The sequence below is a fragment of the Megascapheus bottae genome, chromosome 12 (assembly GCF_031878675.1).
Source record: "Megascapheus bottae isolate mThoBot1 chromosome 12, mThoBot2.hap1, whole genome shotgun sequence".
In the NCBI taxonomy this organism is placed as follows: Eukaryota; Metazoa; Chordata; class Mammalia; order Rodentia; family Geomyidae; genus Megascapheus; species Megascapheus bottae.
Window position 1 is genome coordinate 15,400,759 of NC_143520.1, and position 262,787 is coordinate 15,663,545.

Sequence of the window (262,787 nt, forward strand, 5' to 3'; positions counted from 1 at the left end):
ATATGAGCACCTTGAGTACCAGCTGGGTCATTGGAATAAAAAAGTTGTGTTGGTCCATACAGCTACGGTCAAACATTTTGTTTTGTTCATCAAATTTTCTAAACATTGTTTTTCTTACAGCCAGCCAGCCCATATCCACACTGACCTACCCACCTATCTAATGTGGGATTTAGCAAAAATAAAAAATGCAAATTAGAGGAACACTTCTAGTGTTCCTGGAAATTGTCCTTTCTAGCAACTGTTCTTCAATATCATACCTTCAAACTAGTGCGAAAATATTGACTTTTGTTCATCAATACCATACTCTTTTGTTTTCATTGTAGATAGGGCTTCAAAAATATACAAGATCTGACTTAATCTGGCCTTTGGTCCTACTACCCAAACTCTACCACTTCCCCAGATCTAATTTTAGCTATGTCTCTATGTCATATCTACTCTTGAGTGAGTTTGTTTGTGTTTCTTCTATTAAACACCTTGAGGAAATTCACCAGTAAAATCAAGACTTGGTCTAATTTTATCTCTGATTTAATTTAAAAAATGTCAATTATTCCTGGTGGGAAAGTATAGGAAGAATTGCCTTGTAGTTTCTGTTGAAGTATTGAATTTGCCACAATTTTTGAAGAAAGTCTTTTGACATATGCCCATATTAGAACTGGCAGAACCACTTCCTGAAAATTTTATATCCTAAAGAAAATGTTCACAAGTGTAAAATGTTTTTAAAGTGATGTTACACAAGCATTATTTGAGGGTAATACATGTTTGTCATTTAATAACGGATTAGGTTAATATTGCTGTATGTAAGTATATATAAAATGAAACAATCTAATTAATATCAAAGGAATAGATTTGAGATCATTTAAATTAAACAAGATGTACAGCTGTTTATAGCAGCTGATGTTTCTGGAAACAAGATGAAGTATGTATTTCATATGCGAGAAAGTTCAAAAAAGTTTTTTCAAAAAATTGTTAAGGCACTGTCGTGGTGGCTCAAATCTGTAATCCTAGCTACAGCAGAAAGCTGAGATCTGAGGATCAAGGTTCAAAGCCATCCCCTGCATAAAAGGAGACTCTTATCTCCAATTAACCTCTAGAAAATGGGAAGTATGGCTTAGCTCCACGGTAGGGAGGTAGCCCTGAGCTGAAGAGCTCAGGGCAGCACCCAGGCTGAGTTCAAGCCCCAGGACCCACCAAAAAAAATTAATGTGAATTGTCTTCAAAGAATGACACTAAAGGTGCAGAAACTGGGAAATTAGCTTTTGCTTAAATATTGGAGTAGAGTAGGAGCTCATTGTGTGTGTGTGTGTGTGTGTGTGTGTGTGTGTGTGTGTGTGTGTGTGTGTGTGTTGTTTCTATCAGTGTGTAAAAGCTTTCACCAAAAGTGAGAGACGGGTGCCTGGGAAAAGGTGACAAGCAGAGTTTGCGTGTTCTGAGAGTACTGAGAAGTGGGCAGCTTGCTAGGCTGAGGGAAGCTGTGAAGGTCATGGCCAAGAGCACTGGAGAGCACTAGTGTCTGGAGGAATCACAGGGAAAGTTTTATTAAAATATACATTTAGTGTCAGGTCCAGTTAAGTCTCCAAATTTGTATTTTCATCAAGACCCTAAAAATGGTGACATTCTAGGACCACTGACACACTTTGAGAACCTAGCAAGACCTTTATACTTATAAAAATACTAACAATTTGGTGGTGTATTTTTTCATATATTTTATTGTAATTAATAGAAGGGTTACATTATAGTCACCAGGTAGAAGGTGTATTAGTTCACAAACTTTGATACCTTTTCTCATGTCTTGGTCCCCATTTCCCTTCCCCCCACCCCCACCCCTCATCTTGTTTTCCCCCTTCCCTATCCTATTTCAAATAACCAAATACACGTATGTACAATATATCAGATAACAAGGGAAATATCATAACAATATGAGATAACCAAGGGACAGCAAAAGAGATGAGAGACAACATAGTATATGAAAGACATGGTGTTACAATTTTTTTAATGGTTGTATCAAGCAGGGCCAGAAAGTACTTGTCTTTATGTTGTTTTGGGTTTTGCTTTTTAAAAAGACCTGAGAGGGCTGGGAGTTTGGCGTAGTGGTAGAGTGCTTGCCTAGCATGCACATAGACCCAGGTTCAATTCCTCCTTACCATATACATAGAAAAAGCCAGAAGTGGGGCTGAGGCTCAAGTGGTAGAGCACTAGCCTTGGGAAAGCTCATGGACAGCGCTCAGCCCCCAAGTATAAGTCCCAGGCCTAGCAAATAAATAAATAAATATTTTTTTAAGCTGAGAAAAGCACCTCATGAGGCATATTCACAACATAAAGCTTTGCCAAGGCAATCTTTATTGTCAGTGTTCATGATCAGTAGTTCTGCTCTTCAGTCTTTTCATTTGTTAACAAATTTAGTCTTCTAGAAACTAAAGCATTGTCACATAGAGGCAGCCTTGTCCTTTTTAATTCTCTTGAGTTTTAGTTTATTTGTTGGCTTGGTGAGAGTATTTCCAAACATAGCTACATTCTTTCACATGCTGGGGAGATTCTAAGAATCCAAAACGAGAAGGAAGAATCACCATCTGCCACACTCCCACCCTGCTACCCAGAACCCCACAAAACATTGACAGGAATCTGGCTGCAGATACATCCAAAACCCTTCATGTTCTGCCACATGGTGTCTGTGTGAGGGTGATATGATATTATCCAGACCATGAAGAATAGCCAAATTGGTGTTTTCACTTTTGAACTTGCATACCAGAGACTTGACACAACCACTTTATTCACATCCTACACAGAAAATTTCATATAAAATGATGCAGTATGCCTTATGATAAGAGTATTACTTTAGAGATATTTTCAGAATTACATTTGTTTTTCTCTTTTATCTTAGTTGTATTATTTATAAAATCTTAATGGCAGTAATAATATCAGCTTTGTGAGGTAGTTATGAGATTTCAGGATCCCACTATATATTTACAAACTTAATAGCTGGGTGCCAGTGACCAGCCCAGGCAGGGAAGTATGTGAAACTCTTTTCTTCAATTATTCACTGAAAATCCAAAAGTGGATACATGGCTAAGGCAGTAGATAGAATGCTAGCCTTGAGCAGAAAAATTCAAGTACATTATTTAGGCCAAGAATTCGAGCCCCAAGGCACACACTTCTATTCCCCCGCTTCAAAAAAAACCCTCAACAAATTTCTTTGGAAATTGATTCCTTTCAATTTAATTTTAAAATAGAACTATTTAAATATCAGTATAATATTTCCTAAGAATACATCAGGTACAAGGCTGGAAGTAGTACACAACCATTTGTCATAAAGATTTTGTTCATCTACGAGGAGTTTTTCAATATATGCATTTGTTTCCAATGCATTTGCTTCAAAAGAAATGTTTGGGGAGATACAATGGAATATAGTAATTCTTTTTCCAGTTCCCACCAGTTATTCACATCTGATAGGGCCTCCAAGTCACCCTCCCTATGCTTACGAAGAACAGAATGTTTTAATGAGAAAAGTGAATATGCCATAGAGCAGCTTAAGAGGAATGAGACAAGATGATGAAACACCCAAGGTCTTTCAATACCTGAGAGGACTAAATAGACACCTAAAAGGAACAATATTTGCAGAGCCCAACCTAAGTGGGAGACCTGGAAAAGGAGCCCTGGGTAATAGCAGAAAGCAGGCCAGGACAGGGGCATGTTGGGAGTGGCGATAAGGGGATTAGAAGGGAGACAAAATATACATAATGATGATGATGATTCTAAGTCCCCAAAGGGCACTCCCCATAAATAGTGTGGCAAAGGTCCCTACTCCACTGGCTCACAAGCCCAAGACACACATTAGCAGAATGTTGCAGAGTCTTCCTCAAAAGTAACTCCATTTCTTTTTGGCTAAACGTCTAATATGATTCTCCAAAATTCCATCTTTTACTGAGATCTAGTACTCTATTTCCCTTCTTTGTGCCCAGAAGGACATTCCTTCCCAGGAATGGCAGTGGCCATTTTTCTGTCTCTTGCTAGATCTTAGGTGCTTCATCAACTATCTTAACCTACTTGTTAAATAGTGTGCCCATTAAAATTTTTATGTAACCCCCTTTTGAGTATACTATCTGCTTCTCATTAGGAACCTGACTGAATCAGAGGTGAAATTTTAAAGCATGAATTGGTGCCTCTGGTTGTGGTGACCTACATAGGAGGCTGTGGACAGATGATGAGATTTATGAAGGAACTGCTGCTTACAGAGCAGAGCAGAACAGGGAAGAAAGGCCCAATGCAAGGTCAAGATAGAACATTACAAACAGTTCATTTTCTCTTTGTGTGTAACACAACACATACACACACACAATCTTACAAACAACTATCATGTGAAGGGAAAATGATCACCAAGTTTCACATTGCTGAAATACAAAAAGACAAGGTCTTTTCTTGCTTAGCTGCAGAAAAATAGGGGGAAAAGGAGTTGAAAAATTGAGGCTATGCTATATGTACTAAATAAAAGAGTACAGACCCTTTAGTCCTTACCTCCTTTATTCAGATTACTGTTCCACAAGGAGAAGGGGAATTCAGATTGCTCTGATATAACAACATAAATCAGAATTCAAGGAGACTTTTCAATGGCCAGTGAAATGTGGCAACAAGACAAAGGACAAAGGATTAACCAGCATAACAGCAATATTCAGAAAGCAAACTGTTGAGAATGAATTTTACAACTTGGACAAGAGTGAGGGGAGGGAGAGTGGAAGAAAACATAGGAAGGGGTAATAATGTTCAAGAAGTAATGTACTTATTACCTTACAAATATAAGTGTAACTCCTCTATACATCACCTTGATAATCAAAGCAAAATAAAACAATATGGGCTCTGAACTTCTTCACAGAAAACATTGAGATGAAGCAGACCTCCCCTTTCAAAATCTCATACCAAGCAGATGAATCTGTTCATCTTTTTCTTATCAGTCTGCAAAAGAACAAGGATAGGGAAACTCTCTCAACCTTCTCTCCTACATCTTGGGGCTTTTGATATAAATAGGTCCTCTGCCAGCAGTAGCAACCCAGTCTCTAGGGTTTAATTTTTCCTAGACATTTTAGGGTGATTAGGCTGAATACAGTGGTTGTGCAACTCTTATTTCACTCATTGCCAATCTTTAAGAGAATCAGAATTTCTGATCGTCTCTGTCCATTATGTCTCCCAAAGGAAAAAAAAATCTGCTTTTCCTAAGGGAAGAAAATAAAAGTGATCATATTTGTGAATGGATTGCTAAAGATTGGAGGTGCATAGGAACATGTGGAAAATACAATTTTCCTGAGAATTATGGTCATATCTAATTCTAATGACATGTGAAAATGCTTTGCTTTGTTCTTGGGAAAGTAGTTGGTTCCTTTGCCCCTTTGCACAGGTAAAAAAAAAGAGGTGTTGATTGGAATCCTGTAGGGGGATGGAAATTATATATTTGCTTATGTTAAGTTACAACAGAGTTCAATTTTATTCTATAAAGAGTCATCTTCACAAATATTATGTTTCCTTCAGTGTGAAAAATTTCTCTACATCAATAAAATCTAATTAAAGTTCTTGAATAGGTAAGCCATTGACATGGTGGGTTGTAAGGTACATTAAAATGGAAAATTGGAATTCAGATTTCAGTAAGTCCTCATTTGTATCTCTCTTGGTTGATTCATCTTTGCTAACTGAGTGTTGCTGACTGAAAGTGATCAAGTAAGTGATTGAGTATAATTAAGAATTATATATAATTAATTTCAAAACATAGGAGAGAATCTATGTAAGAATAGACTCAAACCCAGAGTAGTAACTTCATGTTTTCCAGTTGCTCCAACATTTCCTTCATAATAGCATTTTTTCTTCACTCTTTTCCCTTATGTAGTAGTACATCTATAAGTATGACCAAGTATAAAGGTATGAAGCCTTTAGGAAGCCTTGTTCTGTTTAAGTGAGATACTGAGCTCAGTCACATGAAACATTAGATTTTGTTCCCAGCAGGTAAAATTGTATGCATCTTTAGATACTGATAGAGATCCATTGAGACTAGGTGTTTTAAAACAACATAGGCAGAACAGTTCTGAATATAGAATATATAGAATATATAATAGACTCAGGAAACAAAATGTATCTTAGGTTATATTGTATTTTTCTAGTCAGAACTCAAGGTGATTTACTTCTGGATGTTTCCTAGGGCTCACTTTGGGTCTCAGGAAATGTTAGGACTAGTGTGCGTACGTTTGGGAGCCAAGTGGTTGTATTTCAGAATAGTCTGAGGGGCTAGACTGAAGGACAATTGCTTTCCATGTTCTTGGCTAAAACCAGTGTTGGTTAGTCCATCACCTCTTCAAGAGTAATTGCAACCATACCCTCCATCACATTCATCTCCCTGTCAGAACTTGAGTGAAAATCAATTGTGGCATATCTAGAAATATTCCTCTCAGTTCCATTTTGCTTCTTTTGTGCTGATGCTTCTACTTAATATTAATTTCCTTCATGGTCAGACTGTGGAAAACAAAAATGTGAATGGACTATTTTCATACCCAATTTTTATGTGACCTTGGGCATGTCACATCAGTATCCTCCCCTCTCACCCTTCTTCCTCCTCCTTCTCTTCTTCCTCCTCCACCTCCTCCTCCTCTGGGTACTATCCCTTAGTCATTTTGCCCAAGGCTGATGTTCAACCACTTGAGCCACAGCTCCACTTTTGGACATCCACTGATTAATTGAGAATAAGAGACTCATAGACTTTTCTGCCTAGGCTGGCTTCAAACTTCAGTCCTTAAGTCTCAGTACCTGAGTATTTAGGCCTACATGTGTGAGCTACTGGTTCGCAGTTACATCACTCTTCTTTATCTCATTCTTCTTTTATACAGAATTAGAACCCTTATTTAGTTGGCCTCTGATAACTTTCCAGCTTCAAAATTCCTCAGTAATTAGCAAAAAGAATTCCCTATATACTAGCATAATGTAAATCAATAAACACTTTAAACATAAGATGTGCAATATTACTTTATCCTGCTAGTAGATTCTGTCAGAATTTCATTCTGGAATTTTAATTGGTAAGTATTCAGCTCATGTTACTAGCTCAACTTCTCAAACTTTCTCCATATAGACAAGCACCGGGTGAGTTTGGAGACCAAAGTATTACAAGGGAAAATGCTTACTTTCAAATAAATAAGGTAGGCCAGTCAGTGGCAAGTGTTCGGAGAGAGGGCCGATGGGAATGCGGTGAGAAAGAGATGATCCTCAAAGCAGAGGAAAGAAAGCAATGAGCATCAAAGTTTCCTGTTTTATTGAGAGAAAGGCTATAAACAAAGAGTAGACTATAAACAGAGACATATTTTGATCATCTTCAATTGATATTGATGCCATATTCTTATATGTCTCTTCTAAACATATACATATATTTCATGTCATATATGAGATGTGAACATAAAAAGAGGAAATATGACTATAGTACATTATATGCATGTATGAAAAAATCACCCATTTGTGTGAAGAATATATTCAGTGAGAATTGCTTGGATTATAGTAAGTGATTTTAGGCAAGTACATCTGAGGTACATCCACAGACTATTATAAGTGGCTTGTAAAAACTGCAGTCTTTGAGTCTAGGAATGTGCCTTAATGGTAGAGTGCTTGCCTAGCGTGCATGAAGCCCTGGGTTCAATTCTTTAGTACCACATAAAGAGGAAAAGCAAGAAGTGGCACTGTGGCTTAATAGTAGGGTGCTAACCTGCAGCAAAAAAAAATAAATAAATAAGTAAAAAATAAAATAAAAATAAAAAAGCTCAGGCACAGTGCCCAGGCTCTGACTAGCAAAACAAAACAAAACAAAACAGAAGTACAAGCCTGCAATATTTTAATCAACAGTAACAAGCCTACGTCACTTTAGATTTGGTCATTTCTACTGGCAGGAAGTGGATCTTTTTAATATTTCTATAACTTGTTCAAACAAATCTGATTCCCAATTTGTCGCAGATATAGACTATGCCCATTTCAAATGGCCTATCAGGCAATCTAAAACCAGGGGGCAACTTTTATGCAGAAATAATAATGCTAAACTTGTTGAAAAACTAACTGGCTTTTTTTCTATGAGAGAGTTTATTGCTATAATTTCGTCATTATTTATCTAATTGTAGGTAATTCTCCCACCTATTTCTGGCTCGTTTGCAAAAGGACAGATTAGCCTCAAAAGCTATACCTTAATTATTTTCTTCGAATGGTTTCTTGTCCTAAAATAATAGCTACTAAAGTCACTACCTTAGTAAATGTTGGAGAAAGCAAAACATCGGCAGTATGTCTTTGCAGAATGCTATATTTACAAAACTAAATCACTGGATGCTTGTAGTCACAGTTACAAAGCAAAGTCTAAAAGTAATGCATCATTACTCCCCCATCAGTTCTGGGATCTAACAGAATTTCATTTTCTACCTTTCTGAAAGGGAAGAGCCAGGATTTACATCCATTTGGCAATTAAACAGTCGTGTGGTTTAAGCTGCACAGAGCATGGGTTAAAATCAGCTCTGGGCTGGAAGCATTCATCTCTCTAGTAACAAACCTTATACCACCAGAACTTGTGTATGTCATCACTCTTCTCAGATGTCCCCTTGTTCACTTCTGTTCACCCGCATATTATCTCATTCTTTTGCAAGGGAAGTGGAAAAGTGATCCAGTTTCATGTCACTCTGTCAATAAATACCCCCCCAAATTATGGAAAAATTTGGAAATATGTCCTTCTTTAAAATTCAAATGCCATTTATAACTCTGAGCAAGGGAATCCAGACCTTGAAGTGCAATAAATGATTTAGCTGTGACTTTGAGAAACTGACCAAAGATCATTTCCCTCTCCTTGAGAGAACTAAGTGTAATTAATAAATTCTATTCATGTCATGTGACTTAAAAAATGGTTCAGAGCTCTCGAAGGTAGACATCCAAAAGAATATTTCTTGACAATGAATTACCTTTGTTTCATATTCAAGAAAAGATTAAATATTATTCAAATATTAATCCCACTATGTTTTTAATATGGAAATAAATTCTCCCTCAACTCCTTCAAGATTAGTGGCAACTGGAGACTCTCCTGAATGGACAAGTATTTGAGAAGCCTAAAGATCTAGCGCAACTTTTCCCACCTAAGTGACCTTGATCCGGAAACATTCAAGAACTCCTAACAGAGATCTGTCCTGTTACAACCTTCCTGTCTTTGCTTGGGTGATCAGTAGTGACCAGCTACAAGCAACTGATGAAGATTACAAAACAAGGACCATATTCTCAAGATAGAGACAGAGTAGGAAAAACACTAAAGAAATTATACGCTTTCATTTTTTCCCCTTGTTAGAAACTTCTCAGATCTGTGCATTCAGATTGGAGAGGTATTTCCACACAGGAAATAATATATTCTTTTCACCTTTTGAGACAAGAATATGAAATAATAGTTATGGATAGAAGACAAATTACATTATTTGCTTTTTAAAACTGAAAACCTAACTGTAAGAATGAGACAAATTTACCAGCATAAGTTAACAAACAGAAAGGATAAACCAAATGCAGACCTAGTTTCCCAAGGAGTTTGTAATCAGCCAATGAAACTTTTAGTGCAATGCCCAGCAAGGCAAAAACCAGGTGGTAAAACATAGCACAAATAAAGTTTCCCTCACGACCAATTTATATTTGTGATTTTAAGTGTATACTTCACTAACTTAATACATTCTAATAGTTTGCCTTGATGTCAGGCCTTTGAAGTTGGAGGGCTTTAACTCTGGTGAGTAATGTCCGTGGGCTGAGCATTGAGCCATTGGCTAAGAAGTTTTTCTTGTATAGAAGATAAGATAGAATCACAAGGTCGACCATGAGTCCAAATTTAATAACTAGTAAAAGTTTTGTGAGGGTTGAAGGAGTAGCTGGGTTGATAGAGTCCTAGTCTAGTAAGGGAACGTATCAGGTACAGGCCCCTGGTCTCAGAACTAAAAAACAAGTTTTCTGAAATAAATAAATATTCATAATTCTAGAAATGAAGTATGTTGGAAATAACAATGAATCTGGACACCCAAAATCTTAGTTTTATTGCTTTACATGTTCCATCATCTCAAAAGTATGTTTTCTTAATTGTACAGTGGAAATAACTACAATAATAATAATAATAGTGTATCTCCCACTCTCACGTAGTAAAGAATACAAAAATAATAAAAATTGAAAGTAGGAATGAGTTTTAATAAATGGTAAACATATATGCAAAGATAATTATCAGCAATGTGTGTCAGTTGGCAAAGGAAAGTGACCCTGATGAGCTAAGTAATGCAAAGATACATGTACCAGGTGTTAAGGACTGATTCATTTTGTTGTTGTTGTTCATTGTTTCGTGGGGGGTCAAAATCTAGTTCTCACACTTGCATAGCAAAAGCTCTTCCATATGAGCTACAGCCCAAACCATTAAAAATGTATTTACTTTTTCTTTCTGAGATAGTGGTTTCTTAATTTTACTGAAGTTTACAGGTTTGTGCTACCATGCTCAATACATTTTAAAGTATAATACATAACATGCAATGTTCTACTCATTTTTGTGCCTATAAACAGCTTCACATATATTTATAATTGTCTTAGAAAAACCTGGTATGTATGGCTTTCATAATTCTACCAATAATTAGATTAAAATTTTCTGTATTTGTTTACTAAAACATGTTATAATAATTAAACTTTGGGCCATACTTATAAGATGAGAAGACCTCTTCGAATAAAAGAACAAAACCAAAGAAAGTTACTGTGGAGACATAAATTTACATAATCTCTACAACTGAAGATGGGGAACATGTAAGTTTTATTGAGCAGTTCAGTGACTTGCTTAAAAGCACATGCTCTTGAGTGCATATACCAGTGCCATAAACAAAAATGCATGCTTATTAGTGTTGGACATAAACCAAAACTCACATCTGTTTGAGTTACACCCTGCGATACAGAAACTAGTAAACCACACTATTAAAAATAAAAATTGCACCAAGACATGTGAAAGGGTATCAATGTATGTGAATTAATGCACCTTCTATCTGTCAAATATCATGTAACCCTTCTATTAATTATAATAAAAATAAAAATTGCAAATAGATCTTTAATGCAAAGCCATAAGTCAGTAGGAAAGGACTACCTAAGTAAAATCCAGAGACTTTAGCCTGTAAATCTTAGCTGTTTGGAAGGTGAGGAGGTATCCTGGCTGGAGGTGACTCCTGGGAAAAGCTGTTCGTAACATACTATCTTAACCAAATGCAGGTTTTGTAGTGGTCATGCCTCTCATTCCAGTGATGTCTCAGAGCACAGATAGGCAGATTAGAATTCAGTGCTGCTCAAGATATAAGACCTTCTCTTTTAAAAAAAAAATCAACGCAAGACACAGATACTGAAATGATCTAAGTGTGAGTCCATCTGCCTAGTAATTGTGAGGCCCTGACTTTAAATTCCAATATAGCCCCCATCCCACCACACACAAACTAAGCCATTTTGTTTACCCAATGGAATAAAAAGACAAATCAATTTAATTTCTATTATTGTAATATTAAAACTAACAACTATGCATGACAAAATTATTATTCCCAAATGAAAATAGCTCTGATTTTTTTATTTCTAGGACCCTATTTAGTTTTAAACTTTTTTCATCTTTTAATGTTAGTTGTAGTATAAATAGAGCAATGGAGAATGAGAGGAAGCAGTCAACCAATGGGAATGAACAAACTGAAAAGAAAGAGGTTGACAAGGAACACAAATCCAGACTAAGAGAATGCATTTCACATTTGGCCACTAGATGGCAATGGAACGTAAGGTACCATCTCGATTTTTTTTTTTTTTTTTTAAACAAGCTATTTGCTGATTTGTATTAGGTACCACAGAGTGAGGCAAGGATGAAGCCGAGAGGATACTGCAGAGGTCCCTTGTGCATGTATGTATGTGTGCGTGTGTGTGCCTGTGTGTGTGTGTGTCCTGCCCCTGAGAGACTGCAGCCCTTGTAGATACTTGGTCACCTTTGGCAAGAAAGAATCTGAGCAATTGCAACTGAAGGCATATTATCATCTTGTCTTTGGGAGATGCTGGTCCTCATTGCAGATGGGTAATTTTCCTTTTTTTCAGGTAAGAGATTTAATTGTCTTGTGGTCTTAAGTATAGTTATTCCTTTTATTTCTTTATGTATGTGAATTCAGATCAACTGTCCCCCTCCTCCTTCTCTCTTCCTCCTCCTTTTCACTCTCTCCAAGCCCTCCCTGTCCCCTCTCAACCTCCATGAACTAAAATCAGGTCTGTTTTACAGTTCAGCATTTTGATACAAGATGAGATTCTTTGGCCTGGAATACCTTGGCACCTGGCCAGTTCTTGTCTTTGCTGGCCTTCCTCCTATTCAAGGTCTCCTGTAGAAGCCCCCACCCCCACCCCACCCCTGTATCAGTGGTGCTTGAGAACTGGACTAGCTGGCTGGAAATAGAGGTCATATTGCTCCTAAAGATGAAGCACCATTTACATCCCAGGTTTAACTCCACAGGATGGAAGAAAGCAGCCAGTGCTGCCTGAGGCTGGCATTGCAGGGGTAGACTACCTCCCAGGGCAGAAGCAAGGCTGTAGAGAAGACATGCCTCATGTTTTGGGCAAGTTGGGGGCAGTGATTTGTTTTTCTCCCAATCACTCCTATTCAACCACACTTGAAAAGGAACTTGAAGGAAGTGTTAAAAAAAGGGGGGGGTGTAATCCTATGCAATGCTAGCAGGGAAGATTGACTTACTTTAAATGAGACAGAGGTCACCACCTGCAATGATACTGCAGATGCTGCTCTGTTCACACTGGAAGCTGTCTGGCCTTTTAAGCAGCAGAAGAAATGTTTCTGGGTTTACATGAGGCATTTTCAAAGGTCTTTGTTACTGTGCATTTGCTCTTTCTTACCTGTTTGAGGTACGTGTTTAAATATCCCATTGGCTTACTGGCTATCTTTGCTCCTCACTAACTAATAAGTCCAGATCCAGTGATGGGTGAGTGCTGTTTCATGTGCCTGATAAACTAAATAAGTCTATGCTGGCTTTGGTTCCGCTCCTATGCGCATGTGACTAAATATTTCTGAGGTGCTCATTTGCCAAATGTTGTTGCTATCACAGCTACAAAAATGTGGTTTCTGATTTTTTAATGGATTTGCAGGTTCCCATGGTATTTCTGATGCATTAGTGTAGTAACAGGACATACTTCTCCAGAAGGCACTTCCACATCATTCCAAGAGGATGGTGCAAAATAGAAACAGGAAAATTCCATGCTGAGCTCCATGAGTCCTGCCTTACTTCCTCCTGCCCCAGGCAGGGACAAGCTACCTTCCTTCTTTGCTGCAATACCTGGTATGCTAAGGCTGATGCAACGGAGAGCTTGGGCAGGCCCAATACACCAGGCCAGCGGCATCTAACTCATTTCTTTCCCTCAGCTATGCGTTTCAGAAGCAGAATAACTATGTTGAAAAACTCCTTTAAAACTCCCCTTTGGGGCTGTTGCTTTTGTAATTGCTACTGAGCCTTATGTCACTCTTAGGAGAAGTGTTGCAATTTAGGCCTTCCTCCACAAAGCTCCTTGCAGAGATTTTTAGATGGTGTCTATTTTAGGAACATAATGTGTAGACAGGAATGGATGGCCACAGAGATTTACTGGAAAACAATTTCGTGGAGAGGGTGAAGTAACATTATAAACCACCAGAATACAGCACAAAGTGGCTGGTTATATCATGAACCTGGCAGCAGAATTAGTTTTCATTAATCAGTGCAACTGATTTTTGTGGGTTTTTTTCTCCCATTGCTCCATTACATTGTTTGTGTTATTTTATTTTTCTAAATATCTGTTGAGGAGGCCAGTATATCCAGAGTGTTCATACTGACAAGGAAAATAACAATATATTGGATTTTTCTGTCAATATAAATAATCTTCATTTGTAAGACTCCTTGCTGGGAAATTTGCTATCTTAAGACTCGTTTATTATGGCAATTTCCCTTTAAGACATGAAAGATAGGATTTCTCCATCTATGGGGGCAGGGAAGCACAATTGGAGGCCTAATTAATTATACAGTATCCAAGAAGGTACAGGAGATATCAGCCAGCATCCTGCCTTCCCAGAGATACCAGGGCAAGTGGACTGACTGAGAACCAGACAGAAACTCTGTCATCACCATATAGGGAAGCAGCCCCAGGAAACTCTGCAGGATACAGCATGAGCTAGCTCTTTCTTTCGAGGGCACATTTAGGAGACCAACATTCAGAAAGAGAAAAGAAACAAGCCCTTTCTCTGAGCATTGCTAATACAAAATGGATATCATGGTCCTGTCTGCTCTTGTCTCTAGGACTTCAGAAGCCACATACGTTCAAGCTGCCAAAGCTTGACATAAAAATATGCCTCCAAATTTAGCCTCGGGGCCAATACAAGGCACTGCTCATTTTATGAGTCTTTAGAGAGGCTCTAGACTTCTGCTAGTGACTCTGTGATTTCTGCTAGTTCTTATCAACAGCCAAAGATCTAATCTCTCCCAGCCACCTGAGAAGGGAGAGAGAAAAAGATTTCAGGAAAGAAGGCAGACAGAAAGAGAGAAAAATCACCAATTGAATTAATAACCATAGGGTCCTTTTACCTGAAGTGCAAATAGTAATAATTAAAAATATTACCAATCAATTAAACATGTTTTTCAGCTCTATTTAGATTTGACTGGTTTAAGGTAGATGTGAGGAAGAATTTTATTCTCATAGATACTGTGATCAGCCAAAAATAATAATGCAAACTTTAACTACTCCAAATTGTTGTCCTTTTTAATTATTTTTCATTGTGCCAAGATTCTTCACTACTATATATTAATTATTTTAAGTTAAAAAGAGTAGTGAGCCAAGCACTGGTGGCTCCTATTTGTAGTCGTAGCCACACAGTAGGCTGAAATCTGAGGATGCCAGTTTGGCAGTATCCCAGGCAAGGAAAGTTAATCAGAGACTCTTATCCTCAATTAATGACCAAAAGCTAGAACTGAACCTGAGGGTCAAGAGGTTGAACACCAGCTTTGAGCAAAAATGCTAAGGGAGATTACCCTGGCCTTGAGTTCAAGCCCAGAACTAGCAATTAAAGAAAAGAACAGGCAAAGTATTTATTCAGTGTCAGCCACTTTTCTCAGCAGTACTTACAAATAGAACCTTATTGAGTACTGTGCAGTAGGTAATCTTGTTCATGTGATAGTTGAGGAAGTCAAAGCACTATGAGACTGAATTAATTGTCTATCACTAAAGTTATATAAGTGTCAGATTACAATGTGAACTGAGGCAAGTCTACTTTGGCATCTGGGATTGTAATTACACATCCCTTGTCATCTGTATCGTGGGAGGTTCAGGTGAGTCCAGATAAGGAGGTCTGTGTTGAGTGCAGTCTGTGCCGGCTAGCTATAATCCACTTCCTTTCTCATGTGCCCAGTTTTCAGAAATACTTTCCTTTCCAAGGAGCCCTCAAATATCTGTCAATCATACACTGGGAAAATAAAATGTGTCTTTCCTACTGTGGGACAGTTCCTCTTTTAGGTGCAGAGATATGATAGATGGAGCAAAATTCTTGCCCACATCAGTGGTTGCAGTCTAATGATGGGAGTAGGAAGGAAGAAAAAAATCAAGGTGTAAAGAAAAGGAATTCATGATAAGGAAACAGTGAAGGTGAAAAGCATGCAGAGAGAAGTGGACATGGTTTTGTTTTGGTTTTAGTAGAAACCCGTAAGAGTGAAGGATGAAGTGATCTGTACATGAATGGCAAAACAAATGGTGAAGTCAGGTGGAAGAAAGGGAGGAGAAAGAACAGAGGTGCCAAGGGCAGGATGTCACCACTGTGAGGCATGCCAGCTTTGACTCTGCAAGTAGAAAAAGCAGATGATAGAAAATGGGACTACAGAGGCAACAACTCAGATCTGTAGAAACCTGGATTCACTAAATACCTCACATTCTCCTGATCTTATTTAAAGCAAAATGAAAGTCAAGACAAATGCTAAATGTACATTTAATTTTGATAAGTGAGTAGGCTTTAAAAGCTTAAACTAGTGCCTGATTTTAAGGTAAATGGTTCCAGACAGTCTCCATTTAGTATAATATTGGTTGTAGGTTTGTCATATATGACTTTAATTATTTCAAGGAATGTACTTCTTATTCCTATTTTTCCTAGTGATTTCAACATGAATGGATGTTGTACTTTGTCAAATGCCTTCTCTGTGTCCAGAGAAATTATCATGATTCTTATCCTTAGCTCTATTGATACGATGTATTATATTGATTTGCATTATATTGATTGTATTATATTATATGATTGTGTTATATTGATTGATGTATTATGTTGATTTGTAAATGTTAAACTAGCCTTGCATCTGAGGGATGAAGCCTATTTGATCATAGTGTATAATTTTTAAAATTTGTTTCTGGATTCTGTTAGCTAGTATTTTGAGAAGTTTTGTATCTGTGTTCATTAGAGAGATAGGTCTGTAGGTATCTTTTTTTGTTGGATCTTTTCCTGATTTGGGGATGAGTGTAATATTAGTTTCATAAAATGAATTTGGTATTCTCCTTCTGCTTCTATTTCTCAGAAGAGTTTCAAGAGTATAGGTATTACTTCATCTTTAAAAGTCTTATAGGCATAGACAAAAACTTCCTGAACAGAATCCCAGGGTCACAACAGATTGGAGAGAGACTCAATAAATGGGACTACCTAAAAATAAAAAGTTTCTGCAAGATAAAAGCATAGCTACTAAAGTAGAAAAATAGCCAACCAACTGGGAAAAGATATTTACCAATAATACATATGACAAATGCTTAATATCCAGTATACAGGGAACTCAAGAAACGAATCCCCCACCCCCCCCAACACAAAAAGCAAATGATTAAATGGGCAAGGGAACTAAAGAGAACCTTATCAAAAGAAGAGGTTAAAATGGCAGAAAAGCATATGAGAAAATGCTCATCATTCATGGTCATAAAGAAAATTCAAATAAAACAATCCTAAGATACCATCTTACCCCAATAAGAATGGCCAAGATTTTGAACTCAGACAATGACAGATGCTGATGGGGTTGTGAAGAAAAAGGAACCCTACTGCACTTCTGGGGGATTGTAAGCAAGTTCAACCACTCTGGAAAGCAGTATGGAGGTTTCTTAAAGAATTGAAAATAGACCTTCCCTATAATCCCTCCATACCCCTCCTGGGCATCTATCCTGAACATCATAACCCAGGATATGATAAGGACACCTGCTCAGCAATGTTCATCTCTACACTATTCACAAGAGCCAGGTGATGGAAACAATCCAGATGCCCTACTGCAGATGAATGGATACAGAAAATGTGGTGTATATACATACATACATACATACATACATACATACATACATACATACATACATACATGCATGCATGCATACAATGGAATTCTACATAGCCACCAGACAAGATAAAATAATGGCATTCGCAGGGAAGTGGATGAATCTAGAATGAATCATGTTGAGTGAGACAAGTCAAGGCCAAAGGAACAAAGGGTGCATCGTATCTTTAATATGTGGCTGTTAGATCCAAATAGTACAAGAGCAAGGACTCAATATTTGCATACCCAATGCTATGGACATGGTACTGGAAATATAAACACAACTACAGAGACATAAAAATTTATAACAAAAAAGCTTAAACTAGTTATACTTACAAACAAGTATTTTATATAAAATAATACCATTTATAGTGTTCTCTAAGAAATGTTATAATTCCTACAATACTTATAAATGCTAAAACTACCACTGTTTGTTTAGAAACAACATGGTTATTGTGAGATTATTGGTTACGTTAATACAAAACATCAGTAAAACAGAGCCCTGCATACTCCACATAACATCTTTTCTTACACCTAAGTGCTTGCTTCCCACTGAAATGAGTAAACTGAGAAAGTGTGAATAAGGAGAGCATGGGACAGAAAACTGCTTCATTCCTTGCTCGCACAAGACACAGAACTTCCCAGAGGGTGTTCAGACAAACATCTATTTAATCAGTATGAAAGTGATGTCAAAATAACCACCTAAGAGCTGGAGTTCAGCTCCCATTTGTATCTATGTTAAAACTTTTAGTTCTTTTTATATTCCTTCAAAATGCACATTCTGAGGGTCTTCCTGTTTTCATTGACTATCTTCTCTTCCTTAATAGGCAGTGGCCTAGAGACACTGGAATTATTCAGAGAAAACATGAATTTCCTACTTAGAATTGACCTGGCTTTTCAGTTTACTTCTGTGAGTGGACAGACTCCTCAAGCTTGCTGGATGTTGCCTATTCATGCTTCAGTGGTCTGTTGGAATTCATCTCTGCTAGCTAGTCTGTCTTTTTTTTGTCACTGGTGTCTTGAAGTCATTTATAAGACCTATTAGCATAAACTGCTACAGAAGTATATTATTTTGTTCGTAAGATTTACAGTTTTGGCTCTTACATGATCTAGATGGAGTCTACTCTTTACATAACATGAAGTATGAATGAAGCATCATGTATTCCTTGTTGGTACCTAGTTGGCCCAGAATTATTTAGGGGAGATTCTTGCCTGGTTGAATTACCTTATTAATCTTGTTGGCCCTGCAGTCATGATTTTACCATCAATTATCATATACTGGGTGCTAGAGATCAATTTTAAAGCAAAAGACACAGTATTTATGTCTTTTTGAGCATTCATATAACATTAAAGCTTGAAGAAATTGATCCAGATTTCTTTTTAACCAGATTTCTTTTTAACACCTTGATTTAAGTTAACATCGTTTTCTTTCTTCACATTAAGAGCACAGTCACTGTGATACTACCACAAAGTTAAGGTGATAATGATGGACCATTCTTTAATGAGCTGCTATTATTTCTGGGAAAATATTGCTTGATCTTTCTACAAGAAATACCTGTTGCATTGCATGTACTCTGTGGAACTAATGTAAGCATTATTTGTGTTCTTTATAATGTTATTGGTCTCTTCTTGTTGAACAAATACCATTGCAAGAAGTTGTTGAGCTTAAGACACGAGTGTGTCATTTGAAAGGTTTGGGTGTAAAATTGGTTGCTTTGATCTGTCATGACAGATTGAACAATAGAAATTCATTTGTCATAGTTTTGAGACTCAAAATTTAAGATTAAAGTATGCACAGGTATGATTATTGTAGAGGCCCTTCTTCTTGGCTTGCTGATGGCCTTTTCTCACTATAATCTCTTTCTTCTGGGTACCTATAAATACGTCTGTCTTTGTGCTCTGATTTACTTTTCTAAGTTAGATTTGATAAAAGCCTAACTTAAAGACCTCATTTAACTTAATTATCTATTCAGAGGCCCTGGGTCCAAATACAGGTACTATCTTTGTGTTATGGCATATAAAAGTTTGAGGGTCACACAAATCAGTCTATGCACAGTTTCTTTGGCTGCCCTTATTACTGCTAAAGCAATAGGCAAGATTTCTGAATTGATATCATTTTTCTTTGTTGCTGAAGTTGTTAAGATTGTTACATTAATGGCAGATTTTCATTATTCATATCTTCCTCCCTTTGATAATAATTGTCTGCATGTGTACTAATATTCCAACAAGGAAATTAATAAGTAATTAGGATATTATTCGAAGAAGCATGTTCTGCAATGTGAGCAGAAACAAAATGTTGATAACTCAGATTCCGCAGATGTGCCTACGATGTCAGGTTCATAACTCTCATCTAGGCAAAGAGGATATAAAAATTAAGAATGAATGGAGAACTTATAAAAATGATAGTTTTGGTGTTTCCATCAGCAACTGAAACTGACTTGGATTAGTTGGATGTAATATATCACAACTTACAGTCTGTAATCAAACCAGAAAACGACAGGAAAGTAGAAGAAGGGAGCCTATATGTTGGACTATGAGCTGATTTCTGTAAGGTGCTGTTATCTCCTAGGATGAAGCAGTTGAGTGCTTTTAGGGTAATTTTGTTTGAATTTATGTTTTATTCTAGACTTCTAGGAAGTGAGCTTTTGCTTAGTCAGGCTTGGATTATGAATCTGATTTTTCTACATATGATTAATGGGACCCTTTGGCTGACAATTCCACCAACCTAGTCCTCATCCAGAAAATAATTCCACCTAACAAAAGTAGGCAATACATACAACATTAGAAGAATGGATAAATAGGGCTGGGAATTTGGCCTAGTGGTAGAAGGCTTGCCTAGCATGCACGAAGACCTGGGTTTAATTCCTCAGTACCACATACATAGAAAAAAGCCAGAAGTGGTGCTGAGGCTCAAGTGATAGAGCTCTAGCCTTGAGAAAGCCCAAAGACAGTGCTCAGGCCCTGAGCTCAAGCCCAGGACTGGCAAAAAAAAATAGAAGAATGGATAAATAAATCATAATCTATACAAACAAGGAGATATTACATTGTCATTTGTTGTAATGTTTAGCAAAACATTTACTTCATTGTAAAATTGCACAGGATATAACATGTGAGAAGTACCATGCAAGCATATATTATGCCATGAAAACATGAAAAAGAATATTATAAGAATTATTGTGGTTATCTTTATAATTATTATATCTTCTTCCTTACAAATGTTCTTTTTCAAGAATCTCATATTCATATAGTAAAATTAGTAAATTCATTAAGAAAATATAAGTCATAAAGAGCTAAAAATTTAGAATTTTACATAGAGAACTCTCACTATTAATGTTTTTTCAAAATTTTTAGTATATTTTGGTTTAAAAGGCCCAACACTTTGACAATAAGCATGTGTTGCTTTAAAAGTAAAAATAGATTCCAAGGCTATAGCTTCATGGTAAAGAGCTTGCTTAGCATGTTTTAAGCCCTGAGCTTGATTCCCACTTTAAAAAAATCAGAAAAGGAGTTAGTGCACAGCATTTTTTCAAATGGTATTTTGTATATCAATTTGAGCAAAACTATTCATTATTTCTTTAGTCAAAATAGTAAACTCAGGGCCAGGAGTTTGGCCTAGTGGTAGAGTGCTTGCCTAGCATGCACGAAGACCCAGGTTCAATTCCTTGGTACCACATACATAGAAAAAAGCCGGAAATGGTGCTGAAGCTCAAGTGGTAGAGCTCTAGCCTTGAGAAAGTCCAAGGGTAGTGCTCAAGCCCTGAGCACAAGTCCAGGACTGGCAAAAAAAAAATAGTAAACTCAGAAAATAGTTAATGAGAAAAGAGTTAAAATTTTACCTATTTCATCTCCTGGACCATTAATCAAATTTGGCCATAAATCTTCAATAATCATTGTATCATAGCTTAGAAAATTTGTAACAATGTTTAAGTTTTTGAGAACATTTAATACTAGGTCAGATTTAAAATATCAAGCACAATAGTCTGGAAATGGTGTTGTAGGATAACCTAATTTCTTCCTAAGACTCCAGAAAAATCACAGGAAATTCCCTGTATATTTAGAAAACATCTGCTATTTGTAATGTGTTGTTTTCACAAAAATTTAATTCACATTGAAAGACAAACAAAAAGAACTTGTTAATATTGGCATAATATATAGAGGGTTTTTAAACTAGTCATAATGAACCTGATTAAATTGTGAAAAGAAGGTGTGAGGTTATCAGAGTGAATGATGGCAAAAGTAAGTGAGCAGCTGATACACTTGGGCCAGAGGTAGCAAGGAAAGTAAAGAAGGCAATTATAAGGAATGCTTCTTTGAAGATGTGAAATTATTTGTGTAATTGAATTCCTCTTTGTGAAGAGGAACTGATTACCAATGTCATATCTCATACTACCATAATTGATTATTTTAAGAAAATATTTATTTATTTAAATAATAAAGGAAATTGATAAAAGTAACCAGAGTTCAAGGGTTCCAATTATATTTTCATAGAAAAGAGAAAACTCTATCCTATTGTCTAAATATTTTTATCTAAAAAACTTGGTGGATTTGAAAATCCTGGAAAGTGCTACTCTGGGACTTGACAAATGGTTTTAATATTCCCCTGGAATGTGATATCCCATTAAAAAAAAAAAGGACAGTGGTATTTCAGGCTAAGTCAGAATGTTGGTACAAAACAAAAGAGACAACAGGCAGACTTTTGGTCTAGAATACCATAATCTCAGTGCCACCTGGACCTGGGTGCCCAATATTTGGGCATTTGAGGACTGTATAGATCAACCTGTATGGATGAAGCCAACAATGCTGTTTGAAAATTTTCCAAAAAGAAGGTTGGTTTTAGATAGGAAGTAGAAGGATGATCTCCATAGGTGCCATCTTCTTCCTCTCTGTGACCACACATTTTTCACCTCTCTTAACTCTCATATATTTTTTCAAGTCTAAGCATTCTGTCTTTCTTTCTCTTTTTGCATACTTTCATATGAAATTATTTCTCCACTCAGTGAGATTTGTGAAAATATTTTTACAATGATGCTTACAATATGTTCACAGTTAATGGCTATAAATATAGTCTCCAAACGGAAAAATTCCTGAAGTGACTTTAGCAATTATTTTCAACCTAGCCCACAGACTTCCTGGGCTCCCTTGAGAACTTTTAGGGCCTAAGAGATCAGCACTCTCTTCACATTCGCGCAAAAAAATTGTTTTAATTTTCCCTGAGGTGCCATTTGCACTTTTGATGCAGAAACAATTAAACCTCTTAGGTTTTTGTGAGGTTATTTATTTGTTCATTCTTCTCCCCCTATTGTTTTCCTTTACTTTACCTCTTATCATCAGTTTTTAATTTTTGTAACACGCAAAGCCTGTCATGGGCTTTGAACTCTGGGTCTGGGCATTGTCCCTGAGCTCTTCAGTTCAAGGCTACGGCTCTACTCTTTGAGACACAATGATGAATTGGAGATAAGAGCCTCACAGACAATTTAATGCCCGGGACTGGCTTTGAACCGCGATCCTCAGGTATCAACCTCCTGAGTAGCTAGGATTACAGGCATGAGCCACCGTGCCTGGCTAGTACCCTGTGTCTTATACATGTTTATCTGATTTGGGGAAGGGAAAGGGAATAACAAAATGGTGAGACAAGGGAGAAAGGATGAACCAAAGCAACAGCCCCACTCACAAGACACTGTGCTAGAAATGAACTTTACGATTTGGAGCAGGAAATCAGGGGAAAGGGAAAAGGGGAGAAAAAAATGAGAGAGGGAGTAACATTGTTCGACAAGAAATGTATTCATTGCCTTACTTATGTAACTGTAATCCCTCTATACAGGTCCTTTACAATAAAATTAATTTTTTCAAAGTGGTATATTTACACAATGGAATTCTATGCTTTCATTGTAAAGAATGATATTGCCCCAATAGAAAGAAAATTGAAGACCAGCAAAAATTATATTAAGTGAAGCAAACCAGATTCAAAGAAACACAGGCTGCTTGGTTTCCCTTATTTTTAGCAATTAGAATATGCTTGTAGATCTACAAGTAAACACAATGAATGGTAAAAGAAAATTTACACTTGGACAGGACAAATTATCATCATCATTATTATACAAGATACTAAACATTCACGTAGTGAGGCCAAATGAGGATATTTTTAAGAGAGGATCATAAAGGCTCAATAACTATATTTGTATGATTATATAAAATGGTGTTTATTGAAATGAACTACAAAAAATTGAAACGAGTGGTTTTTTTGTTATTTTACTTTTTGTGGGTTTTCTCCCCTTCATCAGTGTTTTTGACTTCTGTGCTTTTTTTTGTATGCAAGTTTATCTGTTTTTTTCATATATTTTATTGTAATTAATAGAAGGGTTACATTATATTCACCAGATAGAAGGTGCATTATTTCGCAAACATTGATACCCTTTCTCATGTCTTGGTCCCCATTTCCCTCCTCCTACCCCCACCCCTCCTCTTGTTTCCCCCCTTCCCTATCCTATTTCAAATAACCAAATAAGCATATATACAATATAGGGGGAGCATAGAAATTGTTGGACAAAGAATGAATAATTGCAGCAGTGATACTCTCTAAACACTAAGTTGGAAATGAACTATGCTTCTTGTTTGAGAGGAGAATCAGGAGAAGAAACAAACTGGGGGGAAATAAGGGAAATGTTGACATTTTGGGGGGGTGGAGGGAGGGAAATGGGGACAAAAACATGAGAAGGGGTACCAATGTGTGAGAAGTATTGCACCTGATATTTGGCAAATATAACTGTAACCCCTCTATACATTACAATAATAAAATAAAAGAAAACATAAAAAAGAAAAAAGCTAATAACAAATATTCTATTAATACCTGCAAATTTCAGAAATAGAATAATAAACAATATCCTAAGTCCTTGATTTTGAAAAAAATGTACTCAATTATGTGACTTTTGTAAATATAACACCTCTGTATATCATCTTTACACTAAAAAATTCACAGGTAAAAAACGCATATGACTGATAACTGCTCATGAATGATGTATCACTTAAAGTGCAAAGCAGCTCAAAAGATTAGGATAAGGCAGGTTTTGGGGTAAGGGCTTAAATTCCATTTGTCCAGTTGGAGAGATTCACAATTTTATGAAGTCTATTTTAATTCACACATAAATTATAACATATTAAATACAGAGCCAGATTTAAGACAGATACAAGATATTTGAAAATTTATAAAAATTCCCATACATATTTGATATTTTTATTTAGATATGTGATTTTTCTAATTTAAATTTTATTTTAATATACTATTTATTACTATTTATGAATTTATAGATATTTAATTGTTTACAGTTTCTTGCTTAATTTCTAATATGTTAAATAGTAGCAAAACTATCTCACTGATGCTAAATACTATTTTAGCTTCCATATAATATTTACAGTATTGATGCTAAGGGTAGAACTGAGTAATAAAGCATTTTCCCAGCTAAAAATGATGCCATGTAAAATAATCATAATGATCAATGAGACTAATCACATTGTAAAGGAGTCTATATTATTTGCTGGTACCAGAGTTTGACAATAGGGACTGGCATGTGATCTATTGTCTCTTTACTATCTGGGCCATGTCTGCAGCCAAACCTTTTGTCAGTTATTGTGGAAAGGGAGTCTTCTAGACTTTTCTGCATTGTTAGTTTCATACCCCATCTTCCAGACCTCACACTCTGAGTAAGTAGCATTACAATTGTGAGCCACCACCATCTGGCTTGCAATGGAGTCTTGAGATTAAATGTGTGTATATGAATATGTACATAATGAAAAGTTTCTATTTGATAATTCATCAGATTCAAAAACATATTTGTGCATGGTACACTGGCGACTTGCATTAGTTGAGATTATTAAATTGCAAGTAATTACAGCCCTTGAATTTATACTGGTTAGAGAAATGTTTGTCGTATGTTATTATGTTTTCTGCTACTATAATATGAGCACCATTTATGAATTTACTCCATTGACTTCTAGTAAACGTGAACAAAGAAATTTGGCAAGAAACATAAAATAAAAAATATTCTATACTCTTGGTTGAACTTTCAGCTTTTCTTATCTAAACAAAAGTCAGGAAATTTTCCATTGGCTTTTCCAAATCTTCCCTCTTCTATCCAGTGTCCAATTAAAACCTAACCTCACATCACCATCAACGATCATCCCATTATTCACGTAAGGTCTTCACTGTTTAAAACTGAGTCATGTCCTAAGTCAAAAGCCCAATTTTCCATGAGCTGTCTAGGTACATTTCTTTTCTTTCTTTAAACTTTTTTTTATTGTCAGGGTGGAGTATAGAGGGGTTACATTTAATATGAGGTAGTGTGTATAATTCTCGTTGAACATTGTTACACTCTCCCACATTATTCTCCCACTTTCCCTCCCCCAACCCAGCCCCTAAGTTGAATAGTTTCTTTCCAACATATTGTCTTGTGAGTATCGGTGTTTTATTAGACTAAGCATAGAACTCCTCTATGACCCAGTAATCATATGTTTGGGCATTTTCCAAAATAAACATAAACAAGGCCATACTAAAGCTACCAGCACAACCACGTTCATCACAGTATTATTTACCATGGCTAAGATATAGAGCCAAAATAAGTGATCCTCCATAGATCAATTGATCAGGGAAATATGGTGTATGTCCACAGTGGAATTCTATGCAGCCATCAGAAAAAAAGATATTGCCACATTTGTAAAGACATTGAAAGACTTGGAAAAAATCATATCAAGTGAAGTAAGCCAGAACCAAATAAACATGGGCTCCATGGTTTCCCTCATTTGTAATGATTAGTATATGTCTGGACTGGTCCTAGCAGAGTATCACAATAGCTCAACAGCTATGTACATATGACCATGCATTATGATGCTAAGCAAAATGAACTCTAAGATATGGAAATAAGAGGTTTTCTTTGTGGTGGTTGTTTTTAAAGTACTTGTGAAGTTATTCCTTTGTTCTTTTGTTTCTCCCTCTCTGCCCCTCCGCCCCCCACCCCCATGATTTATCCCCTGTTGTCACTATTTTGGTACATGGTGTATTGTGTATACGTTTATTTGAATTAGTGCCTGGAAAGGGAACAACAAAATCGTGAGACAAAGGACAAGGGGTGAACCAATATCTAGGTATATATCTTATGGCCTATCTACACTAACAGTATGCAGAATTAGATTCACTTCTGCAAACATCTCAAGTTGCTTCTGTTTATAACCTTTTCTACTCTTTTTAAAATTTCTACTTAAAAAATGACTTCTTCCATCACATATTATTCATTTCCATTTTGTGGTGTGCTTGTGCCCAGCATAGACTTCTATCCAGCATCAATACTGCACTTACTTCTGTCTCCCTCTGTCTCCCATTTTGAAATGTGATGCAGTCTTGTCTGATGTGACTAAATGTTTTCACCACAGCCAATTCTGTTTTGTGCACTCAATAACTACACAAGAGAAGCTTAAGTGGAAATGAGATAAAAATGAAAAATGTTTTTGGAGTAATACTGTATATAGTTATTAATTTTAAACTATAAAATACTTTTACAAACATCATTTTGTAAAAATATATTTGAGAAAAATGTAATGATGTTAGTAGGTTTTCTATCTGAGGCCCAAATTCCATGCATTTTTATATCATTTATGTATACTGTGAATAATCTAGCTCTTCAAAATTATTTTGAATATTTTATTACCTGAATCTTTTATGATTTGGTTCACTGAGAAATTGAAATTTTATTTTTATTATATGGGGCCATAATTTAACCTTTGCATAAATCTAACTTTTAAAAATTTGTCCTGATGAATTATCTTTATGTTTGTAAAACATAGTGATGCTATTATAAAAAACAGAATATTTCTAAAAGCACATAGAAAACATAATACTCATGATCTCAAGATGATTTAAAATTCTTCATAGAATTTTAAATTTATGCATTTTTTTCTATAGTCATGGAAAACTTGATTTTGGCTGGATCATTCCTTATTGAGATAAGTAAAAATAGAAATGCCAATCACTTTTATTCCTTTTAATAGTCACAATAGAGTTCTTACCTTAAGCAGTGTGTGTGTGTGTGTGTGTGTGTGTGTGTGTGTGTGTGTGTGTGTGTGTGTGTTGGTACTAAGTCTCAAACTGAGGGCCTGGGAGCTATCCCCAAACTGTATCGCTCAAGCTGGAGCTCTACCACATGAGCCACAATTGTACTTCCTGTTTTTAATTGTTAATTGGAGATACGATTCTCACAGACTTTCACAATAATGGTTCAGCCTACACTTACAGACCTCACTTTTGAATCTCTTGCCTATTCTACTTCTGAGTCATCAACTATAGTTAAAGAGTTCCCACAACCTCCTCCTCGGGTTTCATGGTTCACTAGGTCAATTCCCAAATTCAAAAAAAAAAAACAAAAAAAACCCTTGTCATTTCTGCTTTCTTATAAAGGAAGAACTTTAAGCAGGAATAGCTAGATGGAAACCACGTAGAGCAGAATATTTCAGTAACACACACATGCACACATGTAAGACATGTCCTCTACCACTTGAGGCATACATCTAATCCTTTTGATTTAGTACCTTGGATTTTTGTTTGTTCAGATATGTCTCTCAGTTTTGACAAACTAAGATTTTACTAATTTTACTTCTCAAGTAGTTGGGATTATAATCCTTAACCATCATTCCTTCTTTGATTTTTGACATGGTGTTTTAATATGTTTATTTCTTTTTTGGCTTTGACTTGTCTTGATCCATGATCCTCTTGTATCCAACTCCTCTGTAGCTGGTAACATAGTCTTGCACTAACATGCCTTGTCCTAGTCTAGGAATTTCTATGGAGGTTCTTTTATCTAGTCATCATTAATTAAACCATTGACCACTTATGATTAACTAAATCTGTAGCTCATCTCCCCACCCCGCTTTTTTTTTGAAGCTAGAGAGTGAAATTTAAAATTTTAGTCGTCTGATCTCCTTTTCTTCTTTGCAGTAACTAGCCACAAGCAGAAGTTACCTAGTATTTTCCAATCATCACTCAGTAGTGAAACACACTATCACTAGGGTTCTGAAGGATCACAGAAACTCTGCAAAATCAGGAATAGGGTTTAAAATCAACTATGACAAAAAGATGCTCCCTTTTCAAGTGGCACTCTGAAAATTACAAGAGGCTGAGGGTCTGTGTTAGAAAACAAGAAGATCAAATATATGTGTCTTTTATTGTAATCTCACAGGAAGTATGTCAAAATTTCTAAAGCTAGAATTCATTATATTTTTGAAAATCTGAAAATACTGCATACCATCCCTAATCCTCAATACTACCAATCTTAAGAAGATCAATCTCTCCTAGCAGAGATTTGCAATAAAGCAAAACCTTGATACATAAGGCCATATAGTATGACGCTAATTGAAAGGACCTCCAGGATATTGAAACAAAAGCCATATAATGAATGATTATTGTCCTTAAGGCACTATGCTATCTCTCAGCTCTTTTGCTGTCCCTTGGTTATCTCATATTGTTACAGTATCTCACTTTGTTATCTGATATATTGGATATATTTGTATTTGGTTATTTGAAATTGGATAGGGAAGGTGGGGAAAACAAGATGGGGGCGTGGGGGGAAGGGTAATGGGGACCAAGACATGTGAAAGGATATCAATTTATGTGAATTAATGCACCTTCTATCTGGCAAATATCATGTAACCCTTTTATTAATTACAATAAAAATATCAAAAAAAGAAAATCAATATTCTTATTTATATGCACTTATGGCTTAATCCAAATTCAGTAGTATTTTTAAATGGTTAGGAAAAATTCAATATTCCTACTTAAATTGTGAAAGTATTTTTTTTCCTCTCTAGTGGAAGGCCCACCACAATTTGAAGGTTAATTACTAGGTATTCTAAGAACAACTACTGTTGATTTTTATTAAAGTAAAAAAGTATTGTAACAAATGTATTTGTTTGAAAATACAGCTTATGTGTGGGGATGGGAGGGAAAAACTGGGGGAGAGCAAGGAAAAGGGTGACATTATCCAAAAGAAATGTACTCATGTTTGACTAATGTAATTGTAAGAGCACCTCTTTATATCACCTTTATAATAAAAAAGTTTTTAAAATGTGTTTTTCAATCATTTTCTCTACTATTATTGTTCCTCTTAAAATCTTTCAGGGGATTAAAGTTTAAAACATGACCAAGATGGGCCTGGAGTTTGGCCTAGTGATAGAGTGCTTGCCTAGCATGCACAAAGACCCAGGTTCAATTCCTTGGTACCCATACATAGAAAAAAGCCAGAAGTGGTGCTGTGGCTTCAGTGGTAGAGCTCTAGCCTTGAGAAAGCCCAAGGATAGTGTTCAGGCCCTGAGTTCAAGGCCCTGGACTGGCAAAAACAAAAACAAACAAACAAACAAAAACATGATCAAGGCATTCTAATTTAAAAAGTGACAAGGAATCAAATAATTATATTAGCATTTATACTTGTCCTTGTGTTAGTAGCTCTATGTACTATTTGTTGCTTTTTGGTATATTTAGAATTGTGCTAGAACCATTACAACTTCATTTTACATTTGTATCCAGCTAAATAGAAGCTTAGTGCCTAGTTGTAAGCTACTCTGTGTCCCTACTCAAAGTCCGAAGCAATCCATACCATAATTTCATCTTTTGTGTGTTTGCTTTTTCTAGATATTTCTAATGAATGGGGCCATACAATTCCATTTTTATGACACTGCTTTTTTATTGTTGGGATGATATATGGAGGGGTTACAGATACATTCGTCAGATAGTGGGTATATTACTTCTTGAACATTGATAATTCTTCCCATGTTTTTCTCCAATCTCCCTCCCTCACTCTCTCCCAATCATCTTTTGATCTGTTTCTTTTGTATGGCATAATTTTCAGGATCATAGATGTTGCAGGTTTTGCCATGTATCATTGTTCCATTCATCATAATTTCTCATTGTTATTCCATTGTATGGCTGAATCAAACTTGTTATTATCATATACATTTTTAATATCTGTCATCTTTGGGTGTTTCATATAGTATTTGATTGAGGGTTCAGTTGGTGTCTCTTTAGTGATTAACAATACTGAGTTTTGTTTTATGTGCTTATTGGTTCTTTACAAATTTATTTTGGACACCTAGAGTTCTCTTACTTTCCTCTTATATTAACATCCCTTCCCAAACTGGTACTTGGTGACAGCCCTTTTGCAAAGTTAAGAATATGGGCTTTCAAATTCTTCAGTTCAGTGTGTTAGTTTTTTTGTTATCTATGAATAATAAAAGAAATGAATTTTCTCATTTGATATCATGAGTGATGACTAGTTGATGCTGGATATAGCATAGTAGTTCCATTCAAAAAGGAAACTTTGGCTTTCATTGGCAAGTAAGTTAGGTAATAAACCGAGGTCATTTTAAATATGCCACAAATAAGCTGAGAAATAATTGCATTTTCTTTTAGAAGTGATCTCCTACAGATAAAGCATTTCCAATTCCCTGAGGAACTATTAGTTAAGGACCATAATGGTAATTATTCCTTTCACATGCTTTCTTCAAACAGCAGTACCCTGGTGAGACAAAGTGCCAATTCATTTAAAAGATAAAGAAACTTTAACTAAGGGCTCTTGGCCAAGAAATATCAATTGAAGATCCCATACATAAGATGTCCATTAATTTACTTTTCACAGGGATTATTCTGAAGGAGAAAAAAAAGATATTAAGAGGAGAGAGCTGCTAACTTGACCCATAGAGGTGATGTGATCTTTCCTACCCTATCAAATTTAAAACCATGTTTCATAGATGCAAAGATTTCAAAGGGTGAAGTGATGTGTTTCTACTCACAAAACAAGGAAACCATTAATGGTTTTGGATAAGAAATTCAAAATTATTCCTTACTCTTTACAAAGCCCTCCATTCTTTGTCATCACACCCACTTTCTTGGAGATTGCCACTCTTTACTACCTCATAAACTTTCTCCCCTTCATTTCTCAGATTGTTTCAGCTCATATCTCGTCCCTCTACTCCCAAACAAGCTTTTTTCAAAAAAAAAGTTACTCAGTCACTTTTTCAGTTGTCTCCCTCCCGGATGGTGATAGGAATTGAACCAGTGCTTTGTCCATGCTAAGCAGTTCTAGCGACCTAAACTCACAATCACCTTCATTACCGCTTTAAGGTTTTCTTACATTCTAGTATCACGTGTTCATTGAGGTGAACAGGACAAGCACATGGACATTTTCATAGACTTTACATTCTTCCTTTACTGGATTATGCTGTAACATTAAGCAATGTCATCATTATCCTTTTGTTTTTTTTTTTTAACTTTCTTGATTTCCTCCTCTGGAAAATAGAGATCACTCATTTTGTCTTCTTCAAAAGTTAACTACTGAACTATTAAGAATGAAAGCATTCATTTTGACTGAGTTCAAGGCCATTATTTTCATTAGAGACTTTTGGCAAATGTGGTCCTCTATCTTTTCAATTCTCTTCTTTCCTCTCCATAAATATCACCAATAAAAATTAACGGACTAACTAAATTGAGTTTTATATCAAATGACTCACTCATCCTTTCATTCAATAGATATTTATAAGCATGATGCTAGGCGCAGTGCCATGAGCAGATATATTTCCAGCAAATGTGATGTAATGAAAAGAACTTAGGGTTGGAAACAAGCAGATAAGCACTCATAGGCCATCTCTAACTATATAGTATCATTTTAAGCAATCATTTTCTCTGACTTTTGTCTCCTCTTCTGTGAGAGTGATAATAGTACCTGTTTGCAAATGGCATGATAATGTTATATTTGCCAAAACCATAAAGTAATGCTTGGCATTGAAGAGATGCTTTGAAATACTATTAACATTCGGTTTTAATGTTTTCTTTTAAGTTTCCAAAGGTATTGCATTAATTTTACATGCCTCACACACACCCAGCCCTTTACCTTTGTCATCTTAGCACATTTCCTTTCATTTTATAAAACCTGTTCCATCTTGCCTTCTTAGGAGCCATCATGACAATATGTCTACTTCTCTTCTATCCTGGACAATTTGATCATTTCTTCTGCTGTAATTCTTTTATTTTTCAGATATTTATTGGTACATATTTCACTATCATAGTCTGATTATATACAAATGTGTGTCTCCTAAAAGATGGCCTGATCCTTCATAATAAAGCTGTGTCTTTTGTGAATGTGTGAAACCCCAAATCAGGTTTGGAATCTGCTAATTGCCAATCACTGGTGGCTCATGCCTGTAACCGTAGCTGCTCTGGAGGCTGAAATCTGAAGATTGGGGTTCAAAGCCAGTTGAGGGAGGAAAGTATATGAGACTCTTATCTCCAGTTACCCACCAGAAGACCACGTCTCAAAGTGGTAAAAGTGGTAGAGTTCTAGCCTTGAGTGGGAAAAATAAAAAACATAAAACAAACCTGGTCTGGAATTGAAACCCCATGACCACTAAAGGAAAAAAGAAAGAAAAGAAGGAAGGAAGGAAGGAAGGAAGGAAAGAAGAAAGAAAACGAAGGAAGAAAGAATTATTCACTCTTCACTCTAGAACATGGGTAAACTGTACCTTAAAATACAAAAGCCACAATTATCCATAAAACAGACAGACATCTTTAAACATTATTGGAACTTTATTTGTTGAATATGTTTTCAATGTATCTGTATCAAACCTTCTTAATTCGAAAATGTAATATATAATATATCCACTAGCACAGTGATGTTCATTGCAGTACTATTTACCATAGCAAAGATATGGAACCAACCCAGATGTCCCTCAGTTGATGAGTGGATCAACAAGATGTGGTATTTATACACAATGGAATTCTATGCTGCTGTCAGAAAGAAAGACATCGCCCCATTTGTAAGGAAATGGAAAGACTTAGAAAAAATTATATTAAATGAAGTAAGCCAGACTCAAAGGAATATAGGCCCAATAGTCTCCCTCATTTGTCATAATCAGTAGAAACCTTGGACTCTCCTAGCAGAGATTTACAATAGAACAAAATCTAGAGACATTAGGCCAAATAGTACGACACTAAATGTAAGGACCTCCAGGATATAGAAACAAGAGCCATATAATGAGTGATTGTTGTCCTTAATGTGCTAAGTTATCTCTTATCTCTTTTGCCATCCCTTGGTTATCTCATACTGTTACAATATTTCACCTTGTTATCTGATATATTTTATATGTGCTTAATTGTTTATTTGAAATTGGGTAGGGAAGGGGGAATCAAGATTAGCGGGGGAAGGGTGGGAGGGAAATGGGGACCATGTCATGAGAAAGAGTATCAATGTTTGTGAAGTTATGCACCTTTTATCTGGTGAATATAATATAACCCTTCTATTAATCACAATAAAAAAGAAATTTAAAAAATCCAAAAAAATAATATTCTGATAATAACTATAATATATGATTGTTTTTCCTAGACCTAGCAAATATATTTCTGTCCAATTTTATGACTTCACTGTAAATGGTAAAAAAAAAAAATTCTTTTTGGCCAAACCTGTGGCTTGAACTCAGAGCCTGAACACTGACTTTGGGCCTTCTCAAGGCTAGTGATCTGCCACTTTAGCCACAGTACCACTTTCAGCTTTTTTGGTGTATGTGCTACAAAGGAGTTGAACCCTTACCAGTTAAACAGGCACTCTTCTACTAGACCATGCTCCCAGCCCTGATAAAATACTTTATATACCTTTTCTAAAAATAATTGTTACATTTACTGTTGTACTTTTCTTTAAATTAAAAAGATGTTCTGAAGTATATTGCAACTCTTCAATCTTAAACTAACTTGATTTGTTTGTAAAAGTGCACTGACAGATAAATACACAAAGATCATTTAACCATTTTGTTAGACCTTTAAAAATTCGTGTACTTTTGAGGACTCAAAAGTTGCATACCCAATGCTATGGACATGGTATTGGAAATATAAACACAACTATGACTCTATAGAGTCATAGAAACTTATGAGTCTATAGATAACTGTTTTATTACATAGATTACATATCTATGACATACAAATCCTAAGCCTAATCTTGACTATGTTCTAAAATCAAAGTGCCAGTGATTGTATATAGATATTCCCTTCATTAATACCTGTTTGTTAAACATATCATTTGAAATATGATGTAAAAGTTAATGTTAATAAAATCTTTAATAAAAAATTCATGTACTTTTATGTCACTGTTTTAATACTCTGGAAATATTTCCATATGTGAGCTGGTATGCCAAATTAAAGGCTGTCCAGCTAGACTGAGGCTGAGGTACATATTCATTCTAATTGTGAACATTAATGCATTTCTTTTTGTTATTGTTTTATGAAATACACCAATACAAAACTTTTATAGTGTCAATATCCTAAAATCCAAAAATAGAAAATGCCTGCCTGATACTTATTTTTTTTTGCCAGTCCTGGGCTTGAGCTCAGGGCCTGAGCACTGTCCTTGGACTCTCTCAAGGCCAGAGCTCTACCACTTGAGCCTCAGCACCACTTTTGGCTTTTTTTATGTATGTGGTACCGAGGAATTGAACTGGGGTCTTCATGCATGCTAGGCAAGCATTCTACCACTAGGCCAAACTCCAAGCCTCAGTGCCTGATACTTTTAATATTCAGATATATAAATGTACTTAGTGATTCTTCTGCTCATGGATGAGGAAAATAAGATTAACCTTCATGAAATTTTAATGAATTAAAAAGCCCTACAAAAGCCACATTTGTATTGTTAAGTCAAAGGATATAATTCCATCATATTATTAACACAATAGATTGCTAGACACACACACAAACACACACACAGATACAGACATATATGTATATACTTATTTCTTATGGATTCTAAGTGCAATTAAGAAGATAATATAGTGAAAATTGTTCACAAATTCCTACAGAGTACTTTTTATACTTGTAAGTACGTTCTAATCCTATAAGACTGTAGAATACAATCTTAAACCAAGAAGAAATTACAAATAGAAGGACTTTTGAACATCTCTAACTTTATATGCATAAATATAAATATATATATATATTTATACTATATATATTTATACTATATCTATATGGCTTGAACTCATGGCCTGGGTGCTGTTCCTGATCTCTTTTGCTCTTTTGCTCAAGGTCAGTTGCTGCTAGTGTTCCACTACTTTGAACTCCACTTCCAGTTTTCTGGTGGTAAATTGGTGATAAGAGTATCAAGGAATTTCTTTTCCCACACTAGTTTTGAATTGTGATGCTCAAATTTCATGCTCCTAAGTAGCGAGGATTACATGTGTAAGCCACCAGCCCGAGGCTCTTATTTCTATGTGAAACCTATACAACTGTATGCATAAAATATACAATTAGGCTACTATTTGTATAACAAATTTGCAACCTTTGGTGTTGAGCGGGAACAAGTTAATAATAATTCAGAAATTGAGACATGGGTGGAGATTTGTAGTAGCAGCCATTGTCTTCCATGTAAGAAATTGAGAAAAAAACTTTGAAAAAATATTTAAAATACAAGTAGCATTCACTTAAATGTAGATGAGAAGAGATAAAATACAGCTTATTTTCAAAGCTCTGTCAGCAATGGTAAAAACATATTTTGTTAATTCTAGTAGCATGGCACATTTGAGGTCTGTATTTAGAAAATGATCAAATACCTTTAAGACTTTTGAATCTGGAAATTCTTATGGAGTAAAATGTAAAACTCCTATGTTGAATTTGAAAGTCACCTAGAATAGCATAGAAGAAAGCTACTAGGACCTTGTGAATGGAAATTATGTCACACCAGTTGAATTTCCTTCTGAAGCAAAGTAAACCATTATGTTGATCAAAATAAAACAGTTATGCTTCTGATTACAGAAGAAAAAAACCAAGAATTGTAGGATATTTCTACAGGCAAAAGTCACTTATTCATTTCAATTTCCCCTGTTTTAAAAGTACCAATACATTGGATAAATAAATGTAGGTATTTTTATTATTTTATTTATCTTTATATTTATTTTTATATCATTAAGAATATTGACACAGTATTTTGCAGTATTTTATTCCAAAGATATTATTAGAAGTTTCAGTTATGCTTTTGGAAGAGAAAGTGTCAAGGAAGGTATAAACCTAGAGAAAATGATAACAAGGTTTATTGAAAATTATAAGAGAGCCTTTTTGAGAGCCTTATTGGGATATAGGGGAAATCTTTTGAGAATCTTCTATAAAGTTATCAAGACAAAGCTGAATTTCTCATCATTTACATCTCAACACAAATCATGTATTTATTCTTTATGACATGTGTTTATCCTCCTGATTTGGTCTATTTTTGTCTGAATATTCCCATTTGAAACAATTCTTGTTTTATACCAAGGAAAAGGAATACAAAAGTTAACATCATTTCTTGCTGTTCTTATCACCCTTGCTCTGTGATAATGTCTACTTTACATAGATCAATGAAATGGGGATTCTTCACTAGTGTTGATAGAGAATTTTTCATTTTGGAGAACATAAAACTAGAGGGATATGATCATGATCAAGTATATGCAATTTGTCACGAGAGGTATACAATTGAATTTAATTGTTTGTACACAGCTAAAGCTTCATTTGACGTGAACATAAACTATACAATGGAAGCATTTTGTTGATATGTTGTCTACATCCAAAAATGATTTGATCTGATCAGGTTACTATCTTGAAAAGGAGCTCTAATATACTTCCCACATAACTGATCTATTTAAATTTAGAAGCCACTTTTAGAAAATCAAATGTAATGTTATCACTGGAAAATTAAAGGACAGAATACCACAAGCCTCTGATAGCTTCATGCTTCCAGCATAAACATGTATATAGCTGTTGTTTAATGATCTTTTTTGGTGAGTAATTTGTGAGTAATTTGTTGACTTGTGTTTAAAGATTTTGTTGTTGCTAAGTTAGATTTCTCTCACTAGAGGCTAGAAATGAACTGTTAGTAGAAGGTGAAATTTCTAACAATTTGACAGCAGAATAGAATTTTCTGATATTTTTATCATGCCGAGTTTATTTTCTGCATGGGAGTTACTTTAATACTTGAAAATACTGAATATTTTTATACTGAATATTTGAAGTGTAACATTCAAAATCTAAAATGGTGACTTTCTGTGAAAAATAAATTTGATTCAATTTAAAATTCTGAGCACAACTTATTGTCAACTATGAAAAACCTGTTCCACTGCACAGCTGTTCTTTGGAGACTAAAGTTAATATTTGAAATCATAATTTCAACGGCTCCCCTTAAGTATTTGCATTTGTTTGCTAGGCTATCCTAACAGGCAAAGCACCATGCAGTTCTACTCAAACTCAGGTGTCCTTCAAGAGTTATTTCACATTTTTAATTCTTCTATTTTTATGTCTTGACTGCTGGTCCGGACCTAAATACTGTCCCCAAGCTTTCTGTTCTTTTTTTTCATATATTTTTATTGTAATTAATAGAGGGGTTACATGATATTTCTTTTCTTAAAGCTAGTGCTCTACCACTGGGTCACAGTCCCATTTCCAGCTGTTTTGTGGTAAATCAGATATAAGAATCATACTGATTTTTCTGCCCCAACTGGCCTCAAACAATGATCCTCATCTCTCAGCCTCCTGAGTTGCTGTGAATACATTATAGGTGTAAGCCATTAGCTCCTAGCTCAAGTGTTTACATTTAAAGGCCATTTTTTTACTTACTTCACATAGTATGATATCTTAATATTACCCAAGAAACATAGGCTCCATGGTTTGCGGCATTGTAATAGTTAGTATACCTCTAGGATTTAAATCCTAGCAGAGGATTGCAATAGCTCAAAAGCTATAATGCATATGGCCATAAAAAATAGGATAAGCAAAATGAATTCCAGGATAGAAAAACAAGATTTACCCCTTCGTTGTTGTTTTTAATGTACTCTGCGAACTTATTTCTTTATTCTTTTTTCTCTTTCTCTTTTTTCCCCCTTGGGTTTATCCTCGGTTGCTACTGCATCTGACTTTGGTTACCTCTTGTATTATATACACACTTATTTGCTTATTTGAATCAGGGAAGGAAAGGGGAAAAAAAGATGATGAGACAAAGGATAAAGGATGAACTGGTGTAACAGCAACATTTATTGGACAATATGTTGAAAATTAACTTTACAATTTGGGAGGGGGTAGGAGGAAAGGAAATGGGAAGAAAAGCTAGAAAGGGGTAACAATGTTCAAAAAGTAATGCACTCTCTACCTTATCAATGCGACTGTAACCCCTCTATACATAACTCTGGTAATAAAATTTAAATTAAGAAAAAAGAATTAGAAAATTAAAAAATAAACTTTTGACCCATGTATTTTTAAACCTACTTTTGTAAAAATACCAAATGACACAATTTTTCAGTGATATATGTGTGATTATAAAACTTCTAAATGAAATGTCTGCCTACTGAATTTCTAGTTTTGGAGTAAGAGTTGAACTGTGAAACATTAGAGCCATCTTCAAATCTTAAACCACTTCACCAGGACTAATCACACTATAATATTTTACCTGGCTAAACTCCCATTTTATTCTTTATAAGGCAGTCAGTCAAAATAAAATTTTATATCTCTTATGTGTGAAATATATTCATATACTATGCTTGCCAAAGAACACATTTTTTTGTTTTGTTTTGTTTTTTGTTTTTTTTTTTTTCCAGTCCTGGGCTTGAGCTCAGGGCCTGAGCACTGTCCTTGGACTTTCTCAAGGCTAGCACTCTACCACTTGAGTCTCAGCGCCACTTCCGGCTTTTTGTTATGTATGTGGGGTACCAAGGAGTCGAACCCGTGTCTTCGTGCATGCTAGGCAAGCACTCTACCACTAGGCCAAACTCTCGGCCCTAGAACACTTGTTTTTAAGGAATAAAAGCACCTTCAAACTATAAAATGGGTTATTGGTTGTCGTAATACAGTTGGAGAGCTCAATAGCAAAACTAGTGTTAAGGCATAAAGAACTGAGCTGGAACTGAGAAGTCAGCATCAAAATCAAAATACCTCACTCATGTTTGCATGATTGCTCTTTAGTTCGGCTTCTCTCCCTCTTTTGCTGTTTACCCTGGTGTTCTCAGCTAGCTCACTACCAAATCTGTCATCCCCAGTCTCAACTCTAGATCACTCAGGATGTATGTTCCCACGACATTCTGATGCACCTATTCTTACTCCCATTTATAAAGTGTCCAGAGAGAGGGCCCTTCTGGCTCAAGTAAGTTTTTCAGTAGTCAATGTTCAATCTACCAAGCCAAGGACAAGGGAAAGAGCTAGAAGTGTTGAATGGCATAAAAGGACTGGGTGGACATGTAAATGTATTAAGAATAGGGGAATTCGGCAAGATATTTCATCAAAGACTACAGCCAAATTTTGAATCCAGACACTACAAATTCAGTTGTCTACTTATACAACTTTAATGATTTAGAAAATGAATCTCCAGCTCAGAAATATTCCTGATTTTGTAATTAATTAAATCTTGGATACATCTCTAATAGCCAAACTAATACTTTTATAGATAAATTGACTCACAATCCCTATAGTGAAACTTTCTCTTAATGTTTGTGTAGAATATTTTTCTATTACCCTGACAATAAAATTACATTAACAAAAAAATAGGTTGTGAAAACTTACCCGTTTATTGTCTTCCAGTCTAATTGCAAAGACAAATATCTGAGGATAACTTGTGGGCCATATTCATTTTTTTTGGCATACCGTCTTCAAGCTGGACCTTCAACTACTTATCATCAAAAGTACTGCTGATAACATTTATGAATGCAGTGGTTTATATCTTCAAAGTTCAGTGTTAGATGAACAACAACAAAATAAAGCATGCCATGTTATTTTACTTTCCAAAAGAAGTCTTCTCTTGATGAAAAATTAACATTACTTTCTCAGATTCCATACAAAGGAGGAAACTTTTAAAAATAAAGCTATAAACTTTTATTTTCTTGCTCTGTGCTTGAGTTCCTTTGATTCAGCAATAGCAAGCACATGACAATAAGGTAACAGAAATATAATGCTAGGGTCTTTCTTGTTCTGTGCACTATGCAGCTACTAAAAGTTAATTCAATCTTAATGGACTCATTAAGTTATTCATTCAAAGCCCTTTAGAGAGCAGGGTATGGCAACGTTCACATGTCTCATGGAATGATGATGTTTGTATTTAATGACACAGGAAGTTTTTGTTGATAGGCATTGCTTGATGATGTTTTCCTCAGTGACTAGGTTATCTCCTCTACCTCCCACTCTGGCAGAAAAGAAAAAGGAATTAGGCAGCCCTTGAAAGGGTCTTGACTTGCTCCACAGCCCTCAAGACAGAGCAGCTTCCAAAAAGCTGAGTAATGCCTGCAAAGATAAGAGGCAGCTATATAGCTATAGCCACTCTAAAGCTCAGTGAGCAGGCTCTGCCTGTGCCACTTAACCCTTGATGTACCCCTAGTCCTGATTCTAAGCTGAATACCAACCTGAAAACTGAACAATGGAAACATTAAATGTATCTAGAGTTTCCTAATTCAATTCAGTAGCATCCAAGTCTTTTTTGTAGGGATCCTTTGCTTTGCCTAAGTAGAAAGACTAGAAATATATATGAAATTGCTACAACTATCTCCAATTTCTCTGAAAATTGATGTGTCTTTCCTTAGATGCAATGCTTAACAGAGTTAGTGTTGGGAAAGTTATATCTCCTTTCAAAAAGAAAATATCTTTTTCTGTGTCAGCTGAAAGGAAGAATGCTGCTCCTGAAGGAAATACATTTTATTTCCAGCCTCTCTGCATCTCCACATGGCATTTGCACTACTGCAAAACTGTGCACAGCATAAGTCAACTGTGTAGCTCTTCTTCATATATTTGTAACTGCTTCATGAAGACTTGGTTAAATAACATGCTAGTCATTGAAGTAGAAAGTAATAGTGATTTGAAACCTCAGAGGAAACTGTGGGATTTAAAAAATACAAATCTTGGAAAAGTGATAAGAAAATTTAGTGAAGTAAATCAGACTCAGAGGCACAGGATGAATGTTTTGTCTAGTAAGTAGAAGTTATATTAAATTATAAATATATGCTCATTTATTTGATTATTTGAATCAGAAAGGGGCAGGGGAAAAACCAAATGAGACAATTGACAAAGGGTGAACCAAAGTAACAACAATATTCATAACACAATATGTTGGAAATGAACTTTACAACTTGGGAAGTGGGGAAAGAAAAGTGGAAGAAAAACATAGGAAGGTATATCAGTGTTTAAGAAGTAATGTACTCATTCCTAACTAATGTAACTCTAACCCCTCTATACATCACCCTGACAATAAAAAGTTTTTTAAAGTAAATATATATGCAAACACATACATACTCACATGTTTATATACACAGGTGTATTAACTAAAGTATGGTATATGCTGGGGAGAATTCCAGTGGTATACCTCCTCTTTACAATTAATGGTTAAAAAAAAAGAATATACCAGGAAACTAGAACTTGTACTGTCAGCCAGGAGAGAGGAAATATCAAGAAGAAGGGCGTAGACTAACAAGAAAGAAAAGGTAGACAAATGCAGTCATAATATTCAGTGTGTGTGTGTGTGTGTGTGTGTGTGTGTGTGTGTGTGTGCGCGCGCGCGCGCACATGAAATGGAACTAGAAAAAATTGAAGTAATGGGCGGAGTTGGGAGAAATGAAGGAGAATAATGGAAGGCTTGGTGTTGATCAAGAATGCATGGAACTAATAAACTGACTTGTTAAATTGAAACCTCTTTGTACAACTATTTAAGGATAACAAAAAATGAAATTTTTGAAACATTTTGATTTAGTGATGTAAATGAATTGAAGGATAATATAAAATATTAGATTTGGAGATTTAGATGATATTTCAGGGTTTTCTTTAAATCGATTATAATGAACAATTATTCATCCACTCAATAGTTTTGGAGGAACCAAGGAGCCTGTTGATTATGTATCATTCTCCTGGGTGTTTTCCTTGGTTAACCAATAAGGAGTTTGTAAAGATGGGAAAATGTAACATGTTCATTATATTTGATGGGGAAATTGTTAAACTATGTCCGCTGAGTGCTGGAGATGAGAGATGTGTTTCTGTAGTGGATAGGGAAGGGACTTATGGCCTGACTTCTGTTAAAGAACTCCTGTTTACCCTTTCACCTTTTGCATCACTTCTGTTATTAAAGGGGAAACTATAATTACTTTTATCTTCAAATTTTCTAGGTTTTCAATTCACATCTACATAATTTAAAGCACTTTCTGTGGATGTGCTGACTGTCAGTGCATCCTTGTATCATTAGTGGTCTCAATGACCTTCTGTACACAGGGCACACTGAATCAATATGGAGTCATGGAATCAACAAAGGAGAAGAGGCACTGATGTTGAAAGATGCACTAGCCAGATCTTTGTTGAGAATCTCACATTCCATTAATAAAGAATAAAATCTGACAAGGATAGAGGTTGAAATCATGTCGAGTTGGCTTTTCAAAACCTTATTGGATATTTCTGATGAAAATTAATATAAGCAATGTTTTTGTACATACTGAGACATTGGTTTATTGTACACATTCTCCCTTTTCTCAAATATGCCCTGAAAGATTTAACAAGATTTAGTCATTTTAACAAAATATATTAATGACTCATTTGATCTCCAGATTCAGGTAACTTCAACATATGTTCCTAAATCCATTTATCAGTCATTCATCTTTTTAATAAACAGTTGTTATGGCTCTTGAGCCAAGAAATCTAAGGAGTATTTCAAAATGTAGTGTGGGTTAAGTGAGTTTTAGCAGGAATGTAAATTTTTAAATGCTCTATAAAACAAACAGAGGGAAGGAAATTCCTCCATATTTCACCTAGAAATGCTGTTCTTAAATTATATGCAAATTATAAGGAGCATAATTACCAGCAGATTGTCATAACTTTGTATCAATTATTCAAGTCTATCATCCTAGTTTCTTAAGACTAAGACTAGTGTTTTTAAGTCTATCATCCTAGTTTCTGGAAGACAGGTGCTGGAGACTAGCCTAGGCAGAAAAAAATTCACTGGAATTCATCTCCAAATGTTGAAAGGAGTGGCATTTGTAAAGATACCTTGTATACATAAATTGCTTTGTTAAATGGCAACTCCTTTGTACAACTTCTTAAAATAATAAAAGTAATAAATAAAAAACTAAAAACCAAAACATGAAATGACCAGCAAAAAAGCCAGGTTGGAGGTGTGGCTCAAGTGGTGGAGCACCAACTTAGCAAGTAAAAGATCCTAAATTCAAGTTCAAAACCGCCACCACCAAAAAGAAAGAAGGAAAGAAAGAAAGAGAGAGAGAGAGAGAGAGAGAGAGAGAGAGAGAGAGAGAGAAAGAAAGAAAGAAAGAAAGAAAGAAAGAAAGAAAGAAAGAAAGAAAGAAAGAAGTCAAGGAAGAAAAAAATGAATTGTTATGACACATAGGTGTTCTCTTCTCATGTATGTTTCCCTTACTCCATGAGATATGGGACAGAGAAAATTAAATGCAGGAATTTTGTTTATCCAACATTACATCACATCACAGGCATTCCATTCTATATTTCCTGTTTCAGTAGAAATCCATCTCTCCCAGTTGGAAAGACAACGCAGACCTTGAGAGACCATAATACACTCATGGACACCCCAGCTCCACATACACATTTTACCATTTATAAATAACAACATTTCTCTATTATAAGTGTGAAATAATTTTATTTACCTTTTGAATTCAATAACTACAACTACTCAATCTCTAGAGAAAAATATGTCTTATAAAATTAAAATATAAAATGAATTAGATTAATTTACCAGTTTACTGAATTCTCTCCACAATTTGTGAAATTTGATTGTCATTGATTCCAATATTTACCATAATCTACATTTGAAAATACAGCGATCATACCAGCACTTTCCAAATGAGAGTTTCGTTTTCAAGGTAATTACTAGAATAAATGTAATGTGATACTACTACATTATACTGGCTGTCTCATAATGTCTTCCTGTTTGGGAGATTGAACTCAGGGCCTTGTACTGGGTAGGAAGGTGCCCTACAACTTGAGTCAAGTCTCCAGCCACTGTTTTGCCTTGGTTATTTTCCAGGTAAAATCTCATATTGTACCCAGGCCAACCTGGTCTTTGGTCCTCCTACTGGTGCATTCCTGATTGCTGTCACCCAGACCTTGTGCTTCCCACATTACTGGAAAACAGGTGTGTACCACTGTCCTCAGCCAAGGATTGAGATGAAGTCTTGAGAACTTGGGTGTATATGCTGGCCTCAAACTGTAACTCACATAGCTAGGAATGTCGACGCAAGCCAGCATGCTGATATTCCTGTTCTTTTTTAAAAATGACCTTTATTGTGTACATTTAAGATTTACAATATGTTATTATGAAATAGTCATATGGTAACTACCCTGAAATAGATGAACGTATTGTTTGAGCACTGAGTAGACAATCTCTTTAAATTTCTTACACTAATGTATGGAATAACTCACAACTTTTTTCTTTTCTTTTTTTTTTTGCCAGTCCTGGGCTTGAGCTCAGGTTCTGAGCACTGTCCTTGGACTTTCTCAAGGCCAGAGCTCTACCACTTGAGCCTCAGCACCACTTCCAGCTTTTTTCTATGTATGTGGTACTGAGGAATCAAACCTGGGTCTTTGTGCATGCTAGACAAGCACTCTAATACTAGGCCAAACTCCCGGCCACAACTTTTTTTTATTTTCTTGTTACCATACACCTGTAATGTGAAAGTGCATCACTGATATTTCCATACACATGCACAGTGAACTGCCTTAATAAAAAGAATAAATGCTAATTAATTGAATTTGAAGAATTATTTAGAAGAGAAATCCTTTTTCAGAGCTGCCAGATTTGGCAAGTATTAATTCAGGATATGAAGCTAAATGTGTATTTCAAATAAACTCCAAACACTATTTTGGGTGTGAACATATTTTCTTTCAAATCTATTGTTTATTTAAAATTAAAATTTGGTTGATTTTTCCCCAGAAATCCTATTCATAATTCTTAAGTGAGCATAACAATTTTTAGCAATGTTCTCTGTGGCATGTAGCTGGCTTTGATCTCTCTGCCTCAAATCTACTAGTCCAGCGAGAGCCTATTCATTCATTAATAGTCTATCAATTAAGCAGTTTTCACAACCAGTCAAGCCATCTTCTATTCTAACTTGGTCTAAAACAAGCGATGCTGAGCTTAGTGGTTTGGGGAACTTATTGGGGATGAGGGTGGGTTTGTAAGTGAAATATATTTGGAAATTTAAGCACAGGTAAAATAATTTAATGTAGGCTTTTATTGAACATGATACTAGTGTTTAAATTATTTGCCATGTTTTAACAAAGCATACAACTCCACAATTTCAGCTATACCTTGCTATAATATTTTTTTCTAAGCAGTAAGGAAATGTAAGGCAACAAATTGAGGACAGGAATAAATCTAAAATGGATGTGCTGTTTTCTTGAGGAATTTTTGCTATAACTAGATCTTTTCCAGCTCTTAATCAAAGACACATTTATAAAAGGTATTGGACCCACAAGATTGGTTAAGTCAAAAGAATGTATGACATGCTTTGAACTTTATGTCCTGTCCCTTTGCATGTTTATTTAATATATTTGAAAGAATCTAATGAGAATGAGCATCAAAATGTGCATCTAGTTTAGGAAAAATCATTCTACATGAAACTATGGATGCAAGTGATTTAAAAATAGTTGAGTGCTGATAACTCAGGATAAAGTTGCAATATATTCTCACTACACACACACACACACAACACACACACACACACACACACACACCTTCACTTGTGGAGCTGAAAAAGTTTGCATTTTCCTTTATCATGCTACAATGTTTAATTTCTTTTCCTCCACTACTCCAGGATTAAAATATATGAATCCATTAAAATCAGATACACCTAAATCACCAAGCTTGCAAGTTCCCTTAGCTTAAAACTTGATATGGGTTTCATAGTCTATTTCATAAGAGGAATTCAGATACTTACCAGGACTCTTCAAAGTACTCTCCTGTATGAACCAACTCCACAGTCTTTACACACCTGTCCAGTATCCCATAGATGTTGCAAATTCCACTAATATTTTCAGAATGGACAAAATCTATGGCCTATGCAAGATGTTGTAAATCCAGGAAGAAAATGACTTGGTTCAAGATCACATCTGCTTTGACAGATGGGCTGGGCACCAGGCAATGTTCACCTTGTATTTGGCAGTTAGCTGGTGGGTACTCAAACTATGACAATCCCCAAAGGATTAGCTCAGAGATACAAGTGACTGAACATTTTACAGTGAGGATAATTTAAGTCAAATTTTATGTAATGAATTGAGTATAATTTTAAATCATAAATGATAAATAGCATGCAGAGAAAATCAATACAATGAACTTTTGAATGAGGAAATGTCCTCAGCCTTCATGCCCTATTTTCTCCAAGTTCTTTCAGATTCTCCCATACCAGATGATTCTTCTTGGAAAAACAATTTATAGCAATAATTATGCACAATTATTTCTTTGACTAGAATACTCAATATACACTGTCTTTTACAAAGGGGATCTTTGTAGTCATGACACTTGCAGTCTCAAGTTCTCATAACTGAAGGAGTTTCTTTTTTCCTTTAAATCATTGTGATAAGGTAAGGTATACCAGATATTTATTGCCCAGAGCAGTTGGTCTGTGAGTCACATTCTTTTTTTCTCTACTCTTAGACCCCTTTCTTGCCCTTGTAGATCTATTTTTTTTCTCCTAGTTGCCCCTGGGTTCTCTAATGAATCTTCAGACATCACCTATGCTCTTTGTAGTTTGTGATAAGATGTTTCTTGAAAAATTTTCTTAGATTAAGAAAAGCAATGCAAAACTAAGTTTATTCTAAAAATAGATCCCTCTTTCCAGCAGAAATATAGCTGTACTCTGGAACATCTCATGTGCTATGCCACATCCACATTCTTCTGGAGGGGTAAGTGTTACACCAGAAATCTAGAGAAACAAGCTCTGGTCTCTTTACTGTTTTGGTTGCATTATTTCTGTATACTGTTCTTCAGAAGATAAATTGGATGAAGTTGGATAGAACCTTGAAGTGGTGAGCACTCTTTAGAATCATCAAAGTACATTCTCTTACTTTAGAGACTATTGAAGGCTCAGAGTGGCTGCTTGAATTATCCAAGGGACAATATTTTTTGTTTCATGTCAAGAAGAGGGAAGAAGACAAATGAAGAGAAGAAGGGGAGAGAATGTAGTAACAAATTCAAGTATATTCCACCAAATTAAGAAAGTGGGGGAAGAGGTGAGGTGGAAGGGATGAATGACAATGAAGAAATGGGTGGCACAAATCAAGACACATGGTATTTATGAACTGCTTTGTTAAATGACAAATCCCTTTAAAAACTACTTAGAGATAATGAAAATAATCAAAATCTTAAAAGAAAAATTTCTTCTGGCTGTAATCCCCCAAGAGTATCCCTTGAACTATTTCACACCTTGTGGTAATATTCACAAGAGTCAAAAGTGAAGGAAGAAGGAGAAGAAGAAGAAGAAGAAGAAGAAGAAGAAGAAGAAGAAGAAGAAGAAGAAGAAGAAGAAGAAGAAGAAGAAGAAGAAGAAGAAAAAGAAGAAGAAGAAGAAGAAGAAGAAGAAGAAGAAGAAGAAGAAGAAGAAGAAGAAGAGGAAGAAGAAGAGGAAGAAGAAGAAGAAGAAGAAGAAGAAGAAGAAGAAGAAGAAGAAGAAGAAGAAGAAGAAGAAGAAGAAGAAGAAGAAGAAGAAAAAAAGGAGGATAATTAAATAACTGAGTTAAGAACATGGATACCCAGTTGATTCATAAAGATCCCGCCAAAAGAATATATACAGTTTTATGATGCCATAAGCCTCCAAAGATGTACATATTAATTGAAAATATTGCCTTGTTTCAGTGAAAGGTTCAGCATGGTAGGTATCTGCAAAGAGTAGATTCATTTTCCTTCAGCATTTTGTGCTAAATGCTAAAGCTGACCTCTATTCTCTTCCAATGGATTTAAACCAAGTAAGCTTGTTTTTGTTTTGTTTTGTTTCTTTTTTTGGTTCTTTTCCCTCTTGCATTATTGTCTCATAGTAATAAGAAGACAACTGCTGATTCCAGCAGAATCTTTTGGGTTTGCTACTTATAGCCATTTAATCCCTACCTCTGCCAGTACCATGGACAAAAATGATCTGCATTGCTTCAGAGAAAAGCATTCAGCCTCTATCTTGTTGTGTGTTTTTTTTTTAAGTTCCTTCTAGTCACTAGTTTTCAAATAAAATAGACTGGATTTGCAATGCTTTACACAGTGTAATGGAAGAATGGGAACAGGGGACACATTTGCGTGTCTCTTCTCCATGTAATTGTTTTGTTCAAAACTTAGCATAGACGAGTTGCATATGGTAAGGTAAAAGCAGGAAGGCACTGCCTTCCTTGTTTCCAGCTTAGCATACTGAGAAGCACACAGGAGGCTTCTATTGCTTGTCATGTTACCTCAAAATCAGCAAGCACCAATGCAATCACAAAGTGAACACCTCTATTCACTGCATTCTCTCAAATCTCTGTGAGCAGATCATTTACTCACCAGAATAAAATGACCTATTTTCTAACATGGAAGACTTACTAAAAAAGCGTAGCTAATAGTTTGTTTATAATTGAAGACGTTGTTATATGCTTGATATAAACTAATCACAACAGTTTAAAGGAACTCCCTTAATTATTCTGAGGTTTTTGTCTGTTAGTTGGATTATTTGCTGTTTGCATTTCACTTTTATTTTTGATAGACTTTTAGTATGGAGTGCTAGCTGGATTTATGATCCCTCTGCCTTCACCTCCCGAAGACTAGGGTTAGAGACAATGCATCACTATATTTGTCCTTGAAATTATTTCAACATCATAATCTGAACTGATTCTGAATTTCACACTATACAATATCATTGGTACTACTCTGTATGTGTGTGTGTGTGTGTGTGAGAGAGAGAGGGAGACAGAGAGAGACAGAGGGAGACAGAGAGAGGGAGGGGAGGGAGAGGGAGAGGGAGAGGGAGAGGGAGGGAGAGAGAGAGAGAACGAGATGGGACTGGGATTCAGGAACTCAAGTGATTGCTTGGCTTTTTCACTAGGATTGGCATTCCACCACTTGAACTAAGCCATTGTTTCTAGCTTTTTGCTAGTTAATTGAATATAAAATCTCATGGTTTTGTCTTCTCCGGCTGGGTTTGAACCATGATCCTGCAGCTTGGCCTATTGGAGCCCGGTCCTTAGTCATATATTCAATGTAAGGAAAAAAAGTATCCTAAGATAATAATGTTCTCCAGAAAGAACTATAGTCAGAGCTTGCTAAATAACAGCATGTCTAAATTTCAGTCAAAATCGGTGTTCAGGAGAGAAGACATAAAAATCTTTTTTTGTTCAATCAGTTGTTAGTCTAACCATTATAGCCTACACTTACAAATAAGACCATTGGGTCAAAATTACATACTACTGCCATCATTTGCATACCCATGAGCAGCTAGCTATCAGCTGACTCTAGTGTCTTTTCCCAAGACCTCTTATTCTGAGATCTAGGTTGACGAAGTAGCTCCAGGTGACCCCTGATGTTCTCAGAGCACAAGGGCAAGGACAAGAGCCTGTGTGGAGTCTCAAGGTTGCAGTCGTAGCTTTTCTGACTCAGGACTAGGTTTTCTTCACATTCCATTGACCACAGAAAGTCACTAGATCCAACAGACAAGGGTGGAAAAAAGTCCTTTCTAGAAGTGTGACCTTTTAATAAGTGCAACATTGTTATGTATATTCAGTTATGGTTGATGTCCAGCCATTTACTGGACATCATTTGCTGGTTGGACATCGACCACAACTGAATACAAGACAGTGAGTTGTCCATTTTGCACCTTAAAATACATTAGATCTGTCACTTGTATTTAAGAGGGTTTGGCAAGCCTGAGGCCTTCTAAGGTTATGATGCAGCCTCACACCTATCCCCTCTGGAATTGTACTCCCACCCTCAGATACCTCCATCCTCTTCTCTACCTAGAGACTCATTGCTTATGCTTGTAACTCTCTCTTCTGCTAACATCCAATCTATGATGCACTTAAGATTCTACTAAGAAAGAAAAGGTGTTGACTTTAAACAGTTTTGAATATCATTCTACCAAAATGCTAGAAATAATAAAGATTTTGTAACATGCTTGAAATAGTAATGAATATATGTATGTAGAGTGCATATAAATCTATATTTTTCTTTATCATACTACCACAGGATGAATTTTATAATGTCTACAGTTCCTAATCCAAGTCTAGGACATGTATGTCAACATTTCATTCTGTCAAAGCATCAGGTAAACCTGTGCCTCATCCCATTTCATGGATGAGTGGTTGACAGGGTTTCAAGAAATAATTGAAGGTATAATAAAAAGCATAACCTGGAAATAGCAATTGACCAAAAGATGAAACCCCAGGATTATTTTACCAAATAAAATTTATCATCACTTAAAGTGAAACAAAATTCAATATAGTATTATTTCTATTATAACCATATTTGAATATGACTTTTCTCTAGGTCATTTATACAAGCCATTAGATTAAGTAGATTACAGACACTGTTTTCTTAATGTGTCTACATCCCCCCTCTTTTTTTTTTTGCCAGTCTGGGCTTGAGCTCAGGGCATGAGCACTATCCTTGGACTTTCTCAATGCTGGAGCTCTACCACTTGAGCCTCAGCACCACTTCCGGCTTTTTTCTATATGTGGTACCGAGGAATTGAACCCAGGTCTTCATGCATGCTAGGCAAGCACTTTAACCACTAGGCCAAACTCCCGGCCCCTACATCCCCCCTCTTTTTTGTGTGTTCATTGAATACTACCAGAAATATGTTGTCATAGTGAGCTTATATCCTAAATAAACTCTTTTGATGGAATTTAAGTATTTTATTCATTAGTAACACATACACAAAGATTTCCAGTAACTTTTGAATTTTATTAAATAAAAATTGAATTGTTACTTATTTTTCTATTGCAAACCCTAAGAATGCAATTCATGTTGCATTTTAGTTAAACATCAAGTGTTTAAATCACATGATTCATTAGCTTTTCAGTAAATATAGACCATGTTTTACGCAGAGTAATACAAAATCATGAGCCCTGGATGGAGTCGGCTTTGGAATTAGATCAATGAAATCACTAATGACTGAATGAAATTGTACTTTCTAATTTTGTTTCTAAAATGTTATGAAAAACATCCTAGAAATACACAAATGTACAAGAAATGTGTTAGGTATATAAACTTTTTTTTTCAAACATAGTCCACAGTGGAATGAAAATTTAAGGTTGTTAAAATTTTTAACTTGAATATTCTAATCACATTAATGAATGCATTAATAAGTTCATTGCCATTATAAAAGTAGAATGAGTAGTGAATTGGAGATAAGAGTCTCCTGGGGATTTTTCTGCTCAGGTGGGCTTTGAACTGTAAGCCCCAGATCTCAATCTCCTGAATAGCTAGGATTACAGGCATGAACTATCAGTGTTCATGTAGGTCATAGCTTTTAGGTGAGAGGCTTGTTGTTTTTGCTCTCTGTCTCTGTCTTCCCTGCCTCCTCTTCAGATGACTTTTTGTACCAAGTAATGGCCACTTAAAGCTTTTCAGTGTCTTTACGTGGGTTTGATAATGCACATATAGTGCTAAAAAGAAGTATCTTACTGTCTGGATGTATCCCCATTTGTTTACCCATTTACTATTTTGGGAAAATGTCTTCGTTACATCCAAGTTTTAGAAATTATGAACGTAAACCTTCTGCACACATGTGTAGGACTCTACACGTCGTATGTGTAGGATTTTTATGGACATATGTTTTCAACTTCTTTAGGTTAAATATAAAACTGTGTAACTTCTGGATCATATGTTGAGTCTATTTAGCTTTCTAAGAAATTGTCAGATTATCTTCCAAGTAGCTATAGCACTTATCTAACAGTCTATGAATGAATACTGCTGGCACTTTATGTCCTTGTGAGCATTTAATCTTGTGAACTTTTATCATTTCTCTTTTTTGTGTGTGTGACAGCTCTGGGGTTGAGACTTTGGGCCTGGGGTGCTTTTTCTGCTCTACTGCTTTTAAGACATAGCTCCATTTGCAGATTTTTGGTAATTGATTGGAAATAAGAGTCTCACTGACATTCCTGCCTGTGCTGGCTTTGAAATCCAGTCTTCAGATCTCTGCCTTCTGAGTAAGGCTTACAAGTATGAGCTACTAACACTACACACTAAACTTCGGCAATCTAATAGGCATGCAGGAGTAATTCATCCTCTTTGAATTTTTATTTCACTAGCAGAATGCAATGTAGCTAATATTTTCATGTGTTTACATGCCTTTGGTATGTACTTTTTTGTTTTAATATCCATCCATGACATTTTCGGTCATTTTTTATTCATTTACTTATTGTTAACTTTGAAAGAGTCCATTATTAAGTACATCTTCTTAAGAGATATTTTCCCAGTATATCTCATCTCTGCAAACTCTTGGCATTGTGTTTCATAGAGCAGAAATTTAAAAGTCAGCTTATCAAGTCTTCTACAGATCAAGTCTTTGGTGTTACAAATAAGAAGTTCCAGCAATCTGAAAGTATAGCTAAGGGTTTTCTTGTGTCAGCTTTTGGAAATTTTATAGTTTTTCATTTTACTTTTGTATCTCTGTCCAATTTTGAGTTAATGTTTGTTTGTGCATGATATGTCTATACATAAATTGGTGCTTACTTTTGGGTGTAGATGTTGTTCTGGCAATACTTATTGAAAATATTTGCTTTTTTATTGCTCTGTACTGTCTCGTTTCTGGAGATCAGTTGGGTGTACTTTTAGGCTCTCTTTTCTGTTCTGTTAATATGTGTGCATGTGCATATATGTGTGTGTGTTCCCTTTTTTCTATATCATGACTGTGTTTATTAGAGGGCATATGTTAAAGGAAAAATGAAAAACTATGCAGTCTATCAAAAGAACAATTCCAATCTATAAAAACTGAGATGGAATAAAATCTAAAATTTATTTTAAGTGTCAAATACAGAATCCATAACAGTTTGTATGCACTGTTCTTACTTGTATATGTGTCTAACATGGAGTAAGTATGAAAATACATACTCTTGTCTAGTATAGGCAGGTTATCTACCTAGAAAAATGTATGGGAAACAAGTAAGTGTTGTGTCTTACAATAATAGGGTTCTATGGAGGGTTAACATTAAATTTTTGTTATTATATATACGTGTGTGTATACTTGTTATCCCTAAACTTTTACATTTACAAATAACTAAATGACAATTCTGTCCTGATGCCTAATTGGGGAACTAGAGATTTTATAGAAAATATATTTTTTGTAGCTTTACAGACCAGCCTATTCTTCCAGTCCTATTGGAGGTACAAATTTAGATTTAGAGTCTCCCCCTTTTCCACTGAAAAATACAGACATAAACCATACCACAGTGGGATCCTCCTTCATTTAAATCTGAGACTCCTATGTGACACCTCACAAATAAATGTGTTTGCAATTTTATTATTGTCGTTCATGTAGGACAAAGCTATGATGATCTTAATGAGTTAATGTGATATCCAAATAAAACTTGTGCTCCATCAGGCCTCAGGCTCTGAGAAGTTTTGGCATAAACATAGCTGTGAAATTTGAGCCCATATTAAATATACTTAGAGAAGTCTGGGATTGGCCTTTGACGGCAGGTCAGTTATGATTCTGCTAGATGGAGATGAGAGTTTGGGGTAGCACTGATAGAGTACAGAAGTAGCAAAAAATGTCATTAGTGAAAGAATTAGCAAGAATATAATTAGTGCTTTAGTGAAAAAAAGTATATCAATTCCTACTGAGTATGTGCATTATCTTCTTTTGAGTCGTTTTTCCTTGAAATCAGAGAGTCCTACTATCTCCCAAACCAACAACTATTTGTCATTCCTTCTCCAATTTAGTAAATTGTTTTCAGATTACTCTCATTCATATTCATATAAATGTCATTTATCCAAACTTGGACTATTATTTTCTTTACGTGTTGGGGAGGCCAATCCCACCACAGAAAATAATTCTATTTGTCTCAGATCACACACAGACTATCTTAAAAGTACAATTAGGACAGCAATGACTTTTTGGTCCTTCAGTCTGTCTGCAGCAAACCATTCTATCCAACTCAGACAAGACTCAATTGTGAGATCATCAGAGTTGGGTTTATGTCCTCTCAGAGACAATTCATTTCCATTTAATTCTCATTTATTTGATTGAGCTGCCCTAAGTCTTAAAGAACACATGTCACCATCATCTTGGTGGGGCTCAGAGAGAATGGCCCATAAATGACTTGGTATCTTAAGTAGGTGCTTCTTAAACACATAGTACAGCTCCTGTATCCATAAAGCCCAAGAGTCAACACACATGGGAAGTTTAACAAAATTCAATGTAGAAAACACATTAGTCAGAAATTTGTATTTAGAATGTCCATTTTACTTGGAAGTGAAAAGGAAAAGTTAAATCCTCTAGTTCATCTTTGCTGACAAGTATTTATAGATGCTTACATCTCTTAATTTTCTCTTTCTCACATGTATCTGCATTCTTTTTCAGGAACCTCATATGCAGAGTAAATGGTAATTAAAATGTGCAGGATGACAAGATGGAGCAAACAGTGCTTGTACCACCAGGACCTGACAGCTTTAACTTCTTCACCAGAGAATCTCTCGCAACTATTGAAAGACGCATTGCAGAAGAAAAGGCTAAGAATCCCAAAGCAGATAAAAAAGATGATGATGAAAATGGTCCAAAGCCAAACAGTGACTTGGAAGCTGGAAAGAACCTTCCATTTATTTATGGAGACATTCCTCCAGAGATGGTGTCAGAGCCCCTGGAGGACCTGGACCCATTCTATATCAATAAGAAAGTGAGTGGTTTTTCTTAATCAGGCATATTTTGCTGCTACTTGCTGACTGCATACATTGGACTGTTATAATCAAATTCTGCACAATGTCTTAAGTATCCTTCTGTTTAAGAAATGTGATACATTTGTGGGAGTTCATGAATATACATGAGAAGTAAATTGGTTTCATTATAACAGATGGGGCTGCCCCAAATGTATCATGATAAAGACCTAAAAATGTTAATGCAAGTTGTAGGCAGCTAACTTAACAAATTAAAACCTTTCTCCTACAGATTACATACAACTTGCATTACTATGCAATTTGATGCAAATGTTTGCACCTTAATGTTGGGATTCCTCAGATTTAAACAGTATTAGTTCTTATTTTATGGGACAAAGCTTTGATACTATAAGAGTTTCTGATTTCTTTATCATTCCATAAATAACATACCATTTAATTTCCAGAAGAAACATTTTCCCACATGGAAAATAATGACCCACACTACCATTGCAAAACTATTCAAACTTTTGGTAGAAATACATTGACATTGGTAGAATTAACAAAAATGTACTATTCTTCAGGATCTATAAATGATATTTTAATGCATTCATTTTCTGCATCAGCATGCAATGAATATTGCTTCTATTAAGCCCATGGGCTTTTATTATCAGTATGATTTCGGAAATAGAAGCACAGAGAAATATAAAATTAAACAATGTTATTGTGTTGATATTGTTTTAAATGTATTACTTCAGTTAATTCACAATAATTTATTAAATTTCTCACCAGACCCAAGAAATCTGTGAGTTCTTTCTGGAATATTAGGAAACAAATATTTACATTAGACATGGCTCTTAACATATCCCTTGAAATTTTAAGGATTGTTACTGCTAGTCTATTCTTGTATATCCTTGCATGCATGCAAGGACTAGCAGTAAAACCTATCCTACACAAACATAGGGCATGAAAAATCCTAGCAATGTTATTATGTGGAATTAAGTAAAATTGTTTTGTGAATCACTCCATATGTGAAAGCCTCAAAGAGATGACTTGTTTGTTCTTACTTTTCAGGATATTGACAATTTAAGTGCAACACACTTTCCATTTTTTAAAAAAAACATTTTGTCAATTCATAGAAGAGGAACAAAGAATCATTTTCCATTCACTTTATTATCTTTAATTAATTTTAATTAACTTTGATTTTTAAATACTTCCTTGTCAAATCTTACTTGTTAAGAGATAATCTGTCATGGAACTGCCACCAATTTCTCATATATTAAGAGAAAAAACTGCCCTTTATTATTAACTCAGTTCTATGAACACTCCTTTAATATGATATCTGAAATGTGAAAGCTCAAACTAAGTGACCTAAGTAGGTTTTATCTTCATAAAGAATATGAAAATGCTGATGTGCATCAATTATTTAAAGATTTCAGTTCACTTAAATTATGTCATTATTGGCATTAAAATCTCTGATGATGTGTTATATATAAAATTTATTCATATCATAGACTATATTACGTTATTTCTGGCCATAGGACACCTCAATTGTATTCAGAGTCTGCTCTTATGATAAAATTTTCATCTCTACCAGACCTTTCACTGCCCTCAGCACCTTTGCCTCCATTCTAAGGAAGAATCATCTAAAAGGCATACAAGCCAATAATAGTCTAGCCCTCCAACATACAGAGATAAAAATCTAGCATCCAAGCTCCTATGCTGCATCCTCACTTGTAAGACTATAAATAAATGTGTCAGGAGAGACCAAACTAATGCATGTCAAGGGCAGTAACTCTTCTGAAGAACCAGATCATCCTATCCATCTTTTAATTTAAAGAGCTTTTAGGCTGATAAAAAGTTTCTTAAGAGGAAGTTCCTTCCTAATACAGTCCGAGATTGGATTATAATTAGTTGTATATAACAAATGACAGAAATTCACATGGGAAACAAAAATGTTAAGTTTTTAAGTATTTTGTGCAAGACCAACTCTGATGGAATCACTTCACAGCCAGATAAATTTTGTGAGGCTCTCATCTAAACTTTCTTCTAACATCCTCCATCCTTATCTTCAAATGCACATTGTGTGAGGAAGGAAAAACATTCTGACATTTTGGGACAAAATACATTCCACAAGTAGAACAACCTGATAAGAGAAATACTGTTATCAGAAAGTTTTCCCTAAGGTAAGCCACATCCTTTAATTTCATATTGAGCTGACATCAAACAAATTTTCAAATGTAAGGCAATTTAACATAATAAATGCAAATAAAACTTTTCATAGGACTAAAATTCATAAAAAAAACTATTAAGACATAACAAAAATTGGGCCATACGTTTTGCATCTCCCTATAAAAATTTCATGTTGTAAAAGTTTATGTAAATTCTTATGTACTATCTTTGTAATCTTAGATATTCTCTTATAATTTGTTTTAGGGTTGAAGAATTGCTAATGAGTTTTCCCTGGATAAAGTTAGAGCAAACACACACACACACACACACACACACACACACACACACACACACACACACTACCCTTGCCAGAACTACAGGGTCTATAAAACACTTCTTAGGTTGTAATTTCCCATTATATCTAATACTTGAGTGTTTATTTTGTAAGCAAGTTGGACAGGAAGACATCAGTTAGGCCAGTAACTTCTCAGAAGCTAAAGTACAATGCAATAGATTCTGTATCATTTTTTCTCTTTTTAAAAGCTTTTTATTTTTAAATTTTATATTTATTATTGTTAGGTAGTTGTACAAATGTATTTCAGTTTAACATTTCAGTTTTTAAAGTTCAATATCCTTTGAACAATCTCACTGTGAAGTGTCATTGTATCATGATAAAAGCATGTGATTTTTTCTTAACTATGTATAACATAAATAAAGCAAGCTGACTTTGTTAGTTCCTTCATGTGATTATACCACAATACCTGAGACTGGGAAATTTATGATGTATAAAAATTCTTTGGCTTGCAATTCTATAGGATAGGGAGACCAAAAGGGAGGAGTTATATCCCAGACAATTAAGCTTTGTATCATTGCAAAGCAGCAAGATAAGAAAATAGAAGTTCCTCGACTGGACTTCAATAATATCTGGGATCCACCAAGGAAGGTAGAGCTTTAGCATTTCTTTTTTTCTTATAATTTTTTTAAATTTCAATGTATAGAGGGGTTACGGTTATATTCACCAGATAGAAGGTGCATTACTTCTCACACATTGATATTCCTTCTTGTGATTTTGTCCCCATTTCCCTTTCCCTACCCCCTTCCCTCATTTCTCTCTTCTTATTTCAAATAAACAAGTAAACATCTATATAATATACCAGGTAACAAAGTGGGATACTGTAACAATATGAGATTAACCAAAGGGCAACACAAGAGAAGAGAGAAAAACAATACATTAAGAATAACAGTCACTCATAATTAAGCTCTTGTTTCCATGTCCTGCAGGTCCATTAATTTGGCTCATCTTATATGGCCTTCTGTATCTACGGTTTGAACTACTGTAATCCACTGCTAGGAGAGTTTTAGATGTGTACTAGTTATTGCAGATGAGGGAAACTGTTGCGCCTGTGTTCCTTTGGGTCTGGCTTACTTCACTTAATATGCTTTTTTCCAAGTCTTTGCATTTCCTTACAAATAGTGCGATGGCATTTAGAGCTTAGGCATTTCTAATTACCACATAAAAATCTCCCTTCTCATGGAAATTAAATATCAGTATGAGTTCAGAAAAGAGATAATCATTCATCTAGTAGGACCGACTAAAAATGGCTATAGAACACATTCTTTCCATGATATGAAAAGGTGCACAATTGCCAGAGACAGCTGGCAGCAAGGCAGGATGCCTAATATAGGGGATGAGGATGAGAAAAGAAAAGAAAAGAAAAAAGACAAGTAACAGATGGGGTCAGGAGGGCTACAGCCCAAGACTACAGCCTAAGGCCATAGGCTTAAGACCTCAGCTCCCATTTATTTCCCGTTCTGGTCTTATATAGTCTCTACAGAACAAGAAACTGTCAGGTGTGACATTGATAATCAAGCCTTAGCAGAGAGTGATAAAGCAATAATACATTTGTACTTAATGGTAATCGATTCTCAGCAGAAAGTGATTCACAATACCAACGATATAGCTCAAAGTTCATAGGCAAGGTGTCAAACATGACAGCTCATTTTTTGTGTGATTATCTTACTCAAGTGATGCAGATTCATGGGCCAGCCTGACCCCACACTTGGCTCCCAACACACAATTGTACACTTTCAGGGAAGAAACTTACATGAATACAAATGGCACCACACAGGGAAGTCCCATTTCTTCTTTGGCAGTGTCAGGGAACTTATAGGAATGTCCATAATGGTTTATTTTCTGATGATATATGTCTACATATTTTTATCCTCTTTGTTCTAGTTTCAGATGTGCAAATTATGTAACATTCAACCATTCTACCAAACTTGCTAGTTTGTGCCATCATCAGTAACAATAATTACAAGAATAGTAGAAACCTTCTAGTGAATGTTTTTGCACATGAAAGCTTTAGGGATTCTACATATGCTTTAAGCCTTGAGAAGTTCAAGGTAGGGGCTAAGGGAAAGTAAAGGTGCTATCAGGAACAATTGCAGGATAATCCATGTGGTTCTTCATAACATGTTTGCAAGTTAAATTCTTTTTCCTTCATCACTTTTATAAAAAAAAAAAAAGCTCCCTTTCATTAGTGAAGACATCTTCCTCTTGTTTGGCTTTTTTCTTTTCTTTCTTTTCTTTTTCACAGTTTCTTTTCATAGCCTGTGTTATGTTATGCCATTTGGCTATACATTCAAATTTTTCACCTACTCTTTTTACAGAAAATCTCTCCCTTTGCATGTTCTTAAAATTACAGATGACTCATTAGTACCATGGAAAGAAATATCCTCTTGACAATGTGGCAGATTACTGGAAATAGAATGAGATATTTTAAATCTGGAATGAAAATAGATGTTTGTTAATTATGGAATATGGAAATGTATTCCCTTAAAACTGTACTTTGTCCTTGGTTGCCTCTGGACAAGTTTTTAAAATTTAATCTACCAGTTGTCCAAAAAATATGTAAAATCCCCATTTTGGAGCTGCATGAAAAATCTTGTGTGAGAAGCTTCAAAATCAAATGTGGTCTGCCACTGCTACAGGAATTTTTCAGTTGTTGCATTAGGATGGCAGGTTGTTCTTTTTTATTTTGTTTTTAATGATCGAGATGTATGAAGTTTTTCTTATAAAATAAATTTAATAGGTCATCTAAAAACAGATAATATTGAAATGCTTATGATTTCCTAAGTTGTCATAAGGGCCATCTATAATGATTTTTGCATATCATCAACTCCTCAAGAAAACCTGTTACCAACCAAGCTGTCACATTTATCAAGGTCAATGAAGGTGACTTCTGAGACTTCTTCCTCCCCACTCATTATTCCTCTTACCCTACAGTCTCAGCCCATCTTAAAATCTTAGAAACTTTGTAGTCTGGATCAACTTCTAAAAGTTGATCAAGTTTTCCTTTCCCATCAGATTCTGACACAGCTCTAAGTTACTTTTTCCCAAAGAGAATCAACTCAGGAACCCTGAATGTTGTGCTTCTGTCATGAATTGTCATTTACATTCGTGAGGACTCAAAGGGAGCAACATAAATCTGCAGGGAAAAGAAACAGCATATAAGATGACATGTAAGTGAGGAATGATGGCTACAAAGGGAATCTAATAATGGTCAATTTTCAGATGGGAAAAATCTAAAACCATTTTGGTGATACAAAGTGTGGGGGAAAGTCTTGAACCTGAAAATTCCAAAACGAAAACTAGCACTGCTTTGAGATATAGAAATGTTCTTCACTGTGTCTATTAAATATACAGATACATTTTAAAGATGTTAATTCTTATATTCATTTGATAGTTTGAAATCACTAAGGACATAGACAGACACTATTTCATCTTATGTCTGAGACAGTCGTAATATTATTATGCTAGCCCTCCCCACTGAGATGGGGGAAATTAATGAGAAATATTTGTCCACTGTTCTCATCTTTGTAATGAAATTAGAACTCTAGATGGTCCTCTTGAGTTAAATACAAATTATCTAACTATATAATACCACATCATGTTTATATGTACTTGTGATATAGTGTTAACAATATTTTAGCTCTAAAGCCTTGAGCTGAAGAGCTCAGGGACAGCACCCAGGCCCAGAGTTAATGCCTCTGTGTTAATGATTTTACTTGTGGATGTTGCTTGATTTGGTTGGGTTCAAGTAAATGTCAAATCATCCAAAGCACTGGGTAGTGAGAGTCTAGAAAGTTCCTTCCACAAGGTTTTTCTCTTCACCTGCTTATTTCCCAACCTATTCCACCCAGATAAAGTCAAAGATGGCAATTTTACAAAAATCTTGAAAACTATAAGACTTGTAAAGAGGTAAGCCCATACTCTTGTTTGTCTGGAATACTACCACAGACTTTAATTTTTTTTACAAGATTTGTAAGTCATGAGATAACACACACACACACACACACACACACACACACACACACACACACAAATTACCCACTTTGAGGGTTTTCCTTAGACTGTCAGATCTGTACCAGTGACTTGCATGGAAAAAAAATGGGCCCCTCTCCTTATTCTATGCACATTTTACTTTGTAGTTCATGATTTAAAATCCATACAATCAACTTGATGAAGGATGAATATTGATGTGTCATGGGTCACAGATAAGCAAGTCAGGTGAATTGTTCTCTGGATTATCTCTAGTCTAAATTGAAAAACTGAGTGAGACTGGAAAAGAACAATATTAAATATCACATGATCACCTCAGAGTCAAGTGGTGAATCTGTGAAAACTTTCCATTCTCTCTGTAGCCAAAATAGGAGGGAAAACTTTATTTAAAAAAATCCAAGACATAACAGATGAGCAAAAAGGTGAGACTATTTAAAGGGTTCTCACTAGGAAAAAAAAGAATTAGAATCCATAGCTTTGACTCAAAGTGAGGAATGTCTCCAGTGATGTGAACTAATAGGAATCTTTTGCCCTTCTATATTTATACTTCATATTGAAAAGTTTTAAATGTCTCTCCACTTGAGTGTGGCTTTCATTCTGCTCCTCCCTGCGGCAGTCTTTCTCCAAGCCAGGTGCTTAGACATGAGAAATGGGGAGCCCACCTCTAGGCAGAAACTAGAGCCCAATTTCCTTCCTAACTCCTAACACTGTATCAAGGAAATGTGCTTATATACTAACCTCATGAAGAACTGATGCCATTTTCAAAGTGATATATACTAATGCAATTTTAATTGCCATTAATTCTGAATTATGTCTCATTAAAAGTTACATAGGATTGAAATATAGCACAGGAGCACAACACTTGCTTAGTTTCAAGTTCAAGCCTTAGTGCTCAGGGAATTACATAGACTTTGGGAAACATGAAAAATACATATTCACTTTCTACCTTGTAAGAAAGTATATTTAAATCTCAAACAGATTACCTTTCAAAATCTTTTTTTCCTTTTTGAAAAACATCAAATACACTAGTTCAAGTTACCTGTATTTTAAACTTTGAATCTAAAAAATAAATACAAACAATAGAAAGTATGAATTTTTATGCATCAGCATACCTCACTTTCCTAGGGTACTTCTTACCTCTATCTCTAAGCTTAGCTCTAGGGCAGGTACAAAAGTAAATCAGAAGTCATCCTCTGACAAATTTTTTAATGAAACATAGAGCTTATTTTTAAACTCTGTATCTTAAGGGTCATGGGATCTAGATTAAAATAGATGCTATATTTACACACACATATATGAAAACTGTAGCTTATTCAATGTTCTTCCTTGATAATGCCTCTAAACCAATTATATTTTATCAAAAAGCCCAGGGATGGGAAAAGATGGCTAGGTTGTCACAAGTACAGTTTCATAAATAGTAATCCCTGCTAGAATGGTGTAATGATTTTTGTATTGACTTTACAGTTAGGTACAGGGAAAGAACTTCATTCATGTATACATAATCATTGATAATTTGGGAAAAATTGTACATAATTTCTTTTAAAAACTAATCACCAGCTGACAAAAACAGATTCACAGCTCTGCTGTTATAGAATTTTCTGTTAATTTACATTTTTAACAGCACAAATATAAGGTATCAAATTCTGACTCATTGAGTTACAGTTATAATCCTTTTGTCAGCTGAGTCCATTTGTTCCCTTTCTTGAGTGAAGTAACTGAATCATGTAAATGTAAACTCCACAGCCTCACTGGTAGAATGCAAGAGAGCTGCCTTTTGCTGATCTTCTTGTCTGAACAAGACATTCTATTCCAGATTCCTCTCTCTTAATACAAGATAAATGTACTAAGCTTTCTAAATGTTGGTTTTTAAATCATTAGACAATTAATTACCAAGGACGTGTACTCTTTCCCTCCAATCTATAATGCAGGCAGACCATATAGGCTGCATTGCTAGATCCACCTCAAAATCGGCTTACAATATTATTTGAAACAAAGAGAATTTTAGTTGAGGAGTTTGCATTTGGTATTCTAGTTTCCAATATTGTCATCCGGTTTTCTGGGAGCAAGAGGTACAAGTAGTGTAGGGTAGAGAAGTGAACTGTATTCAGTTCTAAGATGGCTCATTTTTGCTCTTCCTATTTCCTCGAATGCTTGAATTCCCTAAAGCAAAAGCATTTACATTGCACAAGTGTGTCTGTCCACTTTTTCTGTTGATTTCACAATGTCATTTAGGGACAGAAACACTGAATGAATCCAAGGAAAAGCTGGACTGGGGGTATAGGTCCTAGTTGAGTGTGATGCCCTGCATTGTAGATTCTCACCCCACCTCAACCCCCCACAACAAAAATTAAGACCTTAAACTTTACCTTCCTTACTCTGTTTCACAGAGAAAAGCATTTTCTGGGACCTTTGATCATGAGTATGAATAAATTTCTTAAGAACAAACCTAATCCTTGGTACAGTATTATAGAATAAGTTTTAATTTGTTGCCATCCCCCTGCTGAGTGCTATCAATTAAGTGCACTTTTTAGAATAGAATTCCATTCACATCCATGGATCCTTGAGCTTCTCCTCCATGGAAAGAAAGCACATGAGTGATGACAACCACATGCGGTTAGAACTCAATGTGTCCACTAACAGCAAAATCCCAACAAAGAATTGAGCACTCCCGGTCCAAAGATACTCTCCAGAGAACTCAGCCTTCAGAAATCAATTATTGGATTATGCCCATCTAATGCAAGAGTGAGTTTGATAGTGATTGCTTTTATTTTCTCTTATCAATAAAGTGATAATGTTTATTTTATAAGCACAGATGGTAAAAGAATGATTTCAAAAGTAGCCCCAGAGCTGTTGACTGATTTCAAAATCAGTCAACAATAATGTGCAAATGATTTAACTTAGGAAAGCTAAAATCATTGTAAATAGAATGGAAATGAAATATGCACTTATTTACAATGTTCATTTCATTCAGACATTTTAAACCTTTTAGGCAAAATGCCTAACGTACAACAAAATCACAGGTAAGTATCATCTAAGAAGAAAGTAGTATCACTGGGTTTTCTGCATGGTTTACCTGGAAAGTTGTTTCTATCCTGGTTTCTTAGGTAACATTGAAATTATTCATTATAACACTCACAAAGTAAATAGCAGAGCTTAAATGGTTTATGCTTCTCTGTTGTGTTCCTATCTTGCAGACTTTTATAGTATTGAATAAAGGGAAGGCCATCTTCCGCTTCAGTGCCACCTCTGCCCTGTACATTTTAACTCCCTTCAATCCTCTTAGGAAAATAGCTATTAAGATTTTGGTACATTCATATCCTTTTTAAGTGATCAATATTATCAATTTCCATATAATCTATAAGTGTTCATTAGCTAAGAACAAAATTGAGAAAAGTTTAGACTCTGTTGTTTTCATTATTCTTGTTGTTTACCTCTTTTGACATACACACCTTACTCTTAAAGTTTATTGATCACATAGCTGTCATGGAGACTTAAAACATGCTTATTACATATGTTCGTGTTTCTATACATGTATATATATAGGAGTATATTTCTCAAAAAATGCTTGTGGCTCTTACAAATTTATTGGTATAATTATCATTAGTATTTTTATACAAAGATGTGTAGAATTTTCAGTGAATAATGATAAAATATCAAAGAGACTTTCAAAATCTAGGTTAGCCATAAGTATGCTATAAAACATTTTAATATCACCTTAAAGTAATCTTGGAAGCTATTTTTCCCTAGAAGACTGTCAAAAGACTTCAGTCAGCACTGAACTATCTTTTAAAAAACATTTCCAGTGATTTTTGTAAAAGAAATGTGAAAATATTAGCTGAATTTAAAATGTATGTCACTGAATTTTGACTTTACCCTGAAAAATTGATTGCTTAGTAAATACCCTAGAATTTAAATTAGACTTATATTCCCAAAAGGAATAAGGGGATTTGTCATGTGAATCCTGTTGCTAAAAAAGGCCTTTCCAATTATACTCATAAATTCATATTTATCAGTAGAACTAATTGTGATTTTATGGTTTGTGGTAGTAATAAATACAGAAAATTTATTATGAATTATATAAACTGATACTACTTGTTTTCAGTTCTACTTGTTTCAATTCTAAAATTCAAAATGCTGAACTTGCTAAAATGCCCATACAAAGCCTAGAGTTGTATTTCCAGTACTGAAGTAAAGGTAAATAAATAAATAAAAAAAAACTAAACATTAGAATGTAAAATGCTGGGTCAATACCCAATACAAAAAAATCTTAAAGCCTATTCTATTTTATGCCACTTATAAGATTTTCCTAAGGTGTGGAGATTTTTTTTGTAATTCAAAGATTTGAAACATGAATCATGATCAGGGATTTTGCTTTTAAGTTTTCCTTAGTTTGTATTCCTAGTGCCACCATGTGGTCAATTTGTAGAAATTTTCTTTTTTCACTGAATGGAAAATTTTTGTTTGAGAAGTAAACTCTAGTAAAAGGGATATTACAAAACTGGAAGGCAGAAACTTGTTTTTCAGAATTACGTCTCGCACATTGATACCCCTTCTCATGTTTTTGTCCCCGTTTCCCTTCCCCACCCTCTTCCAATCATGGCTAGTTGGCTTTTAAAAGAAACTTTCTGAAATATGATTCTGTCTTCTTATCTTCAAGTTACCACTTAGAATATATTTTCTTATATTCAAAGCACTTATCCAAATAATTTTATACTTACTAACTTAATCTACACACCAACAAGATGTAGTGTATTTATTAGCTCCATTATAAATATATGTGGAGACATAAATAGATAAGAATGGCAGAGAACATAATGAAGTTAAATTTTAATAATATTCCTATTATGTTTCTGCTTAACCCTCAAAATTATTCACAACATCTCTGTGCTTGTATATATTCAGTCAAAATAGCGCATCCTCATACAGCAGCATGTTGTAGTGGTGTATGAACTCTTTTCATGCATTCAATTATGTTGGATAATGTGGTGAAGACATTTCATTATTGTAGATATGAGCTCTTCCTCAACCACTTGCCAGTTGCCTAAATTTGTTAAACTAATACTTCTTGATCAAAAACTTCATAGCACCAGGTGGCAGATACACGGTCTTTCAGGGAAGTTACTTTTCCAGGAAGTAACAATACTGGTTTAGTATTAGTTGAAAACAAAACATTTTATATTGATACAATATCTTTGCATACTCTATCTTATTTAATCAAAACAACTATTCCATGATAGTGACATTATTACCCAGAATTTTTACAGCTGAAGAAAGTGAAATTTAAGACAATTAGACTACTTGTCTTGGCTAAGTTCAGATGTTTCAATGTGAGTTTTATATAATATAATATTTGGATTTTCTTTTGTGTGTTCCTTAACTATAACCTACATTATTCAGCATGTTAATTATGTGCACCATTTTGACAAATTGTGTGTTTATGACGATGAGTAACCCTCCAGATTGGACAAAGAATGTAGAGTAAGTATAACTCATATTTTAAATATTTAAATATATATAAATGTCATACATGTACATATTATTTTGAAATTATGTCTAAATACATAATTAAAATATCTTGATGGACATATTTCATAAAGCTATTTGCAGATAGAACAGTGGAACAACAAGAAATACTGGCCCTCAGGTTTGCTGGTGTTGGCTCTAATATCAATCACCTTTCAACTTCCCCTAGTTGTGACAGAAATCCATCATTCCTGGGTGTTCACCCCTTTTCTTTTAGGGTCTAGAGTGGCCAAAGAAAATATGATTTAAGTAGTATAGATTGGATCCAATATTAAAGCCAATATAATGGAATTTGGTTCCAGCTACATCCAGATTGATTCAATGAGATAAGAATTAAGAAAAAAAATAAGCAAGTTCTAAACTCCGTGAAAAAATAAGGTGGAATCTCAAAAGTTTTCATTCTTGTCAGGTACTTATACTGCGTGTTAGGCTTGGTTTCAAATGTGATCATCCAAAACGTTGTTTGAACAAATACGAGGTAGCTCATACCTGTAATCGTAGCTATGGAGGAGGTTGAGATCTGAGGAATGTGGTAAAAAGTCAGCCCAGGTGAAAAGTTTGTGGGATTCTTCTCTTCAGTTAACTATCAAAAAGCCAGAAATAGAGCTACAGCATGTGGTAGAGCTCTAGCCTTGCGTAAAATGAGGGGTCATACTCAAGCCTTGAGTTTAAGCACTTGTATTGGTATGCATGTGCATGTATGTGCACGCGCGCGCGTGCGCGCACACAGACACACAAAAAATTATCTATCTAGATGTCTTTCCATAGACAATTAGATCAAGAAATGTGGCATACATTCACAATGGACTTTTACTTGTCCACTAGAAAGAATAATGATACATTATTTGCAAAGAAATGGAAGGACCTAGGGAAAAAAAATCATATTAAGTGAAGTAAATCTGGTCCAGAATATGGAAACTGGAATTAATTCATAAATATATAAGGTGTTTATATTCAGAGTGCTGTGCAAGTATACACAAGTGTATTACCTGAATATGGCGAAACATGAAAAGACACAATTCCATAAAAGGCTCACAGTATAAGAAAATTAACACCAGGAAATGAGTGCTTGTAAATGGTAAGTGCCGTCAAGGGAGGTGCGGTGGTAGACAAATGAAAAGAGGAAGAAGAGAATGCGTTGGTGTTCATATCCTAAAATTTAAAAAAAAAAATAGAAGGTAGAGGGGGTGGAGAGAGGGGAGAGAACGATGAAAGGGTGATATTGGTAAGATACTTTGTATTCATAAAGTGCTTTGTTGAGTGGCTATTCTTTTGCACAAGTAAAGATAATAAAAACATATTTTAGAATTCCTGGCATGGTGGCTCATGCCTATAATCCTTGCTAATTAGGAGGATGAGATCTGAGGATCACGGTTCAAAGCCAGCCAGGGCACTAAAGTCCGTGAAATTCTTATCTCCAATTAACAACTACAAAACTGGAAATGGCGCTGTGGCTCTAGGGGTAGGGCAGTAGCTTTGAGCTGAAAAGCTCAGAGACAATGCTAAGGCCCGGAATTCAAACCCCATGACCAACAAATACACATATACATATGCATATACATATACATATTCTAGAGATTAAAAATTTCAGTATTATGAAACTTAAAACTTCAGGAGATTGAAGGCTATCTTAACAGAAATGAAGGCTTGAGTGGCATTTTTAGAAACTGAAAATATTACTGATGATATTAATGGGCTCTATTTTTGAGAGAAGTTTCAGAACTAAAGTCAATTTGTGAGTATTTATTGTGCCTCTGGATGTACTTGCTCAGTTCACTTAAGGTGCAATCCCTGTGATTTTGTATCTTCTGTGTGTTGTTGCCAGAAGCCTCTCCCTCTGACGCTTCCAGATTGGAGCAAAAAAAAAATGAAAAAAAACTTTTGAAGTTTTAAAACTCTACTTTTTACATCTCTAGGATTATCTACTTTGATTTTAATGAAGTACTTTTTCAATAAGTTAGCTTATTTAACTTATTAAATGTAATGCTTATTAATATATCAATGTCTTCTTGTATTTAAAAAATAGTTGAAACTGAGAATACTTTTTTGCCTTCTCAAGGAAAATCATAGAATGATTATGTAAAATTGCAGAATGTGTTGCCTATATCTCTTCTTTCTAGGTCATTTCCCACAGAAGTTGCATTGACCCTTACAGATTGTATGCGTCTCAAACCATTCATAACATTGTAGAAACAACCCTTTACATAGAAGGGAGTCAGATTTTAATTTTGAGCTATGTTTTGTTTCTGTGATAATAAAACATTATCTGCTTAACATAGACTTTATTATACTGGGAGAAAACAGGAAATTGATACACTGAAAGAAAACTGATTTTTTATTCATTCTTCTTGGGGTACTTGTTTCTAGGTACACCTTCACAGGTATATATACTTTTGAATCCCTTATAAAAATTATTGCAAGGGGCTTCTGCTTGGAAGATTTTACTTTCCTTCGAGATCCATGGAACTGGCTTGATTTCACTGTCATTACATTTGCGTAAGTGTCTTATTTTGAAATATCAAAATGCAACATACTTAAGCTTCCTATTATTGCTAATGGTTTTAAAGAATAGGCTTGCTTTGTTAATACAATGCATTGCCATGGTTCATGCATTTTAGCACTGGACTTCGACTTACCACCATTGGTATCTTAGGGAATTTCAATGTGACAAGGCTTTTCAGTGGTTGAGACTACAAATTTCACCTACACTGCACATCTGTCAGTAAATTTCACATAGGTCACTCTTTCAACACATATACATACATACGTGCACACTAATGTGAAAATATAATCATATTCACGATGTGTCTGTGAAAAATGACTTTAAAAATTTTAGCCACAGAGCTCCCCTATGACCCAGCAATTCCACTACTTGGCATTTACCCAAATGTCCAGAAACAAGGATATACTAAAGCTACTAGCACAATGACATTTATTGCAGCACTATTTACCATAGCAAAGATATGGAACCAACCCAGATGTCCCTCAGTAGATGATTGGATCAAGAAGATGTGGTACTTATACACAATGGAATTCTATGCTGCTGTCAGAAGGAACGACATTGCCCCATTTGTAAGGAAATGGAAAGACTTGGAAAAATCTAGATACATAAGGTCATATAGGATGAGACAAAATGAAAGGATCTCTATGATAAGGAAACAATAGCTTATATTATTTGATTGTTGTTCTTAATGTACTATGTTATTTCTCTTCTCTTTTGTTGCTGTTTGGTTAATCTCCTATTGTTATCGTATCTGACTTTGTTACCTGGTATATTTGTATATATGTTTATTTGTTTATTTGCAATAGGAAAGGGAAGGGGAGAAAACAAGATGATTGGGAAGGGGTGGGGTAAGGAAATGGGGACAAGAACCATGAAGTGTCATGGGGTATCAATGTGTGAGAAGTAATGCATCTACTATCTGGCAAATGTAACCATAACCCCTCTATACATTACCCTGACAATAAAAAAAAATTGTAGCCACAAATATACTCCTGGTTTGCCAAATCAGTAATAACCTTACCAAACTACGCAATCTCCAAAGTTTCTTTAGTCTGGTTGAGTAATAGAAAATACATATCTACTAGCATGAGAAAAGCTCTGCAAAATCAAGCTGACAAGGAAAAAAAACCCAGATGGTCGATACATTGCCAATTTAGTACATTATTATTTTATCAGCAAACTGATTTTGCAGCCACAAAAGCAGACATACTCTGCTTCTATTTCCCCTCTTACCCCTTTACTTTCTTTCTCTTCTTTTTCTTTTACTCTGTCATTGTCTTCATCCCTTGCTTTGTCCACAACATGGACAAAATATTCCTATCTCTTCTCCATACATAGTCAATAATGTGCACAATTGTTGTGACCCCATACTTCTTTCTCCCACCCCAGACCCCTAGTGGTCATGTTGCCTAATAAAGAAGTCCAAACAATGATGGGAAGCCATTCAGAAATAGATTCAAAGCAAAATACAGAGGCACTGGGCCAGCACACTTGCTTCCATACTTCCTTCCAGAGAATCCTTTGCCTCATACAAGTGAGAGGTGGCGGGGAAGAGAAGAAGCAGCTCTAAAAGATTTGGAGCTGCAAGAAGTGCCAGTATGGTCTTTGTTCCAGATTCTGTTGGGAAAAGCCAATCCCTCACTACACTCTCTCACCATCTCTCATTAAGGAGAGTTAGGTATGAGGTGGGTAGAGTAGAGATGGGTGAGAATGTTGAAGGAAGTGACAATAATCAAGATATAGTGTAGTCATAAAAGGTTTTCTTAAATGGAAACAGATAGATAGATAGATAGATAGATAGATAGATAGATAGATAGATAGATAGATAGACAGATTTTTTTTTTTTGGTGATCATAAGGCTTGAACCCAACTCTTAAGTGCTGTCCCTGACCACTTTGAACCAAAGCTCCACTTCCAGTTTTCTGGTGGCTAATTGGAGAAAAGAGCCCCACAGACTTTCCTGCTTAGGCTGGCTTTGAACTATGACACTCAAATCTCCGCCTCCTGTGTGGCTAGTGCTATATAGAAGTTTCTGTTACTCAAGAACAATAAAAATTAATAGTAGAAACAGTATGGGACCACACAAAATGTTGCTCTTAATTTCCTTTTTTTAAAAAAGTTATTCTAGGAAATTTTAACTCATACATAAAAGACCCAAGGAAATATATTTTATTATGTCTAAATTTCTGTTGGGCAAATTCATTGGCTCCCATCTCCAACTGAAATTAAAACCACACACAGAGCTAACTTTCTCTCTTATTTGTAAATTACACATAATGGGGACTACACTGCCTTCACAAGTAGCAATAAAAATATACACTCTTAAATGTTCACATTTAGTTGGTGAAGTTAAATTATAACAATAAAGCCACAGTGAAAGTTCTGATTTCTAATTTGCCAATTACAATATGTACCATGTAGTGCTACCAAGTAGATCTTTAGAAAAGAGCCAAAAATGTAATATGAACCCAGCACATCTCTGAAGAACTGATATTTGCTTACAGAGTATGTAAGCCTTGGCAGTGGTTCAAGTTTCAGTTTGGAGAGTTTTGAAAAGTATTTTTGTAACTGCAGGTAAGAAATGAGTAATGAAAGGCATACATTCCTTGCACCTACAATTGTTTCCTTGTATCTTATTATTGTGTTTGTGTGTGAATGCCCCATTACAGATATGTGACAGAGTTTGTGGACCTGGGCAATGTCTCAGCATTGAGAACGTTCAGAGTTCTCCGAGCACTGAAAACTATTTCAGTCATTCCAGGTGAGACCTTGGTTAAACACCAAGGCTGACTGATGATGATTTTTTTCAGCCTCAATAATTTTTCTGAAGGTCACAGAAATGTTTTCTAAAAATGTAGAAAATCATGAATTACAGTGCTTCAAAGGAAAGAATCATGACTATCTAAATACAAGTTTTGTCAGCTTTGGAGTTTAACAATTTCTTGCATGAGATGCTGTTAATTTGTGTGATTGACATTTAAGTGTTATTATTTTGTCATGTCAGTTTTGTGATTCTTTATTTTCCCCCTTCACCTTGTGTGTATTCTGACACTGAGCTTGAACTAGGGACCACATGCTTTTCCCTGGCTTTCTTGCTCAAGCTGGCACTCTACTACTTGAGCCACACATCCATCCTTGTAGTGTCAGTTTCACTAAAGAACTGAATCAGTATCTGTCTTTATTTTTTTTATTCTTTGCTGCTATGGAGCCCCATGCATAAACATTATAAACCATTGAAGTCACTATTTAACAAAAGGCAAGGTATAAAATAATAACTATAAGTCTACATAGTGGACTAATATAGATCAACCTACCTCCAGTCCTATAATAAAAACTTTTTTGATTATAAATATGTCTCAAGCCATTTCAACACATGTATTAGAGTAATTTCTTATAAAAACTACTGTGGGCACACTTTGATAGCAGAAAGTAAGAATGGAAGATACTTCCTCCATGCAGACTTCGTGAAGGTCATGACCCCTGCACCATTTTCTCTCTCTGTAAAAGACTGTGCATTTCACGGTCTTTACCCTCACATGTCCGGAGTTCATCTCTATGAGCAATTCAGCTTTCCTGGGAGTGCTGCCCTCAACTCATCACCAGCATGGCTCCTACTCATGCACAAACCCCATGCTTTCCAGAGAATGAGTTTAGACTTTGCTGTTCCAGCTGTATGCATCTTCATAGTCATAAGCTTCTTTCTTTCAGGCCTGAAGACCATTGTGGGGGCCCTGATCCAGTCGGTGAAGAAGCTCTCAGATGTCATGATCCTCACTGTGTTCTGTCTCAGTGTGTTCGCTCTCATTGGGCTGCAGCTGTTCATGGGCAACCTGAGGAATAAATGTGTGCAGTGGCCCCCCACCAACGCCTCATTGGAGGAACATAGTATAGAGAGAAACATTACTGTCGATTACAATGGCACACTTGTAAATGAAACTTTCTTAGAGTTTGACTGGAAGTCATATATTCAAGACACAAGTGAGAATTTATGTTATGTCTATTATTTGCATTCAAGTATCTTTCAGTATTTTCAATATTTCAAAAAGAGGGAGTGCTAAAACATGATTCAATGATAAAGGGAGTGTTCTTAAAGCAAACCATATTAAATACATAAAACTTAGACTCTAGATGTTTGCATATAGCAAAGATGTTTCCATCTTTACTATTTTAAAATGATGAGTACTACTTTGGAAAAAGTAAAAGAAAAGGCTTCATTCCCAGCCTACATGCAACAAATAGCATAAATCACAGAAAATTACGTGTGATTTGATATTTCTTTAAGTACTGATAGATTATTTTGAGGGATAAGTTGTGGTGGGGCTTGAGCTCATTGCCTTGGTGTGGTGCTGTCCCTGAGCTTCTTTGTGCTAAAGATTAGCACCCTACCACTTGAGGCGCAGCACCACTTCCACTTTTCTGATTAGTATTTGGAGTTAAGAGTCTCTCAGACTTTCCTGATTGGGATGTTTTCAAACCATGATCCTCAGAGTTCAGCCTCCTGAGTAGCTAGGATTACAAATGTGAGCCACTGGTGCCTGGTTGATAGAATAATTTTTAAAAAGTCACATGACCACTGTTGCATAGTGATAGATCTAGAAAGTACCTTAGTGTGACATACTAATAGTAATTCTTCCATGCACAAAATCATAGTCTAGTAAATAACCTGCACCCCTGTGCATCTCTAGATTTTTCTCAAAAATGCCTTGAAAACCATCAGAGCAATAAACAAACATTCATTAGCCACATCATGTGATATCATTAAGTTTAGTGCTATCAATACTTGAAAATTATTGTTCACCAATATTTGCATAATATCAGATAATTCAAGAGTATAATTAGAGTTTATACTCCTATGTAAAATGGATTACTCTCTATTTTTCTTATACACAAAGAAAGCAAGAATATATGAATTTATAGGCACCATGAAAAAAATCTAAAATGGACTTTTAGCCAATCTCAGGATCTCACACCCATCATTCTAGCTTCTTAGGAGGTGGAGATGAGGGGATCATGATCTCTTCCAGGAAACCCTGGGAGAAAAGGGGATTTTTAAGACTCCATCTGGACCACTGGCTAAGCAAAGCGGTACATACCTGTCATCTCTGGTACAGAAGTACCATGGCATCTTTCATCTCAGTGACACAAAGAGCACAAATTAGAAGTTCATAATCCAGGCTATCCCAGATACCACACAAGACTCTATCTAAAAACTGTATATATATATACATATATATGTATATATACATATATATGTATATATATGTAGGCGTAAGTATGCACACATATACATGTGTGCACATATTATGTATGCATGCATGTGTCTATACATAAAACATAAACAGGCTAGCGGAGTAGATCAAGTGACAGAGTGACTTGCTAGCAAGTATGAATCTGTGAGTTCAAACCCCAGTACTGCCAATATACAAATCCTTACCATTTTGTTGTGATAACATACTTGATATGAAGGACTATTTAAGGTCAAATGCACATAGAACCATGATAGACAATTAAATTAATAAAATTAAATATAAACACTATAACTGTACGGGGCCAGGAGTTTGGCCTAGTGGTAGAGCGCTTGCCTAGCATGCACGAAGACCCAGGTTCGATTCCTCGGTACCCCACGTACATAGTGCTTGCATGCTAGGCAAGCACTCTACCCCTAGGCCAAACACCCGACCCTGGTATCCCCCAGTTATGTTTCTTTTAACAGTTTTAAGTCAGTTAACTCACCATAGTCCCACTACTTTTTAAAATTTTGATTAATGGTTAAACTCCGTGCATCAGTGGCTCACATCTGTAATCCTAAATACTCAGAAAAACTGAAGATCAAGGAAGCCAGACTGGCAGAAAAGTCTGTGACACCCTTATCACCAATGCTTCCAAAAAGGCTGGCAGTTGGGCTATTGCTCAAGTGATAGAATTTTAGCCCTGAAGGGGGAAAAAAAAGCCTAGGGTTGGTACTCAGGTCCTGAGCTCAAGCCCCAGGACTACCAAAACAAAACAAAGTAAAACAACAATAACATAAAACCTTCTGTACTGAGTTTACAGAGGTCAGAATATTCTGAAATAACAATGGTATTTCCTTTTATTTGGTTCTGTATGTAACTTCAAGATAGTATTTCATGGTGTTTCTTCTTGAAACAATTCAATGATGACCATTTAATTTCATGTATTTCTTTTTCTGCCATCAGTTTACTTCTTCAACACAATAAACATTACTGAAAGGCTACTAGTTTCCAAACAGTAATAATATAGAAACAAGTTTGATTGTGACTTTATTTCTAAGAATAATAACATTTCTATAAATGATAGGGTAATAAGTATAATTTTGTGAATATATATTATACATATATAAACAAGTAACATAGTGAGGAAGTTTCTTAATTTAATCAATCTAATGCAAAGCAGGTAAGAACTCAAGGAACATTCCACAGAACTGACACATCTGGATGTGAAAAGTGACAAGAAAATCACTAGCAACAGGAAGCTTTGAGATAAACTAATGCACACCTACAGTAATTATTTTCACTCATGTAAAATTAATGCTTAGAGTAAATCATATTTTACTAAAAATTTTAATAAACTTTTCAGCCATAATCTTTACTCCACAATTAACTATTCAAATGTGACTCTACCTCAATTCAAATTTTCAGAATACACATTTGGCCAAATATTTTTTTACCTAGCCAGAACAAAGAGTGCTTAAAAAAAACAAATAATGGTTGCACTCTAAATGCTTCTAAAAACTAATTATGAATCCAAAGCTTAAGAATATTGGCTTTAATGTAATATCTGACATATGGAAAGAGAACAGGATTGTCTCTGCATGACCTGATGTTCTGAAAATTTCTCAGTGAACTTAAAATTAGGAATTCTTCTTGCTTTCTCATTTTAGTGTTATTTTTTTAACAATGCAAATGCTTGTTCTGTGACTTTCTTTTTTCAAACAGAATATCATTATTTCCTAGAGGGTTTTTTAGATGCACTACTCTGTGGAAACAGTTCTGATGCAGGGTAAGCCAGCAATTGTGAATACGTGTGTGTGTGTGTGTGTGTGTGTGTCTGTGTCTGTGTCTGTGTCTGTGTCTGTGTCTGTGTGTCTGTGTGTGTGCATGTATACATGCTTTTTTTCCTCTTTCTATAGAAGCAGAATCTTAATAACCAACTAATTTTATTTCCTAATTTCCTGTAATTGAGTTTACTAATAGAGAGTAATTTTGTTATGCAGTAGATAATATATCTCTGGGATTATAGCTTACACTTGCAATATTTAGTCCTTTAGGTACATATAAAATCAAGCTATTAGTCACCCCTGGGTATTTTACAGTTAGGGAAAATGAACCTGAGATGTATCAAGACAGTAGATACTATGCTAATTACACAGAGTGGTTAGTGAATTTTATTCATTTAAAAGCAGGAAAATGTATTTGTTATCATGCTACTATCTTTTTAAATGGTAAATCATCCAGCCTAGAGCATAACTGCATGTTTTTTTTCTTATCAGAATAAGAAAGCAAAATATTTTGTCATACTTTTTATTTCCTCTTTCCAGGCAATGTCCAGAAGGATACATGTGCATAAAAGCTGGCAGAAACCCTAATTATGGTTACACAAGCTTTGATACCTTCAGTTGGGCATTTTTATCCCTATTTCGACTGATGACTCAAGACTTCTGGGAAAATCTTTACCAACTGGTGAGAACCTGAAGAGATATGCAGTGCATTTAAGTAAAAATATACAGGAACATGATTGAGTCATGAAATCCAACCCCAGCAAAATATAGAAGAGAGTGAAAACCTTGAATTAGAGATTTGAGTTCTGTCTGATCATCACTCATTATTCTACTTAGTAAAGCTAAGGAGAGTATTTCCCCATTTCTCCTCGTCTCAACTCCTTTCTTATGCTTTTAAAACACAGATTCTCCTAATCAGGAGGCAAGACCTGCCCTCAGCCTTCTTTCCTCCCTCAAGTACTCTCCCTGAGGTGGGAGGTGATGTAAACTAACCAGATGTAGGAATAAATTAGATCTCTTCTTTAACTTTTATGAAAGGTCCCATAAAAATATCTCTCTCTTCTTTGAGATCAGGGGAATGTCTAAGATAAAGGAGAGTCAGGAGCTGAGGTTTAAAAAACAAATGGTGAAAGGAGTAGGAAGGTTTATGGGTAACATAATGATCATTGTATAAGACACATAAGCAAGTGGAAAGATAAAGTGAAGCCACCATTAAATAAATAATATTGACAGGAATTCTGACATTCTTTCCAGACATTACGTGCTGCTGGAAAAACATACATGATATTTTTTGTGCTAGTCATTTTCTTGGGCTCCTTCTACCTTATAAATTTGATTTTGGCTGTGGTGGCCATGGCCTATGAGGAACAGAACCAGGCCACCTTGGAAGAGGCAGAACAGAAAGAAGCAGAATTTCAGCAGATGCTTGAACAGCTTAAAAAGCAGCAAGAAGCAGCACAGGTAAGTGATCAAAGCAAATATTCTTCTATTCAAAGCACTAATCTTTTGTTTTGTTTTTGCTTTTCTAGATGTGTGCCTGTTCTACCACCTGAACTCAGGCTAGCCCTTTATCACTTGAGCCACCGCTCCACTTCTGGCTCTTTTGGTGATTCACTTGAGATAAGTCTCATTGACTTTCTTGCCTGGACAGGCTTTGAACCAGTCTTCAGATCTCATCCTCCTGAGTAGCTAGTTTTCTAGTTATGACCCACCAGTGTCTGGGCAATTGTTCTAAGCTAAAAAATATTGTAGATCTATGACTGATTAAAATACCTGAGGAAGTTTGAAGTAAGAAGGAAGCTATAAGGATTTCAATATTTTGATCGGGTATTTAAGTTCATTCGGCTTCATTATGCCATTTAATTTGAAGACATTGTTGTATTTAAGAACAATACAACTTCCCCATGTTAATTTAATCATCTTACTATTTTCAGAATAAAAAGGGAAAATGTGATTTTTGAGTTTTCCTTAATTAGAAAATTTTACTTAATGAGTATATTGGCATAACAGGAAAACTGAAGAAAATAATAATTGTTGGAGAAAACAGTTATTACATAAAGTACATTCATTTGTTTATGTAGTCTCCTCTTTCACCAAAATATATTGCCTTTGGATATAGTTGTTTTATAAGAAAGTAATCAAGTAATACAGTAGTCTATGAATCGGAGTGTTATTAACCTTTTGTACATCAGGTAAGGTAACTGAGATTACTTGTCTTTATAGTGAATGTCATTGCTCATACACAATTATAATCTGTCTGACTTTTATCATTCCCATCTTCCCTCAGTCACTGTCTTCACAAACTCTTTGTATTTACTATAATATAAAGTACTTTCAAGTATATTAACTTACATGTAATGGCCTTGTGTTTAAGGCATGGTGTAAATAGTGACAACAATCAGAATGTGCCAAATTGCCAGGCATTGAGGGTTCACTCCAATAATCCTATCTACTCAAGGAACTTGAGATCTGAGGAGCATTGTTCAAAGACAGCTGGAGCAATAGAAGTCAATGAGACTCTTATCTCCAAATAAGCAGCCAAAAGCTGGGCTGGAAATGTGATTGAAATGGTAACACACTAGCCTTGAATAAGTAAACTACCCAAGAGTGTTAGATTCTTAGTTCAGGCCCTAGTACTAATACACACACGCACACACACACACACACACACACACACACACACACACACACACACACACAATCTTTGTACCAGTATAATATGTGATCAGCCAGTCATATGGCCAGCAAGAACCAGTTCTGCATTAAAAAGGATAGGGGTAGTGTCATCTTGTCTTGCTTAGCAGAAATCTAATAACTAGAGCTGTTTTCTCTTGTGTAGAGTGTCTTGGAAAGGTAGGAAGGGTGATATGTGGAAGGTCATGAAAAATACAGTAACAGTACTGAGAAAGGTCTTCACTTCATTATATCATCACCCTATTTTTCAGCAGGACTACAGCAGCTTTCCTCGGATGTCCTAATTTATAATTCAAAGAAAGGGGAAATGGTAATTAACTGCCAGTTTTCAGAATTAATCTCACAAAATAATATGAGTTTATCTTTTGTTGATAGCCAGTAGCTCCTTTAAGATATAAAGTGCATCAAAAGATAACACAGACGTCACAGTTATCAGGGAGTAGTTGAATTGCTCTGAAAACCTTCATTAGGTAAACAGGAAAAGTTCCCAAGTATTTGCAGAGCATCTTCTCTGTGAGATCAGTTTGTCAGTTAAAATATATCTTGAAATTTTAATGAATTACTTTGAACCAGTGAAAGAAAAATAACTTCTCTGGTATCATGCTAAAACTGCTTTCCCTTCTATGTAGCAGGCGGCAGCTGCAACTGCCTCAGAACATTCCAGAGAGCCCAGTGCAGCAGGAAGGCTCTCAGATAGCTCCTCAGAAGCCTCCAAATTGAGTTCTAAGAGTGCTAAGGAAAGGAGAAATCGAAGGAAGAAAAGGAAACAGAAAGAGCAGTCTGGCGGGGAAGAGAAAGATGAGGATGAATTCCATAAATCTGAATCTGAAGACAGCATCAGGAGGAAAGGGTTTCGCTTCTCCATCGAAGGAAACCGACTGACGTATGAAAAGAGATATTCCTCCCCACACCAGGTAAGTGAGTCCATTGATGCATGGAAAAAAATGAGAATATTAGAGATGGAAAAAATTGAAATGGTTTTAGATAGTCAACAGAAAATTGGCTGCTATTGTCATGATATGTGAATCAGTAGACTTGAATTCAAGCCTACAGAGTTGAATATAATTATGTCACAAAATGGGTAATGAAGTATATTAAAATCTGATTCCAAATATCTAACTTTGCTGCTGTATGTAATTGAAATAGCACTGATTTAAAAGTCAGGAGACCTGGAATTTAATTATGATACTGACATCTGGATATTGTAACTAATGGTTTTCAATCCTTCTGATCCTCAGTTCTTTTAATAAATACAATTTTAAAAAATTAGGGATGTGTGGGCCAGGAGTTTGGCCTACTGGTAGAGTTCTTGCCTGGTATGCACAAAGACCGGTTCAATTCCTTGGTATCACATATAGAGAAAAGCCAGAAGTGGTTCTGTGGCTCAAGTAGTAGAGGGCTAGCCTTGAGGAAAAAGTCCAAGGACAGTGCTAAGGCTCTGAGTTCAAGCCCCAGGACTGTCAGAAAAAAAAGTAGAGATCCGGGACTAACTGATCCATAATGTCCTTTTGGTTAACTTTTTATGACTGAATGTCAATTTTCTCCTAAATTCTTTCTAACTCATCATATATGCACATGGAAGTCTTGGTAGTGATACATTTGAGCTAACAGCATAACATTGTGTATTTCAGAAATTTGAACTTCCAGTTTCAAAAACACTAATAATTAAAAAGATTTCAAAAGGTGAACTAAAATAATTGGCATAAAATGTTGAAATTTCTTACAAAGAAAAAAATAATGAAAATAGATATAGATGTGTGGCCATAAAAAATGTCTTGAACATTGACATGTCCATACTCAAGGATGTTTCCATTTCAAGTTGATCAATGGTGTTTCAGATACTTTTTTTAGTGTTTTCACTATTTTAGGTTGCACTCTATCTCCCCATTTTTTAATGGTAAAAGGTAGAACTTGGGCCGGAAGTTTGGACTAGTGGTGAGTGCTTGCCTCGCATGCACAAAGACCCTGGTTGGATTCCTCAGTACCACATACATAGAAAAAAAAAAGCTGGAAGTGGTGCTGAGGCTCAAGTGGTAGAGCTCTAGCCTTGAGAAAGTCCAAGGACAGTGCTCAGGCCCTGAGCTTAAGCCCAGGACTGGCAAAAAGAAAGAAAAGAAAAGAAAAAAGGTAGAAATCTCACTCTTCATAACAAATACCAGTAAATTTAGAATATTAATCAAAAGAAATGTGTCACATTTTGTTTTAAAATGCTGAAATATCCTTGCACGTGTGAAATGCAGGCACATTTCTAAGGGCTCTGTCTATCCAATTTAGCCTTTCATTTATTTATGTCACACTTTCAGTCTCTGCTGAGCATCCGTGGCTCCCTATTTTCTCCAAGGCGAAACAGCAGGACGAGCCTTTTCAGCTTTAGAGGGAGAGCAAAGGACGTGGGATCTGAGAACGATTTTGCTGACGATGAGCACAGTACTTTTGAGGATAATGAGAGCAGAAGAGATTCCTTGTTTGTGCCCCGACGACACGGAGAGCGACGTAACAGTAACCTGAGTCAGACCAGCAGGTCTTCCAGAATGCTGGCCATGTTCCCAGCGAATGGGAAAATGCATAGCACTGTGGACTGCAATGGCGTGGTCTCCTTGGTTGGTGGACCTTCAGTTCCTACATCGCCTGTTGGACAGCTTCTGCCAGAGGTGATAATAGATAAGCCAGCTACTGATGACAATGTAAGGAAGTTTTCAATAGTTCAGGCATGGCTGGCCCATGATTGCTGCAACCAGCCAGTGTTTCTACAGAATGGAGCTCTTGAGAATGATTTCTGGTTGGTCAGGCTGTGAATGCACCTGCATCTTGTGATATCCTTAAAAAACTAACAATCAGAAAGCCTTCTGCACTCTCCTGCACAAACCTGAATGCACTTACTTCTCGAACATGCTAAGGATTAATTACAGCCTAGAAATATTACCTATAGCTGGAGGATTTGTTATATACCCACACTCAATTTAGATATTAGGACACTTTCTGAGGGCCTGGCGTAAGAGCAGAAGTGACTTTCTTAAATGTGCAGGGTGTATAATAAATCTTTCCATCAGATTCTCCAAAACATCTGTGCATTAGTTTAGATTTTTTAAACACTGAAAAGCCAGTAGATTTGTTATTATTACCTTACAACTCTAGCACTCGTATTTGTCTTCCTAAAAAATGCTGATACAGGTTTTTTCCAAAAGCAAAGAAACACAAAGTGCCAGCACAAATAGATCAAATGTTTATCTATGTACCAAGGCGTGTCATGTGTTTGTGACTGCACAAACACAGACAGCGGGGGAATTTCTAAACAAATGCTGCCTCTTCTACACTGGTCACTCCCCTGGAAATAGATCAGCATGATGAGGCATGATGAAATCAGAATTAGATGACTTATTGCTTTGTTGCCCTGGAAGAACTCATGGTTTGTGAAGCATGGACATACAGGCTGCCTTATCAATGGCCATCTGTGTCCTATATCCACAAAATGAGATATTACCATGGTATTTCCTTTAAAAATTCCTTCATTGCCACTAAAAACAAAATCAAATAACTTCATTACTTTATGGCTTTTTTTTAGGTTGTTAGACTTTACTGTTCACTAGGAATAAAGATAACTCTTAAATGTGCTGGTGAAAAGAGCTAATGTCATGATTCTAGCACATTTTATGATCTTATAATATCAGAGCATTTAAATATGATTTTTTTCTGTGTGACTGAATGGTTACCTGTTTGGACATTCCAGGTTAATGATACAATAAGTCAGCAACATCTGCCATCACCAATTAAATACAGAAGTGCATGATGCATGTGTTTCATGCAATTTACCATGTCACCATTCCATTGGTTGCTGATCATATGAATCAAGTTCATCATTTACTGAGTTCTCATTCTCTATACAGGGAACAACTACTGAAACTGAAATGAGAAAGAGAAGGTCCAGTTCTTTCCATGTTTCCATGGACTTTCTAGAAGATCCTTCCCAGAGGCAAAGAGCAATGAGTATAGCCAGCATCCTCACAAACACAGTCGAAGGTTTGTAACAAATTCCATTTCCATTCTAGTACTCTGATGAAAGTTAAATTGCCTTGTGTGAAACTAGTATTTCTATTCACACATTAGAAGCTGCATTCTCAGTGAGAAAAATAAAGAGCTATATTATTATACGTGTTCATATATTCTAAAAGCTTTCAAAGTTTAAACTCAATAATATTTAACTATTGTCTTAATTTGTGGGACAACATTGAAAATTCAGAATAAGGTATTTATACTAGTTCAATGAACTCTCTTTCTCATACTCATCTTAAATGCTCCCAAGACCAGAGGGAAGAATTAAATCATCTTCTTAAAATTAAAACAAAAAATTAAAATGATTCTTGGATCACATCCACCCACACCCTAACTTTAAAATCTGAAGTGGACAGTGTAGCCATCACTGAGGTACTGTAACTTAATGTATTTCCTCAAAACATGTTCCTCTGGAGAGACTAGACATTTATTTAGAGGCCAAGTCTTAAGTCACATGTCAAAGCATTAGAAAAAATAATTTCTGTGCTATCTGTACTTTGTGTTTATCCAATAACAAATATTTTGAGGAATCTAGCAAAAATCTGTGTCTTTTTTTTCTGGTCCTGGAACTTGAACTCAGGACAAGGGAGCTACCCCTAAGCTTCTTTTGCTCAAATCTAGAACTCTTCTACTTGAGCCACAGAGCCACTTCCAGCTTTTTCTGAGTATTTTCCTGGAGATAAGAGTCTCACAGACTTTCTTCAAAGTGCAATATTCATCTCTCAACCTCCTGAGTGGCTAGGATTATAAGCATGAGCCCCTAGCACTGAGCTTCCTTTTTGTATTATTATTATTATTATTATTATTAATCTTCAGTTGCCACTTAACAATTTATGAATACAGTATGCCTTGATCAATGTCACCGCTTTCAACATTCTCACCAATCTTCCCCTACCCACCTTTTGATCACTCTTCTTATGATTGTAGAATAGATATTCAATTATTGGTTGCATTCCCCTTTTCTTACCTACTTCATTCGACTACCCCATATGAACAAGGCTGACTTATTAGCTAACAGAGACATGCCAACTACTGGAAATAATTGATCTTTTTCCGTATATTTGTATTGTAATTAATAGAAGCGTTACATTATATTCACCAGATAGAAGGTGCATTACTTCACAAACATTGATACCCTTTCTCATGTCTTGGTCCCCATTTCCCTCCCCCTGCCCCTCATCTTGTTTTCCTCCCTTCCCTATCCGACTTCAAATAACCAAATACACATAATTAAAAGTTGTTGTATTTTTTCCAACTAGAACTTGAAGAATCTAGGCAGAAATGTCCACCCTGCTGGTATAAATTTTCCAATATATTCTTAATCTGGGACTGTTCTCCGTATTGGTTAAAAGTGAAGCATATTGTCAACCTGGTTGTGATGGATCCATTTGTGGACCTGGCTATCACCATCTGCATTGTTCTAAATACACTCTTCATGGCCATGGAGCACTATCCGATGACAAATCATTTCAATAATGTGCTTACAGTAGGAAACTTGGTAAGCATATTGGAAGGTAAATGTGTTAGTCTTCAAATTTTCTGTTTGAGAAACTGTGCAATAGTATATAGGGCTTTTCAACCACCCTTCCTACCTCTTGACTTCTATGAAAATTATATCCAGCTATGTTTGACCAAAGCAGTGATTATTAAAACTCATACAAAATCATAAAGAATATTACATATAGGCAGCCAGTAGACATAGATGCAACTACTTAAAATTATCGCTAGTGAAATTTACAACTTTTCAAGAATCGTATCTTAAGCCACAAGTTTTTAAATAATAGCATCAGAGTCCCTCATCATAGAAAGCCAAAATATAATTCTAATTCTTTTTATCTTTGTCAGTCAGTGTCATTGCAAGAAATAATGCTGCCACTCAAAAATGTGCTTGGCTTTTCTACTTCCAGTGCCTGTGTAATCTTCCCTTGTCTATAACAATTCTCTATCTGAATCATGAAATAACCAAGACTCACAGTCTATTTCATGTTTAATTTTCAAGCTTATTTTGGGTAAAGGCTGCTATTTGTTTTCTTTATGTGCTTTAAAACATGTTATTAAAGTGTCTGAAAGTTATCTCAACTTAGAAATATTAACTTTTGTTTGCTGAAAGAGCTTTGTGAAGTGTGAGATTCATTTTCTTTAGTACATGATTTGAGGTGCAGGATTTTTGCTGATAAAAAGTTAGATCATTTACAGCACTGATCAATACATTATTTACATTTTTAAAACTTATACTATGGAGTAGATACATTTTTCCATGTATGTAACAAATAATGATAGTAATGTATATATTATAACAATAGGCAAAGATGAATAATAGCTAACTCATATGCAGGAAACTGTTCATGGATAAAATTTTATTTTGTTATAGGAATTCTGGCAAAAAAAAGGCAATTTGATGTGATGAAAAGTACACTAGCAAATATAAAATATGTGCACCCAAATTCTGGTTTTGTCATTTCCTACTTGTTTGATATTGGGTGATCTCTTTCACCCATGTTAAATTGTTGCTTTCCTCAGCTATGAAGGAAAAACTATAGTATTGGAAATGGCGCTGTGACTCAAGGAGTAAGGCAGTAGCCTTGAGCTGAAGAGCTCAGGAACAGCACCTAGGCCCACAGTTCAAGTCCCATGACTGACAGAAAAAAAAACTGTAATATTTTCAACTCTGAATTAATGGGATTCTGTGTGGATAAGGAATTGATGTATATGAATGTATTTTATCAGCAAAAGTAGTTCTACAAATGTAAGTTAATTAGACCTGTTATTGTAAATATAATTTAAGTATTTTAGTATAATAAATTTTATGCCATGTCCTTTATCATTATCTGATGGAATTAGAGTCATTTTGGGGTCTTTATAGGTCTTCACTGGGATCTTCACAGCAGAGATGTTCCTGAAAATTATTGCCATGGATCCTTACTATTATTTCCAAGAAGGCTGGAATATCTTTGATGGTTTCATTGTGACCCTTAGCTTGGTGGAACTTGGCCTTGCCAATGTGGAAGGATTATCAGTTCTCCGTTCTTTCCGATTGGTAATGATGAAACAAAAGAACAACAGTTGAAAAAATTCTAACAATGTTTTTGTTATTGTTGTTGGTTTTGTTGTTGTTGTTGTTTTTGTTGTTCCTGGGGCTTGAAATCTGGGCCTGGAGGTTGTCCCTAACAATAAGTGTTCTTGCGAACAATTTTACCACAAATTCTTAACTTTTCTAGTTTTTCTGTAACTTTTTATTATCAAAAGCATTCCTGTTGGGTCAGGAGACATATTCCCATTTTATGATTAAAGCCTTTATTCCAAAGACCATACTCACATAAACTGTCATATATTACTCAGTTACCATTTTGACACTTTTTTTTCTTTAAAAAATCTTTAAGTAGTTGTACAAATGGATTTCAATGCTGCACATCTTGACAAATTACTGTTTCTAGTGACTACTGCAGTTACTTTTTCTGGATCCAAGAAATAAATTTGTGTGAGTGTGTGTGATTCTGTGTGTGTGTGTGTGTGTGTGTGTGTGTGTGTGTAAAATAAATATCAATGCTTGTGTTTGTTCAGTTTGTTTACGTGGATGACTCTCTACCATTTAAGTCATGCTACCAGTCTAGCTTTTTCCCATTTACTTTTGAGATAGAGTCTCTCAGACTTGTCTGCTCAGGCTAGCTTTGAACCATAAGCCCACAGATGTCAGATTCCTGAGTAGCTAAGCACCACTGTCTCCCAATTAGGTCAATGAAATGTTTGGAATGAAAGTGCTCTACTTTCAAATAGCAAATAGAAATCAAATGGCCCTTTGTAGTCATGGAAGATAAGCAGATACAAGACATGTATGTAAAACTCTCAAATTCTACCTATAAATCATATACCTTTCAAAACAAAAAACCAACAACAACAAAAGAGGTGTTTGTAGATTACTAAAATGCCTATTAATTCACATGTGTGCTCTTGCAAATCAAGAAAGAATTATACAGTCAAGAAAAATAGCAAATTTGCCAATACAGGTGCATCTAGGTATATAGTGCCAGAAAGGAACATTAATGAATAATAACTTTTTTTCTATTTAATCAGTACCCACTCTGATGTTTCTTGCATGTTAGGGACAAGTTAATCTTTCAAGAGAGGGCATTTAGATTCAGATTTTTAATATTACGATGTCACAACTGGTAGGTATCAGAACCACTTTTATAAAACAAATTAGAGAAAGTAATATTCCAAGTAATCATTAAAAATTCACTTTCAGCTGGAAACTAGTGGTTCACACTATTTTTGTAATCCTATGTACTCAGGAGGATGAGATCTGAGGATTACTGTTTGAAACCAGACCTGGCAGGAAAGTCCATGAGATTCAAATCTCCAATTAGCCACCAAAAAGGCAGAAGTAGAGTGGTGGCTCACTAGACTTGAGCAAAAGCTCAGGGACAGTACCCAGGCCCTGAGCTCAAGCATAAGGACCAGGAAAAATTAAAACATAGAGCAAATTATTTACAGTTTTAAAATACAGGAAAAGTGGATTTTTCTTACTGAGTCCAAATGTTGAGGGGAGTCTGTGAATTGAACCTTGAACCCAAGTGCTCCCTAAAAGATTCAATTTCCTGTGATTCTGGAGCTTGAACTCAGGGCCTGGGAACTGTCCCTGAACTTTTGTGCTCAAGGCTAGTGCTCTATCACTTTGAGCTACATCTCCAGATCTGGCTCCCCCCCCCCCCCCCCCCCCCCCCCCCGCTCTTTTTCCTTTTTGGTAGTTAGTTGGAGATAAAAATACTCAGGACTTTTCTGTCTGAGCTGTCTTTGAACCATGATCCTCAGACCTCACTCTCACTGCGCTGTGTAGCCACCACCACTTGCAAAGATTCAATGTTAATAATCATTTATTGATAGCTCTCAATGTATTTAGTGTTTTCAAACACCTTAATACAATTTTTTTTTTCATTTTCTAGCTCCGGGTCTTCAAGTTGGCCAAATCATGGCCAACCCTGAACATGCTAATAAAGATCATTGGCAACTCCGTGGGGGCGCTGGGAAACCTCACCCTGGTGTTGGCCATCATCGTCTTCATCTTTGCAGTGGTTGGCATGCAGCTCTTTGGCAAGAGCTACAAAGATTGTGTCTGCAAGATTTCAAGTGACTGTAAACTTCCTCGCTGGCACATGAACGACTTCTTCCACTCCTTCCTCATCGTGTTCCGCGTGCTGTGTGGAGAGTGGATAGAAACCATGTGGGACTGCATGGAGGTGGCTGGCCAAGCCATGTGCCTTACTGTCTTCATGATGGTCATGGTGATTGGAAACCTAGTGGTAGGTACCCTCTTGAGCACTTAAGAAATATATTGAGGGGCCGGGAGTTTGGCCTAGTGGTTAAAGTGTTTGCCTAGCATGCATGAAGACCCGGGTTCGATTCCTCGGTACCACATACATAGAAAAAAGCCGGAAGTGGTGCTGAGGCTCAAGTGGTAGAGCTCTAGCCTTGAGAAAGTCCAAGGACAGTGCTCAGGCCCTGAGCTCAAGCCCAGGACTGGCAAAAAAAAAGAAATATATTGAGTATAATAGAATGGCTACTCTTTTTCCCCAAGTATTTTCACGATTATTAGTTTTGTGTCTCTTACCTTAGATCTGTTTAAATTGAAAAGACAAAGGCATATAGTATAGAATTTCATAAACATATTCCAAAAGATATAATACTTGTCATTATAATTTACAATTCTATATTAAATGCTTTATTTCAGCTATTTCATCATATTTACTAGGTGAATTGCAAAATGATCTCATACTGGAAACAGATACAAAAGAATTAACTGAGAAGGTTTTTACAAATTCAGAATTTTTTTTACATATGTGGCTCCAAGGAAGGAAGTCTACTATATAATTACATATAGTCTACATATATTATATATGTATATCATATATTACATGCATAATATATAGTACATCTATATACATACAGCAATAGATGGCAATAGGATACAAGATGTACTTATAAAATCGTTTCCCAATTACACCTGAGGTGAATATATACCTTACAAAAACCAGAAAAGAGATAGCTTATAGGAAGAATAAATACATCATGATTCACATATATGTCCATGAAAATCTAGAAAGCAATGAAACAATCATTAGAAATATATTTTTTCAGAAAGAAACATATGCTGTTATATGTACATATATACATACATACATACATACATATATATATATAGAGAGAGAGAGAGAGAGAGAGAGAGACAGAGAGAGAGAGAGAGAGAGAGAGAGAGAGAGAGAGAGAGAGAGAGAGAGAGAAATTCCAATCGTCTCCTGCCACTACTGGAGTAAAACTGTGTCCTTTCTGATTTTCACAATGATTCTACCATTTTTTCCCAGTCCTGATATTACATAATAATCAAGCCCTCTGTGTCACATGACAGATAAATTACCTAGCCTGAGTTGCCAACAGCCCAGCTACTCTAAGTCAAATAAAGGGTATTTAATTACACTACCCTTTATTTTAACATTACCTAATTCCTTCTTAAATTGGGAATCTTACAGTTTGTAATCTAGGAATATTTAAATATATTCCAAAAGACATATATGTTAGTATGCCAGTCTTATTGTGAATTACTTATGAGTAGTTCTAGTCTTAGTCAATAGTTGTATGGGAAATATGATAATCCTGTCAATTTCAAACCATTAAATTCCTAATCAGTTTCGAGTCATAATAAAGCCTTTCAATGAACATCCAAATTAAAATCTCTGTTCAGCATAGATAAACTACAAGTACATTTAAATACATTATCTACAACATTAATGATTTTAGGCTTGGAATTTTATGCAATATATATGTTCATCTGTTTTACTTATATAATTTTAAATAATCTTGATCTTAAGTCAACTCATTCAATTTCCCAATTTTACACAAGAGCAGTAGACAGTTTAACTTGCTCTAACAATTTGTAGTTACGTAGTTATTGACCCAGATCATATTTCAGAGAAAGCATATTTCTTCTGTGCTAGAGGGTGAACCTGTGTGTCAAATATGGAAAGTTTGTAGCGCATCACTGGGCTACACTCCTAACCCCTCCCAACTTCCAATATCTATGCATCTACTATCTGTCTCCTCCAGTTTTAGAGATACCATTTCTTCCACACTAATATCATCATATCATGCACTCTCTCTCTATAGGAGTGAAGTTCTAACCATGTCTTTGTAATTTTCCAAGGTTCTGAATCTGTTTCTGGCCTTGCTTTTGAGCTCATTTAGTGCAGACAACCTTGCAGCAACCGATGATGACAACGAGATGAATAATCTTCAAATTGCTGTGGACAGGATGCACAAGGGAATCGCTTATGTAAAAAGGAAAATATATGAATTTATTCAACAGTCTTTTGTCAGGAAACAAAAAATTTTAGATGAAATTAAACCACTCGATGATTTAAACAACAGAAAAGACAATTGCATGTCCAACCACACAACAGAAGTTGGGAAAGATCTTGACTACCTGAAGGATGTAAATGGAACCACAAGTGGCATAGGAACTGGCAGCAGTGTTGAGAAGTACATCATTGATGAAAGTGATTACATGTCCTTCATAAATAATCCCAGCCTTACTGTGACTGTACCAATTGCTGTAGGAGAATCGGATTTCGAAAATTTAAACACAGAGGACTTTAGTAGCGAATCAGATCTAGAAGAAAGCAAAGAGGTAAGACTACACATGTGATTAGGTATAAACTCATATTGTGTGATTAGTCATAAACATAATATATATATATATTTATGGTAATATATTTTCCCTCTAGAATATTTTTGCCAGTACTTACAGTTTTACTTCACTAAAGAATTGAAGATGTAAATCCAAGTAGATAAATTGATGGATATGATATTAATGTATGTATTTTGTCATCTTTAATAAAGGATATCCAGTAGTATGTGAATGACTGAATTATAAAATGAATGAACTTGGAACCCTTGTTCCAAGTTCTATATTTTCTATCGCATCACCTCAGCGCATGTAAATGGAAAATACTTTTGTAACATTCTCTTGTGTATTAGGCTATTCAGAGTAGTATAACACTGTGTTATAAACTCATTGTTTTAAATAACCTAAATTTACTTCTCTCAAACATTTGGAAAGTGAAATACATATCATGGCAGGGTTTGTTCAGCCATGTGTTGCTAATGTCCACCTATTCTTTACATTGCCCAGCCTCAGTGCACTGGATTAATACTGAAATTTCTCTTCTCACTTAGCTATTTCAACTATTCCATGTGTTTGTGTTTCCTACAACCACTGTACAATAAAATGCAATTACAGATTTATTCTTCCTATTAAGGGATGTTTGACCAACCTCTTCATCCTCACCTCACTTCAACTGTCCCTATTTAAGTACTCACTAGTTGGTAGGAAAATAGGTCATTTCCATATTATGATTATTGTGAATAGTAGTATAATACAAATAGAAGTGAAGGGAGTAATACTAATATTTCTTGACAGTGTTACCCTTCCCTCATTCCCTCTCATTTTCCCTCCTTCTAGACTCTTATTATGAGAAGCCTCTATTAAACTCATTAGCCATTTTTAATTGGGTTGTTGATTCTTTGAGGGGTTAGTTTCTTAAGGTTACTACTATTCTGGTTATTGCTTGCTGTATAGCTGGCAAAAACATTCTCTCGTTGTGTAGGCTGTCTTTTAGCTTATCAACTGTATTCTTTTCCATGAAAAGAACTTTTTAGTTTGATGTCATCTTTAATGTTGTTGCCCTAACTATGTATGAACTGAGGAACATAGGACAATTTTCAAGTTAGGCCCATGATATTTATGGGATGGACACTTTCCATCAAGCCAGTGAAATCCCAATTTTTTTTTCATTAAATGTATAACATTGCTAGAAACTGCCAGCCTAATTTTCCATGTCCAATTCTGTATATATCCAGTCTCTATCCAATATCCAACCTCATCTTCTACATGCTTCAAATGGGACTTCCATTTGGATGGCTTCCCCATTCATTAGGCCAGTCTTCACATATATATGGGGTCCCTCTAAAAGACAAACCTCATCATAGATCTCTCTAATCTTTCAGTTGTCCATGGCTTACAAGAAGTTTGATACCAATAAAATTGGCCAATAAGTCCCCCCAAAATGACTGTCACTGAAATCTGCATGGGATAGTACTTTTTCTTCTCCCTGCTTACATGTGCTGACCTTTTGTTTCCCAAATCCCTCGTGCTTTGTCAGACTCTCACTTTCATATCTGTATGGAAACTTTCATATTCATCTTGATTCAGCTGTGACACCCCTCTCCATAGTATCCGTTTGTTTGTTTGTTTGTTTGTTTTGCCACTCCTGGGCTTGAAAGCAGTGCTTGAGCACTGTCCTTGGGGTTTTTATGGCTTGAGCCTCAGTACCACTTCTGGCTTTTTTCTATGTATGTGGTACCAAGGAACCAAACCTGGGTCTTTGTGCATGCTAGGTAAGCACTCAACCACTACGCCAAATTCCTGGCCCATAGCATTCTTTTTATCTCATATACTAGCCTCTTCTACCATTTCCTTCATGGAGCAAGCTAAGTAGTGCTCTCAAACTCCCTTGGGACAGGAGTTTGGCCTAGTGGTTGGAGTGCTTTCCTAGCATACATGAAGCCCCGGGTTCGATTCCTTGGTACCACATACATAGAAAAAAGCCGGAAGTGGTGCTGAGGCTCAAGTGGTAGAGCTCTATCCTTGAGAAACTCCAAGGACATTGCTCAGGCCCTGAGCTCAAGCCCAGGACTGGCATAAAAAAAATACTCTACATCCTTGATCTGTTGAAAATGTTCAAGCTTGACATACACTAAAATAGAATAATTATATATTCATCCTATATTTCTCTCAACACTACTTTTTTATTTGAAAATTATTAAATTTTGCAACCAATAAGAAAATTTAATACTTATCAAATAAAAATAATTTACTGACTATTTTTCCAACAAATAGTTTGACAAAATCATTAGTTGTGTTATGAGGTAAAAACGAGTTAATATTTGAGTTTTCTAGCTGCTATGTCTCAATACTATAATATTACATTGTTACTTTGCATGAAATCGGTGTCATTTTGTGTGTATATATGTATATTTATTTGTGTGTATGTATATATACATGCCAGTGTAATGTCAAGTTTGAAGCTAGATCATGGCCTTAGCATTTAAAGTTAATTCTATAAATAGTAGCCTTAATTGCATGTGTATTTATGTTTGCACATGCATCTTCGGTGCCCTTGTGGTCCTCAAATTCAAGACTGATTGAATGATTGGCTTTTTGCATTATAAATCAAACACTCTTACTAAGCTCTAGAAATAAACTCCCTGCAGCAAAACAAGTCTAAAAATAAAAGCAAGCTCATTATAAGATCAATCAGAAAAGAACAAAGCATTTAACCAGTTACTTCTAAAGAAATAAATGTGAAGTATGTCATTTGCTTTTTGTTTGGCTTTATCCTCTGGGCCAAAATCATTTTCTACACCAGAGAACATTGTTTTCAAACAAAGATGTTGCACAAAACCACTGAGTAAGATAAAAGGCTCTTACCATTAGGATTGTCATTATTAAGTGGTTATTGAATGCCCCAATGGACAAAGTAGAGAGTACAGATACTATGTGATCTCCCCCCCCCCCAGCTCACACATTAAGTAAGCCTACAAATATATATAATGTTATACACATCAGTGAATATGTTAGATTTAGCTACTGGGACTCTTGAATAGCATATAAGCATTGGCTGGGAGTTTGGTTTATTAGTAGAGTGCTTGCCTAGCATGCATGAAGACAAGAGTTCAATTCCTAGGTACCACATATGTAGAAAATGCTGGAAGTGGTGCTGTGGCTCAAGTGGTAGGGTTCTAGCCTTGAAGGAAAAAAAAAACCAAGGACTATGTTCAGGACCTGAACTCAAGCCTAGGACTGACCAATAAAAAAATAAAATAAGCATCTTTTCAACTGACCTCGTCCATTTGGAATTTGGAAATTGATATATTTAATTTTAATTAATGACCTACAAAGTGTGAAATGGATTTTCAAAAGACTATCTCCAAAGCAATGAGGACCAATGTTTTATTATGTACACAGAGAATTTCAAAACAAATGTAAATTCTAATATGAGAACTAAAAAGAGAAAATAGTAAACCTTATTGGTGTTCAACCCACTAAAAATCTTATTGCAGAGTGTTTTAGATCTGTTTTTATGGGTTTCTTTAGCATTTTACCTCCACTCATTTCATGTGCATATCCAAAGTGTGTTTTATTTCCCCTTATCAATAGCATTGTTACTATCAAAATCAATAAAAGTCATAAGTGATCATTCATTTTAACTGTAAAAATAAAAATGTATTGTAAAATATATTAAATAAAGGAGGTTTTTCTCAGGGCCTGCACACTGTCCTTGGACATTCTCAAGGTTAGAGCTCTACCACTTGAGCCTCAGCACCATTTCTGGCTTTTTACTATGTATGTAGTACTGAGGAATAGAATCCTGGTCTTCGTGCATGCTAGGCAAGCACTTTAACACTAGTCCAAACTCCCGGGCCAAATTAAGGTATTTTATCAAATATTTTGGTACTCTAGTAAAAAGCAAATATATATACACAGAAATTATATGTACCATTGAAAACAGCCTAGTATATTTCAAAATAATACATTTACAAAATATTACTACAGTACCAAAATATTTTATAAGTGGAGATTGGTTTTGAGTACCACTTTTATACCATTGTGGTCTGGGAGAAAGTAGGGAATAATTTCAGCGTTTCTGAATTTGCACAGATTTATTCTATGTCCTAAAATGTGATCTATTTTAGAAAATGCTCCATGTGCTGCTGAAAAAAGCATATATTCTGATGATGCTGGGTGGAATAATCCAATCCACAGACATCTCTTAGATCTAGTTGATCTATGCAATTGTTTGATTCTGAGGTTTCTCTGCTAATTTTTTGCCTTGTTAATCTATTCAGAGATGACCTTGATGTGTTAAAGTCACCAATAATCACTTAGTTGTAATCTATGTGTGTTTTAGTGTGAGTAAAATTTGCTTAATGAAATTGGGTGCCCTGGAATTTGGTGCACAGATATTTAAGATGGTTATATCCTCTTAGTGGAGCAATTCCTTTAGCAATATGTAATTTGACGTCTATTTTATCTGCTATAGAGATGGCAACTCCAGCCTGTTTATGGGAGCCATTTGCTTGATAGATTTTATTCCATCCACTCATTCTCAGGATATGTTTCAGCTAGATGTGTCTCTTGAAGACAGCAGAAAGCTGAGTCTTACTTTTTGATACAACTAGTCAGTCTATGTCCCTTAATTAGAGAGTTAAGTCCATTGATATTATGGGTTAGGATTGAAAAATGTTTCTGAGTTCCTGCCATATTTCTATTTCATTAGATTCAAATGTCTATGAAGTGACCCAATGTAATATACTTACATTGTGCATGGTAAATTAGATTTGCTACTAAATCGACTCTGTATCTAAGTGGCTTCACACACAAGCACACACACACACACACACACACACACACACACACACACACACACACATTTATTCCCAGGAAACTACATGCTTCCTAATCAATGAGTATTGATAAAAATGATTAAACCTTTCACCTCCAACTTACTGGATGTAACATGAAGAAATACCTTCTTGTGCAAGACTGCTCTATTTTTCCCTTACACTTAAGAGTAATAGGTGATGATGAAATGATGTTCTCATTGAATTTTATAAAATATGGAATTAATGTTTAATGTAGATAATGTCAATAAAATCTATTCTATGATACTATTTCTAAAGAGATAGCCTAGTAAATGTTGAGGATACGGATACATAAGAATATCCCCAAAAGATTCCATTATGAGATAAATGGTATGACTGAGATTGTGATGCGACATCATCACTTGATGATTCTCCTCGTTTGTTAGAGAAACAAAGCAATGGCTTATTTCTGGGTGTCTCTTTAATTCAGTACAAATGCTAGGAGCAAATGCCAGGACATTCAGAAGTAAATATGGCCTGAAAGTAAACATTTTTGCTACTGTATCCTAAGTAATAAAGTTTCAGGCTTTGTTTTTGAGATAAAGTCTCACTACATAGCCCATGCTTGCTTCAAATTCATGATCTTCATACCTGTCAACCTTTCAGTTTATAGGATTACAGGTATATACCACCACACTTAGCTTCTTGAATTTTCTATTTTACAAGAGATTAAGAGTGAGGGAAAGCAGTCAACCCTCCAGTAATACAAATAATCTTTCTTGGAACAAATATGAATAGTTTGATGCAATTTTCACTGAAATATCAACTCTTCTCTATGGATATGAAAATTTGAATTTAATATTATATTTTGGCTTTTGTTTCTTAAAATAATGTGAAAAGCTGAGTAGGTGGTTGGTATGTGTTTCTAAATATCTATTGGATTGTTTGAATGAATATGAAGCATGGAAAGTATAGTATGTATTAGAGACCAAGGACAATACTTTTAGCAATCAGTGAATACTCAGCCTGCAGCACATTGTTGGTGTTCAGTAGGTCTTGGTTGAATAAATAATAGGACGAGTTAATTACTCTTACTAAAAGACTAGTGTGACAGTCTTGTCAGAGAAAATGAGCACTTGTTCTTTGGTGAATATTTTCCATCTGTGCAATCTCTGTCTTTTGGGAACTCTTGAAAAACAATTATGTCTCGTGACTATTGCCAAAATATAAGGCTGTTATTGTTTAATGGGACTTCTTCCTTCAACCTCTCTTGATATAAAATAAAAGAACCAACCTTGTTGAGGGGCAAAACTAGATTTTCCCCATACATATGCTGATTTCTTTTTTCAACACTAAAATATCTTTCCAAAAACTGAAACTAGTTATTAATATGTCCAGGATTATATACTTATGGATAGATTTTAATGTCTTGCACAACAACTTCTGAGTTAAAATAATAGGATTTGCTTAAAAGTAAGACACTGTTAAATATATAGATATAGATAGATATAGATAGATAGTTAGCTTAGAGATGGAGAGTGCCTATCTAGCATGCAAACTTATGTGTGTATATATGGACATATGAGGATATATGCAAACATTACAATTCAGAATAACTATATCACTATTTCTTTCTAATGGAAGCACTCTCTTCCCCTCTCATTCTTTCTCCTCTTCTTTTTCTTTTCTCCCTCTCCTTCTCTATGATACATAGGACAAAGGATTTTATTATTACATATTGCTGGTGGCCATTTGTAACCTAGCAACAGAGCTATATAATTTATTCTTATGAGTCCTGTTCCAGTTAACATGAGCAATAATTTCTCATTTCCTCTTAATACTAAATCTCTCATTTGTGCTATCTTTACAAACACTTTACATCAAGGTCAACATAAGAGATAAGTTCATAGCAAAAACACTCATTGCAGCACTGCATTAAAGGGTGTTATGCTTCATGCCCATCTCATGTACAGAAACTGAATGAAAGCAGTAGCTCCTCAGAAGGTAGCACTGTGGACATCGGAGCACCTGCAGAAGAGCAGCCTGTGGTGGAGCCTGAAGAAACCCTGGAACCGGAAGCCTGTTTCACTGAAGGTACCACCACATCCTTATCATGTGGCTGAGGATTTTTGACTTTTGAACTGTTTGCCACACAAAATGGGTCATTTAACTAGAATATAACGTGTTCATAATTCTATTTTGGTTGCCTCTAGCAGGTTGACAGACAAAATGCAGTAAAACATAGATTGTGCTCACCATCATAGATGAATGTGGGGGAGAAATTTTAATGAGTACTAGTGAGCAATTTATAATCTTCAACATTCACTCCTCATTCACAGAACCTTCATTAAATAAATGAACATTTAATACAACTTTGAAATATTAAATTTCTATTAAAATTAATCTAAAACATTAATATGATTTTGAATTACAATTTAATATATGTTGGAAGAAGCAGAAAATAGACACTGACTTACAAGATACCTAAGTAGCATCTATTGGAGCTTAGTGTAATATGAGCAACAGGTATAATACAGCTTTTCCTTAGAGTAGTATTTCTTACAGTTCCATATCCTTGGAAACTTGAGTCTTGGGAAACATTAGTATATTAACACATTTTCTATTTGATATTCTTTTTTCTTTGTTCCTTTCTTTGTTTTTCTGTTCTTGAGCTTGCAACTACTAGGGAAGCACTCTACCATGTGAGCCACTTCCCCAGTCACTTTTGTTTTCATTTATTTTACCAATAGTCTCAGATCCTACTTCCTAGGCTCTCCACATAATGGACTGTAGGCGTGAGCCACTACACCTAGCCATTGTATTCCTTTTTAAATAGGCCTAAAATATCATTCTTTATTTTTCCCTATGTAAATTACACACATCAGTCAAAATCCTTCTCAAAACTACTCATATCTGATTATACTGGAAGAATGTCTTATTTTCTTGTCTATAATAAATATATTCATTTGATTCCTCTAATAAATAATCATGCATTACCTACCTTATAAAACATTCTCTCTTACTCTTCACTGTCTTTTCTTTCCCTTCCTTTCATTCTATTACTCCTATGCTCCCTCATTTTTGTTTCCTCCCTCTCTTCTTCCATTCTGTCCTCTTCCTACTACTTGTTGTTTTCCTTCCAACATAGTTCTCCAAGTTGCTCTACATTTTCTTCCGTCTTTCTCCCCCATCCTTTTCTTTCCTTTGTCTCTGGGAAAGTTTCTCTTTTTTTCTTTAAAAAAAATTAATGTACATTTCTTAAGAACAAGTGTACTTTTTGTTCTGAACCTTTTTGAGAGAGTTGGGTATAACTTCCATGGTGTTTAGATATGCAAAGTTGACTATGAACTTCATTCTGATGTTAGAGGAAATGAACACACATGAGGTAACTAGTGACAAACTGATACAGCAATGTGTATGTCATATTTTAGAAAAATGAATTACCTTACAAAATCATGCAAGCACTTTTAGATATATCAAAAGATAACCTAGAGGATAACAGTCCTAGCATTTGGTGAAAACATTGAGATTATTATTCTTTATTGTGAAAGTCATATAAAGAGGGGTTGCAGTTACATAAGCAAGAAATGAGTACATTTCTTGTTAAATAATATTACCCCCTTCCTCATTTTCTCTTGCTTTTCCTCCTTCCAACTCCCTTCCACACAAGTTGTGAAGTTCCTTTTCAATATAGTGTCTTATGAGTGTCACTCATATTGCATTGGGTCCCACTTTGTCCTTTCTCTCAACATTTCTGTCATTCCCTTTCCCGTCCCCAAATCAGATAAAACTTATATACAAGACTAAGGATGCTGGAAAAAAAAACTGTGACACCAGGATAAGTCATGGAGGTGGGAGAATGAAAGAAAATAGAAAGAACTACAAACAGCACACTAAAGGGAAAAAAATGTCTTGTTTCCATATCTTGGAGTTCATTTCACTCTGCATTATTTTATACAATCATATACATATATCTATTGAGCTATACTCTTTAAAAGTCTTCTATTCGTTACTACTTATTTCAGTTTTCTGTCCTTTCTAGAGTTAGCTCAAAAGGGTACAATATAACAATACATAGATAAGGCAAGCTCCTTAAATGATTTATATGTGCAAAAATTCTTGCAGCCACAATATAAACCAGCTGAGCCACATATTCTTTGGCAGAAATCCATTACATAACTAAATATCACAACTTCACAGAGTGTGCTCCACATACTCTAGTCTTAGAGCTGTCCCAGAAAATTTGAGATGGCAGTACTGATTAAAAGATGGGACATCATGGAGGCATTGGAGTTATTTTATATGTTCCTGTATGAACATTACACTTGTAGGCTGTGTCAGAAGATTCAAGTGTTGCCAAATAAGTGTGGAAGAAGGGAGAGGCAAACAGTGGTGGAACCTCCGAAGAACGTGCTTCCGCATCGTGGAACACAATTGGTTCGAGACCTTCATTGTTTTTATGATTCTCCTCAGCAGCGGCGCTCTGGTGAGTGGATATTGAGCAAAAGCGTTACAGTACAAATTTTGAGAATATTCTGACTCAAATCACTTTACTCGTGCTTTCTATTTCACTTTCTGAGTAGCTGGTGCATTTTACTGAATGCCCATCAATCTTCCAAACTATAGATGTAAATTCTAGTGATATAGTTCTGGATCTTAATATTTTTGCTTTTACGACTCCTGACAATTTCTTTATATAGTTTTGCATATTGCTATAATAGCCCAGAAAATTTGACCGTCTAGATCACTCATTATAACTAATATATGTGAATATTCTATTAAAATAACTCCTTGGTTAATAAAAAGATAATAAGAATGGAAAACACACCGTAAAACATAAAATCATGTTATTGGGAATATATATCCTCTGAGTTTTTATGTATTTTGTTTTTTAATGGTGTAATTACTATCATCTCTTTATGAACGGTCAATAAGTCCTTAGGGGCTATTTCTCTGTCCCTTCCAGTTGTATTTACTATGCCCTGCTACTTAGGAAATAATGTTGCTAATAATAAATAATGAACAGTATGCCTTAGTGATTCATTTAAGATTGATTTTGCTTTTAAAAATAATTTCACCAAAATCAATGTATATTTCTAAAATCATTTACGAAAATATAAATGTGCAGAATACAGTTATAAAGATAATATTTAAGTTTCTTTTACCTAAGTTCATCACTACAATACAGAATTGCCTGCAGATAGTTTTCTCCACATACCATTTTAGGGGAAAAATCATAATTGAAAGCAATGTTCCCTGAGAAAAAATATCAAATATCAAATTACAGGAATGTATAACAAAATATAAATGAAATGTTATTTTTCCATAATTGTTATAGTTTATCATTGTTAAAAGATGATAAGCACAATGAAGGAATAAAAAGAATTTGACACTGTTGGTCAGCCACAATTTTTAGTTAATGAAAACATAGCTTTCATTTTTTTATTTCTTCTATAGTAAAGCAAAACAAAAGAAAATAAACTTGAATAGGAACCTATGAAAAGAAGCCTAGGACATAAGACGGACATTGTTTTTTTTGGGGGGGGGACTTCAGATCCATCAAACTCAAGGGCTTACATTTGTTAGACCAATGAGCTACTTCTTAGGAAACAAAAGAAATGAAATGACATAATTATATTAAGTCAAATCAAAACAGCCCCACTAGAATAATATCAGTAACTTTTCTGAACAAGCACAATTAAGTGCTTATGAATTATAATCTTACCTATTCTTGTTTTAATAGCAACAGAAACCATACTTTAATAATGAAAATCAACTTGAAGAGCAATAAACTATCAATAACTACTATTCCTCTGCTCTCTTATCCCAATGTCATGTACACAATGATCAATAACAGAGCATATGAAAGTTAAAGTTTATAACTTTTTCTTTGTAGGCGTTTGAAGACATATACATAGATCAACGGAAAACAATTAAGACTATGCTGGAATATGCTGACAAAGTGTTCACTTACATCTTCATTCTGGAAATGCTTCTCAAATGGGTTGCGTATGGTTATCAAACATATTTCACCAATGCCTGGTGTTGGTTGGACTTCTTAATTGTTGATGTAAGTATCTAGCTTTATATTCAAGGTAATTTGTCTTATTCATATTTGATTCCTTAAATAATGACTACTATGTTATGACAACAAGATGTGCTACTTGAAAAATAAACCCACTCACCAAATGACAGTGTAGTGTTTTCTTGGTGCTGGTGGAGGTATTGGTGATCATATCGGTGCTAAAGACTAAACTGGGGTACTCATGTATAGCTAAGCACATGGCCTGCCACTAGCTCCTACTTGATCAGTCTTTTCATTATGTTCTTCTAATTGCTGAGCTCATCTAGATTTAATTAAATGATTAATATGTTACATGAAATTTAAGAATATTTTTGAGCTGGTTGTGGTTGATATCTTACAGTAACTTTCTTTGGATCAAATTGAAAATATTTTCTCAAAATTTTAAAAGGTTTACTGAAAATAGACAACCATTCATCTTCTCAACAATTATCAATAAAAATGTGTATTTGTTATATCACATGAATATTGGAGATTGGATGGCAACCGTTCTTACTTATTTTGTATTACTTGTGTGTGCACAGGTTTCATTGGTCAGCTTAACTGCAAATGCCTTGGGCTACTCAGAACTTGGTGCCATCAAATCTCTCAGGACCCTAAGGGCTCTGAGACCACTGAGAGCCTTATCGCGGTTTGAAGGAATGAGGGTAAGAACAATGAAAAATTTGATGTGTTCTAGAGAGCCAAAATTAAATTCAATTAAGTTTAGAAAAGGGGAAACACATGCATGCAAAAGGAATGGCAAATTTTCGCAAAATTGCTACTTTACACTTTTATCTGTTGCATATTTACTTCCAGGTAATATGCAAGAGAACTTAGGCCTCTCTAAAAATGATATACTATCATTTATGTGCTGTGCTTACTTAAAATGATTTCTTTATCTATCTTGGGAGTTTCCTTAAAATCCTGCATACAAAATGCCAACCACAACTCAAGTACAATGTGTAATAATACAATAATTATTGAAAATGAATTTTGTGTCATGTACTTTCCTTTTGTAATGGCTCACTCATATACTTCATGAGTTTTATTGACTAGAATATGATTTACAATAAAGTAAGTGTAAAGGAGGGGAAAACATGTTGCTGACCAAAGTTTTGTCTTTATAATGCCAACATTTGCATTCTTTGAATACATTAAAGGGTAGACAGTAAATTTTTACTGAATTTCAAAGAAGTTGTTTGAAATAGACTTAATTTATAACTGTACTAGTAATTTTCATTCACATACATGATTACAAATTAAGTATTACATATAATTTACATGTTTTATGCAATGAAGCCAGTAATTAATAATGAGATAAAAAGAATATTTAACATTTTACTTGCAATATAGGATTAACAAATTAGCTTAAATCTAATGTATCAGAGTTATACAAATTTGAATTTCTTCTTTCAAACAATTATTAAGCTATTCCACATGATTTGTAATAGATCAGAAATTTTGCATTATTGACATATTTTCCGTGAAACATTGATTTATATAAAAATATGGTGTTTTTTTAATGGTCCACAATTTTTTATCTAAATTAATCAAGTATAAGTAATAAACTTAAGTCTTTTGCTACTAAAGATTTAGTTATATTTATAGAAATTAAGCTGAGCCTGGTGTGGTTGTTCATGCCTGTTATCCTAGCTATTCAGGAGGCTAAAATCTTAGTATCATGGTTCAAAGCCAGCCTGGGCACTGAAGACCGTGAGACTCTGATCTCCAATTAACCACTAGAAAACCAGAAGTGGCATTGTGGCTCAAGGGTTAGGGTGATAACCTTGAGCTGAAGAGCTCAGGGACAGAGTCCAAGCCCCAGGACCAACAAAGGAGGAAGAGGAGGAGGAGAAGGAGAAGAAGAAGAAGAAGAAGAAGAAGAAGAAGAAGAAGAAGAAGGAGGAGGAGGAGGAGGAGGAGGAGGAGGAGGAGGAGGAGGAGGAGGAGGAGGAGGAGGAGGAGAAGAAGAAAGAAGGAGGAGGAGAAAGAGAAGAAATTAAGCTGCCTTGTAGATACCTGTTTGCATTTCCAAGGTCATTTATGGCCCTATCTTCTCTTCTAACTAAGATTTACTATAAATACACTCTTTAAGAATGTAGACTGGTCTTCAATTTCTCTGTCCGTTTCCCAATCTAAAGCAAATAACAAAATATAACAAAAGTGGTATTGTTTTATTTCTGGCAGAGACTCATATTTTTAGTAAAATGCTATAAGAAATTTGGAATAAGTAACTAATTGTGTTTTCCAATTAAAATAACACTGTTTCAGAGTAGCTGTTGTTCTTGAGAAAAAACTATCATTTTATACATTCCACAGAAAAACATGTTCACTGAATTAAGCCTATGCATTTTAAAAGGCTTATGAAATCCAGTGAAAAACACTTGGAGGCATTATAAACATTTAAAGTTTTGATCATTCAGAATTTTATTAAATCAACAAATTAAATAATTATTTTTTCACATATGTAACACTTTTCAATAATAAGTCTAGTCTGAATCAAATTTTATATTTTGATATATTTTTATTGCAATTATTAGAAGGGTTACATTATATTCACCAGATAGAAGGTGCATTTCTTCACAAACATTAATACCCTTTCACATGTCTTGGTCCCCATTAAATTTATATTTTACAGAAATGTTACCTATAATTATTAGTCAATAGTGTGTTATGTTTTATAAAAAGAAGTTATTTGTTTGTGAAACTTTCAATATACATATATATATTTTTTTTGCCGGTCCTGGGCTTGAGCTCAGGGCCTGAGCACTGTCCTTGGACTTTCTCAAGGCTAGAGGTCTACCACTTGAGCCTCAGCACCACTTCTGGCTTTTTTCTATGTATGTGGTACCGAGGAATCAAACCCGAGTCTTCGTGCATGCTAGGCAAGCACTCAACCACTAGGCCAAACTCTCAGCCCAACTTTGAATATTAAAAACATAAAAACATAGATTCTGATAGATATTTGAACATTTAAACTTTCAGAGTATCAATGTACTGCTTTGCTTGCACACAACACTAAAATGGCTGAGCTTTTCTGCATCTGTTTGGCATTGTAGAGTCAAAACAACCTTAGTATTCTATTTTATATTTCTAGTATTTGTAAAAATATAATCGCAGATAATGGGGAGGTGAATGTAATAATGATGATTGTGTTTAAGAGGTGAGATTTGAATATATACAGAAACTCTCATTTAGTTTTTCCTCAGCAGCATTAAAATTGTAACAGCTGTGTCAAAAGGTGTATCAGACACTCAACTAATTTTTGTTTTCCTGTCTCTTTTTCAAAGCATGTGCTTTTATGTAACAGTACCGATAAAGCATGCTATGTAGTGCTTGACAAGAATTTATAAAGTAATAAATAAGTTATCATCACGTTGCCCTTTGTGTTTTGCATGTTTTATGCACATTTCTGGCTGACAGCTTTTGAACATTTATTGTATTTCAAATTTCCAGTCCAAATTTTTCAACTTGTAAAATTGAAAGTGAGTGAACTGATGTCATGAATACCTAGGGTAAAATAAAACTTGTATTTAAATTTGTATTTGTAATTTCCTAATCTTGGAAATCTTAAATATCTTTTCAAGAAAAAATTGAAACAATTCAGGTCTTAATTGATGAGGAGGCAGATAGGGAGCATCATATTACAAAAATTAACACCAAATGTTCTGTCATATCAGATTTCTAACTAATAACAAACTATATATTTCTATTTTATATAGGATAATCTTGCTCCAACTTGGATGGGGTGGAGCGCTGGTTCCTCCCCTCAGCCCTTTATTATGGGTACTGTATTACCCCTTTTGCTACCTTTAATCCTTTCACTGTACCTTGTGTGTAGTGGGATGAGGGGGGGACTGGGGAAGAGTATGATTTTACCACACTAGAGTCAATGAAGTATTTAATTCCAGATCCACTCTTTTCAATTGTCTTAACATTCTTTTTGGAAATAAAATCATTGATGAGTTTAACTTCTGTGGATTTTTAACCTCCAAAAGGTTGATATCTTTATTAAATTCCACAGGATACATTGTAATTTTGTGTAAATTGTGTTAGCTGTTTATGGGGAGACTATTTGATTGTTGAGGGTGGGCGACCCTGGTGTACGGTGATGGTGTAAAACAACTTTAACTTTCTAAAGTTAAAACATAATGATTTTGCTTGAGGCGTTCATTCCTTGCCATTCCAAAAGTCTGGGTCTTGAAAAAAAACCAACTCCATACCACCAGTCAGTTGTTGATCTGGGTGAGCAGGTGCCAAGGTATTCTAGGATTCATAAGACTGCTATTAATTGTGACCATTCAATTTTTGTTGTGTAAGTTCGTAAAGAGTTACTTCCAAAATGGAACAAAAGAAAATATATAATTAGATTTGAACAAGAATGCATAGTTTGTATTTTAAATAGACAAGCCATTAACTAGGGGAAAACTAATTTTTTAATTATGCAGATAAAATAATAAAATCATGTCATGAGTATTAAGGCAATAATGAAGAAGCTCAATGTTAGAGTAAGTCATTCACAGATAACTTCTTCAGTGCTTACAAAGAATGAAATTGCTTCAAAAGAAAAGTGCTTAGAAAGAAACTAAAATCTATATTTTCTTTACTTTTTAAATTTAAAAATATTGTGCAAGTGGAAAAGCTTTTCTTTTGAAGGAGCCAAATATTGAAAATTTTCAGATGTATTGACATCTCTCAAAATAGTTATATTTTTAAATGACTACTGCCCTTCTCTATACTTAAAAAGGTCTAATTTCTGTCTATGATGTATATTCATATAGCTTTCCAGTGTTTTGGTTAAAAACACAGAGTACATGGTAACATCATTATGTTAGTTCATTCAGACAATACTTCCAAATTTATTAAACTTCAGAACATTAACTTACATGTTTGAATGTCAATCTTTTATTTCATATCAACTGAATTTACAAAATTCAGAAAATGAGCCATAGACAGAAAACAGTCACACAGGAATTGATTGTGCTCACGTAGAGAAACTGAATCATTGAGGTTTTGGAGATGATCTGTGTGAAGGAACAAGCTCTAGTGTTAATTCATGAAGGCAGTCCCTTTCCTTGACATCTCCTTTTACAGAGCCTAAAACCTCAATGTGTTCTTCCCAATTTATTCAAAGCAATTCTGCTAAGAGCACTCCCCATATGGGAACTAATTATTGCAGTTCCCCAGAGACTGGAACAGTTAACTATCTCCCTCTGCTGAGACACCTGAAGAACTGAGGCTATTGAAAAAAAGACCATACTTCCTATGCTTTCCCTAAATTTAAAGACATCTTAGATATGAATAGACGTTTGTATAGCAAACTCTCCAGTATTTTGACAATTTTTTTCCAAAATAAAGTTATCTGAACAAAATGAACTTTTGCACACAGCCACACTTGGTCAATTATATCTGGAGTTCAGTGCTGTAGAGTACTTTCTTATATTATGAATCCATAATCAACTTCATTTTAACTGAATGCAATCCCTGTTTTAAAAAAATCTCATATTTATTTATTACTTTACCCAAACCTTTCCCTTATGCTCAGTTACTGGATCACTCCCATCCTAAGTAACAGTTAAAAAATATGTTTTGGTCAAGAAACATAAACCAAATTTACTACATTTACGTATTCATTCAATTATTTTTCTATCCCTGTATTCAAAGCTCTCTGATACATACCTAAATAATCAAAACTCTCCAAGCCTTAGGAGTCACAAATACATTTTTTACATTTCATGTTTTAACAAAAAGAGCATCATCTATTGGGAATACAATGAACTAACACACAACAGTATGATTACCAAGTCTGTTGGACTGACCCTTGGGAGAAGGAATGGGCCAAACTGTAAAGAGATGAGGTACTACTTCTCTCTGTTCTACTTTCTAAGCTTACTTTTTGTCTGAGATCCATCAAATACTCGAATTCTTATTCTTAAAGTCACAGGAAAAGTTTTCATTTTTAGGAAGCTGAATTTGATGGTGAAGTTAGACTCCATAAAAGAAATACTATATAAAGAATACACAAATTGCTGACTTTAGGAAGAGAGGATATTGCAGAGGGAGAATGAACAATAAGTTTGAAAGAAAGTGGCATGTCAATTCTCCAGCAATTATACTCACCCATAGTAATTCTGTTAGCAAAAGTGGTGGGAAGTAAGGATAGCCAGGGAAGTTCAAATTAATTACGTAGATTGTGATGAAAATCAAAGTGAGGAAAAGATTCTGTAATCATTTGGGACTTGTTAAATTGGGTCTTGTTAAATAGGTAATACCTAGGATTTCATCTCACATAAACTGAAAGAAAGTGAGAAGGGTTAGGAGAGCCTGACAATAGGACAGCTATGGAGGAAGGAAAGCCAGAACAAAGAAGAGGACCTAGGATTAACTAGCATAAAAATGTGACAAATGTGAGAAAAAATTTTGAAGGAAGAATTGTGAGACTTACAGATCAGCATAAAAAGACATGCTAAACTGGGTGATGGAGATTGATGTATTCACTTTAATATGTGTTCTATGCACACAATAAAATAGCATTTTATTTTGATTGTTAAACATAAATACTCAGAAAATGGAAATAAATAATAATTTGATGGCATTTTAAAATTTTTATATCCCAAAGTAATCTTATCGTGTCCATACATTGAAGAAATAGCAAGGATTTAGAGAGATGAGTGAGAATGATGGAAGAGATGACATTAGTCAAGATGCATTGTTCTTGCTATGGACATGGTACTAGAAATATAAACATAACTATATAGATATAAAAAACTATGACTCTAAAAAAAGATGCATTGTTCTCATAAATTGACATGTTGAATTGAAAACCCTTTGTAAGCTTCCTTTATATAATAAAATAAGGGTTTATTTAATGAGATTTATGAATAGATAGTAAAATGAGAACAGAGAGGTATGTACCATTAATCAACTATATAACCACAATGGCCCTATCATCTGGTTTTCTCTGGATGATTTGAGGTGAATAAACTTTTTCATCTTCATGCCCCTATTTTTTAACATTACTTATTTCATTATTTCCTTTGGCCCATTTATCTCACTGTATTGTATGCTCTTATGGTTACAAAGTTTTACAGACTTCAAATAAGGCTCCAAAGTATAAGGTATTATCTCTCGTGGTTTTTGGCTGTTCTTGTTTTTTCTTGAACAGGAAATGAAAAATCTTGTTTTGAAAGTATAGAGGCATCAAGAGGTAAATAGAAAATATTTTATTGCCTTTTTTGGACCTTGAATCAGATCTGGAGAATAAAAAACACACAAGATGAGTTCTCAGCAATTAATGTTTGAGGCAAGACATCATATGCTACTTTTCAGCACTTTAGTGTCTTGATTTCCCCTCTTAGATGCTTATGTGCAGCTCCAGTGAGACTGTGGAGGAGGAAGGAAGGACTATGGTGGTGTCGAACATGAAACTCAAGTTTTTAATTTGTGGAGTTAAAAAACAATAGGGGGTTAAAACCCTTTCCATAAGGGAAAAAAAGCAGAATGTAACCTATCACAGTACATCATGTAATCACATCAGATTTGAGAATTATGTGAGATATCTCTCTTTTAATTATTTTCCCAAGAAACTGATCACTCTTATGTTTCATTTAAAATAAGTTTATCAGATTAAACTCAGTAAATGAAACAACTGACATGACTGGAGCTTGAAATAAACGATGTGATGATCTATTGAAATACATAATGCTAAATTGTCTTGCTTCTTATGCAAAACTATTATTAGTAATAGCAATGCATGGATGACTAAGGCCAAACTATATTAGGTATTTTATAATAATATCTTTCTATTTTTACATCTGAATAATTAATTTTCAAGTTTATTGGTCAAATCAAATTATGCCCAAATGTTTTCAGTTTGTTCTTTAAAATGAGTTCATCTTCTACCTAGCAATTCCCACTTCTCTTTATTCTAATAATACATGTTCTTATTTCATCTGACAGGAATCTCCCCAAATTTTGATTTTTCCTTTATCTGTTCTCTCCCTTTTACTAAACTCCTTTTATTTCCCATTTCTTTGTGACATTATTTGGCCTATATTTGTTTTCCTAAGTGGTTTGCTTAAGAAAGAATGGATTTAAGTTTAAGATTCTTATTTTGCTTTGCTTTTAAAATATCCTAGGATAGTCTTAATGAAAAAAATTGAAACTAAGGACGATTAAGGGATTGTGTCTTCTTTTTTTAACCAATAAGAATTCTGACTATTCTTTTTTTCCATTTGTGTATTAGGTGGTTGTGAATGCCCTTTTAGGAGCAATTCCATCCATCATGAATGTGCTTCTGGTTTGTCTTATATTCTGGCTAATTTTCAGCATCATGGGCGTAAATTTGTTTGCTGGCAAATTCTACCATTGTATTAATACAACCACTGGTGACATGTTTGAAATCAGCGAAGTGAATAATCATTCTGATTGCCTAGAACTAATAGAAAGAAATGAAACTGCCCGGTGGAAAAATGTGAAAGTAAACTTTGATAATGTAGGATTTGGGTATCTCTCTTTGCTGCAAGTTGTAAGTGAACACCATTTTCTCTAAATTTTTCTTATTTCTAGAATAATAACAAAGAAATGACTATGTTATTTACATGTTAAGAAGAAAGTGCATATTTTTTTCTAGTTCTGGCTCACTAATGTAAACTTCTGAAGTGGAGACTTTATCACATGTACAGATAGAGCTAATAACGTCTGGGTTATTGCACTTCTTTCCACACACCTTTTTCTCGTTTTGGTTCTTTTTTTCTCCCAGATTACTTTCACCTCCCATATGAAGGCGTTGTTTGTTAAATCGTAACATTGCTATTACTTTTTTTCTATTGTAATGGATTTAGGGTAACTGATATATAGTAATTACCTGCTGCTTAGTTATATCCTTTTGGCATAGACGCTAGATAACAGTACTGAGCTTTGAGGATTACACTACCATAATAAGATCTAAATCACGCCTTAGAGAAACTGAACCCAAAAATGAAACACAAACACAGTTGTCCCTGGTCAGTAGCCTTTCAGTGACATTATTGTATTTTAAATTTATCCCAATTAGCATAATAAGCCTCTCAGACTCGCTCTTTACAAATGCAATTTATAACTTATGAAACCAGAAAAAGTTATTCTTTAAACATGATCATTTTATGCCATTTTCAGTTGAGGCTACATCACAAACAACCAAAACATAAAAGGGGAATCCATATTGTTCCAAAAATCATAATAAGAAAGCCACACTCCCTTGTCTGCTGAAAGTTCAGCTTTCAAAATAGAGTTGTATAGGCTGAATGCTGGTGGGTAATGCCTATCTATAATCCTAGCTACTCAGGAGGCTTACCTCTGGATGACTGATATCCCAAACCTAAATTGGGCATAAAATAGGGGACCCTATTTCAGCAAAATGTCTGGCTGAAGGTACAGTTCAAGTGGAAGCGTGCCAGATGAGAAGAGTTTTATAATTTCTTTTTTTGTGTGTATTTGTGTGTGCTTCTACATGGTGTTTGAGACAGAAATCTATTTCTTATTGATCAGGGTTGTGTTTTTAACTGTTCAACTAGAAGACTAAGCAAAAACACCCACACTGGTCAGAACTCTCATATATTTCAGAGGTATCTTTATTATGGTTAACTTATAAAATTCTTCCAACCTTTTGGTTGTGAATTCTTATTTTTCTACTGTGTATTTCTAATCTGCTATTAATGTTCATGCCATTTAAATAAGGATTTAGGCTATCCAACAAGAATGCTTTCTTTAAATACTATATTGTATTTCCATTGGCATTGATTCTAACCTTTCATCAATAAGTATACTTACAAATGCCGTCAAATCATATTGCCTTCCATATAAAACTGAGGAAAGAACATTTGAATATTTTAAGCAAAAATTCAAAACGCTAAGGGACCCTTAAAGTAGATTGTAAGTCCTGCACAAAACTATTCAATGAATTCTGGTACAAATGAAAAATAAGTCTGGGAGCAGTGGCTCATAATCCTATGTACAAAGGAGGCTGAAATCTGAGAATCACAGTTCAAAACTAACCTGAATCCAAAAGGCCCTGACACTCTTATCTCCAATTAACCTCTAGAAAAATAGGTAGTGGGGCTTGGCACAGGGTAGGGTGATAGCTCAGGGACAGCACCTAGGCCGAGTTCAAGCCCCATGACATCCCCCCCCACACACAAAGAAAATGTCATTATACTTCTTCATATTTGGGCTTCTTTATAATCACCCTCCTGATCATTAGTAATTCCCTTGAAATGATTCCTTGAACCACTGTTTTTCTGTCCCTGTGCCAATGATGTCATTGACTTATTCCACTATTGCCCACAGCCACTGACACATTCAATCCCTCTCTCAATAATGCACAAAGTTTTTCTATTTTCCATAGAACAATCATGATTTTCTGTTCCTGTCCACACTCCACAAATATTAATATTTCAAGAACAAAGACATACTGTGATGTAGACACTGGAAGCTATGTTAGGTTCCCTTACTGCCTACAGAATAAAGCATGTTTATGGAGTCCAAATTCATATCCTAACAAAATATTATATGCTATTAGACTTGGAGTCCAATGCTAAATATTTGCTCTAATACTTTCCTTATTGCCTATATTCATTCTATTCAAGAATTATGATTTATAATTTTTGGCTGCTATAGATATCACCAGATGTGTTTCAATTTATATAGTTTTTAAAAAGTGCTTTATAAATTTTAATAGAAAGGAAAGTATCATGAATATCTTGGAAAATCTATAAAATGACCATTTGGTTTATTTTGTGTCTAGTCCACAATCCATGTATAAATTGTTTTAAATTATCTTTGAAAATGCGTGCTTAAAATGTCAATAAGAATACTTACTAAGCATAAGTTCTTAATTATCTTCACTTCAAAGTAAAACATTCATGTCCTTTTTAATAGGCCACATTTAAGGGATGGATGGATATAATGTATGCAGCAGTTGATTCCAGAAATGTAAGTATTCCACTTAACCTATGTTTTTAAGTGATATTTATAATCAGGTGATTAATTTGCTCTTAAAAATATAACAACCAAATTAAATCCTCAGGAAAACAGGGGTGGTGCAAGTATGACTCATGTTAATATCTGAATTATAGAAGTGTTTATTAGACTTGTTTCAAGCAAAAAACGTGGATTATTATGAAAGTGAAATAGAAGTAACAGAAATCCATGTATTTGGTAATTGACATATATCTTTTATTTTTTCTACTTTATTTTCTTCTAATTTACAAATTATAAAATCACTAATCATTTATGTGTGGAAGTTTAAATGTGAGCACATGATTTCCATCTATGGCTTAAATGTATAGTTGGCCACCATATTAGACAAAAAGAAAAGCTGTAGATATTATCCTGGAAACTTCAGATCTCTTTTATAGTCTCCTTCAAATCCATGATTTCAAATGATTTTAGCAATACTAATTTATTTTTATTCAATTTTATTCTCAAAGTGATGTATAGAGGGGTTACCATTACATATGTAAGTTAGCAGTATGTACCTTCCCCCCTTTTCTCCTATTTTTCCTTCCTCATAATCCACTCCCAACTTGTAATTTAGATAGAATCTTCTTACCATATGTTCAGCCAACATCTTTCTTCAAGAATGCATCACCAAAGAACTGCTTTAGTTAATTACAATCTTTTTGTGATTTCAATATGTTGACTGAAATCTACACTTGTTCTCATACTGCTCTTCAAGATATAGTAAAATTTAGTTTTTTCTATAACGCTTCATCTTCCCTATTAGTCTCATCTATTCAATATATTATTCACAAAGATAACTTCCACAAACTCTGCCATCTTGCAACTGACCCAATAGAGTTTGAGTTTATCTTTCATGATGTATACTTCCCATATACGATTTAAGTTTTTTATGTGGTAGGTAACCTCAAATGCTGTGTAATTTCACTTTCTTAGAATATTTTATTTGATAAGTTTGGTTGCTTTTAATACTGCTGTCTTTAGAAGATGAAACTATAAGAGAAATATATTTTGCTCTTTTACTAAGTCATAAATAATAAATTAATTCCTATTAACTGGAGTACAATTTAAGGATTGGGTTATAAATGGAAGATTTATAAAATAAACTACTCATCTGAATCATCAAATAAATACCATAATAGAGGACCATATATCTAAATGAATAATCCAATTTTTATTTGTTACATAAATTCATTAGAACATGAACCATAATTTTAAAATGTATTGTGTATATATAAACTTACATACATAAATTTTTACAACTAATGTTTAAATTACTGAAATTTAATAACTCCAAATCCAACCAAATTTAACACATCACTGTTGTCACTGTTGTGTATTAGTATTACCTTAAGTAATATTTTTTGTTATCACAGAAAAGCATCAAAAGCATTTCACATTCAAATATATTGTGATATTTTACAAAAGATTCTCTTTTGATAGGTGGAACTCCAGCCTAAGTATGAGGAAAGTCTATACATGTATCTTTATTTTGTTATTTTCATCATCTTTGGATCCTTCTTCACCTTGAACCTGTTTATTGGGGTCATCATTGATAATTTCAACCAGCAAAAAAAGAAGATAAGTATCTCTAATATCACATCTCCTATTGAAATAGAAAATTTATACCTGGTGTGTTTTCTTTTTCTGCCAAATGAATACACAAGTTAATAAATCAAATGGAAGTATTACAAAAGTCTATGTTTCTACCCCTTCTGGCATCTACCATCTATCTTTTTAAGGCTATAGAAAATTAGAAATAACTGTTCGCTTAATTTTTCTCTTCCTTTTCTTGGTCTATCTTTTGAAAGAGAATAATTAGAACTCATAAGAGCAACAACAATAAGGCCTGTGCCACTTTCTCACATGCTTTGTCATTACAACTCTACACTCTCTTACAAGGTATTTCCAGTGAAAACATTACACAGTGAAAATCAGAAAGGTGGGTGAGGGTGGATAAAAAGAAAGGGAATTTTATCAGACAACACTGTAGGTATGTAGTAAAATTTAATGTTGAAAAACACTAGTATGACCATTTTATATATGTTGCTCAAAAATATCTTCAGAATCATTTCATGAAATTAGATGCCAAATCTAAGATTTTTCTAGTGCTTTATTTTTCACAACTGCACTGGTTACTTTTGTAATGTCCATTCCTCTAATATGATTATTATTATTTAAATTGTAACAACTTAATTATAACAAAACACTTCCAGCTTCAATTTATGCTCTTTTTAAATCTATTATTATCTTGAGTCTTTATTGAACTCGTGGAGGGTAAAATAATAGTAATATGGAATATTTATATTTTATAGTTTTATAGTCAAATAATTTAGGCATATTCCCAATGTTACTTATTTACAATTTACAATTTTATTTTTTCACAGAAATGTTTTGTTAGAAACATACATTATCTTAACTTACCATCCTTACATTATCAGAATTTAATTAACCATTGTTGAAGAGGCTTATAATTAAAGTTACTTCTACTCTTTTATGATTTAAATAATATTTGTCAAAAATGTGTCAGAAATAGTCTTTTTCTATTTTCCCAGTTCATCCAGTTTTCCATTTGTTCAGTCTTTCTGCATATTTTTATTGTCAAGGTGATATATAGAGGAGTTACAGTTACCTTCATAATGCAGTGAATAATTACTTCTCCACCATTATTGCCCCTTTCCATATTTTTCTCCCACTATCTTCCCACCCCTCCCAAATTGTAAAGTTCATTTCCAACATATTGTCTTGTGAATGTCACAGTTACATTGGTTCACCATTTGTCCTTTGTTTCATCATCTTGTTTTTCCCTTCCCTTGCGTGCCTTTCTTTCAAACATTGACAGAGTTAATAAAGCTCACTGTATGTTTAACTACAAATTGTCTTGGGGTATACTTATGCTTAACTCCTTGCTATATTTGAGTGAAAAAAAATCCATGCTTAACTCAGAAAGAAAATGTAAATAGTCTATAATTCTGTCTCCTTGAGACATAGGATTGAGACAAATTTTTTGACTCTTAGAACATTCTTGATTGAACTCTTCATTTCTAGAAATTATTAGCAATATAATCATCATCATCATCATGTTAATTTTGAGTAACTGCAAGTGTCCAATAAGAGTACAAAAAGTGCTGGGTCAAATTGGCTCATGCTTGTAATCCCAGATACTCAGGAAGATAAGATCTGAGGATCATGGTTCAATTCGACACTGGGCAGGAGAATCTGTGAGACTCTTATTTCCAATTATCCACAAAAACCTGCAAGTGAAACTATGGCGTAAGTGATAAAGCACTAGTCTTGAGCACTAAAGCTCAGAAATGGCTCCCAGGCCCTGAATTGTAGCCAAATTACCAGGACCAAAAAAAGTCCAACTCCAAGGTATTTTTAAAATTCAAATTTTATTGTGCAGATGATATATAGCAAGGTTATAAAGCACTTCTAATGTTGATGTTTCCGACTTTTGAAATTCCAGTAGTAATCATGCTAAGTAGATGAAAATTATGAGCTATTCTTCACTATTGTAACACTAAAAAATTATGCACAAGTGGACACAGTTTTAACCAGTTTTGATTTTTCTTTTCTATACTTTGGAGGTCAAGACATCTTTATGACAGAAGAACAGAAGAAATACTATAATGCAATGAAAAAATTAGGATCAAAAAAGCCACAAAAGCCTATACCTCGACCAGGAGTAAGAACTATCAAATGAAATGGAAAAGATAATTAAAATACTGCATGTATTTTCTTCCAGAAGAGTAATCAGATAAGATTTCCCCCAGAAAAAAAATATTTCACTTTTAGCCCATCCTGTTTCATGCTTTCCATAATAATGATTGAGAACCTGAGACCAAAACAATTACCAGAAGACAGAAGGATGTATCTTTGTCAACAAAAGGAAGATGTAGAACTATACAATTAACATCCTACATGACCAAAGGAAAAAGGCAATATGACACACACACACACAAGTTATCAGTCTTTATAGTACTTATCTGTAACAACGGGGAAATGGGTAAACCTTTATTTGAGGCTTAAAAAAAATGAAATTTTCTTCCAGAGTTATAGGTGCATGAACACTGATCAAGTTAAATTGCACATATAAATTTATGTATTGAATTTATACCCCTTTGTGAAACTATTTTAAAATAATTAAAAATGTTTGTTTTTTAAAGTCTAAGTTCTTAGAATAAATAAATAGTGTTTCTTTAAAAAAATGGAAAAAGGGCTGAGAGTTTGGCCTAGTGGTAGAGTGCCTGGCTAGCATGCATGAAGACCCAGGTTCGATTCCTCAGTACCACATACATAGAAAAAGCCAGAAATGGTACGGTGGCTCAGGATAGAACACTATCCTTGAGGAAAGCCCAAGGACAGTGCTCAGGCCCTGAGCTCAAGCCCAGGACTGGCAAAAAGCAGAAAAAGGAAAAAGTTCAAGTGAAATAATACCTTATTTCAAATACTGTTTCCATAAAACTATGCAGTTTTTTTTGAGGAAGAAATATTCCAGGACCTACTATTCATATGTATAGCTATAAGGTTAGAAATTACTATTTTTATTAGTCTGGGTCAACAATTATAATTTGTGACTATAAGTAACAATGGTAATATTTCTATGAGAAGCTTAACAAGCTGAACATACTCTAATAATCTTATGACAATAGTCTTTGAGATTTAAATGATTCATAAAGTGTGCCAGAAAATAGAGCACAATGAACAGAGTTTCATCGCTAGCCAAAAATTGCCTTCTTAAGAATTAAAAAATACGTACATTACTATAAATAGAAATGAGTCAACAGTATATAAAATTGTTCAGTGGCCTCAGAAATAAATAGACAATGACCAAAAGTGTCTGACAAGTGACAGACTGGGCACACAGAATTATAATTATAAATGACATAGCATGTTTTCTTTTGTCAAACAAGAGATTTATTTCAATCTGAATAACTTCTGTGTAAGTTCAGCATTTTGTGTCTGAAAATGTAACAAATGGTATTTGATGAGAGAGTATAAAAATAAAGGACTTGACACATCCTGAAATATTCCATCAATAGATTGTTCATATTTTCTTGGGAAATCTGTTTCATAGCAAATCGAATAGCTTTCTTACCTTTCCAAAGCTATGATATGTTGATGTGCATTGTGTACCTTCAGCAAAAGTAAATAGAATGTAATGTTTCTTATCAAAAACCAGACAAGAGATGACGGCTGTTATAAGAAATACATTAGTACATTGCAATTGAGATGACTGAATTAACCATTTTCATGCATAATCAATATCATCTCAATATCATCATACTATACTTCAACTCTTAGTCAGTGACAATGACTACTGTGTACAAGTCAAGAGATGCAGAAAGTATTTTGGTATACACTTCTGTGTAGAGGAAAACTATGTTGCTAAAAGCATTTCTATTTCTTTACAGAACAAATTTCAAGGAATGGTTTTTGACTTTGTAACCAGACAAGTGTTTGACATAAGCATCATGATCCTCATTTGTCTAAACATGGTTACAATGATGGTGGAAACAGATGACCAGAGTGATAATGTAACCAGCATTCTGTCACGCATCAATCTCGTGTTCATTGTGTTGTTCACTGGAGAGTGTGTACTGAAGCTTATCTCCCTCCGTCATTATTATTTCACCATTGGGTGGAATATTTTTGATTTTGTGGTTGTCATTCTCTCCATTGTAGGTAAGAAATATGTAAAATATCTATAAGTTCAGCTCAATGAAGATGAAAGTTGGAACGCTAAAATTTACAATTTACAACATTCAGAAATTAGCACTGTGAATATTTTGATGCATTTCTTCCAGGTGTGTTTCTTTGTCCTGCAAAATTGTTTTCCAAAGGTATATCAGTAGTATATCCTACTGTAGACACATACTATAGTATTTGTCAGTACAGTAAAACCTACTTCATTTAAACTGCACAAGTAAAATAAAATAGCTTCAGATTTTGAAACAGAAGACCTTGTACTATATGTAGATTGTTTTATTGAAAATAGAGATTAGAAATTTAGCTGAGTAATTAGGAAATAATACTCCATTAGAGATACAACTTGGGAGTCAAGAACATGTTGAGAGTGAATGTTTGTTGGAAGTAATGCCAAATAAACAGAGAGAGGGAGAGAAAGGGAATAAGAACAAAGACTTCATGTTAGCAAGAACCAATGGTAAGGGATTTATCACAAATTTTCTAGATTGCTTTGAAAATGAGATTTTACTAATCCTGAGATAACATAGAATAGCATTTCTTTAGTCAGATACTGAAAAGACTAGAATATGTACAGTTTTGTGTACAATAGCTAATAACAATAACAATCAAAGTAAAGTGAAATGAGAATATTTCCTACGTAAGATAACACAAATTTTAAATATCTTACTACCCAATATAGAGGAAGTCTTTATATATCCAATAAAGAGGAAGTCTTGTATAGACTTTCACGTCATTTTCCAATCTGAATAAACTAGAGTTAAATCTAACTCGTATGTTGTATGTGAGTTTTCTATCATAGATCCATGGTTATAACCATGCATTATGGTGAATCAGTCTCTCTCCTGCTCCCTTGCTCATGGATTTTATGTATGCAAGTTTATTCACTATACTGAAACAGAAACCTAGAAACTTATGACAGTTCTAATTTGCTGCTGAATGTCAAAATTAAGGTCTATTTATAATATATTCAGTCCTCTGTGTCTGTGCATTTTACATCCCAGTATGTATCTCTACTGCATAGTTATTCTTTTCCTTGCCAAAATTTCCTATCTGGTAATGTAGCAACTATTTTTTTGCACAGCATTTACATTGACTAGTATTGCAAATAGTTTAGATATGACTAAAGTACACATGAGAATGCAGGCATCTGAATACTATGCCAAATTATATAAGGAACTCGAGCATCTATAGATTTCCACATCGTAGCACCAGTATCTTGTAGATATTGAGACATGATTGAATTCTATGTGTGGATTTCCAATATTTTAGTATTTAACCTTGGTACTCTGAATTTTATGTTAAAGTATTTTGATTAATAAGTTCCCAACTGGCGATATTCTCATTGTTTTCCCACAGGCATGTTTCTAGCAGAGCTGATAGAAAAGTATTTCGTGTCCCCTACCCTGTTCCGAGTGATCCGCCTTGCCCGGATTGGCCGAATCCTCCGCCTCATCAAAGGGGCCAAGGGGATCCGCACGCTGCTCTTCGCTCTCATGATGTCCCTTCCCGCCTTGTTCAACATCGGCCTGCTGCTCTTCCTCGTCATGTTCATCTACGCCATCTTCGGGATGTCCAACTTTGCCTACGTGAAAAGGGAAGTTGGAATCGATGACATGTTCAACTTTGAGACGTTTGGCAACAGCATGATCTGCCTGTTCCAGATTACCACGTCTGCGGGCTGGGATGGGCTGCTAGCCCCGATTCTTAACAGTGGACCCCCAGACTGTGACCCTGGTAAAATTAACCCAGGAAGCTCGGTGAAGGGAGACTGTGGGAACCCCTCGGTTGGCATTTTCTTCTTCGTCAGCTACATCATCATCTCCTTCCTGGTGGTGGTGAACATGTACATCGCTGTCATCCTGGAGAATTTCAGCGTGGCCACGGAAGAAAGCGCAGAGCCCCTGAGCGAGGATGACTTCGAGATGTTCTATGAGGTCTGGGAGAAGTTCGACCCCGATGCCACCCAATTCATGGAATTTGAAAAACTATCGCAGTTTGCAGCCGCGCTTGAACCGCCTCTCAATTTGCCACAACCAAATAAACTCCAACTCATTGCTATGGATTTGCCCATGGTCAGTGGGGACCGGATCCACTGTCTGGATATCTTATTTGCTTTTACAAAGCGCGTTCTAGGGGAGAGCGGAGAGATGGATGCCCTTCGAATACAGATGGAAGAGAGGTTCATGGCTTCCAATCCTTCCAAGGTCTCCTATCAGCCAATCACGACTACTTTAAAACGAAAACAAGAGGAAGTGTCTGCTGTCATTATTCAGCGTGCATATAGGCGCCACCTCTTGAAACGAACTGTAAAACAAGCTTCCTTTACCTACAACAAGAACAAACTCAAAGGAGGGGCAAATCTTCTTGTTAAAGAAGACATGATCATTGACAGAATAAATGAAAACTCTATTACAGAAAAAACAGATCTGACCATGTCCACTGCAGTCTGTCCACCCTCCTATGATCGGGTGACAAAGCCAATTGTAGAAAAACATGAGCAAGAAGGGAAAGATGAGAAAGCCAAAGGGAAATAAGCAACACTAAATAGAAAAAAAATAGATGACAAATTGTTTACAGCCTGTAAAGGTGATGTATTTTTGTCACCAGGACTCCTCTTGGAGGTCCATGCCAAACTGACTGTTTTTACCCAAATCTACTTTAAGGTCAGTGCCTAAAATAAGACAGTGACTCCTTGTCAGCAAACGGTGTATGACTCTGTATAAAAGGGAGATTGCCTGAACAGGAGGTTACTGTTCACACTACCAGCTGACACTGCTGAAGACAAGAACCAACTGGCTACTCAGACTGTAGGAACCAGTATAAAACCTATAATTTGGGGGTTGTTTAACATGAAACACTTTAGTGTCATAATTGTATCCACTGTTTGCATTTCAACTGCCACATTTGCCACATTTTTACAAACTGTGTTAGTGGATTCATCTTTTTTTTAATTCATATGTTGTTTGTTACATGTAACTATTTTTGTAAACACAGTTTCTGTTGGGAACTGGATTAAAGGTTCCCCTTTTCAGGCTTGCAACATAGGGCTAGGGGCAAACACGTGTCTCTCCCATCTGCCCAAAGATGTGGTTTGCATGAAGGCAGGCTATACTTGGAGAATATGCATGAGCAAAAGTTCTAAGGAAAGGGAGGAGTCTTAAAGAGTTTTTAAAGTTTCTCTGTGTTTCTGGGAGGGGGTCATGAGTGGTAGGTGGAGGTTTTTAATTGGCCTTGTTATGTCAAATTGAACCCCTAGGCCAATTAGATTGTTTAGAGATGGACATTGTCTTAGATGCAAACTGCATTCAAATATCTAGAGTCATAAATGGTATATTTCTGTTTATTGTCTTTAAAAATAACCCTCAGCCCCTTCCCTTCTAGAAGACAGAATTGACCAAAAGAACCCTTTATATTAAAAAAAAAAAAACCCTTCTGCTTAATCCTGCACTTTGTTTAGCCATCTTCAGCTCTCAGCAAGGTTGACAATGTATATGTTAATGAAATGCTATTTATGATGTAAATAGGCATTTTATCCTGTGGTGCATGTTTGAGCAAACAAATAATGACTTAAGCACAGTATTTATTGCATCAAATATGTACCACAAGAAATGTAGAGTGCAAGCTTTATACAGGTAATGTAATGTATTATGTACCATTGTAGATAGTCTGGATGCTAACAATGCATGTTGTTATTACCCTGCTGTTCTATCTGGTTTCTCCCACTGCTCACAGCCTCACTCATGAGAAACCATATTTTAGTGGTAAAGTCAAGGAAGTTGTTCCACAGATTTCATTTTTCTAAATCATAGAGCAATAGTTCATAGCATTTTAGCAAGTTTTTTGTTATTTTGAAAATTTAAGTGGATAGCATATGGTGTATAGCCAGACTGTACAGTCATGTTTAAAACAACACACACACACACACACACACACACACACACACACACACTGCTTATCTTGTTTAATAATGTGTTTAGAATTTTATAAGCAAATATAAATACTGTAAAAAAGCAATTTTATTTTATTTTTCAGCATTATGTACATAGATATGAAAAGGAAATTATCTTCAGGTTGGATATCACAAACCACTTTTCTTACTTTCAGTCCATAATACTTTTTTCATGGAAGATATTTGCTAAATAAGAAATGTAAAACAAGACTGGGTAGGCATAACTTTTTGCTTTTTTATTAGATATTTGTTAAGTTTAGATTGTTCTGTTACTTTATGGGGCAAAATAGATTAATAACTCATCCAAAATAATGCTTTGCAATTGGAAAGAGGTATAAGATTTTATTTGAATGCCTGTGTTAGCTTATGACAATAGGGCTTATTTTTCACTTTTGTCTCCCTCACCCCAACTTGTACTTTTCTTATTTTTTGGAGTTATGCTTCTCTAGATTGTTCTAAATATAAATGCAAGCTTCACATATGTTTCCCCACATAAGTAGAGAATAGCAAACTTATATAGTAAATTATATCAGAACATTTTATGTTTCTTACAAAAGCAAGCCATAGGCTCCTCTTTTTCTTAAAACTATTGAAGTACATTGTATTCATGAACTGCATGCTGGAAAATGCTACTATTACCCACAATAATGATAACCAACATTAAAAATATGCAAAACTAATAAAGATTACATTTTTTATTTTATTGGTTGCCCATTTACTTTTTATTAAAAGTATTTTATAACAAGGCGAAGATATTTTCATATTACATAATGGGGAAGAAAGGGTCCAAAATACACACACAGACACACACACAGACACACACACACACACACACACACACACACACACACACACCCCTACTTCATCTCTCTCATCTCTCTATGAGACAGACAAGAAACCCTGAAGTAAAAATGCAACTGCTAGAAATGTTCCTCTTGGGCTTCCAGAGGCAAAGCTGTGGTTTCTAGAAGGATAGAGATCTCGTGCCAGAGACAAAGCTGATGTTTCTTAGAGAAGAAGAACCCATGCAATAGGGATGTCTGTGTGAGCTACAGAGGAAGAAGGAGAAGGAGAAGGAGAAGGAGAAGGAGAAGAAGGAGGAGAAGAAGGAGAAGAAGGAGAAGAAGGAGAAGAGGGAGAAGAAGAAGAAGGAGAACAACAACAACAACAAGAACAAGAAGAAGAAGAACAAGAACAAGAAGAAGAAGAAGAACAAGAAGAAGGAGGAGGAGAAGGAGGAGAAGGAGGAGGAAAAGGAAGGAGGAGGAGGAGGAAGGAGGAAGAAGGCGAGGAGGAGGAAGAGGAAGGAGAAAGAGAAGAAAACTGAATATTTTAGAAACTTAACTTTAGTTACTTAATGTGATTGGGCTAATTTGCTCCTCCAGAACTTTTCTCCACACTTCTGCAGCCTTCTATGTGTTGGAAGAGGATGACTTTTATGCTTCAAGCAATGGTCTTCTCTATCTCAGAGCTTCCCCTCTCAATTGAGCCAGTGGAAAGCCCCTAATGGATACCAGCTAGAGAAGCATGCATGAGGAGAGTATTTTTTACCAGTTCCTGGTTTGCTGAGTTGCCCTGACTGATAGTGGCTACATTCTTTCTTTTGTTTCTATAAACCTTTTACTGTCTTTGGAGTGATCCCTGACTCCTTATAGCTTTCCTATGTCCTCATTAAATCTTTGTAAAAGTCCTTTTGTTGTGAATCTTCCCTATGTCTTATTTAGGTGTGTTCTCCCCTGTCTAGCAAATAGCAAATGACAAAATACCTCATGGAATTCATCAAAGGCAAAGATTGGCTATGGGTCAGTTAGTCATCTTAATCCAACTGCTTTTGTAGATAAACTGTAGATTTGCAAACACGCTGATATATGGAAAGGTGATTAAAGAATCAAAATGATGAAATTCATATGAAATAAATTTACCTATATTCTGAAGGAAAGAGAAACCTTCATTTTCAGCTTTGTAGTTTCTCAGCTAGGAGCCAGAAGGAGGAACAAATATTTAGCAAGAAAAGAACAATTAAAGGTATGCTTTTCCCGTGTATCAACAACTTACCTGTTTTTTGTGACTTCACCCTAAAACATGACAATTCTTCCTGGATTATTAGTGGCTGAAAAAAGTTTTCATTTCAGCCAAGTCAGTAAGTACTGAGGTAATGTCAATTGGACACAGAAGTCAACTAGAAGAGGAATTCCAGCAATCAAATCTGAAGTAATATAACCATCAAGACAAATAATGATAATAATAGATTCAAATTAATTAAATAAAATCAAGATCTATGAATATATGCATACACCTTTCATTAATAAATACAAAAAAGCCTTTCCTTACTGTAAATATTAACTAACAAATGTGAAACAAATATCAGAGTTAGAAAAATTACCATTTGGCAGCCATAATAATGAAATTTTTTATGAATTATCAATGCCTGCTAAAACTCTTGGGGAGAAGCTAGAAATGGAACAGAAAACTTAACAGTTGTTTCACAACATCCAAGAATCTCTACTTTCAATTTTAGAACTGAAAATAGGGAGTAAATTTACAGTAAAGAAACTCAGTAGATACAAACTTGAAAGATATTATCTGTGGGTCCAAATGATGACTGTATGTGCCTTTTGCACATACAGAATCCTTATTATCCATTCAGAATGTCATAACCAGATATTCTAGGTAATGCTACTGAAAATTAATGATAGCCTATAAAGTAACTAGCTTAGCTCCCTAAAGGCCAGTGTCATGGAAAACAAAAATCCAGAGTGAGCTATTCGAGTTTGAAGAGGAGGTATGATCATTAAACACACCATATACATAGAGATGGGACACTAGGAAAGGAAAGTAATCTTAGGAAAGAATATCATAGGAAAATTGACTCAATTTGAATATGGGCAAGTCATTAGTATTTTAACTATATTAATGTTCCTAAGTTTTTAAAGGCTAGTGTGCTATTTCAAATAAATAGGAAATGTTCTTGTTCTTGAGGAATTCATGCTTAAGTATTCAGAAGTCAAAGCAATAAAGTTAGCAACTCACTGTCCAACAGGTTCAAAACAAAATGAAGAACATGTGCCTGTGTATGTGTATAAAAATGTAATAAATGAAGATACATAAAGAATATAGATACATTGTTTGAGAGGGGAGAGAATTAGTTGTTGCCATTGTATTATTAATATACATATATATGCTTACATTACCGATCTCTTTTTTTTTTTTTTGCCAGTCCTGGGCTTGAGCTCAGGGCCTGAGCACTGTCCTTGGACTTTCTCAAGGCTAGAGCTCTACCACTTGAGCCTCAGCACCACTTCCGGCTTTTTTGTATGTATGTGGTACCGAGGTATCAAACCCTGGTCTTCATGCAAGCTAGGCAAGCACTTTAACCACTAGGTCAAACTCCCGGCCCCTACCCATCTCCTTTTATGTGCTGGATTTCTATTCTCAAATTTAGATCTACCATCATATAGAAGATGCTAACTTCTAAGATCCTAGAAGTCCTGTTTCTGGAGTTATATGATTTATTTTCATGATAATTCCTCGCTGCTAAAAATAAGAACATTTTAGGGGAGATTTGTAAGGTAATGTTTAAAACAGCAAGATTTGACGGTAAGTTGATGTAAGAGATCTGTGTCTACGTCTGGTAACTCCAGATTAAAATAGTAGATGAGTTTTTAGCTATCCAGGCATTATGGGCAAAAACTAATCATTTGAAACACAGAGGACTAGGTGTGATGTTTTCATTACCTCTGCAAATCTTTTCATATGATTTTGAGAATAAATGTATGTGGATTATTCATTTTAATATTTAAGTTGACCCAATGAAAAAATGTTGGCCCACACTGATATTTCATCGATGTATGAAATCTAAATGCATAAGAAGTATTAGCTTTTACACACAAACAACTAAGTTTGTATGTTTGTACACACACACACACAGACACACTCACACATTCATACACACAAAACACACACACATACACACACATACCCTCTTCTATGTCCTTTCTCTTTTGTATCCCTTTCTCTTCACAAGTCATCTCTCTTCTACTTTCACATCTTATTTAAAAATCTGGACTTTCTTTGGGTCAAAGAACATATTTGTATTCCTCAGCTTGGCTTATTTTACATCACGTGATCATCTCCAATTCCATCCATTTTCCAGCATAGGATACAATTTCATTCTTACTAATGGCTGAAGAAAATTTTGTTGTAGGTATAAGGCAAATCTATCATTCATTGATTGGTTATTGCCCACTTGGGTTCACTCAATAACTTTTTGTGAACACCACTGCAATAAACATGGGTGAACAGGAATTTCTTGTATATATGAAGTTCTATTTATACATAGGAGTTGTATAGTAAGATAAGGTTTCTATTTCCAGTTCCTAATTTTGATAATCCTATATGATAATTGCTATAATGGATGCACTCGTTTACAATTCAGTTAACACATTATAAGAGTCTCCTTCCTTTTATTTCCTGAATTACAGGAGCCTTCATTGAGAAAGTCATTGCCCATGTTTTCCCAGGGGAATGTTGCCTATAGCTTTCTTTAGTATTTGAAGTTTCAAGTCTTGGAGTTATTCTTCCATTGTGAAGTGTCTTTTATACAGGGTGAGAAATATAAATCTACTTTCAGTCTTCTACATGTGAAGATTTAGTTTCTCTTGCACTATTTATTGAAGAGATTACCTTTTTTGTTACATATATTGTCACCTTTGTTGAGAATCAGGAGACTTTAGCTATGTAGACTTATTTCTAGGATTTCTAGACGATTCTTTGGCCTACATTTTTTATGTTTTTTTTTGTTGCTGTTCTGGTTGTCTAAGTATAATTTGAAGTCAAATAACTTCCTACTTTTAACCTTTCTCTTGTTCAGGATTGTTTCCAGTGTTCAATGTCCATATGAAGTCTAGAATTGTTATATTTCTGTGAAGAGTGTCACTGGAATTTGATGGGGATTGCATTGAATCTGCAGATCGTTTCTAATAATCTAGCCATGTTTACAAAATTGATTCTACCAATCCACAGTAAAAAAAAAATCTTTCCATTTTCTATTGTCTTCTTAAGGTTCTTCCCTTGGCAATTTGTAGTTCATGTGTGTGTGTGTGTATGTGTGTGTGTGTGTATGTGTGTGTGTGTGTGTATGTGTGTGGGGGGGGGTTGTGGGCTTGAAATCTGGGCCTGGACACTGTCCCTGAGCTCTTCAGCTCAAAGCTATTGTTCTACCACTTGAGCCACAGCACCACTTCCAGTTTTCTGGTGGTTAATTGGAGATTAGAGTCTGATGGGACCTTCGGATCTGGCCTGGCTTTTGAACCGTGATCCTCAGATCTCAGCCTCCTGAGTAGCTAGGATTACAGGTGTGAGCCACCATCACCTGGCTTTCCTAATTTTTTAATTTTCCTTTTTCTTTTGGGACAAGTTTGAATGTAATTTTCTGATTTATTTCACAATACATTAGATATTGGAACATGGAAAAGCTTCTAGCTTATTATGTGATTTTTCTATCCTTTGCTGAAAGGGTCCATTAGATCTAAGACTTTCCCTGGTGGGATTTTAAAAGTCTTTTAAGTATAGAAATGCAGCATCTGCAAATATAGATAATTTGACTAACTTTCATATTTATGTCCTCTTTCTTTCCTTCCATTTTGCTTCCTTCCTTTCTTCTTTTTTCCCTCCCTTTCTCCCTCCATCCCAATTTCCCGTTTTGCTTTCTTGCTTTTTTCTTCCTTTATGACTATAGCTAAGAATTCAAACACTACATTGAAGAAGAACTCAAATCATGCTCACCGTTGTATTACTTCTGATTCCACAGAAGGGTTTCATATTTTTCCCCATTTAGTATAATGTTGGCAATAGGTTTGTTTGTATTATTTCAAGACATGGTCCTTCTATTCAACTTAAACTTGTTATTAACTTTGATTCAGTTAGTATGTCAAAAATGGCAGAAGAAATAGCATTGCAGGCAGTCGAGTATAGATCACTATGATGAAATCTATAGTGGATAATTCGCAATGTCAACTGATGACTCAGTCTGTTTTTTCTCTCACTTGGTTTCATTCAGCCTCCCACTTTCATTCCCTCCTCCATGTGTCTTTTTTCCTCCCTTTCTTCATCTTCACGAATAAGGTTTTACCAATCATTTCCATATTTTTGATACATTGCAGCATTATTTTCATTTTCTTTAATGTCTCCAACAAGACTGATCCTTTTTAATCTTTCTTTCTACTTGCAAAACATTTTTCTAATTTTGAAAAATGAAAGTACTCAAATTGGTGAATATTGATCATTCCATTCTATATTGTTAAAGATTCCCTTATATGTTATATATATATATGCATGCATATAACAAACATGTAAATGAGCAAATATTACATGTATGAGAGCATAGGACCCAGGATTTGGCCTAGTGGTAGAATGCTTACCTAGCATGCATGAAGACCCAGGTTCAATTCCTTGGTAAGGCATACATAGAAAAAAGCCGGAAGTGGTGTTGAGGCTCAAGTGGTGGAGCTCTACTCTTGAGAAAGCCCAAGGACACTGCTCAGGCCCTGATTTCAAGCCCCAGGACTGGCAAAAAAAAAAGAGAGCATATATACTACTTAATTACCTATAAAGAAGCAGACATACATATGCATGAATATAATATGCGTATCCACAAATATTTTCAAAATATGAATCTATAAACTGAATTTTAACTCTGTACAACTTAAGAGTTATGTAATACCTTTTTCTTTGTTATGGTGGAACTATTGAACTTGCTATTTAAAATTTATTCTTCTAAAAGGAATTAGGGCTTCTGGATCTTGTTTTCTCATCAAGATCACTTGGCCTCATTCTTACCTGCATTATTAATGTTCATCTTTCCTCAAGGATGGTGAAGGAATTTCCTGTTCAGCAATATTTCTTACAGTCTTAGAAAACAAAAAAAAATATTAAAGCAAACACTTCTGAATTTGATCAACCCCCATCATAGTGATGTTTTTCACCCTGGAGAACACATCATTTGAATTATTTGATTGATTACCCAAAACTTGATATACTGGAGCTAGTTCTAATAAGTGTAACATTGTGAATGTATAAGTATATAAAAGACATGGATAATGAGAATTAGAAGAAGAATCATTAAAACATGTGGCCATATATCCCAAAAAGAAAGAGAAGTGATATTCTCAAAGCAATATGCATGCTACGGTTACTTAAAATGATACCATTGTGCATAGGATGTACATAATTTGGCATGAATCTAGACAAATATGTATTACATCATGATAGCACTTTTGGCTTCCTACATCAAAACTTAGATATTTACATATCCTTCTCCTTATACCAGACCCAAAATATTCAAAGCAATACAGAGTAACTCCAACATGGTGGACTTTAGATCTCTGGACTTTAGCCAGGTGTGGTGGCTCATGCTTGTAATCCTAGCTACTCAGGAGGCTGAGATCTGAGGATGAAGGTTCAAAGCCAGCCAGGGCATAAAAGGACCTGAGACTCTTACCTCTATTTAGCCTCTAGAAAATGGGGAGCAGGGCTTGGCTCCAGGGTGGGGTTATAGTCTTGAACTGAAGAGGTCAGGGACAGCACCCAGGCCTAGTTCAAGCCCCATGACTCGAAAGAAAAAAGAAAGAAAGAAAGAAAGAAAGAAAGAAAGAAAGAAAGAAAGAAAGAAAGAAAGAAAATCAGTCTTTGGACTTCTTTCAACTTCATGCTGAAATATGGCTTCAATTTTTACTTGAGAGAAAATCAGAAAATCAGGGAATTGACACAATCAGTGAGCTTTGCTAACAGAGTGATATAGAAGAAATTTGCAGCCCATTCTTTCTGGAATGCTGCTCTGGCAAGTCTGGGAACCCTTGGCTCCATAAAGGAACCCTGGTAAGTTTCAAGGATGTAAGGAACTCATCATTACTTGATTGTAGTACTTAATCAATGCAATACTTGAAAGGCAGGATGTGCTGAGTAACACCTGTGAGTCAAAGTTTGATTCATTATAATATTGCTAAGTGCTCATAGACTTCTCAGCAAAATGCTTGAGCAAATGTAACAAAATTGCTTATTCTTCAGCAAAAATGATTTGAATTTATTGAAGGAAGTGTGTGCTAACACCAGGAATATGATGAGCTTATATGTAGATCCTTGCAAAATTCCTGGCTTATGAGAAACAACAGAACATTGGGGTGGAGGGTTAGGCAGCTGGCACATTTGCAGAACATTTGAGCTGATGTGAGTAGTTATTTATGATTTAACTACCAAACTAAGGAGATTGCAGGAGAAAGATCAACTTCTACTATAATTACTACTCTAATATCTAAAATATATAAAATCCATTTTCTTCATATCAGAATAATAAGATAAACCTAAAAACTAAACAATAGTAATTGGTAATTGGACTAGCATTTTCTAGGTCTATAATCCAGGTAGATAAACTTCACTGAAGTTTGATTCTATTTTCTTTGTTGAACCATAAAATAAAACGTGTCTATAACTTAAGAAGAAAATTGACAGCAATGAAAAATACACTTTCATTTTATACCACTGTTCACTTGGAAGTATGAAGTAATGGTAAAGACAGTGTTTTGTACATGTGCAAATACATGCCTTGTTGTTATAAATAATATATTGTATGCTGTCTTGCATCTTGACTTTACTTTTTTTTCCCATATGGTACGGGCTAGCTAACTTCATCCTTTTCAAGTAGGGCAGAATCTTCCATTGTATAGGCTTAATCAACCAATCACTTATTGAAGGACATATATATTTTTCCAGTTTTACTCTACAGATGGAAAGAGTATTGCAGTTGTGCTGAAAACATCTTGAACCTATCTTGAAGTCAAGGGAACCAAGACCGCAAAGTCAGCACACATTTTTGTTCCCCAGTACACATAAAACAAAGCAGAATGCAAGATGATTTAATTGCTCAGATGTAGCAAAGCTGCAAGAACATTACAACCATTACACTGGTTGACTTCAGAATGAAAAAGAAGATGGATTTAAGCTGAAGAGTTAGTGTCTCAATAAAACACAGCATTAGAGACATTGTGACTTATAAATGTCTCAGTCTCTTCATTGCCTCTAAGTAGACTCAAATTCTGATTATCCTTACAAGTAGAGTCACTTTCGTACTGTGAATTAATATTTGGAAACATTACATATGTCATAGCTTGCTATATTTAGTTATGTATCTTAGAACTTCACTTGCATCAAGCATGGCTATTCAGAGCTCTAACTGGACCTTGGCTAATTTACATATCTGAAGGCAATAACGTTTTTCAGTTTTAGACTACTGTCATGCCTCGTTCCTGCTTTGCTTCAACTACACAGAAATTATGCCATTCTATATTTTCTTACCCACACAGCCTTCCTTGGCTAGACAAAGGCCAATATCAGGGCAGCATCTAGGCTGGTATCGGTGCCCTTGTACCACTCTGGTAATGAAGAGATGTGGTCAACAAATATTCTGTTGATTTTATATATATATATATATATATATATATGACTTATTTATTTATTTATTTTTAACTACAGCAGTGGCTCTCAAAGCAGCATCAGCTACCTCTTAGAAACTCACATATTGTTTCCTCTATCATCTTCACAGACTAGAATTTCTGTTGATAGAAGGCCAGCCATCTCTGTCTTAAGCTATCCAGTTGATTCAGAGGGATGTTCAAGTTTGAGAATCAGTGCTCTAAAATCTTGTCACAGTACATGGGGCAACAATGTCCCCCAGTGGTCAAAAACATGTACACTGATTTCTTAAGTAAATATGCGTTTGTAAAGGGCTTGAGACTTAGTCTTCAAATCCATGTTTCCAATAAGTTTTCTTTTTCTTGTTGTTAATATAATTAAATCTAAAATTGATTATAGTCCTACTTTATTTTTTAAGACTGGATCTCACAATGTGTTGTCCAGGCTGGACTTGCAATAATGAGCTTTAAATGCTCCTCCAGCCTCAGTTTCTCAACTAGTGGGGATTACAGTAATGTACCACAACACCTAGTTCTGGATGTTAATTATCACTCATTCAAATGGCACAACTTCCCCCCCAAGACTCATGTAGAAACCCCTGAAAGTCTATGGGTGTTCAGAAAATGAAGAAAAGTTAATTGTGTATGTTGATAAGGCACTGTATATATTTCTGCACACGCATGACATGTGTGGTAATCATATGAGCACAATTATAATCTCCTTATCATTACTTGGTGTTTAGAGCCTTTGAGCACCACTTTTCCAGTTACTCATGATATATAAAATAGGTTATCAGGCTCTTCACTATGCTAAAGAAACTCTGTAACTTACATTAAACTTACTGTGTTTTTGGTCTCATTATCCAACCTCCCTTTATCCTTTCAACCCCCTTCCTAATCCCTAGGAATCACTATTTTTATATATACTGACCATTTATTTGTAAAACTATATTACCACTGTTTATCTCTGAGCTTCTCATTTTCTATCTTGATATGTCAGTCTCCAAAATTGTAAGCTAAATACATCTCTTTTCTTTATACAATACCTAAGCTTGGGAAGGTATTGTTACAGCAATGTCCAATACTGAAGTTGATTTTTCATTTCATCTAATTTTAATATAAACTTAAACAATTTTAAAAGCCTCAAACAGGCAAAAGCAGCCTTTTGAGGGCAGCCCGGCTCTGAAGACTTTTGCTTCCACCCTGCTGCGATCTCTTTGACTCTAGCTCTGTGCTTGAGACTGGAATGGAAACTAAAGAGGACAACACAACACAACATTCCCCAAAAATCGATTGCACAGATTGAGTAGAGGGATGTTCAGTATATTCTATGATTCCATGATTCTATAGTCCATGTGATTAAAATCTGTGAAAATAAAAATTTAAGAAAAAGCATAATTCAGCAAGCAGGAAAAAGTGGATTTGTGAGCAAAAAAGTTCAGGATTTATAAACAGGTGGTTTAGGAAGTGGAATGATTGATGGGGATGGACATGAGAGAAAACAGGTGTTAAACACAGAGAGAATGAAAACCAAGTTGTTTGGGGAAGTGGAACACAATATCAGATGTTGGAGCAAACAACATCTGCCTGCAGACATAACACCAAATGTGATAGATTCTCTTCCTAAGAGAATTGGAATCTGGGGCCATTGCCAGACAGAACATTGCCTGTAACTATGGCAACTAATGGTTATGCATTTCTGGCTCCTTGCTTCCTTCCTTCCTTCCTTCCTTCCTTCCTTCCTTCCTTCCTTCCCTTCTTCCCTCCTTCTACTAAAGTGCACATTCATTGTTCACATGGGTTTCACCATGGTGTCTGATTGAATCTATACAGAGATGTAAGTCAATGATAGAGATTTCGTCTCACTAAAGTCCAAATGGCCATTATCAAGAACAGATTGTGGGATGAAAGGAACCCTAGTATTTTGTTGGTGGAAATGTAAACTAGTGCACTCACTATGGAAATCAATTTGAAGGTTCAAAAAATTAAAAAAAAAAAGACAGAGCAAGCAAATTGTGAGAAGCTATAAAGATGTATAAAGAGAGCAAGAGTGGGGGCTGGGAGTTTGGCCTAGTAGTAGAGTGCTTGCCTAGCATGCACGAAGGCCTGGGTTCAATTCCTCGGTACCACATAGAAAAAAGCCAGAAGTGGTGCTAAGGCTCAAGTGGTAGAGTTCTAGCCTTGAGAAAGCCCAAGGACAGTGCTCAGGCCCTGAGCTCAAGCCTAGGACTGGCAAAAAAAAAAAAAGAGAGAGAGAGAGAGAGCAAGTGTGCCACTGCCCAAAGCCACTTTATCAGAGCTGAAGATACTTTAAAAATAGAGTGCTTGTACTTCATGTCTGTAATCCTAGCTACTCAAGAGGCTGAGACCTGAGGATCATGGTTCAAAATTAGCACAGGCAGAGTAGATTATTGGATTTCAAAGACATGGTATTTATACTCACTGGAATTCTATGCCGCCATTGGAAAGAATGACATAGCCCAGTTTGTAAGGAAATGGAAAGACTTGGAAAAAATATTAAGTAAGCCAGACCCAAAGGAACATAGGCTCAATGGTTTCCCTCATCTGTAATAATTAGTGCACATCTAGGACTCTCCTAGCAGAGGATTACAATAGCTTAAAACCTAGATACATAAGGTCATATAGGATGAGGCCAAATTAATGGACCTCCAGGACATGGAAACTAGAGCTTAATTATAAGTGACTGTTTTTCTTTATGTCTTATGTTTCTCTCTCTTCTCTTGTGTTGCCCTTTGGTTAATTTCATATTGTCACAGTATCTCATTTTGTTACTTGGTATATTATATAGATGTTTACTTGTTCATTTGAAATAAGAAGGGAAAACTGAGGGGAGGGGTGTGAGAAGGGGAATGGGGAAACAAACAAAGGAAAGGAGGATATCAGTATGTGAGAAGTAATGCACCCTCTATCTGGCAATTATAACTGTTACCCCTTTATACATTAAAATAAAAAATAAAAATACTAAAAAATAAAAATAACTAAATAATTGATTTTATTTAGAAAAAATAGCACAAACATGAAAGTCTAAGAGATTCTTATCTCTGACCACACACACACAGTTAGTAAATTAAAGATGACATTTTTTTTTCTCCACTTCTTGTGCAAACAGTTCAAAGCACTCATATAGAAGATGCCCTCCCTTGTGGCAGTGCCTCAAAAGGCTAAACATAGAACTCCCCTATGAACCAGCAATTCCACTACTTGACATTTACCCAACCATCCATTGATCATTCTAAGTTCAAAATTAGCAGCATCAGCACACACACACACACACACACACACACACACACACACACACACACACACACACACACACACACTCCCCATTTGTTCCTCCTAATACCAGAACTAGTAAAAAACGAGAAAATTTTAGCATGCATTCTAATAACAAACAGGATGGTAGCTCTTCTGGGACCCTGTGGTTTTCTTTCCTACGCCACCTGGTGGCCACAGCTGGGGTACTGCAAGTCAAAGTCAGGTTCTCCTTAAAGCCGGTCAAACAACTGCAGTAGCCGCATTGCGGAAACTGGCTCCCACGGAAACGTAGAGAAAATGGAGTCTTTGTTGCCAGTGACTGAAAACAGACACCCTTCTGAATCCCTTTCCAATCCCCCATTTTTCTTTATTTCTTAATCCTGTATCCCCAGACCCGCCCAGCCACGCGTCCGCTTGGCGTGGAAGCCCTTTTGATCGCCTTTTGTAATCCAACCTCTTCCCTGGCTCCAGCCCGGGAGCCCAGACCATCGGGCTCGCAGCACTCCCTCGGGGGTCCCCCGCCAGGCGGGTTCCTCCGCTCCCCCGCTCCGTCCCGCCGCCAGGCCCCGCCCCTCTCTCTGGTAGCCAATAGCGGCGCGTCTCTGCCCCTCTCCAGCCACGCCTATCCCCGGGGCCGCGCGGCAGAGCTAGAGGCCTCGGGGACCAGCCCGAGCCCCCGTTCGGTGGCTGGGGGGCGGGAGGGGGGACTTCGGCGGGCGTACGCCGCGTGCTGGGGCGGCTCGGCCTGGGGCAGCCATGGACTCGCAGGGGCTGAAGGTGAGCGGATGAGTGGGCGGGCGGAGGTGTCGCTGGGGGCCAGGGGCGTGGGCAGTGTCTGCGTGGACTTGGCCAGGCAGTGGTGACGGGGCGCCTGGCCTGGGCTGCCTGGCCTCCGGGCCCGTAGCCTCCACCAATTGGAAGGCCTCCGTGGTCACCTGGACGGCCTGAACCGTCCGCCCCGCCCGGAATCCTAGGCTCCTCTATCTTCGCCGTTAGCGCCCCCCCCCCTCCTTGTACTCTGGGTCACGTTTTCTAGGAAAACTTGGGTAACCGGAAGGTGGTGTGCCTCCAGGTACAGATTTATTTTATTTTACCTGGAGACCGGTTTGACCCTATAGCCCAGGTTGACCCCGAACTTACAACCTTTTTGCCTACCCGCCCCAGTGGCTGAGATTGCAGGCATGTATGATGCTACACCTCGCTTCCAATGTGAATTTAGGGTGTGCAAGAGACTAGTGTCGAATTTCCCATAGGACAGTAACAGGAACACTACAGGATTATAGTTAACCAACTAAAGACCTCGGGATTAAAAATGGAGGAGTCTGTTTTACAGTAAGCATCGTCTCTGTGAAGAGCTGAGTGATCCGCTCAGCCCGGACTGGCTAAGAGTCTGCTTCAGAAGTCATCTGAAACAGAGACTTGAAGTTTGAAAAGAAAAGCCATCGGGAAGTTATTCTCTGTTATTGCTTCACTGATGCGCTTGTTCAGCCATTATTTGTGGAGTTCTTTTTGTGATGGAGTTTGTTGTTTTTTGTTTCTTTCTTTTTTTTTTTTTTTGTCTAAAAAAAACTGTCTTCATCTCCAGGGAGTTCAGTTTGGCTTTGAAGGGCCTTATAAGGGGAAGCTTGTAATATGCCTTAGGTTGATTTGTTTGTTTTTGGTCTAAATTTTAACATTATCTTTCACACTTTTCCACATCTCATTATTTTTTTTTTGCACACTTTCATTGGCATGTATTCTTCATACTGCCATTCAAATAAGATGTTTAACTTAAAAAGCAAAACAAAACCAAAAAAAAAACTTTTCAGCCAGGTGCCCGTGGCTCTCCCACTGCAATCCTAGCTACTCCGAAGGCTGAGCTGTGAGGATGATGATTCAAAGCCAGCCCAGGCACTAAAGTCCCGGGAACTCATCTCCACTTAACAACCAGGAAACTGGAAGTGGTGCTGTGGCTCAAGAAGTACTGCGGGGGACCGGGAGTTTGGCCTAGTGGTACAGTGCTTGCCTAGCATGCACGAAGACCCAGGTTGGATTCCTGGGTACCACATACATAGAAAAAGCCAAAAGTGGTGCTGAGACTCAAGTGGTAGAGCTCTAGCCTTGAGAAAGTCCAAGGACAGCGCTCAGGCCCTGAGCTCAAGCCAGGACTGGCAAAAAAAAAAGGGGGGGGGGAGAGGGGTACCACCTTAGCCTTGAACTGAAGATCTCAGGGACAACATCCAGGACTAGAATTCAAGCCCCACCACCGACCCAAAAAAACCCAAAATGCTTCCCAATAATGCTAAAAACTCTTAGCTTATCATCATCTAAAAGATTAGGTTCGAGTCCTTGGTATGACATCCTCGTAATGCTCAATACTTCTGGTCTCCAGTTGCAGAATGGTAAATTTTCCCTGGGCAATGCCAGGCAGGACATGTGCTAAATTTTGTGGGACCTAGAGTTCTACCTCTATGCTGTAGTTAGAAAGTCACCATTGGCAATACTTAAATGAACAAGCATGGCTGCATTCCCATAAAATTAACACTAAAACTTGAGTATGAAATACTTTCCTCTGATATCCACCCCCATCTTACCGCAGTGATTTGAAAATGTTAAAAAAAAATCAACATATAAAAACAGGAAACACACTGAACATGGCCAGTCGCCATTTGCCACTGTCACCCTAGAATATGCAACATCTTTGGGCCTTGACCATCTACACTCCTGTTCCAGGCAGGACTGATTGCTTACTTCTGCCCTGCTGGTTTTCTCTACATTGCAAACCCAGTAACATTCTTTGAAATTCTGGGAAGGGTGTTATATGGGTGTTTGAAAGAGCAAATGACTTCTCAATGAAAATCCAGTGCTAAATTCTCCCTTGCTTTCTTTCCCTTAATTTTATTCCTGTGTCCTCTCATCTCACTTTCACTAGACCATACTTCTAAATGTTATTCTACATTCCTAAAATGATTTGAGCCCCATTCTTATATCACTAGTGTATTCCATCTGGCCTTTGTATCTGAAAGGTTTTCCAGAACAGGGACCACATCATACTCATTTCTAAAAGCCTATCACCTAGCCCAGGTTTGTTCTGCAAGGTTTTGATGGATTGCAAGGCTTGGTAGCTTCTGCCGGAAATCTCAGCATTTCCAGAGACTGAGGCAAGGAGGAAGGAAGTTCCACTCCAGTATGGGCTGCAAAGCAAGACCAAAACAAAACAAACTGGGGCTCAACAGCCTAACTTGAATCAGGATAATAACAAAGAATATTTGGGAAATGACAGGTAGAGATACAGAATTCAGTGACTGATCAGTCTTAAGGGATTTGGCAGATTCAGAGAATGATCAGAATTTAGTTGGCAAATAGAACTGAATCTGAAGTTTAGATGAAAAACCTTATCTAAATGAGTCCTTTTTAAAATTTCATCACTGTGTAAGGTTCAAAATAGCACCTTTACACTGTAGTAAGAACAAATCAGAGATTTGAAACCTGGTGTTTTTTTCATTTTTAAAATCCTTGTTTCTGCTTTTCAAGAGGATTATGGTTGAGTGTTATAAAATACTACATTCAGGTAGAATGGTATGAAGAATGTTCTCAATTGTGGCCAACCCAGAGCTGGCCTGGGACCTTAAAGCATGGGAGAGATGGACTATGTGTCTGGGAGATGGGGAAGGCTCACACTTGCCAGACATATGGCCTAGAATTTGTATAGAACCTCTTCCTGAGGGAGGCTGAGTGAACATCACAGAGAACACTGACCCAACTGTGATCTGCAGAAGAATGTGGATGCCACTCTGCAGAAACAACAGCCTGAAGAACAGCATTGTCTCATCAGCCAGTGTCCCCCAGTGTCTTTAATTTGACATTGATTTGTAATGCTATAACCAATGATTTCAACAAGAAAGAAAAAACTTTTAAATAAACCCACAGTCTGGCACTGGAAGCCTCACCTTTTTATTAAAATTATTATTATCATCACCTCACGTCCAGTTTTCCACTTTCCAAAAACCTTTAAGAAAATGTGGGCAAAAGCAATGGGAGGGAGAGGAAGTTGTCTGATGTCAGTGCTGTTAGAACATTTAAGAAAACAAGGTTGGGATTATTAGAAAAGGATTGAGTTATTTCAGTTATCTTGTGTCCATCCTGTTCTATAAGACTTAGTTTTCAGTGCTAGTATTTAATCATAAATTAAAGGAATGATCTTTTTTAAAAACTGAGAATATCTAACTTCTACATTATTTAATTGATAGCTCCTGGAATCTCTTGGGGTTTTGTTGTTGTTTTGTTTTGTTTTTTTGCCAGTCCTGGGGCTTGACCTCAGGGCCTGGACACTGCCCTCAGGCCTTCTCAAGGCTAAAGCTCTACCACTTGAGTCATAGCAACACTTCTGGGTACCAAGGAATGGAACCCATGGATTCATTCATGCTGGGCAAGCATTCTACCACTAGGCCATGTTCCTGGCCCTGGAATCTCTTTTAACACTGAATCCTGATTTCCTTGTAGGTGCTGATTAATTATTATTGTCAAGAGAAGTATTTCCATCATGTGTTACTGATTGCCAGCGAAGGAATGAAGCGGTTTGGGAATGACCCAGTGTTCAGATTCTATCACGCCTATGCTACGCTCATGGAAGGTCTGCACTAATTACTATATAGGCACCCTAGGGTCTGAACTCTTGCTTTGCACTAAGAATAACACTACTTATCTTAATTGATCTTTAGGTAAAACTCAAGAAGCTCTTCGGGAATTTGAGTCTATTAAAAATAAACAGGATATCTCGCTTTGTTCCCTACTGGCACTGATGTTCACCCATAAATTGAGTCCGAATCCAGGTATTGTTTTTTTACATATATTTGTATTGTAATTAATAGAAAGGTTACATTATATTCACCAGATAGAAGGTGCATTACTTCACAAACACTGATACCCTTTCTCATGTTTTGGTCCCCATTTCCATCCCCCACCCTTGCCCCTCATCTTGTTTTCCCCCTTCCCTATTTCAAACAACCAAATAAACATATATACAATATATCAGATAACAAGGTGAAATACGGTAACAATATGAGATAACCAAGGGACAGCAAAAGAGATGAGAGATAACATAGTACATTAAGGACAAAAATCACACATTATATAGCTTTTGTTTCTATGTCCTAGAGGTCCTTTCATTTAGCTTCATACTATATGGCCTTATGTATCAAGGTTTTGTTCTATTGTGAATCTCTGCTAGAAGAGCCCAAGGTTTCTACTGATTATGACAAATGAGGGAAACCATTGAGCCTATGTTCCTTTGAGTCTGGCTTACTTCACATGATATGATTTTTTTCTAAGTCTTTCATTTCCTTACAAATGAGGTGATGTCGTCCTTTTTGACGGCAGCATAGAATTCCATTGTGTATAAATACCACATCTTGTTGATCCACTCATCAACTGAGGGGCATCTAGGTTGGTTCCATATCTTTGCTATGGTAAATAGTGCTGCAATGAACAGCTTTGTGCTATTGGATTTAGTATGCCCTTGTTTCTGGGTGCTAATCCAGGTATTGTATTGTTAGAGAAATTTTTCTTACCAATTCTTTCTGGTTTTCTGAATACTTAGTCTTAACAATTCAATATTTCCTATGGTCCTATTTATTGATATCATGCATGTTTTATTACTGTAGAAAGTTTATAAATCTACTAAACACAAGAAACATGGGTCCTAAATTGCTTTTGAATGTCTTGTTTTCCAAGGCAGAGTTTTCACTAGTATAAAGATTTCTTGAGTTACATATATTTATCACAAATGTTATTTTTTCAAAGGACAGCTAAAACAATTATGAACAAAAATTATGTACAGCAATCCCTGCAGCAGTAATACAGCAACTATGTATTTTTCATGTGTACACATGCAGCAATATGTAGCTTATCTTTCCTGTATATTAAGCTTCTTGAACTCTTTAAGCTTGGAATCTTAAGCCCTTGAAGGTTACCACTTGGAAGATATTCGGTAAATTTTCATCCAGTAGTAAGTTGGAAGAGATAACTATAGGTTATAAGAGGAACCTAAGTCATAATCTTGCGCTGCATTATCTTAGTGTACTGAGTAGTTTAGGGCTAAGATAGATCTACCAAATTATAGGGTATAAAGAAGACACGGGGTCTTATCCCTCCATATATATCCAATCACAGCTTATAGTGTCAGAATAAGCAATTGAGCAATGACTGCCTACGTGCCTGTTACTCCATTAGCAACCTGAGAAGGCCTTGTGAAAGATAGACCATAATCTAGTCTTTGGAAATAGATTGGATTTGAATACCAAAAAAAAAGTCATTAGGAAAAACTGAATGGGCAGGTGCATAGTAGTAGTTAAACATTTGTTTCTTGTGTTAATCCCCTTTCTCTGTGTTCCCATGGAAGTTCACTTAGCTGGAGCAAATAATTTGTGTTGAGGAGTTAGAACTGATAAGCCTAAATCATAGCATCATTTCTAACGATATTGGTTCAGTTGGGAAATGTGATTTCCAAGACACTGAAAAGACAGAGGTGTAAATATTGTTTGAAAACACCAGAGTACTACCTGCTTTCTACCATGAATAATGGTGAGTGGAGCTGAGCTTTAGAAGGGGCCTGGATGTCTATAGAGTGTTGATGGAATTGAGTACCTCTGGAATGCTAGTTTAAGCCCTGTTTATTTATGAAAAGACTTGAGCCAAAATCTTTCAGCAGCCAACTATATGCAAAGATGACACAACGGTCACTTTCTGATGCTATGCTTGGCTCAAGAGCACAAAGCCTACTCCTGCCCTGATGAGATATTTGGTTTCAGTGTCATGACTAATTAATGAATATTTTCTCCATTGAGAAATATTGGGGAATATATTGGTAAAAAGAAGGGAAAGAAGAAATCTTGCTAAGAAAATCTATAGGCCTCCAGAACCAGCTTTGTTTCCTTAATTCTTAAGATTATATCTAGTAATACCATGTTTAAATTTATATTATCAGAGTAAAGAAATAATATGGACATGTCTTTCCTTGGTAGCTACTTCCAAAAAGATAGAGCTGTTATAGTCACACCACTTGACTTTGACATTTCTTTGCCTTTTTTTTACATGTCCTGTCCTCACTCAGATTCACTATAGAATTTGGATATGACTGCCATTGTGTCCTAAGCAGAAGCTCATTTTTGTTAGGTGTAAGTGAACAGTTCCCTCTAGAAAAGCAGTCAGTATTAACCAGTGTGAATACCAGTGATTACTCTGGACTGTGACTGATTTGACATATTTCAGATTTGAGAGACAAATAATTCGAATACTAGTTCTTGCTCTTATATTTAAATGTATTTTTTTACCAATCCAGTCAGCATTAAAAACTGTTAGCATAGATAATGTTTTTGACTTGGAAATGATGTAACATGGCTAGTACTATATGACTTCATATGACTTCATATGGATTGACATCTGAAGTGTGGTTTGTTTTATTGAGGAACTAAATTTAAAATTTCTATAGTTCTATTGAATAGATTTTTAAAATGTAAAGCTGAGTATCAATTCTGTTATTAGGAAACTTAATTATGTGAAGATGTGTATAGGAATCTGCTTTTCACCTGAAAATTAATGACATCTAACTAAAAAGAGCTCTGAGAAAAACTTTACATCCTGGAAGTGGCACTGTGGCTCAAGTGGTAGAGCACTAGCTAGCCTTGAGCAAAAGAGCTCAAGGACAGCGCCTAAGTCCAGAATTAGAGTCACACAACCAACAAAAACAAGAACAGAAACAAAAAGCAAAAACAAAAAACCCTTCACATCTTAACAGAAATGTATTGTAAGTATAAAATAGTATAAAATAAATACCAGCTGTCAACAGTTCCGTAAAAATGAAAGAACACAAACCATCTGTAAATATATATCAATTTTGTATTGATATTATATATAAAATATGCTATATTTATATATCTTATATATGGTTGGATAAGACATTATTAAAATTAGTCTTGTTTCTTTTGCTTGTACTAGTGTGGCTTAGCTATTATGTGTAGACTTCTGTTCCATAGAGGAATAGTTCTCTGTCCTGTTAACTATGTGATCTGTTAGAAACCCTTGATCTCAACTGTAATTATTATTTAATATTCTTTTCCCCTGCCAGATAGAGAAGCTATTCTGGAACTAGATGGCCGAGTGAAGGAGCAACGTAAAGAAGCTGGACAGAAAACTTTGTACCATGCGGGCTTATTCCTGTGGCATATCGGTCGCCATGATAAAGCGAGAGAATACATTGACAGAATGCTGAAACTGCCAAGTGATAGCAATGAGGTAGCTCTCTTGCTTGCTTTGAAACAGAAACTCTAAAGGAAGCCTGTTTATGTACACAGTATCTGTGGTTGAATTTTGCACTATTGCCTAATCTGTTCTCACTCTGTAAATAATAGCTTTGTTTTAATGCTTTCTATGTTTTTTTGTAATGTGAGATGATTTCTTGATTCTTAGAATAATATGCAGTTAAATATCCAAGTACATAAGTCTGTCTCTATTTGGTAGAGACATAAAAACCATTGTTGGAACTAAAGTTTCTCATTTATGGTGTGAACTTCACATCCACTTTTTATTATGAGAATAACTACCAGATATAAGAAAGAAATGAGATTAAAGTGTATTAGAAAATAGTAGTTAACATTTATTCTGCTCCAGCTTTGTACTAGAGAGTATTTTCAGGCTCAAGGCTACTGTCCTACCCCTTGAACCACAGTGCCACCTCTAGTTTTCTAGTGGTTAGTTGTGGATGGACTTTAGTGCCCAGGCTGGCTTTGAACAGAGATCTTCAGCTCTTAGCCTCTAGAGTAGCTAGGATTACAGGTGTGAGCCACCACCCCTGGCTTCTATTTAAGTTATTTAAGAGGATGAAGAAAATTATTTAAAATGGCATGAACAAAATCCTAACAAAGACATCATGAACAGGAAGCCTTAGAGAAGAGGCATGTTGGCTTAGGTATACATAGATAAAGACAATAGAAGAAAAGCCTAAAAGACTTAGACTAGGACAAGTTGCAGGATCCTGACTAATAAGTACAAACATTTGTATTTAATTTAGTAGCCACTGGGAAACCATCAACTTTTTATGAGTTATGGAAGTCATATTATTAAAGGGCAAATCAAGAAGAGTGATTTAACAGTTGTTTGTGGAATGATCTGGCCTGAGGAGAAACTAGAACATGGGAAAAAGGAGGAAAACATAGAGCCCTATGGCAGAAAGTTCAGAGGAGCTCTATTAAATATTGCACAGATGGTACACAAATAAGAATCACTAAGTGCCCACAGGGCTTGCCAACCAGAATGGGAAATTGAGGAAAAACTACTGAAATATCACATACAGAAGATAGCTCTGAGCTCTGAAATCTGGGTAAGTTAGAATCGCTTAACTAAGTAGAACAATAGTCAGACCAGGAGTTTCCTTTGAGAAACAGTGACATATTTGTCTTCAAGATTATCATAGGAAATAGGCCTTTGACAAAAGAAGACAGAATTTTAGAAAAGGGTTACAGCAAGAAATACAGCTTGGGAATCCCCAGACATCCACAGTAATTGATAGATAGCAACAGTGCTGAGCAGATACAGATTAGGGTTCTTATTTTTCAGGTAAAGTACAGGGAGCTAAATATAATCTAAGAGGAATTCCTGTGGACTTATGAGTTAATTGTAATTGAAACATTTAGGGCCAAGCAGTACTGAGTTTTGAACTCTTGGCCTAGCACTTGACAGATACTTGAGCCATATGCTCCTGTTGCTTTTGCTTTTGTTATTTTTCTCACAGAGTCTCAATCATTTATGGCCAGGCTATTGACTCATGCTTCTGTGTAGCTGGGATGATAAGCTTATGCAACCTCACCCAATTTTTGTTGTTGTTGATTTTGGTGAGGGGCGGGGTGGCTAGGGGCTAGTCCTGGGGCTTGAACTCAGCCTGGTTGTTTTCCCTGGCACCTTTTGCTCAAAGATAGTGTTCTACGACTTGAGCCACAGCACCACTTCTGGGTTTTTGTGGTTAATTGGAGATAAAAAGGTCACAGACTTTCCTGCCTGGGCTGGCTTCAAACCCGCAATCCTCAGTCTCAGCCTCCTGAGTAGCTTGGATTACAGGAGTGAGTCACCAACACTTGGTTCACCCATTTTTTTTTTATTTATTGCTTGAGATAGGATCTTTGTACAGGCTTAAGCCACTGTACTTGGCTGGCTTTCTTGTTTGCTTGCTTTCTTTCTTTCTTTCTTTCTTTCTTTCTTTCTTTCTTTCTTTCTTTCTTTCTTTCTTCCTGGAAGAGCAGAGCTCACATATCTCATTTGAAATGAAAATACTTTTTCTTTCTAATCCTACAATGTATTGCAAATATCTATAACTGTTTAAACTTTAATTATTCTAGCCTTTTAACTCTTCATTTGAAACTCATCAGATAATCAAAGAGGAATAAGTAGGTAGCCGCACAGGCCAGAGGCAGTTTCTCAGTGGTTGAGTGTTTGCCTATTATATGGAAGGCTCTGAATACAGATCCCAGCACTGAAATAAGCCCCAAACAATAACAAAACATTGTGCACAATTATCAGCAGTTATCTGGATCTTTTGTGGGTGAAACAAGACATCTTTTTCATATTAATGAAAAACTGTGCTATTTCATTTAGGTCATGTGTCCAAAATAATTTACTAGTAATCCTTAGAGAATATTGGTTTTAGCACTAGTGGCTATTTGGGAAACTTTGTAATACTTATATGGAGCCTAGTAATGATCTTAAAGGCTAAAATTCATAACTTTGTTTCTGATACTATACCCCAAAAGCTTAGCGGCAATCTAACTATGTATAATTTAATTGTTATGATAGTCTTTGGAAATGCCCTTTCCGTTTTTAACTACTTCAAAAGTGACATTAACTTTACCTCCTTCGATATATATATATATATATATATATTATTTCTAAAACAAAATGGAAGCAGATCTAAGTGAGCCTTTTTCATTTTACAGGGGCAGATTTTGAAAGCATGGCTTGATATTACAAAAGGAAAAGAACCTTATACCAAAAAAGCACTACGAAGTTTTGAGGAAGGATTACAAGATGGCAATGATATTTTTGCTCTTCTGGGTAAGGTGAGTTGTAGTAAAGGTGAACAAATCACATTTTAAAATTTACTTAGAACATTCAAAAACCTAACAAAAGCACGAAGTTTGACAAACACTGACCTTTTCATGATGGTGTCAGCAGCTCCCAGGGGGACCTGCATTTGTGTTGCATGCAACTAGAGAAAGGCCTTCTCTACTAGCATGCCTGCTTCCAGAGTGGGCATTGTGTTTGTTAAATTCTTCGCTCAAACATTGACTATATGTCACCTATGTGTAAGATGTCACTATAAACAGCAGGGATGAATTGAGCAAAGTAAAACCTGTGTTATATTCTACTGAAGGAAATGAAGGATGAGTAAAATAAGTAAATCATGCATTGTATTAGATGGCAGTATATCACACAGTGGAAAATACATAATACTGGAGAAGATGGAAAAGGAGAGCCAGTCACAAAGTTGCACATAGAGATTTTTGAACAAAAAAGTCAGTGACTTTTGAACAGAGAGAGATGATTATAATCCTGTGGATACTGAGGAAAGTATTACAGAAGAGATAACTGGAGTCACATACAGAGTGAAATGAGGACCCAAGGCAGGTGACAGTGAATGGAGAGGGAAGTGAACTCTGCAGGAAAGAGGGGGAGTGTGGGCTCAGAGGCCACAAGGAGAGATCAGTCTGCTCTGGAAGACTTTTGACTTTTACTTTGCTCTGAATCATGCAGAGAGGCAGCTAATGAAAAGATCTCAGCAGAGAAATAGTATGGTCTGACTGACAGACAGTGGGAGGAATGAGGAACTATGAAAGTTGTCTCTAGTAATGAAAGTATTTAAGGTGGGTCCTCAAACCTTAATAACATGAAACACAAGTTTTGTTCTTCAATATTCAGCAAAATAAGTGAATAAATTTAAGTAGCATATGGATGGTGCCTATCTGTAATCCTAGTATCTAGGCTGAGACAGAAATGCTGCATCCTGAATTTAAGACCAACTTGGATTACGTAGTAAGATTTTGTCTCAAAAACAATTATATGTGAGAAAGAACTTCATTAGAAAATCATTAACTTGGATTGCCTTGATATTCCCAGGTAACTCTTCTCATCGCCTTGTTTGACTACAGAGCTTCATGTTTCTGTCACCAGGACAAGTAACATTCAGGATGATTACCCAGTTGTACCATTAGAAGAAGGGAGATTTAGCATCTTTATAACAGTTTTTTTCTTCATTCTTTTTCTTGTTTATTCTTTAAAGAAAAGCTAATTCATGATCTTTTACACTTGCTAATATAAACAACTGAGAAAAGATTTAACTTTTTTCCTTTAGTACTCAAAGGTTATTTGAATTATTTTGTTAAGTGAGTCTGGCTTTGTCCGATGTGTGTTGCTTTGACAAAATACCTGAAAATGGTTTATTTATAAGGAGAAGAAATTTGTTTCTCACAATTCTGTTGCATGTGGAAATTGAGGTCAGGGTAAAAGGTGAAGGCCCCAGGAAGTTCGAAGTCTAGTAAGGGCCCTGTCTCTGCTTCCAAGATGATACTTCAAATACTCCCTCTTCCAGCGGGGGAAAAGCTATCTCTCACATAGCAGAAAATCACAAATAAGTAAACCCATTACCATAGGCTCTTTGTATAATTGTTTATATCCTAAGTATGAACACTAAATGTTCCATTTAGTCCCCACCTCCCAGCACTGCTGCAATGGAGATTACGTTTTAACATGAGCTCGGAGCAGACAGAAACACTCAAACCACAGCAAAATAGCTTGTTATTTTTTTTGTGGGGGTTGTTGTTGTTTTCTCGTTATAGAAGTGATGTGCTCTCTTCAGAAAAATCAGAAGGTATTGTACATTAGTGTGTTACCTGCCATGCTGAGTACATTGAGCCGTCTGACTGTAACTGGGGTCACCTTTCTCCACTAGGTACAGTGCCTTGAGCTGCGTCAGAATTTCTCAGGCGCCCTGGAAACCGTGAACCAGATCATTGTGAACTTTCCTACCTTCCTTCCTGCTTTTGAAAAGAAAATGAAATTACAACTAGCCTTGCAGGACTGGGACCAGACAGTTGAGACAGCGCAAAGGTTAAGGTTTTTTTTTTAAGTCCTAGACTTTTTTTTGGATCTGAGTAGAATAATTAGGGCAAAAAAAGAATCTGTGGTTTGTTTGTCTGATTCCCTTTTGTTATGAGGTTTTCTTAAAGCAGCATAAAATTGTTTCATCTTTAAGATCAGCTGGAACCGGTTTTTTAAAACACCATGGAATTAAAGAAACCTAAATGATTCTTTTGAAAACAGTATTTTCCTTTACTGCAATGTCTGAGTGCCAAGACAGACTTTCCTGTAGGCAAATAGGAGAATATGGCTGTGCCCTGGAGATTTGATTGAAGAGAGAGGAAAGGTGGACTGGCAACATGAAGAAGCAGATTGGCAAATTGGTACAAGTGCTGTGGAGAAAAAAAGGAGAGTAGGAGTGCCAGGGCATTGAGTATAATGATACAAGTTGGTGTGAGAAGAGACTTACCTAGGAGATGGCATTTGAGCCAGGAGCAGAAGGTAAGGGAGTAAACTGTGAAGACAACTAGAAGAAGATCAAAAATGAATGAAACACCAATACAAATCCCTGGGAGTCAGGGGGAAGGATTAAGAGAGATGAGCAGATTTTGATTTGGAGATGAGGAGTGACAGCCAGCGGGCATGCTCTTCTCAGCCAGTAGAAGCCTTTTGATTTCTCTCCTGAAATGTGAAAGCACTATCATTTGGGGTAGAAAAGTACCATGTTCTGAATCATATTTCTATCATTCTTCTATGTTGAGAACAATATGTGGGCAAGGAAATAAGGGAAAAAGCAGGAAGAAGACCATTTTTAATCCATTGTCCCAATTCATAGGAGAAATTCTGGTAATAGGGACTAGGTCTTGTCTGGAGCTGCTTTGGCAGGTGACTGCAGTCACATGAAGATGCTGTTTTGGTTAAGATCTTCACACTTGTTTTTATTTTGGATTTTTTTTAAATCATTGTTGTGATTGTATTTCATTATATTTTCTATTTTGGTGACATGAGAATCTGTTTTATTGTAGTGATAGCACTAATAGTTTTTTTCCATATATTTTTATTGTAATTAATAGAAGGGTTACATTATACTTGCCAGATAGAAGGTACATTAATTCACGTACATTGATCCCCTTTCTCATGTCTTGGTCCCCATTTCCCTCCCCCCCACCCCCAGCACTAGTAGTTTTGTCTGACCCATGATGGCATTCCTAGAATGATTCCTAGGTGATTAAACATTTAAAACATTTTTGTAATAGAGTTAGATAATATGTTAGTTACAATTTCCACAGGACTTAATGGGACTGGTCCAGTCGACTCATGATTTTAACACATGATTCCTTAGAAGGGCTCACAGTACAACAAAGTAAACACCAGGAAATGGGTACTTGTAAAGGAGATGGGGTTGGGGGGAGCTGGTGACATGGAGCTGTGACTCAAGTGGTAGAGCACTAACCTTGAGCAAAAAAAGCTCAGGGACAGTACTCGGGCCCTGAGTGCCAGCCTTATGACTATTGCGCGCGTGCGTGCACACACAGACACACACACACACACACAATAAAGTAGATTTTTTAATTAAATTAATTTCCAGCCAAACAGTGTTTTAACTTTAAATAATGTGGATGCCATACAAACTAATTTGAGTAAGCAAACACTCCTTTCAAGCCTTTCAATCAAAGGAAGCATAAAATTTTATGTCAAGATTAACTAAAATTAATTCACATGCTTCCTTCAGGTTGCTGCTGCAAGACAGTCAAAACGTGGAGGCACTGAGGATGCTAGCTCTTTACTATTTGTGCAGGGTGGGGGACGTGGAGAAGGTAAGTGTCTTTAGTTTTGTATTACAGCAGGGTATGGGAGGCTGAGGCAGGAGGATGATGTGGTTGAGATTAATCTGAGCTACAAGCTAGTTCAGATTAACGTAGCTACAGCAAATGGTAACTCAACCAATCCACTTAACCTTTTCCCCTTAAATACATATTTTCAGTTTGTTCAAGTCCTTTAATTTTCCCACAATGCTGGCATTAAATCTGAAGTCTCACTCATACTTTATCTCCCACCTGAAGTTCAACATAGTAGCTTTAGTTGATCACCAGAAATGCCTCCTTATGAAGAAGTTAGCTGCTTGTGTCAGCTAGTAAAACCAATACAATATAGTGAAAGTTTCCCTGTGAATTTATACCTTCAGTTATTTATTGCAGTGTGTGTCATATTTTAATGTAAAATTTATACTACAGCAGATTAACATACTTGGTGATGCTAGATATGAAATATGCACATGTACAATATAAGTAACAGTATTTTATAAAAATAAAGGTTTCTTAAAGTAACTATCAATATGTATGTATTATATCCTTTTTTTCTTAGTGTATTTTAAATTTAATATGGGTTACTTTTGTTTTAGGCTACCACTAAGTTGGAGCATTTAGGAAACGCATTAAATACCATGGAACCACAGAATGCTCACCTGTTTTATAAGATTACATTAGCCTTCAGTAGAACGGTAAGAGTCCCTTCCATGTATCAGGGCTTTGATGATAGTGATGATGATGATTATAAGTAGTATTATTAGACTCTGAATTAGTCACAAAGAGTGAGGCTCTGAAGAGCATATGGCCTAGAGTGAAACTATGACAGGAATCTAAGTATGTGAAAAGAACCTAACAAAATTGGTTGAGAGAAGGTAGTTTCCAACTTGAATAGTTATTCTTCTGTTATCATGGTGATTCATGCCCATAGTCCTAACTATCTAGTAGCTATCTAGAAGAATCACTCTGAGATGATCCAAGCAGAATGTTTATGAGACAGCTCCTTCCTCCATTTCAGCAAAAAGCTGGGCACCTAACTGTCATCCAACTTTAAGTGTAAACAGCTGTCTCGGCTGGCTAACTCACGATCTGGTTATGACTCTAGTGGTAGAACGCCCTCTTCGCTAGCACACAGCTCTGAATTCAAAAGCCTGTGCCACCAGAAAGAAGAAATAAAAAAAAAGCCTTCAAGATTTCATGTAGGAAGTGACACTCCTTTTCACAGCCAGGGAAGTGGCTACCAGGCAAAGGAAATAGAAAATGCTTTCTTTCGATCAGAAGTTAGGATTTATGATTAGGATTGTTCTTTGCTTTTGTTTGGTTTTATAAAATTTGGAAAGAAGTTTAAAATTAATTAATTCACTATTTTGGTGGAAAAAAAGACTTTCAAATCTTATTTCTCATACAGTAATAAAGAATCTATTTCTATTCCAAGTACTCAAGGTAATCCAAAAATGACTGAGGACATATAGCAGAATCTCATAAAAATGAGGCTTAGGAAAGATCATCAGAAATAAGAAAAAATATGCACATAAAATAATTCATGAATCATTTTCAGTAAGTTTAAAGACAAAGTTAATGGTCTTAATTGCTAAACTAGACAAGCAAACTGAATCCTCTTATTTACATATAGGTTGCCAATTATAAAAAAAATACATAAGTCTGAATTGAGAAATTGGTCTTACTGTTGCACATAATTTCATTTAGTCAATTTAATTTAGTAAGCTAAATTACTTACATGTACTTGTGTATTTATGTAAGTGTGTTACATTTGAAAATTTTCATCTTCAAAAGTAATATATTTAGTTGGCACCAGTAGCTCATGCCTATAATACTAGCTACTCAGGAGATTGAAATCTGAGGGCCATGGCTCAAACCCAGCTTAGACAGGAAAATCCATGACATTCTTACCAAAATAGCAGAAAGTGAAACTGTGGTTCAAGTGATAGAATACTAGTCTTGAGCATAACATCTTAGGGACAGTCCTCAGGCCGTGAATTTAAGCCCTAGAACTAGCAAAAAGAAGAAAGGGGGACACAGGAAGAAAGGGAAGGAGGGAAGGCTAGTGGAGAAAGGAGAAAGAAGAGAGAAGAAAAGAAGGAAGGAAGGCTAGAAGAAATATCGCCACTAATGAATAGAACTGTTTAAGACTAAGATGTGGTCTTTTAGTGTTGTTTTCTTTTAATGTGATTTTTCATGTCTAAAGGGAAAATAGTAACAGTAGTCCTAGTATTTTACTTAACTATATATGCACATTGAAAAGCTTTGAAAGAATGATTTTCCTGTCTCCTGTCTCATCCCTGAAATATTCATAAGATGGGGCACTGGTGGCTCACACTTGTAATTTTAGCTACTCTGGAGGCTGAGGTCTGAGGATCGCAGTTCCATGTCAGCTCAGTCAGGAAACTATGTGTGATTTATCTCCAATAAACTACTCAGAAAAGGTCAGAAGTGGGGCTGAGGCTCAAGTGGTAGTGCAATAGCCTTGAGCAGAAGAAGCTCAGGGAGCAGCACCAAGAGCCTGAGTTCAAGCCCCAAGACTGGCAAAAATAAATAAATAAAAATAAAACAGCCATAAATATACTGTTACATAGTATCACTAGCTTGTAAACTTTTCCAAGAAAGCAATTTTGTAAAATTTGTATTAGGAAATATTTTGTGTGTGTGTGTATGTGTGTGTGTGTGTGTGTGTGTAGGCCTTTTAAATTTCTGTTTTATTTTTGTGTGTGTGTGTCTTTTTTTATATTTTTTATTGTAATTAATAAAAGGGTTACATGATATTTACCAGATAGAAGGTGCATTAATTCACATACATTGATACCCTTTCACATGTCTTGGTCCCCATTACCTTCCCTCCCACCCCCCCCCATCTTGTTTTCCCCCATTCCCTATTCAATTTCAAATAACCAAATACAAATAAATCCCATATATCAGATAATGGAAAGACTTAGAAAAAATCATATTAGGTGAAGTAAGCCAGACTCAAAGGAACTTAGGCTCAATGGTTTCCCGCATTTGTCATAATCAGTAGAAACCTTGGGCTCTCCTAGCAGAGATTTGCAATAGAGCAAAACCTTGATATATAAGGCCATAGAGTATGACGCTAATTGAAAGGACCTGTAGGATATAGAATTAGGAAATATTTTTTATAAGTTATCAACTCATTCTTGAAGCATTATCTATGCAACAAGCATCTTATTATGAAAACAATTTTATTCCTTTTTTCACTCCTAAGAAATACAAGTAAGGTATCTATTTAGAAAAAAATATATAGTCATCTATCACTCTGAGTAGGAATGTTCCATTTCAGTCTTATTCAAGTTCCTTTGTTTATTTTTCAGTGTGGACGTAGTCCGCTCATTCTTCAGAAAATTCAAACATTTCTAGAAAGAGCTTTTAATCTAACCCCTCACCAGCCAGAAATTGCTACAGAGCTTGGATACCAAATGATTTTCCAAGGCAAAGTGAAAGAGGCATGGAAGTGGTACAAGACAGCTATGACCCTTAATGAGACTAGTATCTCTGCAGTCACTGGTAAGACATCCTTTCTCTACCTGTCATTCAAGAAGAAAGTACATACCTTATTTATAAATGTCTTTTACAAATATCTCTAGAGAATTTTTTTTTTCCTGTTGGTTGTGGGGATATTAAACTCTGGGCTTAGGCACTGTCCCTGAGCTCCTCAGCTCAAGGCTAATGCCCTACCACTTGAACCACAGTGCTACTTCCAGTTTTCTGGTGGTTAACTGGAGATAAGACTCCCGTGTCCAGGCTGACTTTGAATCCCCATCCTCAGATCTCAGCCTCCTGAGTAGCTAGGATTATAGGTGTGAGCCACTGGCACCCGGCTGAAAGAGTAGGTTTTTATGAAGTATTTCATAATAAAATACTTTTGGCATATATGTGTGTGTGTGTGTCCAAAGTTACCCATATTCTTTTGTTCTTTCTTTCTTTCTTTCTTTCTTTCTTTCTTTCTTTCTTTCTTTCCTTTTATTTTCTGGGATTTTTAAAAATTAGTAGTTTTTAAAACTCCCAGGGTGGGGGAAAATGTGTCATTAATATTCTTTATGTTAGCTTGATGTACATGCTGGACTTGGTATGACCTCTGGACTCTTTCTATCTTGTTTGGTTTTAGGACTTATTCGATGTCAGTTAATCGAAGGGCAGTTAGAGGATGCAGACCAGCAGCTAGAATTCTTCAGTGAATTTCAGCAGTCCATGGGGAAATGTGCGGTACAGTACAAGCTAGATGCTAGATCCCAGCTACTATTTGTGAAACAGGACATGTTCTTATTTATATAGTTCCTTGAAAGTCCTGTCCCATACTAACTTTAACCTATATGGCCTTTGTTAACTTATACCTTCCCCCATACTCCTGAAAGTCTACCCACACACTAACACTGAGTCAGAACACTTGCATGTAAATAATGCTTGATGTGCATTTGATATCCAAGCCATAATTGAATGGCTTTAAAACTGAATGGAATAATTCATGGAAACAATTTATTTTGCAGGAATTAATCTATTTACATGCAGTTCTTGCTATGCAAAAAAATAAGCGACAAGAAGAAGTTATAAAATTGTTAGATGATGTCTTGGATACTCATTTCTCAAACTTAGAAGAGTTACCTCTTGGCATACAGTATTTTGAAAAGCTAAATCCTGATTTCCTGCTAGAAGTTATTGTAGAATATCTGAATTTCTGTCCAATGCAGGCAAGTATTTCCAAGGATATATTTATGTTTTTTAATGTAGTAATGTTTTATCTTTAACATATTAAACTATATCCACACCTCAAAATGCTAACATTTGTCACTGTAATAGTTGAAACATTTTTAAAAAAGAAGCTTACTTATTTAGGAATGATTGCTACTAATAAAGTTGAATTCTAAATATTGCTTTGTCATTCCTTTTTAGAAGTATTACAAGTTATCTGACAACCATTGTGTTTGCTTTCTATAATATCAACTTCATGTGTCACCTAGACTCTGGATTAGCTAGAAAAATGCAGTTCTTAGGATAGACCTGGGATGATTAAACTGCATTTCCTGTGCTACATCAAATTGTACTCTGTAGTTGTTTTTTGTTTGTTGATGTTGTTGTTGTTGTTGTTTTCACCTGGGCACTGTCCTTGAGCTTTCCTCAAGGCTAGTGGTCTACCACTTGAGCCACAGCATCACTTTCTGCTTTTCTATGTATGTGGTTCCAAGGAATCGAACCCGGGTCTTATCCAATTATTCAGGTTATCACATCCCTTTAGATCTTTTCATCTATTTTATATAGAACCTTATTGTCATTTGCTATCCAGTTTATCTCATTCTCAGGCAATCATGGTGATCTCATACAAGCATTAATTACTTGTGTAGAACTGAGAACAGAATCCGTGTTCACTACCAGAGTTTTTTCCTACTTCACATGGATCCCTTAGTCTACAGTTGTTATAGTCAGCACAAAGTTTCAGGCACCCTAACTTTATTATGCTCAGATCCTAATTCAACACCCAGGGATATCTTCGCTAAAAGAAAAGTTCTTAGCATTCTCCCAGCATGGGTAAAGTCAGGGAGACTTTAATTTTAAAGGATTTCTTGACTGCTGTACTGATAATAAACTGTAGGTGGAGCAAGGTATTAGGTACAGCATAGATGAGCCTTTACTCCAGCTATGTATCCTACTTTTCTCATTATTTTACCAGAATATTATAAACCTAGCCAGCAATTCGAATGGGTTTTTCTTTGGGGGGAGGCATTACATTTTTATTGACATAAATTAGTTGCACAAAAGTATCTATTAAGATATTTCAATATAGAGAGTTTTATCAAATTTACTTATTTTACTCTTTTTCCATACCTCCTTCTCCCCATCTTAAAAGAATTTGAAGCCAGACTCAGTGGCTTGTGCCTGTAATCCTAGCTGCTCAAGAGGCTGAGATCTGAGGCTCAAGGTTCAAATCCAGCCCAGGCACTGAAGTCCCTGAGACTTTGATCTCCAATTAACCACCAGAAAACCAGAAGTGGTGCTGTGGCTCAACAGGTAGGGCAGTTGCCTTGAGCTGAAGAGCTCAGGGACCATGCCCAGGCCCAGAGTTCAAGTCCCAGTACCAACCAAAAAAAAGGAAGATTTTGAATTTGTTTCATTATATTATTTTCATATAAACATTGACCATACTCACACCACATCACCTTCTCCTTTCCCCTTCCTCCTCCCATTGGGCCTCTCTCAAGTCCACTTTTACAATTCTGTCTTATTATTACCCTGTGTTTGCTGACACGGCCTTTGCCTGGGCTGCTTAAGTTCCTGATGAAGTTTCCAGTTGGCTTCCCATTCAAGCTGGCTGAGGGTAGTGGCTTTGCTGGCTTCAGGTCATTTGGATGAGTGTTGTGGCTTCCAGCTACCAGTTTCTTCCTATATCATAACTAAGCTTTGATTTAAACCTGAGATACTTTTTTCTTCCAAGTCATAAAGAAACTAGGCAGTGCTGTTTGCCTGTAATCTACAGCCACAGCAAATTACAGAACTGATTCTGACTTGTGACCCCTGGTTCTGGCCTGACCCTCGTTTGTGGTACTTCATAGTGGCACACTCAAAGTTTCTGTGATACCAGTTTCTCCCTGAGTCTACAATGCTATTTTTGTGGAGAAATACTAAAAATTTTCTACCTCTGTTCTTCATTCATGGAGGTACATTGTTTTCTTTAAAATTAAATTGTTAACAGATCATCTGTATACCTGTTTTTCTTTTGTCAAGTGCATGTGCAAACTTGTTAAATGACAAAATGTGAAAATTGTCCCCTGCTTATACTTAATCCCTGCAATCTCAATAGTTGTGAGAGTGAGGCAGGAGAGAGACTGCATGTTCAAGGCTAGCCTGAACAACATAATGAGACCAAGTCTTGAAAAGACCCATTATATATGTATTTAATGAATTATTAAGTTTAGTTATTACTTGGTTCCTGATTCTCATTTATACACTTTCCATGTGTTTTCAGTTATTCTAGGCAAAAAATAACATTTTTTTAAAGAATGTAATTTGTATCTACTACTCTGGAAAGTAGTATAAAGTCCTGGTGTTCAAGGCACAAAAAAAGCTTCTTTAGCCTGTATAAGAAGCAAAATTGAATGAGTAGCTACTGTAGAATTAATTTCAGTACTGTATAGAATTCATTTAAGAACATGTAAGAAGTTGATGTACCTTAAGTTAAATACTATGTGAATTTACAAAAAGATGTGATTTGTTTTGTATAGCCTTCAAGTCCGGGGCAGCCTCTTTCTCCACTCCTCAGACGTTGTACCTCAGTCCTGGAGACAATAGTAAGAACAGTACCAGGTCTTCTACAAGCTATCTTCCTAATAGCAAAAGTAAAATATTTGTCAGGTACAGTATTACCTTACAGTGTTAAAATAATTTTGAATTCTGATGTTTATAAGTATTGCATCATATTCAGAATAGTCACCTAAAGTCTATATTTTCCATGTGACTCGATAAGTGATTTATTTTATCCCCAAATCCTAAATATAAAACACATTTGATTCTTGAAAAATTACTTGAACTTTTTTGTGGCTCCAGTGAATGATTGGTAATATTCAGTTTTATCAATTTTTAAAAGTATCAGCTATTGGAGATTATAAAAAGAACATGTAGTCTGTATTAAATTATAATTGTTAAATTGTGTAACCAAGCATAATGTATACCATGTTTCAAGTTCTTATGAAAGGTACTGATTAATTCTTATTTACTTTCAGATAACAGTTAAATATAATTTTAAAATGTGCATTTAGCTTTTACACAAATATAATGATTTTACACATAAAAATAGATCATCATGCCAGTGCAGTAGCTACTCAGGAGGCTGAGATCTGAGGATTAAGATTCAAAGCTAGCCCAGGCACTAAAGACTGAGAGACTCTTATCTCTAATTAATCACTAGAAAAGAGGTAGTGGGGCTATGGCTTAAGGGGTAGGGTGATAGCTTTGGCTGAAGAGCTCAGAGATAGGCCCAGAGGTCAAGCCCAATGACCCACAAAACAAAACAAAAAAACAAAAAACCATCATGTCATGCATATAGTATAATATAGTATAATATATGTATTGTAAATGTCTCTCCCCGCTGAATGCTGTGCCAAGTGAATATCAATTTAAAGCTATTCTATAAATATTTTTTGCTTTTATATAACGAAGTGATTACCTTAACTGTTTTTTGTACTCTACTGTTAACTATTTTCAGTAAGAAACTTAACATGATTTCAAAAGCTTATTTCACCTTTCAACTATCCTCAATTTTCAGTAGTGGTGTTCTTGCTATGTAGCTGGCTGCAGTGACTTCTGACACTAGCTACATGAGAGCAGATAGTCTACCATAAGCCTATACTTGCATCAGACATCCCTGGACTCCTGACTCGCTGGGTACAAATTTGGGGTGTTCTGTAAGCTCCTCCCTCAGCCTAAAATCAGGTCTATCTTTCTTGATGCATAAATCATAACCATTTTCTTGTATTTTGAGGCTACCAAATAAATGACAGACAGGTTCCAAAACATTTACATTTGCAGTTGGTTTTAAAGGCATTTTGAATCTATAGCTCAGACTTAGGGCTCTCTAGAGAGTATCTTTATGTTTATTTTGTCATTATACATAATAGTAATGAGTGTTACAGATAAGAATGATTGTTAGCCCATATGTTTTTTGGCAACATAGGTGAAAACAACAGAATTCTAGATACATGAATATTTTTCTTACTTAACCTACTTGAATGGAAGATTAGATAAAACATTGTCGCTTTCATTGTTTTGGATAGACAAGGATTTTACCAAATAGTCCCAGATGATGTAGACCTTTGGATCTTTCTGCTTCAGTCTCCTGAGTATTCGAATTATACATATAAACCACTATGCCCAGCTAATAAAACTTTGTGTGTGGTTGTCAGTCCCAGGGCTTAGATGGGGGGCATAGGCTCAAGCCACTGTCCCTGAGCTTTTTTGTTCAAGGCTGGTCCTCTACCTCTTAAGCTACAACCCCACTACTAGCTTTTTTGGTAGTTTATTGGAGATAAGAGTATAGACCTTCCTGCTCAAACTGGCTTCTAACTGCCACCCTGAGCTCTCAGTCTCCTGAGTAACTAGGATTTTTAACAAGGAAAATACAGGTGAGCATAAAAGCCTGTCTCCAATACTGAGCAATGACTCATATCCTCTTATGCCCTTACTGACTTGCTAATCATGATCAAGTGCAGGCCTGACTTGCAGGTCTTTTCTTCTTGTAGACTAAGAGGAAGCTGACTCATTCAGGTAGGACTGAAATTACAGCCTTATGAACAGAAGACTTGAAGTATAAACACTCTACTATGTATAGCCAAACACTTGTCCTTCTATCAAGTCCCCACATCTGAAATATAGTGGATTGTTTTTTCTTTTAGGGGATATTGAAGCTGCATATAACAACCTACAGCACTGCCTAGAGCATAATCCCTCCTACGCAGATGCTCATCTCTTGATGGCTCAGGTTTATTTGTCTCAAGAAAAGTTCAAGTTATGTTCTCAGTCTCTTGAACTTTGTCTGAGCTATAATTTTGATGTAAGTATACCCAACTGAGACTTATCATCTGCTTCGAACCTTTAGTGAATATTTGCACATTTAGCCTTTTTATATATATGCCTATAATATACTGATAATTAATGACATTTTGTTGCTGTTTTCTGTTGCTTATTTATTTCTGAAGGATATTTCTTATGATAGGCTCCAGCTTGGACTTGAATTTGGCATATAGCCAAAGCTATATTCTGTCTCTGCCTCTAAATATAGTCATAATTCTCATCCAACTTTAATATTTTGGGGTGTGGTGGTGGTGGTAGTACTGAGGTTTGAACTCAGGATCCTGCTTGCTGGTAGATGTTCTAAGACCTAAGAACCAGTTTTTGCTTTAGTGTTTGGATAAGACCTTGTATTTTTTTGTCCAAGCCTTGCCTGGACTGTAATTTTTCAACCTCATAGCTGGGATCACAGAGTGTAGAAATACTTAGTCCAGCTTGTTGTTGTGTTTTCTTTTCTCTCTTGATCAGCAGCTTGCTATGCAGCAAGATGCTGGGTAGAGTCTGATATAACAACATACATGATTATTAGGAAGTTACTAATAGGAGAGAAACAGACCTTGTATAATCACAGATGACTGTGATATTATTTTAATGTTTGTTGGAATGTAACTTATATATCTATACTGTGAGAACTTTAAAGAGCTATTAAATATTTCCCCAGGTGAGAGAATATCCTTTATATCATTTGGTCAAAGCTCAGTCACAAAAGAAAATGGGAGAAATAGCAGAAGCAATTACAACCCTGCATATGGCAATGAATTTACCAGGAATGAGGAGAACAGGAGTTTCCTCAAAATCCAGGAAAGCTGATGTGGACAGAGGCCACCGTTTATCCATCTTCCTTGAGTTGGTGGAAGTTCACCGTTTAAATGGAGAGCAGGTAAGTCAGGTTGATTCTGAATTTTGTTTGGTAGCGAGTTAAAAAGCCAGAGTTAATTCCCTTAACCAAGGGGTAAAGTTTAGAACATTTATTTTCATTACTTTAGAGTAAAGCATGCTTTCTGCAAGACCTTGAAAATTAAGCACAATTTGTTCCTGGGTAATTTAACTCTGTGTGCTTACATTGGCTACAATGAAATATAATGTATGGTTACTTTGGCTACCATGAGAGGTAAAATGCTAATGCAGTTAGAACCTTACAAGTTCTGAAAAGGATTAACCCAAGTATGCACTCCTACCATACACACACACACACACACACACACACACACACACACACACGCACACAGATATATTCATATACATTCTCATGCATTTGAAAGTTGTACTGAAATAAGTTGAAAATAGCAACCTGAAATTCTAATCTGAGAAAAGGTAGAAAACTGAATATATCATTATTAAAGGGTACAAGTGAAGTGGATACTTAAAAATAATACTGCTAGTTAAGATGTACTTTTTTACACTTTAATGCTTCTGAAGTCAGTAGATCTTATAATCTCTAAAGATAATATGAAGTGTGTGTGTGTGTGTGTGTGTGTGTGTATGTGTGTGCATTCCTGTACCTGTACTTTTGCTAAAACACAAGGCCTGGGCATTCTCCTTTAGCACTTAACTTCTTTACTCAAGGCTGGTACTCTACCATTTAAGCCATAGCTCCATTTTGGCTGATTAATTGAAAATAAGAGTCTTATGGACTTCCTTTTGAGCTTATTCACACAAAAGCCCTCAGATCTCAGCTTCCTGAGTAGGTAGAATTAAAGACATGAACCAATAGGGCCTGGGGAAAAAAAGTCAATAGAATTTTTTAAATAAATGACATTTAGATTCATTGAGACTCAAATTTGGAAGTGAGGTGAAAACACATAAGACAGCAATGGTTTCTTTCATTTGTAATAATTGTACATGTCTAGGACTCTCCTAGCAGAGGATTACAATAGAGCAAAGCCTAGATACATAAGGTCATATAGGATGAGGAAATGAAAAGATCTCCAGGATATGGAAACAAGAGCTTTATCTTGTGTGATTGTTATTCTTAATGTACTGGGGTGGGGGAAGGGAAATGGGGACAAAAAACATGAGAAGGAGTATCAATGTGCAAGGAGTAATGCACCTACTATCTCGTGAATGTAACTGTAACCCCTCTATATGTTACAATAAATAAATGAAAAAAAAGCAAAGAAATGACGTAATTTCCTGCTTGATGAGGAGCGGTGTGGTCATGGATCTTATCCAAGGCCAAGATGTTTGATTGCCTGAATTACAGTTCTAGTTCCTTAATTTCTTAAACTTTCAATTCTGAATCTTAGCTTTCTTAGTACAAGAAAATAGTGGCTGTCTTAGAAGGTTGTGTGAAAATTAAATGGGCTAAGACAATGCTAAGTAAAATGTGTTTATTGAAATATAGTAGCAGAGAAGCAAGTGTTGTTTCCTAATTGTGAAACTGTTTATCCAGTTAACAAATAATGACTCATTTAATGACTCATCTAGTTTCAGTCTCTGAGTTCAGTTTTAATTTTTTGTACTTTTCCAAAAATCTATCAACTTATTTATTTGATATCCGTTGTAGTTCATTAAAGATGCTTTCTAGTATAAATTGTTGATTGCTCTGAAAGAATATTTTTATTTCATCTTAACAGCATGAGGCAGCCAAAGTTTTACAAGATGCCATCCACGAATTTTGTGGAACATCTGAAGAATTGCGGGTGACTATTGCGAATGCAGACCTAGCCCTGGCCCAAGGAGACACTGAGCAGGCTCTGAACATGCTTCGAAATGTCACTGCTGAGCAGCCTTACTTCATAGAGACCAAGGAAAAAATGGCAGATATTTATTTGAAGTATAGAAAAGAGAAAATGTTATATATCACTTGTTACCGGTAAGTACTTTAACCCAGATAGTTTGACACATTTATCCCCCCAAATTAATCCAACTACCATTTGTCTTCCTTTTACTTGCTTCATAGATGCTTTATAAATCCTTTCCATCAGACACTTTATCTAATGTTTTTACTTTAGTGAGAACATCCTTATGCTTCCTTCGAAGTATGGCTTACTATTTTCTCAAATCATCTCATCAAATATTGTTTCCACATCTCCAGCCTTTCTGTCTCAGAATAGTAGAGCAAGAGTTACATACATTCTGATAACTTCTAAACCTTAAGTAAAAACACCAATCCAGAGAATAGATAGCCATATTTAATACTTGTATATTAGTTGTGGCAAAAGAAGATTATAGGTTAATATATACCAAACTTACCCATGGATTAAAAGTTTTCCTCAAAGAAAGAGCAGAAATTTTAATAGTTATTTTGTAATGATATTCTTAGGAGTTACTAGGACACACAACAAACACACACACAGAAACATACTGGTTACTCTTCTCAAACAACAACTAAAATACAATCATACCATTGAAGGGAATATTGTGGTTCTAAGAACGTAGTAAAACATTGGTCAATTAAATCAGCCTTGACATATGTACATTATATAAATATCTAAGCTCAAGTCAACTAAGTGGAGTTGATCTGTTTTTCAGAGAAATAGCCGAAAGAATGCCCAGCCCTCGGTCCTTTCTTCTTCTTGGTGATGCATACATGAACATTCAAGAGGTAAAATGTCTGATATTGTTGAGCTTATATTTGTTAAATTACTTTTTGTGATATAGCTTTCACAAAAAGTAATTTCATTAAAAGGATATAGCTTTTTTATACTGCTTATTCAGTATTTATATAGATCCAGGCATCTCAATGAAAAGAAGATGGTTATTCCATTAAGAAGTGCTTTCTTTTTATATATTGAGACTGAATAATTCAGAGCTACAGTTCTATGTAGTAGAAACAATAGTGCATGCATGAGGAATCCCCTTTAAACAGAACATTGACCTCGTGGCTCTTAGGAAGAGTGCTTGAAATGACAAGTCAGGAAGCTCTTACTTTGTTCTTTTATTATTTATGTGTTTTTTTTTAATAAAAGCACAGGATAACAGTTCTTGGCTCCTTTCGTAAAGTATTCCAGTGGGAGAATTTAATTATAAAAATATTGTCACCAGGGCTGGGAGTTTGGCCTAGTGGTTAAAGTGCTTGCCTAGCATGCATGAAGATCCGGGTTCGATTCCTTGGTACCACATACATAGAAAAAGCCAGAAGTGGTGCTGAGGCTCAAGTGGTAGAGCTCTAGCCTTGAGAAAGTCCAAGGACAGTGCTCAGGCCCTGAGCTCAAGCCTAGGACCGGCAAAAAAAAAGAAAAAAGAAAAATATTGTCACCTAAAGGGATCCAGTTTAACTGTTTTTATTGCTTATTTTTTGTGTCTGACAATTTTAGCCTGAGGAAGCAATAGTCGCCTATGAACAAGCATTAAACCAGAACCCAAAAGATGGGACTTTGGCAAGCAAAATTGGGAAGGCTCTTGTGAAAACTCACAACTATTTCAAAGTAAGTGTTTCATAGTTGAACTATGTCTGTTGGATCAAATTGGTCACACTCTTCTCTAAGAAATCTCCAGCATCCTTTCATGTTTGAAAACTCCAAATTTGTGTTCATGAGCTTGTATTTCTGGGGAAAGTTTTCTTGAAGTCATATTCTTCCTTGCTTCATATTGTAGAGATTGTTTTTAGGCTTCACTTTACAGAGATAACTGTAATCAAATCAGCTACCACAACTTTCTGTTCTTTCTGTTCTTTCATTACATAATAAAGCATGACCAATTGTCCTTGATGCTGAACTATCATAGGCAAGCTGTGCTTTGAGTCATTTTGTTTGCTAATCAAGACCATAGGTTTTCCTTTAACTAAAATGTTCTGGTGTTTCTACTTCTGTCAATAAAACCATCTACTCAAGAGGGAGAGATCAGGAGATCAGGAGAGTTGTGTTTGGAGAATTGTCTAAGCAAAAAGAAAGTGAGATCCTATGTTCCCAGTAATTGGGCATGGTGCACACTTGCCATATCAGCTACACTGGGAAGCTCCAACATGGGGGATCACTTTCCTTGCTTGACCAGATATAAACACAAAGCTCTAGTCCAAAAATTACTGAAGAGACAGGCCAGGAGTGTGGCCTAGTGGTAGAGTGCTTGTCTAGCAAGCAGGAAGCCTTGTACCACATACTCAGAAAAGGCTTGAGGTGGTGCTGTGGCTCAAGTAGTAGAGCGAGGCTAGCCTTGAGGAAAGCCCAAGGACAATGCTCGGGCCCTAAGTTCAAGCTCCCGGACTAGCAAGAGTAAAAAAACAGCTGGAGACATGATTTAAGTGATAGAGTGTTTTCCAAGTAAGCCTAAGGGCCCTGTGGTCAACCCCCAGTGCCAGGAAAAAGGGAAAGAAAACGCTGTACTTCATTAACAATACAGGTACATGCCAGGTTATTTTCAACTAGGCATTTGTCTTAAATCTGTTGTATAAAATATTTGTGCTGCAATTCCCTTCTTATGGCCTTTTCTTTCCCTAATGAAAATGAATTCTCTTTAGGCAATCACTTATTATGAAGCTGCTCTCAAAAGTGGACAGCAGAATTACCTTTGCTATGACCTGGCGGAGCTCTTATTAAAACTGAAATGGTATGAAAAGGCAGAGAAAGTTCTTCAGCATGCTCTTTCTCACGAACCAGGTAAGAAAAGGATTTTCAGATTTGACAAAAGTACATAACTAATCTAATCTGCTTTGCTTTTGTGTTATAGTATATCTTGATATGCTCAATATTTTATGTCTGCTTAGTTATATAATTTTTTATGTATTTTCCTTTCTTATCAGACTATTACTCTATAGAAAGATATTTAAAACTTAACAACAACCAGCTGCCTGTCTGTGGCACTAACTTAACTACTCTGGAGGTTGAAATCTGAGAATCGTGGTTTGAAGTCAGCTAGGACAAATCTTGGGATTATTATTTCCAATTAACCGAAGTGAAGGCATGACTCAGTTGGTAGAGCATCAGTCTGTGTGTGAGGCCCTAAGATTCAATCCCAATAACAATTCTCCCCTTAAAAGCCAACCTTACCCAAAAATCAGATAACTGCGCTATAGAACAGAGCTACCTCCTTAACTGATAAAAATAAGTTACAACTGCCTAGTATTTAAGTACTTTTGTAATCTTTGCCTTTTATTTATTTTTATTTTAGGGTTTTTTTGTTGGGGTAATGTATAGAGGGGTTATAGTTATATTTGCCAGATAGTAGGTACATTACTTCTTGCACATTGATATCCCTTCTCATGTTTTTCTCCCCATTTCCCTCCTCCCACCCCACCCCAATTATCTTGTTTCCCCCTTCCCTTTTCTATTTCAAATAAACATATATACAATATACCAGGTAACAAAGTCACATACAGTAACAATATGAGATTAACCAAAGGGCAACAAAAGAGAAAAGAACAACAATCACACAAGATAAAGCTATTGTGTCACTGTCTTGGAGGTCCATTAATATAGCCGCATGTATCTGTATTTGTTACTAAATGTATACCATATGTGTGTATATATGTGTAAACAAGTAAGCATAATTTTCCTCTTAAAAATGTGTAGTTCACCCTCATTTGTTGTAATCAGTAGAAACCTTGGGCTCTCCTAGCAGAGATTTATAATAGAACAAAACCTAGATACATAAGGACATATAGAATGATGCTAAATGAAAGGAGTTCCAGGATATGGAAACAAAATCCATATAATGAGTGATTTTTGTCCTTAATGTACTATGTTATCTCTCATCTCTTTTGCTGGTCCTTGGTTATCTCATATTGTTACAGAATTTTACCTTATTATCTGATATATTGTGTATATGTTTATTTGGTTATTTGAAATAGGGTAAGGAAGGGGGGAAAACAAGATGAGGAGCGGGGCTGGGGGGGAGGGAAATGGGGACCAAGACCTGAGAAAGGGTATCAATGTATGTGAAGTAATGCACTTCCTATCTGGTGAATATAATGTAACCCTTCTATTAATTACAATAAAAATATATGAAAACAATATGTAGTTCAACTGGGTACTGGTAAAACACATCTGTCAGCCCAGGTGTAGGAGGTTGAGATAGGAAGGATGGGAGTTCCAAGCTAGTTCATACAGAAAAGTCTGGGAGACTCCATTTCATTGGAAGAAGTGATATATCGTGGTGAACCCTTGCCATTCCAGCTACAGTGGGAAGAGAATAGAAATATGGTCCAGGGACACATCTGGGCAAGAATCCAGACCCATTCTCATAATAAACATAATAAAAGCGCAATCTCAGTTGCCAGGGTCCTGAGTTCAAACCCCAGTATCACCAAAAGAAAAAGTGTAATTCCATTTATTTTGCACATACATATGCCAAATGTCAGTGGATGTTAGTACATTCATATCATTCTATCTGCTGGAAGCATGTTTTATAACTATAGATTTCTACATTATTGGACATTCAGTTGGTTTTTTGCTGGTTTTTATATGATAAATTATGTTATAGTAAATATGATTATATCTAATTTCTTGGTGTACACTTGCTTGTATCCTTAGAAGTTACTGGGTCAAAAGTTAATATACATAAGATACTTCCAGGCTAGGCTTGATGATACATACCTATAATCCTAGAAAGACAGACAGGAAAATTGTCCAACCAAAACAAAGTTAGCCAAACTCTATCTCAAAATAAGCCACGTAGTATCATTTTGGAGTATTTTGGAGGTGGAAGTAGGAGGATCAATGTTCAAGACCAACCCAGGCAGAGTTAACCTAAGACCCCATCTAAAAATAACAAATGAAAAGCAAAAGTGGTTCATATACTGTTAAAAAAAATCAGTATTTTTAAATTGCCCTTTTGCAAGTTTATACAAGTTAAGTTTTTTTTAATCTTTATTTATTTATTTTTGCCAGTCCTGGGCTTGAGCTCAGGGCCTGAGCACTGTCCTTGGACTTTCTCAAGGCTAGAGCTCTACCACTTGAGCCTCAGCACCACTTCCGGCTTTTTTCTATGTATGTGGTACCGAGGAATCGAACCCGGGTCTTCCTGCATGCTAGGCAAGCACTTTAACCACTAGGCCAAACTCCCGGCCCTAATCTTTATTTTAAAAAAAATAAAATTTGGTGCTTTCCCATTAGAAAAACTTTAAAGATTGCAAAAATGAGTGAAATGGTGGCTCCTCCCACCTTCCAGAACAACCTGTACTTCACAGGTTGTATGGCGAGTTTCCAAAGCTGCCTATCTGTCTGGAGTCAGCCCTCCGCTCTTAGTGCACTGATGGTTCCAGCTGTGAATCCAAAACATTTTTATTTGCTTATTTGAAATAGGATAGGGAAGGGGGGGAAAACAAGATGAGGGGCGGGGGAGGGAATGGAGACCAAAACATGAGAAAGGGTATCAATGTATGTGAAGTAATTCACCTTCTGACTGGTGAATATAATGTAACGCTTCTATTAATTACAATAAAAATATATGAAAAACATTTGGAAAAAATTGCACTTGTTCTGAACACATGTAGGCATTCTTTTCTTGTCATAATTTTCTAAACAATAGAGTACCACAACCATTGATATCAGTTTTACGTGACATTGATTGTTACACATAAGCTAGAGATGATTTTATTTATAGAGGGACTTGAATACCCATGGCCTTTGATATTGGCCACAAGTCCTAGAGCCAGTACCCCCAGGAAAACTGCAGGATGACCATAATGCCATTTTTTTCTTACCTCAATGCATAAGAGAATATCTATACAGTTTTCATTGAATAAATTCCTTCTTTATTAGCAAATAAAGCTCTTATTTTTACTATTCACTAATATCTTAATATCATATTGTGTCCAACATTATCTTCTGAGAGACAATCAAGTTGGATAAAAGCTGGCAAAGTACTGAGTTAAGATTTTTGTAAATCTCTGTGTACTTCCTGGATTGATATCACTTCATTGAAGTGTGATATATCAGATTTCCAGATGGTCTAGTATTAATCATTTAAAAAAATAATAAACTCTCAGTTTTAATTTTCATTTCTGAGAAGGTTAGTCATTTCACTTATAATTATTGTGTCTGTAATATATATCTCAGGCCTTTGATCCCTTGTCAGTGTTTCGGGTTGTACATGTTTCCTGTAAGAAGCCATTTTAGTTATTATCCAATTATTTGAATTCCCTTCCAGTTTTCTTCCTAAATCTTTTTTGATTAATTAATTACATATTAGTTAACTGGACTGGGATAACTAATTTTATTCAGTATTTTTCAAAATCGTTCTTTAAGACCACCTTTTAAAATTGTAGAAAAATATGTATTTAAGAGGAATATGTTTTCATATCAATGCTGTTCTTTCATAGTAAATGAGCTGTCAGCACTCATGGAGGATGGGCGTTCACAAGTTCTTCTAGCGAAAGTTTACAGTAAAATGGAAAGACCTGGAGAAGCCGTCATTTCCTTGCAGCAGGTAAGCCTGCCTACCTGTGGCTATCAGCCTGAGGATGGGAAAATAAAGAATATATTCATAATAAGAAAATCAATTTTTCTCCAAGAATTATAGAAAATATATGAAAATAGAAATGACTATTCAGCTTGAATACTATTAATTAAGGAAGCTTGATATTTTTTTTGTTGTTTGTTTCTTTTTTTTATTGTAATTAGTAAAAGGGTTACATGATATTTGCCAGATAGAAGGTGCATTAATTCACGTACATTGATACCCTTTCACATGTCTTGGTACCCATTTCCCTCCCCCCCTCACACCCCCCACCCATCTTGGTTTTCCCCCCTTCCCTATCCAATTTCAAATAACCAAATACAAATAAATTCAATACATCAGATAACAAAGTGAGATACTATACCAATATGAGATAACCAAGGGACAGCAAAGGAGATGAGAGACAACATAGTACATTAAGGACAACAATCATTCGCTATATGGCTTTTGTTTCAATATCCTGGAGGTCCTTTCAATTAGCTTCATACTATATGGCCTTATGTATCAAGATTTTGCTCTATTGCAGATCTCTGCTAGTAGAGCCCAAGGTTTCTACTGATTATGACGAATGAGGGAAACCACTGAGCCTAAGTTCCTTTGAGTCTGGCTTACTTCACTTAATATGATTTTTTCTAAGTCTTTCCATTTCCTAACAAATGGGGTGATGTCATTCTTTCTGACAGCAGCATAGAATTCCATTGTGTACAAATACCACAACTTGTTGATCCACTCATCAACTGAGGGACATCTAGGTTGGTTCCGTATCTTTGCTATGGTAAATAGTGCTGCAATGAACATTGTTGTGCTAGTGGATTTAGTATGCCCTTGTTTCTGGATGGTTGGGTAAATGCCAAGTAGTGGAATTGCTGGGTCATAGGGGAGTTCTATGTTTAGCCTTTTGAGGCACTGCCACACGGCTTTCCATCGTGGTTGAACGAGTTTGCACTCCCACCAACAGTGTAGTAGTGATCCCTCCTGGCCACATCCTCTCCAGCATCTGTTATTATTCGTTTTCCTGATCCTGGCCATTCTAACTGGAGTGAGGTGGAATCTTAGAGTTGTTTTGATTTGCATTTCTTTTATGACCAGAGATGTTGAGCATTTCTTCATGTGTCTATAGGCCATTTTTGTTTCTTCTTCAGAGAAGACTCTCTTTAAGTCTTTGGCCCATTTTTTAATGGGATGGTTGTTACTTTGGAGGTTAGTTTTGGAGTGATTCAATTTTTTGAGTTGTTGATATATTTTAGATATGAGGCCTTTGTCCGCTGTTTGGTTGATATTTTAAATTCTGTTTTACAACTCAGGAAATTTATTTTGACATCTGCTTGCATCAGAATTTCAGCTTAAAGCTTTCTTGCAGCTTGTATTTAGGTTTTTAATTTCTCTTAATATTTTATGGTTTTCAGATTGGAAGTTTAGGGAATAAAAAGTTTATCTTTTAGATTCATTCTAAACAGTACTTTTGAAAGGAGAAATATTTTCTGGCTGGAACAACAGGTATAAAACCACAAGCTATCTCAAGTCTGACTCATGGAATATCAGTTTCTATGTTGTTGAATGAAAGGATGGCTGTCCTTAGGCCATGGGCGTATGTTTAAGGGTTGATTCTAGTTTCTTTCATTTTTACTTTTTTATCTTGCAGTTCCCAGTCTTATTGCAGAACACTTTGGGGCCATGTGACCATCTGGGTCTCTATAAAATGCCTAGGGGCAACTGCCTGAGGACTGGCTTCTTAGTACTCTCAATACAGTGGCTAGGGATGGGCCCTACTGACCTCTGCCTTCTGCTTTCACCTCTTGAAGGCCAAATAGCAGTAGCAGTATCTATGTAGAGGCTGACCTTTATGCCAGAGGGGTATCAACCAGTTGTTTCAGTATTTGACGAGAGACAGAGAGAGAGAGAGAGAGAGGGAGAGAGAGAGAGAGAGAGAGAGAGAGAGAGAGAGAGAGAGAGAGAGAGAGAGAGAGAATTTCTCTTTCTATGTAAAATCATGAAAACAAAAATATGCATATATATGTTTATTTATATGTTGTTGTTATTTTTTCTTTTTAATTTTTACAATTACCAAAGTATTTCCTTATAAGGAATAATGTGTGGAAGTTGTGCTATGTCTCAAGTAGAGCACTAGCCTTGCACTGAAGAGCTCAGGGATAGTGCCAGGCCCAGAATTGAGGTCAAGCCCCATGACTACACACCTCCCCCACCCCCCACCCCCGCTGGCCTCCACACGAAAAAAAAAATCTTTTAGGGACTGGGAGCATGTCCTAGTGGTAGAGTGGTTGCATAGCATGCATGAAGCCTTGGATTTGATTCCTTGGTACCACATACACAGAAAAGGCCAGAAGTGGTGTTGCGGCTCAAGGTGTAGAGTGCTAGCTTTGAGAAAGCCCAGGGAAAGTGCCCAGGCCCTGAATTCAGCCTCAGGACTGGAAAAAAATAAAGCAGGGTGGGGGGAGGGCGAGATAACATGTATTATTCTTTTCTTTATAAATAATGCCGTGAGTAGCATTTTCCCAAGAGTAGAGCAACTTAAGTTCACCTGCTTGGTTACGTTTTTATGGCATTGTTATATTTTGTAGCATATCCCTGAAATATTAGACTAATTCATATACCATCAACAATATATGCACATATCCTAATTACTGGTGATCTGTCCCTATTTGATTTTATTATTACCATTATTTAATAAATATTTTAAACATTTAATTATTTATTAGCAGTATCTACATGTAATGTAATTTTGAGTGACATAAGGCCTATCTTTATAACAAAAGGAAACACGTCCAGATGTGGTAGGGCATACACCTGTAATCTCAGCCCTCCAGGGTCTAAGACAGCAGAGTTTCCAGTTTGAGGTCAGCCAAGACTATGTATTCATATCTTGAAGTAATTAATTACTTTTAAACATGGAAAATGTTTAATAGTAACTTGATAGTACTTCGATTGGTAAGATACTGGCTGATTCCCAAACAAGTGCATGTCTGAGCTCTTAATGAAACCTTTTCTTTAGATTCTTACTTTATATCAAGGGCCAGCAATACTTCCATATATCTTCCTTAAAATTATACAGTGTGTGACCTATTGAAAGTTGTTTAGTTTCCTTTTTTTTAAAATTTCTTATTATACCTATTTGTTTTGTAGGCTCGAGAATTACAAGCACGGGTACTAAAACGTGTTCAGATGGAACAGCCTGATGCAGTTCCTGCCCAGAAACATTTAGCAGCAGAGATTTGTGCAGAGATTGCAAAGCATGCAGTTGCTCAACGAGACTATGAAAACGCAATTAAGTTCTACAAAGAGGCGCTGCTTCATTGTGAAACAAATAATAAAGTGGGTACCTACCTGTATTTCAAGCACCTTGTATTCCAGATGTTATTTGATTCCAATCGTGTGTCAGAAAAATTTCAGAATGCTTATATGATGCCTTAAAAACAAAGCTTTAAAACCATGGAAGTGTAAGTAAAGTCTCAAAGCTTTTTCTTTTCAACAAGAAAAATGTGTATTTTTGTTGTGACTTTACAAATTTTCTCAGTCACCTGATTATCTGGATATTGGTGATTCAGTTCTGTTAATTAGAAAGCCATTATACATTTCCATGTTTCATGTTCTTTACTTACTGAGGATGTTAGAGTGACTGCAGTGCGCCATGACCTCCAGTGGCCCTGTATGGTAATTGATAGAAACAAATTTGTTTAGCAAGGCATCAGCATACAGGTCCCGCTTTCCATGGTGGCTGAATGAGTAGAAATCCCTTTTCACTACGCAGCAGCTATTTGAGACTGTTTGCTTGACATTTTATTCATAAGAGAGAAAACAGATTTCAAGAGATGAAAAGGACTAGACTCAGTTGTGTCTTAATGAAGAACTAGAATGCAGTCCCCTGGGCTCATTTTTCTTTTCCTTTTTTTGCTGTTTTTGTTTGTTTGTTTGAATTTTGAAGCCAGCATCTGACTATTCTTGCCTTTATTTGTTCTGTAGATAATGCTGGAACTGGCCCGCCTGTACCTGGCCCAAGATGACCCTGAAGCCTCCATGCGGCACTGTTCTCAGCTCCTCCAGAATGACCAGGATAACGAACCTGCCACCATGGTCAGTCCAAGAGACCACTGTGCTGGGAAGGGCCTTGGTGTTTTTTTCCAGGTGGAAGTTTCTGATTGTGCTCTATAGAACTCATACTGATGGGGAGGAATGGTCCCACTGATTTTGGAAGAAATGACATATTTTATGGGTACATTTTACCAAATAAAGGACAAGAATAATTAGTACTGTGTTTATAAGAATGATAACAAAGTGAGATCATATCTTTACTTGCCCTTTGGATCAAGTTCATGTTTCTTTGTGTCTGAGAGGTGGCTTGGTCAAATATTCATATGGTCGAACAATAATTTTCTAAAGACATTTGAGTACTTAAGGAGCCCACCTAGATATGATGAATTAAGTAATCCAGTGAAACTTACGGAGTGACCAAAAAATGACATATTATTTTAATCTAAGATGGCTGTTATAAATAGAGCTGTGCCTTTCTCAGCAGTTAATCAGATGCAGGGATGAAAAAGTATAAGACTCATATTTCTAAATGTGGGTATTTTTTTCCTACTTGTTTGTTGTGTTGTTCCCCGTCCCCTTAAGACAACATAACTTGCTACATAACCCATTCAGACCACATGAACCTCCTGCCTCTTAACTCCTGAGTGCTAAGATTATATAGGCATGTGTCACTATCCCAGGACAAAACTTACTATTATAAATAAAAAATATATACAAATCATACCCCATTTAAAACACAGGAAACATCTAAGCAAGTCTTCCTTGTTTTTTATTCTTCTTACATATTTGAGACAAGTTTTGTTTTGTTTTGTGTTAAAATTCTTATTGTCATTATAGGCAAGCCACGGTTCCTATCTTAACACATAAAATACTGAATTCCATTTTGCTTTTGGTGAGTCTAAAATTTGAACTCAGCACCTCATACTGGCTAAAAGCCAGCAATACTATTCAAACTTGCCTGTTTCAAGTTGTTAGGTAAAAGCTGATACTTGAGATGTAATTTTGATAAATATTTAATTTTATGGACAGGATAATCTAAGTTATATCTTTGAGTTGTTTTTGCCCCTCATATTTTCATAGATACATTTATAGTACTCAGTCATGATTAGAAGACTATGCTTTGTAAAAACACTTGGCGTATTTTTTTATATCCACCTTTATCTTTGTAGATGATGGCTGATCTCATGTTCAGAAAGCAGGACTATGAACAAGCTGTGTTTCATTTACAGCAGCTGTTAGAGCGCAAACCAGGTAAATACCCACTGACCTTATATGTTTTTTGTTGTTGTTGTTTTTTTGTTTGTTTTTTTTTGTTTTTGTTTTGTTTTTGTTTTTGCCACTCCTGGGCTTGAGCTCAGGGCCTGAGCACTGTCCTTGGACTTTCTCAAGGCTAGAGCTCTACCACTTGAGCCTCAGCACCATTTCCAGCTTTTTTTCTATGTATGTGGTACGGAGGAATCGAACCCAGATCTTTGTGCATGCTAGGCAAGCACTCTACCACTAGGCCAAACTGCCGGCCCCCCTTATGTGTTTTTAAAATGTATTCCACACCCTTTCTCCTCTTTTTCAGCTGGTGAATTATTGGGACTACAGCAACCCTAACGGGATTTGACTCTGCTTAATTACACTTGTGGGCTTGAGAAGCTCAAATAGCCAAAAGAAAATTACAGCACTTTCCAGTGGTTTTGTTTTGTTTTCTTTTGTTTTTGGTCAGTCCTGGGACTTGAACTCTAGGCCTGGGCACTGTTCCTGAGTTCTTCAGCTCAAGGCTACTGCCTCCCTACTCCTTGAGCTACAGACCCAATTCCCATTTTCTAGTGATTAACTGGAGATAAGATTCTCACTTCTTTAGTGCCCAGGCTGGCTTTGAACTGTGATCCTCAGATCTCAGCCTCCTGAGTAGCTAGGGTTACAGGCGTGAGCCACCATACGTTTTGTTTTATATTATGACCATAAACATCACATTCACTGTCTGTTCATCCAATGGTATTTCTCTACTAAGTTTACTCACTCCAGTTGCTCTTCACACTTCTTGCTGTCTCCTAAAACCTCCAACACCTTTTCCATTTTCCTTACCCTCATCTGTAAGCCTTTTCACCTATAGGACCCAGATAATACAAGCAACTAGCAAAGAATTTTGTTCCCTGACACCAAATCTACTCCCTTCCCCCTAACTCCATGTCCTTCCCAGGTCTGTGATTCCATTTGCCTTGGGCTTTTCCTTTGGTCCACTGGCTTCCATCCCTTACCTACCAAGGGGCCTTTTTCCTGCACTCTCCAGGGCTATTGTTCTGTTTATTTTCTCTAATCAACATAAAACCAGTGCCACATCAGCTCAGAGCTTTAAATTAATCAACATTCAGTCCTTTTAACTTTGCCTAAATATGCCCTTGTTTCCTCTAGGCCCGTGTCATAGTTTTCATTGTTTTCTGTCTTTTCTCCTGACCTTTTTTTTGGTTGTTGTTGTTTTTGAGATGGGTTCTCACGTTTTTTCCCCCAGACTGGCTAGGACACATTTCTTCTACTTATCCTTTTCCTCATACCTCAAATTACACATACATACCACCACACCCAGCTTTTTATACTGAGATGTATTCTTGTGTAATTTTTCCCGCACGCTGTCCTGGAAGCTCCATCTTCCCAATCTCAGTCCCTGGAGCATCATAGCCAACATGAATCTTAGGCCATTCTCATCATTACAGACTCTTTATATACTTCCTCATTTTCCTGCCCAGGACAGTCACATTCTGCTTTCTCTTTTTATGACTCTGACTACTCCAGGTGGCTCCTACATGTGATATCAAATTGCATTTGTTCTTTTCTGGCTTATTTCCCCTAGCACAGTGTGATCAGTGGTTGTCAGTGTTGTCATATGTGTCAGAGTTTTCTTACCTTTGAAGCAGTAGCATATTCCATTGTATGTATATGATACATTTTATTTACTCATCCATTGATGGCTATTCAGATTGTTTTTACTTCTTGACTGTTACAAATCATTCTGATGTAAATATGAATGGAAAGATACCGATTTGAGATTTTGGTTGGGACTTTTTTTCACTATATTTGCAGAAGTGACTTGCTAAGTCATATGGTATCCTCTCCTTCTTGGGACAATAGAATAAAAAATAAATTGCTTTAAAATTAAAAATTTGTGTGTGTGAGTGTGTACGTGTATGTGTGTGTGTGTGTGTGTGTGTGTGTGCATGCACTCATGTGGTTTAATTCTAGGAATTCACCTTAAGAAAGTGATCAAAATATTTGATACAAAAATTTTACAAGCCATAAGGCCAGTAGAGTGCTTGTCCAGCATGCATGAAGACTGGGGTTCAACTCCTTGATACCACATACAAGGTACTGTGGCTCAGGTGCCAGAGCACGAGGTCTTGAGAAAGTCCAAGGACAGTACTCAGGCCCTAAGTTCAAGCCCAGGACTGGAAAAAAAAATTTACAAGCCAGAGCCAGTGGCTCACACCTGTAATCCTATCTACTCAGGAGGACTGAGGTTCAAAGCCAGCCTGGGCCCAAAAAGTCAGTAAGACTCTGATCTCCAACTAACCATCAGAAAACCAGAAGTGACACTGTGGCTCAAGTGATAGAATGGTAGCGTTGAGCTGAAGAGCTTAAGGACAGTGCCCAGGCCCGGAATTTAAGCCCCATGACTGGCAAAAAAAGAAAAATTATAAAAATGGTTTTCCAAAAATCATATGCTGATTTTAAGAGTCTAACCGCCTTGAAAATATAACTATGTAGAAATAAATGGAAACTGGCAATAAAAATAGAAAACTTAATAAACATAAATAAAATTATATTAAATTAATATTTTTTTACTTTTAATGACTTTTAAATAATTTTTAATTTTTTTCTTTTTTGTAGGTCAGGAGCTTTGAGCTCTGGGACTGGGCACTATCCCTGAACGCTTCAGCTCAAAGCTACCACTCTACCCCTTGAGCCATAGCTCCACTTCTAGTTTTGTAGTAGTTAATTGGAGATAAGAGTTTCAGAGACTTTTGTGCCTGAGTTGGCTTTGAATCATCATCCTCAGATCTCAGCCTACTGAATAAATAATTTTTAATTTTATTTTGAATAAATAATATAAATAATGAATAATTTTGAATAAGTATAAATTTAAGTATTTATAGATAGATTTTTCACTTCTAAATATATGAAAGAAGTATTAAATGTGTTAACCTTTAATATGTTGGAACAAAAGCCGGGCACGGTGGCTCATGCCTGTAGTCAGAGCTACTCAGGAGGCTGAGATTTGAGGATCAAGGTTCAAAGCCATCATGGGCACAAAAGGACCTGAAACTTTTATCTCCAATTAACCTCTAGAAATTGGGAAGAGAGGCTTGGCTCAAAGGTAGGGGAGTAGCCTTGAGCTGAAGAGCTCAGGAATAACACCCAGGCTCAGGGGTAGTGTGGTAGCCTTGAACTGAAGAGCTCAGGGACAGTCCCCAGGCCAAGTTCAAGCCCCATGACCCATACCAAAAAAAAAAAAAATGTGTGAACAAAATATTTTGTCTTCTTTATATTTTTGTAGTGTTCCTTATTTTCTGTTGCCCATGAATATTTTTGTAGTTTTAAAAGGGTATTAAGTTGGTCTTATGTCACTAGTATATTATTATTAGAGACCTAGAAAGAATTGGGAGAAGGCTTTTCTCTTAAGGGATCTGCCAGAAAGTGGTATATACTCTCTAGGGAATTGTGGTCCCTAAGCCACTCCTTTGCTTTTATTTGTATTGTATTTGAAATAAATAATGCTTTTAAAAAGTAAGATGGTAGTTTTTGAACAAGGTTTACAAAACATTGTCTGTGTCTGAAGTATTATTTGTTTTTAGATAATTATATGACGTTATCTCGTCTGATTGATCTCCTAAGAAGATGTGGGAAACTTCATGAAGTTCCAAGATTTTTCTCAATGGCTGAGAAATTTAACTCCAGAGCAAAACTGGAGCCAGGATTTCAGTATTGTAATGGATTACATCTTTGGTAAATCTATTGGCAAATAAATCTTACATGATAGGTGTTTATTTCACTCATTTGTAGAAAACACAGAATATACTTTGATTGGTAATAAAAATATGTACATTTTAAAATATTTTACTACTTTTACCTACCCAAGCCTTTTGTAAAATAGCTCTAATTTTTTTTTGTCCAGTGATTAGAATTTTTTGTTTCTAAACATTTAACAAGGTATACTGGAGAACCAAATGATGCCCTACGACATTTTAATAAAGCTCGAAAAGATAGTGACTGGGGCCAAAATGCAATTTACAATATGATAGAAATCTGTTTGAATCCAGACAATGAAACTATCGGAGGTGAAGTATTTGAAAACCTAGATGGAGACCTTGGGTGAGTAATGTTTCCACATCATCTTTGATACATTTTTTACACTCATTGGGGGATAAGAACGAGCAATTCAGACTAAAACTAAATTAGGCAAGGATGGGAGGGACAAACATGAGAGAGAGTAAGGGAAAGAATTACGTTACTCTAAAAGAACTGTACTTTTTATCTGACTTATGTAACTGTACCACTCTGCACATCACCTTTTCAATCCGTTTTTTATACTTTGCATATACTATCCCACTCCCTACAACAATATAAGAAATAACCTCAGATATCTGATCTCATGTGTTGGCTGATAAGGCTGAAGCAAGATTAGGATTGAATGTTACCTCATCTCAACTGTCTTGCTGTTCATTATTATGGAGTACAGCTAGAAATGGTTATATTTCCATTAAGCTGTGTTTGTTACTCTTGTCTCCCAAGAATGGAGATGGCCCGATGGAGGTGCCTACAGGAGTACAGGGAACATAAAAGTGGTTTCAGCCTTCAGAAGTATACAATTTCCTTATGATAAAAGATAATTCCTAAAAGCATTTACCTCTAACACAGAAGGCATGGATAAACATATGTATTAAGTACTATAGGAGTTCATAGATATCCAGACATCAGAGGGGAAATGCATGGAGAAGTAGCAGGAAATTAAGTAAAATAATTAGATTGAGATGAAAAATGTCAAGATGTGGATTATGGAGACCACTGAATTTTGAAAGTTTATATAGCATTCTGTAATTCTTGTAGGCTACACTAGTGGAGATCTTTAGCAAACACTTGGTGGGGGGGGGGGCAGAAATCCAGAATGTAGAACCAGATGTTAGTGGTTTACACTATAATCCTAGCTACTCAGCAGGCTGACATCTGAAGATCACAGTTCAAAGCCAACCCAGGCAAGGATGTCCATGGAACACTAATCTCTACTTAACCACCAAGTCTGGAAGTGAATTGTGGCTCAAGTGTTAGAGCACTAACCTTGAACAAAAGTGCTGATGGCCCTGCCCAGGCCCTGAGTTTAAGCTTCAGGACTAGCATGAAATAAAACAACAACAACTAGAAATTAGAAGGGAACTAAGTTTTGGACCTAAAAACTAGGGATATATTTGCACAGATATCTGCCACAAGCAGCCTCTTTGGAACTGGTGTATAGTAAAAGAAATGTGAGACCTACATTTAAAGCATAAGAGATCTGGAAGAAGGAGATCAGGACAATCTGTGGAAAAGAAAAGAACCAAAGTTGAGCAGAATTAGAGAAATGAAAGGGAGGAACTGTGGAGAAGTATGGAATACAGTAGATAAAGTAGAGAGCCCAAGGCCTAAGGAAAACAAACAGCTTTTGTGATTGAACATTGGGAATTTAATTTCCTTTCTGTGTGTGATTATGATGTGTGATAAGAAACTTATCAAGTATTGCATTGTTACTGAGCCTGTGTTTTTCCAAATGGAAAATGCATTCAACATAGATTAAATCAGACCTTTCTCTCTTCCCTTTTTCCCTTTTACTTTCCAAGTGAACAGTTACCACATTACAGATACTAATTTTTTTAAGTATAGAGTGAATTATGACTTAACACTGTTTTACTATGGTTATATTAACTTTGTTTAAAAATACATTCATAGCTGTGCATTACTCTGTATTAAAAGAGAATCAGTGGCATTCTCCACAAAGAATTGACTTTATATACGTGATATAAAAAGAAACCAGTATACACTCAAGGTCTGATTCAAATCTTAAAGAATTTTGTAGCACAAATAATAATCATTCTGGTTTGCTTTTTTCATGTGTATAGTAATTCAACAGAGAAGCAAGAATCTGTGCAATTAGCAGTGAGGACAGCAGAGAAACTCCTTAAAGAACTGAAACCTCAGACAGCTCAGGGTCATGTCCAGCTTCGCATAATGGAAAACTATTGCCTAATGGCCACCAAACAGAAGTCAAATGTTGAACAAGCACTGAATGCCTTCACTGAGATAGCAACCTCTGAGGTTCGTAGTAGTCTTTTTCAACTGCATGTCATCTCTTCCTGTCAGTATAGAAACTTGCATTTTTGATTCGTTGTTTATTTTCTGGAAAATGACTAACTGTACTGACAACTTATAACTACCTTGGGAAAGAATGATGTTCTCTAGCACGACTGAAATCACCTCTTGCTATTTTCATGGGTTTTTTTGTTGTTGTTTTGGTTTGGCTTTTTATTTTACGCTGGTCTTGGGAGTTGAACTCGGAGCCTGGGTACTTTTCCTGAGCCTCTTCTGCTCAAGGGCAGCTCTCTACCTTTTGAACCACAGCACTACTTCTGGGATGTTCTGGGTAGTTTATTAGATATAAGTGTCTCACAGACTTTCCTGCCTGGGATAGTTTCAAACCATTATTTTCATATCTCAGCCTTTTGATTTCAGGCAGAGCCACCCTATCAACTTAATTTGACAGAGTGACATTTTCTGACTTTTCACTCTACCTAAAGGAATACTGTAATGCTGATTATGATATCTCATGCCTACAATCTTAACTACTTCAAGGGCAGAGCTCAGAAGGATCATAGTTCAAGGCTAGCCTGGAAAAAAGTCCAAGAGACCACATCACAACCAACGTATGCTAGGTGCAAGTTTGGCATTAGTTGCTCATACCTATAATCCTAGCTATCAGGAGTCTGAAATTGAGAGAAGTGTAATTGGGCAAGAGAGTTCATGAAACTATGTCTCTGAAATAATCAGCAAAAAGAGGGGAAAAAAAAGGTGGGACTGAAAGGGAGGCTCAAGTAGTATACAGAAACATTCTAGCAGGAGAGTAGAGTGCAGGGTCCTGCATTCAAAACTCCCATGACCTCCCCCCTTATAAAAAATCCAAATGCATACCAGGATGGGGGAAATAGAAATTTGATCACTGTCCAAGCCAGCCCAAGCATAAAATGAAAACCTATCTTAAAAATAACCATAGCAAAAAATAAAAATAAAAAATGCCTGGAGGGGGCTGGGAGTTTGGCCCAGAGGTAAGAGTGCTTGCCTAGCATGCAGAAGACCCAGGTTCAATTCCGCAGTGCCACATACATAGAAAAAGCTGGAAGTAGTGCTATGGCTCAAGTGGCAGAGTGCTAGCCCCACATCTAGCAAAAAAAAAATGCATGGAGGGGGGAGCATGGCTCATGATAGAATATCTGGCAAGCATGTGTGAAACTCTGAGTTCAAATCCCATTATTGCCAAAACAAATATAGAAAAGAATACTGCTTTCTACAGACTCCATGAGAAACCTGACAAGTCTACATCAAACACCCAGTTTTAAGATATATAAACTTATATCATATAATTTCCAACTAGTTAATTTACACATTCATGATAACATTTTATCAGTTTTAACCAAAGTTTATTGGTAGAAGAGGGATTCTGTTTTTAATAAAGGAAAAGAGCAACACAAGTCAATATGCCTAACCACTGTCTCTTGCAGATAAATATTATCCTGTTAGGTGAAAGAATTAAAGAGACAAAATGTTAAATTTGAAATAAAATCTATGTATGTATTTATTTCCTTCTGCTCCTATACAAACCCTACATATCCAGTTAACATCATTGAAAAATGAGTTGCACTGATGGTTAGAACTGTGATATGGCATCAGCAGAGTTATTGAATTATTATGTCAAGCACATGACAAAAGAGCAGCCTGTAAATAGCATATGCTGTTTCTGTGTTTTTCTTCTAAACAGAGGACTATTTTATTTTGTATCTTATAGTCTGAAGCTTTGCTTTCTTTCAGAAAGATCATATCCCAGCACTCTTGGGAATGGCCACTGCTTACATGATCTTGAAGCAGACTCCAAGAGCTCGAAACCAGCTGAAGAGAATTTCAAAAATGATTTGGAATCCTGTTGATGCTGAGGAGTTTGAGAAGAGCTGGCTACTCCTTGCTGATATTTATATTCAGTCAGCAAAATACGACATGGCAGAAGAACTCCTAAAACGATGTCTACGTCATAATAGAGTAGGTGATCGCAGAGAAAAAGTAACGCTAACCTGTGTCATGTCAGCTTTCTGTAACAATGCATTATACTGTTAGGTCCATTTCCTCTGAATGTTAGTGTTTCTTATTGCCACTATCAGGAAGTACATATAGTATGAAAAGCCATCATCCTTGAAAGAAAAAAAAGGATTTATACAGTTCTAGGTTCCAGCTGTGGTGATGTCCTACTTAGAGCAAGTGTTTTTGGAATGTCACACACTTGCCTGTGATTACCCAGCTCCTCTCAGAACTAATGAAAATTGCCGAACATGAATTGTGGATGTCTGTCCCTACCATTGGGAGCCACTGTTGATGAATATACTGCAGCTGTATATATGTATGATTCCCACAGTATTAGAATCTCTTTTGCAGAATATATTTTGTGAGGGGAAGTCTTGTCAGCTTTTAATTCAATTTAATATGAAATCTTACCTTTAGGCATGAAAACTGAAACTCTCTTAAATCCATACAAGCATTGTAAAGCATTTTGCTAGCAACTTCATTTTGTTTGTTGGGAGTCCTGGGATTTTAACTCAAGGCTAGTGCTTTCAAAATAGGAGCTGCAACACTTGAGCCACCCTACCAGCAAGAATAGGTCCTTGTTTTTTTTTTTCCTGTCTGGTTTAGACCATTAGCCTCCTATTCATCAATAGTGAGGACAAGTACACATCACCACACTCAGCTTTTTATTGGGTGAAATAGGAGCGCATTAACTATTTTGCCCAAGCTACTCTGGAACTGAGACCTTTCTTATCTCAGCCTCCTTCTGAAAGTTAGGTTTATAGGCATGAGACATGACATCTATCTTAACAGAAAAAAATATGTATCTTAGCCAGTTGCAGGTGGCTACACTTATAAGTCTAGCTGCTCAGGATGCTGAGATCTGAAGACTGCAGTTCAAAGCCAGCCCAGGCACAAAAGTCCGTGAGACTCTTATCTCCAAATAATCACCAGAAAACTGGAACACTATCTCTCTCTCCCTCTCTCTCTTTCTCTTTCTTTCTCTCTGTCTCTGTCTCTGTTTCTCTCTCTCTCTCATGACAATATGACTATTTTTGAAGCTAAATTTTTTGTTATTTTCTCAGAAACAATTATAGAAATATGGAGAAATTTACCACTCATAATAATTCAAAATTGTAATCACAGTAGATCTGGTCTCTCTGAGTAAATTAGATCATGAAATAGGTTATTATTTTTTTCTGAAGAAGTCTGCTACTCTTAAGATACTTTCTTAGGAGCTTAAAAACCTAAAGTTTATCTATTTAAATATGTATAGGGCTAGTCTCATGATTTGTTACATTGAGTTAAATCGGCCTTGAAAACAGTGAATACTTATTAGTAAGTCTTGAACTTTAAACTGTGAGTTGTTGGACCTTACGTACTTGGCCTCTAGTTATGCAGTTTGGGTGTGATTAAGACGTGGGGGATACAGCAGAAGTCTGAGTGCTGAACCACCCACAGCAGTACCTGGCCTGGTTGAATGATGGTTTCATTAGACACTTACTTGGTTTGGCCCTTCTGATTAAACAGATCCATGGTGAATTCAAGTCTACAATTCAGAAACTAAATCTGAGGAACTTTGGATTGTGTCAATTAAACATGGAAAGCCTTCAGTTTAGGGGCAGGAAATGTGCATGATGCTACTAGAACATCATACCCTACCAGCTGACAGAGAAGAAATCAAAGATGATCAGTGATGTCAGGGACTTAGAAGCCAACTTGAAGATGCTCAAGGAGCCAAAGTTAGGATACTGCAAGAACCAGTAGGAATGGTAGCTCAAATAGATTGAAACCTAGCAAACATGTGTAAGCACAAGACTTCATCAACATAAAAAAAGAGAAAGAAAAAAAGACTGATTTCACCATTATCCCTTAAACAGATTGATAAAGGATTAAGCATTTGTCCTGTCTTTTCTACACAGACTAGGCTATTGGCTAACCAAATGTTAGATATGGAGACAGTTTTCATTTTAGGCATTTTTCTTATTAATGAAAAATGTTAGACTATCACCATTTTCCAATACTGGAAAATATGTGAGTAGACATAACAAGCAGGAGGTTCAGAAATTTTCTGCTTCCTGATGGAAAAATAAAACATGTATGACTGGGATGAAAAAAGAACTCTACTCATAATCAAGGAAAGTAATAATGTAATGGAATACCTTCTTAAATCAAAAGAAATTTAAAAATTTTAAATATCAAAATGCTAAATAGACAGCTCCATGGCAGGATAGGGAAAAGACATTTATGTTGAGCTCTTACAGCTTTCAATTTAACTCTTATTTATGGTATTAAGGCTTGAACTCAAGGCCTAAATGCTTACTAAACAAGTGTTTTGCTGCTTGAGCAACACCCCCAGTCTGATGGTTTTAACAAAAATGTTGATTAGAAATTTCTTCAATTAAGTGAGAAAAGTAAAACTATTTAAAAAGCTTCTACAATTTTTTCCATGCATTAATGGGGACATAGCCGAATATATGTCTTAATTTACCACTATTGTCATAGGTAGTGTGAATAAATCTTGGTAACAGTGATGCTCCTGTGCCATTTGATGCATCAAATGATGAAATAAACATCAGAATATAAAAAAAACAAAAAAATTCTGCTGGTACATAAGTAAATATTCAAATCAAACCTCTAGATCTCATTACAATTTTCAGGAAAATGAGTAATACAGGAGCAGATTATATAAACACATCAAGGATATGATTAACTAAATCTAAGTTGAGAGAAACCCTAGGATGAATGTCTTTGTTTATACTTAATTCTGAAAATGGACAGAAGAAGAAATCTGATCAGTCAAAAGAGACTAGAGATTCAATCACAGTGTGAGCCTTATCTGAATCCTTAATCTAACATATATATGCATATATACACATACATCCATATATCTATACCTATATGTGTATATATATATACACCTATGTGTATATATACACCTATCCACCTATATATATGTATGAATGTATGTATGTATACACAGGTATATGTATATATGTATATGGGTATGTCTATATTTGTGTATATTATATATATAATATATATATAATATACACAAATATATGATTTGCAATGTGGATAGTGATGGGATATGTGATGATTAAAGAATGACAAAACTTTACATGCATAAGCTGTAGTTAAAGAAGTATTCACTGTTTAGAGAAGTATAGTAATGTGATGAAGTGACATTATATGGGGATTGTTTTCTGACTACATGAGGGATAGTGACAGGTACTGTTAGTCATGAGTTAATTTTTGATACTAGATTATGGGTTCAGGGAATTCATTATGCTCATTTCTGTATTTGGTGAAGTTATTTATATTTGTGCAAATACATGCATATATATAGTATACACATATATTACATATACCTTCATGTGTATTTTAATTCTGTAAAGAGACAAATCCTGATAATCCTGATTCTGACAGATTTGGGATGATGAGCTAGCATCAGAGCTATTCATTAAATTTTATAATTTGGTTGCCTACTCAAGGTTGAAACCATCATTTTAGGTTACCTTTAAGTAGATTGATGTGATGGACCTCTATTAAGTAGTTGTAAGAAAAGTGGGGTTCAACTCAACATATCAGCTGATGTGTACAGTGCATCTTAGTCAGCATCACACTTTCCCCATCAGTCCTTCCCTTCAAGTTACATTATTATGCCCCTTCTTTTTGAGTTCCACTCTCCTAAACATGTTTAGGCTTCCTAATAAGCATTTTGTTAAACCTTTAACTTCTTAATGGTATTGTGTTCAATCTATTTATGCATCTTCCATTTTCCCACAGTCTTGCTGCAAAGCATATGAGTACATGGGATATATTATGGAGAAAGAGCAAGCATACTCAGATGCTGCCTTCAATTACGAGATGGCGTGGAAGCACAGCAACCAGACAAATCCAGCAGTGGGTGAGTTTAGCAAATTGTGCACCAAGTTTTCACAAATAAATTGTCAATTTGTGTCTCATTTACAAGTTGTCATTTAAATGTGACTTTTCAGTACAAAATATTCCTCAGGAACTAGTTTTTGTCTATCTAAGAAGATAATAGATTTTTATATACATAATAACTTAATTACAGAATTAAGCCTGAGTTTCCACAGTCCTAACTTGTCAAACTTATTCTTACCATCTGAGAAGACTTCAAGCCTAATTTTGCTCTTTTCTCTTTTTTCTTTTCTTTTCTTATTTTCTTTTTATTTATTTATATATTTTTTTGTGGGCTTGAACTCTTCAGCTCAAGGATACCACCCTATCCCTGGAACCACAGCACCATTTCCCCTTTTCTAGTGACTAGAGATAAGAGTCTCATGGTATTTTGTGCGCAGGCTGGCACAGTCCTCAGATAGCCTCCTAAGTAGCTAGGATTACAAGCATGAGCCACTATGCCCAGCCTCTTTTCTCTTTTTTCTTCCTCTGTTGTTTTGAATATGGTTGTTATAACAAAAAGAAAGTGTCCCATCGTCAAATAGAATTAGACAAACAAATTCAGTTAAGTCACCCAGGTTTCTTTACTCCAAACCTTCAGAAGTTGATTTTTTAAAGATTTTTTTCCTGTATTTTTATTGTAATTAATAGAAGAGTTACATTTATATTTGCCAGATAAAAGGTGCATTGCTTCACACACATTGATATGCCTTCTCATATTTTTGTCCCCATTTTTCTCCCCCGACCCCCTCCCAATGTAAGATACTGTAAAAATATGAGAATAGCCAAGGGACAACAAAAGAGATGAGAAATATCATAGTACATTAAGAACAGCAATCACACATTATATAGCCTGGAGGCCCTTTTATTTAGCCCCATCCTATATGGCCTTATGTATCTAGGTTCTGAGCTGTTATAATCCTGTGCAAGGAGAGTCCAAGGTTTGTACTAATTATTACAAATGAGGGAAACCATTGAGCCTATGTTCCTTTGGGTCTGGCTTATTTCACTTAATATTATTTTTTCCAAGTCTTTCCATTTCCTTACAAATGGGGAAATGTCGTTCTTTCTGATGGCAGCATAGAATTCCATTGTGTATAAATACCACATCTTCATGATCCAGTCATCAACTGAGGGGCATCTGGATTGGTTCCATATCTTTGCTACAGTAAATAGTGCTGCAGTGAACATCATTGTGCTAGTTGCTTTAGTATGTCCTTGTTTCTGGACATTTGGGTAAATGCCAAGGAGTGGAATTTCTGGGTCATAGGAGAGGTCTATATTTAGTCTTTTGAGGAATGGTCATACTGCTTTCCATAGTGGTTGAGTGAGTTTGCACTCCCACCAACAGCGTAGTAGTAATCCCTCCTGGCCACATCCCTGCCAGCATCTGTTGTTATTAGCTTTCTTGATCCTGGCCATTCTAACTGGAGTGAGGTGGAATCTTAGAGTTGTTTTGATTTGCATTTCTTTTATGGTCAGAGATGTCGAGCATTTCTTCATTTGTCTATAGGATATTCTTATTTCTTCTTCAGAGAAGTCTTTCTTTAAATCTTTGGCTCATGTTTTAATGGGATGGTTGTTTCTTTGAAGATTAGGTTTTTAGTGATTCAATTTTTTGAGCTGTTGATATATTTTAGATATGAGGCCCTTGTCTGTTGTGTGGTTAGTGAAGATCTTCTTCCACTCTGTGGGCCTTCTATTTAGTTTGATAGTTATGTCCTGTGCCATATAGAAGCTCTGCAGTTGAATGCAATCCCATTTGTCCAAACTTTCTTTGATTTGTTGTGTTTCTGGGTCTTTATTAAATGAAAGGACCTCCACGATATAGAAACAAAAGCCATATAATGAGTGATTGTTGTCCTTAATGTACTATATTATCTCTCATCTCTTTTGCTGTCCCTTGGTTATCTCATATTGTTACAGTATTTCACCTTGTTATCTGATGTATTCTATATATGCTTATTTGGTTATTTGAAATAGGATAGGGAAGGGGGAAAACAAGATGAGGGGTGGGGATAGGGGGAGGGAAATGGGGACCAAGACATGAGAAAGGGTATCAATGTTTGTGAAGTAATTTACCTTCTATCTGGTGAATATAATGTAACCCTTCTATTAATTACAATAAAAATATATGGGGAAAAAAGAAAATTAAAAAAAAAATTCAACCTGTGCCAAGGAGACCTAATATATCTCCTATTTCTTCTTGTAAAGTTTTTAGAGTGTCTGCTTTTACCTCTAGGTCTTTGATCCATTTGGAGTTAATCCTCTTCAGAAGTTTTGAAACTCTCATGTACCTTGTTACAAATAACAGAGAAGGGCCATGTTTTCCATAATTCACCACAGGACTAGGATTTTCTCCTGAGTATCTAGAAATATCATCTACTTCCTGTGTTTTGTGGACTGTTATTTTCAGGAATGGGAGTGTCTACAGTATTCCTTACACCTTGACAGCATCTGAACAGTACTTACTGCCTCACCCTTCATTGTAAGGAAGCTCATTCCCATGCTTTTGCTTTTGTTATATTTTCTTTGAAATGGGCTAGCCTGTTCTGTGGAACAGATGAGGATCTTTTAATTGTAAACTTTGTCTATTCTAAGGCCTAGTTCCTAGCTTTGATTAGTTTTATGTCTCATCCTTCAGATTCCATCCCTGGTTCAAGTTCTTGTATTGTAATCTCTCCTGGCTTTGGTCATGACTTAAGTCTTCCAGGAAATATAATTTAGTTTTGAAGTTGTTATCTAATGTACTAATTTATATAATGTACTTCTCCTAAGAGAATGAGAATCTCATGACTACAAACAATCGATTTGCCTGATATATTAAGTTCTGAATAGAACCATATAATATAAATGAAGAGTTTAAATATGGTTTCATGCCCTATGTTGTTTTCTTTATACACTAAAATGATAATTGATACTTTGCAATAAGTGATAGAAACCAGAATAGCAGACTTTGTACTTAATGTGGTCCTTTTCTCTTGCTGTTTGCTGTCTTGATATTCTTTCATTTCACTCTACCATCTGTGACCACATCACTTCTGTCTGTAGTAATTAGCCTCCACTAAAGTTTCTCCAGTGAGTTAGCAAATAAAAAAGAAGGAAAAACAGTAAATACTACCCATGTACTTACAAATAATGTGATTCTGTTTGTTTTAACAGGCTACAAATTGGCATTTAATTACTTGAAAGCAAAAAGATACGTGGATTCTATTGATATATGTCATCAGGTAAACATTTAAATTAGATTAATTGGGGGAGAGCTGGGGAGGGGTAAAGTAGTACTAGGTTTTGAACTCATGTTTAGGCCTCATTTAGATTTCTTTAAATTTCTGAGAAACATAATTTCCTACCTTCAGTTAAGTTCTCCAGATGAATCTGAATAGAAGTGAAAGATGGAGAATTTTGGTAAATGACATAATGTATTCTGAAAAATTAATCATTGTTCAGAATTTAGAAAATAATTAGATGTACGTAGATCAAACAGGTTTTGAGTTGGGTCTTAAACAGTAAGATGTATATGTGTCCATGTAAAGACTGAGGCTAGTGGAAGAATTGTGTTAAGCAATATATTTTTTCCTTTTGACTTTGCATTTGTTAGCATAAATGAGTTGTATATTTGACAATTCCATATGTGCATTCAGTGTACCTTGATCAGAATCCTCGCTACATCACACTCCATTATCTTCTCCCACCTTCCCAGACCAATTTCAACAGGCTTAGTTCCATTTTCACACATGTACATAAAGAAAATAGTAGTTAAGTGAGATTACATTTAAAGGTGATTTAGATTCTTCATGTTATTGTCCTGGCTAGAGATCCTTGACCATGTGTCTGAGTCTGTTAAGAGAATTCAGAGATTCACAAAACGAAAGTGAAAGGTAGTCTGAAACTTAGAAGTTACTCCATTTATTCCATTAGCTACTATATGAATTAATGGATATGTAAATTTCTCTTTTAGAATCTGCAGGGTTCCTTTTGACATTATCCTCGTAATGTTCCATATAAGGCACTAAACCTTGAAGAAAACTGCAAGAAAAGCTCTTTAGAAAATAATTTTAGGGATGGGAGTGTGGCCTAGTGATAGAGTGCTCACCTAGCATGCAGGAAGACCTGGGTTCAATTCCTTAGTACCACATACATTGAAAAAAGCCAGAAGTGGCATTGTGGCTCAAGTGGTAGAGTGCTAGCTTTGAGAAAAGCCCAAGGACAGTGCTCAGGCCCTGAGTTCAAGCTTCTGGACTGGCATAAATAAATACATACACTTATGTATATATGTATGTATGTAAAAAATAAAAAAGAAAATACTTTTAATGTCCATTTTGATAACTGTGCATCACTTCATTATTGTAAATGGTAGGCCTCAGTGATTACCATTCATGTCTGTGTATCACTATGTTTCTCATTAATATTAAGGTTGTATGTTAGTATAAGACTGTACATTCAAATTATTTGTGGAGTTTTTTTCAAAAAATGAGTCTCTAGCACAAGTCTTCGACATTACTCTAGGTAAATCCAATTTGTGCTTCTGGTTAAAAATCACCTTCTAGCTGGGTGCCAATGACTCACACCAGTAATTCTAGCTACTCAGGAGACTTGTGATTTAAAGCCAGCCAGGGAAGAAACTCTGTAGTTAACCACCAAAAATCCAGAAGTGGAGCTGTCACTCAAGTGGTAGACTGCTAACTAGCCTTGAATGGGGGTGGGGGAGGGAGGGCAAGATAGGAAATTAGAGAAAAAGAAAAATTATTTACCACTAGTAAATATCACAGATAATTTTTTCTAAAAGATATTTTATCATTTTTTGCATCTCATCTGTTAAGAAACCAGTTTGATTTATGATATCTCCTTATGTAACATTCATATTCTACTCACCTATTCATATATTAATATATGAATGGGATTGTATTATAGAGAAGCTGCCCCCTTTGAAGACAGCGCTCAATGAAATCCAAATCACTCATTTGATGAAAGTTTCGAGTTCATTAGTTCCTAACAGTGAATTACAACTTCTTGGGATTTTTTTTTTTGCAGGTTCTTAAAGCACATCCAGCTTATCCAAAAATCAGGAAGGAAATCCTTGATAAAGCACGCTCATCTTTAAGACCTTGAAAAAGTGATTTTAACTTCATTAAGCAGGCAACGAAAACGAAGTAACCTGGGTGCCAGTTCAAAACAAGTCTGAGCTAATACTGTTACTGAAGCGTATCTTCCCTTCTCCAGCAGAGGCTGCTGCTGTGTATGACAAAAAGTGCTGTGTCAAATTGTGTTTTAATAGAGAAGCTAAAGAAAGCTAGTCTGTTTCATTCTTTTGATTAGGTGAAGATCTGGTATCTATGGTAAAACTATTGCTCCTTTTAATGAAGGATATTTTTGTTAATTTCAAAATTATATATTACTTAGGGATATTAGTTATTTTAGCGCACATATTATAAGTTCATTTATCCATTTAATTTTTATCCCATTCCATATTTTAAAGGCTTGAATAAATCTTGTAGCTAATTTATGAAAAAATGTGTATTTTAAATATATATTTTTAATAAAAGTTTTATTAAATACATAATTTACCTGCTTCTTGCAACTCAGAAGACACATTAGGGTTTTTTGTTTTTAGTTTTGGGGTATTTTGGGGGGAAGTTGTTTTTTCTGCCAGTCATGGGACTTGAATCCTGGGTCTCGGTGCTGTCCCTGAGCTCTTCAACTCAAGGCTAGTGCCCTAAAACTTGAGCCACAACACCACATCTGGTTTTCTGGTGGTTAAGTGGAGATAAGAGTATCAAGGACTTTAGTGCCTGGACTAGCTTTGAATGGCGATAGGCAGATATCACCCTCCTTAGTAGCTAGGATTACAGGGATGAGCAATGGGTGCCCAACTCACACATTAGCTTTCACAAAATTAAATTAGTATGCTGTGTTTTCTTCAGTATAAAAGGATAACATTGCAGGAAAATGAGCTTTCCTTGAAGAACCCTATACTGGAAAAAGGTAGTGTCCCTTTGCTTTGTTAAATTTGTATTTTCTCTTATCCATGCCAATGTGATCTTAAGAAATCATTGTTATCTGAAGTCAATTTAAATGGACTAAGCCATAAAGAAATTCTCAATCTTAGCCCAAGAAACAAGGTCTGTGTCATTTAAGACACTCTTATCTAGTAGAGAAGGGTGAAAAGTGCTTTTTTCTTATTCAGACTCAAAAGCACACTTTGTGAAAGCAACTGCTTGCCCATCTGTCCCCAGCAGCACTCTGCCAGAGCACTCCTCACCCTTCTACACCAAATTCACACTCTTCTTACCATAATCCTTACTATTAAGGTTCATTTCTGTCTACATTCTTTTTAAGTTCTTTGGAAATTCATTAAACAGAGTCAGATTTATTTTCATTTGCAGTAAACACATAAATTAAAAAAAAACAATTTACTACTTGTCTTTAAGTGTCTTGTGTTTGGTTCTTTGATTATTGGCAGTTCTAGGATTTAAACTGGAACTTTGCACTTAACTAGGCAGGTGCTTTACCACTTGAACCATGCCCCCAGACCCTTTTGCTTTATTTTTTGCACAGATGCCTCCTAGCACAATCCTCCTACCCACCTCCTATATACCTGACATTACATAAACCTTTGAGATAAGGTGTTACAACTTTCTTCTTGGGCTGGCTTTGAACTTGGATCTTCCAGTCACTTTTCAAGTAGCTAAAATGAGATCATGAGCCACTGAACCTGGACAATCACCTGTTTCTGATCACTTCTCAACTTTTTAAATGACATCTTAATTCCAATTACGTGGTATAAAATTTTAACCATTCTTCTTTTCCACCGATCTCTTATTTATGGCACTTCATGTAACATATCTTTATGAAGATAAAGATAACATATCTTGACCTTCAAAGCCCTAGAACATATGTATGTCTCTGTTCTAAAGACTTGAAACTGAAAGTTTAACTTCTTTTTTTTTTTTTTTGCTAAGTCAGAAGGAAAGAACTCTGTAGCCCGAATGACATTGTTTGTTTTTGTGGGCCCTGTGAACATGAAGCAAGCACTCAGCCACTGGACCACACACACAGCCCCTGGCTGGACATCAGTAAGAACATGACTGTGCACTAAAGTTTGTGTTTCCTGCATTGATGGCTTTGTCCCTCATGTGATGATGTTCGGAGTGGAGACTTTAGGAGGCATGCACTTGCAAGGACAGACATCATGAATGGGGTTAGTGCTGTGTTGAAAGGAACCCCAAGATTCCAGTTCTCTTTTCATGCGTGTGGATGCAAGAAGTCAGCCATCTACCACCCAGAAGAGACCCTCACAAGTACCTGACAGCTGGGACCATGCTCTTACACTTCCAGTCTCCAAAACTGAGAAATTTCCCTGGTTGATAGGCCAACCAGTGTTTACAATTTTATTATAAAAGTTGAACTGAAGAAATATCAGAATCATACATATCCAAATGTCTTTAAAGTATTTCCAGAAATGCTCAACACCTCTGGCCAAAAGAGAACTGCAAATCAAAACAACACAGAGTCTATCTTAGTCCTGTTAGAATGGCCATCATCAAGAATACAAGCAATAACAGATGCGGGGGCAAGTGTGTGTGAGGGTAGAACCTAATATAATGTTGGTGAGAATGTAAATTTTTCAAACAGTCTGGAAAACAATATATGATAGTTGCTCAAAAACAGACACACAATTCAATATCACTTCTGGAAATTTAACCAAAAGACAGGCTACGATACAGTAAGAGCTTTGCACAACCACATTTGCTGTGGCACTATTAAACATACCCAATCTATGGACACAGTCCAGATGTCCCTAAATGGATGAATGGGTCAGGAAAATGTGATATATATACTCAACAGATTTTTACTCATTCATTAGGAAGAGTGATATTACATCATTTGCAAAAAATTGGATGGTCCCGGAAGATATTAGATATCAGGTACAGAAAGATAAAGGACAAATGTTTTCTCATATATGTGAAGCTAGCACTAATTATAAATGTACAAGTAAACATACTGCTGTCGTGCACAAGTGTACTCAAATGCATTAACCAAAATTTGGGGTTTTTGAGGGAGAATTCAAACATTGTGATTTCTTAGAAAGTCTGACTCTATCCAACAAATTACCAGAACACTAGTAGTTGACAAGTAGGGGATGGGAAGGGGAAAGGACACATGATGTGAGTAAGAGAGGAAGTCATAAATCCAATGCATACCCTGCAAAATTAAGAAAATTGAGGAGAGGGGTAGGGTTAGGAGGGACGAGAAGAATTTTGAAAGTTGTGACTTTGATCAAGATGCATTGTATTTATAAACATATGCTGAATGGTAAATCCTTTGTACAATAATTTAAAGATAATATACAAAATGAATACAAAGACACAATCAGAAGGCAAAAAATGAAGCATAGTTTGAAAATTTCATGGGAAGGGGTAACAATGTTCAAGAAATATGTACCCACTACCTGATGATATAACTCTAATCCCTCTATATATCACTGCAACAATAAAATAAAATGAAAGCAAATTAAAAAAAGAAAGTGTGCCAAGACAGAGGGACAGGATGGCTACTTTAAAGCATGAGCCTCAAAGTGGGCATGGTGTCTGCTGGGGCGGGGGTTGGGGGAAAATCATGCACTGGTAGCAGATGGAAATAAAGAAAAGTTGGAGAGGGAAGCATGGAGAGGAATAAGTATGAAGAGAGATGACAGAATTCTACACAGGAGAGCATAGGCAAAAGTCTGGATAAAATATTGCAGTATGTTCTGCCTAGCATGTTTGTGGGGTAGGGAGAAAGGAAGAGAACAAGACAGAGGGAGGAGTGGTAACAAAAGAGAATTTTGAATCTGGAATCTTATATGGATGACCTCCAGGGAAGCTTACCTGTCCTTTTCATCCTTGAAGATTTTCAGTGCAATTATTACTTAGTCTTATTCCAGCACTAATAAATACAAGGAGGTAACAATGAAGAGCCTCAGGAGATCAGATTCCTTGCAGGTTTTATGTATGTTCTCTCATGTGATCCATACAATCCATGTGCTTCTTATGGCTGGGGACTTGTGCAGTCTATGCAATTTGAAAAAGAAGAAACATGGTAAAATGGCAGTACCAAAATGCAAGTGCACGCTGACCTGACCTCAGATGCATGTTCTGACTGCTACCCTGACTGCTCGGAAATTACTACATTTTTCTGAGAATTCTCTATGTAGCTCATGAGTCCATTTTTAAAATTTGGTTATTGACTCTTTGAGGGTTTAGTTTATTGAGCTTTTTGTGTATTCTGGATATTAGGTCACTGTCTATGTCTAGCTGCCAAAGATCTTCTTTAGGCTGTCTTTTTAAATTGTTATCTATGTCCTTTGCCATGAAGAAACTTATTCATCTGATGCAATTCTATCTATCAATTCTTTCTGTAATTAGCTAAATCCCTGGTTTACTTAAAAAGTTGCTACCTGTACTGAGAAGTCTAAATTATGTTATTATTATTTCTTTACTAAGGATTGATTTATGTGACATGCCCCAAAACAGAAGAAATATGAAAGTTGGAGCTAAAACCAGTCAGTCTTGATTCCACACTGCTTTCTGCTGCCAGCTGGAGGAACTATTACAAATGAAATGTTAGGGGCACCTTTGAGGCTTACATTCCAGACAAAGAAACAAGGGATCGAGTTAATGGGGAAGAATATTCTATACATCTGGGGTCTCAGTAGCATGTTCTCAAGGAAAGAAATTGTAAAAGGTTTAATTCACTTAAAAATTAATTTATTATTATAAAGATGATATGCGGAGGGATTACAATTACATGAATCAGGTAATGGGTGTATTTCCTTTTGTACATTGTCTTCTGTTCCCTTACTTTTTCCTAGTCCTTCCTCTGTCCCCACCCATGGGTTGTACACTTCACTTTGGCAAAAAAAAAAAGAAAGAAAGAAAAAAAACCTGTGGTAAAGTAGATTCCAAGAGGAAATAGCTTTCTCCTCAGAATTCAGAAACCTAGATAAAAATCTGTAAAGGTTTTATGCTAGATTGAACTTTGCACCAGATTTTAATCAGAGAGTAGAATCAATAAGTCCAATTAAGAATCTAGAAGAAGCAATCCTATTTGGGGATCTAGAGATGAATACCTTTAAATTAGAACCATATAAAAATATTAGCACTGACAGAGCAAGTTTTTTTTTCTTTAGTTAGAGTTTTGCAAAAGTATAAGGAAAGAATACATTCACATACTGCTGGAGAATGAGGGCATGTAAGGTAGAATGTCCTCTACCCCTTGCTATTTTCCAGTGTTACTGCAATATCCATAAAGTAAATGGCCTAATATATTAAGACCTATCCTTTAGTGTATCACTGTGAATTATTAAAAGCTAGTTTCAAAGTTTAATTTTTCTAGATTTTTACTTAAAATTATGAAAAGTAAAAAGAAAACTACATGATTGAAAGTATGTATTGATTTGCTACATATACAGCTGCATAGATAATAAACACATACCATATGTTCACAAACCAAATAAACATAACTCAATGGCTAACAATTTTATGTTAATGATGAAAAACACTAGATAATATTTCTTTACTCTTATAAAGTTAACATCAATGAATACATTCATACTAAAAGGAGTATCTTGTTTGTTCTCCCTAAGACAATCCCAAATGTACTTTTTGTTGACCACTTAAACAGACTTTTCTGAACAAAAGAGAAAAAAATATAAAAGATGACATTTCACCATTTTTTTAATTGTTCATATAACATATAATGAAATTTCCCCTACTTGTCAAAGATCAGGAGATGGAAAATGAGCAGACTTCCAGCAAAAGGCAATAGAAGCCATATCCCAAACAGTAGTAACAGAACATCAGGGCTCTTGCAGGTGTGGGGAGAGTTAGAAGGCACCATTGGATATTTATATAACATCATTTCATGAGCCTTACAAAATTATGAGCATAAGCAGCAGCTATGGGCAACCAATAGGAATCAGCGAGAAGTCTATGATTCCTACCATGTACCAAATTATTTTGTTGACTTTATATGGCCTATAGACTGGATGCTCCCCATCCCTGTAAGGGGACAAATAAAATATACTTCACCAAAACAAGCAAAACTCCCAATCTTATATCGGCGCACACACACACACACACGCATGCACGCACGCACGCTCACCAAACCAGTTGCTTCTACTTTTGGTCCCTTATTCTAAAAACAAGTTTAGTGATAATCTAAAAAGTTAATAAAGTAGAAACTCATGAAAGTATTAAAATCATACAAGCCACAGTGTGTGGTTGTGTCACATGGGCACTCCACACTGATGCCTGAAAGATGAGATAGAGACTGAAATTTTCCAAATACTGCACCTGTCACTGCATCTTGTTGGAGGAAAGGAAGCCCCTTTAATTTGGAAAAATTTTTGTCACTTTGGGACAACCTGAAAAATGGGAGGGCAAGAAGAAACCTTTTCAGATGTGGGTTTCCAGGTCATAATTACAGAGGGATGTGAAAGTATTTGTCTTTTACAATTAGGGCAATTTGAACATCTTAAAATATTTCCGAGAAGAACCCAGTAAAATGTTCAGGCATAAGAAAGACAAAATGAAGAAATCTGAGCAGGAAAAACAGTGGAATTCGGGAGACATTTAGAAGGATTAAAGTTCATATGGATGCCTGGTTTTCCTAGAGGAAGGGGAGGAACAGAGTAACTTCAGAACAGGAGGTAACTGCCTGGAAAGGCAGCCATGGGAACCTTTATTCTAATTGGCATTATTGGTTCCACCAGGAAAATAGACTTTGACCTAAGGGCAATACCATGCTTTTGCACATGCATGGAATCTTGGGCCTTTGTTTTCCTTAGTCTTGAGGTAGTTTTTCACTCATGTCCAGGTTTCTGGTTGTGGTGGCTGGAAGTCAGCCTGCTAAATTAGAGAGGGCTACTAAATCATGGTTTGGTAGCATGCTAAATCATGGTTATGAGCAAAAAATGTACTACTCACCTTCTGAAGAACCAGATGTTTCCAAGAATATCGCTTCACTTTACAATCTGCCTTACAGTGCAGATTGGCGAACCTGGCACCATGCCACAAAAAAGCAATTTGTCCTGTAAATTAGGAAAGCTGAGTAATGAGCAGGTTCTAAATGCCTTCTTTCACAGTGGTGACATTCTTAAACCAACCTGCTTTCAAATTGTGTGTATTTTTATCTTCAAATACATTCTTCTGACCAACATGAAACAAATTCTTTTTCTTTTTTAACCATAAGAATATTTTAAAGATGTAACTACTACTTCTGTTTCCGCCAGTGGCAGCCTGGTTTTATTTTTAATGGGTAAATAATGTGAAAGCCTTACAAAAACACTTGAAGCTCAAAGGATAGAGTTATAAAGCAGTCCAGGTACCCTTACCCGTGTGGGTAATAGGTCCTGTTCACAACTTTCTTTTAAAAGATTCATTAAGGTTGAAAACATCCAACAACAACAATGCCCCCAAATGTTACACAGCTTAGTGAATGCTCTTTTCATGTAATTGAAGCTGATTTCTATTTGGCTAATCGATAACCGAAAATTCCTCTTTGGCAATTTCTTCAAATTTTTCCAGTCCAGTAGTTCATACTGGGTTAAGTCACAAATTTCATATAGCAATTTTAGCAGAGAATTGAGACTGGAGAAGTTGTGGACATGAGAAAACCTAAATGCAGACTTAAAATGTCTGAGCCTATGCCATACAGAGGTAAGGGTAGAAATATAATCAAAGGACATAACTGGTCTGAAGACATTCTGTGTTAAACATATCAATATACAGCCTATTAAATTGTGTAGCATGTTGTTATATGTTGAGTTATTGTATCTCCAGGGTTGACATTTTTGTAAATTTCTTAAAAGGTCAAATGATCTGTTTTTTGTTTTGTTTATTCCAATTATTTTTTTTGTGCATGCTTGAACTCAGGGCCTCATCTCTGTCCCTGAGCTCTTGTGCTCAAGACTAGTGCTTTACCATTTGAGCCATAACTCCATGCCAGGCTTTTTGTTGTAATTAATTGAAGTTAAGAGTCTCAAGGACTTTCTAGCTCTGGCTTTCAATGGCAATCCTCAATTATCAGTCTCCTGACTGGCTGGAATTACATATATGAGCCACCAACACCAATGATTTGTTTGTAATGTAAAATTTTTCACTGGGAAATTTCATGCAAATTTTCATGATTATTAAGACCAAAGTGCCAACAAACTGATACATATGTACCCAGGTACACATGAAAGTATTTCTAATAGTAACCCTTTCTGTATAATGTATATTATAATATATATTTATACACTCACATAATATATATATATATAATACCTAACCTAAAATATTCCAAGGGTAGGTTTTGCATGTCATACACACTGTCTTCTTAAATACTTGAATGATGTATACTCCAAAGAGAGACTATCTCCTATAGAATCAAAGTGATATTATCAACCTCAGTAAATTTAACATGGATATAACACTTTGATCTACTACCACATACTGCCGATTCATCCCCCTCAATGTCCCTTTTTTCTCATCAGGGCCTATTCTGAGATTACATGCTGCATTTACTTGTCAAGTCTTCCCAGTCTTATTTATGACTGCGTTTCCACAGCCTTTCTCTGCCTTTCATAACATACATTTTTTAAGAATGTAGTTCTCCGCAACTTTTACTCTTTCTAGTGGAATGTTCCTCGTTTGAGGTTTGATCATTCCTCAGGATTTGATTGGAGCTCAGCACTCCATCTAAGTGTTAGAGTGTCCTATGAGTATCACCCCTGAAAGCATACCATGTCCATCTGCTCACATTGGAGAATTCATTTTGATTACTCTGACATTTCTCTATTATAGCAGTCATTATTTCTTTTGAATAATCTGTAAGGAGATTATTTTGTGTCATTTGAATACCTTCTCTTCACATTTTTCCCCTTGATTCATTGCCTGGCCCCACAGGGTTATACAAGATATTCTGACATTAGCAACTTCCCCACCAATATCAGCAGTCAGCACTCATCAATTTACCATCATCAAGAGCCCCTTGCTTGTTACTTTTACTTTGAAATTTTATCTATTATCAAGCTTCATTATTCTCAGTGGTTCATAATTTGTAAATGCCCTCCTTCCATTAGTGTTCCAAGCTGGTTCCTAGGACTTGTGATGTGTCCTCATTGCCTTTGTTTCAGGAGCTTTCTTTCTTTCATAAGATCATAAGAAGGTGCCTAATGTGTAACACCTAACCATTATGCCCCAGCCTTTGGAATCAACTATTTATCCAAGGAGCCTGGATATCAGGGGTCAAGGTTTGAATCCTATGCCTTCTTACTGCTACCAGGATATAATTTCTTCTAGATCCTTTCAGCAAGTAGAAAACAGGTGCACATGCATACATACAGATATATTTTCATCCACACTACATGTATACCTATGAGTATGCATATTTGAGAAATCACAGAATTATGCCAATGCTTCCCAATTCTAATGCATTCCCAAAGAGCTCCTTCTTGCTTTCCCCTCCTTTGTGTTTGCATGATGTCTCTTCCCTATGAAACACTGGATCCCAACAACCCCAACACAGTTTTTCATTTCTGTAATCCTATATCCCAGCTAAAATAGTGTCAGAATTGTTCACTCAAATACCTGTAACAAAAAAAAACAATAACAACAAAGAGTTGAGAATTTATTTGCATTCTTCCACCTCCCACATTATCAAATAACATTGGTTACTTTTTTCACTTGCCTTTAAGTAGTTCTACAAAGGGGTTTCATTTCAACATATCAATTTGTGAGTTCCGTATTTCTCCATCTCTTCCAGCCTCCTCACCCTTCATTTTCCCTAGTTCTATTTTCACCTATGTACATTGAATATTATGAGTGCCCTTGCCCACCCTTCCTCTCTCCATTTGTCTTCCCTTTCCCTTGGCCTTATCCCTCCCCCTTGAAAACACATGTTTCAGATCTCTGGTATTCTTTTTTATAAATTGTGAGTTGTTGAAAGGAATTACAGCACAAATCTTTCTCTGCTTATATGATGAATTTTATTGTTGAGAAATCCAAAAACCTCTCTTAAAATGTTACAATAGCTATTTCCCAGTAGTATGAAGTAGTTTCACAATCACCCTCAATAATTTATTGCTAATAAGAATGTATGCTGTGTGCCACAGACCAGCTTTTCAGTTTCCTTCCAATATTCCTGTACTCAAAATAAATGCCATCATTTCCCATGCCAACCAGTGTCATATTAATGATGTCGTGGCAGGAAGGAGAATAGTTGATGCTCGAGTGTAACAAACCACCATGTGGTGAAAAATGAGATTTGGGCGTTTTTGTTAAAAATGTGTAGTAGAGCTACAGTATTATGAACTGATTTATCTTTTCTTTGACCTTGAGTGATTTCAGACCCTTTGTTGAGATCATTTTTATGGCAGTTATAAAGGTCTTTAGGAGAGGAATGAAAAAATGTTTCCTTCCTATTTTATTCAAAATATGAGTGCTTCTGGTTTATGATGACTAACACGGCTTCTTTCTTCAGCCTGCCTTTTCAAATGCCTACTTTTTTTCATTGAGCGAATCCTGGCTTTTACTTGCAAAAGATTTGTTTCTCCTGTTCTTTATTGTTGGGCTTATACTTTATATCTATTTTTTGAGTTCTACAGCCTCACAAAATGCTTTTGAATAGCAGAGTTGAGGAGATGATGGGGAGGTCAGCTATGTTAATTTCAAAGAACCCCAGACTTTGGTGTGAGGTTGCCTAGCAACCCATCTCTCAGGCCTCCTTTGTGGATGAGAGGAGAGAAAGCAATTCTTCTGTACATGCTCAAGCTGAGATGGTTTTATAAAGTGAAAAACCTGTCGCAAAGGGTCCAGTGCCACCCCTGTTTCTCTTCTCTTGCCCACTTGGTCCACTTCACATATGATAAGAGAAATAGCCCATCCTTTGATGCCTTAGATCTGAAACAGATATAAAATGAAACTGGGTACAATATAACCAAACCATGGAAGCGACTTGTATCCTTATGTTAAATCGAGACACATTAATTAAACCGTTCATCTTCCCCTCTCTCATACATGAAAGCTTACTTTCCCCTCAAGTTCTAAAAGCCAGTCATGTTAAATGAAACTGCAACTGCCTGCTGAGCATCAGTTGCCATAGCAACGCGAGGCAGGAGCTGGTGTTTTTCTCCTTAGGCACAGAATGGCTGAAATGTGTTCAACCAGGGGGACCCAAACAGCATGCTGACCTGAAATCAGGCATCTGGGAAGAACCTGCTCCATTCCTTTTTATCCCACACTAACTTGAAAAAACAAAACAAAACAACTCTCTGCTAATCTTTCAAAGCCTTTAACATTTTTAGAACTGAACTTCAGTGGGTGGCAGAAGTGCCTTCCCTTAGGCATACAAGAGAAAGGGAAATGATATCTCCCAATAAAACCAACATGAACAGCTGAGAGGTCTAAAGTGTCCTTTCAGACAACATTGGAAACACGAAGTGAAAGAACCTGTAGAAATTCATGTTGTCAAAGCACTTAAGTACATTTTTTTTAGTGATTTACAGTCCTCTATCCTCATTTTGTTACCAGGCATTGCTATGCCAAAGATACATCATAGTTCAGATCAAGATAATTTTTTCATATTTTTATTGTAATTAATAAAAGGGCTACATGATATTTGCTAGATAGGAGGTGCATTAATTCACATACATTGATACCCTTTCACATGGCTTGATCCCCATTTCCCTCCCCCCACCCCCACCCCTCATCTTGTTTTCCCCCCTTCCCTATCCAATTTCAAATAACTAAATACAAATATATCCGATATATCAGGTAACAAATTCTATGCTGCTGTCAGAAAGAACGACATCGCCCCATTTGTTAGGAAATGGAAAGACTTAGAAAAAATCGTATTAAGTGAAGTAAGCCAGACTCAAAGGAACTTAGGCTCAATGGTTTCCCTCAAGATAATTTTAATGGAGGTTTTTCTAACTTAGAAGAAGTAAAAGAAGGAATGCTTTATGTTGTTCTCACAACTGAAAAGAGAGTACATAAAGCATGCCAGTCTTGGACTCAAAATAATCTGGCTTTCAGCCTTTTACTTATTACATGATCTGGGGAAAATTCTTTATGCTGTTGTCAGTTTCCTAACTGAAATGAGATGAAACTGAAAATTGTTGCGTGTAAATAAGAAAATATATAAGATGCGCCAGATTCAACCCTCATGGTTACCAGTGTAAATTTGGCCTTATTGATCACCCAGCGATTACTATCTGATCAGTGCTCTCTATTGTGCTTTCTATGGCTTATCCTGACGTCTCATAAAGAAACAGGACATCTAGGAGGAAGGATCTGAACTGCAAGCTACCTGCCTCCTCGCTATGTCTGTTCAGTATGGCAGACTCAACCGTGTTCTGTACATACTGATAATGTGTTCCTTGTGGGTTGGCCTTTGGTGGGGAAATCCACAGGGAAAAGCCACACTGCTATTGTACATCTACATTTTGCTTGTTCACTGAAAGAATGCTACCAGTATCACCTGCCATCACTGTACTATCTTGTGGCCCAGAACCAGGGACTAAATCAACATAGCTACCCTATCTTGGAATAAGCTAAGTAAGCCTCTAACACTAAGCAAATAAACCCTTTTCATTTGTAAGTTACCCATCCAGATATTTTGTTATTGCCACAGAAAAACAGATGAATACACCTTTAGCGATGCGCACACACATAAATACACACATTTATAAAGGGACAGAGTCAGTTACACAGATACATGATTGCTTTTCTAATTTTCAAAGTCAATTCAAGTCTCCCCAAATCAAGGACAGTCTTATAATTTACCAGTAAGGAAAACCAAATTAGGATGTGCTGAATTCCTTGTAATGCTTCAAGAATCTCCTGATCATCTCAGGCCAGCACTGAAGCTAAGAAATGGAAAAAAGCTAAAAGCAGGTTCTAGAATATGAATAAAATTCCATTCTTTGTTCTACACATTGTTATTCATCTATCCATACTTCCATTTGTGAAGTCAACTCACTTGGCCAATATTGACTGAAGACTTCTTCCGCCCCAGACCACAGTGACAAGGCCAGGGACCTTGTTCTTCCCCAGCATTCAGTGAAATAATAGAGGTAGGATATACTCAATGTTCACTGATAGAGCAATTTGCAACATGGTGGTGAGCACTCTCATATAGGAGCTATACTCCAGACTTTGTGTGTATTTTTAGAAACAGGCTTTTGCTAATGTTGCCCAGAATGGCACTGAACTCCCTATCTTCCTATTTCTACTTCCTGAGATTCTTAGACTACAAATGTGCACCACAATGCCTACTCTACCATCTATATTATGTCTTCTGCCAGACATCTGTCATCTACCAAATATCTGTCGAAAGGATCAGTGACTTAATGACTACCCAAGTTGACCACTTTTTCAAAGCAAATCCATAAAGCCTCATGTTTACTCCCACTGATACTATATTGATACATAACAAGACCTTTGAACTTTACATTCCTTCTATGCTATGGGTCTTATGATGTGAAAATGAGTGGAACTCCTGCTCTGGCTCATTTCAAAGATGAGCAGAGAGACTGGGAGAGAATAAAATCAGGCTGGCTCCATTTGGCACAAGGAATTTTTGTCATATAACCTATCAGGAGTCTACAATGATGCCTTTACCATATTCCTAGGCACACATATGTCCTGGAGCATTCTGAAGTGAGTGTCAGTCAAAAAGGAGCCCAACTTAAGGCAACTGAAAGGTCATCAGACCTTCAAGAAGTGAGCAAAAACTAGATACTAGCTGGTCAGGTGAACTACTCAAGAAGGGCAAAGCCAATGCAGCTGGCTGAACCTTTGAGACAGGAAATGTTTATCAGATAAAATCAAAGGCCCTCTGTGATGCTGATTATGCTCAAACTGATTTCCCAGCTGTAGAGTTTTACCTTACTGGCACATTTTGGGGGATATCTGTAGCAGGACAAGATAGTTCAGTGTCCCATCTACTATATAACCCGTTCCTTCTCTTCCTTTACCATCACCCATGCATATGCATATATACAGAGAAGTCTTGTCCCTCTTCTCATCTGTCCCAATGGAGAACTATTTCATTGTTGCACAGGAGCTAGCTCTCTTCGGTTTCTTTTCAAGATAGTTTGTTGATACTCTCAAATCTCTTGCACAGGTTTCTAACAACATTTATTTTGCCTTATTACTAATAATGTTCAGAACAAGATTTCTGCATCCTTCTCCTTTTTTATTAGAAATCTTTATTTTATTATTTTTTTTGCCAGTCCTGGGCTTACGCTCAGGGCCTGAGCACTGTCCTTGGATTTTTCTCAAGGCTAGAGCTCTACCACTTGAGCCTCAGCACCACTTCCGGCTTTCTCTAAGTATGTGGTACCAAGGAATCAAACCCAGGTCTTTGTGCATGCTAGGCAAGCACTCTACCACTAGGCCAAACTCCCGGCCCCTGTATTAGAACTCTTAAGGATCCATTAGACCAAAAACAAAGAAAAAAAATATCTGTGTCCACTCAAGTACAACAGTATCTTAAACTGTCAATTCCTCCAATGCAGCAATGAAAGAAAAGAGTAACAGAACCATTGGATCTATGTTAAAGTAAAAGGGATGTCTGTCTCCTGACACAGTTCAAAATATATATATCACTAACGAATCATAAAGTAAAAGTTGTGCTTGTATTTAGAGTTTGTGAATCAAGTAATTTCATATATCAATCATTTGTCTTCTGGTTCCATACCAAGGTCCCGCCCATCCTGGACTTCCATCTGTCATTAAGAGAACATGACCATCTGGTGTCAGTACAGATCATCAATCCTGAACATAACCAAACTCAAAAAAAGAAAGAAATTATAATTGGTGCCACACAATGGAAAACTCTTCATTAAATTCTTCTTTTGTTTCTGCTTGATTTCGACTCAGGATTAACCCAGAGAGATTTGTGGGATTTCCTATTGCCAGGACAAAGACAGTGCCCAGAGGAACTAGTACTGATTTCCTTCTGTTTCTACAATACATTTCAACAAGATAAATGGCTTCAAATAAAATAAATTTATTTTCGTGCACTTGAGGTGGTCAGAAGCCCAAAATGAGTCTTACTACACTGTATTAGGGGGAAAAAAAGGAGGAGGGGGAGGAGGAGGAGGAGGAGGAGGAGGACCAGGAGGAGGACCAGGAGGAGGAAGAGGAGGAGGTAGCGGAGCTGTGCTCCTTCTGGTGATGCTAGACAAGATGTGCTCTAGAACTTCTCCAGCATCTGGAAACAACTTGCATGCCTTGCCTTATGGGCTCATCACTTGAGCTCTGCTTCTGTCATCACATTTCCTCTTAACAGATCTACTTCCCCCTTTCCCTAGAAAGGGCAGGTGTGATTATATAGCTCCTACTACTTCCAGATGAAATGATATTTTCAAGTTTCTTAACATATTCACACTGACAAACTCCTCATAACCATGCCAGTTTCACACATTCACAGGTTGGGGGGGAGGGTGTCAGTCATTGCTCTACCTGCTACAAGGCTTGTCATAAACAGAGGCCTACTTTCTAGAAAAAGAGGGCCTAATTTCTAGTCAAGAAATAAGAGCTTGTTTGGAGGTCCTAACAGGGGACCACAGGTACAAGTATACTCTTTTTTTTTTTATTGTCGGGGTAATGCATAGAGGGGTTACAGTTACATTCACCGGATAGATGCATTACTTCTTGTTGGGGTCCTTCTCAGACATCTACAAGGGGGATAAAATGGCAATGGAGCCCACAAATAATCCCGGGAACACAGACTTCAGAGACCAGACTCTCTGTGCAAATATAACTCTATTTTGGAAAACGTGCTGGCTAAATACAGATCAAGCGGTGGCCAACACCTCAGCAAATAGGGACCTCCCTGAATGTGACCATCAGCCAATGGTGTCCTGAGACACTCCCCACTTGCCTGGAGTATCTGGGAGCTCGAGGCGGGAGGTGTCAGGTGCCCTCTGGCTCCAGACTCAGGAGCATATGTGCCTTTTGGCAAACTCCTCTGCCATTAGCTATGAGTCCCCACAGTTTCCCCTTTTTCTTTATTTATGGACACTAATTAGGGAATGTGGGATGAGGCCCAAACAGTGCACAAAGACATTGGCTGGAGGGCATTCAGGCAAGCCTGGATAAACTCAACCAACTTAGCTAAAGCAAACATGGGTCCTGCTGCTGTAGAAATGAGCTTGGTGGGCCAAAGAGGACTAGGGCTACGTGGGTTTCAGATGGGACTAGGGCAAATGGGAATCACAGCCCCCATGTCCTCCCAGCATGCTTTGAGGGAAGACACCAGGATTGCAGTTCCTCTGATTGTATTTTTCATAATCATAGCATGGCCCCATGCTTGGGAGTCAAATTTATTACTCCAGGCCCCCACAGTCTGCCTCTCATTATAATGGCACACATGAATCAAACCCTAACCCCATTGTTAACAGAGGGGCCAGCTCCTGCCAGGTATTTGTGATCAGGACCTTCCATCAGACAAGGGACAGGGGGGTTGGGCGAGGTAGCATGGTGCCCCAATGCTTATAAGCAGGGGAAAATTCTTTAGAATTGAAATTTTAAAAGTTCAATGTAAATAAAGCATCAACGAGCTAATCTTGAGGCCTCATGCTTTAGGAACCTGTATCCCCCCATTTATGTTTGTTTTTTAAAGGGGTCTATGAGCAAGAGTGAGCTAGCTAAAATCCCAGGAGTGGAATCTGGGTGAAGATCCATCTTCTGTAACTCCTTTAAGCTGACTCAGGGGAGTTGTCTCTATACTTGGCCAGGGACCCTAAAAGCGTAGCCTATTTTACAGATTGATAGGCCCACAGTCTCAACTTCTCAAGCTTCTTCCCTGAGTTTGTGGCTGGTGTCAACCCAAAATCTGCTCAGTTAGGGCTTTGAGCAAAATTATGATTGTAAATTACCCATTTATTTTGACAACCTTAAGTTTTAACTACCCACTATTATACTGACAAGTTCCTGCCCAGTAGACACAGGCATTAGTAAGGCATGCTTACAAACTATTTAATGAGCTCCTGGCTCTGATAATTTTGGATAGCCAAGCACAAGTGACTCAAGGATCTGGCACCATCTCTCACACAGGGATAAAAGTCCCACCAACATTTCACTTGGTTGGTTTCTGGACTTGAACTCAGAGCCTGGGCACTGTCCCTCAGCTCTCCAACTCAAGGCTAGCATTCTACCACTGTGAGCTGCAAAGCAACTCTGCCTCAACAGCACAGTCTTACAGGGACTTTGCTCTGCCCGGGCTGGCTCAGAACTGCGGTTTTCAGATGAAGGAGTCCTATAAAGGCCACTTTACTCCAATTAAAGCAACAAGGTGATCAGCACAGAAGTAGTCTCTAAGCATGATCTCACCTGGAACTTGGTAAGGGCCAAAATTACATCTGAATAAGGATCTGCTGTTCTTTTCTGTGGACCCCTGGAAACCGTTACAAACTTACAAGGGTGAACTGCTGGAGACTGTTACAAACAAACTTACAAGGGAACTGAAATAGCAATTAAACAATCATTTTGTTAGCCCTAATTTTCCTTTTTACTCTTTTTAGAAACAAACATTTAGAATGACCTCACCTCCAAATTTTGTCCAGAAACCCAGCTTTAATTTTCTTTAAAACTTTAATACTTAACACTTTAGTTAAACATTTCTCTTAAAACCCTTTTTCCCCAATTTAATACATTTTAGGCGGCAAGTTTAAGAAATACTAATCACATCACCCACTTTACCACCAGATTTCCAGTGTCAGTTTGGAAGAGAGAGATAGGATAAAGCCCTGTCCTTTCTAAAAATCAGACAGGCAAAGTTTTTGAAACTGATAAATTCACATTTAACTTTTTAATACTTGTCTCCAAATTTAAACTCAAGGAAATAAATTCCAAGTTCCCTGATGCCTTTTTGCTAAACAGAATACAATGTTTACAATGTAAACAGCTCAATGCAATACAATACTAGATTTTAAAGTAGTTCCTCTTTAAAACGATACAATAATCTCTTGAGGCATTTGACTTTGCTTAGAGTTTGGACTTAGATTTAACCAACTACTTCTTTTTTGTATGTTAGTTTCAAGTATAATCTTGTATATTTGTATACAAGTATAATCTTGAATATGTTTGCTCACACACATTCACACTCAAACATCTTAAAGACGCAAAATTAATATCTGCTGTGCATTTTCCCCAAGTTTTCAAGAGATTCAAATAGATAACAAAGATGCACACACACACACACACACACACACACACACACACACCAAAACCACAAGGATCCATATTTAGGACTGGTACCAATTTCAAAGACAAAACTAGACAAGAAAAAAATACCCAAGGAAAAACATGTAACATGGATAAGACCGAGACGCAGAGACTTTAGGTAACCCCCAAACTTCTGATGGCATGCCTGGCCTTAAACAATCAGAGTGATGGAAAAACCATGGGGCCCTGAACTCAGAGGGCACCTCCCCAATGGAGATCTCTGTTTCCTGGTAGCGGGGCAGCGGAGGCCATTCTCAAGCAAGAGGGAAAGCAAAACAACAAGAAAATTGAGCTTGTTCAGATACACTTAACACAAAAAAACATGAACTCAGATGATTATTCTCACCAAACAGCTTACTTAGATTTAGACATGTCTTGCCAGTGCGACTCGAACCCACACATCCTCTCAGATGTGCCCTGTTATCGACAAGAACCCTAGAAGGGGGCCAAGGCATTCCTTGACCATCTAGATCTTCGAGAGCTTTCTATGTCAAGCGTTTCCTCTCCATTTTAGGCCCACAGTGCACTTTCTAGGAAAAAAATACAGACATACAGGGGTTCGACCAAGTTCTACTTACCTTCAGAGGCCTTTGCTTTTAACCTGGGCATCTTTTCTGAAAAAGGTTGTAATAGGAGGGGCAGTAAAGGAAGACCACTGCTTATAGAAAAAAAGCAATCCTTTATCTCAATAGCATACATATACAAATTATTAGGAATTGAAGAAAGACTTGGGAGCCCTGATTGGGTGATCCCCATGGCATATTTACTGTGGGGAGATCATGAAGAAACCTGCATTTGATACTTGTGTTTGCATTTGATACTTGTTTATGATAATAAAATGGGGAATTCTGAAGCTCTTCTTATATTAATTTTAGTAGCTCCAATTGTTTTTCCTGCCAGTAAGCCACAGCTCTACACATACAGGGTTATGCGATTTCCAAGTTAACTGTAAGGGGAACTGGAAACCGTGGGAGACTGTGGCACCTAGAATTGGGGGAGCAGGGTATTTTTGCCAGTCTGTGGCCCCTAGAATTGGGGGAGCAGTTTTTTGTTTTTTGTTTTTTGGCAATCCTGGGCTTGGGCTCAGGGCTTGAGCACTGTCCTTGGACTTTCTCAAGGCTAGCACTCTACCACTTGAGCCTCATCACCACTTCCGGCTTTTTGCTATGTATGTGGTAGCAAGGAATCGACCTCAGGTCTTCATGCATGCTAGGCAAGCACTCTACCACTAGGCCAAACTCCCGGCCAGGGGGAGCAGTTTTATGCTAATTTTCTCATAGATACTGCAGGCATCGTAGAATGCCATGGCATCCATATTTTGTAAAATGTTTCTCCCAAGGGATTATTGGGCAGGTCCTCTAAGACCAGTGGCTGAACAGCTATCACCAGGGCAGAGGGCATGCCCTTGCAAGATGCTTCTAGGCCGCCTAAACCCTGGAGCCTGGGCCTGCAGCAGAGTTTCTAGGACTTCCTGCTTCCTAAGGCAAGTTCTTTTAGCTCCAGTATCTATTAAGGCCTGGGAGGAGATCAGAATTCTCTGCGAGGCATTGGTGTTGCCCCTGACCTCAGCTTCATCATAAAGGGCAAATTTCCATCGTAAAAAATGTATCCCCTAAAATAAACTGCCTTCCAATATTGAAGCAGTTCTAGGTTGTGTGGTTCCCAGATCCACCAGGGCAGATTGCTGTCTGAGTGTAAAGGAAGCCTGGGGAGTTACAATTACTGGGAACGCTTACAGAAGGCTATGTTGAGGGTTCAAGTAGGCCTCATGTAGAGGAAGCATGGGAGAGGATTACTGAGGGAAGGCCTCCCCACCCCAGGGGATTCCTGAGGAGGCTGAGAGGGGTAAGGGGACCTCCATGGAGGACCCGCCAGGATGTGGGGGAGGTCTGCCTTCATTTTTGAGTTTGAGATCAATTAAAGATAGATAAATTTACTGGCCCGGGCTTTTATTTACAAGGGCGGGTTGGCAAGGGTCGGTGGTCGGTCCCTTATCTACGGGTGCCACAGCCATCATGGGTGAGGTCGTGCCTTCTACAGGGACAGCAGAGCATTCTCCCATTGGGTCCCTGGTTTTGGCAACAAGCGCCAGGACCGAGGTGGCCGTACCCCAGAGGCAACTCAGAATGGTGGCCACAATGGGGAAGAAACAAGGAGGCAAATCACCAATGTGCTCCTCTTTCTGAACCTGCCGGGCTGCCATTTCCCACGTGGACTCATCCCTTAGCGGGCCTGCAAGCCTCCATGGGCAGAGGGACAGAACAGTTTCATAAAATTGCTCAAGCTTTCTAGCAGAAAAGTGAAGGTGCCTGCTCTCCAAGATCCCTTTCCACATAATTGATTGAAGAGGTCCACTTACCCACTAGTCATGCCCCACGTCTGGGTGCCACTTGTTGGGGTCCTTCTTGGATGTCAAGGAGGGGGTAAGATGGCAACAGCGCCCATGAATAATCCCGGGAACACAGACTCTGGAGACCAGACTCTCGGTGCAAATCTAACTTTATTTTAGAAAACGTGCTCACTAAATACAGATCAAGTGGTGGCACCCATGTCAGGAAATTGGGACCTCCCTGAATGCGACCGTCAGCCAATGGGGTCCTGAGACTCGCCTCACTTGTCGGGAGTACCTGGGAGCTTGAGGCGTGAGGGGCCAGGCGCCCTCTGGCTCTGGACTGCTTGCATCACTGAGTGCGCTCAGGAGTGTACGTGCCTTTTGGCATGGAGTAAGCACAGGTGGTAAGCACAGGTGGCAAGCAGCCTGGGCTCCTACCCCACTAGCTAGAAGTCCCCACAACTTCTCATACATTGATACCCCTTCTCATGTTTTTGTCCCCATTTCCCTCTCCCCACACCCTCCCCATCATCTTGTTTCCTCCCTTCCCTTTCCTATTTCAAATAAACATATATACAATATACCAGGTAACAAAATCAGCTACAGTAACAATATGAGATTAATCAAAGGGCAACAAAATAGATGAGAAATAACATAAAATATTAAGAACAATAATCACACAAGATAAACCTCTTGTTTCCAAATCCTAGAAATCCTTTCATTTAGTCTCATTCTATATTATCTTATGTATCTAGGTTTTGAGCTATTGTAATCCTCTGCTAGGAGAGTCCTAGATGTGTACTAATTATTACAAATAAGGGAAACCACTGAGCCTGTGTTCCTTTGGGTCTGGCTTATTTCATTTAATATGATTTTTTCCAAGTCTTTCCATTTCCTTACAAATGGGGCAGTGTCGTTCTTTCTGACAGCAGCATAGAATTCCATTGTGTACAAATACCACATACATTTTCATGATTCAATCATCTACTGAGGGGCATCTGGGTTGGTTCCATATCTTTGCTATGGTAAATAGTGCTGCAATGAACATCATTGTGCTAGTGGATTTAGTTTGTCCTTGTTTCTGGACAATTGGGTAAATGCCAAGGAGTGGAATTGCTGGGTCATAAGGGATCTTTAAGTTTAGTCTTTTGAGGAACTGCCATACTGCTTTTCATAGTGGTTGAACAAGTTTTCATTCACACCAACAGTGTAGTAGTGATCCCTCCTGGCCACATCCCCACCACTATCAATTGTTATTAGATTTCCTGATCATGGCCATTCTAACTGGAGTGAGGGGGAATCTCAGAGTTGTTTTGATTTCCATTTCTTTCATGACTAGAGACGTTGAGCATTTCTTCATGTCTTTATAGGACATGAAGTCTCTCGTTAAGCCTTTGACCCATGTTTTAATGGGATGATTGTTTCTTTGAAGATTTGTTTTTGAGAAATTCAACTTTTTTAGCTGTTGATATATTTTACATATGAGGCCTTTGTCTGTTGTATGGCTAGTGAAGATTTCTCCCACTCTGTGTGCTTTCTATTTAACTTGCTAGCTATGTCCTTTGCCATACAGAAGCTCTGCAGTTTACCTAACAATGTAAAGAACCTTTATAATGAAAACTTAGAAACCTGAAAATGGAAATTAAAACAAAACCGAGGAAGTGGGAAAACTCCCAAGAGCCTGGATTGGAAGAATTAATATCATGAAAATGGCAATCCTGCCAAGAGCTATCTACAAATTCAATTCAATACCCATCAATATCCCAATGTGATTCTTTAAAGAAATAGAAGCAATCCAAAATTTCATATGGAATAATAGAAGACCCCGTTTAGCAAAAACAATCTTTAGCAGAAAGAACAGCACTAGAGGAATATGAGTACCAAACTTTAGATTCTACAGAGCTATAGTACCCAAAACAGCTTGGTACTGGCACAAGAACAGGCCTGAGGACTAATGAAATAGAACTGAAGATCCAGAAACCAACCTGCAGACCTATGAGCTACCTAATCTTTGATAAGGGAGCCAAAAAAATAGAATGGAAGAAAGACAGCCTCTTCAACAAGTGGTGCTGGCAGAATTGGCTAAGCACCTGCAGAAAACTGAAGTTGGATCCTTTGATGTCACCCTGCACCAGGATTAATTCCAAATGGATCAAAAACCTTGAAATAAAAGCAGACACTCTGAAAACTTGACAATAAGGAATAGGATATACACTAGGTGTCCTTTCTTAATAAAGACCCAAGTAATTGTATACTCTTGATCAAAGACAATTTCTCCTCTCTCTTGGACTGTTGTCCTCTTTGACCTATCATGCAGCTTTGGGAAGGACACACATGGAATGGTGAGAGAGGAACGGGACACCCTGCTAGCCAACTAGATCAGCCAAATCAACCCTGGTGATCAATGAGGTGATGGATGTCACATCCAGATCATCCTCACATCAATGTAACAGCAATACTCACAAGGCAACTTGGTGGAGGGTCCTGGGGGGAGGAAAGTGGGAGAAAGATGTAAGAGGGTAACAGTATTGCAAAAGACATGTACTCACTATAGTATGTATGCAACTGTAACCTCTCTGTACATCACCCTGACAATAAAAGTAAATTAAAAAAAATAATTAAGAATTTGAATCAGTATGGTAGATGAAGATTCTTGCTATCTTAATTTTACCTTCGATTTATTGGACTGTGGACCCAACTCTGGGATGTTAGGCTGGCACTAAATCACAGTACTTGGGATTTTTATCATTTAGAAACTCTGAGAAAATGACAAGTGCATCGGCCACTCCAAGCTTCAGTTTGTATTTCTCTTCAATGGAAATGTCTTTGTGGAAACAGACTCTGAGAGCAATATTTCTTTGCAGGAGCTTCTTGGCAATGTCACTGGTAAGAGGGCAGGAAGCAGGAATGCACTGTGAAGAAATCACAAGGAAAGCTTTCCTTGACTCATCAGAAGCTCTGTTGCTGGGATATGCCTTCAAGACTATCCTCTTAAAGGCAAATGAGACAAGATTTGATATATGTTAAGGCTAGGACTATGATTAGATAGTAAGAAAGCTGGCTAAAGGGCAGCTAAATACACAATAGCTAAGATAATGTTTAGTGCATTATGGATTAAAAATTTAAAAGTAGTATAAAATAAACAATGAACAGGCATTAAATGATTTTTAATGAAGATGGAATTAATTAAACATATTATATAGGTATACTGGGCTCTAGACAAAGGAAACATTAGTCAGAGTGATGCCTTTCTTTACAGCTGACCTTTTAGGTACTGGAGTGTTAGTCATGAAAACCTCAACTTTGAGCAAAAACCCTAAGCCCCAGTGCCAGCACAGTAACAAACAAAAAGAACCTGATTTTCAAAAGTTTTTTTGTCAGGTGATATATAGGTGTGTTATAATTAGATATGTAAGGTAGTGAATAACTTTGGTCATTGCAAATTCTTTGCCTTTTTTCAGTGTGTGTGTTTATGTAATCAAGACAAGTAAACACACACACACACACACACACGCACGCACGCACACACAACCCCTTACATTGTGCGCAGATGGATAATTCTAACTTGTCCTGTCCTTGCTGTAGCCTGAATTCCATGTGGGCTGTTCCCAGGAGGGAATAACATCTTAGTCCAACCACAGTTCCTAGAGTTTAACTGTGACCTGATTAGAGCCTTGATCATGAAGGAAGGCAGAGCCTACCACAGCATCCACTGTAGAATAAGACTGTTTTCCTAGAACAATATCACTTCAGAATACTGTATTCACTCATTGGAGTAGATAGTCATGAGAGCTCCGCATCCACAAAAGCTAATTGTTTCAAGTGCTAGCCAATGTAGACACAGTAGTCACAGTCCAACGTAGACCTAGTCTCTTCTTTTTCCTGATAGCCAAGGACCCGAGAGAAGGTAATTTACTTAGACCTGAAATTGCCATTCATATTACTGTCAACAGGTTACTTTCATCTATGGCTCATTAGTTTTGGTTCAGATTACATAGGAAACAGGATGGGAGAGAATGATGGAAAGGGTGACTGAACAAGAAGCACTGAACACTTTGATAGAAATGTTAAATTGTAACCACCTTGTAAAGCCTTTTAAATTTAGAAAAATAAAAATAAAGGATACATTGTTTGAATGTGTGTGTGTATGTGTGCATATGTGTAATGTGTGTGTATACAAACACACACACAGGTATTATTTTATACTCCAAATATATAACTGATTTCTGTTGATAGTAATAATTGGTTATGTGTTTGTGAAAATACTACTAGCAATATTTTAAGTATCTTCTGTATAATATTTGTGAGATAAATCTTATGTCTAGAGTTTCCTTGCATTCCAAGTTATCTCTTTTTTGGGAAACTGAATTCTTTCTTTATTGTAATTGGAACTGTATATCATGTGGAATTTCTTTGTAGTATTGGAACCATGAAGCTCTGTGTTTATTCAAAGCATCTATATTAGCCACATTCTTAAAATATGCTTTTCTTTCTTGACTTAGGGATTCTAATTAGTTTAGATGTGTGTTAGGTTCACAGTCTCAAAATTGAAAAATAGTTTCGAAAAACAATCAGATTTAAACTTCATTGTATCCTATGACTTTCTTTAGACCCTTATCCCCAGACAATCTTTTTATGGGGATGATCACCATCAAGCTGGGGCAGGATAGGCACATCTCTCACATCTCTTAGTACTGTAAGAAAGATTAAATGTCAAAGTGCAAGCTCTGTCCAACATAGACTCTTGAATATCCTCGGTGCTTGCATGCATGATATTCTAAAGCAACACTGATATGAAGAACAAATACAGAATCCCAGTCTTCCTTCAAGGATCAGGATGCTCAAAACATGATTCTATAATCCCTGAGAACATTAGTGATTCTTACAGGGAGAAGGGCTTCCAATGCCTGGGGATCACATAACTATCTCCTGAGAATTACGGTTAACTATGCTGTCCTTTGCCTTCTCCGCAAAAATGCTATCATACTTAAAATGGTTATTATTTGGTGGAAGAATGAAGTTTGCATCAGTTGTGTGTGATGTAAGGTAGAATTTGGACTTTAAACACATACAGCAAAACAGTAGCAAGATATCACACAATGTAGGTGTCTATTGGCATTTTTTCCACATGGCACATTTAGCTATTGTATTTCATGAGCCATATTTCAGTAACCACTGTGGTATAGTATGGTATGGTATGGAACAGAAAAGCTCTTTGCAGAAGCACTGCAGATTATAAACTTTCATGTAGGTGCTAAAAAGGAAAGACTTTAATTTTTTTCTCTTTTAGAAAATGAGACTTGGTAACTTTATCTTTGTGTCTCTTAGCTCCGGCTGTTCATTCTTTTTTTTTTTTTTGTCTTGTGAAAAACAACACAATCCTTACTAATGCAGATCTCTCATTGATTTGGATGAAAGAAGCCACAGAATTTCTGGGCAGTATGTGCTCTTCAGAAAATGCACATTCACAATGAATCTGTTTCTTTTTCTAATCTTGCAGGCAGGTCATTTAGCAAAGTATACACACTAAAATGGCTTGTAAAAATGTTTTCTCATCTGTGAGTTTAATTTATTTCCCTCAGAATTTTTTCTTTGTGATTTTAATGTCTACTGGAGGTAGGTAATTTTTTTCCCTGATGGCCTTTTAAATTTGATGGTTTCTTCTTTTTCCTCCTGACGATCATTTCTTTTACAGTCTAAAATCACTTCCTCTCTGTAATCCTAGCTAATGATACAGTATCATCATTGTTGCTCAGTGCATAAGTCTTTGAGGTTCCAGCTGCAGGATTCAAATCATGATGAGTTTCAGTCGAGGCCACTGACATGTTCTTCAGGCTTTTCAGCTGGTATTTTCAGCAACCTTATTTCCTGCCTTTATGTTAAAGTTGTAGGACATTTGTATGTCCAGATGACCAGGGACCTGATGCAATACAGATTCACTCTGAATTCAGTGACTCATTATCCTCTCATTCATTAAAGAGAGGAGGGAAAAGGATACCACAAATGAATGTGTGTGGATGACAATAATCCTTTTGTGAAGGCTTCCTCTCTACTGCCTTGTGATTTAAACCAGGACAATGTGTAACAAAATGCCAGCTCACATTTCATAGGTTTTTAAAAAACGCCTGCTCACATTTCATACATTTCTTTTTAAATTGTCGCATATAGAGGAATTACAGTTATATTCTCCATGTAGTAGGTACATTTCTTCTCATTCATTGATATCCCTTCTCATGTTACATTTCATAGGTTTATAGAAAACCTTCCTATATACATTGATGGGAAAAAATGTCAATATTTTTTAAAGCCTGGGAAGAACTTTCTACAGTATAGATAAGTGGAATATCTATATGGTGGTATGCTATAAACTGAGATGAACTACAAAAGGAATTACTATAACACAATTTAACTTCTGACCTTTAAAGATGATATTTTTAATTTATTTTTATTATAATGTATAGAGGGGTTACAGTTATATTTGCCAGTTTGTAGGTGCATTACTCCTCACACATTGATACACCTTCTTATGTTTTGTCCCCATTTTCCTCTCCCCACACCCTCCCAATCATCTCATTTACCCAGTTCCCTTTCCTATTTCAAATAAACAAATAAAAATATATACAATATGACAGGTAACAAAGTCAGATACAGTAACAATATGAGATTAACCAAAGGGCAACAAAAGAGAAGAAAAATAACGTAGTAGATTAAGAACAACCACACAAGATAAAAATCTTGTTTCCATATCCTGGAGATCCTTTCATTTAGCCTCATCCTATATGACCTTATGCAATCCTTTGCTAGTAGAATCTTTAGATGTGTACTAATTATTACAAATGAGGGAAACCATTGAACCTATGTTCCTTTGAGTCTGGCTTTCTTCACTTAAAATGATTTTTCCAAGTCCTTCCTTTTCCTTAAAAATGGGGCAATGTCATTCTGGTGGCAGCATAGAATTCCATGTATATAAACACCACATCTTGATCCAGTCATCTACTGAGGGACTTGTTCCATATCTTCACTATGTTAAATAGTGCTGCAATGAACATAATGATGATATTCTTTTTTTTTTTTTTTTTGCCAGTCCTGGGCTTGAGCTCAGGGCCTGAGCACTGTCCTTGGACTTTCTCAGGGCTAGAGCTCTACCACTTGAGCCTCAGCACCACTTCTGAGTTTTTTCTACGTATGTGGTACCAAGGAATTGAACCCGGGTCTTCATGCATGCTAGGCAAGCACTCTACTAGTAGGCCAAACTCCCGGCCTGATGACATTCTTTTTAACAGTTTTGTTAATATATGTTAATTGTACAAAAGATTAGATTTCATTATGTCATTTTCATACATTCTTATAACAAATTTAGATCATATTGTTCTTGATTTTCATGAACTTCGGATGTTTTAATTATTATATTATGCTCCCAAAGTATCTTTTTTCGTATTATTTTTTATTGTATTTAATAAAAGGGTAACATGATATTTGCCAGATAGAAGGTGCATTAATTCACATACATTGATACCCTTCCACATGTCTTGGTCCCTTTACCCTCCCCCCAACCCCCCTCTTGGTTTTCCCCCCCTTCCCTGTCCAATTTCAAGTAACCAAATACAAATGTATCCAATATATCAGATAACAAAGTGAGATATTGTGTCAATATGAAATAACAAAGGAACAGCAAAAGATCCCAAAGTATCTTAAATCAAGTTCAAAAAATTATATAGTTGAATTTCCATAACATTTTTCTAATTTATCAGAAGATTTTATATTTCTGCTGTTACCATTATTTAAGAGAAGACACTTGGCTATAACACAAAATGCAAAAACATGGCCTATTTTATTTCTGCCAGTAATGGAAAGCTGGTTGAATTACCTTCCTGTGTCTTCTTCCCTGAAATGGTCACCTACTACTTGTTTTTTTTTGCTGAATATTACTGGTCAAAACACATATAAGTGTTTTGATATGTATTTTTAAAGAAGAGCTCTTTTCTAGAGAAAAATACCTACTATTTGTAAATTTGTGTTTGTGGATTGAGAGAGCACATGAAAATACTAAGTTTAAATACTAACAATTTCCTAACATCAAGATTGACTTTTCTTAGTAGTCAATGATATTAAAGAAATACATGTTAAACATAAAAGATAATTTTGAGCACTTTTCATTCCTTTCCCTCGGTAGAATTTTCTCTTAATATTACCTTAAGATAATATTGAATTAAAGGGTTCCTGGCACTTTGGATTGGAGGAGTCTCCATACTGTAAATCCAAGATAGGACAGCTTTAAGAGCTGTCATTATGGTGCTATTATGTATGGTCTTTGCCTATGCTTCTATTCTGAGAACAGCTCATGTAGGCATTTGGTTGTCCTATTCCTGTTCTAATGATTATTTAATTAAATTGAAGTACTTCAGATACAGGGTGTAGAGTCCAGAACAGTTAGCCCATCTACAACCATTGCTTTCCTGCAAAGAGAAATGCTGTTTGATGCCTAAAGGAAACTAAGTTGGGAGAATACAGAATAATTCAGAATTTGTTTAGCTGCTGCATTTTGATAATGACTTAGGGTGGACAGATATGCACATCTTCACAGTCACCAGATGATGTCAATGCCCTTTTTTCATTTCTAAGCTGAGATACCAATGTTTACTAAAGAATTTAATTTTAAGAATTAAAGAAAGTAGCACTCGTCTGACAATAGGAACTACCGTGAATAAAGAACTGCATTTGATATCTGAAAGACTGATGGTTGGAAGTCATGCTTCTGGTACCAGAAATTATGCTAAATGCTGCCAATGTGCTTGCTGTCAATTTGGTACAACTCCATTGCTAAGTGGGAGAACTCAGCTCCACTAACCAGATATTGAGTAGAACCTGATGAGAAAAAAAGGGGCAGAAGAATTACAACCACTTCAGTTGATGTACTGTTTGTGCCTTCTCATGCCAATTTTTTTCCTGTTGCTATAAAGAGAGACCAACAAAATTCAGAATTTTAGACATCTGAAAAATTTTCAGCTAGCTGAAGAAAAGAAAAATTTACTCTGAACTGAAAATAAAATTTAGGAACTACAAAATATGATGAGTACTTGTAAAATTCTGTCTAGTGCTTTTTATTAATAGCCTTGCCAAATGAAATAGATATATGTAGCTATTACTGACGAGGACTATGTGGAGGTTTTTTGGTTTTGGTTTGATTTTAGTATGATGGTACTCAAGCTTGAACTGGGGGCCTATTCTTTACCTTTTTAACTCAAAATTAGTTCTCTACTATTTGAGCCAAAGCTTCACTTCTGGCTTTTTGTTATTTAGCTGGGGGCAAGAGTCATACGGACTGCTCCCTGGGTAGCTTCAAACTATGATTCTCAGATCTCAGCCTGTTGAATAGCTAGGATTACAATTGTCAGCCACCAATGCTGGGAAGGAGAGGAAAGTCTTAATTAAAACCATGATAATCTGTTTTAAAATTTATTTGAATAGGAAGTGTTGCTTACTATGAATGACACCAAGCTTTAAGAGTGTCTCTTGGGTACTTTGTGGTATATACACACCCTGTAGTAAGGAGGAAGTAATTTCTCTACATGGTCACCCAATCTGTCTTGTTGTAGGGAGAAAGATGTATGAGGATGGCCAAAGATGGGAATCACTGAAAAAAATGTCAAAAAGGGAAGTTACCAGTGAAAGACATTTTGGGGTTTGTAAGTATGTGGAAGTCCAGGACTATTTGTACAATAACCAAGTCCTTATGCTTCAATGGCCCTTTTAGACATACTGTGTCAAATAAGGAAGCTATTGATAGACACCCATAGAGTCTCTGACTAAAGGTGTATAGTTAATTTCTGTTCTCTGTATACATAGACAAGAGAATATTCCTAAATGTTAAAGAGTGGGTAAATTAAAAATGGTTTATGTTGAATGATAAAAAACACATAAAATACTTCAGGAGTCTCCATATCTTTCTATGGTAAATAGTGCTGAAATGAACATCATAGTGCTGGTGGATTTAGTATGCCCTTGTTTCTGGACGGTTGGGTAAATACCAAGTAGTGGAATTGCTGGGTCATAGGGGAGTTCTATGTTTAGTCTTTTGAGGAACGGCCATACTGCTTTCCAAAGTGGTTGAACCAGTTTGCACTCCCACCAACAGTGTAGTAGTGATCCCTTCTGGTCACATCCCCTCCAGCATCTGTTGTTATTAATTTTCCTAATCGTGGCCATTCTAACTGGAGTGGGGTGGAATCTTAGAGTTGTTTTGATTTGCATTTCTTTTATGAGCAGAGATGTTGAGCATTTCTTCATGTGTCTATAGGCCATTTTTGTTTCTTCTTCAGAGAAGACTCTCTTTAAGTCTTTGAGATGGTTGTTACTTTGGAGATTAGTTTTGGAGTGATTCAATTTTTTGAGCTGTTGATATATTTTAGATATGAGGCCTTTGTCCATTGTATGGTTAGTGAAGATCTTCTCCCACTCTGTAGGCTTTCTGGTTAATTTGCTAGCTATGTCCTTTGCCATACAGAAGCTCTGCAGTTTAATGCAGTCCTACTTATCCAGACTTTCTCTGATTTGTTGTGTTTCTGGGTCCTTATTAAGAAAGTTTCGACCTGTGCCAAGGAGGCCTAGTGTATCTCCTATTCCTTCTTGTAAAGTTTTCAGTGTATCTGCTTTTACCTCCAGGTCTTTGATCCATTTGGAATTCATCCTAGTACAGGGTGACAAAGAAGGATCCTACTTTAGTTTTCTGCAGGTGCTTAACCAGTTCTGCCAGCACCACTTGTTGAAGAGGCTGTCTTTCTTCCATTCTATTTTTTTGGCTCCCTTGTCAAAGATTAGGTGGCCATAGGTCTGTGGTTTAATATCTGGGTCCTCAGTTCTATTCCATTGGTCTTCAGGCCTGTTCTTGTGCCAGTACCAAGCTGTTTTGATTATTATAGTTCTGTAATAGAGTCTAAAGTTTGGTATTAAAATTCCTCTAGCGCTGTTCTTTCTGCTAAGAATTGTTTTTGCTATACTGGGTCTTTTATTATTCCATATGAAATTTTGGATTGCCTCTTCTATTTCTTTAAAGAATGACATTGGGATATTGATGGGTATTGCATTGAATTTGTAGACATCCCTTGGCAAGATTATCATTTTCACGATATTGATTCTTCCAATCCAGGAGCATCCATTTCCTCAGTTCTGCTTTAATTTCCTTTTTCAGGATTTTAAAGTTTTCATCGAAAAGGTCCTTTACATTCTTAGTTAAGATAATTCCTAGATACTTTATTTTCTTTGAAGCTGTTGCAAAAGGAGTTGGTTTCCTGATTGTTGCCTCATTCCTCTCACTGTTGGCATAGAGGGAGGCAGTTGATTTTTGAGAGTTAATTTTATACCCTGCTACCTTTCCAAAGTTTTGAATCAGCTCAAGGAGCTTGGGAGTGGAGTCTATAGGGTTCTTTAAATACAGAATCATGTCATCTGCAAAGGAATTTCTTATGCACCCTATTTTCCCCTGCTCATAATGTACAGGTATCTATCTCTCTGATACTTAGTAAGAGAGGTATCATTTAAACCAAATCATAACATTCATTATAAAGCATGTATCCTCAAATTTATAGGCAAGGGGAAATATTGCATTTAGTGTCAAGATACTATCCTATATTGTCTGCTTATTTGGTGTACTTCATTTGTTTATAATGTATTTACAACTTCTAACTTTGTAAGTAAATTTTACAACTCTGCAGATGTATTCTGAACCTCATGTCTAAAAATAGTAAGGTCTGTGGTATTTAAAGAAGCAGGAGAATTATCAGCTATTCCTGGTAATTTCTTCATTGAGAAGTCAGGGTGACTGCAATAATAATAATAAAGGTCTAATTTTCTGCCTTGAAAAGAGGAATTAGTATAGACATGAGTGTGTTCATTGGTTAAAGTGAGTATGAGGGTGATAAAAGACAATCTGAAAAGTACATTTATTAACTGTATAGAGTAGTAGGATTGTTCTACACAGAATGATTTGGAAAAATATATTTTTTTCCATTAAAACATGTAATAGGAAACCTTGTCAAATTATCTTTCATCCTCTTTTTCCCAGAGTCAAATCTAAGAATTTAGCCTTTGTATTTCTAAAAGAAAAAAGTCTTTTAATTCCTCTCAATATTTGTCTTTTCCTAGAGTTAGTTCCTTTTCTCTCTAAAGCATTGAGTTACATATTAACTTAAATATGGGAAACCATCATAAACTGGTTAGTCCATAACAATAGAGCTTTATTCCATATCGGTTTTAGTTGTCTTTGGGTGAACCTCAAATATTGATTGCTGAGTTCATAACATTGTAATTCGCAGTGTAGTCACTGCTCATTTGAGCAAGGACCTTCTTTTCCTGCAAATAATTGGGCGATATTTTCCTCAATTCATTCCTAACTTTGAGCCACAGCTCCACTTTCAGATTTCTGGTTGTTAATTGGATATAAAACTCTCCATAGCTGGGTACCGGTGACTCATAACTGTAATCCTACCTACTCAAGAGAGGATTGTAGTTCGAAGCCAGACCAAGCAGGAAATGTTTGTGAGACTCTTATCTGAACAAACAAACAAACAAACTACTTACAAAAAACCAGAAGTGGTGCTGTAGCTCAAGTAGTAGAACTCTAGCCTTGAGTACAAAAAGGCTCAGAGACAGTCTCAGGCCCCGAGTTCAAGGCTGAGGACCAGCAAAAATAAATAAATAAACAAATTCTTCCCTACCTTTGAACCATGATCCCTAGATCTCAACCTCCAGAGCAGTAAGGATTAAAGGTGTGTGCCACCAGGACCCAGCCAGGTAATAGATAAGGTTTAAAAGTGAAAGGTTAAATGAATAAATGGTGTCACAGCCTCATCAATTTTCTTTTACTAGTCAAATGAGTATTTTGTCTCGCCTTTAAATCTAATCAATATAATGAGAAATCCTATGAGCATTCATAATTGACTAAATCTAAGCAAGCCTAGCATAAGGGAAGAAATCTGCATATTTAGTTGACTTGAATATTTTCAAGTAGAGTACACTGGCAGTTAGCTAATAATGTAATAACAATGATAACGTGATGATGATAATTATGACCAATATTTATACAGAGCTTTTCCAGATTCAATAGCACACTTACTTTCAGCTTTCATTTTATTCTTATTGTGGCCGTTTTATTTTATCTGGTAAATATAGAAGTCATATTTTAAACCACCCCCTTTCAATGTACCAGACACCATACTGCTCTCTTCATATGCTTTTCTATTTAATCTTCAAAACAGTTCTGTGGATTGAGTATGCATTCAGTAGCAAGTTACACAAAATAAATATCAGCAATGGCTCAGACATTAGAAATATATTTCTTTCTTCTCCAACGGCCTCTTGAAATAGTCTAGGGCATGTGTGGAGATTCTGTGATCAGGAATGTTGAGATCCTACACTTGTCTTGTTTGTCTCCATACTCTGTTTACATTTTGTGGCTCACGATGACTGACCCAATTCTACCAATCATGTCAATTCTGGCCATTACATAAAAGACAAAGAAGAAAACTGAAATCCATCATCCTTTTCTAATGACATTTCTCAGAAGTATCCAGAAATCAACCATATTAATACACCTAACTGTAAGGAGTCCAGAGATGTCAGTTGTCATTTTTTCACATCTGGCTCTAACTGACTTCTAAGGTTTCCTTATTTGTGGAGAAATGAAGTAGTTGTATTAGGATAAACGTTATAATGGCCATCCTACAAATGAGAGGCTAATAGTATGTCCAATGTTGCTAACTGTTTGTGTGACTAAAATTGATGGTTAATTGATGATTATCTGCTATTTCTGGTATGCTTACATAGTCAATTTCTTAAGATTTTATATTTCAACTCATATACAGTATATCTCGACTCAAAGAGCAGTTAGGAAATATGTATTTTGGGTTGGGTATCTGTTATATTATAACTATTCCACTAATAAGAAATAAATGAGTCTATTAGTCTATTAGTACTTATTGCTTAAGACATAAATGTTTTTTTAAAGAAATGGGAAAGGATTTCATAGAATGCATTATAATATCTATACCCAATAGATAGGAGAATGACAGTTAATAAAAAACAATAAAAAGATACCTTATTCCTATTAAGAGTGGCATGCAAGCGTGGTATACTGGTTACATCTATATTCCTAGCCCCTACCTGAAAAATAGCAAAAAGTTGGAGATGAAGTTTACAGGGCTTACCTAGCACGTACAATGCTCTGAGTTTAAATCCCTATATCCCTCCTCTTCCCACAAAGAAAGACTAGCTTACAACTCAGTATTTAAAAGCTGTGATGTTCACATTTGTGTTAAATCAAAACTTATGAATGGACCTTGGAAAATTTATGTCATGTGAAGTAACATAAAGAGACATAAGAGAGACACTGCTTGCATGTTTTCTCTCAGATGTGGAAATTAAATCTAATTTATAAATATATAAGTAAACACATATGAGGTTATATTCACATGTATGTGAATGTATTAAATGAAGTATGGCATTTGCAAGGGTTAATGCAAATGGTATAATTCCTTAGAAAAAAAGAACTCACAGTCTTACAAAATGAATGCCAGAAAATAATTGGCACTGGCAAGGTGTATGTGGGAAGGTCAAATGGCCAGAAGGCAGGCAAGTGAAAAGAGGAAAGAAGAAGGTGGCAGTCATGATGTCAGTGCATATTCTATAAGATTAAGAAGTATTGAGGGGAGGGGTTGGGTTGGGTGGGATGGGGGAGAGTGATGAACGCGATGACATGTTTGAGACATATTATACTCACAAATTAGCTTGTTAAAGGTATAACTTCTTAAAGAGAACAAAGATATATAATTTTAAAAAGATTCTGTAAATCAGATCTAGGGATGGAATGGCACCAGTATAAAGAGGACTAAAAGGGTAAAATGCTATAGTTACAAAATCAATTAATTGCTGGGTATTAGGTATCTAGATGATTTATGCTACAACTGAAGTAGACAGGTGTACATCTGCCATTGTGCTGTCAATGAACAGGTACCACGTGGCTGATTAATAATCAACATTGAGATATGCCAGGAGTATAAAATACACGTAAGATTTTGCAGACTTAGTACAGAATCAGATTGTGAAATAACTCAGGAAACATTTTCATCTTGATTGACTACATGTGGAAATGATTTTTTAGGCACATTGGCCTAAATAACACATATCATTAACTTCATGTTCACTTACTGGTTTTGACTTTTTAGCTACTAGAAAATTTAATTTTTTTATGTAGCATACTTTAAGTGGTCAATGTTATAATTCATTAGGAGAGTGATGATTTACACAAAGAGAAACAGAGAAGAAAAGAACATGTTGTCTTTACTGTGCTACATGAAGGGGAAAAATGTGTCTTTCTGTAGAGTCTTAAATTTCCCGGCCATTAGAAAGTGGAGCTTCTTTTTGAGCAATATTTGAAGCATATTTTTAAAAATTTTAATGAAGAGTTCTGAATACTCACCCCCAGTGCTTTTTAGGAAGAAGTTCCCTGAGGAACCTATGATGACTAATTAGAGTTCCTAGGTTTTCCAGTAGAGAGGCGAGTGTCTACAGGAAGAGAAAGACGCATTATAGTTATTGGGAAGAACATTCCCCATTGGAAGTAAATTCATTGATTTTGGATCAATTATGATGCTTTTAGCTGCAAATAGTAGTGAAACAGATTTAAGCAAGAATACAACATATTGTTTCAACAATGAGTCCGGACATAAAGCAAGCTTCTATCTTTCTTCTCTGTAGATTTACCAGACTCTACTTTCCCAAGCATGTTAAATTTTATAAGAAAATTATATAACTGGAAAAATTATATAAGTCAATTATTTTATTCTCATTGCTAAAAAATCCCAAAGCATAGTGAAAAACTATATTTCATAGGCTTTTATTGGCATTCATTTATTTACTCATTTAGTGAATACATTTATTGTACAGCTATAATGTGTCAGAAACAGCAGAGTTCTCACTTCTGACTCTTAAGGAGCTTGTTACTTTTTCTCATTAGAATGAAATCGCAAATGCAGTTAGGCATGTGTAATTCTAGCTACTCAGAAAGCTGAGATCTGAGGATTGCAGTTTGAAGTCAGCCCAGGTAAGAAAGTCCCTGACACTCTTATTTCCCAGTAGTTACTAAAATCCAGAAGGGGAAGCCATGAGCAAAAAAGCTCTGAGACAGTATTCAGCCCTGAGTATAGACATGCACACGCACACACGCACCCACGCACGCACACACACACACACACAGATGAGTGCACAGACTGGCAGAGTTTTGCAGACTTGCTTATACCCTAAATTTAACTTTAATATAAAACTTCAAAACTCCCCATGCTCTAAATGTACATTTAAAATTTTGTGTTTTGAAATCCAATGATCTAAAAGAACAGGAGAGCCAGTTTGGTCAGCATTAGTTGTTCCTGACAGAATAATTGTATGAGCAGGTTCTTCTGTTGTCTAGTGATTTTGTAACCTCAAAGACCATAGCTCATTCTCATTTTATGTCATTCTCTGTCAAAGACTATGGATTTAATTCTTAGAGAATTTCTGGTTTTTCTGTTAACAAAAATATTGAGGGGCTTTCTAGGTCATGACCCTGAAAAGAAGACTGCTAACTTTTATTACTATGGCATCAATTCTCAAAACATACCACTCAGTCTCTAAGTGCTCAGGTGTCTAGGCAGAAGTCATTCAATCCTTCTTTTAAACTGCTGGCGATTTTTACCTCTCTCTCTCTCTCGGGTGGCTCTGTGGGTTCTTTAAGCACTGAATCCAAAGGCCCTTGGTTAAGGATTTTGACTTCAGAATTTTGGATCTGTTCACTCGTAGGCTATGTCCAGGTTCTTTGTGAGAGTTACTTCTTCTAATCTTTTGTGAAATAGGTTTCATGTTTATTTGCTTGCTTGTTTGCTTACTTGCTTGTTGGCAGTACTAGGGTTTGAACTTAAAGCTTACACTCTCTAGCCAGGCATTGTACCACTCGAATCACACCCCTAGCTCTACTTCTCTATTTTGATATATATGCTGTGGGTCATAAGGCTTGAACTCTGGACCTGGGCTTTGTCCCTGAGTTGTTCAGCCCAAGGATACTGCCCTACCCCTGGAAACACAGCACCACTTCCTGTTTTCTGGTGGTTGAGGATACGAGTCTCAGGGACTTTAGTGCCCAGCCTGGCTTTTAACCATAATGCTCAGATCTCAGCCTCCTGAGTAGCTAGGATTACAGGTGTGAGCCACCGTGTCCAGCATTAAATACTGTGGAAAGAAGAAATGAATGAGACGAGGGTTTTCACACTGACCATTGCTATGAAGTTCTTTTGTTAATCCTTGGTTTCATTTCAGGTCAGTCTCAGAAAGAATAAACTGGGTTGATACACCGTTTCCACGTATAGTTCTCAATATCTGCAAGAGGTTGCTTCTACAGCCAAAATTCATAGATGCTCAAGCCTCTTCCATAGTGACATAGTATTTACATATAAAACCAACAGTACATATAGACTCTTGCATACTTTATATGATGCCCATTACTTATAATTTGTAGTACAAATAGCTGTTATATTGTAGTATTTAGAGAATTTTCTCTGAGGATGCTCATGTTCAGATAGAATTTTGGTTATTTTTCACCCATTGATATGGAACTCAAGAACCAGAGGGCCAGCTAGATTGGGACTCCTTGTACCCTTACTTGTATTTCATTACCGGCTTGATGATTTTATACTAAGACTAAGGGAGCACATGATCTCTCCAATACTTTGTAAGTTTTCTACACTTGTGGCTGAGAAATGAGAGAAAAAAAAGCTAGCAAGGATGATCATGCCACCATTAGCAAGTTTTCTTTGGGTTGGGGAAGGTGAGCTGGAGCCATTCTTTACTTCGGCTTTTGCAGGTGAGTGGGCAGCAGAGACATTTTCCTTGACATTCTAAGTGGAAGTGCAATAGTGCCTTGAAGTGTGGCATCTAGCATCCACAAAGGCCTAACTACTCAACTCAGTGCTAGTGAATTATGAGGGATAGATTCTTCATTAATCAGAAGAAACTCCTGATATAATGTGAGGTCACTCTGCTCCATTTACCTGGCACTATGGGCTGCTGGCCTTGACAGGTATATCTGTAGTGATACAGAAAATTGTCCTCATTTTTTGCTAAATAGTTCACTGGTGAATTTATATCACATGCAAAAAAGGCCCCAGCTGTGAAATGTTAGTAAAGACTTAGATGGATGATTTTATATTTTCTCACTTATAACAATCAGTAATGCTGGGCCTGTGAATGCGGCCTAGCGGTAAAGTGCGTGTCTAGCGTGTATGAAGCCCTGCTTTGATTCTTTGGTACCACATATACAAAAAAAGAGGAAAATGGTGCTGTGGCTTAAGTAGCAGAAGTGCTAGCCCTGAGCAGAAAGTGTCCAAGGAGGGCCGGGAGTTTGGCCTAGTAATAGAGTGCTTGCCTAGCATGCACGAAGACCTAGGTTCGAGTCCTTGGAACCACATACATAGCAAAAAGCCAGAAGTGGTGCTGTGGCTCAAGTGGTAGAGCCCTAGCCTTGAGAAAATCCAGGGACAGTACTCAAGCCCTGAGCCCAAGCTCAGGACTGGCAAAAAAAAAAAAAAGAAAGTGTCCAAGGACAGTGTGCAGGCCCTGAGTTCAAGCCCCAGGACTGGCAAAAAACAAAACAAACAATCGATAAAGCTAAAAATATATTGCTACAACACTCTGAATCCAGAGTAGATTCTTCATAAATAAGGTGGGTTTTCCTAGGACAAAAGGAGGTTTTTCTTTCCCCCAAACTTCTCCCTGCTGCACACCCTTGCCATCTAATACACGCTTCCTTCTCTGTTCTGAAAATGAGGAAAGTGCAATATCTTCCCAAGGATGAGGATTGTTAATGAGTACAATCTCACCTTCAGTTGCACATATTCCTTTGATATAATACCTTCATTACAAAGACATCACTGTGGAAGGTTTGACTCCATTGACTTTTTAAATTATCATTAATGAGGAAGACTGGAAATACCAGCAGGTAACTTAGTCATTCTTTATTGGCAGGGGTGGCGGGTAGAGCTGAAGTAGGCCTTTGGAATTTCAAGGAAGACTTTTGCAAAGGACTTGCAATCAACATGATACTATCAAACTTTATGGCAGTTTTATTGATCCAAGTAATGTGTCCTAAAGCTTAAATTGTGAAAGCATCCATTCTCAGAAATTTTCACCATGCTTCATTCTATTCTGGCTAGCTTTAGCACTTATTGATGTATACTTCACCTCTCTGTTTCCTTAACTCTGTATACATTAACACTCACAGTCTTATTTTCAATTAAAGTTTCTTTAAGAACATAGTACATTGTACATTAAGTAATACAATGTGTATTGATTCCTTGGAGCAAGACAGTTTCAATAATAAAGATAGCAATGATGATGGTAATGGTGATGATGACAGATGACAATATTTTTATTTGAGTGATGCTAATCAAGATGTTGCCCTGTTGAGCTCTGTTCTGCCACAGAAACTCCTTAGCTTTCTCAACAAGGGTATCCATAATTGCATGGCAATAAGCTTTGTGAACATTTATATTCTCTTACTTGATAGGTTCAAATCTATATGTGTTCCTGTGCTTCATTTTGCTGATGACAGCGAACATGCTTTGGCTTCTTTCCAATGAGAGCAAACTGAAAGCTTCTGTTTTCTCAGAAATCTGTGCCTCCCTTGAGCTCTTCCCTGGGTATGATTCTATTTTGTGTGCTTCCCTTTTGATCTCCATGATTTTCCTGGAATCAATTTTCAGGGATTCCGGGCCCTGAGTCCACTTCAACTCTCATTGGTTGTCTTCATCTATCCTTATGTTCCCAGAGCCAATTCTGCTTTTACCTCTTCTAGAAAGCCAACCTTTCACCCGTAGCATAAGAGCTCTCTTAAAAGCACTTTGGCACTTGGCACTTGAACACCTTGTAAACTGTGACTCCTCAGTGCAACACATGTCTCATACATACTTATATTTCACATCATGAAGTTAAGGTTAATGGCCATTGGTCCTTGTATTCTATTTCTATCCACACAGATGCATGTTATACTTCATTATATTGAGCAGCTCTCACAGTTATAATTTACTTATTTGTGGTTAACACATCTTCTGAGTTTCACTCATTCCAAGCAAGCCTTTTTTTTACTTAAACTGTTTTTAAACAGTACAATGAACACTCATTAATGTTCTTATATTTATCAATCAGCACCAACAACTTTCCTCTTGAAAGAAGTATAATCATACATTCTTGACAATGTACCTACATATTAAAAATTCCTAACTTTAAGAACAATACAGTTTTTTTTACTATCTAGATGATTTATAAAAATCACATCAAATAGCTTGAACTCATGTCAGTCTTTAAAGCTCCCAAGCCCTGTAGGTGTACAAATTTCTTATATATTCAAATTTTTGATGTTTTCGCAGTAGGCACCTCCATTCTAAGGATGAATGATAGGAAGGGAGTATTTAGTGAGGACTAAAAATAGACTTTCTTCTACGTAGTAGACTCTAACTTTCTCCAAAGTAAGTCTAGCCATACCCTTCCCTAAGAAGTGACTAACAACAGACTTCTGAGTAGGGTGACCAGCCATACTGACTTGTCCAGGATTCTCCATGTGTCAATAGTTACCTAGGTAACTAAATCAATGAGGTCCTTTAGAACATCAGTATGGGTCCATGAAGTATAGACATTCATCTAGATAAATTCCTTACAACCTGCTAGTAAGGCCTATATATATGTAATATATTACATATACACATGTGCCTATTATATATGCATATCATATACATATGTAATATATGTATATGTAATATTATAGTTATACATATACACATATATGTATATATACAGAATAATATATATAATATAGCACATGACCACTCTATGCATATAAATGAATGCATATATAGTGACTGCAGTAATTCTGTTCTAGTGACTCTCAGATTAGTCCTTAGGTGACATCAAGCTCAAACTCCAGTAATCAAAAGCTGATGAATTCCAGAAATCTGCACCATCTAGCCTTTCAGGTGATTCAAATGCATGTTTAAAAGCTGAGAACATTGTTCAAATCCCAGCTTACTGCTGTCTTGACCACAATCTACATTCAAGTTCCTCTTTCTTTGGAAGTGACACATTGAAGTGGCTGTATTGTACCTGAGGTGATAAAAGATGTTAAAAGGTGTAAATCTCTCCTTTTGCAAATACAGTTCACTTAAAGGATAGCTTTTACTCCATTCCACTTCCATACACACAGCCCTTGACTACTGATGAAATTAAGTGGAACCTGTGGGTGATACTGACAGAGGTTGCGATAAAAATCAGTAAACATCTTCCATGCAGCTGAGTGGTCCCCATATTTCACTGTAAGGGTTTAATTAGACAAGGTTAAAATTTTCCTGCTAAACCTTATATGATGTTTATCTTAAAGTTTGGAAACATTTCAAGTAAATGCAGAGTAAAATTGTGCGAGAGTAGAGCTGATAGTATCCGTTGCATGTGGAATGGCTGATTGCAAGGTTTATAGCTGTTTCAATTTAGATTCCTAGTTGCCTTCTCCCCTGTGAGATCTCCTTGACTATTCACTGCTTTTTCCCTTCCTCATGGCGATGACTTTTTTTTTCTGTGAAGACTAATCTCATTTCCAGTGGTGAAAATAAAGTGAGCAGTGAAATGTAAACAGTGTCTATTAACTTGAAATAAATGTTCTTGACATGAAGTCTCTGTTAAGATGTTCGAAGTCCAAAAATATCAGTGTAATAGCTGTCTTTACCATGACTTAAACCAAACACCTTTAACAATTGTGCTGCACATCATTTAACGCTGAATTATCTTTCTCTACAAGTCAAGACCTAGTGTCTCTGCTAAGCAGGCTTGTTTCAGTTCCTAAAACATTTCTCTGGAAATCTCACACCACTTGCTTCTCTCTTACAGTACTCTTCCAGAAAGCAGTGACTTTCTGTACATTCTCTTTCTGGTACAGGAATGAATTTAACAAGAGAGGGAAATGATGACTTACAGGAGAGAGAGAGAGAGAGAGAGAGAGAGAGAGAGAGAGAGAGAGAGAGAGAGAGAGAGAGAGAGAGAGAGAGACAGACAGACAGAGAGACAGACAGAGAGACAGAGAGAGACAGAGAGACAGAGAGCCAGACAGACAGACAGACAGACAGACAGACAGAAAGAGAGGGAGAGAGGCCTATCAATCTAACAATCATACTGTTGTTAATGGTTTATGAGTACCTGCCATTTTAATACCTAGAAAACAAGTAATTACTCAACTGCAGAGGAGTATCTTCTACATACTATTCCCAACTGTGTTTCTATGACCTATTTTGAACTGCAAAGACAAGTGAACATTTTGAAATGTTTACAGAGCATACGAGGATGTTTTTTAGTAGACTCTGAATAGAGAGGTTAGCAAGGTGTTTCTGGATAGCTAATTAGAATTTGTATATCACAAGATCTAAACACTAGGTGTGGCCTTGTGCTCATTCTGGGGCTATTATATTCTATATCACTAATGATTGCTAAACAACTCAGTGGCGTAAACCAACAGCCATCATTTTTTATACAATACTAATAGTTTTGTGAGTTGACTGGACTCAGACATGGATTCTCATGGGATACTTCACTTGTCTGCAAGTAACAGCTAGTACAGTCCCTAACACTTGTTATTGTCAGATCTCTCTCTACCAAGTAGATTTCCCCAATGGCAGCTTCAAAGTCTGAAAGCACGCTGAGAGCTTCCAACTATCTTTTTAGTTCCTCATTCTTAAGTAGGAATGATGAGCCAAGAATCCCCAGGCACTTAAGAAAAGTGTTTACTCTTCCTAGGTACTGTGCTCAGAGTTTGGTGCACATTTATTTCATTTGAAACCCTCCATATGATGCTCTTCTTTTCTCCATTTTACTGTGAAAACCTAATGGACAGAGAGGTCAGACAACTTATAGATACAGCAAATGGCAGCACTGGCAACAGAATTACCTACAGCCTGAATTCTTAATTACTGCCCTATTCATGGTGCAGCAAGACAAATATCTGAATAGTATCTTCAGACACAAGTGCAGATTATATAAGCCACAATCGGTAACAAAATGCTGTCAAAAATGAACATCCAGCAAAGAGGAAAAAATAAATTCAACAGTATCAGGGAATCCAGAAGAATTAAAATGCAACAATTTGAGGAAATTTTACCAGGAAGTCAGAAAAGACAGGAAATATGAGAAGGTAGGAGTGGATAGGAAATGGGACATACAAAAGAGTAATAGAGAGGGCCAATGTGGTTATATGTACATGTGTGGAAATGTCATGGTGAAATTGGTTACTATGTACTGTTTAATGCATATTAGCAAAGATGTTGCTATTAGTAAAACTAGAAGAAAAAAACAAATGAAAAACATAGTAGAAAAGATGAGAATTAGAGACATCAGATTCAATCAATATGAATTCCACAAACCGGGAAGAGAGTTTATTTTTTTAAAGAGAGGACAATATTCTCAAAGAAATAATAGAACAAAATTGAAATTGAAGAAGGCATTTTCAGATTGAAAAGATGATTAACTCCACCCCCACCACACTCACAATGAGTGAAGAAAGATTCCTCACCAGAAAAGCATAGATGAAAGAAAAACCTTCAAAGTTTCCCAGAGAGAAAAATCAGCTCTGTACAAGGATGTAGAGTCGGGCTCAGATTTCATCAAACTTTCAACAGGAGTGATGCATTCAACAGCAGTATAAGAAAATTTGAGGGTACAGACTAAGAAAGGAAACAGGAGATGAATATCTTAAAACCCTGGAAAAGAAATGCAAAATTATAAAACATGAAGTAGCTCAGCAGTGAGTGATATGCATAGTTTTAGCAATGGTAAATATTAAATATTGATTTAACTCCTAAGTGTGCTATAGTTGAACATGGTTAAGAGGAACATGACCTTTTGGTATGTGGCGTTCATGCAGGAAATTCTTTGTTATATTGTTCATAAATGAAAATCATTCAATAATTGTGAAAAAAAGGACAATCAATAGAGAGAGCCAGACATTGAGAAATTTGGGGTTGAATATAAATAGAATGAATATTAAAAATCTTGCTTGTGGAAGTGAGGCATTGCTATAGGAAAGCTATTTTAGTAAAAGTTTTAAAAGTGCCATTTAATTTCAATTTTATTTATTTACCCTTTATTGACATATGTTATACATAGTAAAAGGTATCATAATAACATTTCCATCCATGTGTATAATAAACTCTGTTTGTATTCACTCCTTCTCTACCCTTCCTTATCCCCCTCTTCTTACCCCTCATTCCTTTTAGTCTCTAGAGCTGGTTTAGTTTTTTGGAGTATGCATATGTCCCTTGCTCCTATGAATTTGAAAATTAAATTATCTCTATGAAAATTATATTGAGCAGTAAATCCCCCATTACTGTTGCCATACTTAATTATTGTGGGTTACACTGTAACAGTCTGCTACAAGAAGACTGACTTCCTCTACTGAGCAGAGTTCTTCCCATGCCTGTACAATGAAGACCATAGCCCACTAGGATGTTCTGTCTAAAGAGCTGAGAACTGGAGCAGGAGAATCCTGCAAGGCCCAGAGGCGTCCACAGGAGAGGCTGAACCCTGAGAAGGGATAGGAGTATGGGACAACTGTACCCAGAAGGACACAATTTTTATTTCACAGGTTTATCAAACATCTGTTTTATAGTTTCAGCCAGGTTGATAGATCATAAAAGCATAAGCATTATCTTAATTCACTTTGGAAAGACTTCAAAACAGTAAGATCCATTTCTATAGGATTTGTTGTCCTACAGGTTGATGGTGAACAAGATCTAATTTAGGAGGGCTAGGGTCTAAAACAAGATGTGTGAAGGAGAGGAAAGGAGACAGCTTGAGTTTTCCTCTGAGGAGGAAAAGATGGACTGTTTACCAGTCAATAAAAAGTCAGCAATATTTTGAGTGAAAATATATTTAGGAAAGATCTTGATATTTTGTCTATTTTCTCAAGCAAAACTGTAAGTATTGAAGCTCTGACCTATTACAACTCTTTTGTCTGTGCCCGTGGTCATTTAGTTTCACAAGTGTTCTCTCCACAGTGTCTGAATTGAATATTTGATTTATGTAATATGTACATTGGGTGGAGTAAATACTGGAATTTGAACTCAGAACACTTACCAAGGAGGTGTTTTACTACATTAACTATGCCCCCAAACACATAGCTTTGGGATCACTTTTTATAGTCTCTGAACTTAACATGTTTCTATATTCTTTCTTCTTATAGCGTGTGTGTGTGTGTGTGTGTGTGTGTGTGTGTGTCTGTCTGTCTGTCTGTCTGTCTGTGTCTATATATTTTATTGGGGATTAAACTCAAATTTGGTGCTTGCTGGACAGGCACTATAATAAAGTAAGCACTCAAAGAAAACAATGTGAAAATGTTATTTTTAACTTATATTTATTTTCTAAATATATTTTATTGTTATTGTAGAGGTGATGTACAGAGGGGTTACAGTTATATAAGACAAATAAAGATTCCTACTTTGGAACAAGATAACAAAGTTAATGAATACATAGTATTTAATGTAGCATATAAAAATAAATATACTATATATAACATAAATTACTATATGCAAATAAATAATATATAGAATGTAATAGTATAGTATTTAATGTGCTATGTAAATATATAATATTTAATGTATTATATATGCATGCACACATAAAATATGTATCTATATAAATATTAGGAGTATAATTAAAAAGCCAATCATAAATGTGTGTATGTGTGTGTGTGTGTGTGTGTGTGTATACTAACACGGGGGCTTGAATTCAAGGTTTCAGTGCTGTTCCTTAGTTTCTTTCGCTCAAGGCTGGCACTACTACTTTAGCCACACTCCACTTCTGCAGGTTTGGTGGTTAATTTTCGATAAAAGACTTATGGGCTTCTCTGTCCTGGCTGCCCTGCAACCATAATCCTTAGATCTTAAACTCCTGAGCAGCTAGGATTACAGGCATGAACCACCATGCCTGGCTCCCATTCCCACCATCAATCATAAATGGGAAGTATATAGTCCCCCTTGGACTAAGATGGAACTTTTCCTCATGACCTGAAAAATAGACCATTACTGATAACACTTCACTACTTGAATACAATGGAAGTCAGATTCTCCCTACTCCTTGAACAACGTGTGAAAATTTTTTCAAAATCCATCTGTTGGGAATCCTTGAAAGAAAAATACAGGTTTTGAAACTTTCTTGAGCGACTCAGAGCTCTATGGAAAAGTTGAGACTCCACCATGCAAATATTTCCTGCTTATCACAGCAGGATGAAAAACATGATCTGCAGGGAAACTGAGGCACCTAGAACAAGAGAAGAACAAGGCCCATTCCCCAAATGGAGATGTGGTGTATCTCAAAACTTCCAGCATCCCCAGTCTTAGTTCCTATTTACCCACATGTCTTTCCTGCCTGCAGCTAGGTATAACCTTTGTAAAAGTTTTTCCTTTTATACTTGGGTTCATCATTATTGCTCTTCTTATTAATGAGGACAAGTAGCTTGGTTTAGGTCCAATTTAAGGTCTGTGGAAATTAGTTTGGTTTCCTTCCAGAATAAGCCAATGAAAATAACTGGTTCCATTCATTTATTAGTACAGATAAACAAAGCCAGTTTTATTCTGGGCATAATGCTTATCTGTGTGGCTGACCTGCACTGAAGGAGAGAGGAAGACAGAAACTATGAAAGGCAGAAACTGAAAAGTTGGCCTCTTGCCCCAAGAGCTAACTGTGTTCCAAAGCAAAGAGAAATATTACCAAATGAGCTGAAGTGAAGAGCCACAGGCTCTCTGATGTTTTTGACCTTTGGATACAGAGAAACCAAAGCAATTTTGCAGTGTTCTCTGCAACAATAGTTTTTCTTAAGGCTATATTCGCCTCAAGAACACACAAAATGTAAATGGACTATTCACTAGGGTCTTGCTTCCTTTCAGGAAACAACCTTTCTCATTTTCCCCTAAAGTGTATGAAACTTGTTTTCTTTACAAGCAAAATTACCATTTATTTTCATTTTGAAATCTTTAGATATTCCAGAGATATTGAAAATGCCTTTGTTATAAATTGGGGTTAGGATCTATTGGTTTGTTCATATTAACATTAAAATGGCATATTGATATTATATATTAATATAACATATGTTACGTATTGATATCTCATCTAATATATGAGATTATTATATTAGATGAGATATTAATATGCAATACATCATAATATAATTTTTTACTATTATGGGATATTTTAAGTGGTATATTACTTAGTCTCCAATTGGCCACTATGGAACTGACCAAAAATGGCTTTTCTCTATTATCTATTTTTCCTGTAATTAAATATTTTTAGATAAAAAGCATTAGCATGTTAAAATTTACAGAATACAAAGTATACACGCTGAAAAGTATACCTACTTACTCATTCATATGTCCACCCAAAGTAATTTTCCATGTTGCTCATGTAAACCTATTGGAGGATCACAATTTGAGGCCAACATACAGACACGTATGTCCAATTAACCAACAATGAAAACAAGATGATTGGGAGGGGAGAGGAGAGGGAAATTGGGAGAAAAACATAGGAAGGGATATCAATTTTAAAGTAATGTTTACACTACCTGATGAATGCAACTGTAACCCCTCTATACTTCACCCCAACAATAAAATATGATAATTAATTTTTTTGCCAGTCCTGGGCTTGAGCTCAGGGCCTGAGCAATGTCCTTGGACTTTCTCAAGGCTAGAGCTCTACCACTTGAGCCTCAGCACCACTTCCAGTTTTTTTCTATGTATGTGGTACCAAGGAATCGAACCCGGGTCTTCATGCATGCTAGGCAAGCACTTTAACCACTAGGCCAAACTCCCGGCCCAATAATTAATTTTTTAAAAGAAATATGGTAGGGTATTAGCCTTGAGCAAAAAAGCCAGATAAGAATACAATGCCTTGAGTTCAATCACCAGTAAAAGCACAAAAAAATTTCCACATATACACAGCAGTATTTGCAATAGCTGAGTTATAAAACACATTAACAGAAACATGCATATGTCTTATAAATTGGCATTTTCTCATACCAATTATCTTTTAAAAATTAGAAGCATGTCCTAAAATCAGTTTATACAAGAATACACAAATACCTTTACAAAAGAATATGTATGATACATATGTAAGTTTTATAAAAAATGCATAAGAATTAATGATACAACAATAACATAATTATTTATCTGTTGAAGGATAGTTAACTGGGTTGTTACCTCAACTATCTTTTTGTTTTCCTTCAGTTACTTTATTATTAACAATAAAGACTGAGATTATATCTGTATGAATAACTGCATACATTGGATATAGTTCTGAATTTTATTTTAATGTATAGAGGGGTTGCAGTTATATTCGCCAGATAGAAGGTGCATTACTTCTCACACATTGCTACCCCTCCTCATGTTTTTGTCCCCATTCCCCTGCCCCCAATCCCTCCCCTCATCTTTTTCTCCCTCCTATTTCAAATAAACCAATAAACATATCTATAATATACCAAGTAACAAAGTCAGATACTGTAACAAAATGAGATTAACCAAAAAGCAACACGATATATATATATATAGAGAGAGAGAATTACAGATGAAATCTCTATTTCATTTTAAAAGCTCCCTGGTCAGGAGATTTGAACAAAACTTGCTTTTTTCTAGCATAATTTTCCAATAAAAATTCATGGAGATCACTTGGCAAAATAGCAACACCAATGAGCAATGAATAAGGTCAGTAGAATGCCTATTTGAATCCAGCACAAAGATGTTGCTACACCAGAAAGAATCATGAAAAGTTTATGCTTAATTTTAAAAATAAATCAAATTTCAGTTCCCGAAGGAATTTGTCATCAACTTGTAAAGTATGGCCATCAAGTTGTAATAAATTCCACAACATTTTAGGTCCCCAAGCAATTCATTTCAATTCTGTGAATATTTTTGCCTAACTAGCTTTACCAAGCTCCCAGCGATGCCTGCACAAACATGATGTTCAATGAAAGAGTCCTGTTTAGAAGCTCACTGTAACTTGGAGAAATATCAATCATATTGCCCCTGGCATGGCAAACATATGACACAGAGCTGATAGGAAGGAAAATCCCTTACATCACTTATCTCAGGAAAAAGCTTAGTGATAAAAGGAAAGGTACATTTAAAATGCATTGTGGTTTACAATAAATAGGCTTAGAAGGAAGAGAAGAAAAAATAGGAGGCAGAAAAACACAAAAAGCAGGTCTTTAGCATGTATCATTCAGAAAAACTTCTTTCATACTCATTCATCTTTCTATTGCCATTTGTCATCTGATGACCTCAACCACACATCATATGATTCATCTTTTCTAAATGGTTCACTTTTTTCTGCAACGCATGCGTGCCCCCCCCACACTTCGTGCTTTTGCACTATTTTACAAGGAATGTCTTTCTCTATCTTATTTAACTCAGCACTATCTTTAGCATAAGTTATCATCCTTTCCTTCCTGAATACTTATTTTATGAACTATCAATGCAACAATGTCTGCCAATATTTATGCAATGAACTACTACATTTATTGTGGTCATTTATCAATATTACTTATGACTACGCTACATTTTCTTTCACTATCATTCCTAAAAATACTAGTTTATGTTTCTCCACAATATTAAGCAAAATGCATTATACTTAATAAAAATACAAAGCATGTATGGTCCAGAAAATATACCAACGGAATGGCCTTCCATACATCAGTAAATACATAGCAATGAGACCAAATGGTTGCAGGGTTTACTGTAGGTAGATCTTCTTTTAAGTACTTTATAAAATTAACTTTAATTTTTGAAAAAGTAAAAGGTCATTGAGTTTTATTATTCCATTTTTAGATGGGGAAACTGAAGCACTGGTAAGTTTAGTAACCAGAGTTTAATAGCTGGGTATTGGTAGCAACCTTCAAACTCCATCTAGATTAAGAACCTGAGCACCCGAGCCCTTGTGTGAGGCTGGCTCAGCTGCTGAGCAGATATGCACAACAACACTTCAGGCTGAGTGTCTCCATTCTTATCATAGGCATGAAGCTCAGAAAGTAAAATAACCTGATCAAGGCCACATAACTCACTGCAAAAATGGGTTCAAATTATACCTAATCGTAGGATCTGTATGTTTTCTACTATCTGTGTTTCAACTTCAATTAAAGTCCCATTTCTTCCTAAGACATCAGACCTGCCTCAGTTTACATTTTTCGGTAGTAGGTTTTGCCTTCCTGCAATCTAGTTCTTCCTATTTCTTCTAGAATATACCCTATCTCACTCTCAGGTCACCAAAGCAACGTAGGAATTGTATTGCCTTTTTCTCTATTTGTTTCACTTGAAAATACATGAAGTTCATGAAAACAAGAATTCTTTCCTTCTCCTTTTGTCTGTCCCAAGTGAAATGTCTAATGCATAAAGCATAGTAAACATGGGAATGTTCATTGAAGTATCTCTTACACATGATACTTGATCACCAGTATTTTGCAATGAACTGTTTGTGGAATTGCATAACAAATGAAATAAACATCACAGAAGTGTTGAAATATTATTAGGCATAAAAAGGTCAAATGCATGTCAAGTAAGCAATTCATTTACTTGTACCAATCAAAGGCCAAGAGTATTTGACCACTGGATATTTCTAAGGCACTTTTAATGCTAGAACCTATGTACAATACATAAGCATAGTATAATCTGTTAGTCATAAGAGGTGTGGTGATGCTAACATGTCACATCTTAATGAGGAAAAAGAAACCAACATTCTTGAACTAATGAAGAAAAGGGTAGAAAACACCCATCTCACTGGCACAGGTCAAGTAACGACTATATAATATTAGATAAAGTTGAACACTTAAAGTATTTAAAGAATAAGAGTGATCACATTGTCTACCATCCTTCCAGAAGTATGGTTAATACAGGGAAAATAAGCTCTAAGCAAAAAATCAGTGAACAAATGTGTGTGAAATTCCAGTTTTTTAACTCATGTTTCTTTCCTTAAAATGATCAAATACTGAATACCACAAAAATGTGTTTGACAGAGCCAGCTCTGTAGCAATTTAAGAATATCCCTAGTGTTTTTTTTCTTTTTCTTCTTCCTTTGGTTGTTGTGTGTACCTCAGAAAAAGAGTTAGTGATGCAAGACCAAATACAATAATAAAAGGAGATTTTATTTTATATTTATGTTTCCTGTGGTGTCTCACAATCACTCTTGAGAACTGCTGGTCTAGATAATTTCCCTTCTTTTTATTTACTATTTTGAACATGCATTGTGTGTATGTGTGTGCATGTATGCACAATTCTCCATTTATTTACTAATACTCATAGTACCATTACTCTGAACATTTTTAAAATAGCTTGACAAATGCAAATACTGGTGCAATAGAGTACATGGATGTTTTGAGATCAGCCACATGCAGGTCACTATATCTCATCCATTAGGAATATCTTATTATCAAATGGCAAAAGATGAATGTAGTGATATGAGCTGAAAACAGCTGACATTGAGATGCCAAATTTTCCACTAAAGAAAGGAAAACTTAAAAGTTAACTATACAGGAAAGGTAGACCAGGGGACCATAATCAAATTATTCTTCCAAGTTCCATACCTATCTTTGACCAAAAATGTGAATATTTCTCTTTTTTTGACAGTCCTGAGGCTTGAACTCAGGGCCTGAACACGATCCTTAAGCTTTTTCAAAGCTAGTGTTATGCCATTTGAGCCATACCACCACATTTGGCTTTTTCTGCATATATGGTACTGAGGAATCAAACCCAGGACTTCATGCATGCTAGGCAAGCATTCTACCACTAGGCCACATTCCTTGTCCCCAAAATATGAATAGTTCTATTGGTTACACCTTAGGCTACTGAGTCTAGTTATGTTTACACAAAAAATTGTGGGAGTGAGGGTGACAAATTCAGGGACAGACACCATGACAGTGTATTTGCCTAGAGAAAAATAACCATTTGTCAACAGTATCTCACTACACAGATATTGAACTTCCTTCATTTTCTAATTTTCATTTAAATTTCTCATTTTCTGTCTGTCTGAAAGAACAACATGAAGAAAACTAGGCCCTGAAAGCAATGAGTTTTAATAATGGCTAATATTTTCTTAATGCTTAGAATGGAGTTATATCAGAATTTTGATCAGTTCATTAAATCTAGTGCACCATTTTGCATTTGCATTGTACATCATACAATTGCAAAGCTGAGTTTTAAAATGAAGAAATGGAGACCCAGATTGTTTTTTCTTTTAAATGTGTCCAAGGTCACATTGCTGTGGTATAATCAACAGACTAAAGTGACAAATAAGTAATCCAAGTGAAAAAACCTGAGTTGAATGGGTGGTTGAGGAAAATGAACTTGGTCCAGAAATAACAAGAGAATGAAGTCTCATCTCCCATTTAACTTTCTGAGCCTCAAAACTTCATTGGCCATGTTACTCTTTTACAGATAAAGCAGAAATCTTAGAATTAGGAGGTTCCCATAGGAAAAATAGAAGTTGAGGAATCCAGAACTCATATGAAGGCGACATAGTTGCCTGTATGCTGCAGTAATCAGTTATTTGTCAGAGCAGGGCTGACAGAGCAGGATACCATCTAGAAAAATTAAAGAGGAACACCAAATGAAAGATGATATTGTGGAAATGTCTATACAATAATGAAGAGGAGGAAGAGGAGGAGGAGGAAGAGGAGGAGGAAATAGTAGTGTTGGTTGTGGAAGGGGAGAAATTGAGAGCAAGCAGTAGACAGAGAGAGAGGGAGAGAGAGAGAGAGAGAGAGAGAGAGAGAGAGAGAGAGAGAGAGAGAGAGAGAGAGAGAGAGAGAGAGACTAAAGCCCAACCCATTAGTGTTAGGTGAAATAAAGAATAAATTAGATTATCAAATTTGCTATTATGGGTGCCAGGAGTTTAGCCTATTGGTAGAGTGCTTGCCTAGCATGCATGAAGACCCGAGTTCGATTCCTCAGTACCACATACATAGAAAAAAGCCAGAAGTGGTGCTGAGGCTCAAGTGGTAGAGCTCTAGCCTTGAGAAAGTTCAAGGACAGTGCGCAGGCCCTGAGCTCAAGTCCAGGACTGGCAAAAAAAAAAAAATGCCATTGTGGCTGGTAATAAAATGAATATTTATTCTGAAAATCAGAACTGTATTTTTTTTTTTTTGCCAGTCCTGGGCTTGAGCTCAGGGCCTGAGCGCTGTCCTTGGACTTTCTCAAGACTAGAGCTCTACCACTTGAACCTCAGCACCAGTTCCAGGTTTGTTTGTTGGTTTTTTTTTTAATGTATGTGGTACCGAGGAATCAAACCCAGGACTTCAAGCATGCACTCTACCACTACGCCAAACTCCGGGCCAGAACTATATTTTATTTATATTATTTATTTATTTATTTTGTGGGTCCTGGGGCTTGAACTCCGCCTGGGCGCTGTCGCTCAGCTCTTCAGCTCAAGGCTACAGTCCTACCCTTGAGCCAAGCCCCACTTCGCCTTTTCTAGAGGTCAATTGGAGATAAGAGTCTCAGGTCCTTTTGTGCCCCGGCTGGCTTTGAACCTTGATCCTTAGATCTCAGCCTCCTACGTAACTAGGATTCCAGGCCTGAGCCACCACGCCTGACTAGAACTGCAAGCTTATTGTTCTGAATATTTGTTTTGAGGGAACCCAATTTTTCTTCTCTCCTTGCCACCTTTTAAGAAGAATCGATGAATTTGAATTTGAACATTTTTCCAAGTATCTTACAACAGCAATCCTCAATTTAGTATGCATTAGAACTCCTAGGATTGGTTCAAAAGATTTAGCAACTAAAGCCTGCGCGGGGACAGTCCCTAGGCCAAGTTCAAGCCACACGACCCAACTAAAAATACAACATCAAAGTTGAGTATCTGTATCTTACCATTCTATCACAGCTATTGAGGAGGCTCAGATTAAACATCTCAGTTTTGAAGCCAGACCAGGTAGAAAAGTCTGTGAGACTGTTTTCTTGAATTAACCAGCAAAAAGTCAGAAGTGGAGCTATGTCTCAAGTAGAAGAGCCGCAGCTTTAAGAGGAAAAGCTAAAGGAGAGCTAAAGAGAGTTCAAGCCCCAGGAGTGGCAATAAATAAATAAAAGCATTCGCTAAGCTAAATTTAGGTATGAAATAGGCAGTAAATAATATACCAAATATTTCAAGAAACAGACATGCTAAAAATTATTTGATTTTTTAACCTGGCCACCCTATCTTCAGTGTGTTTAAAATGGACTTCTCTGCTTTCATATTCTAACTCTGACATTGGTTTGAAATGGGACCTTGAGATCCTCTACATGTGGATCTATATGTTCTTAGACCTCTAAAGCTGTACTCGGAAAACTTGTGAAATGCAGAATGGGGAATGAAAGCTTTCAGGATCACAAGAAGACATCTAGGGAAAGAACTGGTTTTGTGAATAGTTGCAGTGATCCAAAGAGCTGTTGGATGGCCTCATCTTTGATTGCCAGCAGAAATAGCGTTATTGTGTTCCCTGATTCTATCCTTTTGTCCTCTCAACAACCATAAGAGGAAGCTAACTCATCATCTCCATTTCTCTCAAAGCTAAAAGTCAGGTCCAAAGTCATAAAAGGAAATAAGGTTTTGATCCAAGACCAATAATTATTTTCAGTGCCAATGATATCTGAACCAATCTTAGGCAACAACAGTTGGTTTGAAGAATTTTGCCAATACATTTTCCTCCCAGTTTAGTTTTCCAAAGAGTTCCAGGTTAATTAAAACAATAGTCAAGAATCTGCCATACATCCTCTGAAAAGTGCTCAAAGATTTATTATATATACATAAAATATTTCAAAGATCACTCATGTATATAATAATTCATAAAGTGATAGATATACCTTTTAATAAACTAGAAATATTGGCATCTAAAATAATTGGATAACCTCTTAGAAAAGGCACTGTTTAATGAAAGCATTTTTGTCTTAAAGGTTCAACCCCAACTAAACCCATTATCCCAAAGGAGTGCACCTCAAGAGATTATCCTTTGGGAAACAGATGTCCAGGCTTTTCCCCAGATGACCAAAGACAGCCAATTATGCTCTGGAAAGAGTGTTAGGTAAGGCCACTAAGTGCACAGAACAGGCCTATAGATGAGGTTGATGGAGTCTATTAGTATAGAAAAAAATTTAAAAATAAAAATTGCAGATGAGATATCTTAATGTTTGTAGAGCTGGAAAAAAAAGAACAACAATGAACACGGACCACAGGGATCGGGATTTCAGTTCAATGAATATGTAGCAGAGTGTGTGATAATTCAAAATATCTTCTGCATTTCTCTGGGCTGTCTTCTCACTTGTTCTTCCTGATGAAAAGAGTCCATGTGACTTGTTTTGGCCAATGAATAGCTGGCCAGAAATCTAGGAAGGACGAACTTTCTATTCCGTTAGAATCCCAGAGGAAAAAGGCAAGCTTCAAGAAGCACATAATGTAATCAAGAAAGTCTTTCATTCTACATCACTAATATTTTAGTGATATTTTTACTATGAAAATGTCTGCATTGCACTGTATAAGTTTTGGAATTGATGAAGGATGGAGAAGTCACCCCTCTGTACCCACCCTGGAAATGTTCCCTACACCGGCAATGTTCATACATAACTACAAGACCCTTTGGATCTCATCGAAACAAAAATGTGTGAAGGAGAGTGAGTTTCAGTCTTAGCTGAGTGTTTGGAACTTCATCTTTCCACATGTGAGACACAATGTTATATTACTAATAGGTAAAGGCATGTGCAGAATGAACAAGGTCAATTTTACACATGCATGTTTCCAACCGTGATATTAGAGAAGATTAACACAGTTGTGGTTGCTGAAACTGAGAACTAATGTGTTAGTGTTTGTAAACGAGCTTCTGGAATGTAACTAAAGGGAGAATCAAGTATTTATATGGTTTGAAATTAACCACTAAAGATTTTCAAAGGAGAATTAGAACACAAGAATCGCTAGGGAGAGCATGTAATTCAGTCACTATCATGAGCTTGTCCCCACGAACTCTGCTAAATGTAGGAGGGATAGTGCCAAACAACATTATCCTTAACCAGAGACCTGAGATTACAAGTTCAGAGTAAGATAATTACCAGATCACTGGACCCAAAGTAGGACAAATTTCCCGTGATCACTTGTAAATTTTTTTCTCTTTCCCTGTTAAACGTTTCATAATCTTAGGCTTTTCCTCTTCTCTCCTACCCTATTATTTACCTTTGACTTTTTAACTTTATCTTCCTGTTATATTTCTCTCAATCTTAGGCTTTTCCTCTTCTCTTCTACTCTTTTGTTTAACTTGACTTAAGTTTTTCTGTCTTTATCATCTTAACTCTGTGGAAGGTATACTTCAGTGGTTAGGGGATGCCTAGCTCATGTGAGACCTTGGTTCATTTTCCAGGATATACACCAAAACTCTCTGATATGATCTTGTTGATGCCTACCCATTTACCAAATTTATCTGGGAAATAAAGGTGTTAATTGTCTAGCCAGGTAACCTATCAAACTTACTTAATTATGTAACACTTGACTTCTCTTTAGATTGAGTCTTCAACTTTATCTCTCACCTAAAAGAAGCTTTAGAAACTTTAACTACCAACTTTCTGTTGGGAGTTGCCAATGTCCACAGCTTTTTGGGGGGTACAGGAAAATAAAATGGATGCCCTAGGGCATGGAACCAAAACATAATTCCAGGCATATTCTATATTTCTTTTAATCCATATAATATATTATGGGCTAAAGTACTTCAGTACCTTAGATTCATATGCTGAGTCCCTAGCTCCCAGTGTAATACTGTTTGGATATGGGGTCTTAGAGAGGTGATTAGGTTTAGATTAACAGTGGAGAATGGGAACTTTATTATGGGATCAGTTTCTTTATAATAGAAGATACATATAGCAGAATTTGCTGCTGCTGTAAAATTTCAGGACATGAAAAGAGAAGGTGAAATATAATTTGCATGGAAACAATAGACAAAGAAAGCTTCTCTGAGAAGCTTTTTCTTGCATAAGGATACATCTAGGCAAAACAAAAATCCTCACATTACCACAAAATGATTTAGCCAAAGAATATATAGTGACATTTTATAGGGCAATAATTTTATCTTCAACATTTAAAATATCCTTGAAGTAGATATACTAGGGAAAATAAAATCTGGTGTCTGATTTTGTAAAATAAAGGAAAGTAGAACAGAAACAGGTACATTAAGAAAAGGCATTCTAGGATGTGTGGGTACTCCTAGCTAGTGATGTAGGAGCCCCTGCTGCTTGCACCTGTGCTTCAGCACTTACACACTCAGTGACACAAGCAGTTTGGAGCCAGAGGGCGCTTGGCCCCTCCCGCCTGGAGCAGGAGCCCCCAGGATACTCCAGGCTAGCTGGGCATGTCTCAGGACACCATTGGCTGATGGTCACATTCAGGGAGGTCCCTATTTGCTGACCTGGTGGCCACTGTTTGATCTGGATTTAGAGAGCGAGTTTTCTAAAATAAAGTTAGATCTGCACTGAGAATCTGGTCTCCAGAGTCTGTGTTCCCAGGATTATGCGTGGGCTCTGTCGATATCTTATTCCCTCCTAGACATCCCAGAAGGACCCCAACAACTGGCGCCCAGACACAGGGCATGACTAGCTGGTAAGTGGACCTCTTCAACCAATTATGTGGAAAGGGATCTTGGAGAGCAGGCACTTTCACTTTTCTGATAGAAAGCTTGAGCAATTTTATGAAACTGTTTTGTCTCTCTGCCTGTGGGGGATTTCAGGCAGGATTCAGGATGAGTCCATGTGGGAAAGGGTAACCCAGCAGGGTCAGAAAGAAGAGCACATTGGTGATTTGCCTTCTTATTTCTTCCCTATCATGGCCGCCATTCTGAGTTGCCTCCAGGGTTCAGACACCTTCGTTCTGGTGACAGTCATTGAGACCAGGGCCCCCCAAGGAAGAATGCTCCAGTGCCTCTGTAAATAAAGGTGTGGGCTCACCCATGATGGCTGTGGCACCCCGTAGATAAGGAACCAATCATTGACCTTTGCCAAACCGCCCCTGTAGATAAAGGCGCGGGCCAGCAAATTCATCCATGTCTGATTGATCTCAAACTCAAAAACGAAAGCAGACCTCCCCCGCATCCTGGCAGGTCCTCCATGGAGGTTCCCTTATGCCCTTGAGCCTTCTCAGGAATCCCCTGGGGTGGGGAGCCCTTCCTTCAGTAATCTTCTCCCATGCTTCCTTTAGTTGAGGCCTAGTTGAACCCTCAACATGGCCTTCTGGAAGTGTTCCCAGTAATTGTTACTCCCCAGGCTTCCTTTACCCTCAGTCAGACAGAAATCTGTCCCGGCGGATCTGGGAGCCAACAGCTTAGAACCACTTCAATATCAGATTAATACAGGAACAACTTCAGAATTCCCCATGTTTGTTATCATAAGGGTCAGGCAAATACAGGTTTCTTCATGATCTCCTCACAGTAAATATGCCTATGAGGGCCACCCAATCGGGGCTCCCAAGTCTTTCATCAATTCCTAATAATTTGAATATTTGTGCTATTGAGATAAAGGATTGCTTTTTTCTATAAGTAGTGGTCTTCCTTTACCTTTTTCAGAAAAGATGCCCAGGTAAAAAGCAAAGGCCTCCGGAGGCAAGTAAAAGTCAGTCGATCCCCCTATATGTCTGTATTTTTTTCGAGAAAGTACACTGTGGGCCTAAAACAGAGAGGAAAAGCTGGACGCAGCAAGCTCTCGAAGGCCTGAGTGGTCAAGGGACGCCTTGACCCCCTTCTAGGGTTCTTGTCGATAACAGGGCATGTCTGAGAGGACATGTGGGTTTGAGTCCCACCGGCAAGACATGTCTAAATCTAAATAAGCTGTTTTGTGAGAATATTCATCTGAGTTCATGTTTTTGTATTAAGTGTATCAGACCCTGCCCAATTTTCTTGTTGTTTTGCTTTCCCTCTTGCTTGAGAATGGCCTTCACCGGCTGGCTACCAGGAAATGGAGATCTCCATTTGGGACACGCCCCCTGAGTTCATGGCCCCATGGTCTTTGCGTCACTCTAATAGTTTAGGCGAGGCATGCCATGAGCAGTTTGGGGATTACTTAAAAGTCTTTGATTCTCTGTCTTGTCCATGTTACTTGTTTTTCCTTGGGTTTTTTTTCTTGTCCGGTTTTGTCTTTGAAATTGGTACCAGTCCTATATATGATTTTTGTGTGTCCGTGCACATCTTTGTTATCTATTTGAATTTCTTGAAAACTTCTGAAAATATACGGCCAATATTATTTTGCGTGCTTTAAGATGTTTGAGTGTGAATGTGTGTGAGTGAACATGTTCAAGATTATACTTGTATACAAATATACAAGATTATACTTGAAACTAACATACAAAAAGGAGATAGTTGGTTAAATCTAAGTCCAAACTCCGAGCAAAGTCAAATGCCTCAAGCGATTATTGTATTGTTTTAAAGAGGAACTACTTTAAAATCTAGTATTGTATTGCATTGAGCTGTTTACATTGTAAACATTGTATTCTGTTTAGCAAAAAGGCATCAGGGAACTTGGAATTTATTTCCTTGAGTTTAAATTTGAAGACAAGTATTAAAAAGTTAAATGTGAATTTATCAGTTTCAAAAACTTTGCTTGCCTGATTTTTAGAAAGGACAGGGCTTTATCCTATCTCTCACTTCCAAACTGACACTGGAAATCTGGTGGTAAAGTGGGTGATGTGATTAGTATTTCTTAAACTTGCCGCCTAAAATGTATTAAATTGGGGGAAAAGGGTTTTAAGAGAAATGTTTAACTAAAGTGTTAAGTATTAAAGTGTTAATGAAAATTAGAGCTGGGTTTCCGGATGAAATTTGGAAGTGAGGCTATCATAAATGTTAGTTTCAAAAAAGAGAAAAAGAGTTCAAGTCCAGCAACCAACCAAGTGAAATGTTGATGGGACATTTATCCCTGGGTGAGAGATGGTGCCAGATCCTTGAGTCACTTGTGCTTGGCTATCCAAAATTATCAGAGCCAGGAGCTCATTAAATAGTTTGTAAGCATGCCTTACTAATGCCTGTGTCTACTGGGCAGGAACTTGTCAGTATAATAGTGGGTAGTTAAAACTTAAGGTTGTCAAAATAAATGGGTAGTTTATAATCATAATTTTGCTCAAAGCCCTAACTGAGCAGATTTTGGGTTGACACCAGCCACAAACTCAGGGAAGAAGCTTGAGAAGTTGAGACTGTGGGCCTATCAATCTGTAAAATAGGCTACGCTTTTAGGGTCCCTGGCCAAGAATAGAGACAATGCCCCTGAGTCAGCTTGGAGAAGTTACAAAAGATGGATCTTCACCCAGGTTCTACTCCTGGACTTTAGCTAGCTCACTCTTGCCCCTAGGCCACCTTAAAAAACAAATATAAGTGGGGGGATACAGGTACCTAAGGCATGAGGCCTCAAGATCAGCTCATTGATGCTTTATTTACATTGAACTTTTAAAATTTCGATTCTAAAGAATTTTCCCCTGCTTATAAGCATTGGGACACCATGCTACCTCACTCAACCCCCCGTCCCTTGTCTGATGGAAGGACTTGATCACAAACACCTGGCAGGAGCTGGCCCCTCTGTTAACAATGTGGTGAGGGTTTGACTCATGTGTGCCATTATAATGAGACGCGGATTAGGAACCCTATGAAGTTGGCCAAGGCCCTTACCATAATGTACAGGTGTAGACCAGAGGATAGAAGGGTTTCCTTTGTGGACGTTGCCCGTCTCCCCTATTTAATATCTCCATTTGGGTCTGCCAACCCTACAAGTGAATTTTCTGAAGAGCTAGAGTGGTAGTCAATGATGGGCAAGATCCCCAGAGGGGGACAACCTAAGACAGGCACACCCTTGAGTAAGGGAAGCACCTGCTAATGAAACAAAAAAGGGGGAGATGTGGAGCACATCACATTAGGGAAATGGAAACCTATGCTGTAGAAAAGGAAGCCTAACTCGTGGCCCAGCACTTACCTCCTGGTCTTGGGACTGCACCTAGCTAAGATGGTGCCTATCACCCAGTCGGAAGCTATGGCTATAGTTTGTGATATAAAGTAAGACCACCTCTGGGGTAGGCCCTGAACCCCTCTGCCCTCTCGGACAGCACATCATTCCCCTTCTTTGCATAACTGCTAACTTTCAAGTTTCAGGAGCAGGCAATCTACACAATGGCCTCTCAGCGACACTGCTGCCAGCCGCAGCCAGCTGGCCTGAGTTCTGCCTCCACCTTTGCAACCTCACCAGTATGGCCTAGGACACTGACCTATCCAGAAAAAAACGCCCTAGATGACTGCTCTGCCGGATATGGATGCCATAGATGCTGCCTCCACACTCTCCTCAAAGCTACTTCATCCTGTGTCTACCCCAGCATGGGAACCAGAAGAAACAGGAACTTGGGGGCCCTGAGTAATAAATTTGACTCCCAAGCATGGGACTATGCTATGATTATGAACAGTACAGTCAGAGGAACTGCAACCCTGTTGTCTTCCCTCAAGGCATGCTGGGAAGACATGGGGGCTGTGATTCCCATTTGCTCCAATCCCATTTGAAACCCACCTACCCTAGTCCTCTTTGGCCCACCAAGCTCATTTCCACAGCAGCAGGACCCATGTTTTCCTTAGCTAAGTTTTTTGAGTCTAGCTAATGTCTTTGTGCACCATTTGGGCCCCATCCTATATTCCATTATGAGTGTCCATGAATAAAGAAAAAGGGGGAACTGTGGGGACTCCTAGATAGTGGTATAGGAGCCCCTGCTGCTTGCCACCTGTGCTTCAGCACTTACACACTCAGTGGGGTGTGGCTCAGGACACCATTGCTTGATGGTCGCATTCAGGGAGGTTCCTATTTGCTGACGTGGCGGCCACTGCACAATCTCTATTTAGCAAGCGCGTTTTCTAAAATAAAGTTAAATTTGCACCGAGAGTCTGGTCTCCCAAGTCTGTGTTCCTGGGATTATTCGTGGGCTCTGTCGCCATCTTAGCCACCTCCTAGACATCCGAGATGGACCCCAGCAGTGATGTTAGATGTTTTGGTTATCTGATGGTGAAGGTTATTTGGGGGAAATTTTACTGCAAATATTGGTGAAATGGCATTGACAATTAACAGAATTTTACCAGCTAACTCTCCATTTGTCAATATCATGTGTTGAGGTGTTTGAAGGAATACATGCATCCGTATATTCCACGTAAAAGTTTGTTAAATTTAGTTGCACTCTGATTTCTCATTTCTAACTAATTATTCCGATTTACTGTTACAAATTTGATTTGATTGTTTTTGGAGTGTTTCATTTACTGGTAATTTCTACAGAGACACTTTATCTCATGATTAATTCAGTAGTCTTTTTCTTTTTTTATTATAAAGGTGATGTACAGTGGACTTATAGTTATTTAAGTCTGGTAGTAAGTACATTTCTTTTTGAACGATGCCACTTCTTCCCTCACTCTCTTCCAGTATTTCCCTCCCATCCATGCCCATCTGTTATATCGTTCATTTCCAGCAGAGCGCTTAGTGAGTTCTACTGCTACACTTGTTCACTTGTTGTCCTTCTCTTGTTTGTTTTTTAAATGTATGAGTTTTCCATTTCAAAGTCCATTAAAAACATCTTTAATGAAAGCAGCTCTTACACAATTTTTTTGAGGGGGCATAGTTTGGTAGTGGAAATAGATGAAGAGAGAGATATAGACAAGCAAATAGCGACATAGACACAGATTTTATATATTGGTTATAGAATGTATATTAGATACTATCTATGTGCACTCCTTTTTAGTCCAGCCTTATACTTTCTGTATTTTAAGCATTTGTTCATTATAGAACTTTGCAATTCAAACACCCTTTCGTTACTTGCTATACACACACATAGAGATCAGAGCTGAAGTCAGATGTACAAAATCATTCATTGACATGAATATTTGTGCAGTCACAGCATCTTTTTGGATTGTGCAGCCAATTAATATGTATATGTGTTTGCCTTTCTGAAATTTTTCAGAGTTCAGTCATGAACTGGCATCTTAAATAATCAAACAGAAATTGTGATTGATTAATTATTAACCTATTTCTGGTATTTGAACTTAGGGACTCTCACATTATGGTAAACACAGATTCTGCCACTAAGATCTAGCTTTCAAACAGAAATTTTAATAGTATTGAAAGAAAGTATCATCATTAGAAATCATTGTCAGTCAAATGTTTTTTTTGTCTCTGAATATTCTTAATTCAGGTACATTAAAGTATTCCCCTTTTTAAAAAGTCACATATTGCTTAAAAGCAGATTTAAAATTCAGATTAAATTATTTAAAAAGTCACATATTGCTTAAAAGCAGATTTAAAATACAAATTAAATTATTAATTATACTAAACTAACAAATTGTTTATACTAAACTAACAAGTAAGTGTTTATCTTTAGAAAGTGGAAGGCAGTACAGGACTCGAAAACATATTGGGATATACACAAGTACACACAATATATTAAAGAAAATATTGTATTTTCATAGAAGAGTTCAAATGGGGAAATTTCTCAGGCCAATTCACAGTCCAACAAAATAATTACCAGAAAATGGGTAAGTGAAAAGTGAGAGATGGGGTCACAGGGAACAGGATAGATGAATGATGAGAGGAAATGTCATGGGGAGGTGCAGTCACAAACTTTAAAGCATATCCTACAGAATTAAGAAACTTAAGGGAATGGGAGGGTAGGGAGGGATATGGAGAATGATAAAAGTGATGACATTGATCATGATGCACTGAATTCATAAACTGCTTTGTTGAATGGCAACTCCTTTGAACAACTATTAAAGATGGTGGTGGTGATGATGATGATGATGATGATGATGATGATGATCACCACCATCATCATTATCATCATAATGTGAAACAGAGCAAGAGGAAGAAGGAGAAGGAGGAGGAGAGGACGAGGAGGAGGAAGAGGAGGAGGAGGAGGAGGAAGAAGAGAAAGAGCAGGAGGAGGAGGAGGAGGAGGAGAAGAAGAAGAAGAAGAAGAAGAAGAAGAAGAAGAAGAAGAAGAAGAAGAAGAAGAAGAAGGAGAAGGAGAAGAGGAGGAGGAGGAGGAGGAGGAGGAGGAGGAGGAGGAGGAGGAGGAGGAAGAGGAAGAAGAAGAAGAAGAAGAAGAAGAAGAAGAAGAAGAAGAAGAAGAAGAAGAAGAAGAGGGAGAAGAGGGAGAAGGAGAAGGAGAAGGAGAAGGAGAAGAAGAGGAAGAAGAGGAAGAAGGAGAAGAAGGAGAAGAAGGATTAGAAGGAGAAGAAGGAGAAGGAGAAGAAGTGGAGGAGGAGAGGGAGGGGGGAGGGTAATAATATGGAAAACATAAACCGATATAACAATGCCTTTTGCTATTCAGAATTGTTCCTGATTCATATAAATCTACTTTTCAGTCACAGGGAATAACAGTGATGTGGAAGCGAAATAACCTTGTCTTGCTGGCTCTGATATAAATGTTATTGAGTGAATAATACTACTTCCTGCTTCCAAACCTATTATGGCATCCCTATTTCCACCTCCTCCACACATAATCTAACTATTTATCACAGATTTCTGACTCCATCATCTGAATATGATTTATACAAACTTGTCCTAGTCAAATCAGAGTGCAACAGGTCACATATAAATCATAACAAAAGGTTTTTATCCACTGCAAAACATTGACTTCTTCACCATTCTCCCAAAGATTCACAGCCCTACATTCCAAAGATTCAGCCCACCAGCCAAGGAGGTTTCTATCCTATACATGAATATAACCTGTCTCTTATGACTTATTATGCTTTTGATTGTATATGTGTGCATGTCTTAGTCCCCAATAAACACTATAAGCCTCTTGGGGAAAAGGAATAGGAAGTGAGAGCTGGTACTACTTCCCATGTCATGGTGCAGAGTGGGGCAGCTCATTTGCAGTTACATTTGTAAGTCTTGATCAGTTCTTAAGAGTTCACTGCTTTAAGGAGAAGGTACTAATAGAATACAGTTCTTATGAGTGCTTCACAGGGTGATTAACGCCACAATTCCTTACATCAGTCCATGTGGGATAATTTCTCACTTTGTTGCTCAGTGGCTTCAGAATCTTGAGTAATTCATATAATTGTCTAAGCTTTGGTGTCCTCATCTGTAACATAGTATTAATGTCATCTATTTCCAGAGCATTTCTGGAAAATTAAATGAGATAAAGCACACAAAATGCTTAATAGCTATAACAAGTTGGATTGATATTCACTTAATATTACTATTTGAGCTTAAGGTCTTTGACTCTTTTTAATGGGTGATATACTTGCTTTGCAGTATTTGATTATAGATTAGAAAGCATGTTTACCTGGAGTAGCTCTCCAACAGCAAAGCAATAACAATGACCAAATAATTTAAAGCCCAATATATTTTGCATAGCAAACTTAGAAAATTTCTGTGATCCTCCATTTAATTCACAGTAAATATGCTTGTAATCATACAATTTAATACTCAGTAAACTCCTCATTAAACTAATAGAAGTGGTTGTTTATAAATACCTACCATTACTTATTTCATATTTATGAAGCATATTAATGCATGCACAATCCCACTGGAATAAGTACAAGATGAAACACTCAAGACACTATATCTTAATTGTAGAACAGTATCTCACAGCTTTCTGGATGCAGGATAATCATTAGGCATACACATTAATCAGCGGAGCACAGGAACTGATAGGATACCACTCAAGAAACTTTGTATTATGGTATTACTTGCTCAATTCTAATTTACATGATTTGGAGTTCTTATAACATTGAGAAACTTTGAAAAAATAATATTTTTACAAAAAGGTAGTGTAACAGGAACCCTAAAATTTTTTTGCATTGTGAAAAATATTCCTTTTAAAGAACAATACATTCTTATAAGCCTGCACTGATTAAAAAATCTTTACTAGACACAAATAAAAAGTGTGTGCTTCTGGTAGTATTGTACCCAGAGGATTTTAGTTAAGGGAAGTCTAAGGCTTTAGAGTATTTGAAATATACCCAGAAGGCAGCTCTCATGAGTCTTCTTCAACTTGTAGTATGGAATGGTTACAAGAAAATACAAGTAACAATAAAGTTATGGAGGTGATAATCTTTAATAAATAAGTATATACACATATCTATTTATTAAAATATATGTATTTATTTACTAAACTATTCTCCAGTGGTCCATTTCTGGTGATTTTTAGAAGTTACAGCTGAAAAAGTGCAGTCATCCCTGAAATTGGTTTCTTGCATAGCACTTTATTGAATGTCACCAGTCAGCCCTTGGATGCATTTAGAAGACCAATGACCAAGATTGAAATGGAGTGATGCCTATTTCTGCCCATGAAATGAAGACATCAACAGTGAAATAACAGCAAGTGAAAGATAAATTCATTTGTTTTTCCATCTGTTAAGATACAACTAAAACATTCTTCCCATTTTTCCACTTATTTTGTTTCCTGGCAACAAATGAAAAAAAAATTCCCAATCAACCACAGCTTTCACAATTGTTCGTTCTTTGAGAAAGTACCACTAATGCTGCTGTTTAGATTTCTGGTATATGAAATCTTTTCCAAGGAAGAATTTATGTATAACTACACATGTATTTTTCACATATATACATGTGTGTGTAATAGATTAATGAAGAAATTGGTCACTAAAATCATAGGAATGTTTTATATAACCATACTGGAAAACATCTGAGAATTAGCTGATGATATTGCTATAATTCAGCAATTTCATTCCTACTTAGTTTATCCAAGAAAATATCTTTCATATGTGCTTTTACCAGAAGGCAAGCATAACAATGTTCTTAACAGTACAGTTTGTAATCTCTCTCCCTTGCATGCACCTGGTAAATTTCTAAATGTTCATCAAAAGCAGAATGTAGGCTGCATTTGGTGATGTACTATAATTGCAACTCTGTGGAGGCTGAGGCAGGGGATATTGATTTGTGAAGCCAGTGTGGGCAGCAGACACCTTGTCTTTAAAAGAAAAACCGCAATAACAACAAAAAGAGCAGGATATATAAACACAAGATGGTGTACAAAATAAATAATTACAGTCAAATACTACAGCATATATAAACTTGTGTATATAATGTTGATTTTTAAAAATCACATAATGAAAGCTGGATGCTGGTGATTCATGACTAGTATCCTAACTATGCAAGAGGCTGAGACATGAAGATCACTGTTCAAAGCCAGCCTAGGTGGGAAAGTCAGTGAGATTTTTTATCTCCAATTAGCCACCAAAAAAAACTGGAAATGAAGCTGTAGCTCAAGTGGTAGAGTACTAGCTTTGAGCAGAAAAGCTCAGGGGCAGACCAAAGCAAACATTCAAAAAACAAGTAATGAAATGTTGCTAATGCATTACATTTGATTAATAAACAAAAAGTTTAAAAAATATCCAGAGCTACCCAGTATTTTGTTCAGGTATATACATATATGTGGAAAAAATTATAAAGGAAAGCAAGAGAATGATTAAAACACAACTAAGAATTGGGAGTGTATAGCACCTGAGAATTGCTCACAGTACATAATAACATTCTTTTACTTTCAGTAAGCCATAGATTTGTACTTTTCCACAGCATTATGATTGCATGTATTGAACAAATGTTCATTTTGAAACTGCTCAATGTTTGGCCAAAACAATAGGAAGGAGACTAAGCACACAGTTACATTTAAGAAAAATATTTAAAAAGTAATACATCCATTCAATGACCTGAGAATAATTTCCTTATTTTTATGACAGTATTTAATTGCTGTGAAGAAAAACAACCAAAGACAGGATGGCAAAACTAGAAGGTCCAGTTCACTGTGGTTTGTAATATTATAAAAGGTCAAATTCCATACAACACAGTGGCAGGTTTTCTCAGATATTTTGTTTTTAACAATCTTTAGCTTGAAAACCTGTTGTGAAATCTCTCTCATAAAAATTTTGTAAAAGTAGGGGCCGGGAGTTTGGCCTAGTGGTTAAAGTGCTTGCCTAGCATGCATGAAGGCCCCGGGTTCGATTCCTCGGTACCACATACATAGAAAAAGCCGGAAGTGGTGCTGAGGCTCAAGTGGTAGAGCTCTAGCCTTGAGAAAGTCCAAGGACAGTGCTCAGGGTCTGAGCTCAAGCCCAGGACTGGAAAAAAAAATTTGTAAAAGCATATTTCTATGTACAAGGATGCTTTTCCTAATTTGATCTGTTATATCATGGGATAATTTTTATATTAGATTCTTGCAGAATAATTGAAAGGGCAGATTTTGAAATTCCACACATCTAGGGATTCTGTACATGTTCGAATATAGTCAAATTATAAAAGTCACCATTCTATTTTTATGTGAATGAGCTTTATCACAACTCCGCATTTCAAAGTTTTGTTTCTGTCTAAAAATTAATTTAATTGAGAATGACTGAAATGGTTGGTCCAAACCTCTTTATTCCTAATGTTAACATTTCACTTTAAAGAAACACCCTTATTCTTTTTTTTCTTTTCTTCTTCTTTTTTATATATATATATATATATATATATATATATATATATATATATGCCAGTCCTGGGCTTGAACTCAGGGCTTTCTCAAAGTTAGAGCTCTACCGCTTGAGCCTCAGCACCACTTCCAGCTTTTTTTCTATGTATGTGGTACCAAGGAATCGAACCCGGGTCTTTGTGCATGCTAGGCAAGCACTCTACCATTAGGCCAAACTCCCAGCCCCACATCCTTTTTCTTATAACAATCTATTTGAAATGTTTTTACATTTTTCTAGTTATAACTTCACAGAAAAATTATACTATTAATACTATGAAACATTCTCTTGAAGCATTTTATGTCATAAAATACCACATACTGCTTTGCTATATATTTATGTTAAAATAAAATCTATTAGAATGCTCATTATCCTTTTTTTTACCTCATTACAAAATGTAATGTATAATATTTTTGTAATGTTGAGGATCATATCCAGAGCCTTGTACATTCCAGGTAAGTGCTCTAGTACTGAGCTATATCCCCTGCCCTTAATTACAGTTAGATACTGACAGGGAATGAACATATTCCTATTATTAAATGGAGCATGTATGCCTTTATAGTATGCATGCTGTATGCATACAAGTTTTTTGCTCCCTTTAATTCCTCTGTTGTCTAAACATTCCTATATTTTTGATATTTTTGTTGTAGAAATCAGCATATTTGGTTTCATACATCCATTTCATAACAGCTTTAATGAAAGGAACCTCTGTGTGGAACACAATTCATTTACTATGTTGAATTCATTGCAAAATTTGTACGTGGAACTAAAACCTTTTAATTTCTCATGCAATATAAATGAAATAGACATCATGAAAAGAAAGATTGTAGGGCTGGGACTGTGACCTAAAGGTAGAGTGCTTACCTAGCATGCACAAAGCCCTGGGTTCGATTCCTCCATAAAACATGCAAAGAAAAAGTGGTGCTGTGGCTCAAGTGATAGAGTGTTAGCCTTGAAAAAACCCAAGGACAGTGCCCAGGCAGACACACACACACACACACACCGAGAGAGAGAGAGAGAGAGAGAGAGAGAGAGAGAGAGAGAGAGAGAGAGAGAGAGAGAGAGAGAGAGAGAGAGAGAGAGAGAGTCAATGAAGAATATCAATGAATATCTAAGAACAAAGTAAGTCAAGATGGCAATCTACCTACTCTCGGATTCAAGGGCAAGTTATGACTTCTGTTATACAGCTTGCAGTGTATGGTATTTTGGCTGGATGCATCTGTTTTCACATTGCAGCTCTGCTAGCGGTGCATCTTTGAGCTTGTCACTGAGTTTCCTCACTGGAAGAATCATATGTTGTGGATGTTGTGGAGACTAAATGAGGCGATATAGATATAATTCCTGAGCTAGTACTCAGTGCATATTCTTCCTGCCTCACACCCCAGACCTACATAAAAAGTGATTTCTTTCTCAGAATACAAGGTCATGGAAAACAATTACAAGACTCTTTTTTGCTGTCTAAACCCTTTCAAAGAGATAAACTGAAGACTTCCAGATATTTGCCCTACATTTCCCCCCACTTTCAGATATTTGATGTTTTTAATCTGCCTGTCTTCTATCTTTGGAGTTTGGAATAAGAGAGAAAAATAATTTACTTGGAGAATTTTAATAGAGTGGAAGAAGATGGAAGTAACAAGAATTCACATCACCTTCACCGCTGGTGTCATCACAAAGGTCCTGTGAGAGCCAAGTGGAGAGGACAGTGCCTTCCTTCATGGAGTTTCCAGAGGTAACAGAGGAAGTCCCAGTGTTGAGGCCAAATGTTCAACAGGTGTTTCTTTGGCATTGATTTTCCATTTACAGTATGGGAGACCTCAGGGTGGATTCTAGCTTCTCAAGGCAGAACTCTCTACATAAACATCTTAATATGTTACTAGTTTCTATGTTTATAACTTTGATTAATGTATCAAATTCTTATTAAAGCAATTGGTAATATTTTGGGGGGGGGAGTCATGGGCCTTGAACTAGATCTGGGCACTGTCCCTGAATTCTTCAACTCAAGGCTACTGTTATACCCTTGAGTCAAGCCCTACTTCCTGTTTTCTAGAGGTTAATTGGAGAGAAGTGTCAGGTCCTTTTGTGCCC

The 262,787-nt window shown here is 36.4% G+C and overlaps 2 protein-coding genes and 1 long non-coding RNA gene across 5 annotated transcripts; 2 read left to right on the top strand and 1 right to left on the bottom strand.

Annotated features, from left to right (window-relative positions):
- Positions 1-11,873: 11,873 nt before the first annotated feature.
- Positions 11,874-122,648, top strand: LOC150056267 (sodium channel protein type 1 subunit alpha). 3 transcript variants are annotated; one of them, XM_090342715.1, is made up of 30 exons: positions 11,874-12,099; positions 41,016-41,117; positions 44,390-44,497; positions 47,205-47,265; positions 54,897-55,209; positions 64,892-65,010; positions 67,086-67,175; positions 69,588-69,716; positions 72,393-72,484; positions 73,432-73,701; positions 76,677-76,740; positions 77,279-77,420; positions 77,993-78,199; positions 80,062-80,346; positions 81,736-82,083; positions 83,317-83,449; positions 84,742-84,980; positions 86,346-86,519; positions 88,423-88,779; positions 90,675-91,157; positions 97,927-98,047; positions 100,285-100,439; positions 101,850-102,023; positions 102,560-102,682; positions 110,263-110,544; positions 112,935-112,988; positions 114,459-114,596; positions 116,599-116,703; positions 118,433-118,703; positions 120,084-122,648. In XM_090342715.1, exons 5-30 carry the CDS (start codon positions 54,946-54,948, stop codon positions 121,259-121,261), a joined length of 5,997 nt encoding a protein of 1,998 aa, XP_090198841.1. In that variant the 5' UTR covers positions 11,874-12,099; positions 41,016-41,117; positions 44,390-44,497; positions 47,205-47,265; positions 54,897-54,945; the 3' UTR covers positions 121,262-122,648. The 3 variants fall into 3 exon arrangements, with proteins under 3 accessions (XP_090198841.1, XP_090198838.1, XP_090198840.1); XM_090342712.1 differs by lacking the exons at positions 11,874-12,099; positions 41,016-41,117; positions 44,390-44,497; ... (1 more) ...; positions 54,897-55,209; positions 64,892-65,010; XM_090342714.1 differs by lacking the exons at positions 11,874-12,099; positions 41,016-41,117; positions 44,390-44,497; ... (2 more) ...; positions 64,892-65,010; positions 110,263-110,544.
- Positions 122,649-136,125: 13,477 nt separating this feature from the next.
- On the top strand, positions 136,126-192,113 carry Ttc21b (tetratricopeptide repeat domain 21B). Its single transcript, XM_090342716.1, has 29 exons — positions 136,126-136,193; positions 139,899-140,028; positions 140,117-140,227; positions 143,521-143,687; positions 146,378-146,500; positions 148,390-148,547; positions 150,250-150,334; positions 150,919-151,017; positions 153,664-153,856; positions 154,458-154,555; positions 154,837-155,037; positions 157,564-157,693; positions 159,730-159,887; positions 160,566-160,784; positions 162,481-162,719; positions 163,379-163,451; positions 164,164-164,274; positions 165,303-165,441; positions 169,104-169,210; positions 172,382-172,570; positions 173,219-173,329; positions 174,457-174,538; positions 178,126-178,276; positions 178,481-178,642; positions 180,421-180,616; positions 182,381-182,605; positions 186,413-186,533; positions 189,713-189,780; positions 191,585-192,113. The coding sequence occupies exons 1-29, from the start codon at positions 136,173-136,175 to the stop codon at positions 191,660-191,662; spliced, it is 3,945 nt and encodes a 1,314-aa protein (XP_090198842.1). The 5' UTR covers positions 136,126-136,172; the 3' UTR covers positions 191,663-192,113.
- On the bottom strand, positions 178,830-198,604 carry LOC150056269 (uncharacterized). Its single transcript, XR_016537255.1, has 3 exons — positions 198,520-198,604; positions 195,421-195,603; positions 178,830-179,087 (listed from the first exon to the last, which is right to left on the bottom strand). It is a non-coding gene; the product is annotated as an uncharacterized LOC150056269 (long non-coding RNA).
- Between the last annotated feature and the right edge of the window lie 64,183 nt (positions 198,605-262,787).

Bases quoted from the DNA above. Each gene is read 5' to 3' on its own strand.
- Ttc21b (XM_090342716.1), top strand. From the start codon at position 136,173: ATGGACTCGCAGGGGCTGAAG. The intron at 140,228-143,520 runs GTATTGTTTTTT...TTCCCCTGCCAG, and splicing joins TAAATTGAGTCCGAATCCAG to ATAGAGAAGCTATTCTGGAA. The intron at 169,211-172,381 runs GTAAGCCTGCCT...TTTGTTTTGTAG, and splicing joins CCGTCATTTCCTTGCAGCAG to GCTCGAGAATTACAAGCACG.
- LOC150056267 (XM_090342715.1), top strand. From the start codon at position 54,946: ATGGAGCAAACAGTGCTTGTACCACCAGGACCTGACAGCTTTAACTTC. The intron at 82,084-83,316 runs GTGATAATAGAT...TTCTCTATACAG, and splicing joins TTGGACAGCTTCTGCCAGAG to GGAACAACTACTGAAACTGA. The intron at 118,704-120,083 runs GTAAGAAATATG...GTTTTCCCACAG, and splicing joins TGTCATTCTCTCCATTGTAG to GCATGTTTCTAGCAGAGCTG.